This window comes from Corvus cornix, chromosome 3, assembly GCF_000738735.6.
Source record: "Corvus cornix cornix isolate S_Up_H32 chromosome 3, ASM73873v5, whole genome shotgun sequence".
Taxonomy (NCBI): domain Eukaryota; kingdom Metazoa; phylum Chordata; class Aves; order Passeriformes; family Corvidae; genus Corvus; species Corvus cornix.
The window spans coordinates 59,458,523-59,746,880 of record NC_047056.1 but is presented as its reverse complement, the minus strand read 5'-3'; the positions used below and the strand labels follow the sequence as shown (position 1 = coordinate 59,746,880).

At 39.5% G+C, this 288,358-nt stretch overlaps 3 protein-coding genes and 1 long non-coding RNA gene across 33 annotated transcripts in view; 1 reads left to right on the top strand and 3 right to left on the bottom strand.

Annotated features, from left to right (window-relative positions):
• Window positions 1–88,635, bottom strand: part of EPB41L2 (erythrocyte membrane protein band 4.1 like 2) — a 113,723-nt gene extending 25,088 nt beyond the window's left edge. For 24 of the 28 annotated variants that reach the window (XM_039567859.1, XM_039567870.1, XM_039567862.1 and 21 more), the window contains exons 1-12: window positions 48,973–48,997; window positions 40,359–40,834; window positions 39,151–39,363; window positions 24,088–24,192; window positions 19,609–19,651; window positions 13,710–13,785; window positions 12,011–12,229; window positions 11,463–11,550; window positions 10,057–10,209; window positions 8,881–8,978; window positions 4,060–4,232; window positions 981–1,162 (exon numbers count right to left, since the gene is read on the bottom strand). In XM_039567859.1, coding sequence (XP_039423793.1) covers window positions 981–1,162; window positions 4,060–4,232; window positions 8,881–8,978; window positions 10,057–10,209; window positions 11,463–11,550; window positions 12,011–12,229; window positions 13,710–13,785; window positions 19,609–19,651; window positions 24,088–24,192; window positions 39,151–39,363; window positions 40,359–40,834; window positions 48,973–48,982 — 1,836 coding nt within the window. In that variant the 5' untranslated portion in view covers window positions 48,983–48,997. Of the gene's footprint in view, window positions 1–980; window positions 1,163–4,059; window positions 4,233–8,880; window positions 8,979–10,056; window positions 10,210–11,462; window positions 11,551–12,010; window positions 12,230–13,709; window positions 13,786–19,608; window positions 19,652–24,087; window positions 24,193–39,150; window positions 39,364–40,358; window positions 40,835–48,972; window positions 48,998–84,770; window positions 84,853–88,548 lie in introns of those variants that run through there. The other 4 variants (XM_039567860.1, XM_039567861.1, XM_039567885.1 and 1 more) reach the window with 4 other exon arrangements.
• A 27,975-nt stretch (window positions 88,636–116,610) lies between these two features.
• On the top strand, window positions 116,611–202,285 carry AKAP7 (A-kinase anchoring protein 7). 3 transcript variants are annotated; one of them, XM_039569177.1, is made up of 8 exons: window positions 116,611–116,880; window positions 123,410–123,559; window positions 124,629–124,774; window positions 131,593–131,729; window positions 135,945–136,105; window positions 142,646–142,758; window positions 152,910–153,054; window positions 201,035–202,285. In XM_039569177.1, the coding sequence occupies exons 1-8, from the start codon at window positions 116,721–116,723 to the stop codon at window positions 201,187–201,189; spliced, it is 1,167 nt and encodes a 388-aa protein (XP_039425111.1). In that variant the 5' UTR covers window positions 116,611–116,720; the 3' UTR covers window positions 201,190–202,285. The 3 variants fall into 3 exon arrangements, with proteins under 3 accessions (XP_039425111.1, XP_039425110.1, XP_039425112.1); XM_039569176.1 differs by having other exon boundaries at window positions 200,072–202,285; XM_039569178.1 differs by lacking the exon at window positions 201,035–202,285 and adding an exon at window positions 153,609–155,458.
• Window positions 146,528–149,651, bottom strand: MSH5 (mutS homolog 5). Its single transcript, XM_019290328.3, has one exon. It carries the CDS (start codon window positions 149,528–149,530, stop codon window positions 147,095–147,097), a length of 2,436 nt encoding a protein of 811 aa, XP_019145873.3. The 5' UTR covers window positions 149,531–149,651; the 3' UTR covers window positions 146,528–147,094.
• A 5,495-nt stretch (window positions 202,286–207,780) lies between the features above and the next one.
• On the bottom strand, window positions 207,781–254,148 carry LOC109145669. Its single transcript, XR_002047225.3, has 3 exons — window positions 254,114–254,148; window positions 247,168–247,283; window positions 207,781–212,838 (listed from the first exon to the last, which is right to left on the bottom strand). It is a non-coding gene; the product is annotated as an uncharacterized LOC109145669 (long non-coding RNA).
• Window positions 254,149–288,358: the final 34,210 nt, after the last annotated feature.

Below are 288,358 nucleotides of genomic sequence, written 5' to 3'. Positions count from 1 at the left end.
ATACACTACTTTGAAAACAAGGGAGAATCACCATTCTACCAAGGCTGAAGGCAAAATATAGTAATTTATTTTACCATTTTTTCTCCCATAAAGAAACTGTGTGTGCCTTTTTTCTCTTCAAATTCAAAATTATTTCAACTTGCCAGCAAACAAAAAAAAAAATATAACTGTGGTATTTGTTCTCTTCCTACACTTGAATGCAGTGGAAACATATGAACTGCACAGAGAAACTCAGCAGTCTCACTAAGAATAAAATGGGTAACTAACTTGCAAAAATGTTTGAGGACAAAATTACTCTTTAAATATTAAACGAAGTTCTGGAGAATCGCTGAAATAGAAATGATCTCCAAGAGAGAAAGAGCAGCAGATTTTAGCCAGCACATTGGGAGGAAATTTTTACATCAAATCATAGAAAAAATAAATTAAATTTTTGGACCTATTCCCCCAGTAGCTCAAACAAACAAGCAAATGGTTGCAACAGGAACAGATCACAGTACTTAACTTTTCACAGATATCTATACCTTAGTCAACATACAAGTTTTTAAAGGATGACATAATTCTGCAATGGCTACCAAAATTGTTACTTATGGTAATTAAACTCAGTCATAATATACCCAACTTTGTAGAGTGTACATAACCATGGTACATTAACATTTTTATTCAAGTCTAAACGAACTAAGGAAGTTAATAAAACTCACCCTTTGAAACATTTTTTCAAGAACACATGCAAGCTTACTGAGAATTTAAGTTCAATTTATAGCAATAAAAGAAACTCTAGGTCAGTGCCATTTGGAAGTTTGTATTCTCTTTTGCTTACATACACTTACATTAAGTTAAACACACAGAAACCACTTGACAATTTTCCTTTAATATTTTAATATAATGTGGTGTATGATACTCAGAACTGATAGGCACTAAATAACCACATGTGGACACACACCACATGAACAAATTAATTTCGGTGTGAAAGTCAGACATACCTTTCCATCCTGAGTCAATTCTAATTGTGGAGTTTTGAGTGGGCTTTCATCTTCTTCTCTGCCACCTTCTTTTAACTTGGCCTGACCAGCAGCTTCAAGATCAATGATTTTATCTCTGGCAGCCTGCCCTGCAGTAGCAGAGAAGTCTCTTAGAAGACTTTGGTCTGAAATACCCATGGGAGCTATTAGAAAACAAAATAATTTTGGTTAATTTGGGTAAGCTGAAACATTTTGGTTTTAAATCTTCTTAAGAAAAACATTTTATGATTGTATCAGCAGTGATCAACACAGCTAGTTACTGAGTGATACAGTATTTTTCATCTTCTTGGCTTTACAAAAAGTCTGTGGTTCCCATTGCACTGATATGAACAGCAATGCACCCTTTTCATAAAACTTGCACTTATTATGTATGTAAAAAACCCTCACAGTATCAGACAAGTATTTATCAACTTCTTGATTAGTCTTGGAAGATAAATTGAAGGTATTGTTCTTTTGACTGTGTAAATCACCATTAAAAAAAGAGAGACAATTATTAAAGAGGATTTTGTAGAAATTCACTGTTTGAGAGGACTACTTTAATGTAATGTAGAAATTGCTATGCATATAATTGTCACACTATTTTTCACTGGAACCTTAGCAAAACTGCACAAACAGCTCAGTGAAAGTAAGAACTTATCTCCCTATATGCTTGCAAAAAATGGAAGGAGGAAATACTGAGTATGTACACTTGAATATAGTCAAAGCACAAGGGAGTGAAAGGCCTTAAATGTTTTTCCTCTTATTTGATTCAGCATAACAGGATTAATGAGCAGGATGGCTCTTTTTTTAAATCATGATGACTTAGTCAAAATAGTAGTAATGAAACAGAGGAGAATTCATTAAATGAAGGAGTTTTAATAAATACAATTTTGATACAAACTTAATTCATTTAGTAATGTTCTGTAATACCTCCATATGCTTTGCTTTACAAAGCCAAGGTGCAGAAAGTTGAGAGGAAGAGGTGTGTCTTGGGAGTACCTTTGAGGGATATCCTCTTTTCAAAAGTCTAAGCTTCACACCAGAGGCTCCCTTAAGAGGGTAAGAAGCCAAGCCCAGCTAATGGGAAATATGGCATTTGGGATGTAAGGCTTTTGCAGGGCCCCTGTAAGTTCTGCAACTTAAACTTCTGATCCCTTCTTAGGTGGCAAAGAGAGCATTTCTTGGGTATATGTCCCTCAAGTTCCATGAGTAAATTTTGATAAATCAGAGTAACTTACGTTGGAAGGAACATCCAGAGGTCAGCTAATCCAAACCCCTGCTCAGAGAAGGTCGAATTAGACCAGGTTGCTCAAGGGCTTGTCCAGGTGAGTTTTAAGCACCTCCAAGGTCTTTTTAAACAAGCAAAAATTTGTTACTTGTAACCAAAATTTGCTGTGTCTCAGCTTGCAGGCGCGCCCCACTGCTCTATCACCAGGCACCTCTGAGAAACACATGGCTCTGTTTTTTCTATAGGTTTCCTGTCAGTAGCTGTAGACAGTAATACCTCACTACAGCCTTCTCCTTTTAAAGCTTAAGGACCACAGTTCCCTCAGCCTCTCCTCATATATCACAGGCCCCCAGCCCTCTGACCAGCTTGGTGGTCCTTACTGGGCTCGTAATATGTCACTGCTCATCTAGTACTGCAGAGAGCAAAGATGAACATGGTATTTCAGGCGTGGTCTTCAGAAAGTACTGAATAGAGAAGAACAATAATTTCTGATGTGCCAGCTACACTTTTGCTAATCCAGCCCAGAATACAGACAACCTTCTTTGCTGTAAGGACACTCTCATGTTGACTCGTGTTCAACCTGTTCCACTGGAGTCCCCAGATCCTTTTGTGCAAAGGAGCTTTCAGAACAATGTTTCATCATGCTCAAAATTTTGACGCTGATGCTTCTGTAAGAGTTAAAGTTAGGGCCTGAACACACATGCATGCATGCCTGTATTCTACAGATGATGCACAAGGGATGTCAGAGAGGCTTGATTATACAACCATTGAGAGTTGTGAAGAATTCAAATTGTTTCTAACCGAAAGAAGAAAAGGAACAAAACCAGACTCAGTAACACTGACATGGTGATGGGTTTTTTGGTTGCCACAAGAAGTCATCACATCCTATAGCAGTGCAAGCACTTTTGCCTCATATTTTTACTTCAGTTCTTGAAAGGTAAGATTGGTAGGTTTCCCAAGCAAGTGTCCCAGTTTCTTCTTTGTTATAGTATAGAAGAATGTGTATTTGCAGAAGTAAAACTCTTCTAAGTAGAAGATTTTTTAAAGAAAATAAGATAAAGTTGACAGCTCAATTGTAGCTAAACTCACATCACTGTCATGGTTCACTTTTATTCCAGTGAAGTTGTGCGTGCCTGAATCTAAGTCAAGCTTCATGTTATTTTGCTGAAGTGTTTTTCTATTATATATTATTGTAGAAGTGATTTTGAGTAAGACATATGCTTTTACATCTCACACATAGTGCTGCTACCCCTGCCTTTGGAAAGAATGCCTGTTTCCAGTAAAGGAAACCAGACGGTATTTCTGCTCAAAAAGACCAAACACCAGTAATGACAAAAAGAAACTTTAGCTATTCAAAGTCAACATAAAAACTTTCAACTAAACACTGAAGTACTGAATATACTAGGATAGCAATATACTGAACAAAATGAAGGAAAACTCTAAGAAACAATGTGTTCAGCCTTTTCTGCTTAAAGATGCTCAGGCCAACCCAGATCCCAAAAGAAGCCACTGACCAAACAATTCTATTAAGAGCCTATGGTATGTGCCTATCCCTTAAAAAAGGTATGAGTAGTGTACAGAGATGCTACATACCCAATATAGAATTTTCCATGTATTCACAGCAGTGCCATACCATTTAGGCAGTGACTGAACTTAATGTTTAGGTCACCTAACATTGACAAGTACCTAAATCGGCTTTAGGAACTGAAATTCATAAATTTGTCAAATGACCTTCTGGCCATCCATAATGTTAACATTTCCGAATGTTGGTCAGGTCAGAGTGACAATGCATAATGCAATCACAACCCTGAAAAAATAAGTCAGATTTCATACCTCCATCAAGGCTTCTGGAAACACGTTTGCTGGAAGTGCGCTCGAAGTACGGAGCTGGTCTGTCTATGAGGTTGCTGGCCTGTCGTGTCTGCGCTTGCGTACGGCCGCTGTAGCGGAACTTGGAACCCAAGGTCAGAAACTTCGCTTTTGGGGGCTGTTCTGGTGATACAAGTCTAAAAAGTAATATGAGGAAAGTCAGTTTAAAAGGCTTTATTTTAGGTATGTAATGAGGTAATTTGAAGCTACTTATTGCATTTCAACTTCAGTTCACAGTGCTCTCCAAGAGAGGATTCTACTGTAAGCTCTGCAAAGACCTTCTAAAACAATGCATGTTATTTACTGTTTGCAGTTGAAGTGATGCTGATAACCATCACATTTTTCCACAATATGACTAAGCATCTGGGATTCCTATCTTCTGGTGCTATCTTGGTTAAATTTTAATTTTTTTGTAGAAAGCTGAGGTCATTTTAGGTCCATGTAGAATACATCTCAGATCTCTCCTTAGAATGTTTCTTATAGTAAACACTATACATTCCACTTCCACTGCCTTTCGTATATTCTGAGGTACTAATATGGCAGCTGCTGTTCCTCAAAGTTAGGGAATGGTGTCTCAAACCTGTATAGAAGGGAGTATCAAGTGAAAAGAGATTGAGAACACTGGAGAGTTGTTACCCAACAGCAACAACTTTAACAGTCTACATTCAGACTCTAGCTTCTTTACAATGTCATTTATAAATTTATATAGGTTGATGTTCACTGGATATAAGGAGTGGGGGGAAGAAGCATATTGTGAAAAGTGTGAAAAAGAGTCAGTTACATGTACTGTTAATGCTGGATATGTATGTTTGTACCATAAATGTTGGAGTCATTATCAGAAAGTCCATGTACCAATGTGGCAGAACTGGCTGTGAGGGATTCTGTTTTCTTATCAGAAAGAGTGGCTGGGCATTGGAATGGGCTACCCAGGGAGGTGGTAGAGTCACCGTCCCTGGAGGTGTTTAAAAAAAGGCTGGATGTGGCACTCAGTGCCATGGTTTAGTTGATAAGGTGGTGTTAGGTCATAGGTTAGACATGATCTCCAAGGTCTTTTCCAACCTGGTTGATTGTGTACCACCAGGTTTTGATATCATGTGAGTTTGAAGACAGGTTCTCTCTACATCCCTGAACTTCCTTCAGTATAGGACTTCAAAGTTCATATTCATGTAACCCCTGTTGCTTGTACTTTATACTTGAAATCTGACCATCAGCTGCAACAGAGGGTACTGTTTGTTCCACTGCCATCCTTGCTGATATTGCAAACAGTCATCACTGCAAGAACTCCTCCCAGTCCCTGCTTCTCTGGAAAGGCCTTTGATGTTGTTTCCTGGATCAATGTAATGCTGCAAATTCATGCTCACCCATCATGGCCTACTCTCTCTGTATAAAACTATCAGATTATTGCAGACAAAGCTTCTTGATTTGAGAACCTGCAAAGAATGAGCAGCTCATTGAACATCAACTTCTTTCTAGCAGAACCAGCAATTCATGTGCCCTTTGTACTGAGGATGGCACAGATGGGCAAGCAAGAGTTCAAACTGTGCTGACTTTTTTCTCCTCTTTTGAAGCATTTGCACAGAAATATCTGCGTCAGCAGAACCCAATCGAATGTATGCTAAGACAGTATCCAGTGCTGGGTTCTGAAGACTACAACAGTCATTCTAAAGGTATTTCAACAAAACTGAAGAATTTTCAGGTACCTAGCAAACAGAACAGTGAGCTAGTGTGGTGAGCTGACCCAGGCTGGATACCAGAGTCCCACCAAAGACACTTCCCTTTCTCAGCTGGACAAAAGAGAGAAAATGATGTAACAAGCAGCTTATGGGTGAGATAAGGACAGGGAGACATCATTCACCAATTGCTCTCATGAGCAAAACAGACTAGACTTGGGGAAAAATTATTTTAATTTGTTATCAATCAAATCAGAGTAGGATAATGAGAAGCAAACCTGAATCTTAAAAACACCTTCCCCCATTCTCCCTAAGAGGGGATGTTTATGGCTTTATCAGGGCACTAGCCAGAAGCATCCAATCCCCCATGCCTAAAATGCATATGCATGCACCTGAATCTGTTCCTACATTGATAAAGAAAACAATTCAAGACAAACTAATGCACCCTTCTGCACTAAGGCCACTTATGCAATAAAATTGCAAGTATCTGGAGCTTCACTTTCATTGCTTCTATAAAACAGTCTTTCTCCCCATTATTTCTAAGAGAGAGTGCATTATTTACTAAGAGGAAGAAGGCTGAAAGCATTTTTCCAAGGTTCCTTCTGTTCTTGATTTTCCAGTCTTGGCAAGGCTGCAGCATTAACTACCATTTTTATCTTCCACCCTGCTGAGATAAACTTTTAATCTTTTAATGTGGAAAAAACAGGAGAACTAATTACTTCCTGATTAAGGGCAATTGAATGGATTTTTGTATTACAGTCTTAATTACATAAAATAACTGAAAACTATGCTTTTACCACTTTAGGACATTCTGGAGAGATGGTGAAACAATCATGAAAATTTCAAATAAAACATCGTAAAGTGGAAATATAAGCAGGTTTCTGCAGACACTAGTTAAGATCCAGAGTTGCCAACTAAGCTTACCTCAAAATTTTAATGTAGATATATAGTCTGACTGTACTTTTAAAGTAGATTGCTGCTCTTTGAAAATGGTACTGGAATCCTCTAAGTCTGAGCTGATAACAAGTGAATACAGTACCCTTTGGTTGTCATTTTCAATACAGTTCATTACAAGTTTTATAAATAACTTCATATACTGGCTGAATTTCCTATACATTACAGGAAAATGGCTCTTAATGGGATTATTTGAGACAAACTGAAACATTACATAAGACAACACAAGGAATCTTACCATGTTATATAGGGCAGGCTAAGAGATTTGGAAGCTAAAAATATACATCTAAACTATATACAATTTACTGCGGCATCATACACAAGCTTTACACATGCTCTGAATGAGCTACAGTCTCTTGGACTGTAGAAATTGCTTTCTGCTTTTTATCTTTGAAGGAAAATAGAGCTGGCTTTATTTTACTGTTTTTAAATCAGGATGAGAGGTTCTGAGGATTTTCTCTCTGGTGACATCAGTGGAGTATATGGATTTACAGAATGGTTCAAGTATTTGTTACATAATTCTTGTTATAATGTCATTCCTGGAATGTCATTAGGAAAAGCCACTTCTGATTGGAATAAAATCCAATTATTTTTATTATGTCAGAATTTCTGTAGTAAGATTATCTCCTGCCTATTAATGCTCCTGAAAGCTTTCAGACTTGCAAATCGTAGTTGTCAGTTTAGGATTTTTGACTTCAATAAGATTTGCTTTTTCCTTATTCAGGGCTATTTTATTACTATAAAACTAGGAAATACAGCTTACCAACAAAGCAAATCATGGCATGAGTTATTTGAAGAGCATTACTAAACTTTTCACTGTGGGCAGAACTGCTTGCTATTTGTGGTAATAGACACCACCAGCCAAAGCAGACTTCAAATTTTCAAGAATATGATTCTGGACTGTGTTAATAAATGAATTCTATCAATATGAAAAAACATCTCTGATCAGGATTTAAAAAGGAAGTGCTTCTAAATTAAGCATTTGGAGACTGATTTGTGCTGGGATTTGCCAATCTCAGCATAAGTTCCACCTTTGCATTCAAGAACACACTACATTCAATGAAAATCTGAATACTGAAAACCATCCAGTGAGACAGTTCCAGTAATCATCTGCTTAAGTCCAAGTGGTGCCCAAGTTCTCTGAAGTTCTCTGTCTAGCAGGTATATGCAGCAACAGGATTGCATTTACCATAAAACACAGCTGTTTTTTTTAAAAGCAAACAGGCTACTGAAGGAGAAAGCTTACTGTTTACATACCCTAGGTACTGTGCTTTGCAGAAAAACCTCAGATTCAATGCCTATCCAATTCATAGGAGATTCAACCTAAATCTGTAACTCCTAGGCTGCATGGGGCACATGCACTCCCTCACAGAATGTGTGTTATTATAAAAATCAAACAACCATTTTTTCAAAGTCCTTTTCAGTGGAAGAAGTAGACAGAGGAACAACTCCATGGTCTGTTGTTAAGGTGCTCATTTACAAATAGATCATCGTTTCAATGACCAATTCAGAATTCTATGTTCCTCAGCTGCTGGAGAAAAAAAATGCAGAAGAGGTTATGGATTATTACATAAAAATTAAAGTGATCCTCTGTTCTTTGAAGAATGATTGTGAGCTCAGTCTAGTTCATAGATAAGGAAAAACTCAGCTAGAAGCATTTACACTCAGCAGAATGTTCAAGTTAATTGAATGAAGATTACTGTCTAGCCCTAGGAGCTTCTTGTGAAGGTGTACAGTGGCTTTCTAGATGCTCATTCTTAAAAGTCAATCTCTCAGGAAATCTCATCACAAATCACAGAATGGGTCAGGTTGGAAGGGACCACAGTGGGTCATCTGGTCCAACCTCCCTGCTCAAGCAGGGTCATCCTAGAGCACGTGGCACAGCATTGAGGCCAGACAGTTCTTGCAGACCTCCAGTGCTCCATGACCCCTTGTTTAGTTCCATCCTCTTAGCACTCTGCAAGTTTTGATAAAGCAGTTAATTGTACTTGAGACTTTAAGAATCGGTAATTTGGGGTCAATGACTGTCAGGGTATCTTCCATCTAAGAGGTGTCACTGCAAGGGGCAAAGAAGGGGGAAATCTTTACTTTTCTCCTATCCTTTAAAAGAAGTATATGAGCATACCTTGAAAAGTGAGGGAAGGAGAGAATTATCATTTACCTGAAGAAAGTATGGTGCTCCACACAAACCTTCCATAACCTTTTAGCAGCCCGATGGTTTGGCAGTTTGAACCCAATAGTGCTCTCAAACTGTTCCAGCTGGAAAGAATCCACAAAAAAAATTAACCCATTTCCTTAAGCTGGCCATTAGTAGGTAGAGTTCAGATAGTTCCATTACTGTATCAAGCAGTAATACTCCTGCCATAAGACTTCATAAGATTTTTTAGAAAATATTTTAAAAGATCAGAATTTCCAGCCCTTTAAAATAATTATACTTGGTGGGCTATGTCACGATGGATAAATTGCACGAAGCAATTGTATTGAAAGTTGTGCTTCGTACTTTGCTTGGGTTTAATAAAAGTCTGAAATTCATACTGCAGTGTTAAACTTCTATGTTTTGTATCACTACATAACAGTTTCTTAGCAAAAATATTTCATCTACGCACAGCATCAGTGAATGCAAGAACAGTACATCTGCATTCAAAAACTTACCTAACTACAATGTTAGTATTGTAAAATTGGTGTTTGGATGTCTCTTTTATATTATTTATTCACACAGCAAAAGCCACTTTAAACATTTTATAGTATAATCTAAAAAAGCATTACAGTATCTGACATTTTGGGGATTTTGTTAAATTTCCAGTTACAAAGGGTTCAAAATGTAACCACACACACACCCCCCTTCAGCAACTTCCAGAAACTTTTAGCAGTAACTGAAGGGAAAGTTAAGTCCCCTACTTCCACAGCAGCTAACAGAAAGAGTTATAACATCCTACAGGATAACTCAAGCCTTTGGTTACAGCCACGGACTTGATGTGCTGACATTTAGCAAACAATTATACCCAAAGAGGAAGAGAAGCTGGCTCTCTCCCAGGACTGCAAGTTTGCACAGTCAGAACATGGCCAATATAACTAGCTTTTTGTGTAAAAAACCCCCATAAAATAACAAGACAGCTTCTATTAAAAAAATGAAAATAGATTTTCTTCTTGGTTTGCTGTTACTAATCAAGACAAGTGTTTAATACAATCATTAGAATCTAGATGAAAAAGCACTCATAAGTTCTGCTTGAATCCATCATAAGCTCATGAGGACAACTGTGGAAAAAATGAGGATGTTTTCTTGTTTCTGTACAAAAATGATCTCACAAAAGAAACAAGACTGGAGGGTGCTACTTACTTCTGCTGGCCTGACTTTGATGTAGAAATTACTTCGCTTGTAGGAAATCTTCAGAATTTTTGGCCAAGCGAAGCGATTGATCCGGAGTCTGTCTTTGTAAATCAGCAGACCGTTAGCACATACACCCAGCATGATATCCACACCTTCAGAATCCTACCAGGTATGAGACAATTTCATAAAAACCACTTTAATAACATTCCAAACAAGTAATTATTGCTGACATACCTTGAGGGAATATTGTAATTGGGACATGTTTCATATTCAAACCTGACTCTGACAATGAGATTCTTAAATCAGAAATAGCCAAGTATATTCATTTTATAGGAAAGACTTTGGACTATTATAAGTAATGGTTTTGGCATTCATATGCCACAGTTCTGGGAAATTCTTCAATATTCTGGTAATAGGGACAAAGTTAACTTAAAAGCAGGAAAGGTATGGCCAGTGTGTGTACTAGCAATGATTTCAACAAATACTGAAAGAATAAAAATGAAAACCAGGTCTGTCCAACTTAAACTGAAAGTCTGAACAAGCTGTGATCAAGGTGATCCTTTACAGTCATGTACTATTCCAGCAAAGATAGAGGAAGTAATGGGTAGGCTTCTGAGCATGCTCTTTCACTGACAGCATTTGATGCAAGTTTTACAGGCTGCAAAACTAACCACTAACTGATACACTACACAATACAGCAGATTCTCATGTCCTCCCCAACAACAGATCAACTACATCAAATGCCAACACTGTCATTATGGAGTTGCTTCACTGGCAAAACTAATAAAACAAAATTAAACAGTGTTTCTCCAGTACTTAAAAGTCTTGGTTTTCTTTTTTAAATGCAAGATTAATATGCTTACAATACCTTAAATTTCCTAATGATTTGAGATTCTGGATTTATGAGAGGGAGTGGGAGGAAGTTATTAGTTTGTCTTTTGAGGTTTTAACTAAAAAAAAAAAAAAAAATCCCACTTGAAATGAAAATTTCATTTGACCTACCCTGGGAAGTAAAAAAAGCATCAAAGCTCTCCCCCAGAAGAGCTTTTTTCTCCCTCCATATTTTTTTAACTCTCATAGTATTATGAAAACAATTATGTGTTCTTTTCATCTTTACTTTATTGGCCCCACATCTCCTTTACATAAAAAATATGACATTTTAAATGTATTTATCTGCTCTTATGGGTAAAATATTATTTCCAAGCAGCACATATCCATGCACACTTATATATATGAAATAAATTCTAAGGATGTTAGAGTTGCAAATTGAGTAATTATTGTAACCAAGCAATAAAGGCTGATAGCCAAAAATTAAGTGCATGAGGTTTTTTTGAATAATTTATATATACAATATTTTCTTAATACTTAGCGTGTCTATCCTAAAACAAAAACCAAACAAAACAAATCCCCAATACCTTGGCATGATGTAAATCCACTCCATACATGGAGAGTCTCTTAGCATTTTCTAGGAACTGGGAATCCGCCTGTGCTGGAGTCAAGCCCCTAAAACCATTGAATAAGTTTTGAGTTTATTGGCAAAAAACCCAGAGTCAAAACTGAGTGGAATCCTCAAATTCAGACTAATACAAAAACCTCAGTTTATAAGGTATCAATAGCATTTTTGCTCTACAGGAAAAGTGTTCTTCCAGAGCACATTATTTTACTTGAGTACAGATTTCCACCTTCACACTTTCAAAATATTCTATCTGTATGTTACTTAAACTAATTAATATGTTCATATAAAAATACTTTTCCAAAAGTTCTCTACCAAGACCTTAGTGCAACTGCTATTTTCAAACTCAACTTTTTAAACAGACCAAAGTAAGAGCTTTTAATTCCATAATAAATGATTTCCAAAGGAACAGTAAGTTTACCTCAGCAGTTTTACACATACTCCTAAGAGAATTGACATAAATGTGACGAAGCATGATGACTTCATTTAATCTCACTGTATCTGACATACCTGTGTGTTTTGTGTAGCTCAGCCACTTTCTCTTCCATTTCTTGAGTCTGATTGGGTGCAAATTGGAATTCACTGATATAATCACTGTGGTGCTCCTCTGGGTCATGATCACCCAGCTCAGCCTGCAGAGTATAGGAACCAAGGAGGGCGTGAGTCACAAAAGAACATGGCAGTCGGCCAGATGCAATATCCTGACGAAGCTGTAGGCACAAGAAATACCTGCAAGACAAAGGAAAGGGGGGAAAAAAAACCAAAGAGAATGAAGAGCAAAGACACATCATGAGAAATATGGCAGAATTCATCAAGATGCATGTAATCATGTAAGTGTGTTTTAAAGTAAGTGAATGCATTAATAATGTTACACCTTATATTATTTGAGCATTATTACCACACAGTAAATTTCACTTGATTTTTAAGAGTCAATGTTATTTCAATAAAAAATGTGAAAAGCAGGAAAAATTCTGATTTCCAATATAAATGGAAATATATATATATATTTCCAACCTAGTTTTAAACAAAAGCTGACTTTGGAACTTGTTCAGTTCATATTGCAGCCAGTAGGTATCTATGGCTTAAAAATATAAGCTATGCACTTCTTTGACATTTCCCTTTGGCTTTAAAACTCTTTTTGCAGTTCACAAGCTAATTACATCATGTAACACACAGAAGAAATCCAGTTTAATACTGAAATCATAATTACCTTTCTTAAACCATGTATGTATTAGAATTTAATCTTTCAGGTACTGTATACAGTCTTCTACCAAATTTAACAAGTTAACCATCAGCAGACATTTTTTTAAGAAGTAAATGGAAAAAAAGTCTTACTAGTGAAACTTAAAGGAATTTAGATTTAAGATATAACCAAAAAATGCTTTTATGAGTTGAACACGCAATTCTAAAACCAACCAACTCGCAGAAAATTTTCAAAGAAAACACACACAGCTTCTTGTAAATACATTCTGTACTAAAAGCCTTTTATGATGCTACAAATGACTATCTGTAGCAATATATTAACTGCATACTTGCATAGCTATCTTATTTTGTGCCGAAGACTGATCCAATGCAACATGTAGTAGTAACATATGTCCTGCCTCAGCAGGGTCATCTAACTCCAAACCAAAGTATTTATGTTTCCTGTATCTCCTAAGAAAAACGAGTCAGTTCCCTGAACTCTATCCCCAGTTATCAGCCTTGCAATGCTACTTTGTAGGTGCATTGGTATCCAGTGCTTGCATTCCAAATATTTTCTATCTAAGGAGTTTGGAAGATAGTTATTTTCAGGTTTTATTATGTTTTATGGTTTTATTTAAAGCATATATGTAAACCCACATTTTCATTAATCTAGTCTAAATTATTACTGAAGTATTTTGGCTCCCTTGAGCTTCACTCAAGATCCCCATGCCCTCATTTGTTTTATAATAAAGCAGCAGTCTGACACTAAGCCACTGCCTTCTTTCACATAGGATCACTCACACCTTATCTGCTGCCCAAATCATACACCCGCTTATCATTAAATTCTTCTTGCTCAGGTTTCTTCCAGAAGTTTTCATTTTACCTTTTCAACCTTGTTCCAAAAAGCAGTTGATGTATGTAAGAGCATCTCTAGTGTACAGTATCCAGAAACTGAAGACGAAATTCTATGTGGCCTTCAAATTAGACTAACAGTAATTTAAAGTTTAAAATTAGGACCTGTGCATACCTAGTGATGTCTTCAGTCAACTGTGATGGATCAGGGGGATAAAACTTCACATTAAAGGTGAATATCCAGGGTAAACCTAAACATGGGAAATATCTGATTGTTAATCTCAAGTTGAAGTAAGCAAAGAAAATACTTTACTGAAAAATGTTAGACAGTAGAATAAATCTTAGTCACTGAAATCTCAAAGAAAGTTTTTTCTGTTGATTTACTGTACATTAGTAAGAAGCACAGATTATTTTCATTAGCAGGTAGAAACCCACAGACATAATGAAAGGTCAGCATGTTACAAATTATTTTTAAACAACATTTTACAGTAAGTTACACAAATATCAGAAGACATTTTTAATTTGAAAACTACCATAATATATTAACACTTTTAAGATACTGTGTGTTCAAAGGCACTTGCATTGATTTTGTGTTTATTTCCAACTCCTTAAAGGCTAACAGTCTCCTCCTGTCTAAACTTAGTTTGAGAGACTGTACAGTAACTGTAAACATGAGATACCAAAATGAGCTCTGTGTTGTATATAACAGAAAGATAATAAATTAGTTATTGAGAATGCATGGAAGACAAAAATATTAGCCATTCCTACTTTAAAATACTTTTCTGGGAAACACCACATTAAACAACTATAATAGCAGTGATATTTAAATTCTCATGTGTTAGAATTGTTAATAACACATGCATTTTTTTTAAGCAAAAGCATGCTTAAAACTAGATTAATAATTTGGAAAAGTATAAAATGTTGCCTTTAGTCATAGCTTTGTTTTTAAATAATTTTTTAAGATTTGAAAGCTAAGTCACACACCAATAATTAAAATACATTTTCAGAATGTTAGTATTTTGGACAGTAAATTATTTTAGAAATCTGTGTTACACAGATAAATCATGCTTTGAAAAATGTGTCTTTCTACAGCACCATAAAAAGACTGAAATGCCTTTTCCAACACAATGCTAGAAAAAAGTGGGCATTGTTATTTAAAGTTACTTTCTTAAAAAAAAAACCTGCTCTGAAATTTCATATATGCTAAAGAGATGTGTTAAAATTTCTAATGTCTTCCAATTTTTAAAAAGTTATTTTGGTTTTTCAGACATGGCTATTCACTGAAGCACTTCAATTTTTGTTTAAGTGTGAATCTCATTCTACCTGGCTGCTAAGCCACTATTTCTTTTTGAGAGCTCAGGGTTTTAGCGTATCTTAATGTTCCCAGTTATCAAGTTTTTGTTAGAAAAATTACAGTTTTGTGTACAAAATAAGGTAGGACCCTTAAATGCGGTCTCATTTATCATTGCATCATCTACTGCAATGCACTGCAAAACAAAATTAAGACAAAAATACCTTGGAAAAAAAAGAAGTCTAACGGTAACGAACACGTACAGCATAACAAACACAGTTAAAGATGGAATAGATTAGCCTACTTTCATCATCTAGGGAATTAGCATAATTTAATGAAAAGATGCTGATATTGAGTAAACCAAACTGATGAATATGAGGAATAGGGCCAAAATATCTGTGCAAAAAAGCATTCAAGGAGAGTTGTCATGTTAACAGAGCTGTGGAGAAATGGATGAAGGATGTGTCCTTCCACACAGGTACTAAACCAGTCTTCAAGTTTTTCCTGGTCTAAAATTACAGTTAAACTAGTCACATAAGAATTCCTGTTTAACAGTTTCTCTTTCTTGTCAGAATTTCTACAGCTAACTTTCAGAAAACACTGCAGGCAGGACACCTAGACATGGTTTGAAGAAAAAAAAAAAAAATTGAAAAAACTATATTCTCTATAAAAAGGTACATAATTTTTAAGTCCTCTGAGTGTGTAGACTTTGTGAAAAAATTCGTGTGTCTACTCATACTGATTAAATTGCTCATTTATTGAAAAAATATTGAAGTTGACTTTGTACTAAATATTTTGTGGACAGTTGGTGACCATGTATTTTACCTGATTACTGGAAGCACATTTATCCCCTAAATATAGACTAGCAAGTTTGTTACAACGTGCACATATTTATACTTCTATATTAATACTTCTCACTAAAGCATACTTTTTATAGCTGCACACCTGAGGCATGCAATCATAGCTGTCCTCACACAATAATGCACATTATTGCTGGCTCTTTATTGAGTTGGTAGCCAAGAAAAAAAAAAAACCAACAAAACCCCAAATCTGATTTAAAGTTGTATTTAGCATTCTGTCCCTGATAAGGCTCCCTATTTTGACATTCAATACTATGGGCTACAGAAATGTCAAACATTTTTCTAGCCAGCTTGTTACATCAAAAATGCTTCTGTGGCAACTTTAGGTACATTCTTAGAGAAAAAGAATGCAATACAACCACCCAGCTAGCAGCATACAATTAACATGATTCATCCCATTTAAACTGGGAAAAATCAGTGAATGTTTTTTTCCCAGTAAAGTTTTTTTCTGGCTTTTACTCATGATCTCTTGTATGTCAGCTTTTGCAAGAAAATTCCTCCCTTGGCACAGGTACTTAGTTCTCTTCAAGAACAATGATCTAGACTCTACTGTAATCATCTTAGATCAAAATTAGCTACACCTCTTACAGATACATAAAATAGATGGCTATAAAATAAAGTGAACTTGCGTAAAGTGACCACCATATTTTGATGCCTGAGCATACATTTGTTGGCATTAAAATCAGACAGCCAGAGCTGTACATTTAAAATGCAAGCCCTTTCCTAATTAATTCAAACTTCTCTTAGTACCCCAGCCTATTCTGTCCTCAGAACATTTGAACTCTCTCAATTTCTTCTAAGATATACAACACAGAATATGTGATGTAGAAGTATTTTTTTCAGTAAAATACTAACCATGCTGCAGATTAGAAAAAGATTTAATTTACATAATATTACCTTCGGTTTAAAGAGATAAATTCTCAAATTGAATTTTCTATAAGGGTGACCCAACACACCCTCTGTGTAATCTGAGATTTGACTATTTCAGGGTGAGTTGCTATTGCTTGTACCATCACAATATTCTAGCTGAGATTCTCAGTTTTGCAAAAGCCTGAATCCACTTGAGATGTAGCAATTTTCAAGAAGATAGTGACAGAAATGTAATTACCTACCTGTCCCTGAAAGAAGTAATTAGAGGTTTTAACACATGCCAGTGGATAGCCAAGTACATGAGTTAAAAAAAGTCAAGAATTCATTTTCCTGAAGAGATCAGGCTGGCTGAAAGTAAACAAGATTTTTGTCACCTTTGTAGCCCTGAGAACAGAGACAGTAATTTGTGGATCATGTTCATTAGCTGAAGTAACATCAGTAATTGCTGCGATCCAACATAATTGCCCAGCCAAAGGCCAATCTGCACAAGTGAGAGATCACACAGAGGGCCTGAGGACTGTGACATAGCAAGAGACAGCCTGCAGAACACGACTTGAGGGAGACTACAGGATTCTTATTTTGTCTTTCCCAGTCACAGGTGCTACATACATGCCCAGTGTGCAGAGTATTGGTGTTGCTCACATTTAAGAGAGAGACAGAGATTGCTGTAAATATTATGTTGCAAACTGATGTGTTGAACTAAATTTCCAAAAGTGTCACCTTTGTGTGTTCAGATCAAATGTATTTGTCCAAATACACTTATCTAGCACACTAGTCCTTCAGTTTGTGCCATACAAGAGAAAAAGAAATCACAGAATATTCAGAGTTGGAAGGGCCCCACAAAGATCAGCAAGTCCAACTCTTAAGTGAGTGGCCCATACAGGGGATTGAACCCACAACCTTGGCTTGGTTATTTTTTTAGCATCAGGCTCTATCCACCTGAGCTAAACTCAGATTTATGAGTTTTGTCATTTCCGACTTTCAAATGGATTAATAGGTTTTACAGGTATCCTAATTTTAATTAGTATTTTGTACACAGGATTCCCATTCTGGATCCAAAGACAAATATATTTAGAATTAAGACTGAAAAGGAAAAAAACCCATTGATACTCATTTATCTGGAGGATTAAATGTGCCTGCAGTACATTCCAGTATCTGGAAACTTTTACAGACTAATGATGAGGAACACAACTAATAGTATGCTAATTACTTGCATATTGGTATAAGCAAGTGTCATTTTCAAATCATTAAAATGGTGTTCTTAGTTGGCTGTTTCCTTTATTATACCTATCAACTCTGAAATACTATAGACCAGAAGAAAAAAATCCAGTCATGATTCCTCATTCAATAACTGGACTTGCTCTCCAGTATAAAATGTAGGTCTTCATGCTGTATGGAAAATCACATCCCCTTAACCCATTTTTTTGTAGTGCATATGATACAGTATTGAAAAGAACTTTGTGTAGTGCATCCAAAAAATTTTCAGGTCAGTCCTTACACAAATCTGTGATACTAACTTCTAGGCTAGATAGCATGCAAATTGCTACAGGAGACAAAAAGATACCAACATATGTATCAACAAAGTTGATACAAAAAGTATCAACATCTTCAATCTTTTGTCATTTATTAAAACCAAACAAAACAGCCTTTAGCCTGCATATTTGGACAACTAATAGATTTTCACTGAAGACCTGCAAAAGTTACAATACCAGTAACTTTTCCTTAATTAAAGGTACGGCTGCTACTTGAATATTAGTACATTCACCATTTTAATAGGTCTAGTTTGCCTACACAAGAGCATGCTGTATCAAAAAAATAGTTTCCAGGGATGCTTCTGTATCTTTCATTTCTATACTGAAAATATAAACCACACCTTCCTATTAAGGGATTTCATCAATGGCAAAGATCTAAAGAAAATGGAATTAACATCACTATGATTCCTGGAAAAAATGAGTGTTGACTTAAAACAGTAGAGTTAACAGCAGTAAAGCAACCATCTGTTTGTCATTATAAATAACACACTGCTGTTCTTAATTACAAGTACAGTCAGTTTCTTAGCTTAAATTCACATTGTGCTGTAAGTCTAAGCATATAAATAAATATTATCATCACCCTCTTCTCCCTACTTACATTTCCTATCAGGTACTACCAAAAGCTTTCCATTGAAAACAAAACAACAACAACCCTGGTTTGGCCACAAATGAGTAAAGCAATGGGAAGAAGTTCAGTAAGGGAGGGGCTGTCTAGCATGTTTTAGTGGCTACTTATTTTGTGATATGTAGACTCTGGCAGAGTATCACCTCGATTTACTCCCATGCACTCCCCATTTACTACAAAAGCTACTCAGCTAGTGAAGAGCTTTGACAGAGTTTTCTGCAAACAGAGTAAAATAAATTACTCATCATGTTCTGAGTATAGGAAGTAAAAAGGCATTTCAAGCAGATTCAGTCTGAAAAGCACTGTAGTGGGACATTCCAAGATTATGCTCTCTATTCCATCTCCATTCTGAAAATGATGGACATATCAAAAAAGGCAGTGGTGGACCGATCAGTATTGAAGAATATACATTTTCTGTAAAACATATTAATTCTCTTTTTGTAGGTTCATATTCTTCTGGTGAGTCTTCGAAGTAAGAAAGTCCTATAGCAACAATCATGACCATCTTTGCACGATCACATTTTCCATCCAATAACCCAAATATCAGGACAAAGTTGAAAAACATCTACTGTGTCAGGATGCAAAAGTATCAACTATTAGTCACACAAAACAAGGGAAAATTTTGGGGCAATAATATATTTGATATATAATATAATATAATATAATACAATATAATAATTAACTTCTACAGCATAATGTTGATTGACTCTCTCTCCCCTACTTGGACAGGTGATGGAAATAGGAGATTTGCTTTCTGTTTTAAGGCTGAATACATCATTATCAGATAGAAATTACTTTAAAGCTGTAAGCAATCAACATCCAGGCTACTAAATTTATGAAGAATATTTCTGTGAGGAAATAAAAGGAGCAAAACATCTGAATACAGAAGTACTTACTTCGAATTTGTCTCTTAATTTCCTTCGAAGAATCTAGCCAATTCTGAAAAAAAGCAAAACAACAAACAAACCACAGCCAGCATTTAAAATCCTCAATACCAAAAATATTTTTATATAATCTGTGCAACCTATTAAATAGCTACTGATATTGGCAAAGAGACTGTTTTGTGACAGATCAACCAAAAATTTATCTTTGGGAAGTGAGACTAAGGAATCAGTAACATATATTCATCAGTAACTCAGAGAATCCTGTTTACTCGTTTTACCCGTATATGTTAAAAAACAGGTTGTGTGAAAGACTAGAAACATAAACCTTTTGACTACAGTTACTGAGATTTTCCTTCACTGAGTTTGAACCTTTACTTCCCATGGCCAGACACACAGAAGCACACTTATGGAAGAAACACACATGCATACAGCCAGCCTGACAGCAGGTCTTGCAATATTCCGAAGACAGATGTGCAATGTAGGGAAGAATTAGAAACTTGCCTATTGCCAAGGACAATATCTGCTTTTTCACAGACCACTGCAGGTATCTGCAGTTCTGAAGTCTGAGGTAACACCTCATTGCCAGCACAAATGTTGCCAAATGCATATTTCTAACAATGTTTTTCACCTAACCTAGCAAAGCAGTGCATACTGGGTATAATGTGATCCAGCCTTTTTCCGTCTATGGTACCAAACAAATTCCAGATGCAACACTGTTTCCCAATACCATAACCCTCAGTCTGTACTAGGGGCTTTTGCACCTGAAGTCCAACTTCTTTCAAGACAAAAATGCTAGTCTAGTTCACAGGTCTGTATGGATTAGGAGAATGGGGAACTATGTTCCTGCAGTAGTGCAAATCTCTCTGCTGATAGAGAATGTGTCTCCTATAAATATGGCCCAAAATACCAAGTTCCCTGTTGTAAATGAGCTTGGTCCAAGTAGATTTCATAACAACTGCACCAGGTATATATTAGATTAATACTATTTAGAAATTAAAAGCAAAACCCCCTTTTTATCATTTACTACAATTGTAATTTTTTAAAAGGACAGTAATTTTCCACTTCTTGCTTTAAGACATCTGTGACCTCTACTTTCCATAGCTATGATAGTTTTTCCAGAGAAGGCAAAGTCGATAACATTTTTACAAAGGAAGTGTTATAAAGCACTTCTCCAAAATCCTGGATACCATTTATAATGCTTAAGCCAGAAAAATTGCTTTCTGTTAGAAGAACCTTGACATGGAAAGGCCTTGGAAGACAATGTAAGTCTTCAAATAATTTTAACTGAGACTCACTTCAGCTACAGTTATCATCCTAGGTTTTCAGTTTTGGCAAGAATTCCATTCTGAAATTACACAAAGCCATATTCTTACAACTATAATAACTAGAAGTGTCTTAAACCCTTACATTTTAGATATAGCATAAAGTAAATAGAGAATATTGCATGGAAAAACTACAAAAGAAAAATAGGATTCCTGAGTACATGTTACTTTCAGTGCTTTATCTTTTATCACTACAAAGCAGGAGAAAAGAAACATACAATACAGAATATGCTGCAAGATGAGAAGAATAATCCTTTCTTTACACAAGTTATACAGTTCATTTTCTCATTTTTCTGAAATGAGCTTATTGGAAGCAGACTTTGCCACCAACTTTCATTACTGCTCTGTCAAATAAAATCAGATGCTTATATTCCATTTTTAGGCGTAATTACACGGGTGGGGTTTTTTTTTGCATCTGTCCCTTTTGTTATGGATAAAAACAAACACCACAAAAGAATCTACCCTAAATTAGAGCTCTTAATGCAGAATAGACAGGTCTGTCTTTCAAAACAAAAGACAAAGTATATACACACTACTTTGCTTCAGTAGGCAGAAATCTATTTGTTTAATTTGTGAATGGTAAGGTTATAGATGAGACAAAGTAATGTACTGTCTGTCAAAGAACAAAATGTTCTCTACCAGTACAAAAGTATTTTGTACAAATTCAGAAAAGCAGCATTTCCAGCTGGCACCCAAAACATAAGAGCAGAAGCTTTCTAACACTTCTGCAGACCAATTACAGTGTGAAAGGAGCATTCATGAACTTTTGAGGGTGCAATGCAATGAAATCCCTAACTAAACTTCAGGCTAATAAATTTAACATTTGCAAAAAATGAAAGAAATCATTAATTATTAATTTGGCCTAAATAGTTTTAAACTGTGTATTAAAGCTAACAAAAGTAAGTCTGACTGGAAGACATAACCTCTCTCCCAGCTGCACAGAACACCCATGGAGAAGAGCTAATGGGACTCCTCCTCCAATGGTACCCCGATGGTGCATTGGGGAGCAGCTCTAATTCAAAAGAGTGCCTGGCATTCAGTTGCCACACGCCACAGCTGCCGTTGTGTTCAACAGCTGGCTCATAAATGGGTGGCTGTGATGAGTGCACAAGAATGGGAAAAACACATCATTCAGCATTTAGTACTGACTGGACTGGAGGTCAGGGATTTGTGGCATTTTAATCTAAAAAGGCAACAGTCATAACACAGGAAAAAAAAAATCAGAAAGAACTGGTACTGAAGTTAAAAAGTAACTCAAACTACAGAGGTGAACAAAAAAGAGGACCCTAAACCAGCAAAAGTTCTGAGAACGTAGGAGGTGGGAAACGTAAATTTGCTAGAAAAGAGGTTTTTTTAAGTTTCTCCAAATAACACTAGGCATGTATTTGTATGAAGAAGACAAAATCCAACAACAGTGGTTGTTTAGTCTTCATAACAAATGGGACCAGATTTCTCCAGAAGTTTTTAAATAAAAGCCTGCTGCTGTCCATAATTCAGGTGAGAAGTGATCTATTCTACTTTTGAATAAGGACCCTATTATCAGATATGTCTTGCTTAATATATGTAAATACCTCTTAATTTATGTAGATACTTATGAGTGTTTCTACAGTACCACCTTCACTGTCAATGGATAAGGAATTCAAGGACTCATTCAAACTGAAAGAGACCTCTGGACATAACTGGTCCAAGTGTGATTCAAGAGCCAGTTTTGAATTAGATCAGGTTGCCCAGGTTCATATCCAGTCCAGTTCTTAGTATCTCCAAGGAAAAAGACATATGAAAAAACAGATGGGGTCTTTTTAAAGAGTGGAACTCTGTTTCTCCATTCAAATGACTGAAGAATACCAAGGAAGTCTTAGTCCAACTAGAGATACATTAAAAAAAAGGGGGAGGAAAAAAAGACATAATCCTACACCAATCCAGACTTTTCTGCTGAACTTTCAAAAACTCAAGGCTCCCTATTTTTTATCTCCTCAGATCTATTCAGGTGGGCTATTTTCTGGTATAGGTCAAGGATCCCAGGTCTAGTATTAGACCTTTTCCCTCTTGCCAGAGATCAGACTGCTGTTTTATGTTATTTTATTGTGTAGGTACAGTACAGTTTTTCAATAGTGAGAAGCACAAGTAAAGCAACAAGTGAAAATAACAGATAATATTAAGATTATGGTATTAGAAGACCAACAGAGATGTTCTTCATCATTACACCAAATAAGTTCTTATGTCTAGAAATGGTTTACAAATCAAGAACAAAAATTAAATATCTCAGTAATAATATAACAAGCTCATTTTGTATATGGGGATTTTTAATATAGAGGAATTGAGTATTTTGCTCAATACAGCATAGAAAGCTTTGCAGCAAAGCAAATAACTCTAGAAACAGCTTTATCTGAATGGAAGTTATCAGAAATTCAGATTTATTCAGACCATGAAACTAGACTTAATTTTTTAAAAAATAGTGTTAAGAAGAAGATGACAGAAAAAAAGCAAAAACTTCTAGGTGTAGTATGATGTAATGACGCTTCTACTACAAATATAGATTTAAAAGAAATACAACTTTTCCTGCTTCAATTTGTAATTATTCATCTGGGAGGTTCTTTTTATGAAGAAAAAGATGACCACAGGTATATCTTTAGTTCATGGAGAAAGCAACAGGCAGCCCAGCCCATAACTGTAAATGTTAAGATGCTAGAAAGATAAATTGGGTTTTGGTAATTAATGCAGCACTTGCCACTGACTGATTTAAGATTTTCCTCAGCCGAGCAATCTGGATGTGCTCAACCCTCCAACATAGAAGCAAGTGCAAAAGAAGACTGAAGTTACCAAATGGTATTTAAGAAATCCTTTCAAATGTAGTAATCTCAAACTCCATTCATTTGTAAAATCAGCATCCAATACTAGTGATGGACCAGCTCCAGTCTCTTTACAAATGTCAAAAATTTTCTTTAAGCTTAAAATTAGTAGAAGAGGAACTCAAAGGCCTAGTGATACAGACATATGGGCTAGATTCCCTTCATGTTCACGAACAAAGTATTCTTACACATCTATGAGAAAAGGCAGCAAAATTTACTCAACTGTTTGTAATGGTAAACATTTAATAGAATATGCCTCACTAAACTATTGAAGTGAGTGGCAATGATGAAAAACAAACAAAATCCTCATACAGGCTTACCTTCTGTTCTGAATTCTCATAAAATAACAGCCCAAAATAGTCCTTTTCCAGTAAATTGAGATGTTCACATACTTTATCAAACAGCACTTGTCCTTTTGCTCTTTTCTGAGGAGTAGGAGGATAGGAAAAGAAGAAAAATAATAAGAAAAAATAAGAAAAAAGAGAAAATTAATATCAGTAAATAAGTAAGGTCCTTAATTACAGGTACTGTTATTCGATGATATTATTCAGGGAACCTTAAAATGTCGATAAAGCAGATTATAAAACTATAAGCTTTCTTACAAAGACTCTTCACGGTATTTCAAAGCTATACATATCCTTGACAAAAAGTACAGAAATTTCAATTTTTTTTTTCAATACATAAAAAAACCCAACAACCAAAACAACAACATAAATACAGAAGGAAAATTCAGTGCCTAAAAGATCTAAATATTTTGTATTATTAAGTGCTACTAAATAGTTTTCTGGATCTTTATTTTTAAAATAATGGAAGACTTCTTTATTTGAGCCAACTTTTTCTATATTATCGTCTAAAAAGTAGTATAGTTTCTACAGTGTTTGTATCTATTAACTTTAGCATTTTTATCGTTTTGGTATATGTCTCAGTGACTTAAGAATCACATGATATGAATGCACTGAAAAATAAAGTGTGTTATCTTCCAAAGACAAAAAGTACAAGCAGACCACTAAGAGCCGATGCTCAGACCAGCAGAAGTAGCACTCAAGCACAAGCTGAACATATACAACATGTCTAGTTGTGTATACTGCAGTGGTTTGTTCTGAGGGGCAGAAAATAAGATGGCTGCTTCCTATCCGTGCGTTTCTGAAATCTCTCAGTACCCAACAAATTCATTAGATGCTCAAAAATAAGAAATCTTCAAAATGTTTATTCTTCCTAAAAATATTATTTGTGGAAGTCAGTAATAAAGGAAAAAAACCTGAAGGTTTTATTTGAGGCTAGTTTCAGTATCATAGTCTACTACTTTGTAATAGTAATTGAGAACTGATCAAAATTTTAACACATTATTAAAAAGTGTTTTTAAATGGCCACTTCTAAGCTCACTTGGTGAGCTCAGTATTACTAGAGCTTAAGCAAATGGCAGTCAGTCCTGAAATTCTATCTGTTCTTCTTGTGACATTTCCAGCAGCCTTACAGTACCTAAAGAGGGCTTTGAGAAGGGAAGGGAAGGAAAGTGACAGGACAAGGGGTAATGGCTTTAAACTTAAAGAGAGTACATGCAGATTAGATATTAGGAGGAAATCTTTTACTGTGAGGGTGGTGAGGCACTGGAACAGGTTGCCCAGCAAAGTTGTGGATGCCCCGTCCCTGGGTATCCCTGGAAGTTTTCAAGGCCAGGTTGGATGCGGCTCTGAGCAACCTGGTCTAGTGAAAGGTGTCCCAGCCTAAGCAGGGAGTTTAGAACTAGAAGATCTTTAAGGTTCCTCCAACCCAAACCATTCTATCAATCATTCTGTGATTCTTGTACCTGAAACTGGGGATGTAAACATTCCATATGTCTGTAGTGCTAGTAATGAAAAACAGGTCCAGGCTCTATTTCTGTGCACCACGTTTTAACAAAAAGATTTGTTGTACTGGAGATGGCAGCTGACAGGAGACAAAGATTTAGAGCAGACAGCTCACAACACATGCTCAGGGGTAGGGAGATGAGAAGTTCTTTCCACCGTTCAAATCTGACCATGACTGGCATGCAGTCTCCAGTTTGAACTAACTCCTTCATGACAGCTCTGCTATTTGTGGCATTTATCATTGAGGCCACAACATGGCCTTTTCAGAGGCCTGCCAGCTTATAGGAATTTTTGCATTTGCTTATCCTACAGATTTCAGTAGATGCCACACACCACTGCCATTCCACAGAAACGCCATCGGCTGCCCCTGTGTAGGCCCTGGTGACACTGTGGCCATTGTCCCCGCAGACAGTGGCAGAGCACTCCACATGCCCCGTCCCGGCACTCCTGCAGCTTGGCTCCACAGTACAGGGTGGTAAAGGCCAAGAGCGGAGGGAGAGGGGAGAAAGGAAGGTATGCACGGAGCAAAGAGTGAAGGCTTTGTTGGTTTAGTCCCCAAGAATCCAGAGCTTTATTTAAAATCGCATTGTCCAGCAGACATTCTACTCATGAAGATCAGAAAGCTTTCACAGAAGCAAAATTATAAAATGATGACATTTTGTAGCACAAGTAGAAAGGCAATGGAATGTAGAAGTCAGAGTGACTTCTGAAATGGGGAGCGGGGAATTTTAATTCTGTTTGGTACTTTCAAAAAATCTTACTCTTCAAGAACGACAGATGACTACTTCCCCATAGCATCTGAAGTAACCACTTAATTTTCTTGTCAGATTCATCTTCAGCTTAATAAGAAAAATCACCAATATTGAAAAGTGGTAAATTGAAAGTAGGAAAAGTATAAGCAAGAGAGAGTTCAAAGAATCTTAGTCTGCTTAGATGCATGTAATAGATACCACTTTTTTTCCAAAGTCAACGTGCAGGTCGGTGATCACACCTTGCAAATGCAAGTTTCAGTTATACATATTTCAGTAAAGGACATCTATAGATTAGTGTAAAAAATAATATATGCTATCATATCAAACCCACATTTGGAATCAGCTGCTTTTTTATAAAGTTCATATACTAAAACCCACAATTAATATCAAGTTTTTGACATATAAAAACATAAAGCAGGCAAATCAGGAAATATATTGCAAGTATAACCATAAAATATTGCACGGTTTCTTATTAGGAAGTCATAATCAACAAAGAACTTAGATACACTATCAGTGTCCACTGTATCTTTAAACATCTTTTTGTCATTTCATAGTTCTTCCACATAAGGAAAAACCCCACCATGTCATGAAGCCCAAGTTTGTTAGCCTACATTCTAGACAGCAGCAAAATGAAAAGCAACTAGTATTTATAGAGCTCTGTTATGGATAAAAAAGCATAAGAAGCCTCTCAGTACCAGCAATGGTTTTCATTATAAGATCCTACTTGTAAAATTGAAAGACTCCTAGTTATTATATAGATACAGATATCATTTTAAAAATCTAAAAGAGTATTTAATTTGCAAAAACAAACTTTTCAAATGCAATTTCTTTTTAAACCATTTGGGGACAGGCATTGCTACACAGTTTAAATTATGTGATAACATACTTTTCTGGAAAAACTCATGTTCTTAGCAGAGTGTCTCTAAGCATGAACTAAAGATAACTATTGTGATCCAGTCAGTTCAGAAATTAGAAATATTTTAATAGAGCAGGGGACTCTTAAGAAGGCAGCATCCTAGTTGGCACAGTTTGTTACTTTTTAAAATGGATTACATTTCAATTTCTACTAAGTGTCTGAGATGTCAAGTGATAGTCACAACCAATATGTAAATTATAATCAGTATCCTTATACATGTATGCATACATATACATTTAAGTACAGGTATTGTGGGGAAACACAAAAGGTGGAAAAGCTTTTAGGTGTGAGAAGAAAGCAGGTTTCAGGAATAAAGCAGAAGAGTTTAGGGATCAGCTTTGGCTGCGAAAACTTGAAGAAGATACAATTATACAGCAAGCAAAGACTTTAAAACAATGGTTAGAGTTTTTAGGTTTAGCTGAGATAGGTTTTAAAGTTGCAAAAAATATGCTTAGCAAGACAGAGAAGTTTAAGCTTAATAATGGAATATTGTGTATTATTATATAAGGCATAACAAGCAAGTACTGTGTACAACAGATGTATGCGCCTGGTGGGGTCTCCTCCCCCTGCTGTGTAGCCCTGGGAGAGGGGCCCTGGGGGGAGACACGGGGTTTCCCTGCCCCTGGTCAGCCTCATTCCCCATTGGTTGTTTTGTGTTCCCTGCGCGGGCAGAAGGACCCTCGGGTCCCGTGACTGCGGAGTTCCTGAGCAGAGCCCCGGCCATGCGGCTGGAGAGATAAACATCTCTGAAACATCTACCACGAATCTGTCCACATATATATTTCTTTTCCACGGGACTCCTGGTTTGATATAGGTGTGTTACAGTATCCCCACTGTAACATGTGCCCTATTGTGGATTGGTTAAAACAGTTGTCTGTAACTTTTAGAAGCACGCTATTAGCTGAGAAGCTTTTAAGAATGTTCTGTAACTAGGCAGTTTTGGATGTCTGCGACAGTGTGAGCTTTGTACCATCTCTGTCTCAACTCTGTATGCGAGACTGATAACAGAATAAAATAATAAAAAGGCTCCTGGAGCGTCTGTCCAGGCTCCCCGTCCCATTTGTTGACGAAAACGCCAACAGGTACATACACACGTGTTTATAGCACAACAAATACTAACACTAAAAACAAGGACATTTTCATGTTCCAAATTCTAATTCAGAAATGTCAGTAAAAGTGTAAGTCCCACAACAAGGGAGCACATTCAACCTAGCTATACCAAGAGGCTGAGAAGTGAGGACATGCTCATAGAGCCAGCAGTTTAAACCACAATAGTACTCAGATCAGCAGTACTCTGTATTGCTGCCAAGTTATGCTGTCTTTTAAGTGAGAATATGAAAAGAACACATGTAACCAAGGTTATTCTAGTACCAATTTCAAGCCTGTATTTAGACACTGCAGATGCCACCTCATAATGCAATCACTTCATAAAACCAGAGGTAGCGTTTTTCTGTCCTTTACCTCCCCAAAAAAAGAGCAAACCAGAGCAAAGCAATTGCAGCCGACATACACAATGGAAATTTCTATGCAACTGGGAATTAGGGTATCATGGATCCGTTTGGCTATGTAAGAGTTGCCAACTACTGATGCAATATAAACACTCACAGCCACCAGTTCTGTTCAATATATTTATCTATGATAGGGATGCAGGAGTTGAATGCACCATTAGCAAGTTTGCTGATGATACTCAAGTGGGAGGTGCTACTGACTCTCTTAAGGGACAAGAGACCTTACAGAGCAATTGGACAGATCGGAGCATTAGGCAATCAGTGGCATGAAGTTTAGCAAATACCAGATTCTGTACCTGGGACAGAGTAATGCTGAGCACAAGTATAAATGGGGAAAGAAGTGGTTGGAGACCAGCCCTGCAGAAATGGATCTGGGGGTGCTCATCAGCAGCAGCTCAGAGTGAGCCAGCAGGGAGAGCCTGGGCAGCCAGGAGGGCAAACGCCATCCTGGGATGCATCAAACACTGTGTTCAACCAGCCAGACAAAAGAGGCGATTATCCTGCTGCACTCAGCTTTGGTATAGCCACACCTTGAGTACTCTGAGCAGTTCTGGGGCCCACAAATTAAGAAGGATGGGAAGGTCCTTGAGTATACCCAGAGGGCAACAACTAAGCTGGGAAAAGGGCTGGAAGGAAGGTCCTATAAGGACTGGCTTAGGAGGTTGGGCTTGTCTAGGTTAGAGAAAAGGAGGCTGAGGGGCAGCCTCATTGCTCCCTACAGCTTCCTGAGGAAGATGGAGAGGGAGGTGCTGAGCTCTTCTCCCTAGGATCAGTGATAGGACATGTGGGAACAGTTCAAAGCTGCACCAGGGGAGGTTTAGATATGACATTAGGAAGCATTTCTTTACCTCAAGGGTGATCAACCAGTGTAATAGGCTTCCTAGAGAGGTGGTTGATGCCCCAAGCTTGTTTAGGAGTCATTTGGATGTGACCTTTTGGTCAGCCCTTGGGACATGGGTGCTTCCTTACTCTTAAAGGGTTGGTCATCAGGCAGCTGAACTCAATGGCCTTTGGAGGTCCCTTCCACCTGAAATAGTCTATCCTATTCTTACTCCTGCCTTCTCCTTTCTCTAGCAGTACACACAGAGGAAAATCTCAACATTTCTTCCCAGTCCTGCACTAGCAGAAAGGATTGAATGGGTTATCATGTCCCACCCTAAGCATTGTCTGTCTCTGTGTGGGAAGGAGGCATGTACTGTCTGCTGGGCGTGAGAGCTGTGGATTATCTCAAACTTATTTAACCACTTGAAGAAATTTGAAAGAAAAAAAAAGCCAACAAAAACAAGTACAGTTTTTAAAAGTCTTCTGTGTTCATTCAGTTTATCTGGGTTTCCACAGAATGGCAGAACTCCACATATCTCCTCAGAGATCAAACCCTTAGCTGGATGCAGGACATGCTCCCAAACTGAATGACTGCAAACATTTTGAGGTGTGCAATACCTATTATTTCCCCAGAGATTTTTTTTTCTTCTTGTACTCATTTTTAGAAATGTTTGAGTCATTCCCCTTGGAGAAATGTAATAAAACATTTTATTACATTTGAGAACAACAGTACTCCATCAGAGAGAGGGTCCATCTCCAAGGGTTCCTCTCCATCTCCTTTAGACAAATGTCTAAAGGCAAGCACAGGAGCAGTACCCAAGAGTTGACTAACTATGAGACTGGTATTTGCCTGAAATGCCAGAATTTTTTCATCTCCAAAACCATTTTCAAAGACGCATATTTACAGGCGCAAAAAAGATTTGATTTCATTTTAATTTTCTGAATCAGATTAAGAGACAATGCTCACAGGCATTAACACAATGCAATTCTGTAGCCAGGACCAGGCTAATGCATTCTTCAGTTTTGCTTAAAAAATCAAAACATCCCTTGCAGTCTGGCAAAGGCAAGGCCACAGAAAGGAGAAGCCAGAATATGAACCAGGTAGTATCTGTTTCCTGAGACTTGAAGAATAGGGATTGGTACTGGTCACATGCAAAAGAGGAGGAGATGCGTGACAGCCTGGGTTGTTTTCAAAAGTATGATACATGCCAATGACAAGTATATTTTTTGGCTGCAAAATATTGCTTTGCTGTGCTTCTTGGCCAGTGATGCATGAAAAGTGCTCTCATGCCTGGCCTGCACTTGAATTGCATGCAGGAAGAACTGAAAAGTGCCAGCTCCTGATGCTGCAGCAAACCAGACTGCCTTGTACAAACAAGGACCCCTAGGGAAAACCAGACCAAGGGAATACAGGAGCTCACTCCTGCTACACACTTGGAATGGCAGAGAAAGGCTGAGAGCAAGGGCATGAGTGGTGCCTTGGAGGTGCAAAAGCAGCAGGAAAGAATCTAGGCAGAATGGCCCAAATGAACCCTTGGCAAGGGGCCATGGCTGAATGCTGCAGAGGAAGGCAAAAAATCCCCAGGGACTGAGATGACTTCACACATAAACATTACTTTCAGTGGTGTCTGTTGAATCTAGACAAATATTTCAAGAATGTGCCAAATTTAACATCATCCCTATTTTCCTTTTTCTAAATAGAAGATGTCATACTTTGAACAGACCACTTAGTGTTTGAATAAACCTAGACTACACATCTGAGCAGTCAGAAAAAAAGATTTGCAAATCAAAACTCAGCTACAATTAAACATCTGTTCCATATCAGCTTCATTCAGAGTTTTCTTAATTCAGGGTTAAAGACTGATCTTAATTGTACATTGAGCAAACATATTTTTACTTTGTATTAGCAAACTGTAAGCAACCATAGAGTCTGTGTCAACTCCAATATATTTCACTTGTTCGTACGTGCATAAAATACGGTCAGTGCTGGCATCCCTTAAATGCCTTTTGTCATAAATATTTAATTAGACCACTGACTGAATGCAATAAACAAACCCAATAGGATCTTCATTTGCTTCTAACTAGTAATCATTATGCACTTAGCATTTCTTTTTGTTTGTTCGAACTGTGTTATTCTCTACTACAACAGAGTTTATAGCAGAAAATCTGAACAAGTCTTTTCTGCAGATCCCAAATTTAACGACAGAATTTCCTCTCAACTATCTACAAAACTACAGATTGAGGGGGAAAAAGCAAGTTTATTTCCCCCATGAAAGCAAGAGTTACACGTAGTTCACGGTAATATATTAGTAACTTATACCTCCCACAGATGTCAATTATCAGGAAAGGAGTAGGTCAAAATTCCATCATTTGCATTGTGTTAAAAAAATTAAAATTGCTCATAAAAATTAAGTCTTAAACATTCCAACAGTCTGCTCATTCAAGCTATTAAAACTCAACTGCCATTACATCTCAAATATTACACTATTGAATCATGAATCAAAGTTATTTTATCCTTTAATATGGTTCTGTCATTTCAAGCAAGCACCAAGGTTCAGTCACAGTTTTTGGCAAATACCACTCATTAGCTTTCATCTTCAATACCTTGACAAGTCTCTGTGATAAACTTACAGGCTGTTATTCCTTTAACTTTCTTTCAAGTAATGAAAGGTAACTGAAAATTTTTTAACAGTTCACAGCTTCTGAAAGTTGTTTTAAGCCATGCTCCTCCAGAACTATTCAACAATAGCTTCTTTCTCTTTCCATCTCTCCAAGCATTCACATATTACTCTGAAGAGTCTGAGGCTAAGTAGGTGTTATCTTTAAGAGTTACAATAGTTTTAAGCTTGAAATAATTAAATTAATTGCTCATGCTCTATGAATGCACATATTGTGTACATGTAACTTGTGTTGTTTAGTATGGTACCTGCATGCAACATTATTTTGTGATTTATTTCAGAAGATTCCTTTAGAGCAACAGAGCACAGAAAATCAATCTATTTTATTATTATGGAAACTATGGACTTAAGGAACTAAAGGACTAAAAGTAAAAGGAATTTAATATAACATTTTAATGGAGGATATTTTGCTGCCTTATGAAACTTTACAGGTTCCAAAATAACAATATAAAGCAAGTTTGAAGAGTGGCTGGTATAAACGTTCATAACACTACTCCCACTCAATGATTTTAACTCCCCAGAGCAAGTAGCCAAGATGCAGAGTAATTATTTACAGACCACATTTTATCAACCATGCAAGACTATAATCAGAATCTCTGCATTGGTGAATTGAGTGCAGTTCATTTCTGGGAAGATCAAAAACCACGAAACAGTACAGTGAGAATTTCAAACTACGAAGAACTGAGGAACAGGTTTCACCCAGCACAAGGTTTAGCTTTATTATGCTGTCATGTCATGGACTTCTCTAGGTGACAGTGGAGTACATTAGGTGTTGTATCTACACTGGCATCTAGACAAGGATATTTGGAGAAGCTATACTCCAGAAAGACTATAAACCAGGTCCTTCAAAAGTAATGAAAGTACAAAGACAGATGAGAAGTAAAAAGAAAATAATTACAAAAGAGGCTGAAATATCTGTTTAAACAGTTCTACAGATAAAAAATTATTGACTTGAAGTTCAAACTGGCAAGTTGACACCAGTCAGAAGATCTCCTAAGGCAAAATAAAGAGTACGCAGGTAAAAAAATAGATGATTCTCAGAGGTGATAAATTAATTTACAAAGTAACCTCAAAAGAGACAAATATCTGAGATTTGCTTTATGCTGAAATTTAAAGATCAACCATGTCAGGCATGCCCAGGGCAACAGGAAAGACATGCAAAAACAAGTCAGAAGAAATAACTCCAGTGTCAAACAACACTAGGTGACTGCAAAAAAGAACTTAAAGTAATTATCAATACACAAAACCCCAGTGGCAAAGAAACAAGAAGGGTTCAAAGGTACCTGTCCTCCTCCATCAACATCTGATGACAAATTCTGAACTACAGAAGAACAGCATCAAATTACAGTCATTTGCAAAGATGTTTTAATGTCCCATTAAAAACATACTAGTTCACCAGGAGTGAACTGCTCTTTTTTCCCCACGATTTCATATATACTATCTCAGCATCTTCAAGCCATGTTCTTCCCAAGTGAGCATCTCCCACCCATTTCTATTCTGTACCACTCACCACAGGAATTCACGTTCAGAACATTTTGTCACAGAAACCAGTTTTTGTTCGCTCTGATGTATCTCTCAATGCAATCTGCATATCACATATACTTTTTTTTCCAAAAGGTGCTTTAACTCAATATAGATTCCAAGAAAATGCCTCATTAAGCAGAAGTTAATATGAAATTAATGTAACTAGACTTTAAATTGCACGTGTACCTAATCCGTCCAAAATAAACTGAACTAGTTCCAGTTAGAACAAAATGTACATCCATGCAAATCTTTTAGTCCTATAATTAAGTTTATAACTGGATTACAATTTGTGCTGGTTTATCTTCTTTTTTTCTTAAACAGTACATATAAATCCAGTTTCCTACATATATTTGCTCCAAAAATTCAACTCCCATCTGAATATCCCAGGGTAAAAAAAAAAAAAGTGACATGATACATGATTGCTTTATGCAATATCTACTTCTACCCCTGTCCTTTTCAATGGACAATAAGGTGGCATTAACCTCCTGCTTACAGAAGATCTTGCCTTACCAAGACGAGAAGATCCTTGAGAATATAAAGATTATTATTACAAAAACCAATCCGTGGCAGCCAGGCCAGAAAACAACTATGTCAACACACACACATTTGCTTCAGCCACATTACAATTACAGGGCTTCACCAATTCACTTAAATTAATCCCTCTGCCTCTCTCAGCTTCATACTACAGAATTCAAATGTTTCAGAATACAGCTGAACTCAATTTACAGCAAGTTAGGATATCCACTTGTCACTTAGTAAATATTAAATTTCTAAAAATGTTTAGTGAAGCATGGAAAGCCTGGTCCACAACAACCTCTATAGGGCTTTTGCTGCCTAGTCTAAGTCTCAGTGATGATACATTTTTAAAAAAACTAATTCCAGATGAACTCTCGTGAAACATCCACCTTAAGCAAAAACTGCAGCCTCTTTTCCAATACAAATGTTTCACATATTCTGTAAAAGCTCACTAGAGCCCTTTATTGAATTGAAATATCAATTTTTTTTAAGCTTGAAAAAAATCTATTTCAGTCATCTCTGAGAAATTAATCAAATTTAATTTGTACAGAATGTGTTATTTTGCAAAATAAGAAACCAAATCAGGTTCAGTCTTGGGGGGGGAATGGAAAGTGGTTGTGTGTGTGTAAAGAACTGGGGTTTGTACAAGACATTTTATGAAATAATGTTTCCTTCTTTCCATATCCAAAATTCAAAATCCTATTATAAAAAATTGAGTACGTTGAAGCGTTTTAAATCACTAGAGCTGAAGAAACATAACCACAAATATGTCTAAAACTCAATTAAGCTCACAAAGCAAAAGGGAATATAAGCAGAATAGAAATCTAACTATCACATGGACAGCAGTTTAGAGAGCAGTTTCTGGTCTACTGAAATGGCATTTCTTCCTAAGCACACAGACTATTGTCAGTGGATAGTCTGTTCTCTCAGGAAAAATTACGAACAAGATGGACAGAAAAAAGAATGGAAATAAAGTAAAAAACCCTGTCAGAACTCCACATCTAGCACCTCAATCTATACTAAGACTGCTTTCTAAAATAAGGGAAGATAGAAGAAAATAAAGAGAGAGGTGTCAGACTAAACAACTGGCATGTATCATGGAATTCAATGAGCAATAACAAAAGAGCTGCTATTTTAGAAGCTGTTAATAGGAAATGCTAGAGATATTATACCTGAACTCATCTGTCCTTCCAGACAGTATGAAGTCTCAAAGCGCAGGTTTGTACTCGTACAAGTACAGAACAAGACTAAGAGTTCTCAATTATTTAGGGCTTTATCTTACTTCAAAAAAAAAAAAAAAAAAAAAACCACAAAAAATCCCGCCAAAACACTAGAGAAAAACATGTACTTGGATAACCATGATGAACAGGTAAGATTTTATGGAACTGCTTTCTCCCACAAGCAAAAAAAAAGGTGAAAATTTGAAAATTAACCATATTGCTGAAAGGGCCATATACAAAATAATGAATTTTAAGAACCTAAGATGGCATTAAAAAACGTTTTTTGAAAATAGGAATGACATTTGCTTTTTTTCCCCCCAGCAAACCCCAGGAAGTTCCCCTGACTGCTGGGACATTTCCAATATGGTCAAGTTTGGCCTTGAAGCAACACCAGCCAGGCTCACTCAGTACTAGTGGGTGTATTCTGTAAGGTCCCATGGGACTGGTCTCTCTCTCTCTCAAATGTTCCCTAATGTAACTCTAACCATCTCTTTTTCCATTAGTTTCAAAAAGTCTCAGTATTTAGTCACTGCTAAGAATCCTGATCAGCCTTGATCTGTGTGCTGACGCTGAAGATACTGCATCATGGTTTTCTCTCCTTTTATGCCTGTTCCCAGCTATTGTCTTATATAAAGAGACATACAATAGGAATGAACAATTAGCAAAATTTAACAGAGACTACATTAATGGGTTATATTTTGTTTTCTTTCACAGTCCTTTTAATTTATGTGAATACAAATTGATGCAGTCCTACAAGAAAAAAGGAATAGAATTGCAACTCAAACAGAAAATTCCCCAACAGTGTATTAGCTCAGATTTTTTACTGCTTATCATGAAGGTTTGGAATGGCAGTTAGAAAAAGACAGAATTCTATCAAAAGACATCAAATAACAGTAATGAAAACAAGGTTTTTTTCAGTTTTACTTTGCCATTAGCAAATATATATATTTTTTAAATATAAAGAAGTTGGTCTACAGTCCATAGTAAACTGGAAGAGGCATCAGGAATGTTAAAATCATGACAATTGCCCTAAACTAAAACCTGATTTACTAGAAAGTCAACCAAGGTAAACTGGGCTTTGACTGCAGAAATTTTGTTTCTTTGCCTTTTAATTCTCAAATCATTTCAGTAACTTTGTAAAAGCAGAAATAAACCAACATTTACCCAAACACTAAACACTGAAGGAAGACTGAAAAAAGAGTATCAGAAATCTGCTAGGATCCTTTGCAGAAAGCACAAACTGAAATTTCACTTATCAGTTGATATAGCTTTCTGAGACTTTAAGAATTTTGATATGGTAGTAGAGCATAAAAAACTCTACATGGATTTAAGAACACTAATTCTTCTATAAAATTGCAGTCAGCACTGCTCATGCCCTATAAATAATTCAGGTGAACATATAAAACAAATTGTTTCTTTATCACTTTTTTCCCCTCTTAAATTAATTTTACTATTGTTCTTACAGCAAACTCTTACTGCAAATAATGAGAAAACTTATTTCTCGCCAAATGACTTAACTGAATCATGACAGACTTAAAATACTGCAGAATACAATTTTTTAGTTATAAATACAAAATGGTATATTCTTAGATCTGTGGTAAGCCACCACATCATTTAAGTCTCATTTAGGACAGGGAAAAAGCCCAGGAAGATAAAACTCACGTAGCTTTTAATTAAAACAGAGACAACATTCAGATTCAAACATTCTGATTTACGTGGGGAAAAAAAAAATCCCAAACCAACAGCTACTCCAGGGTTACTACCCTGTAATCAATTTTTGTTTTCTCTATACATATAGATACTAATACATAAATAGAAATACTTTCCAAGTACTTCTGGTGACAAAATTCCTGCAATTTTAGACCATAAGTATGCACAGCCCTATACAGTGCGTTGTGGAGAGCCATTATTCTGTAGTATATTTTTCATGCTCTTGTTTTGCTTATGTCAATAATTTTTTTTCTTCTGGAAACACAGCATAATAAAAAGCAGACTTAACTAACAGTAATGAAGGCTTTGCTATTGCTTTTTACAGTCAGACTGATTGATGGTGAAATGGTCTACATCTGACATGCTCAGGGAACGATCCATGTAGGACTAAAATATCATACTTTAAGAAACATAAACTATAATTGCTTTGTTTTAACACTGAGAATGTAAATTTTAAAATGGAGGCCTTAGAAAGCTTGTACTGCTAACAAAGCTTGTACTACTACAAAACACAAACTTTAAAACTTCCATCAAACTGCAGCAAAACATTCCCAAGCAGTATTTCATATTGATAAACAACAAATAAGAACTTCTTAGCTGACAGGAGGAGTTTGATTACAGAATAGGTTTGAAAAGCCAGCTCTACTAATGCATGAAATAAGATTTGTGATGAAACTTTGGAAAATCTTAAAAACAAGCATCTTTTTTTAGCCTTCTCTAAAGGCAAGATCTGGAACGACAGGTGAGCAGTATCCATCCAGTGCTATACCACAGAATGCAAAAGGACTTGTACACAAGCAACTAAATTACCAAGAAGCCTAACGAAATCCACAATCAAATAGGGTAGGGACTGACTGATGGACACTGGAAAAATGAAACAGCACAAGAGCAGACAAAAGGCTTCAAGCAGAAGCTTGCATTACCACATGACTTGTAATATGTGTACCACATCAAAAATTGAACAATATATGTTAGACAAAAATGGAAATTTTTTCCATCAATCAAGTGGATCTAGGAAATGCCATAACATTGCCACTGTTTTGTCCTTAGATCAATATGAAAGATACATCTAGATGCCTAGTTTTAGAAAAGGCACAAGATTTTTAACTGCTCTTCATAACTCAGATATTCAGCCTGGGCACCACCGCAGATCAGTTGGTTACATCATGCAAAATGCAACACCTACGTTCATGAGTGGGGTTCAGAACAACTGTTTTCCCCCATTTCAAACAGATGGTCTAATGTAAAATACAGGATAGAAAAATAAAATATTAAAAAATAACTATTTGACTTAGAACTTGGACACACATACATATTCAAAGGATATTAAAGCCATAAAACCCAGAAAAATATTTTCTACTCAGCCCAAAATCCCTGTTTCTATTAGTGATCTTAAGTCAGATTTAACAGACAAATTACATACAATATCTAACCCAGTGATTTACAGCTGAAAACAAGCAATCCACACAGACGTGAAAATGTGGAACTAGAACATAACTTTAAATATAAATATGTGTTTTATACCTGTAATGGAATTTTTCTTTCTGAAGAAAACTTCTTTTAAACTTTAACAAAGTTTAAACTTTAATCTCCAGCTGAGATAACTTTAAAAAAATTAATGAACTCAAGAAAACTTTATCAGCACATGTCACATTACTTTCAGGAAAACCTTCATGTTTTAGAAAAAAAATTAAATTTGAGCTGTCAAATAATCAGCTAGTGTACCTTAGAGGGTATTTTTAAGAATAAACTGATATAGTTTTAAAGATGGAATTTTAAACTGAAATGTTAACTGACTCCTAGCGATAGCATTAAACACTCAGTATAATAGAAAGCAAGTTTTCTTTTCCCTATAGAAAAAGCTCTTTATATAAAGACTTGATGCCTTACCTCTAGGTCACAGCTGTATTCTGTGCCATCCAGAAGCATCACCTTACACTGCACAGTTTTGATTTTCTTTGGAGACTTCTGAGGAATGTTATCTGTTTTAATTTCAGCTGTCTGCACTTCTTTTGTCTCCCTTTTTTCTTTTTCTTCTTGTTTTTCTTCCTTTTTCTCTGCATCTTCCTCTACTTCTGTTTCTTTACCGTCTTCTTTGGGAGGCTATATAAAATACAGTTAAACTCAGGATTTTTAACTTGTTCATTCCTTTTATAAGCTACTAATAAAGAAGACATTAAACTTCCATTAAAGTTATGCACATACTGGAAGCACAATAACCAGCATAAGCATTAAGGTCTTCTTTTAGGGACCAGATATTCTTGTTCTCAGACCACAGAATGTGTCTTTTTTTCCCCCTTTCCTTGAAATGAGGTTTGTGTTTTTTAATATGTGTTATTGGCTTTCTTCCTAAGAGAAATGAATTTATTAAGAAGCTCCAGGAATTATACTAAACAAAAGCCCAGTGTTTATGAAAGCCAAGTGATACAGAATCACAGAATGCTTGTGGCTGGAAGGGATCTCTTGAGATCTAGTCCAATGACCCTAGGCCCACACAGGGTAGTTTACCCAGGACCACACCCTTTTTGGGTTTTGGATATCTTCATAGGGGAAGACTCCGTAATATCTCTGGTCAACCTGTTTCAATGTCCGGCTCACTCCTTTACCACCCTAGGAGGCCTGTCATCTGCACCCCCACCACCTAGCTACATTCCTCACCAAGGAAAGGTCCTATCACCATCAGAGCAAAAAAGATTTTCTTGTGATTAGAAATGTAATTTCATGGGTTTAATTTGGGTCCGTTGCCGTCTGTCATCTAACTGCATACCACTGAGAAGGGTCTGGCTTTGCATTCCCTCCATTCAGGTATTAATACACACCAATAAGATTCCCCTTCCTCTTTCTCTTCCCCAGGCCGACCAGTGCCAACTGTCTCAGCTCCTCCTCATACAAAACATTCTCTATGTGCCTTCACCAGCCTAGAATATGAAGTTTGAATGTTAAGAACTGGCATGCAACTTCACAAAAAGCAGGACTGGAGCCTAGCAACTGGAATAGCTGTCATTTTTTCCCTAATATGATCCTAATAAGTTACATAATTCATGCATCAGGTTGCATTAAAATTACTCCCAAGTATCTATAAGCCTTCCCACACGTACCTGTATTTCAGCACTACTAACAGAGTGTTTTTCCTTGTCGTCTGCTTTAGCATTCTGCCGGTTTTCAGCTGCTCCTTCCAAGCTCTTTCTTGACTGATCCACCCCCTCTGGTGTCTGGCTTTCACTTTCTTCAACTACTTGCTCTTCCCCTGTGGCCCTTTTCTTGGGCTCATCTTTGGCCTCTGCCAAGGTGTATGACTTTTGTTTCTTAAGCCACGGGGGAATGAAACGAGAAATACCCTTGCTTTCAGGTGAAGATTTTTCCTTCTTCTGTCTACTTGGACTACTTTGGCTAGTTGGTGCTGGGACAGAAGAATCTTGAGCTTCTCCAGAGGATGTTTCCCTGGACTTCTGATCTCCTGGAGTCTCTGATGCTTCTTCAGGTTTGTCTTTGGCTTTGTCTGGTCCCAGCTGCTCAGAATCTTTCTTTACTTCGGTCTCTGAACCAACTTCAGTTGTCATTATCACAACTGACACTAAAAGAAGCAACAATAAAAATAGTTTTGTTATGTAGCATTACTACTTTTACTGACTAATTATTTGCAGTAATTTGTAGTAATTTAGAAACTCTTGTAGATTATTAAACTTATTAGGGTTAAAGAAATACTCCTTTTCAAATTTTCAGTTGACAGGTAAGGCCAGTAAGCTAAAACTTAGTGCTCTGCAGATAAAAGATCTAGAGTTTCCTTCTCTTTAAAGGAAGGAAAGATAAAGGATAAAATTTTAAGTGTGCTCTCTGAAAGGCATTTATTATAAGCTACTCCTAATGTTATTGGCCAAGATTATTTCAGAAGTAACTTCAGTTCTCTTTCTACTGAGCTCCTTGGTAGACCCAGAAAATGAATTTTCAGAAGAGTATCCACCTTCTGTAGTAAAACTGGTAGGTATAACCCCCTTAGTATTTGGTGACACCAATTAAAAATAAATTATTGGAAGTGAAAGAGTAAGATTACCAAAGAATAGGACAAAAGGATGGTGAGCATGATACTGAATATAAAAAACCTGGAAATTTTAAATCACTAATAGTGCTGGGGAACATATATTTTTAACTAAGGTAAGATTAGGTTCTTAATAAGAAGTTCATACCAATCAACATAAAATCATATACTCTTATACTCTCATCACTTCTGCTCACCCTTCCTTCAGTGAAATTAAAGACAAATTGTAATACTGTAACAACAGGATATGCAATAATAACCTTTAATCTTACCATTATTGGTATTGATTGAAAGAAATATTAACTAGAATATACAAATGTTGTTATCTGTGTGGCACTGTATTTTGCTGCATTGCTTTAAAAGTATAGTATAACTGCTTTTTTCCAATTTATTGAATTGAGCCAACAAAAATAAGCACACAAGGGTCCAACAAAAGTTTATAATGGTTAGATTTCATTATTCATCACTGGTATTTGCTTACAATCTTCTGAAAACAATTAATTTTAAATTAATGGTCTGTTTTTTCTGGCCTAAAGTTTAGCAGGTTAGTGACAATCACATTTCTATCTTTATAACATGAGAACCCTCTCCGTTATAATTGATTATCATCACTGCATGCCTTTAGAGGCCAGAGGCTCTTGGTTCAGAACTCTTGCTGAACTCAACAGCTCCCATCCCCACCCCTGCCCAAAAAGAGTCAAGTAGGTTATCTAGCTCAGGTTGATGCAATTAACTTGCAGAGCACTTCAAACTGCACTTGAAGCCAATTGAGAACTAGTTTAGATCACAAGGTAGCAGCAAAACTTTGCCTCCAGGTTTCCAAAGAACATCCATAGGCAGTCAGAAATAATTAAACTAAGCCATTCCCTAGGATAATGAAAAAAAAAAAAAAATGGAAGCTAGCAGAGGCCTAAATATACAATAGAAGCCATTCTGGCCAAAGAGATGAACAATACTGAGCCAAAGGAAACACCATCTTGACAGTTATCTTACTCTTTAAGAAGCCCCAGACATAGGAGCCTTGAACTACCTACAGGCAAATTCACATTAAGCATCTTGAGACCAAAGTAGCTACATGGGTGTGTGTGGGTTTTTGTTCATCACTTAACATTTCACAATCTAAAACCAAAGCATTCCCCAATGGGGAATTAAATTAAAAGTTAGTAGCTTTACTGCTACACTAGAGACTTCTGAATACATTTCAAACTTAAATATTACAGTTACATAGCCATTTATACCACTTTTTACAAAACCCATCAAGTTTCAATACTACTAATAAAGCTTGTTGTGATAAAGTATTAAACATTATGTAAGTACTACTTATCTCAGAGGTAACAGGCCTCTGAAAGGCAGGTTTCATTTGACTGTTGAGATTAAAGAATTTGCTATTTAAAGCCACATATTAGTATGCTAGTTGTAGTGAGCTACTACTAATCAAATTCCATTTTGCTATCACCTTTGTATCTTACACAGACATGCTCCTCTTCCTTCTGAATGGTAGGTATCTTATTAACACAATAATGTAAAACTTTATTATCAAAATGAAAAATGAACAATATCTAGAAAACCAAACTCAACTTTCCCTGAGAAAAATCAAAACTTCTGCTGATCAGAGAGTATCAATCCACACGGCTTAATAAATTCATAAGGGAGGTTTCATAATTAACAGAGATGGTGGTGATGTTTTTTCTCATACATATCTAAGGAAGAACCAATTTTTTCTCAGAAACTAGCTAAAACAATTTTGTAAGACTTGATATACAAATCTTCAAAGGAGTTAGAAGGAAGCCACTATATTTCCTGTACTTTTAAAAAAATTTTTCAAAATACGCAGAAATGCATGAAGTACATGTAGAAACTAATAAAAAAATCATTATATACCACTCTCAAAATTAATATCACTCTTTGATTATACAGTCAAAAAGGAGACATCTCCAGAAAATTCCTTAGAACTAAGTAAAATAAGTCACCCTGTAAACACATCTCTATGATATTGTTATAACAATAAAAGAAACTGAGGATACCAAGTCACACAACTGATTAAATTTAGACAGAATAGCAGTGGGTGGTACAAACTCGCTCAATGCGAAACAAGAAAGGTTTTGCACCTCCCCACATGTCCAGGTTTTCATAATCAAAGTTATAGTTACAAGGAGAACTTGGCTTTTTACCACAGAAGCAAGGGAAACTTGTTACAGCCCCCATCTGAAGAGGTCTGTCCATGTTCACTTAATACCTTTATTTGATGCCCACAGCAGGAGGAATTTCTTTCATGAGCTCAATTTCCTATAAGCTTGTAACTTCAGAGTTTTCAGGGTGGGATGGGGAGAGGGAGAGAAGAGGAATAGAGAGGAGAACCCTACAAAAGGAAGCACACCTCTCTGCTGAGCCTATATATTTCTTTACACTCCCAGTAGTCTCTGAACTAACCGTGAAGAGGTGGATGAGTTAACTAAACAAGAGCACTGACCAAGAGTGTAAGTTATAGTCTTCCCAAAATACCTACCTTCTCTACCACATTAGCTTGATACATTTCTTTTTTCCAGAGTTACATATTGGTACAAGAATTAGCTATACCTCGAGAAACACAAAATTGGGTCTCACACTCCCTCAGTGCTCTGTCAGATCCTCCAGTTTTGTATTTCACAGAAAAAACAGAGATAGGGAGGGACAAAACACTGGAGTTCTGCCATCAGCCTACACTTGCAGTTTGTAAAGCCTCTGATGTTACCTCCACTGTAGCCAAGCAATCAAGAAACCAGATTTTCTGGAAGTGGCTTTTTCCTGATTCTCTCCTGCCGTGATAGGGAAGACCTCACATGATCTCACACAGCTCTGGCCTAACAGCCAACAGTGTGCCAGTAAGCAAATGGAAACAAGCAGCAGACAGCATCTGTCTCAGAAGTGATATTGGGAAGACATAAATCAAATCAGATGGCAAATTTAGAGTTCTCAACTTCAACTGTATGTTTTCTTGCTTTCCTATCTCCAAGTAAACTCTCATTCATTCTTACTACATAGCATGAGCACATTACATAATTTTGACCCTATAATCTTTCATAAGCTCTGTAACAACTGCAGCAGGATAGGAGTCTCCTTATCTCACCTTTTTGTATTGCAAGGTAACATTGAATCTGTGTTTCGTTTTGAATTGAGAAAGGAGAATAAGTATCTTGCAGCAAGAGTAGACAAAAGAGAAGGAACCTCGGGGTGATGCTCAAATAAAGGATTACCAATGTCTGAACAGAAAAAAGAAAAATCTTGGTAGATTTTGCAATTGACATTAAACCCATGCACATTAAATGACAAGTGGTAACAGCTGTATTTTTTGTAACCCTCCAGAAAACTTGGCTCACGCAGACTGAATGACTACCTAAACTGCAAGGATCAAGGTGGGGGTGGGATTGCAAAAAGTACTGTAAAACACTTTGCAGTTTCTGAAGAGCAGGTGAATTTGTTAAAACAGATCCCACTTTTGCAGGAAGCAGACGATCTGCCCCATTTATAACTCTACCAACTTCCCCAAGCAAGAGTCCTGACCAAGAAGCAGCTGAAGACAACAGATATTCTCACTCCTCTCCATTCAGCCCTTCCCCTCTCTTTTTATTGCACTGAGAAGAAACTTAGTGCTGGCCAGAGTTCACAGCTGAAAGCAGAAGAGGATGCCACGTTGTTTCCTTGCACTCTTTCCTCTCAAGTGTATACATTGGTCAGCTGGTTTGATGCCTTTCTTATAGTTTCTAGCATAAACTCTTGAAATGTAGTTTTCTGACCAAGAGGATTCCTGCCACCATAGATAAACTAGAAACAGAAGACATATCAAGTATAACATGGAGTTTAAAAAAAAAAGGAAAAAAAAAGAGAGGGAAAGAAAAAAGTATAGCTCAAAGATCACAGACAACTTTAAAACCAACTGCAGTGAAATGAAGTTTTCTATGGTGATGCATGTTTTAATTCACTGCTTCTGTTACAGTATTTCTTATTTAACAGCACAGAGGAACAAATCCAAATACTTTTTCCATACATTCCTGGATCTCATTTAACTTATTTTCTGAATATATAAAAGTAGAAAAAGGCAGTCCTAAATTTGTTTCTTCTTTTTTCAGTTTGTCATTCATAGCAAATTCAAGAAATAAAAGTCTCTTTGATAGTTTTATCTTCATCAGTCTACTGGGATTCGCAGAGAAACCATCATGTCATAGATGCAAAAGGAAAAAAATCAACCTACTTCTACAGAAATAAATTACAGCTCAGTGCACTAAAAGCCAATGTGTGTCTCTGCAAGTCATGTAATTTTCTGGCTCACCAAAGTATTAATAATTTATTTTTTAAATTGCTACCTTCATAAATATTCCAAATATTTATCTCACATTGGCTACACATAAAAAAATCCAAAAAGATATCAAAGAAAATTTCTAACATCTGAAAAAATATACATGAAAACCTGAAACAAGGTCATGTGTATTTTAACTGCCTACAACAAAGCAAAAAAGCTCCCAAATAAAGTTGCTTATTTCTTGTCATATTATTGATCTGAAGCTCAGAAGAAGCCTGATCTGCATTTCACAGTTGGTTAGGACACATCATTCATGCTTGCTGCTTTCAACATGTAAGATTTGTTGATATAAAAGCTCTAAAGAAGTAAAATCCTAGCTGGAGCAGTTATTCATATTTTAGAGTGTAAAAGAATCTGGTTTAAACAGTAGGTAATATCTGAGGAACTTGGTGCTACAACTAGATTTTTACAAAAACATAAATCAGTTATTTTTTGTAGAGTACAATAATTTATATTTCAAATGTGGCTGAAAGTAGTAACTAAAGAACCTTATTTCAGATTTCTGCTAAATTTTAAAACTTATATTTTATCATTGGTATGTAAAAAAGAAAACTCATGGTATACCATGATGCTGTGTAGCATCCTTTTGCTGAAGGTGCCAATATAACCTGCATACATTCTATTAGCAGACAAAGCAAAAAGTGAATCCAATTTCTCCTTTTAGTCATTATTTAAACGGATTACTACAATTGAAAAGACATGGAGTGCTCTGAACACCAAGGAATGAATTCTACTAAAGAATAAAGTTTTCAATTTTGAGATCCTTAAGAAAGCAAAAACATCTCTAAAGTTGGCTAAGATCAATCTGCAACATTTACATCATACAGCTCCCAATTAAATATTGTTCTGTAGTCAAATACCAACACAAAAGAGCCCCAGTTCTCCCATAGGAACTTGCATCCTCCTCTATATATATAAATATACAGAGGTGTTTATACATACAAACACACTTTGAAAGCTGAATCTAATAATTTGGATTACATTCTTTTTTAAGCACATTCCTAAAACAAAATAGATCAGACAAAAGTCAAAGATCAAGTTTAGCAAACTACTGAGTATGATAAAAAAGTTACAACAGAAAAAACAAGAGGAAATGGGTACATGTTTTATACATACAAAATCCAATCACCTATTTTTAAATGATTAATCAAAGATGATATCTACCAATTGAACCCAAACCTAAGTATTTACACACTGAGCGTGACAAGGACTGATCCAGTTTGCTCCTCCCCGGATGATCACTGCGTAAAAATCAAGGTTAACTGCAGAGGCTGAAGAGACAGACTGCAGACTCGGCTTTTTTGTGAGTCTCTGCAGTAGCCACAGGGCATAAGCCTGTCAGAGTCCATTGGTTTCCCAGGCTGTGACAAGACCACCAGAGCTAGGGCCTGGACAGATCTCATGCTTTCATGGCTCTTCATTGCATTGAAAAACAGACTACCAAGAATAATCCTATGCTACATATAGCCAAAAAAAAAGCCCCGAATTCCTTCTTTTAAAGCTTCCCAGTTCATGGAGAAACCTTAACCAATAATTCAGGTTGAGTAGACAACTAAATCTGTATTGATTCAGACTTTTGCCTTTGTAATAATATCTCCTAGTAAAAATTTTTCCCAAATCTAAGCCCATAAAAGAATTGCCCTTTCTCCTCATGATTCTGCTTCAGCTTCCTCTAAACTGGGAGCTTATTCTCAAGGAGGTAGCCAGGTAAGCAAACTGACATTGCCAGTCTGTGTATTGGTCAGCAGATGGTGCCATAATAGTTCTGAAAGTCAGTAGCACATTTCAAAGGTCAAACTTTAAACAGCAACAATACTCCAAGTGTAATTCCCAAATTATGACAAGTAATAGAATGCTTTCATAGAAGTATTAACATAACGTATTTTAATAAACATAACTTCAGAGCCAGACAGAGAATCATGGCTTCATAACAATACAAATTAGTTACATGTGTACACCTAAATACATACACATACTCACATAAAATCTAAGCTAATCTCCAAGAGTAGAAATGGCACACAATGGTGTCCTCCCAAAGGATCCTGTCTATTAAATCTAGTTTCCAGGGAATTACAGGCATGTCCCAGTGGCTAGAAGCCCCTGAGCTAATAGAAGCTATACTCATAAGCATCCTTTTATCTAGATAACAACATCAATATTCAAAATAACAGGCATCTTATTAGCCTTCACATTTATAGCCATGCCATCATACACTTGAAAATTTGCAAACATGCAATATTTCCATCACATTCTTGTCCTTATTTAAATATTGAGGTTTCTAGAACTCATTTTTATACTGTGAGAAAATTATTGTAGTTGTATAACCATTCCTTGCAATACACAGAATACAGAGGACTCACCACAAAAACACTGGTGAGTTCCTACATAGGATGGTGAGAATTCATAAGGTAGTTCTGAAACAACAATGTAAGACAAGTACTAGTGTATTCTGAAGATTGCTGTGAAGACAAAGAAAAAAATCTAGGCCCTAGACAGCAAATTAAATGTGACAGAAGAAACTACTTCTGTCTAAAATTGCAAAGTGAGTATCTGCAGTTTAGATAGAATATTTTCACAATAAAATTATTATGCTGACAAATTTCTGTTAAGTAACTCTAGGGAAAGTCACCTCAACTCTTTGTAAACTCAAATTACATCCTGGAACATAACTATTTCTCAAAATCCTTTTTCCTGTTAAAGCAGCACAACACATACCTATTACTTATCACCCAAGTGCCCCAACTTTTCATAGAACACCTGCTGCAGGCCATCTCCATTTTGGCTGCTGAATAACTTGGTTACTGCAACCCATATAAAACTTTAAAGGTATAGTTTTAATGGATAAGTCAGTTGAAGGAACACTCCAGAAATAAAAGATAATACTACAAGACATGAAAACCAGTGAGAATTCTTTAAAAGCTATTTTGTTAAAATTTATCTCCTGACACTCTGCAGCAGTCTAAAAATGTGTAATAAAACATAGAAAATAATATTGGAAAGTGCTGCTTTCTAAACTAAATGAAATTCATTGGAAACTGCATCAGCTTTGTAACAGCACCTGTAGAACATGTAAAGCTCAACCCCAAGGCTTTCAAGATAATCACAGCATAAATACTTTTCAAGTGCTACAAGCAGGCAAGTTGCAATGCCCACATTGGAATTTGAGATTACATTTAAGCAAATATACATCCTGCAGCTCTCTTCGGGCTATCTCTGCCATTTCCAGAGATAACAGAAATCTGTTCCTTCTAGATTTTCAATCTACAAATATGCTGCTATATCCAGGCAAAAAATAAGTCTCAAAGAGCAAAGTAATTTAAATCAAGAAATTTGTCTTTACCAGAGTACATATGAACAAATATAATCTGTTTATCAAGATAGCTTTGTGCTCTTCCCCAGCGCTGAAAAAAATGTTGTAATCTGATGAGAATCCAACAGTCGTTTTGAAAAGCTGTATTGAACAAGTAACCCCACCCAGGCCCTGACACTGCTAGAGAAGGACATGCTCAAGTGGAAAAACGGGATTTAGTTCCAAATTCATTCCAGCAGACAGAAAATGAACATGGGTCAAGAGACAGCTCTGTTTTCCTGTTATCTGTCCAAGAAATTAAGAACAACACAGTTTTTGAGAAAAATCTCTGCCCTATTTTCAAAATCAACTTTGCAAGTTTACAGTGGGTTTTGGCTGTTCACATTAACCTCACGATAACCACAATTTTAGAGATTAAAACCAGCAGTGAGTATTCGTTTGTTCTGAGAAATGCTGTCCCTCCAATCTCCATTCCTATCCTTCCATTCTATCCCACCTTGCCAAATGGCTGTTTCTATAACAGTCACACAATTTCACTGAAGCACAGGCAAGCATTTAATTTTTTCCAGTTCTTAATAAAGAAGCTGTGGGGGGTGGGGGCGGACAATGACAACCCCATTTAGGTTCTGTAAATTATTTGCCTTGTTCTGACTCAGAGGTGATTAATTTGTAGATGCCACAATAAAAAATTCCATTTCCAACTATCATTCTTTCTATCTACAAAGTATCGGCACGATTAAAAACAGGTTCTTTTCATACTGACAACATTAAGTTCACTCTTGCATGCAATATGCTTCCAAGGCACTTACAATAACATAGTTAATCAAAGCACTTGCCAACTTGGTGAAAAATAATGTACTAGTACCTGAGAATTTTTTGTACTGCAAACTGGAAGGCCCTAGCGTAATAAAGTTCCTGAATGGTGGAATTCCAGCTACACATCATTGTTTTGACAAGTATCCATTTCCTCTTCAGTGGAAGTCGTATAGAGAATTATTACCCTCTCACATGTTCAGGAAGTGTACAACAGCATGCAAAAAGAGAAATCTCTGCAATACCAAGATTCAATGTCAGGAAAAAAAAAAAAGAGAAGCAACTAGTCTGTGCTTTCAGTAGTGACAGACCAGTACATGCACATTTAAAAGTAATTTTCATAAACAGATACAACCATTAAATTTTTTTCGTAAGCGCATCAAGGCTGAATGTCATTCAGATCTGGACACTACTGAGATCACATTCAAAATGCCTGCTAGCTTTTTATTTCAGCTCATCCAGCTTAGGAACAACAGCCAAAAACCAACTGACAAATGCATTAAGACAGTTTGTTCTGTCATGTACAAGACTAGAGTTCAACTGACTAACGTTTACAAAGCTTTAGGGTCTAAACATAACCACAAAAGTGACTTTTTTGGCAACAACATCAGTTCTATATTTTCACTTTAAAGAGCATTTCATTTTTGCTATTGACAAATACAAGCGCCACAGAGGGCACAGTTCTCTTAGGTAAGCCACTTGAACAATACTGGAAGATGTTTGCCATTACTGAGGGAAACAGAGTTGCAAAAAGTGACAATAAAATTATAAAGCCTTTTATGAAGGTGACAGGAGAATCTTCTCCTGCCACTATTTTTTTTTTAATGTCTGTTTTCCTAAATCAGTATTCAAGTTGAAATACAGAAACTGATACTGCCACAATTTCCACCAATAATAAATTCAGTTTCAAGTACTTGATTAAATGACATCCCTGGAAATTAATCTTAAACAAGCTTAGTCCAAATTCCAAATAAGTGCAATGTCTCAAGTTATATGGTTAAGTATTTTTGGACCTCTGCAGAAAAGTTGCAGCTGCGTCTTTGCTGGATAAGTTGTTACCAGTACATGAATCCTCTGTTGGAAGGACCTGCAGAGATCTTAATGCACATGCAAGTAAGCAAACCAAGGTTATTAATTGTATAACATATTTTATGAAAAAAAAAATCCCAAACCAAACCAAAACCAACTACCCCAAATTAAAAATAACATAGTTTAAACCAGGATAGTTCTCAGCTCCTGCTGCAATGAACAAAAGCTATTCCATATTCCCTGACTGTTCTCCCACATTCCCCAAACCTCAGAGGTCAGTCACCTGAGAGGTTGTGTTTTGGTATTTTAATGTCTGCAGCTAGCACAAGCTAACTGAGTCTTTCATGTGCTACTGGAACAGAAGTATTCCCTTGAAAAAGCAGAACCAATTTGCTCAGTATTTCCCACCTACTCAAAATAATTATAATGCACCTCAAATAATATATGTAAAGCACAACACTGCAAACTATTTCCTACATACTTATGTTTACTGAATATATAAGAAGTACTGAAACTAGAGATAATACTGCTCTTCTAAAAAGTATGCATCTACTGCTCCTGTGGGAGTTAACTCTGCCAATCCCAAGCAACAAAAAGCAGTGGAGATGCTTCTTAGCTGAGCAAATAAAACCGGCAGCCAAAACTTCATCACTCCCATGGGCTCTTCTGAATGCTGGTACTTGATTAGAAGAGTGAAAGCATGAGCAACTTTCTAAAAGTTTCCTACTTTCCATGGCAGTGGCTTTACAACTAGTGCAACCCTGCAACCACTGCAACATCTCTGAGTGAGACAAAGGGAAAGAAGCCTAGTTCATTTCTGAATCTAGAGGTCAGAAACAAGTCTAACAGAGGAAAAAGGCAAAAGGTAATGCTAATAATGCTGGTTTTGTGCCTGGACTTCAGCACTTAACATGTTTATTAGTCATCTAAGTGCTTTAGCTTTTTTGTGCTTTTTGGAAGGACATTCCCAGCATGAAAGATTGTAATATAAAACAGATAACAGGATATGCATGAAAGTCCCAAGGGAGTAACTATTTAAACAAAGTTTTCTTTGGAGAGTTAGGGAATGACAATAGATAAGAAAGATTTAAAAGAATAATTCATTTGTGAACACCAAGAACAAGGTGGGGAGGGGTATTTAGAACTGTCCTGTAGAAAGGAAAAATATATGTTGACCTGCCAAACCACGAATTTAATTACACTCCCATAAAAATATAAGAATATACATCACAAACTGCAGTTTACCAAAGCAGCCTCACCCATTGCAGAAAAGCCTTTTAATAACCACATACAAATAGGGATAGTGTGTTGTCACAGTAAGCTTTCAGGCCAAGTAGAAGCTTTATTCTGCTTTCTCAGGCTGTACTTTCAGTTCTCATTCTGTACATGCAGAAAAGTTTCAAAGCTTTGAAACAGTCCTAAGCAAACACAAATCCAAGTTGACAATAACTTATCATCTTACAATTTTATTAACACACACAGAGCATGATATTATGAACTCCACACTGAAAAGAGTGACACTTCCAGTGCATTGGCTTAGGGGTTTCTTACTTCTTTTTGGGCTCATCAGTTTACATGCTGACTGAAGAAGTGCTTGAAAGACCCTGCTTGAAAGACCCTGCTGTTCTCTATGAGTATGCTTCTTATGCATTTAAATTCAAGATCATGTTTCAGCTCACAGTCGTTGATTTCCCTCATCCTATCTAGATTTTTAAAATCCTAAGTACTCTGAAATATAAAGCAATGAGAAAGTGAAAATTGGTAGAAGTGTACAGACAGAAGTAATTTCACTGTTTTTCTTGACCATGGTATACTGGTTAACAACTGGGGTTTTTTGCAAGACCATATTCCTGTGTGGAAGCAACAGAGAGCATATATCAACAAAAAGTCCTGTTTAAAATGACATAATGTTCTTTCAGAAATCAAGAGTACTTGATTAGTTCTCAAAGGAACTGATCAAGAACTGGAGCTCTGGTCTGGATGAAGTCTGAGGTGCGCTAGTCTCAGAATTCTGACTAAACATAAGAACCTCAGCAAAACTGCAAAAACTTCTAGCACTTAGAAAATGTGTGTATCTGGCTCTGTGTTAAGATGGGAGAAATACATCCATGTGACAGACTTGAGTTTTAGGAGACAGTATGAATACCATGCAAATTAACATTTAATAAATATACTAACAAGGGATACAAAAACTCACTAACAGGGAAGGACTGATGCTATAGCTCTCAACTCTTTCTTGCTCTCTTTCTTTTATGAAGACAGAACTTGGAAAAAGCAAGCTAGCAAAGGAACAAAGTAGACATCACTGGAGAGAAAGTCAGGAGCAAAAAAAAAAGAATGGGGTGGGGGAGGGAAGGAAAAAACAGGAAACAGACGCTGAAGACAAAACAGGAAAGAAGGTCATGATTTGTCTAATAGCCAAAAAGCTGCAGTGAGGCCAGAGAGGGGGACAGGGTGGGAAGACACCAGAATTCCACTACAGGCTAAGTTATATCATAGATGTTACTGGTCAGTCCACAAGACCACCGAGCATTAGTCCTCCAAGTGCTAGGCTGCAAGAGATCCAGCATCTACATACACATCACTTTGAAGACTCTTCCAGTAGCTTCTTCATTTTTATACATTCATTTAGTGACAAGTCTCAAGACTTGCTCCTCTGTTGCAAGATTTAAACAAGAGTACTCCTTCCTTTGCACTTATAATTATTTCATGTATTCATTCTTAAGCAGCAAATGCTTGCTTCGGATTGCTTAATGAACTAAGTGAAAAGTTGCACTTCCTGGAAAAACTGTGTTACTGTATCTCCAAATCCATAAAATGACAGAATTCAGATTAGTTCACTTCTGTTTTTCTGGCTTATCTACACATCCTAAAGTTCCATTCAACACCAAGATCAGAGGCACACTACCTCAACAATTCAACTCCATCTTTGACTCACTAGTTCCTACAGAGTAAGCTTTCTGGTTTTAAAACAGATCATGAATTATATCTCATTTACTTTCTGTTGAAGAGCTCCAAGACCACACTCCTGTGTAAAATATCAATCTGAAGATGAACTAAGTGTTTTGAGGTAGTTATAAAATTGACCCATCTACAGAAATGTTTCTGATTTTAGCAAAAAACAATTTTACAGATAGACAAACTTGAGCACTATGAGGAGAAAGTGACACACAAGGCATGCTCACTAGGACAGCAGTAGAACCAAAACAAAAATAGTTCTCAAGGCCTCTGTTCTTAAACACTGACATCAAGTATTTCTAAATGTTCCATGTAAGGAGACAAAATCATAGCCTTTCACTTATTTTCAGTTGAAACCCAGAGGTCACTTCTCTCCAAAAATATAAGGGTGATGGTCCACAGGGGAAGTTTAGTTTTCCTTACACAAAAGCAATCTTCCTAACTTCATATAGAAGAGAAAAAGTAGGGAACAAATCTTTTTGACCTGTTTACATTATGAGGTCCTCTAAACATGCACACAAATTGTATTACATGTACATAGTGTCAGAACTGGTTTATGTGGGAGTTATGAAACCTACAAAAACTTATGAAATGAGCTTTTTTACTTTTAAAATTATAAACAAGAACAGAAGTATTCCCAGCTTAATTTCTACTGAAAACTATTACACAAGCTAAAAGTTTGTGCACATCAAGTGATACAACCTTTTCATGTTGAATATTCCAAGCTAATTCATGCTGTATGACATCACTGAAAATCTGAAGTCTAATTCAAATCTGGAGAAAACAGACAACATTAGCTATACATTCAAATTCAACAGAATTAGATTTCACCACATTTATGTACAAAATTAACCAAATCCTCATCAGGTGAAGAATTATGTGTTGGCAGATTCCTACTATGAGGTACTGCTGTCATCACATGATTCTCTGCAACTTCATTAATCACCATGACCACATTTGCACAGAAACAATTCAATACTTGAAGCAAAATGAATATGCAGTCTTCTTTCCTCACAGAATAACTGCAGCATTTCTCATGCCAATTAAAACAATGTTTCATTGTCTTCTTTAACAAAGAAGAATGAATTTTGGACTGCACACGTACAGAATACACTGTAACACTTGAGATAAAATTTAAATATTAAACTTACTGGAAAAGAGAAACAGAGAATGAAACTGAAGGCATTCCTTTCAAGATATACAGATAAGTAATATGGCACACTTGGTGTGACTTCAAAGCAAGAGTTTCAAATTCTTAAAGAAAAAAATCTTTTTTTGTCCCACAAAGATTATGTGAAATATACAAAATATTGTACAATACTTCACAGAAAATGGAAAGTATGCTAAACTATCCAAAAAGATTTCAAAAAAGTTATTTATATAATCCTTATTCTGAAAATGTATTACCAGCTTGTGCTACTCAACACTAAAATGAACATTTAAGCCGTTTAAATATACATATATATAGTCATACGATCAAGAGACATTTAGATGAAAACAGTGAGGAAAGAACTATGCTGGAGCACAAGGTTCCATAATCCTGTAATGGGAAACAGACCCCCTAAAATTCCCAAGACATTGTAACAAGGCTGTTTTCAGCTATGATGTGTGGGCTTTTACCATTTGCAACAAGCTGAAACCCTTCTTACTTCATATTAGTTTCACGTATAAGCATCTCTTTCATCCTCTTTTCTTCTCCCTGCCCCCTGGTATCTTCACTTAATCTTACTTGCTTTTTTTAGAATCTTCCTGATTATCAATTAAGCACTATGTCTTCCACTCTTAATTCCATCACCATTGCTAGAAAGCCAGGGTGCCAAACTGTGTCAAGAGCCTGGCTTACGTCCAGATAGTTTAGCACCTCACCTGAACAAAAAGAATATAAACAATTTAATACGCAAGCTGGATTTTTCTTTCAAATCATATCCACAGATGAACGAGAAAATAAGCTGTTCACAACATTATGTGAATCTCCTTACTTGCCAACTGATCAAAACAAAAAAAATTTCAAATGTAGTACTTAAAAGCCATTCAAGTAATGACAAATTAAGCCAGAGGCAAATATAATTATTATATCAGTGAAACAGCTTCAGAAATAGAGAATACTTTTCTGCAGCTAATTTTTTAATGAGAACTATACTACTACCTAGTATTGGGATTTTCTTTCTGCCCGAAACAACTGGAAATCAGTTCAGCCAACATATCATCACAAAGATGTCCTGGGAGGCTGAAGAGATTCAGTTTTTCTTCTTCTGTGCAACACAACATATGTTCCAGTGAGTGTTCTCAACATCCCAAATAATGGGGGAAGTGACAGAAATACTCTTTAAAAAAAGCAATGATAAACCCTGAGAATGTTACAAATCACCAGATTTATAAATCTCCCAAAGTTTCTTGTTCTGAAAAGCATGGATTGATTATGTTCCTGATCCATAGCCTATGAAGACCTTTGCATTCCCTAACTGAAGGGATTACAGGTATCAAAAATGAACACCAGACTTCCTTTCATAAGGAATCTTGTCCAGAACAGCCCCTGATTAACAGAGATGAAAGTGGAAGACCTAAATAGTTCTGATTCTGCCTGACAAAAACTGCAAGGCAAAGCCTGCGTAGAAGAAAAGAATTGTATGCTCTGTTGACGTTGTCAGTGACCTCCTTTAAACTGTCATGGCTGGGATGAATAGCCTAAGTCACCAATCCATTTTATGACTGCTCAATCTGAGCCAGGGTTTAAGCGCATGCTGTGCTGCACAGCCTACGTTAATCTCAGTACACGTTAAGATACACGGAGAGCTGCAGTCTGCCTGGTAGACAGAGAATATCCCTCCTCCTCGCTCTAAATGAGGACTGTGTTTACTTAAGGAGTAAATTTTCCAGTTCAAAGAATAAATACAAAGTTTCAGCAAAAAAATACGTATTCTTCATTACTCAACTTGGAGCAGGTTTTACTGCTTGCAGACCTCGTGTAGAGGTGGTAGAAACATCAGTCTTTTCCTTCTCTCAGTTTTGACCATGACACTACTTTGAGAATTGGCTCTAACTAATCCGTAGTAATCCTTTAGTATATGAAAATAAATACGTCCTTGAATAAAAGAAAATAAACCCAGCAGGAACAAAAATCAATTATCAAAAGAAAAACTGTAAGAGGGAAAGATGTCATTTGTCTTTTCATTAATTCCTAGCATTATGGGCCTGCCGAAAAAGAAAGAATACTGACGTTTCTTGGAAGCTGTGCAATATTTCTTCTACTTAGTGTTTAATCCCTTCAGGAAACACAGCAAGAATAAAAGGAATGCAAACAAATTTTAAGAAGCTCTGTTAGAGCAAGTTTTTCTTCTTCCAGCTCTGAGCACTTTGAGAATGATCCAAAAAAAGTCTTTAACATTTAAAAACTAAGTTCATGAAAAAAAGCTAACATTTATAAAAGACTTCTAGGGAAAAGAAAAATAGGTTGTTTTACAAAGAAATTTGTATTGCTGTGTTTTAAAAATCCTTTTAGGCTGCTTTGATTATAGATACTCAGATCTGACAACTAGCTTGAAAATGTTAAAATCTTCAAGTTCATTAATGAAGTGACTGTAATACTCCATAAAGCCACTTTCTAAAGATGCTTCAAGTTTTTGAGACATAAGTGAAGCCTTTCTAAAGTATTCAGTCTAATATTTCATAAATAAAGACAGTTTTTTCTAAAAAGAATAACCAGGAATCCTAAGTTCTGTGTATGGCAAAGCAATAAAAGCACTCAAGGCTAGATGCTGACTCTTAGGTACATTCAAAACAGAGCTAGAACTGACTGTGTACTGAAACAGAGAAGTTGTATTTCTTAAACTACTAGAACAGGTATCCCATTTTGTTACGTACCCTACCTACTCTTAAATCAGTTGCCCTGTAGCCAGTATTCATTGACCAAGTCCATCAATAAAGGGTGAACAACTTAGGTCAAGAGGTCAGCACAGCCTGAAGAAGGCCATTATTTCTCAGGATTTCTAAACACACATGTTGCACTGATTTGATGATAAAACTATCTTAAAGAATACATCGTCTGATTTCCATTGGTTGGCAGTCCTTACTGCTGTCAAACTGAGTGCATATGCCTGCACACAGGTATTTCACGATTTTTCTCAAAAAGCCTCTATTTTATTTTGTTCAATAGTTGTTAAAATAGATTTATTTCAGCAGTAATGTAATCTTACATTTGGCATTGCTGTTGTGATATTCAACTACATGGTCAACCGACATGGTCACTTACAGCGTATAACGCAGCAAGGCCGTCTCCCCACTCCTACTCCCTAATCTCTTGTACACCTAAAAGAAATTTCCAGTGTTCCTTTACAGCTCTGCCATGGCACTAACAGTCCGTCACCCTATTTTGAAGGGTAAGAAGATGCATCATAAATTCTTGCTTGCAATGGGTTAGTTTAATAGTACAAATGTATCCAACTGATGTTTGAGCTATCCCTCTTCTGAATTTAAGTTTGGTGTCCAACTATCGATATTCACATCAATTCTTAACAGGCAGCATTTAATTCCCAAACAAAATTACACACATCTTAAGACAGAAGATGCTATACCAAAATTTACACTGCTATTCTGGACACATCCATTAGCACATAAACTTGTCTTTAGATTGGTAACTACTAAAGAGCATCAGTACTTGACATACTTCTTCTGCTGATCTAACCATATCAGAAAAAATGGTACTGCTGAAAAACATGGATTTCTTATTCAACATTTCTCTTTTTAAAATCACAAATAGCTGCTTTTCTCCAGTATCTCAAAGCAGCAAGTATGTGTCTGTATACACCCGAACTACTTCAGCAACTAAGAGTAATTAAAAAGGAATAACTGTAAAACTCAGATATACCCATTATATTTTGGGGCTGGTACCCCAAGTTGCAGCATTTTTGGTACCTCATCCAATTCACTTTACTACATCAACAGTAGCTGCAGTCCCATTTTTGACCATAGGATAAACACATTCTGAAACCATCCAAAAATAGTGTATACATGGCCATTGGAAAGAAAGTCTGTCAAATTTAATTCCCCTTATTAAACTCTATCCTTACCTTTGTGGAACTACAAATATGTAATCAGCAAGAAGGCAAAGAGACTAATTCGAGGCAGAAGTAAGAGTATTTTGACTGAAATCTTGAATCAAAGGTGGTCTTAGTGAGCCAACAGATTAATTTCCAGTATGAACAAGAAGCATGACTACTATATAAATAACACACCCTCCCTAGTTTTAACCTAGATATCAGTGCCAAAAAAGATAGAGCAAGTTCTGATCCCTACAGGATACATTAATGTCTTGGGGTGACCTTATGATGTGTATCCCATATCTCTGCCTATGCCCAGAAATTAATTTTTGTGCCTTTCTATGCCTCTAAACTGAGCCTGAGAAGGGGAAGGAAAAAACTGAGCAAATCTCCATATTGTTCTAACCCAAACTTTAACAGAACAAGGCTTTACTGTGCATTATTCTATTCATATCTTAGATAAGTTTAATAAATTGAACAGCACCCTAGTTTTTTTCCTGAAAAACAGGGATTTCTTTTCATGCTTGAAATCATGTATGTACTCTTGGTGAATGAAATGTTAAAGAAAAAATAAATGACTAAGCTACTAAGGAACTTTCCATTCTTAAAGTGTCTCAGTAAAAAGGGTGGAGTTTCAAAAGAACTGTAAACTTATTTCCCAGTTAGGGCCTTCATGCAAGTCAAATGAATATCCAATGTATTTTGCTACTTCAGGATCATGAGCCCTCCAAGGAAACTTTTCATACAAACTCTGCAGCTGAATAGCATAAAACCAAAATGAACAACTTTGTCCACAACTGTGTATGGTAGTTCCACCTTGCCAAAACACTTTGAACAAATAACTCCCTTTGTATTGGAGCTGTGTAACTACTTGATGAATTTGAGACTGAACATTAGCAACCCTTTATTTTAAGCTTGTATTTTCTTGACCTCTCACTACCCATTAAGATTTTTTGGTGGTTTTTTGCAAATGAAATAGTTACAGCTAAATGAATCAACAATCTAGCTCACTTAGTGCTCTGCACAGTGTAGAGGGACCACCCAGATTAATCCGTCTTTACTGGCAATGTGCAATACAATTTGAATTTTTCCCAACATGAATATCAAAATAGATTTTTTAAACCATCAGATCTATCAATAACATTAAAAATTTTAGACAAAAAGAGTTAGGCCAGCGTTCCTCTCCTTACTGTACTCCCTTCTCCATTCATGACGCCTCAGCGCCATAAGATACTGACTCCAACACAGCCCTACACAAGGCTGGCAGCCTCTCTGCTCCAGCACTTTGCTGGAGTGCCACACAACCCCCACTTCTCAGGAACATAAGAAAGGCAAGATGCGGGGCAGCACAGATGAAAATAGCTCAAGAAGTTTAAGGTGATTAATAGCAATTTTTAATGAAGTCTGTAAATATGTTTGACTTAACAAATATTCTGTATCACATTACTTATTAATAAAATTGTTATTACTGTAAGAGTAAGGAAAGCATGTTGTAAACACAAACACATTATTTGCATTTGTTTGCTGTAATGAAAAAGCTATAACAGCTTTCAGGGTCCCCTACTACTGGATGAGGAAATCTGAACTACATAGTAACACTACAGTGGAAAGAAACTATAAACAACTTAATTGAGAAAATCTGATCTAAGAATGAATGGTTATAAATTTCTAGACTAACTATATAAAACACAAGTTAAGTGGTTTGTTTTTTTCATACAACGAATGAATGAGATTTTGGAACCACTTTCCCTAAAAGGCAACAGGATTAACAAACTATAACAACCTTGTAATGGTACTTGCAAGGTCTTGAAATAGGTGTAGTTTATTTTCAATTCTTAATGACCCAGGACAGCTAATCCAAGTCTTTTATACCTAACAACTCAAACCTCCTAACACTCACCAAAACTGAAAGTAGGACTTTGTCAACTTGTATTACTGTCACAGCGCTCAGCATCTCCTTTATGCACCACTTTAATCTTTCAGAATACGAACACAGAAACCCAATGTACTTTCTCTGCTGCTTTGAACAGACAACTCTCTCTTTTTAGCCACTCAAAGAATGTGTTCTGCACTCTCTCATAATTTAATCACTGTCAGCCATAACAGCCTATTGTGAAAAATAATCCACTCATTTATTTTATCATCAGTGCACTCAAGCATGGTCAATTTATGAGCAACATAGTCACATGCATCAGCCACGAGAGATCCATTACAGAGCTGTTGGAAAGCTTGTGAACAAACAAATTGCTTTCCTCAGATTATCCATAGGCTAAATCTAGAAGTCTCACAGTCTTTCATCATCCTAGTTTCACAGGGGAAACAAAAGAAAGCCTTCAAGCAATAGTTCTAGCCCCTCAAAACATGATCACACAGACAGGGGGCTAATTAAAACTTTAAATTTTAATATTAAATGACACTAATAATATCTCACCCAAATCAGTTGCTTATGGAAGAAAATGTCCTTTTAATCCCATCATAGTAGCTCACAGGACATCTGACACAAGCAGTGTAGCTGTTTGTGCTGAGAGACCAAAAGCACGGCTGCTAGTAAAAGTGTGGGAGCTGTAGAAGGAACGCTAAAAGGCTTGGGAGCTAGCAGAATGTAGGACAATCAGGAGTTGCCAAATAGCAGTCAGACCAATACACCTGCATGCATTTAACAAGCCCTGCTCACAGTGTCAGGTTAAGCATGCAAGTAGCATCTACGAGCTCTAATAGATCCAGACATTGCTAATCCAAGAATTGTCACTATGCACTAGCAGTTACAAGACAGAGGAGGTAGGCGTGAGTACACGCTTTTTTTATATTCTGGCACACAAATGTATGTGTGCCACTCAGCAAGACCTGGACAGGCTAGAGAGCTGGGCAGAGAGGAGCCTAACGAAGTTCAAAAAAGACCAGCAAGGAATAACCCCATGTACCTGTAAAAGTTAGGAGTTGATCTGTAGCAGCTCTGCAGACAAGGATCTGGGGATCCTGGTGGACAACAAGCTGTCCATGAACCAGCAGTGTGCCCTTGTGGCCAAGAAGGCCAATGGTATCCTGGGATACATTAGAAAGAGCATTGCCAGCAGGTGGAGGGAGGTGATCCTGCCCCTCTAGTCACCCTTAATGAGGTTGCACCTGGAGTTCTGTGTCCAGTTCAGAGCTTTCAAGTTCAAAAAAGACAAGGAACTACTGGAGAGAGTCAAAGTGAGGGCTAGGAAGGTGATTAGGGGACAGAAGCATCTCTCTCAGAGCTGTGACTGTTCGGCCTAGAGACAACCGAGGTGATCTTATCAATGTGCACAAATATCTTAAGGACAGGTGTCAAGAGGATGGGGCCAGACTCTTCAGTGGTGCCCAGTGACAGGACAAGGGACAACAGACACAACCTCAAACACTGGAAGTTCCATCCAAGTATGAGGGAAAACTTTACTGTGAGGGTGACAAAGCACTGGAACAGGCTGCCCAGAAAGTTTGTGGAGTCTCCTTATCTGGAGACATTCAAAACCTGCCTGTCCATGATCCTGTATAACCTGCTGTAGGTGAACCTGCTTTAGCAGGGGGATTGGACTATGTGATCACCAGAGGTCCCTTTCAGCCCCAGCCATTCTGTAACTCTGTATACTATAGTCTTACCTGCCATCCAGCCAAGGATTCCTCAGGAAAAACCCTCCTACATGAGACATCATTTAAATTTCTATTATAATACAGATTGGTCAGAAAATCATTTAGATTATTGTAAATGCTAAAGTCTTTAAAGAATTTTCAACTGCTAATTGATGAAACTGAATATGTAAAAATTTTTTTCAACCAGAGCAACTAATTCAATCCTGCCTTTTTGTGTGCCCTATGCAGAAGACTTGCACAATATACAGCCTTACTCTCTCATCTCTTCCATTTTAAAAACAGGATATAATTAAAAATGTAATGGTTAAAAAAGACCAGGTTTTCAGTGTTAACATTTTCAGTCAGGATATGCAGATAAACATAGAAATGATCTACAACTAATTTTAAAAAGAAACCCAACTAAAGAAGCATCGCTTCAAGCAATCAGCCATTAAGCTCCTTGGCAAGATACAGAAGCCTCACCCACCCATTCTCTTGGCAGCAGTAGGATGCTACAGGGCAACCTATGTGGGAGACATGGCAGACATGACTGTACAGTCTGCCAGAGCCTCACACATTTATCTGGAGAAAAACTGTGGAAGAGCTGCATATGCTGACAATTTAGAATGCTCTGATTTGCATTACGCTGTGTTCTGCAATTTACCTGACCAAGCCAGCATTGCAATTCTCACAACATACAGAGATTATGTACTTCTTTAACTCTGACAAGAAAGATTTCCAGACAAATCACAGGTAATTTCTTTTTTATGGCACTAGGATTTGCCTACAAGTCAGAGTATAATTAATCCTCCACGCAGACACACAATCATGTAATACAATGCACTCCAGCTAATTAACAGAGCCAATGTATTAGGCAGCTACTTAGGTATTTCTTATCTTGAAGTGAATTTTTGGCTGCTAGAAGCAAATCTGCTTTGAATGCAACTACTTTCACAATGAAAGCTAATAAGTGAAGAAACCCACAGCATATGAGAGTTGCCTAAGAAAGTATATATACACATAAAAACTGGTATGAAGAGCATCATGTCTATTTCACCATTTACAGAAATTTAATTTAGCCTCTAGAAGTATTTGGTATCATGAAATACGACCTTTTCCAGTTAAATGAAAATTATACAGTTTGAGTTATTTCTTTCTAAGCACGAAAACACTAGTATTGCAAAACTTCTGGTTACTTTCCCACTAAGCTACAAATCACTGTACCATTCAGCTTGTAGGTGTCAAAACAGTAAAGCAATAGAGCAGCACTGCAACTACCCAAAAAAAACTGAAGTAACTAACTCAAGCTGATACCTTTCAGGACCTTTTCAGGCTCCAAAGGTTACTATTGTTGAATATTCCAGAGTACTCAGTGAGAAGCAATTTTTCATGCAGCGATCAGTATTAAAGTCCGATGGCCCTCAGAAAAAGGCTGAGAACAAAAGCTGGAATTGATGACCCAATTAGGTCAGATGCACCAGTGCCTCAATAAGCAAATACACCAAGTCTGCCATGGTTAGAACCTCTAACTCAGCAATGCTCACGTTTGGGACTCATGCACTGAAAATATAATTCTGGCACTTGTCAATAGACATAAATTCTAAACAAAACAAAGCAACACAAGAATCCACTCCAGCAATCTCATCCACAAAATTAGGCTATCAGGCTTCTCTTCAAAAGAAAGGTGGGCTTTGATCATTTTTTTACTAACTTTTTAACTTTGTGCCCCTGCTACCTCCCCAATCTACAAGCTGTTTCCTATCAGAAAGCACTAATGGCAATGTCCCTCACTATATACACCTCATAAAGACATTTAATACAGACTATCTACAAATTTCCCAGAAACTGCCAGTTGTCACTTTTATAGAAGTCTTCAGTTTCAGAATTAAGTCTGGAATGAAATGTGTTTTGCAAATATTCTCTATGGACTTAAGCATAAGACAAATATATTTATACAAATAAGACTTACAAAAGCTAAGTAACTGACTCCACTTTACCCCTTGAGCAACAATGTAGTAGTCCCAGACAGTCCGCAACTACAGTAAATTTATCTTCTGGCAGCCTACAAGTGGATCCCCTTCCAAATTAATTATCAATATCAGGCTATCACAATGGCAGACATGGTCACCTAAGTCAGCACTATTCATAGGGACATGACAGGATCTTCCTGAGGTAACAGTGAATCCATGTGGACATACTGCACTCAGCAGTCCCACTCATTAATTACTGCCAGTGCTTCCCCCTCTAGAAAGAGTCTGCAACTCCTGGATTCTCAGCAAACAAAAATTTTGGTGTGAAATCACTGGGCAATGAAGCTTACTGTCACTTTAACAGGAGTGCTACTTTAGGATGGCACTAAACAACTATGAACAATTTCATTTCCTATTGACTGTTAAACCAGGTCCATTTCAATGACCATTTAAAATGACGGATATTTCTGAAAATTTCAAGATAATTAAAGGAATACTTGCTGTAAGGCAAAAAAAGTACTGAGCAAACCTGTACTCAAGAGAGATTCTCTTAATCACCTTTTCAACATTCAAATAGACTGACATAATACAATGGTTTGCATCTGACTACACACAACAATGGGAAGTTTATTTCACAGAAATAAAACTTTCAAGGAAAACTTGTTTCATCGTGGTACACACAGCATCTTACTTTGCAATGACTGACTTGTCAATATCTCTAACCTGTGGCTGCATTTGGAACATAATGTAAATATATAAACAGTTCCAGTTTGAAGCATACTGTATTGCAGAAACTGAGAAATATCTTTCTGTGACAATACATGCATTAAAAGTTACAGGAGATACATTTGATCATCTCAGAATTCATTGTCAGGGCAACTCCAAGACTGGCATCCAAGTAATATGTCAGGTTCAACAAATACCAATGATAAATTCTCTTCAAATGGTTGCACTATAAAACAAGTAGAAAACAGTCTTAAAGGTGAACATTTCGTCCCTCCATTAATGTTAGAAAGAAGCAAATTTGAGAAGTGAAATCTTTAGAAGTAAAAAGTTTTCTATAGCTATGACACAACCATCTTTATTCCAGTACTAGACTGGTTACTCTGCATTGACACTTTTTTGAGAAACTGAAGACTTTCATAGTAGTTAACATATTTATTTGATTTATAAAGGATTTGTTGGTCTTTTTCCAGAATACTGTTTTCTACACAGTGGATTTACTGGTTTGGCTAGTTCCTTCAATTCTAACAGCAAACTAGAGCAGTATCATAGGTCAAGCACCACATTTCTCAAATTACCTCAGCTTTAAGTTTTGCACACATTATTGAAACACTAAAGCTTTTCAAGGTCCCTTCAACCCTTTATCCTATTTCTAACATACCGATAAGCCAAAGAATCAAAAGGAAGCTTATTTTAAGAAAAGAAGAGTTATCAGAGGAGATGCATGATATCATTTATTATGAATGCATTTTCAAAAGCAAATCACAAAGACACTTTTAAGCATAGCTGATATTTAGTTTTTGTCTATTCTGTTAAGAGGCACCAGTCACATGACCGAGTAACACCATTCATTTGAAAGTTTGGTGACAGGGCAGCACAAATTAAAGGCTTCCCAGGAGTACTGACAAAACTAGCTCTTTCCAGTTAAATTCTTTTTTGCTGCAGCAACAGTACCAGCACCAACTTCCCTCCTTTCTTCCATAGTTTAGGAGTCCCAATGACATCCCCAGCCTCACTGCTGTGACTGTGCTCCTGACTTCTCTCTGTCCAAATTTCCAACCTTAGACAGCTTCTCAGTAATCTAACCACTTTCAACCATAACAGAAACAGAGCTAAGGAAACTGCAGGAATTAAGCTTTGCTCTAGCCTGCCTCTGCCTTTCGCAACAGAGAGCTATTGCAACAACACGCAGTTGTCTTACCCTGCCTCACCATCATAAATGCCAGGACAGGGCAGGATGCAGAGGCAGAGCAGTGGGCTGCAGACACACTCAGCATTAGCACCCTCAGCTATTCACGCAGCCTTTGTACCAAAGCAGACAAAACAGAGCCCCCACCCAAAGAATCGTATCCTTTGATTTTAGGCTGAGGTTTTGCTGCCTCTATCACCCCCACCTACAGATCAATTCAGTGACAAAAACTGTTAAGCAAAGCGTACAACAAAGGCAAATTTTGTTTATACCTCCTCCTTCCAAAAACACTAAAACTATGACTTTGTCCCCAACATTAACTTTGGATTATAAAACCCCAGCTGTTTGGCAAACCTTTGTTTAATCATTCCAATGAGCCCTCACAGGGGTATACACTAAGCATTTCAGTTAAACTTCATTCTTTGGCGGGGGGTGAGGGTGGGTAGAGAAAGGAAGCAGGCTGCTACTACTACTACTGAAACGAAACAAGAAGTTAGTTTGTTTCCAGCTACTGCTAAATTCACTGAGAAATATTTCACTTCAACCTCCTGAAGTGCCTCAGGAGACATTCTTCTGCATTAAGCTTGCAATTACACTTCAAAGCTATACTGTAAATTCTTCATCCCTTTACAGCTGTCCCTCTGTTTACAGCTATACCTAACTGAACTGTTGCCATCAGCTACCTGCATTTTACAGAGACTCAGGGCATGCATATATATTTTAAAAAACATTGTATGACATCTGCATTTTCCTTCAACACTCTTCTTGGTATCTGCAATATCTACAACTTGCCAGTACTTCTCAGCCATAGGCTCATTCTTTAAGTGTTTAAAAACTGTACTCCACTATTCTCTACGATCTGTCAGTCATTAAGAGCTTTGCAGCTTAACCAGAACTATGTCATAGCATAAAGTATTTTCAGTAATAATTTCAAATAGTTATTTTTGTGCATTGTTAAAGCAGTAAGTATTGTTTCTTTCATTCAGGAATACCAAACAAGTGCATGACTGAATTGGTAGATAAGATAGCACCATATTTTGAATTATGGTATCCATCCAGTTAAATCTTGCCCCATTTGGTACCCCCCCCCCAAAAAATCGTTTACAATGCTCTTTCATTCAACTTTTCATTACAATGCACATCAAGTGTGCCCATTCCTAACCAAGTCAATTTTTAACAAACTGAATGAACAGCAATTCTATACCTGGAAGAAGGATGTTAGGTACCACCTAGTAAGGCTACAACTGCTCATTACAATTTTGGTTTGATATGTGACTCCCCAGCTGATATCTAAAATGAACTATTTCAGGTATGTGGTTTAAGGAGAAGCCACCTAAACACCTAATGGAAATAAACAAGGGACAATCTTTCTGTGGGATGTGTGCAGAAAGTTGAAGCACCAGTCTCTTAGTGTGGTAAGGAAAACAGGGAATGCAGAAGTGTGTACAGTGGCAGAAGTTTCCTAAATTAAGAACTGCTGGCAAAGGCATTATAACAAGTAATCAAACCTTTCTGTTTGTTCACATGCTATACACAAAATAGAGATTTAGTCTGTGAAATCAACAATAACACTTTTCTGCTAATTAATAGCAAATCAATGAATGTCTATATGATACAATTAAGGCAAATAGTAACAATAATGTAATTTTTTTTCCTTGCTTATGGTTACAATCTCTTGTGAAATACCAAGTCCTCAGAAATGAGACTCAGGATCCTTGACTCAGGATAGATACCTAGAGGTAAAGACCAATCTCCACAATTTGTGGTACTGGCTTTGGGAATCCACTTCTTGAATCTCTGTATAGAGAAATCTAGTCTTGTAAAATATCTTCAGGAAACAGCTCAGACACTTTTGTGATGTTATGAACTCAACTTCAGGTTTCATGCTAGATTAAAAAAAATTCATGACAAAGTCTCCTCCAATACTGTGATTCTAAAAAGATACAAAACACTTCACATGTGACAGATACAAGGAAACTGAGGAAGACTGCAGTTATTTCAAGAGTACTTTTATCGGCAGCACTTCAGTTTGTCCTTGAGGAAAAATAAATAATTTGTTTTGTTCATCCAATTCCTTTGCATTACAGAGAGTAGCTTCTATATGCACAGTAACCAAAGTTTTCACTCCTTGTAACTTCACCTTTCCTTGTTCCAGACTTAAAAAGCTACATTTGAGATCAAACCACAGACGAACAGATATGTGACAAAACTAAGCTAAGACCACCAACAATATGGGCTCAGGCATTTCACACAACCAAAGAGGCACACAGGAAACTTACATGCCATAAAAACAGACAACAATATATAGCTTACATGAAGTTAAAAAGAATGTCAACAGATAAGCTTCCATTTTTTTTTGCTAAGATGCTAACTTAAAATCTCCTTAATGTTAGAGAAAACTGACTGGCTTTAAAAAAATCTTTGCAGAAAAACATCACATTTTAAGCAAAACCTGAATATGTAACTTAACTGCTTCATAAAATCAGTTTACAATCCAAAAATTATTCAAAATATTCCTTACACATTTCTCTCCCATCCACTAAAAACACTAACTTTAATATTAAAGGAAATATCCTAGATTTTAATATGTAAGCTTTAAACATTTTAAAGTAAATTTTAAATACAATAAAAGTTGCTTTCCTAATTTGGAAAGACACATGAAATTCCATGATTTGCTACTCTTCATATTCATTCCACAGAATGATGATAAAATGGATTTGTAGATGGAATGTTCCCTTAAAATTTCAGAACTGTATTCTATTCAAATGACTTGGAAGAACAAGAAGTTGACATAACACTCAAACTTGTATTAATGTAACATTTTGGCTACCTTATTAAGCATGCTTATGTAAACAATTTGGGTATGTGAAAAAAACAAGCACTAAAGGTACTAAACTCTTCTTGAAAACCAAAGGATAGCTGGACATCCAGCCTTTTCCTCAGAATCTTTCCCATACAAGGACATCTACTCTCCTCACTTGCCTTTCTTCACACTTCAGTTTTATTTCATTTAAAAGATCTAAGTTATTTCAGCAGCATGGCCATCACTCTCACAGAAAGTCTTCACAGCAAACTATGCACAGCAAAGCTATGCTCAGCTATTTTTTCCCTGTTCTTGTGTAAGTGGGGAAGTCACTGTCACCTCAAATGGCACAGCTAGCAGTACAGGTCTGAGCACTGACGGAGGATTAAAGTTCACAAAATTATGTTTGGTCCCAACAGAAAAGAGATTTACCCTTTAACTTTTCGTTTTATAAGCAAGAAAAGACTGTGTCCACAATTTCTGGAATGCCTGTGTGGGCAATGCCATTTGTAATTCTGGGGGTTGGTGCACTCAAACAATGGTTTATTGGAGATCTTTCAGATACAATTAGACTGCAGACCATCAGTTCCATCACAACAAGCCTGGACTCTCCTCAAATTTAGACATGTTATTTATTCACAGGATATTTAAATTAGGATGCAGGGGGGCTTAACAGAAGCAAGACCATAATCTTACCTTCTCCATCTATCCCCTACCCTTTCTTTCCCCAGTGCACTAGGGAAGGAAAAGGAAACAAGGAGACCAAATAGTACCCATCCCCATAGAGCTTTCTGCCCTGCTGCAGAGACTGGGATTTATAATCAAAACTGTCTGGGACACAGACTGCTGCTAGTGTTGCCTGCAATGCTGGCAGGCTGTTAAAGTTACAAAGAGAAAAATGTGCCAAAATATGTACTCTTGCTTGCCAAGCATATAATCCTGATGCATACTTCCTGATAGGAAAAAGATTTAATAAATATGAGACAATTTCCTTTTCCCTTTGCTTAGAAATGATCTTCTTTCCCACATGCTTAACGCCAGAGAAAAAGAAACAGCACGCCTTCCACATTTAAAAGAAGCTAAGTTAATTCTCTGCCTGGAATACTCAGTTCATTTGATCAAGCATATTCTGTATTTTCTTAGCAACTCAGATGACAATCACCAGGACAAGTTTTGGAATCTAAGAGAGTCTTTGCCTCCTGTTACTCATTAAACACTTCAAAACATATTGGAGGGCTGGATTTTTTGGTTGGTATAGTCCCAGTTGTTGCTGGGCTCACTCCACAGCATGCTATACCAGTAGGTTCTCTCCCGGCTGGAAACAGCAAGGGAATACCTGTGAAGGATTAGGAGTTTTACACTGGAATCATGGCGTGCCCTTAGTTAAAACGACCAGGAAAGTTTGCTACAAACTTTCCATGTCAGAGAGCTTAATTACACTACTGGATACATATAAGTTGAAGGATAGCTTCTGTTGCTTAAAAAGGCCAAAGTAAGTAGAAAAGGAAAATTTGTGGGTCAGGGAATCAAGCAACAGACAACAGTATAAGGCTGAGGCACTCAAGCTTACTTCATTACTGTAGCATGGCAATGTTCAGTAATTTATTTAGTATATTAACATGAGTGATACTTATAAAATACTACACAAACCAAGGCTAGAATTTCAAAAGAGTCCTCATTAAGGAAAAACTAAAGGTAGCTAACGATATGTTCACTAGATCTGTTGAAAAAATGATGTGAAGAAGGTACTAATATATGTTAAAACCCTGTGTCAAAAATAATCTTAATACACTTAAGAAAACTCTTACTTTCATAATAAGGCTTTCAAAGAAGAAACAGTTGTGATTTAAATCTAACAAAGAGTTTCCAAGTACTGAAAGATACCCAGCAGATTATTTAAGTGTTACTAAGGTAATGATCACAACTGTATTTTCCCTAACTTGCAACATCCTTCTGCTAGTTAACATCTTTTCCTATTTGCAAAAAGGGAGGAAATAAGACCTTTCACTCATAACAAGCTGTCAGAGACTTCAGTTGCTAAATAAGATACATTCAGCAGAGTGAACATAAAAGCTTAGAGAGGATACAGCAAAACAGTTGACATGGGTTTTGGAACAAAGGTTGTAAGTGAGATGAGTGTTGGCCTCCAAAGTAACAACCGATAAAACAAGAGGAAAAGAGCCTCAGGTTTCACCAGAGGAGGTTTAGATTGGATGCAAGCGATAATCTCTTCACTGAACGGATGACCAGGCACTGAAACAGGCTGCCCAGGGAAGTGGTTGTCACCAGCTCTGGAGGTATTTAAAAGACTTGGAGATGTGGTGCTTGGGGACATGGTTTAGTGGTAGACTTAGAAGTGTTAACCTAACAGTTGGATTCAATAATCTTTAAGGTCTTTTCCAACCCAAACAATTATATGATCCAATGAACAACAGAGTTTATATAGCAGCAAAAATTTGCCTGAAAGCAAAAGGCAGTCTACAAACACTCACTTTTACCAAAAAGTATTAAGCATTCTTAAAAGTAAAAAGCAAGCAAAAGGGCTAAAGATTTCAGAAAACCGAGAACAAGAATCAACCATCACCACATGTGTTAGGAACAGGATGGCAAAGATTATTTTGAACTCCAACAAGAATGCTGTTTGAAACATTACAGTTGTTGGCCTGTAATGTTTCAAACAGAAATAAGACCTATGCAATCATACTGCCTGCTCATCTGTTTGTTATTCTTCTCTAGTAATGTTTAAGTTCAATGGTCAATTTGAACCAACTTTAGCAATGGTCCAGAGGTCTCAATAATACTTAATTTATACAGGACATGCAAAGCCAGTTTGGTAGGAAAGAAACCCAATTAGTGAAGAGCATCTAATATAAAGCTGTAAGTAAAACTGTTTTATTTGCCTTACTAGCTTTACAGTCAGCACCTACCAGCCAATCAAAATAAATACTTATCTAGTGATAATTTGGATGGTTCTGCATCAAGTATACTTGGGGAATAATATAAGAAAACAAAGAAAAGAGGTACTGACAGGACAAACATTTATTAGTGGCAGGAAAAAAAGCTGATATTTTGTTATAAAGGGGAGCATGAAAATGTCATGGGAGACCATGTTTCAAGTTCTTCCACTACAACTTACTTTTAAATATTTAAAGATCTGATGCTTTCAGGTAAACCTGAAATTAATTCTGAAGAGGATTACAAGAAGGTCAATATCATATTTGTTATCACTAGCTATGAGAGGCTAGTGTTCCAGTAATCACAGAACTATTTGGGTTGGAAGGGATCTGAAAGGTCATCTAGTTTCAAACCCCTGCCATGGGCAGGGATACCTCCCATTAGATCAGGTCACTCTGGGCCCCATCCAACCTAGCCTTGAACACTTCTAGGGATGGGGCATCCGCAACATCTTTGGGCAACAGCCACCAGTTGCAGTGTCTCATCACACTGACAGTAAAGAACTTCTTCCTAATATCTGATCTACCCCTATCCTCTCAGTTTGAAGCCATTATTCCCATATTACTACTTCTAACTATTACTGAATATCGTATAGTTGAGCATAAAAGCATGGAAGAAGGAAAAAGGAGAAAGTACATGAGTGGAACAATATTTCAAATACATGAAAAAATTATTACCTAAAAATTCTAATGCTTGTGTTGTGCTTTTACCACACTATTACCACATTTATTAGAAAGCTTTTGAAATAAGTTAGCAGAAGAAAATCTAGCAGTATAAGCCAATTTCAGTTGCTATTAGATGGATGGGATCTCTAAATCAAATTTATTCATCTTGCAGGACTTACGAGTATTGCATTCTGGGTTTCTTCCATCTCCTCCCCATCCACCACAATTACATTCAGAATTCAAACTAATTTGTGCTTTTAACTCAAAGAATCTGCAACTCAAACATGTGAATAGTTAGCTGACCATAAAAGCACAGATAGAGCTGCAAAGCTGCGCCTGCTGCAGGTATATGAACTAATAATGCAAAGAAGATGCTAGAGATTAAAAAGAAAAGCCATCTCTGTCTCCTGAATTGCTAGTTTGATGATTTTGGTCAAATATTTATGCTGTTTTTGCAAGTATTCAAACTGCTTACACTGGTTATGAATGCAACTTAACATAAAACTTTAGACAGTCACCCCGAAACTTTGGCAGCAACAATTCCTCAGATTACAAATAACTCATGACATCCTTTCTGTAGTCCTGTCACAAAGGCAGAGAATTTGTGGCAGTTTACTGGGTATAGTGACCTCTTAAGCTTGGAAGCAAAGAACACATCTGCTGTGCATGGAAACAGAAGTATCATGTCCTAAATCAAAAGGTTACCTTGACTTACAGCTGGGTAGTCCATCTACTTCTGATCTGAGCATCAATGGACCATTTCAAAATGCAGTGATGGCTTAGACAGAAACATCTTCAGATATAAACAATATATATTAAACACTTTGGCATCAAACAGGGAACTATGCCAACTTCCACATATATTCTTTTGAAGAACATACCAAGTTCAGTAGGCTATGTTAGCAGTATCTATCACAAAATGCATCAGACAAGTTCATTTGCCACTTTTGTAGATCTGAAGATGCTTGATTAAGTTTCTTGACTTGGAAGAAAATATAAATCAAGTTACAATATATTTCAGACTCTGTGGGAAAGAGAAAAAAGTCAAGAGTCTTTGACATCTTATTACAAGAATTCAGCAGATCTGATTTAGAACTCTCAATGGCATCTCAACCTTTTTGGAAAGGTCAGGAGATACCTCACACTTAACAACACTCTAGTCTCCTAAGCTTATGTAAGCTATAGAGCAAACATAGATAATATAGTCACAAGACCACCAAAAATAATTATAAAATGTTCAGAAATCTCTTAATCCATCCACCTCTACATTTTTAGGATAAAAGAATAACAATTATCCTGACATTAAATTCCTCTCAAAAAGTTATTTTCCACATGTCTATCTACTGCTTTATTTTTGCATCCTCCCTCGTGTGAACTGCTAGTAATGATTCTAGAAAATCACTATAACTAACAATTTTGATGCAAGAACTTTAACTGAGAGGTCGATTTAAAAAGATGGTATTAGTGTAGGCAATGATAATATCATAATCAGAAGAGATTAATTCTACTAATTAAATACTGTATAAGAAAAACAGGAGTATTAAGTCAATATCAACAACAATCAGCAAAGATGTTTCAGAAATCTTTTCATTTTATACACCAAGTTAAATGCTTAAGTCAAAAGCCCCCCTGTATTAAGAGGAAATAAAAAATATTCACAGGAAACAGATCAGTATTTTACTGATCACACATTGCTACGCTGCCTCAAATATCTTGCGAGCACAAACCCATAGCAATGCTGCGTTACTTCAGACTGCAAGTCTGATTACTTCTCGCTTTCTCTATTAGCTCCTAGTCAGATCTTTAAATATCACCACTTGCACTATGAAGCTCAAAAACAGCCAGAAAGCCCACCAGCTGTGAGAGAAAAAGACTACCAGCATTAACCCATTAGGTGGAATAAGTACAGCTTATCCTAACAGGATACCAAAGGCTGCAGAACAAAAAACATAGGTAACTTAGGGAAAAAAAAGGCTACTTTAGATTCCTCCTTTTCTCTTAGCTATCACCCCAAAAGTTAAGCCCTCTTTAGCAATCAGAAATGGAAAGTTAGTGGAAGTCAAAGCCCAGGATCTTTGTAACAATGCACTCTACATGCAGTGACTTTTCCCTTGCTATCACTTCTGCCTGTGTAGCAGCAAGGTAAGAGTTTGAAGAGTTTGATCTTTCTGTTCAGTTCTTCAAAACTTCTACATTAAAATTTGCAAGTCTGTTTTGAAGAAAAGCAGCAACATAACAAAGCATAAAAATTATTCCAAAAAGTAACTGCAATCAAATCAGTGGATCACACTTGAAAACGGAATATAGTACTCTTGGCTGAAAAGCACTGAATTAGAGGTAAAACTCTTGCAGAGTATTTTAGCCCTTTGCAGAATTACCAGCCCTTCAGGGTATCAGCAAAGACAGTTCTGTCATGCGAATTGATGCACGCTATTGAAAAGTAAGTGTAGCCTATGGCAGTGCTTTTCAAGTACAACGACAGGTCAGTAAATGGAAAGGTTTTTCATGCAAAGGAAGATACACCTTAATAGCCAACCAGGCATCTCCCTTAGCCTAGGCGGGTGAAAGGAGCAACAGCTGTTTTCAGAGAGAAAGGTCAGAAGCACTGGCTGAATATGTGAGCACAGTCGGCTTCGCTTGGTTCCACGTAAGGGTCTTTATGTTGCAATCATGTTGATGTAAGGCCTGTATTAGATTATCTCATTGCAGCAATAGCTATGTTGCCTATTTTTAATGAAAGTATTCTGAGGTGACTGCTTCAATTTCAGCTAAAGCCCTGAATGTGATCACTTTCACATAGAGCAACAAGAAGCCTTCCATACCAAAATAGTGTAGCATTTTAAAAATCCAGCTGTGGATCAAGTTTCTACATTCTACTGCTCTCATCAGAGACAAAAAGTTTTGCATAACTTCACAGCATGTAACCATCAGACCACTCTCGACTCACTACAAATGTTTCTTCAGCGATGACTAGCAGAGCAAAAGCCATCTTCAATTCTTCAGCAGCACAGGACTTGGTAAAGTCCTACAAATTATTTTGTAAATGTAAATTATTTTAATTCAAGGGGAGACCAAAAAAGACAGAACAGAAGAAAATGAAGTGGGGAGAAGAAGTTACAAAGGGCTTGTTTGCAGCTGAAAGGACGAAGGGGAGAAAAAATACAGTGAACCACACCTTTACAGCATAAACTGAAATGGAGGAGAGGGAAAAGAAACCATACAACAGTACATCTACTGCTGAAAATAAAAACCCAACTTCTGTTGCTTAACACAACCTCCATACAGACTAGAGATACTCAGCCTCCTAAGTGCATTCTTCTTTTTAAAGGTTCCACAGTAGAAGCAAATAGTTCAAAAGCATTGGCCTTGCATGATCCATGGACACAGAGCTGCCATCACTACTTCAATTAGCTCACATTTAGTACTGAAGAGAAAAAGAATTACTATATAGTTAGTGACTGAATTTGCCATTCAAATGTTTGCCCATACAAGATAGACATGATCAAAGGTACAAAAGCCACACTCTAAGCTCTCCAAACCAGACAAAGAAATAATGAATCATAGTCAAAATGTCCCAAATATCTCCAGTTTCAATTCACTCCTACACAGTGGTACATTTTCCCTCCATGCTGTCATAATTTACATACCATTTCAGGCTAATAATGCTCTGCAAACATATGTTTAAAGAAAAAATTCTGTAATTTTACTTTATGTTAATGAAAAATTGAAATACTTATGACTTTAGGCTTACAAAAAATCTAACGGCAGAATTGTCCTTTATAAAAAAAAGTGCTAATACTCTAATAATAGCAAACAACTAGAAAAACAGTACAGGTGGAATTCCCATTATAGCAGAATCTTGCTGTTCTAGTAAGAATATTTAAAACTTGTGAAGCTTTGCTTTGACAGATGACAAAGTTGCTATTCTGTGATTTTGTTCCTTTTTAATTTTATTAAAGACATAAACACTGCAAAACTTTCCAACTTTGTTTCTGGATGAAAACCAAGCTAACTGTTCTGTCATGCAAGAAAGTTACTCAAGCCTCTACAACACCCAAAAACTTTGGTGAAATAATTTCCACACAGCTTTTCAAGTACCAGTTACATACTTGAACCATCAAATAATACTATTTGATAGCTCCTGAAGCATCCAGGAAAGTAGTTTTTAAGAGTAGAACAGCAAGATGGACATTGTCAGTTGCCAATGATGTGGTCAACAAAATAGTAGCCAAGTCCCCACCAAGCAGCAGGAAGGAAACACAAGCTTTCTGAAGCACTGTGGGTTTTTGAAGGATGAATATTCCGGATTACAGTCAGATTGTAAATCCTCTCAATCAAGTGACCCAGAAAAAGAATGATTTCAAGTAGGGTCCTGAACAACAACAAGCTTTTGAACAAATTAAACAGGAGATTGTTCATGCAGTAGCTCTTGGGTCAGTCAGGAAAGGACAAGATGTGAAAAATGTGCTTTACACCATAGCCAGGGAGAAAGGTCCTTCCTTGGAGTCTCTGGAAAAAGCACCCAGGAAAACTCAAGGATAACCCCATGATTTCTGCAGAGATACAAAGGATCCCAGGCCTGTTACACCCCAACTGACATACCAGAAGTTTATGAAGGAGTTTGAGCTGTCTCAGAAGTGACTGGCACTGAAGTACATCTTCTTCTGGCACCCCAACTGCCACACTGGGCTGGTTGTTCAACGGGGAAGTCCCTGCCACACATCATGCCACTGACATAACGTAGAGTAGGCAGGTTGTGTTGATCCCACAGTAAGCTCAGATAGGAAACCCCAATGACCCAGGCATCTTGGAAGTCAGCACGAACTGGCATGAAGGCAAAAATTTCAGACTATCATCCTCAAAGGAGAATGTAACAGATGCTGAAGAGGCCCTACCATATAATCAATTACCAGAAAATGAAAAGCAATACACCCTCTTTACTGAGAGTTCCTTCCACACACTGAAAATGGAAAGCTGCCCTATGAAGTCCTACACAACGAGCTGCAGTAGCTATTGAGGAACAAAGTGAATCAAGCCAGGGTGCAGAGCTGAAAGCCATCCAGCTGGTTTTAGATATTTCTGAAAGAGAAATAGCCAGTGCTCTACCTCTACACTGACTCATGGATGGCAGCAAATGATCCAGGGTTGGCTGGACCGATGGAAAAAGGTCAGTTGGCAGCACAGAGGAGAAACCCATCTCGGCTGATAAAATGTGGCAAGACATCATTGCCTAGGTAAAGAAGTTGGCCGTAAAAGTATGTCATGTAGATGCACACATACTCAAGAGTTGGGCTACCAAAGAACATTGCAACAATGATCAGATGGATCAAGCTGCCGAGATTAAAGTGTCTCAGGTGTCTCTGGACTAGCAAGATAAAGGGGAATAATTTCTGGCTCAGTGGACCCTTCATGCCTCATGTCATCAGGGAAGCGATGCAACACACAGATGGGCTTGTGATCAAGAGGTGGACTTAACCATGGATATGAGTCCCCATGTTATCCATAACTGTGAAATATGGGCTGCAATCAAGCAGGCCAAGTGGGTAAGGCCTCTGTGGTATGGTGGACTATGGCTGAAATGTAACTATGGGGAGGCCCAGCAGATGATTACATCACACTGCTGAAAATACACCTAGGCAAGTGCTACACGCTTACAATGGTGGAAACAACCCCTGGAGGGCTGGATACACACCCTGTACCTCATGCTACTGCCCAAAACACCATCTTGGGCCTTGAAAAGCAGGTCCTGTGGCAACACGGCACCCCTCAGAGAACTGAGTTGGACAACAGGACTCACTTCAAAAATAGTCTTACAGGCACCAGGGCCAGAGAGCACAGGATTGAATGGTTGTATCCTGTTCCCTAGCATGCACCAGCCTCTGGGAAAACTGAACAGTACAATGGGCTGTTAGAAACCAAATTGAAAGCAGTGGGTGACGGGGCCTTCAAACACTGGAATCTACACTTAGCAAAGGCTGCCTGGTTTAGTTAACACCAGGGCCTCCACCAGTCGAGCTGGTCCCACCCAACCAAAACCCCCACATACCATAGAAGGGGATAAAGTCTCCGTGGTGCATTTGACAAATATGAGTCCTGTCTGAAGCAAAGACAAACCTATCCATGGGACTGCTTTTGTTCAAGGACCTGGGGGCAGTTGGTGAGTAATGCAGAGGGGTGGGGAAACACAATGTATACCTCAAAGGGATTTGATTTTTGGGTAAGAACAGTCTGTAACATTGAATTTCATAGTACTGGCTGCTGAATGACACTGCCACTGTATGCTATAACTACCATGGGCAATGAGTATGGTCTGCTCCACATACACTAGTTATAAGCTCCTAATGTAGCTTGAAAGCGGCAGGCAGCACACCAGCCCTCCTGCCCTGGAAGACATTCAGAACATATAGAGGCTGAAGTCATAGACCAAATTAAGTCAACAGACATCCTGGAGGGACAGCCACTGACTACTGAACTGATACCTATGCTTGTGTGTATATATATACACATATATAGTTGGTAGGTGTAGGATTTGGGCATGACATAAATGGTATAGACTAAGGGGAGGACAGGGTTAATTTTTACAGTAGCCAAGCATGGCCAGGAGGTAAAGATTATTCTATACCACCTCACATCATTTTCTGGGGACAGGGGAAGGAGTCCCTTCTACATCATGTAGTGTGGCAGTGTAGTCAGGTATTCACCAGGCTCCATGTAGGGAGCACTCACATGTGAATCATCCACCTCCCTTGTACACTCGGTTATTAATATTGTTGCTGTTACTGCTCATTTTCTTATTTCATCACTATTACCAGTAAATTGCTCTTATCTCAACCCACAATCTCTACCTTTTATGCTTCCAAGTCTCCTCTCTATCCCACTGCAGGGGAAAGGGATGGGGGCAGGGAAGTAAGTGAGCAGCACATGGTTTGGAGTTTTCCAATGGGAACACTAAATTGGGAAATTTCATTCCTAAACCTTCTTCAGGATGCCTCAGCGCTGTCCCACAGTCTCCCCACAATCACATATAGTGCCAATAGAGATAACAGGAGATTAGAGACTGGTTACAACAAACTGGTGGGAGGCTTAACCTGAAAACCAGTCAGCAGAAGCTGCTGTTCTCTGAAGGAAATCAAAAATTCCATATCCATAAAAAAACATCCACACAAACCAACTTTATTTCTCAAAAACAGAGGGATCATCTTTATTCCATTTTATACTGAAAAACGGGAGTATGATGAAAGAACAAGCAAGATTTGAGAAGCTACAGAAGCCACTTTTAAGCAACTAATAAAGTTACATTAAATAGGATCTCTTAACTTTATTTTCCTTTAATTTGAGTTGCTACCTTCATGATCAGTCTACCAGGGCACACATATAAACATACTGCCTGAGTTACCTGAAACAAAGTATTAGACAGGCAGGCAAAAGAAGGGAAAAAAAACCCATCACCAAACACCCAAAATGAATCAGACAGAAAAAAACCACATTTTTCCCAAAATAAGTGCTTATGCTTTCACCTTCTTGACATAACCAAGGATCTAAAAATAGTCACAGAATATAAAATCACTTGTTGTGTCTTGAGCTGTTAGTTTAACTGCTTACATACTGAGCCTTCTAGCAAGAGTCATGTACTGTTGTTAACCCTTCATACAACATGAAAACCCACTTAGAATTTTAAAAATAACATGTGCAGAAAAATCTCTGTAGCATAACTACTTCAAGTCTTAAAACATTTAACCAAAACCACTAAAGAAAAACTGATTTGTGTTAAATATGAGTAAAACAAGAACATCCTTGTGAGCTTTTGAACAGTAAGGATCCACAGATTTTTTTTTTTTTAAATGAGCATCCTTTACCAGCAAAAAAAGATCATAGAGCAGTAAAAGAATGAAGCAGGTTGATTTTGACTTCAATCAGCTTAATATGTGGACCACAACATAATTGCCTTTTTGCAAGTAACTTCACCAGGCAAATAAATCTTCCAACATCCTTCAACAGTTTATGGAGACAAGATGTTTCAAGCCAGAAAATTAGGGCTCATGACAGTGACTAAACAGTTCACCCAATAAACACTGTTTTCATCTAGTCCCATTCCAAAGTGTTAACATGCTACATACGGCACATGTCTTGCCCTTTATCCAAGACATGTTGTACCACCACTAAGTAATTTTATGGTAAGACAACCACACTTACAGTAGGTGTTGCCTTGGAATACAATTTAAGAATTTTTTTTTAAATTAAAAATCAGGGAAACCGAGCAGAAGGTCTAAAAAAATGCAAAAAAGCTGCATTTTTATCAAGGCAAAAAAATGTCGAAGCAAATTTGCTCCCAATATACTGGAAACATATTTTGCCTTTTTGACACTAGCCTTTAAAAATCCAATTGCAAGCAGTAAATAAAACTCTTAATTCTTAGGACAATGTATCAAATCTCATGATTCCTCAGGACAAAGAGTTGGATTTCTTAGATTCTCAAACAAATCAGCTCAGGCAAAATATACTTCAGCTAATGTGTGGGTGTTTTTATAGAGCTTCATAATGCTTTTTGAAACAAAAGGAACAGAAGTCCAGAATACACTAGAGACAAGAAGTAAAGCAGCTTCTAGAGTCATCCTTTCATATCAGGGCTAAAGTTGTACAAACTCTTCCTTCAGTGGTAACTGTCTCACATTTAATACCTGGTCTCTAGTTAAGACTGCAAATATTCTGTTTGGATTACTGACTTTGTAATGGTCTAAGGAGGAAAACAGAATGTAGGGTCATGTACTTTTTACTAAATTTGCTAAAATCAGTGGGCATATGAGGGGGTATGAAGGGGGCAGCAATGTTATATATGTGGTTTCTTAAAACTAGACTGACCACATGACCCTGCCACTCTCCCCAGGTCTGAACACTGTCATTTATTACTATGTTCTGTAGCACAAATTAATTTTTGTTTTGGATTTAGTTTTTAAACATAGAACTCTCTTGCAACAGAGCTCACTTTACAGAGCATTTCTATGGAAAAGGCACCTTTCCTCCAAGAATGTTTTTACCTACAACACAGGGCTGTAGTATTCCTAACTTCACTTTTACATTAATTTCTTCTACAGTACAAGAAGAATGTGCTGGTAACAGTGTAAACTTTTCCCCAAAAAACCCTCAACTATTCAGCCTCAACACTAAGTCATTATCCTCCAGTTATGCTATGACACTTAAATAGCATCCTTACTTTCTGAAACGTCACTGGGACTAAATCCAGAAGTAAAAAAAACCTGCAATGTTTTAATATACTATGTGTTTTACTTTACCTTTTAAATCTGGAGATTATGAAATTTCAGCCTTCAGAAACATGTCTTACCCTTCAGAATGAAAATATTTCAGCATGCTCGGAAATGCAATGGTCTCAGTATAAACAAATAACAGGGGCCAGGGAGGGGTGAGGAAGGAAAAATAAATCTGTAAGTGTACAAATTTCATTAAGCATTAATTGCTCTCTGTAATATATCCTCAAGCACACACACAAAGTCAAGAAAGCACACTGTGAAAGTGAGGCCAAATACCCAACAGCTTAAGTTAACTAATGAGATAATTAGAGGTTCAAAACAGGTTTAATACCAAAATCACTTACAACTGGGGTTTGTAAAGAAGGAGCAGTAACATAGATATGTAGCAATCCCAGCCTTGATTCAAGCAGCTGCCTCTAACCATAATATACTATGATCTTTGACAAACGTTGTCTACAGAGGGGACAAGGCAGCCATAAGACCAAACATGGACTTACAAATTAATTTAATGCCACAACATTCTTTGGTTCTGGTTGTGGGTTCCCCACTCTGCCCTCCCTCTACCTCCTTCCCTCCAGACACTGGGTTTATTTCAGACTCATGGTCAAATAATTAAATACCCTACCAGGAAAAGTACCCAAAAAAACCATACAAGAAAAAGGATTCAGTTCTCTAACAGAAAATCAGTGCTATACAGGGCATATTTCTTTAATTACTTGATGATGAAACAGCAGCAGTTACAGAATTATTTAAACACAGCTTTTAAGTACAACTTCAAAAGGAAAAACCAAATGGGATGAAACAGCTTCTTTCAGCTAAGGAAACAGCAAATCGATTGTTTACAAATAATGTCTACAAAGTACAAAACACTGTATTTGGAAATTGAAACTTTCAGATCCAAAACTGAAATGTTCAAAGAAGTTTGCAGGACATACTTCTGACATATTTGATTGATGAATCCCTGCTTTTGTGAGTTGCTAGAAGCAATAAAAATGTTTCAACAAATATGAAACCCAAGCACATTTTTATCACCAGATTTTAATTTTGGTTTGATTTTCAGAAGTAGGAGGATACATGCTGAATCAGTTAGAATTCAAAGGTCTGCCTAGTATGAATTCAAAAACTTGAATTAAGAATATATATTTTAAATCCCATATACAGGATAACTGAGTACTTCAAGTTAGAAAAAGCTGTTCTAATTTTCCATTGTGGTAAGAGAGCACATCATGCATTTTAAATACATACTGAAGCTTTTCATACTCTTAACATTCTACATTCTTAAAATGTTGTAGTCAAATTCTTATCCAGGCCACTATAAAGAATACCACAGTTACAGTCTATACTTCTCTAGCCACAGTAATTGGATAGCAGCAAATTACAGTAAAATCTGGTGTTACATTTAGCTGTACAACACTACTAATTAGAGAGTGATTTCAACAATAAATATTTGGTTAAACTCTGCTTTGTCATCAGTGCAAGCAATTTAAGATGAAACTGATCTTTCAGAGACTCCATGCCTTTTTTTTAGTCTATTTTTATTTTCTGGTCACTGAACATCTTTTGCTACGAAACAGTTCTCCAGAACTACTGCTTTGCAAACAGAAAACCACACAGACAATGTTAGAAGTAAAAGGGAAGATTCAAGCATAATGGACTATGGCAATCCACAGATCTCTTTAAACTGTCCTTAGCTAACCCTATTTTACTATTTAATGGCAAGATCTTCTAACAATGACCTTACAGAGCACACAGGCTGCATGACTTAGTAACAGCAAGGTAAGCTAAAAGACAGGCTTTATCACACCCTTCAGAAAGAATACAGGGAGGAGAAACCATGACACAGACAAATATCAGCACCATGGTAGATACAATATCAAGTAAAACACCCAGTTAACCCCCTAGACACTGACAAAAGTCACCAGCTTTAGAAGAGAGGATCTTCCTGCAATTCTCCTTCACAAGAAGTCTCTGAAGAGCCACGCTACTATTAATAAAAGCACTACAGAGATGGACAGTAGTAGTACCTTATCTCCTTTAGAAAAAGAAATCCAACCAAAGAAACACAAAAGCAAAATACTACTACCTGCTTCTGAGATTCAGCAGAGCCAATCAGTTTTTACACAAGTGGCCAACTTCACTAAGTCAGGCCTTCAAAGCATCCCATACTTCAGTCCAGTCATGAAACATTATGCCATCAAAGGCAGCTGTGATATGCACAGCAAAGGGTTGGCATCTGACATTCTCCTTTACAACACCAACTCACAGAGCTGCTGTAATGCAGTATTTGTATAGTGCCACTAAGACATCAGATACTACTGAAACAAACCTTTTTCCCCCCAAAGTCTGTTAAAATAAATAAATAAGCCTGCATTCTTGCTGAGCTGTCCCACTTGCAGTATACATAAGTCTATAATCTCATACCATACATGGAACATACTTCTCTCATTTCACTAGACAAACAGAACAGCTATTTTTGGATTACCCAATAGTAATTAATCAATATTCTGTTGATATGGCCTTCACTTAGTCTGTAAATCTTTACAAAGCTCTCAAAGACAAGGTGAAATCTATGGAGGAAATAAGTTACCAGTAAAATTACCTTCACAGAAGGGTGTACATCACAAACTTCTTAAGTAGAAGTCAAAATATTTGCTGTATCATGAAGATGTTCTTTCCTAGATAATATTACAAAACTGACAGCTCAAGCCATGTAAATTTATCACATCAACAGCCAAAATAATTGAGAATATGAAACAGAACACAGAATTTTGCCTATCTAGTAAATTCATACAGTCAATCTACTGCTCTAAAAAAATAAATCACAAGTTACCTTTCACTCCAGTAGGAATATTGAAGATTTGTAGAGTGCAATCAACTATGACAACTGGATAACAGCACAATATCTTCCTTGGCTGTAAGGGAATAATTCAGAGCCAAATTACACCAAAAAATTAACCTACCAAATAAATTAGAAAACCAGATAAGTGAAATTGAACAGTGCTAAAATGATAAACATTTTAAAAATGTGAACACCCTGACAAATAGGAAGGGAAAGAAACCCCATACCCAGTCATTCAGCTTGCACTTTGATTTTGTCTCTTAAAAAAATAGAAGTGTAGCAGTTTATTTTAAAGTCTAGCACTCTTAAAGTTTAAAGTAGTCTTTACTTTCAAATTAGAAGGCCAGAAATATCCCCTTACAATGCAATTTGACTTCTTGTATAGCCCAGGCTACAACAATCACACGCTTCCACATCCCCTTTTCTTGCCCCCATCCTCTTTCTTGTGTCCAGCCCTTGTGTGAGTAGACAATGAACAGTTTTCCAACACTGCTTTTCTTGGGTTAATTTTGCTTACAATGAGGAAGACAGCCCACCTTCCCTCTTCTCACTCTCCCCTACTTAAGACCAGTTCCAGAATGAAACCTCAGTTTGACTCAGTACATCTTCCTCAGGAAAGCATTCAACCTTGCTTTAGAAATATCTTACGGCAAATATGTTATAACAGTAAAATCACTTTTAACCTACTGAAATTTACACACAGTAAACTAAAATGTAGAAAACTTCCTCTTTCAATAGAGTAGCACTACACATTACAAACACAATTATTAAAAATGTAAGCCATTTAGATCCTTTTTCTGCCAGCAAATACTTTCATAGCTCTCATCCAGGTATACCTACCATCCTTTTATTTTGTTCCCTCCCTTTTTAATCCTTAAATAGATCAATCTTTTGTACTAAAACATGCTTCCCAGATTAATGCCAAAAGGAAATGTCAGTTCAGAAAGGAACCCCACAAGCACAAGCTACAGAAAAAAATTTTTACCTTGCCATATATTTTAAGTGTTGCTTATAAACCTAGCTTGATTTTTTTGGAACATCAACTTAAAGAGAGCACATGTCTAAATTATTTATCACGACCCACAATACCTTCTTTACATGTCTGCACTTCCCAGACACTTCTCCATTCTCCACCTACAACCCACATTCCTCATCTTTAAAGGCATGACTCAGGAGCTGGTCCCATGAAAAATGAATATTCTGCCTATATCAACACTCACAAACTGATTCAGAATATTCATACTGGCTACTAGAAGTAATACAATTATTCTTCAGTTTACCCTCTCTGAATGAGAGCTCTTCAGTGTTGTCATTGAAACCCCACTAAGACATCAAGAAGCCAAACTAGCTTCAGAATGTTACCTTTGTTGCTCCTTGAATCTAAAAAAATTTTATGAATTGACTGCAGTTACTGGAAAATTATCAAAGTAGAACAAAAGGTCTATTTCCAAATGAACGAAGCCTGGAAGTTTATTCCACACAGCCTTGGATGTTAAAAAGTTTGAACTCCCCCTCTTCTCCACTATCAGCACATGCAGAGAGAATATGTATGTTTTTGAAAGTCTTGTCTATGCCATTTAAACAGTATTTTTACAATGCAAGCTCATCTGCCACAGGTACAAACTGTCGATAGAAACTTTGAGATCCATAACCTCTGAAAAAACTGAAGGCAAAGTCATTTTCTAAGCCCAAAGGTAATGAAACTCAGCAGAATGTTGCAATTTAAGCAACAGAAAGTGGCTCAACTTCCCACCAAGAGGTCAACAGCAGACAGAAAGCAGCATGGCCAGCAGAAATGGAAACTTGTTGTAAGGGAGATCAGCAGCTGAAGCAGAATGCTTCTGCTGAATACTCTTCCAGGGCCACTCCTGCGTAACCCAGGGTGCCACGAAACTGCTTCTGTTCTACAACTGGTTGGCTCTGCAGCTCAGGGACTCGGTTTTTCTGCTGTTCAAGACATGATGCCAAAGGATGCAGCTTTTCTTTTAGACAATCTCTCTTAAAGAAGCGTTTTCTCATTTCAACTTCTACAGGACTGGACAGATGGAAGTTTACAAGAATTTGCTGAAGGCTAAGTTTTGTAGACCCGTGCTTGTTGCATTTCACTAACACTCTGGAAGCACCCGTGACAGCAGACAGAAAAGGAGGCCATAAAGCTAAGCAAATCAATACATGTGCTTTAAAACAAATATAGATATAATTTTAATGAAAAATGGGTCTTGGACAGCTTTACAAGAAGTAAAAAACATACCAAATCAACTACTTGCTAACTGCTGGTATCAAAGCACCTTAACCTAAGTTTATTCTAGCTGGCTATTACTTGTTCTCGGGCAGTGATTTATTTCAGAAGGTGGAAATCATAATCATTAAGCTGACAAACCCTCAAAACAACTCCATTTATGTCAATCAGCGATCCTTCTAGTCATACACGTGTGCACAATACTATTAACATCAAAAGGGATTAAGTTCAACTCAGTGGGATCTTTACCTGTGGAAGAATGTTGCACTAAAAAATGTTACCACGGTGTTAATAGCTCTTTTGAGTGCATTCATACTTCAGAGTACTGTAATCAAAGCCTTACAAAAGAACAATAATAGGAAAAGAACTTTGGACCAAAATTTAAAAATAACAAATCTTTTTTTTTTAAAGATCGCAGTGCATAATGCTCAGAGGCTAGGTCATCACATCTTGAAAGGGGGACTTACTTTAAAACAGCAGACACAAAGCATATGAGAGGATTCTACACTTATTTTTACCCTAATCCTGAAGAGAAGGGAAATGAGGGATTTCAAGTCTTCCTCGATTTCACCCCCTATCTAATTCTTGATAAACAGCCTCAGTGCGGGGGCCTATTTAGTTCATTTTTCTGCAGCAGCTAATTCACAGCTGAAAGAAAGGAACAGCCCAAGATGCAAACAGATGAAGTTATCAGAAGGAGAGGAGTGGTGCTCCGGGAGGAAAAAAACTAGGAAACCGCCTCTCCTCACGCAGCATTCAGGCGACGGGTGCGGGAAGGGCACCGACAGCCATCGGGACAGGTTTTCGCGGAAAAACACCCCGCTCTTTCTGGCCCCAGACCAGAGGCGGGGGATTCAAGAGCGCGGTAGATGCGGGCACGGCAGTGACCGCGGGAGCCCGCGCAGCACCGGCGGGGTGCCCCGAGCTGCGGGTCCCGGTGGCGCGGGGGGCGGCCGGAGGCGGCGGGCGGGGCGCTGCCCGTGCCGGCAGCCCCGCGGGGGACTTGGAACCGAGCGGCGAGGAGCGGCCCCGCACGTCTCGCCTCGCTGGGACCAGTGCCCAAGGCTGCGGGAAAAGGAGGGAGGAGCCAGCCCCCCCGGCCGCTCCGCTGCCCGCCCGGGGCGGAGGGGCTGCAGCTCGGAGCCGCTCGCCCCCGCCACCCCCGGACGCGCGTCCTCGGGGCCGCTGCCGCCCCCTGCCGGCCCCGGCGCTGACAGCCCCCGTCCACCCGCCCCGCCGCCGCCGCTCGGGGCCGGCACTCAAGGAGGGAAGGAAGAAGGGAGGGGGCAGCTCTACCCGATGAGCCGGGCCGGCCCCGCCCGCAGCCTCTGCATCCCGCGGCAAGCGGAACGGATCACGGAAAACGGCGACGGATATGGGGCAAATCGGCCGCCAGCGCACCGCCAGTCCCCCACAGCGCTACGATTGCCCAGCCCCCTCCTCCCTGCAACCCCCTGTTCCCCACTGCGGGAGTAAGTCGCGCTTCCCCGGGACCGCTCCCGTCCCGTCCCGCTCCGCTCCCGCCGGTACCTGCCGCCCGAACGGCCGCTGGCGCCCGCACACTCCCGAAGTTCCCAGCCGCGGCCGTCAGCCCAGCCCGGGAGAAAACCCCGCCGGCCCCGCCCCCCGGCCAATCCGCGCCCCGCCCGCCCCCGCGCCCCGCCCCTGCGCCCTCCCCGGCCGGGCCGCCCTGGCCCCGCCCCTGCACTCCCCGCGCCGCCATTGGCTGGCACAGCCGTCAATCTCCGCAGGAAGCGTTTCGCCCCCGCCCGCTCTTCCTGGGCCGTTTCCAGCGGCCGCTGCTCGTCGGGGGTGCGGCTGTAGCCTGGGGCCGGGATGGGCTTCGGGAGCGTCGCCGCAGCGTGGGCATCGCACCAGAGGGACGCTGTCCGGCAGCACCGCTGTCGAGCCATGGCCCCGGGCGAGTCCGGGCAGGGCGCCGGCCGTGGGCGCGGTGCGGTGCCGCTATCCCGCGGTGCCTCCAAGCGGAATGAGCGCTTGCGGCACCGCGAGCTGCGCGGGCGCGGAGGGGAGGCGGTGACTCCTCCCGGCTCTCCGCGGCCCTCTGCAGGTGCCGTCTCCCGGGCACTCGCGCGCGGTTGGAACGGCTGCACCAGCGGGAGCCCGGCGGGATCCCCGAGGTGGCCGGGCCGGAGAGACCCTCCCGTGCGGGAAGGGAGGTGGAGGGTCGGGACTGCCGCGGCCTGCGGAAGGAATCAGCACTCGTGGGGACCTGGTCGAGAAGAGGCAGCCAGGGGCTTCAGTGTTCTGCTGAGGGACAACGGGAGTGAGGTGAAATGAGAGCGTCAGGCTGGGTGTAAGGAAAAAGTTATTCATGCTGTGGACAGCTGGGCCGTGGGAGTGGGTTCCTCAGGGATTTCCACTCCTAAACAGACGCTCCTGAGCAACCTGGACTGACCACGCAGCTGGCCTTGCTGTTGCGCAGGAGGTTAAGTGAGAGGCCTTACAACCTGAATTTTCTAGTGGGGGTTGACTTTCACTTGCCGAAGGTGTTGGGATGTGTGTGTGGATGCTGACTGCTGAAAGGACTGGATATGACTAACCTCATGGCAGCTGCTGTGCTGCACAGGCTGCAGGCCCTGGAAGTGCTGTGGAAACCGAAAATTATTTACATTGTGTGCAGTCATACTGATTTTGCAAAATCCAGCACATGATATATGTGGCTTGTACAAGTTCATCCCTTTTGTGCATTATAACCTAAAGTTAACTTCAGGCTTCTCACCTAACCTTCATGCATGAAGGCATGCCATGCCTTTTTTTTGCAGTGCGCAGAATAGACTTTTCTACTTAGGAGCAGAGCTGTACAGTAAAATGAAGCATTTTATATGTAATCCCTGTGTAATTTCTAGGAAAATTAGAAGGCAGGGAACAGGATCATGACTGAGGTTGCTGACTGTTCATTACAGAATTCTGAAGAAATTGTAAGAGACCAAGTTTTCTGTCTCAAAAATCTTTGTGTGATGCCATGTAACACATAGTTTTAATCTGATTTTTTGTGAAGAGGTTGAGGGATGTGTTTTCACAATGCCAATCCTAAGATGCTGAGGTTTCGTTTAGGGTAGCTTACTAGTGAAAAATAAGCCAACAGGCAATACACCATAAATATTCTATGTATTTCATAATGCGCAACATCAAGAAATCAAGTCCTATTTGACACTGATTAATATTTTTTTTTAATCTTACTGCTTCAGAAGTAAATGCAACCATGCAGCTCATAGGAGTGCTCTTAAAGGAAATTAATATAAGCACTGAGAAGCAATGAGTTGGCAATGAATAGAGAGCAGACACTATTAGATATCTGTGTTTAATTCCATATTGTTCATTCTACATCCACTGAAAGAGGTTAGGGACCAGTAATTAAAAGAAGGAATGATAATGCATATGCACAAGCAGTTTTAATTTGTTCCAGCTATACTGCTTGATGTTGTAATCTTCATGTTTTATGTATTACATTGCATAATTTAAATAAAGGTGATGAATTATTTTTAGTATCTCTTGCTCCAAATTCAAAAACAGCATTAAAAAAGCCTTTGACTCTCTCAAAGAGGAGATGGAGTATCATTTTTCTTTTTCGGGAAAACCAGTCACTGCATTTTTTAACTTGATACAGCAGATGCTACAATTACCACAGCACTAATGGGTCAGGGTTTTACCTCTAGATACTTTCCATATGCAGAACAGACTCTAAAACTCTGTGTCTGATCTTTCCTCATTCATTCCTCAGATGCTCTAATATCACTAAGCATGAAGAACGATAGTAGAATATGTGCCAGTTTCTCCAGAAAATAATACAGCAGCTTCCCATGCATGTCTAAAAACAGTAACTATACTGTAAAAGACTTAACTTACGGGTGCAACGGGAGACACTTGGTCTCTGCTGCTTTCAGAGGCTTCCTAAATTTGCACCATCCCAGCTGCTGTCTGTCATTGCCAGTACTTGTGTGGCTGCCAGTATTTGATACCATTGGGCTGAGCAAATGTAATTGACACAGTACTAAAACCAACTGCCCCTGCAACAATCTTGTCTTCATTAAGAGGTTTCCAGTGTTGCTAAAACCAGTGGAAATGCCTGCAATGAACTTTCCCTAGATTAGAAAATTCAGGAAGGCTTCAAAGGAACTGCTTTCTTCCTCTTTCCTCAGCAAGATTCTCTGCTCAGAATCCCAGAGCTTTATTTACATCCGTGTTTCTTCTCACACTGGTTTTTAGGCCATTTGTTTTCTGGAGAAATCTTCTGCCTTATGACAAACTTTGTTTCTCTGATCTGCAGTTTTGGAAAAGTAAATGGCCTCACAGTTTCATTAAATTAAAAATCTATGTTGCTTTTCTTTAAACAAAATAAAATGTAATGCATTTTTTGGTGTGTGCTTTTCCTGAACTCTTATTGTGGGACAAACAGGTCCTAAAGAGGAGAAGGATGTAGACAATTTCTTAAGCAGAGTAATGAAACATCTGGGTGACTAAATGAAGTCTGTGTCATTCTGTATGCAGCATGTCAGGTGGTGATTTTCATAGTCCTCTGATTTTCAAAGAATGGGTGAAGTTCGAAGGGACCACAGTGGGTCATCTGATCCAACCTCCCTGGTTAGCAGGGTCATCCTAGAGCACATTGCACAGGATATTTCTTGAATATCCATTGAGGGAAATTCCACAACCACCCTCACAGTAAAGGTTTTCCTCATATTCAGGTGGAAAAAACAACATTTTTGGGACATGTACTCTGCTGTACTAGCACTAGAGAAAAGCTATTAATGTAGTTTCAAATATTTTTGTCGATCCCCTTTCCACTCCTCTGAGTTTGTATCTAAATTTTGTGTAGGTGCCACAGTGATAAGAACTGTTACCAATCTGTTGTTGCACTGAATATGCAAAATTTCTTTAAAGTGCTGATACAACCTCCGCACTGTTTAACAGTAGAAAGGCTGCAGTGTAGGAGCTGCTGTCTATAAATCTGTAGTCAAAATGGCTGTTTGCACAACTCTTGCGCCACTTTGCTTCTTGGCATTACCTAAATGACACTTCTATAATGTTCATCCTGTAGTCTCCACATTAATCTGGTGGCACAACTATGAGCAGTGTCTGTTAGAGAAGAAAATAAGGAAAAAATACCGTATCTAATTATAAACTCTCTGATGTTAACAGAAAACAAGACATAAGGAAAAATACTCATGATGCCTTCTTGTATGTAAAGATGTCTCCTTTTTAGATATTTTGAAGAAAATAGGAATGAAGAAAAGATCCCAGAAATGGCTGAAGTAAACACAAGAAAATCTAGCCTAATCTATTCCTGGTAAAATAATATAACTGCTTTAGTTACATTTAGTTAGTTATATTTAGTGACTAACTTCAGTTACTCAGCAACATCATTGTGGTTTTTAATGAGTAAATTCCTGAGTGGTCTGGAAATGGGTCCTGAAAAAATGTCTCTCCTTCTTCCATAAAATTTTCTTATAGATGGGAACAAGCTTCTCCTAGAAGCTGCTTTCTGGAAAGGAAATGTATTTTCTTTTTTGCCCAGAGGTTAGTTTGCTGGCAAGTCTACTGGCGTTCAGCAAGGTTCCAAGGCATTGGATTAGTGGCTGAAAATATCTTCCATAATTAACAGAAAATGTGCTACAGCATAAAAATGTGCAGTAGGAAAAGAAGATCATTGTACCTGCAATTTTACTGTGAGAAAACTGCATAATTGATGAAGACACTTATCATGGACAATATTTTCAACCTGTTGTCACAGGAGACTTCATGTGCCCAGTAATATCATTTGTATGCAGCATCTGGAGCTCAAGGTTACACAATTTATGCACATGAATGATGTGAAAGATACCCTTTGGCATCACAGGAGTGGATGCTGCCACTACATTTGATTGCTGGTCAAGGAATGCCCCTTCCAATTGGGTACTTTTTAATGTGTGATTCCGCTTTGTGTTTCTGGCAGTGGAACAGTGCAGCAGATTCTCTCTGGCCCCAGATTTCGACACATCAGATACAGCCCAAAACAAGAGACAAGTTATATTGGTGCAGTGTGAAGGCATGAGTTTTCTCACACCCCAGCTGTGGTGCTGACAGGGAGGACAAATGCAGCAATCCCACTCTGACAGCTCTTATATGGTAATTATAAGCTGATAAATGTAATTGTGGGGGGTTGGAATTAGTAAGATTCTGATCTTGCAGACACTACTGGTTAAAGGACTCATTCCTATCACCGCATCTTCTGAATTGCTAAGATTCTTCTTGGTTACTGCTGTACTGGCTTAAGGGTTGGCCTCAAGTTAGGACATGTCTCTGTAGATGTGCACTGTTGGACATATCATTAAAGAAAAGAAGCCTGGTTTTATCTCTGGAAGAAAAGGCACACCTTAAGGGCCTTTGCACCTTTTATAGCAATAGAAGTTGTGGAGTTTGGAGTGTTAAAGAAAAATAACAAAAAATGTAGAAGATAAGCAGTATGTGATGTAAGATAAACACAATGAATTTAAACTTTTCACTCAGCTAGAGAGAAGGGGTGGGGGGGGGCTGGGGGAAGAGGGGGATGGGAAGAGAGAATCACATGGGAAATATACCATGTTGGTTGTGAAATTAATACCCATAAGTTATACTTTTCTTTTGTCTTTAGATTGCCCATTTGTTTGATTCTGTAGTATTGTTAAGTGTCAAAATCAAAGCCACAACATAAATTCCCCTGAACAGCAAAAAACGACTAGTAGTTCAAAGTGACTACTGATGTGAAAAGCCTGTGCTCCCTTGATGTTGCTGCTTGGCATCACTACCGACTGGGTAGTGAAGCGGATAACAAATATTGGCATGGGTAAGTGGCAAGTGTTGCTGAAGACCTAGATTTTGTTTGTAGACCAAACATCCACAACAGATGGAAAGATCCAACCTGGCAGGCCAACTAGGGCTCAAAATCAGTTACGCCTAAAGAAATGTAGTTGAACCATGATTGTGTGGTAAAAAAGTAGAGGATGAAAGCCATTAAGAAAGAAAATAAGTTACTTATTTCATAGCTGCACCACACCAACCAACGGAGACTCCAGAGGCATCTTAACTGAAGCAAAGGATGTGTATCTTTTTTAACTTACTAAAAACATGATTTTTCCATATCTGAGATTTCAGTTGCAAAGCTGATAATTCTCAATTCCTATACAATCTCTGTTAATATGTCTAAAATGTTTCTGGTTCTAATATACTTAGCAGTGATGAAAGATTCTGGACTCCAGTTGGAGAGAGCTTGTGTCTTCACCAAGCTGTGTAAGAGAGGGCTCTCACTTAGCTTAAAAAAGCTATGGATAATTATCACATTTGAAAGGCATTTTAATGGGGCTGATAAATAGAATTGGGAAAATGTAGGCTGGGAGGGATGTTTTTTATTTATATTGGAGCCTCATGACAGCTGTGCCAAATAGGCTAAGGTCCCACCCTGGTCCCATTATCCTCAATGGTAAAATTAATATTTACATCACCATTGTAGTGTTTACTGTACATATTCCTAGAATGACACAGCTAAAGAGCCTGAGATCCAGCTGTGGGAAACCTTGCCACTTAGCAAAGATCGAAGAAACTGAGGCTGATTGTAACTCAGTATAAATCACTAAACACCTTGTAGAAACAGACTCACCAGGATTATTTGAATAAGTTCTTGTATCACAGTGTCCTGTGGTAGGAAGCTGAACCATTCACTAAGAATGCTTTGGACATTGCCTATTGCAGTGTGACAGACCACACAACAAGAGAAGAGGACATCGGTTAATTAGATGAGTTCCATGTTAACCCCACGACTGAGTGGGAGCCTTGGCACCACTGCTTCAATAGAGACCAGAATACTTGTAAAGGAATGAAGTCAATTTTCTGCAAGAGTTTTGAACAGAAGATTGCTTTACTTACCAAAAATTCTAAGTTTCTAACACTCACTGACTATTTTCCTGCTAGGTTTTGAAACTTTACAATGGCAAAAAAGATAGGAATTCACAACATAGGCACAAAATCAAATCAGCAACCCCCCCGCCGCCTAAAAAACAACCACCAGAAATCCCCAAGTAGCAATGGTACTTACACATTTCTTCTCACAATTCTAGCAAAGGGGCAAACCCACAAATCTGATACCATATCCAACCACTTGCCTGTTTCCTGAAAGCTATAACTTTTTCAAAATAAAAAACATATCCAGCATCCACTCTGCTTCTCTTCTTTGGGATATGTGCTGAAGATCTTTTAAAGCAAGCTTTCCCAGGCCAGAGTACTGGTGGCATGGATCACCTCCGGTTTCATCTGTGGAACAAACAGGGCCAACCACAGAAACTGCTCCAATGGAAAAGTAATGTTAAGAAAATATTTAGTCTTTCCTAACTGTGGTTCTGGCCTTCACTTTCTCTGTGAGGACAGTGCATACATGAGGCAGTTAAGATACTTATATCTGTCCCATTCCAAGTGCTTAAATAAGATTCCTGACTTTTCTTTTCCTGGTTACTCCTCCAAGTCTCTGGAAGCAAGAAAGCAGCATTATTCATCCTATAAATTATCCTCAGACCATTAGAAAATTGCCTGCTGACCCTATCTTTGAGATTGCTACTATGGAAAACACAGAAGTTGTGTGTCTGTAAATGTAATAGTAAATCCAGTTCACTTGATTGTGACATAAAACTTCTCCAAGAGTTCATGCTTATCAATAGCTCACTCCACTGGTACGAAGATCCGGATATTTACAGAAATATCTTTTCCTCATACATGTCTTTAATAGGGAATGCATTTGTAGCAGCTGGAATATTAAGGTTGGTGTTAAGATGTAAAAATTCTTAAAAGTTTCCTGATTAGCAGGGAGGGAGGGAGGGGGGAGGCATTTTTCTTCATAAAAATGTGTCACTGGAAGGGTAGCACATAATGCGTGTTTTGTGACACTTCATCACAACTAAGAGATAATTTTTTCTTCCAAATAACTGTGGGGTTTTTTCTTTCCACAGTCTCAGTGTTCCCCTCTTAGTTTATCCACATATTTTTCTACAATTATGTGTGTTTTTGTAAGCACACATTTCCACTATCTCTGAACTTGCTTCCCAGAGTATGACCCAATCATTAAGACTGAACTAGTCAAGTGATTTAACATACAAGGATTTCAGGTAGGGTGTAACCGGAGGAGAGAATGCAGCCCACCCAAATCTAAGACTGTGAATGCCAAGTTCAAGTAAATTTACTAGCAGGCTTTTTCCTTTTAACCCCCCCACCAAAATATATAATCAAAAGGTGAAGAGTTCAGTTATGGAACAAACAGGACCTCTTTAAAAATATGTAGCTGGCTGTAGCCAAAGACAAACTATGATGTCATTGGGTGGGAACTTCCCCTCACTGTATGCAAGCAACATTGGAGTGATGCGATGCAAGATGTGAATAAAATCACAGGAATGATCTTTGTATATGTTGGGGTACAGTTGTTACAAGTAATCTGCAATATCAGTGATTTTGTTTCATACCTTTGAATGTTTTTCATTTTCCACAAATTGGTGCCCACACAATTTTCCATTCCTCGCCACGCTATACTCATAGGCAGACTGAAAGCTAATCTGATTTGCAAAGTTGTCAATCACAGCATTGATTAGATAGTAGATAATGGTGTTAATGCAATCATTAAATGGCAAGCAGCTTTTGCAATGTTTTCTTTGAATAGCTTGTGGGGCCCCATCTATATTACAACCGCAGTTGATTCGGGGAACCTGTCTATGGACAAGTTACCCTGTACTGGGTTTTAACATTTATATTGATTGGTCCTTCAGACAGTTTGGTACCTAGTCCATATTTATGTCTGTTTGCAGAACTGGAAACTAGTTTTGCCCTCAAGAGATTTCCCATGCAGCCAGTTAGGCTTAGCTACCTTTACAGCAAACTGCTTAAGAAATGGCTTCATGTGCTGCTGTCAGAAAATATGTCAGAAAAACGTGTTTTAAAGAAAAACTGGTACTTATGTTGAAGTTCCTAATTCTTAGTATTCCATGTAAGACTCTTAATGGTGACAAAAAAAACCAAGGTCAAAATCTGGCTTCACCCTATCACTATTAATCAACCTCTCTTGACAGCAAAGAGGCCTCTATTTTATCCTGTATGTTTTACACTGAAATATGGCCAGCAGTGTGAATCAACTGCTTTACTTTTGTGAGCTTACACCAAAATAAGTTGGAGAAGCAAATCAGCTTGATTTTTTTCCCTGCTACCATATGGGCATAGAATTCCATACAATCTTTTCTCAGGATTGACTATTAGAAACTATCTTGGTCTGTGGTGAACCTACATTATGATATATGTAGTTCAGATATGTAGATCCAGATAAAATATCCATCTCTTTTTCATTTTGCTTTTCCAAAGGAGAATGGAATGAATGTTTCCTTTTTAATCAATTTAACTTCTCAATTTCACTGATGTAATTTTCTTTTTTAATAATCACGCTCAAGAAAAAACATTGGATAGATAACAAACAGCTTTGCAACTGGCATTGATTATCAAAGAAACCTGTTAGCAGTTTTCAAGTACTGTATTCACAAAGGTCAATAAACTTAAAATGCACTAACCCATTGTCGGAGCCTATAGACTGCTGAGGGGAAAATGTGCTTCACAAAGAGCGGATCTCTTTAAAATCATCTATCTCAAGTCTTTGCCTCAGGTAACTTTTTAGCATTACAAAAGCGACATCTGTGATGTCTTACATAAAAAATAATGAATATCCTGATTTTCAGATAATGTAAAATTTGCCTGACACAAAGCCAAACGCTTCACACTCTTCTTTTTTCAATATGGATTATTCATTTTGTTTCTTGGAAGGAAGAAATTACAATGAATATCAATATTGGGCCCAAATATCCAATTTCAAATTTTTTAGTACTGCATATATTAACAAAATGTTTAATCAGCATGACTGCTGTATTGATATTTTATCATTCACTAACTTTGATTATTATCCATATGAAATTTAGAAGTATTCTATACAAGTAAAAGCATCTTTCACAGTTAAAAATGTATGTGACTGGTTGCACTGGTAGTAAGAAAAATTATTTTACTGTATGTAATTTTAGATTATTGGGAATTAGGGAGTGATATGGTCTTTTGTGAGAGTAAATCAGCCATTAAATCTATAAAATCAGGAACAATGTATTTGTTGACATCACTGCTATTTAGCCTAGAAACTTTCAGAAATTAACTTTTGCATTCAGGGTCTGACTTGTACATACAGAGTAAAACCTGTCCATGCAAGATGTGCTCAGAGCAGGTTAGAATTCCTTGCAAAATCCATACGCACCAAATAATTTCACTTTAATTTGATTTGAAGTGTCTGCACAGCAGGTGTGTGCTAAGTGTTTAAACTGATCCAAGGGGGACCAGCAGTGCAATTCCCTGTTTGGAGCAGGCCTACTACAGCTTTTGAAAAGAAGCAATAGCAGCGTCAGCATTGCTCGTAATGTCCTTTGGAGCCGAGCAGAGCGGAGGTGCCCCTGGCAGCTCCTTCCAGTGACAAGCATTCCACTGCGCTACAGAGTGGAGTGAGGAGTTTGCCCTGAGACACAGCTGACTTCCCCTCAAATGCCCTCCCAGTCTGTAATCCACAAACCCCACTAATCTGCACTGGGGCTTCCCTGCATTACCGTGGATTAGTGACGTTCTGCTGTATCACAGAGCATATTTACGCACTGTTTACAAACCCTATGCAGTTTAACCCATGACAAGCACGGGTCTGTAATCTCATGAACTGTCAAGCTTGTTTAGTACAGGTATAAAAATACAGGTATAAATAGTGTTATGCTTTCTTCACAGGAAAGTTTTATACAGCATAGTGCATGTATACTTTATAGCCAGCTTTTCACATTCTTGGAAAGGGAGGTTAAGTATCACTCGGCGCATTCAGCCGTTCCTTTGCACAACGGCAGCCTCTCACAAATCTGTCAGGAGGCGGTGGTGTTCAGGGACTTTGCCTGGACTCCCCTTTACTCCACAACTCTTTTCTAGTGGCTGGCTTCCAGCCTAGCAGTGTTACTTATTCTTCCTCTCTCAAATAAAATCTGTAAGCCTCTATCCTACAGGAAGCCTGACAGCCTTAGACTCCCTGCTCCCAAAGGCTTCAATCACCCTGTTTTTTAAGGTCTACTAGTAGTCTTCTGCCAAGCATGGCTCAGTTCAAAAGTAGTTGTGACTAATTCAAAAGAGAAGCAATTTAAAGGATGCACTGAGTTCCTTTAATCTTACCATTTGTTTGCTCTTTTTGCTACTCATCACCACTGTATTGTCTCTTTTCCTTCCCTTTTCTGTGGTGAGCCAGTTGGTGAGTTACTGTAGCAAGATCAGGAAAATTGGAAGAGTCCTTTTCTAGGCTTTTCAAACTTCTGGTCTTCCTGTGCCTAAGGCTGTGGCAGCCCCTCTCCTCACCCTTCCACCCCATCAGTCGGCAGCCTCTCTGTGCATAGCTCCCACAGGCAGTTGCCATCACCAAAGCAAAAACGTACCCGCAGGCCCTACAGAAGGATGGCAGCACTGGCTTGTTTTCTCTTGTTTGGTAAGAAAGGCCAGAGCCAAGCAGTGGGGTGCAAAGTGCAAGATCTAGTAAGGAGTAATAGGGTGCTGTGGAAAGGACAGCGGGGCAACCATGCAGGGAGAAAGGGTAACCAAATGCCTTCCTAAATGTCTGCTTACCGCATGTGGATATGCACACAAACAGCTCTGCATATCTCACAAACACATTACAAATTGCCTAAGTTCTTCTTTAAGAAGAGAAAATACTATACGTGGAGTTGCTGGGAAAGTCATGTCTGTCCATTCTTTCAGGGCCCAGTCGGGGCACCCCTTTTCCTTTTAAAACTTGCACCTCACTTGACATCACGTCTCTCATCTGTAACCTCCTCCCTCTCTTCCTTTTCCTATCTGACTGCTGCAAGACCCTGTATTCAGTCTCTACTCTGCTAAAGCTTCAGCAAAGTGATAAAATGTGGCAAGGACAAGCATAGGGAATATTCTGACACTGGTAAAATGGCATAAGCCTGAGTGAGTCACATGGACAACTAATTTTTGTGGCAGCAAACTACTGACTATTGCTGTAGTCTTTAGCTCTAACACTAATTTCACTATGAACAAATTGCTGCTTTTTCTATAGAATAGATTCTCTCCTTCTCTAGGTACTCCGGTGGCTTGCTGAGCCATATGTACCACTTTTCATTAACAGACTTCAAATAGAACCAAAGAGATGTATCTTTCTTCTCTTCTAATGTGGATCTAATTCTAAGTTTCTTCTTTGGTACAGCTTACTTTTTTACCAGGATTGTAACTACAGTGAAGGCAGGAAAAGTTAAGTCAAAATGAGATTTGTGGTCTATGAATCCCTGGACTACTTCATCAGAGTGTTTGGTGACATTATCTCTTTCTTCTTCCCTTCCCACTCCAACAGTTGGGACATTTTTATGGTGCACAAGTGTCATGGGAAGCTGGCCTCAGAAACGAAAAGTATATCCAGGACCACCTGTGTGCAGTAATGACAGAACTGAACTGTATTCTGTACTCTTTGAAAAATGTAAAGATTTAGTATGGGGATGCTGTATCTGTGGAATCAAACCCATTAATTCCTGTTGAAGTTATTACCCTTATTGAAGCATTTTTTTTGGTTGACTTTGCGCAGCAGTCTCAGAGAGGCTTCTGTAACTTGCATCTCTATTGAATTTTATATTAGATGCAGCATTTACCAACATTTCTGAGGAAATTCCTAGGCACACTGAACTGCAAATTTGCTTTATGTGTGACTCTGGCATACATTAAGAAACCACCTACTTTAGAGAAGTAGTGGGAACACTCTTCACACAACATGCACAAACCCTCTTATGATTTAAATGTGAACAGACTATGTATCTTTGCCATGTTAGCTCAATAATCCAAACTTCCCTCGGGCAAGTTGCCTGTGTTTCTAAACAGCACACATCTGTTCTTTTCCACCACTTGTTTACATGTTCTTCCTCTCTGTGTGCCTGCTCCATCCTCATTTTAAAGACATTCCTTAATGCTTTGTTTATTTCCCATGTACATTTCACAACTGCATGCTGTAACAGTAGTATGTGTTGAGTGCTGGTTTTATACAATTTATGATCCAGTGTTTGTTTTTTTATGTATTAGTGTGTATGAAGAATAACCCCATGAAGTCATTCAAGGTTAAAATCAAGCTTTCTGGCTTCAGGCTGACTGGGCAGCATCGCAAAATACTACATTGCATGGTAATGTAATTAATGAATCTACAGTGATACATATACTGTAATACAGAGTAGGGGATTTAGGATAGGAGAGAAAAATCTAATTAAAATTAGCAATTTAATAGCATCATCCAAAACATTGATATATTCTTTCACTAAGCATAGTAAGAGGAAAAATACACACTGAATTAAGAAGAAACACAAATATTTTTTAAATAATGACAGTTTCTGTTCTCAGGTATTAAACAGTCTGATTTTCAGAAATGCTGAGTAAATATTTGTTCAGTAGCACTGAAAAAATAATGCTGGATAGGTGGGAGGGAACTTCTATGAAGCCCGCCATCTTAGCAACGCTAGTACAACGTTGTACAAGATGCTTCTTTTACCCTAGAGTTGGAGTAAAACATCGCTGCTGTTTGAAAATTGTTACTAGAGCAGCCCAGTTCTGAGACCTATCTTACAAACCTTTTAGCGTAACATTATTTTTTGTTTACTTTTTACTGTTTAAAGTGTTCTACAATTAATAAACCAGATAGCCTGAAGTGGGTTGTTTGTTCCTCTACTGAAATGACAATTGGTGCTACCAAAACAAAGCACTCAGCACAGGACTTTGTTTACATGTTTAGTCTGCTTGCTTATCATATTTGAGTGCTGATCAGTGCTGCCTCAGTCTCTTTTTCCAGAGCCTCTGGTTGCCAGCCTGGAGTAGAGCCTGCAGTATGGGTTTTTATGAAAGGCTTAACAATAAAAGTAAGATTCACAGAGAAATACTTTCCCTTTTTTTTATGTAGAAATCTCAGTAAGCATATGAAAAAGGCTACTGCATTAGGAATGGGCACATCTGACATTTCATTCCTGTAAAATGCACCCACAGACTAACAATGCATCATTCAGAAAAGAAACCAAGTATTTCCAAGGTAGAAACATAAGCAAAAAAGTATTCCTGTAAATAAATGAATATTACTGTAGGAAAAAAGATTTGTGCTGATTGATCTGCTGGAATTATGAAACCGTACAATTGGCAGAAGATCAGTGCAGAATTAAAAATCAAACACTGAGGAACTCATTGAGATAATGATTCTGCTCCTAGGCTTTTTTCTTTTTTGGGGGGGAAAGTGACTTAGCAGCAATGCAAGTGTCTTCTATTTGTGACGGCTATAAAAAAAGCAAAAATATTTTTTTAGATGTGTATAAATACTATTGCATAATACCATGTTGATCTCTGATCCTTGTGAGCACAATTATTTTCTTTGGACAAAACCCTCTCTTCATTAGCACTGAATGGTATTTGTCAGTCTTTTTCCTGTTTAGATTATTTGTTCAGTGTTGATATATTTAAAAACATTCAATTGGTTGGACTAGTATCTGCGGCTTTCCATCAAAGGAGTGATGGCAGTGGCTGAGGGTCTAAATCTCAAAGCACCACTCTGTAGACTTCCTAAGTGATTAGTACAGAGTATTATCGCTCTCCACCATCTGGCTATCTAATATGGAAACGATATTAAAGGAATCATAAGACCTATATAGGCTTTGTCACTTTGGACATACAGAGTGTCACAGCAAAAATGTCGAACCTACATTTAAACAACAAGAGATGTGCTTAAACATAAAAGAATTATTTCTATTTGCAGGGAAGACATACGTCTGTCCTCCCTCATTTTAACTACTTGCAAGTATATAAAGCCATACATATGTATACTGAGATAATGCAGCTTAGCACATATACGCAGGCTGTGTGTTTAGCATGCTAGGAGTGAAACCTGTTTAAATTAAGAGTCTCATTTTGGTTTTGATGTCACTACAATTAGTTGATGTGTTGGATGGTTTCTGAGGCTTTGATTCATCTATGCTTTAAAGGTTTTGAAGTTACATGCTTAGGGTAAGGCGGAATTAAAGAATCATCAGAAATTTCTGTGCTAAAGCCCCACAATCCAATACATAAAAACTCTTGTAATTCAGTGTACTGTATATCTTTGTGTATAAAAATATCCCTTTATAAGGAAGAACAAAAGATACGCTTCTCCACTCCAGGAACATTACATGGAATAAAGAGCCTCTGAAAACCTCCGAAGCACAGAATGCAAGCTTGTGCTGCCAGACAAAAGTGAAAGCCTATCCTGTTTTCTCTCTCCCTGATGTAGTTGCTGTGTCAGATGAGGGCATCAGGGCAGATTCAAAAGTCAGAATGAAGAAAAGAGAAACAGTGCAGAGAAAAGTGTGGTGAATTCAGTTCTATGAACACCTAGGTTTTCCCTGTGCAAGCCCAGCTTTAGGCTTTTTAATTTGTTTGTTTTACAGAAGTGCAGATAAAGGCAGTAATTAAAAATGGGTTATCAGATTCCACTCATTTGTAGGTGTTATGCTCCAGGGTATTGTAAGCCCTGTATCCGGCAAAGAGGAAAGCAGAAAAAAAGGGAGGTCTTTTCTCCTGTTTCCTTCAAGCTGTTTAGGAAGTTACTTCTTTTCTTCTTTTTAAATGGTTTTATTTTTATCTCACAATGAAAATCAGTTTCTTTGCCTTGCCAGAGAATCCCAAGCTAGTGGGCTTTCTGCTACACTCATGCACAAAACTGACGTAGCTGTTAATGTGGAAACAACGTTTGGCTGAGCAGCACCACTAATAGAGTCTGGTTTGGTAAAAATGTATGTCTTTCGGTCCTGAAATCTCCTTCCCCACTGCAGTGATCTCAGGTCCTCCTCTGTGGCACCTGCCTCAGACAAAAGACAGCGTGAACTGGAGCTGACCTAGAGGAAGGACAGTAGTGGAGCTGAGAACCTTTCCCTCTACTAAAGAATTATTTTCCTTTCTCTTCTAGCTAACTGCAGGGCTTTTTTACAAACCTTGTAAGACAGTGTCTTTAAGATAACTATCCTCTTGCACATACGGCTGAAAGTGGTCATTGACTTCAAATGATAGAGGGCAATGGCTGACAGCAGTCACATGTGCCTAAGGAAATTAGGCTATCAAATCACATCTAATACGTGTTTTTATGTTCTATATTCTCAGTACTTTTGACCACAGTTCTCTAACCTTTGGTTATGTTCTTCATGATCTTCAAAGGAGTGTAGTAAGTAAGAAAAACCCAATTAACGCCATCTTCTTACCCAAAATTTCAACTTCTCTTTCTTCTTCATATATCACGAAAAGAACACAGCATCTTTTCCCTCTGTGTATAAGCTACTTATTACGCACGTGAAGGCTGTGGAACTGTGTAGCACTGCCTTTGGCAGCAAAGCCAGCTCAAGTCAAGTTGATGAGCTCTGTTTACTGCTCCCAATCTGATGCAAAGTACATTGTATGTACTTTGCATCCACAAAGAAGTTGTGTGGACAGAGCTGTCTCTGGAATCTAGGATAAGGTGGCTCGCTAAAATGACACACATTAAAAAACCCAGAGAATTAATTTTTTAAGGTATTGCTAATACAAATTTTTTCCACGTTCTCATTCTCATTTCTTCTGCTTCAGTGGTGCAGGGGCAAATGTGCACTGCTGCAGTGGGGAAAGGAAGTGGGACGTAAGTCTTAAAGGAGATCTGCTACCAAAGTGGAAATTTGGAGTTACTCCTGAAGTGTGAAATTCTGTTCTGACTGAAGATACCAGCAAGTTTGTCTTTTACTGCAGAGCGGATAGAATTCCATCTTGGGCAGCCACAGCACAAGGGCAAGAATCCAGGCCCTACTGACATCAGGAGTAAAATATCCCATGAATTCAACATTGTGGCACTGAATAAACTCCAATAGTTGCAACTCTGTTCTAGGAGAGCTGTAAAACCTGTGAAACGTTATCTGTCAGTTGAATCTCCCCTGCCATTACAAATTCCAATCATAACTATGGAAAAAGAATTATTAAAGGATCAAAAGATAAAATTAAAATTGCTCCATCCTTAACTGTCCCAGTCTTTCCAGAAATCATTTAGGATACAAATAACTTTTAATTCTACTGTGCCTACATTTGCACGCATAGTTTAGGCAAATATTTTATGAGACTATTTAAAGTTTTCTGGTGCGATTTTTTTTTTTAAGCCAGTGTCAATTAGTACAGACTGTGACCCATTTTTCATAAAATTGGCACTAATAGGGCAGACAGGAGCACGAACACCAGAAATGTACGTAGTTTGGCAGTACTAAAGACACAAGTTTCACACACATTAAAAAAACCCAGGTGCTGGCAGAATATACTAGGAGAGAGAAAAAGAATTGTCAGCCTCTGTGCAGGGTTCAGACAGTTCCTAATGACCTTCCACGTGCTGGTTTGTAATGTACAGGACCTGCTCATGAAGTCCTAATTCTGGCAAAGATTCCTTTCCCCCGAGTAAGGAGCATAGAATAATCCACACAGTGAACACTTGATAACAAGGCCTATGAAAACTAGCACAAGATAGTTTTTGGTAAGGAAATATAAATTTTCCGAACAACTTGGATATGTTATTTTTGGTTTACACCCAGAAGTATCAACGTAGTCAAGACATTGTAATAAGCTAACTCAGTTAAATGTATTTGTTCTCAACTTTAACTCATTGTTAGGCATGTACAGTCTATGGCTGAAAGAAGGAACACAACAGCAACAGTGGTTTTCTGATCCTAAGAAGACAGTATTTTTGGCAGAAATTGGCTTGGTATTTCAAAAGCTACTGTCTCCTTCAAGTGTGCTAATAGTCTTGCAGAAACTGTAAAATCTGTATACAGCATAATCACAGTAGGCATATACCCCTTTAGCCTGCAAAGGACTTATTAAATATTCTACTTGTCTTCATTGTAGACAGGCAATATACACATTCCCTTTTTTATGGTGTAAATTAGGGAAAGAATATGAAAATGCCACTTTCAAAAAATCAGATTTAAATAAAATATAAAACACTTAATAATTCTTTAGACGATTCAGTCTAGTACAGCTTTTATTACAACTTTACATCCTGGATTTCTACCAACATAGATGTCATCTCATTCAATTAAACTGGACCATTTTCAACAACGTTGGACGCAATGAATCACTCAGAAATCAACTTTATGAAATATACTTGGGGACAGTAAACTTTTCAATTAATAATACTTTAAAAGATTCAGGAATAGGTATTTGCAAGAAGACATGTCTTTTATAACATATGATTTACTGGAATTCTTATGGGTTCTTTCTGAAATGTTCTACTAGTAATTTAAAATGAGACTTTAAAATGATGGTTTATGAAGGGTACCAGCTCTTTTGTCAAGGCTCGAACTGGTGGTATTTACCACACAAACAAGAAACTATCTTGTCCAGTTTTCATTACACACATTTTTGTGGTGGTGATTTTTTCAGTAGTAAAGCAGAGAAGGTCCATCTGAGATAGATAGACTGGCGTATACACCGGGGAGCCATATGACAAGCATTAAACGGCTTAGAAGATTGTCTTAGTGCATTATTAGTTCAGCAGTTGTAAGGATTATTGCTGTTGTTGTTTGGGATTTTTTTTTCTGCCCATATCATAGTAAACAACTGTTTAAAGGAGAACAACAAAGTAGTTTTGCTGGTGCTAACAGCAGTATTTTTCCAAACAGAAGAAGGAGTGCAGGAAAAAACCATAGATTCAATGTCTGCACGGTACTAATAGAACATTGTCCACAGATATCTGAGCTGCCTCTGAATTACTTAAATTCACACTGGAAGCAGAACAAATTAATTAGTGCAATATTCTCTTTGGGCTGTTTGCTTCGCTAAGAAGCCCAATATATTCATCCAGATGTGCAGCCACAGTAAACACAGCCATCCAGGTCCCAGTACCCAAGGCTGGTTGTTAAGATCTGGACTCTGCTTCTCTTGAGCTATGCAGGCACAAGTAATAGCTCCTGTTTAAGTTACAAACCTTTCAGAGAAAGAAATCAACCTTCTCAGTATTAAACACAAGATAATTAAGGCAGGCATTAACCATAAAGAATGAAAGTCAAGACATCCAAGTTGTTTGCTAAAATACAGAAGCTGAGGAAGAATTTAAGATGGGTCATATTGTTATGACCCATATTGTCATAAAGTTAAAACTGTAGAAAAATTACTTTCCAAAGACTTTCTAAATTACTGTACAGGGGAATTAAATTGTATTTTTCAAGGCCACCAAACAAAAAAAAAAGTTTCAGTACTTGAGGCGTAAGGTGAAGATCTGGACAAGAATTTCAATAGTAAGCATTACAGTTTACATTGACAAGACTCTATCTAACATAAAAAGTTAACTTCTGCCTAACACATGACAGATTGAGAGAAGAGCTTTGAGAGGTTTGAGACAAACATAAAGCTTATGTGTAAGTACTAACTGATAGGCAGGAGCTGTGCATCCCAGTGACTGAAGGAATATGGAGAGCAAGGACGACAAACCATGTTTAATGACGTTGCACATAGGCTGAAAGCCAGACATCTACAAGCAGATTGTCAAAGTCGGGCTGTGATCTTAATTTGATAAATATGAAGGAGAGAAAAACCTGAGAGTGAATTTGATAAAGATGGTAACTTGTGCTTTAGATGAAAGAGGGTAAGAAATGAAGGGTACAAACAAAGGGGTCAAGGAAAAAACAAATCCTCCAAAGGCAATGCTGAAACATGGGAGAATCATGAGTCAACATTATCACAAAAATCAAGTCAGACAAGATTTTAGAGGCAGAAATTTGACCCTGATTTGAAAGATGTCAACTAACCACAAAAGAATAATTACGGGCCTTGGATCAATTGAGACTTGAGTGAAAAGAGATTCAGCTGTAAGGCAGACAATGGACTGTAGAACATGCAATTTTAGAAGAACTTAGCAAATGTAAACAGAATATTGACTGAGACTGAATGGGTACAACATAACACCTACAAAAGCAAGTACATACAGCTATTTTCAAAGGGACAAAGGCCCCTTAGGTTGTCAAATCCCATGAGAAGTCAGTGAGCTCTACTTGATCACTGTCCCTTGCTCTGAAGTCTCCCTAATTATCACTCTAATTACATGGATATGACAAGTCAGCTGTCATTAGTGGTACTTACTATGAGTCTCTGGAGTCCTGCAAATAGAGTATGTAGTTGATAATACCTGCTGTAGACCACACATAGATCTGACACAAGTGCAGCTCAGCAATTCCTTTGGCAATTCAGCTTGCTTTTTTCCCCCCTTGTTATTCTGCTGGTCCTTCTCCTCATCAATTAAGGGAACAGGTCCTTACTATTCTACACTGCTTCAGGAAAGCATTACTTCTTTCACTGAATGTCCCTCAAATGAGGGATCCTATTATTGCCCTCCTAACTGTCCCAAAAGCATAAAGCAAGCTTTTCCTGGGTATGATTCACCCTTCTTGAAAGTCTCCATGCACCTTACCTGTGTAACAGAGCTATGTTGGGAGGAAGGTCATTCTTAGGATTCCAGATACCGTTTTGCCAAGACACAGCAGAAAGCCACCTACATGTCCCATAATATTATTTGTCTACTATTTTCAAATTGCCCATTATTTGCAATTTTGATGCTCATGTTTGCTCAAAATCATGATGATATTTTTAGGAATCAGTGCAAATTAGAAAGCAAGCGAGAAGTCATGTCACCACATCAGGCTATATTACATGGGGAGTTAGCATTTGGTCAAAACTCAATATGAGTAGATCTCATACTGAATATTTTGAACTGAGTATGAATTACGTGTCAAAAAAATTCATTGATTCCCTGGATGCCCACAATAAGGAGAACTTTTGACAGAGTGCATTTTAATGTATGTCTGAGCTCCTTTGTTTCCGTGTTTCAAAGCATGTGTAAGCCACCTTTCATGACTTTTAAGCTGCAGATTTATTCTGTTACATATAAGCAAGTCCAACTCTCCTAAAATGAAAATCATCCAGGAAGTGAATAAAAATAAGACTTTTCTTTCCTCCCATACATGGGTACAAGTTCTCATGGTAAGACCAAATAGCTGTTTTGATCAGACCAAATGATCTACAGCTCTTCTGGAGCCCTGGGGAGACCCCCTCCATCTCCTCACTTTATACTAGCTGTATTAAACAGCTGTTAGTCCACTTTCACAGATACATGGTAATGGTCACATGTTGGCTTATGGAGACAGACTGGATGCCTGACAAAACGACCCAAACATGGTTCTTTCAGTAGGGGTGCTTAAAACATTGTTCTAACCTTGACTGAAAGTTAGATGTACTACTGGACATGCAAATGTTTCTCCCCTTTCAGTTATTGCAGCTCATCTAGTGCCAGAGTATGAGTGAAGGTGAATTGAAAGTGGCTCAGAAAACATCTGCAGTATTGAATAAAAACTGTATGATATAATCTATTAAAGACATAGCAATGTGCTAAGCTGGAGAATTAAAACCCATCTCTTTCCCCATTAGTCAGAATGTGCTACTCTTTAATGGTATTTGTTTTCTTTTTCATGCTTTGTCATAATACTAGAATGAGGACACAAGTTAATGTCTTTCCTCTGATCTAGGTTAAAAACATGATTGTAAATAAGGGAGCTTTGAACAGGTTCATCCTTGTGATTTTATAAATTCAAACCTTGAGCCTCAAGAAGACGATCAGGAAACTCCACCATCAGCAAAGAGGTGGTGAATACCCTCAGAGCTGTATATGCAGATGAATCCAATAACTCTAAGAGATTTCAGTGACAGAAACTGGATGCCACATCACATTGCTCCAGGTGTGAGTGGTAGCTAAAGCAATGTTAGAATTGAGATCTCTCATTTCTGTTGAGGTCAGGGGCGCTTTTCTTCTTCAAACAATAAGTTACCGTTTCCCTGAATATCTCGTAGGAAAGGTATTTTGAGCATCACTGGTTTTTTGTTTTAGACTTTAGGTTAAACATAAACAGACATCTTAAGAGACTGCTGATGTGAGAGGTGGGTGGGATTTTTTGCACAGTTAAGCCCAGCAGCACCAGGGGCAAACCAATTTCAAAATTCATGTGGAACATAAAACAACACCGCTTAATTATTTCTTCCTAGGTAGGCTCTAACTTGGCAGGATCACAAAACCTACACTGCGTGAAGTTTTCTGGGCACTCGAGCTTTGCAGCAGTAGCCATAGCCATCAGCAAGTTCTTCCATTGTGATGAGCATTAGTGTAACAATCAAGAAAGGCTGTTTTGACTCAAATGTTTCCAGTTAGAGAGTAGATGTTGAATTCAATTGTCTTGGCTTCAAAAGGCTTTGCCAGAGCATGAAGTATTGGGCTAAAAGACAAAGATTTTTTCCTAATTCTAAACCAGGTGATCACATAATTCAGGCCTTGATCCAACTTGAGCCTTCTAACCAACATGCAGGCTAGAGGTTGTGTCTAAGCAAGACAAAATCCTGGTTGTTCATGGAGGGAGCAGAGCATCTCTAGAACAACTGTTTACTTCTTATGTGAATTACAGTTTCCCTCTGGAGAAGCCTCTATTGACTGGTGAAGAATCCCAAAGCGTGTACATTCACACCTCAGGCTAAATGAGCAACTGTCAGAAGCTCTGGTAGGGCTTGGGAATTAATGTCTTGGCTCCTCTTAGGAAAAACAGCAGGTACACACCAGAAATGCATAGAGAAGAATGATGAACTGAACTACAGGAAGAATTCTAGTACATTCTGGCAATAAGGAGCATAGATTTGTTTCATCTTAATTGGACACTGGGCTCTGCAAACATGCGGGAAAGATACTGCCTCTATTCCACAGACATCCCAACTTCACAGAAAATCCATAGATAGAAGAAGGAAATAGATACAAGGCCACACACAAAGCCTGCATAGTGGTGACAAATGCACAGTGTGTTCATGCAATACCTGAAGCTTGAGAAGATAGGAAGGTATGAAGCCAGAGCTAAAAAAGAAGCTTGTGGCTGAAGGGAGAGACAGACAGAAGAACAAGAGGAGAGAGGAGAGCAAGAAACAGAACAGACTGGCAGCATAGAATCAAGATTTTTCAGTTTTGTAAGTAAATATGTATTTCCCCCACCCACATCTGGAATAATATGAATTTTGGATTCAAAACTGCATTCTTTACTTGCTTAAGACTCCCAGTAAAGTGTATTTTGCTCAAGAAATGCAGGATCCAGTTAGTGTCTCAGCTGCATGACTTCTGCATGTAGTTGGCAATATTCACTCACGCTTTTTAATTGCAGGCAGTGTCTTCTTTTATTTAAACACTTTCTGTCCACTTTCCCCCTGCACATGATTTTTTAAAACCTCTATTTCCGTCAGGAAAAAAAGAACAGCTCCAGGAAGCTGGAGATTCAGATCAAACCAAACTTGACCTCTAGAGCTAAAAAATCCAGTGGGTTTAGTAAAGCTCCAAAAAGTGAAATGTGCTTTTAGGTCAGTGTACAGTCTCTCATACTGCAGGTATGTGAAGGTTTCCTATCAAACTGAATGTTGTCTTCACCTTGCAGACTGGCATACTTAATGGTCTCCAGGACAGGCAATTTTTTGCTTAAATCTACATTACACTTGTCAAGAATCAGAGAAACAAAAATTGTGCTCATCAAAATCACTTAGAGTTACTTTCTATTTTATAGTTTTGTTTGCGTGTATATAAATATTTAGGAAAAAGAAAGCTATCTACTCACATTACAAAATATGAACTAGTAGAGGTATTCCATTATATTATTTGTATTCTAATTACCTTACATTTTGGAAATGTAGTTACATATATCACAGTGATGGAATCTGTGCTTCTGAGACAAAAGTAAAGAAATTAATAGCTTCTTTTAACCTGATGGTGGAGAAACATAGGGAAGACTGTTTTTGTTGACTAGAAAAGGATAATGTAACTCTGCTGCAGAATGAGGATTTATCTAGATGATTTCTGGCGGATTTTCTGTGCTGAAAAGTGAAAGGAAGATTAGATCAGGAAAAGCATAGATTAGGAAAGCATATTCTATGTTTGCTGCCTGACTTATTTAAGAGGAAATATTAAAACTAGCCAATGAGATACAATTTGCAGGGTGAATGGGTAAAGTAATAAATTAGCTTTAATAAAGCTACGTTCAGGGAGGAAAGGCTGTAGGAGTTGAAGCTAGAGATCACACCTAACAATAATACCCAGTGCAGAGTTCAAGTTGGTAAAAACACATTATGGACTGTTAAGTTAGCGCAGATGTGCATCCAGCCATTTTTGCCAAAACCCTTCAGGTCCTAGATGCAAGGTTTTACAATTGTCTTTGTTGAATTTCATGTAGCAAGCACCCGCTGTTCCACTTTTCCAGTCTGGTGAGGTCCCCCTAAATGCCAGGTTTTGCAGGAACGTGGGATGGGTCCCCAAGCATGCTGCTTGTTCAGGCAATGTCTGCCATCATGCTATCCTGCACCTGCTTTCCCATTATCTACCACTACCTCTCTGTCAGCACACCAGCTTTTAGCTCTTCCAGTTCTCTTCCAGCTTAGGTCTGATGGGATTGCTTCTCCATTCTTCAATGATCTAGTTTAAAGCCATCCTTAGGAGGCTGGCGAGCCAGTTGGCAAAGATATTCTTGCCCCACTTTGTTATGTGAATCCTCTCTCCACCCAACAGATGTCACTCCCCAGAAATCCTGGAGGAACCTGGAAGTGTCTGAAATACTACATTGACATTAACAGCATTTGTTTGTCTGTGCTGATCTTTGGCCCATGTCCCTCACAACAGGTTGCTATCCAGAGGGTAGCAAGGGAAGAACTGCTGCTCTTTGTAACCAGTTAAGTTTTCAGCTGCTTCCCAGTGTTCTGTTCCCTCCTCCTGAAATGTAAATGAACTGCCTGTGATCAACACATCATGAAAATATCCATTTATATTATTTTTTCATGTCAGATGTCAATCAAATGCAGTTTCTATTCATTAACTACATCTGATAGCATCTTCAGGCACTTCTTCCTTTTATACCAGTTACTGTAGAAACTCCAGACTATTTGCTTTTCAATCTTTGCATTAAATTACCTTATCCCAGGCATTCCTCTACCTCTCATTTTCCATTATCTGTAGTACTGCAGCGCAAACTTTTCTTTGTTTCTCTGGCAAATTTCTTATTACTATCAGGTCACGGTCTATTATTCTTCTTTGCTTGTCAGAAAACAAGATGCTGTATCAGCAGTGACAGTAATGAAGACTTGTTTTATATCAGTTATGTCCCCCCTTCTTATCACAACAACCCAAGCTTCCCCTACCGCTTCCATGCCCTCCCATTACAATACCTTCAACTACCTCCCATGTCCTACACAATATCCCAATGTCTCCTCTGGGCTCCCTGTAACACATCCCATTCCTGCCCTTTTACTACCTAACTTCCCTCAGTGAGTCATGTCCCAAATACTCATAGCTCATAGCTCCCCCATATCTCTTGCTTGACTAAGATAAGACATAATATGTATTGATAATATGTGCCGTGACCTATCATGTAATGAGCTGACCAATACTCATGGACAGCCACTCTTGGAAAAACAGACACACAGCATTGTTTTTTCTTTCCCTCATTTGGGAGCTAAATGGGTCTCCCTTTTCTCCCACATCACCCACTTACAGGAAAGGTATGGGAATATCATACCTCTGAATCCTCTAACACTCTACAGAATTTGCCTGAACTTAGTGGGTGGATTAAGAGAAGGAAAGGTGGGTGAGAGGCTAAAAGGCATTGGCAGTGCAGTTGTGTAAGCAAATACAACCACAGAGCTGACTCTGCTTCCTCTTTTTGCTAGCATCACTCAGCTGTCATAACGTGTTTTTTTTTCCCTTTGAAGGAACAATTGTACTGCTGAGAAGTTAATAAGAAACTTTCTTTAATAAAGGCAAGGCCACAGAAAATTGATAAAAGCGCTGGCTTTAGCCCAAACCTAAGCAGTAACTAAAAGCAGTTTCTGCCAGGCACCAGGTCAGTGACCTCTGTGAAACTTGGGCAGTATTTGGGAAGGCAGAAAAATCACAACTTGTTACTTCATATTTCCAGTCCTCAGTCAAACATTTCCCTCCAACACCACTTCTATGACTTGTAGGGACAATTCATGGGAACTGCTACCAGCTCTAGCTAAGGCACTTAATTTCTCACTTCCTCTCAGCCTGGAGATAGTATATTCAGGCAGGTCGTGTGACCAAAGAATACATCTACAGGCATAATCTTAATGCCTGGCTAGTGGGTGCTGGTTACAGACAATTTTAGCTCTATAAAAATGTACTTTGTTTTCATTTGTTAAGAGCACTATTAAATGCTATCTTAACTTAAACATTGCATTGGGCTCCCCTGTCAGTTTTACAAACAGAAGTGTTTTTGCCTGAAGTTTCCTTGCTGGAGATTTCTGCGAAAAACTTAATGAATTTATTTGGAGCAGTTTCAGATCCAAATTGCTTTTTAAATTAATATAAAAAGACACTTAATTCCGAAAGATTTTCTTCCAATATTTGATCTATAACCCTCTAGAATCACATTTTTACAGAACTATGGTACTTGACAATGGGAACAGGCTAGGAAGAGGTGACCACTTATGCATGTAGTCTCCTAATGATAGCTGATATTCAAATGAAATGTGAATAAAAACTGCCATCAGCCTCATCCTAAAACTTCTCTTGGATCCCACAGAACTTGGACTTCTGCATCACATCCAACCTTTGGCCTCTACAGAACAATGCAAATCAAATAAAAATTCTATGTGAATGGCAAACACAGCTCAAAATGGATCAAAATAGTGGTAAAAGGAGGAGCCAAATACAGGAACTGGCCTCATTTTTCACTCTTCTTTCAACCACCTTCTAACCTCCAGCAGCCATGCTGTTTCCTCCAACCATCCTATTTTATTTATTTGCTTTTGCCATCAACGGAGAACCAGACATAAGCATTTTATGTCTCAAACGTTCTGACTGTTACAATGGGAAAGGTGTGATCTAAAGATGTGGAGGTGGGGCAGCACTGTTATGACCCAACTTCCTTGGGTCAGAAGCTCCACCTTGACACTTGTGCTCAGCGCTCCCATCCCCACTCACTTCCTGTAGGAGGGCTGCCTGTGCATGCATGAACAAAACAGGGCAAAAGATGTGGTTTACCCAAGAGGCTTGCATCAGATTATCTATAAAAGAAAGTGGGTCAGGCCCTCTCACACTCTTTTCCCTTTCTTTTTCACTTTCTTTCTCACAACCTCAGCTCCAGACCCTCCAACACACGAGGACTAACGCAGGATCTGAGGATCGGTGTTACTCTTTGTACTCCCTCTCCCTTTTCTTTCTTTCTTTCTTTCTCTCTCCCCTTGCTCTGCCTGGGCAAAACACAGCTGTCATACTCTACCTCCCATACTGAACTTTGTTGTGGGTGTAGGGAGCTTGTGGAAGTCTGTTGTGGCTTCTGGGCCAGCATCTCTGAGTAGTGTGTTTGGCAAGTTGAGAACGTAATGAAATGTATGGGATGAAATTAAGGACTTGTTAGCCAGCACATTTATGGAAATATATTGTAAGAATTTAAGGGCTTGTTAGCCAAAACTTGAGACTAAACAGTGGGCTGGCTGCTGGAGTTAAAAATGCAAGAGTTCCCTGTCTTTGTTCAGCCTGATAAGAATTTACAATGAACATCATCCCTCTACAGATAGGTCGTGACACCATCCCTACTGTATTTAAAAATGAAAGTAGGAATCTTTATATGCATATATACCACCTGCTCCCTCAGATCTGGTTTACGTGGATAGGCCAATCTGCAAAAGCACCAGGTGACATTCAGCTTGGCTTCTCCCACCAAACGCCGTGACAGGATTTGGCTTCCAAGAGGCACCAAGTCTTTATTTAGGCAGGAAACGAGCGTCTCACCTTCCTTCCCTCAGAGCAGCAGCCTCTCCCACACACAGTTCTTTTTATCTGCTTCCCACTGGTTCCAGCCACGCTTATAATCCTGTGTACATGCCTTTACATCCTTTTATCTTTCTTTGCCAGTTAGTTTTTAAGCTCTATTCGGCAACTTCAGGGGAAGTCAAAATTTCTATTCTCTATGTAATTTATCACCCTTGAAGCCATTCCCAAGACGAGACTGTACAGCCGGAGCAGAGCCCTTAGTGCCAGCGGTCAGAGTGCCCGGGCTGCGTAAAGCAGAGCACATTTAGAGCTAGAATAGACAAGACTGTCTATTCTCCTCCAGACCGCTGCTAAATTAATGTTAATTACCGCCCTGCAGCCCTAAGCTACAGCCGGTTATTTTGGGGGACGCCACTCCCGCTGGCTGCAGCTCCCCACTGGGGCGAGCGCTGGGGCAGCCACTTCTCATTAAGATACCGAGTGAAAGCTTCGCACGAATCGCGGATCTCACGTTCCAGCCCGCGCCGTTCGCTGTGAGGGCCGGGCCGGCCCCGCCGCCCCTGCGGAGCGCACGCTGCGGGCAGCTGAGGGGCAGGGCCGTGTCGCTGCCCCCACCCCGCCGCGGCCGCCTCCCGCCGTGCCCGCCGCGGAGCGCGCCGGGAGCTGTAGTTCCACGGCCGCACGGCCCCGTTCCCCCGCTGCTTCCCCGAGGGGCGCGGCGGCTCCGCCAGACCCGCTCCGGCTTCTCGGCGGGCAGCGCTGCTCGCCCCGGCCGGGCATGCGGCCGCTGCTGCGGCGACTCCTCCCCGCGCTGTGCTCGGCGGCGGCCCGAGCCCTGCTCGCCCGGCGGGCCGTGCCCATGGCGCTGCGGCCGGCGGCGGGAACGGAACGGGCCGGGGGCGATGCCCGGAGCGCGGCCTGCGCGGCCCCGGAGCACGGTGAGAGCCGGCGGGGCAGCGGTGCGGGCCGGGGGAGAGGGCAGGCGCTTGCGAGACCCCGCGCCCGCTGGGCGGACGCTGCGGCGTGCGGGGCGCGCTGGGGCGAAGGGGAAAACTTTTCAACCTAATCGTGGGCTCTTGCTGATAGGTCTCCCGCGCTTGCCTGCCTGCCCCGCTCAGTCCCTAGCCCTGCCGACAATGTATGCATCCAACCTGACTGAGTACTAAATCTACCATTTCCCCCTTATGTTTTACTACTGCTCCTTTTGTTTTTAGTTCCTTAACTGTGAATCTGACTTGGTTGAATACTAACCCCACCATTTTTTGCATAAGAAACTTTATTATTATTCTTTTTTTTTTTAGTTCCTTAGCTATGAAAGTAGGAATCTGTAGTGCCAGCACTGGACAAAAATGCCTCGACACTAAGACCATCTACTTCTACAGCTCTCAGTTAAACTGTCTCTAAAGGATTCATTTGTTATTAAAAATATGAATAGAAAGCAGCGGATGAAAGCTCAGCAAGAGTCAAGGAGCTCTGACCCTCTTGCCATCAGGCAGATGGGGCGGAATGGAAAAAGATCCCTGCTCAGAGAGGTAGAAGAATCCCTTCCTGGCATCCCTTGCCTTCCCAGCTGCCCTTACAGAATAGGTACAAGGCTCTGGATCTCAAGGGTCAGGCAGAAAACAGTGGAGCAGAAGGTCTATCTGGAGGGTCTTCCAGACCAATGCAGTCAACCAGGCAGATCACAAATACAGGTATTAAGAAAAAAGTGTAGTTGTAGTGGGTGACTTGCTTCTGAGAGGAACTGAGGTCCCTATATGCCGATTGGACCCATTCCACAGGAAAGTCTGATGACTTCCTGTGGCCCAGTAAGGGACATTACCAAGAGACTCCCTGAACTAATTTGGCCCACTGGTAACTACTCACTGTTGGCTGTCCAGGTTGACAGTGAAGAGGCTGATGAGAGAAGTACCAGGGTAATCAAACAGTACTTCAAGGCACTGGGATCTCTGGTTGAAGGGACAGGAGTACAGGTGATGTTTTCCTCGATTCCTTTGGTAGCAGGGATGAATGCCTGAAGGAACAGGAAAACCCATGTGATCAACAAGTGGTTTAAAGATGGTGCCATCAGTGGAATTTGCATTTTTTTGATCATGGGGAGGTTTATATGGCACCAGGCCTGCTGGAGACAGATGGTGTTCACCTAACAGGCGCAAAAGTATTCTAGACAATGAGTTGGCAGGGCTGATTGAGAGGGTTTGAAGGGCGAAGGGGATGAGACCAGGCTCACTAGGGACAAGCCTAAGGGCTGCATGCCACAGTTAGGGGCAAAATTGGTAGCCCAGCTGAAGTGCATCTACACCAGTGCACCCAGTATGGGTAACAAACAGAAGGAACTGGAGGCCGTCATGCAGCAGGAAAGCCATGACGTAGTCGCCATCAGGGAAGCATGGCGGGGTGACTGTCATGACTGGAGTGCTGCAGTGGGTGGCTACAAGCTCTTCAGAGGGGACAGGTGAGGAAGGAGAGGCACTGGGGTGTCTCTGTACCTCAGGGAGTGTTTTGACTGCACAGAGCTTGAGGATAGTGATGATACGGTTGAGTGCCCAGGGCTGAGAATCAGGGCGAAGTCTGGTACGCCGGATATCCTGGTGGGAGTCTGTTACAGACCACCCAGCCAGGATGAAGAGGCAGATGGAGTATCCTGTAAGCAGCTGGATGATGTTTCACAATTGCCAGACTTTGTTTTTGTGGGAGACTTTAACCTGCCAGTGTCTGCTTGAAACCAAACACAGTGGAAAGGAGGCAGTTTAGGAGGTTCCTGGGGCATTTGGAAGATGACTTCCTGACACAGCTGGTGAGGGAGCCTACAGGGGCAGTGTCCCACTAGACCTGCTCTTTATGAACAGAGAAGGGCTGGTGGGAGATGTGGTCAGAGGCTGCTTTGGGCAGAGTGACCACAATGTGATAAGAGTTTTCAATACTTGGTGAAGTAAGGAGGGGCACCAACAAAACCTCTACCTTGGACTTTCAGAGGGCAGATTTTGGCCTGTTCAGGACACTGATTTGTAGAGTCCCTTGGGAAACAGTTCTTGAAAACAAAGGGGCCCAGGAAGGCTGGACATACTTTAAGAAAGAAATCCTGAAGGCGCAGGAGCAGGCCATCCCTGTGTGCTGAAAGATGAGCCGGTAGGGAAGAAGACTAGCCTGTCTGAGCACAGAGCTTTCACAGGAACTCAAGGGGAAAAAAAGAGGGTATATCACCTTTGGAAAAAGGGGCAGGTGACTCAGAAGTGTTTAAGGATGTTGTTAGGTCATGTAGAGAGAAAATTACAGAGGTGAAAACTCAGAACTTAATTTGGCCACTTTTGTTAGGGAAAAAAAAAGTTTTTATAAATACATTCATAACAGAAGGGGGCCAAGGAAAACCTCCGTTCTTTGTTGGACATGGAGGGGAGTATAACCATCAAAGACGAGGAAAAGGCTGAGGTAATTAACACCTTCTTTGCCTCAGTTTTCAACAGTAAGACTTGTTATCCTCAGGACAGCTGGCCCCAGCTGAGCTGGTAGACAGGGAGGAGAAGCAGAATGGACCCCCTGTAATCCAGGAGGAAGTAGTTAGTGACATGCTTAACCACTTAGATGCCCACAAGTGTATGGAGCTGGAAGGGATCCATCCTAGGGTGATGAGGGAGCTGGCAAAAGAGCTTGTTAAGCTGCTGTCCATAATCCATCTATCATCAGTCATGGCTAACCAGGGAGGTCCCAGGTGACTGGAGGTTGGCCAGTGTGACACCCATCTACAAGAAATACTGGAAGGAGGATCTAGGGAACTACAGGTCTGGCAGTCTGATTACAGTGTCCAGCAAGGTGATAGAATAGATCATCTTGAGCATGATTATACAGCACATACAGGACAACCAAGGGATCAGACCCAGTCAGCACAGGTTTAGGAAAGGCAGATACTTCCTGACCAACCTGATCTCATTTTATGACCAGGTGGCCCACCTGGTGGATGAGGAGAAGGCTGTGAATGTTGTCTACCTGGACTTCAGTAAAGCCTTTGACTCCATCTCCCACAGCACACTCCTGGAAAAGTTGTCCACACACAGCTTGGACAGGCACACTCTGCTGGGTTATGAACTGGCTGGATAGCCAGGCCCAGAGAGGGGTGGTGAATGGTGCTGCATCCAGTTAGCAGCCGGTCATTAGTGGTGTCCCCACGGATCAATTTGGGTCAAGTCCTCTTCAGTATTTTTATTGATAATCTAGATGAGGGGATCAAGTCTACCACTATCAAATTCACAGACAAGATCAAGCTGGGTTGGAGTGTTGATCTGCTGGAGGGTAGGAAGTGTCTGCAGAAGGACCTGGACAGGCTGGATTGATGGGCTGAATCCAATGATACGAGGTTCAGCAAGACCAAGTGCTGGGTCCTGCACTTTGGCCACAACAATCCCCTGCAGCACTCCAGGCTGGGGGCAGAGTGGCTGGAAAGTGGCCCAGCAGAAAAGGCCTGGATCAGCAATAGTGTGGCCAGCAGGACCAGGGCAGTGGTTGTCCCAATGTACTTGAACTGGTGAGGCCATGCCTTAGGTCCTGTGTCCAGTTCTGGGCCCCTCAATTCAGGAAGGACATTGAGGTGCTGGAGCATGTCCAGAGAAGGGCAATGGAGCTGGTGAAGAGTCTGGAGCACAAGTCCTATGAGGAGCAGCTGAGGGAGCTGGGGGTGTTTAGTCTGGAGAAGAGGAGGCTCTAGTGGATCTTATCTCTCTGTACAACTACCTGGGAAGAGGCAGTAGCCAGCTGGGGGTTGGCCTCTTCTCCCAGGCAGCCAGCGACTGGACAAGAGGACACAGGCTTAAGCTGCACCAGGGGAGGTTTATGTGGGACATTAGGAAAAAATTATTCATGGAAATAGTGGTTGGATACTGGAATGGGCTGCCCAGAGAGGTGTTGGAGTCATGTCTCTGGTTCTGTTTAAGGAAAGACTGGACATGGCACTTAGTGCCATGGTCTTGTTGACAATGTGGTGTTCAGTCATAAGTTGGACTTCATGATCTCAGAGGTCTTTTCCAACCTAATTGATTCTGTGATAAACATATTAAACATATTGACATAAATGTAGTAAACAGGGAACAGTGCCTGAAGACCAAATCTCACTGTGATCTGTGATATTTATGTGTCAAATAATAGAAGATTATTCTATGTGAAACTATAATCTGAGTATGTAGAGAAGGCAGCTGGGATCAAAGTGCAATCAAATATGTTTTATCGCTCCTTGTTTTTGTGGTCTCTCCTTTATGAGCTAGGTGTATCATGATTTTTTTTTCCTGCTGGAACAGATGACAAATGCTGATGAAGATCAGCAGTCAGTTAACAAATACAAATAAGGGAATAATGTATACACCTACTCATATATGACATTCAGGCAAATATAATTAAGCATGCAATTAAGAAAAAAGAGTTTATCCTGTAGCAGCTTGATGGTCAAGGAGTTCCTATGGAAGCTTGTTTTGTTGATCTAGGTTTCAGATTATCAACATTATGTCAAGAATTTTGAAAAATCTTGTTTCCAGGTGGTTTTAGTGACTAGAATGCAATTCTTGAATTTTGTTGCTGATTTCTTTAATTAGTATTTCAAAAAAAGTGATCTAGTTTTTTTTGCTAGAGGCACAACCTGTGGAATTTAGACACAGTGCCTGCTCAGTTCAGTTTACTGAAGGTGCATTGTTAATTACTGTAGCTGTGCCTTTACTATTGTGAACAGGCAGCATTTTTCAGTGGCACAAGTATGTTGCTTTTTGAGCAGCCAGAGAAAAGGAAACCTGCAATCTGCAATATACACCCCTCAGATTTATGTGAGTCCTTGTCCTGTAGCTGATGCTACCTTAACAAACCCCTTTTTCTCCCAGCTGATTATGATTCTGTAGTGCTGAATTTTGAGGTTTTCTGCCCCAGCCTGACCTATTTGTTAGTTTCATGGGTCTCTGTCTTGTCCTTCACTTTGAGATCTCTTTGGATCTGGGGTTGTTGTTTTCTGTATGCTCATGGATCACCAGAAACAATCTCATTTGTGTAAGCTTTAATCTAAATGTGAAGAAATAATTTTATTATTGCTTTAGCATCTGTTTGTTATGCATAGTTCTTTAGTGTCTGCAGGGGGAACAAGTAACAAATCTAAATACTTTGTTTCCTTTGAATAGCCTTGGGGATAAAGTTAGGTGTCAGACTACAACCGCAGAGTGATTTATGGCTCCCTACTTTAGCCTGGAGTAAATTAGCATTTAATCAGGTTGTTCTTTTAATTATCTTCCCTAGCAAAAAGTGATATGTGTAAGAAACATTCCACAGGGTGATAATCACCCACACTGGGTTTGTAATATCGATTTTATACGTGTGTAGCCTTGCATGCCACAAGAACATAGTAGGCTTTTGCTGCTGAATTTTCCTCTTAGGCCAGATTTGGGCTATCTGCACTGGTCATGAGAGGAGCTTTGAAAGTGTCTTGTCTGTAGTAATGAGCTGCCCTGGAATAAACTGCAATTCTGACATACAGCTCCTTCCACTACAGTAATCCTTTTGTGGAGTTGTCCCAAAAGGGTATTGTGGGGTGCTTGATTATATGCACATTGTTTGCTGCTAGAGAAGATTTTACTTATTCTTTTTTTTTAAAGGTATAACTTAATATGCCAGTATTAGAGTTTACTGATGCAAAAATGTGAAGTAGACATAAGGAAATGACTCATGCTCAGTTGGTACTCTTGGGGAAAAAGACCTTTTAAAAAACTTGTTAATGGAGATTATTCTGTCCCTTCTAACTCAAAATATTCTGTGATTGTGGTATTACTCTGAGTTAGAGCTTCATGTATATCGTTGTACATGCAAGATGTATTTTGTTTCATATTGATTTCCTTCTTTAGCTTAAATACTTTAAGTCAGTTCTTAGAATGAGAAATTCAGATCATTGCTGTCTAAAATATGCTATACTGTGTGGGAGATGCAGGAATAGAGTAATCATCTCATTCCTGAATGATAGAGTCAGCTGAGAACCCTTTGTTACATGTGAAATGGTAGGATTCCCTTCCTGCTTCTTCATGGCTCATTTTCAGTGTGTTTACAGTGGAATTCATTTGCCATTGTTTGTCTGCACTGAATTTCATATGCCATTACTGTTATCTAAAATGAACTTTATGTGATGGCTGAAGGCTACTATTTTTTATGCTCATTTATCAGTATATTTTAAAATTTTTTTGCATTCAATTCCATTTACTTGGAAAGACCAAACAAAACCATAGTTTATTAGAAAGCTGAACTCTCTTTTTTTGCAATTTCATGTAAAATGTTAAGGTATTTTTACTGATCTCTTGACAAAGAAGAAGAACAAGATCCTTGCGGGGTTATATGTAAATATTTATTTGCTGATAATTAATTAAATGTTTACTTGGTATGTTGCTTATGTATAATGTCTCTTAGCTGTTTATATCAAAAACTAAGACCCAATGTGTTATTTTAAATATATTATAGATGGGCTGGAAAATGTACAGCAAAAGAAAATCTTTAAAGAGAATAAGGAAAAAACACTACAGAGAGAAGAGCCATGTGCTGCCGATTCAGTAGACTCTCTAATGGCAGAAATGCCATTTGTGGACACAGATATTGAAGAGGAATGTGCTAGTAAGTACATTAAACAGAAGTAATGTGAAAGCATAGACACATCATGCACTCAGTTCTTGGTCTTACCTGTTGGCACGGACACATGGGCCATGCACATGGAACAGTCTCCCTGCAAACAGGTTACAGTCCAGAGCCTCTCTTATTAGTATTCAGTCCTGCAAATACTTGAGCATATTAAAAATTCACCTTTATGTTACCCTGTGGAGCAATGAGTCACAGAATAAAGATGTTTCATGTATTAATTCACGTTAATGTATGTGAGCTTCTTGGGTCATGGGTTTTGTGAGCTGTCTTTCAATATTTGTATTCCCAGCATGGGGCTGGAAGTACACTTCTAATTGGACAGTGGATGTTTGCAGCCTGGTCAGCTTATGGGTATGTATCAGGTCATGTGGTGGGAGAGGGTCTGTAAAGGCTCAAGGAAATGAGCTAAGAGAAAAACAATTATGTGCAAAGGAAGAACTGAGGACATGCACATTTCTTACACTACATCAGAAGGTGTCTCTGGGAGAGGAGGAGGTGGAGAGCAGATCTGACTGGGATGACGTTTTCTTCTGGGCTGGCTTTGGTTCTTGTGCTATAGGTTGGTCAGTCTTAGTCTGCTACAACTTTTTCCTTTAATAATCCTATGTATTACTATGTTTTATATTTCAAAATGCAGAATGCATGAGATTTTTGAAGCTTAATATTGGTCCTTAATATTTGCTCTACAGTCATGTCCATGTTCAGGTGTAGACAATTTGCAGGGCTGTTGTCCTGTTCCCTTAGTACGTTGGCTAAGGGAAGCTCAGTGGTTTGGAAGCCGTGTGTCTGTCTGTGTTAGCAGCTTATAAACCCTGCTTAGAGGTGTAGGCTGTTAGTTCAGGTGTGATACTTCACTTGTATGGCTGTATTAATTCAGGTCAGAGTTGGATCCCAGTCAGACAATTCAGAGCATGGGCAGAGCAGGTGAGTGGGAAGACATGCTCCAGTCAGTTGACTGAAGTCCAGCTCCTGTTGGTGTGATATTAAGAGTATATTTGTTTTAATATGTCTGTGTGCCGAAAGTAACTTTTTTTTTTCCCTTCAGTGCATGCAACTTCTGAACTAAATAGTAAGAAGAAAAGAAAGCGGACTACTGGAAGGGATGTTGAAGAAGGCATTGAGAGAAAGAAGAAAAAGAATAAACAACATCAGCCAAATTATTTTGTTTCTCTTCCAATTACTAATCCAAAGGTGATATTCTTTATTATACTAATTTGGAATAACCAGAATTACTCCAACAGCTGCATGTGTTTATAAGAAGAACGGTGTTTGATATTATGGAAAACAATTTTATTTTTCATGTATTTTTAAGAAACATTAGCAGCCTATTCAATGAGTAACTCTGTGTTATGTAACATTTTTGTGAACAAAATTGCTTTTCTAGAAAAGACTGGAGGAAAGATATACTTACATTTTTATTCAGTTTGTCAGTCTTATAGATTTCACTGAAGGTGGCCCTCTATAGTGTTATAGTATTGCTTATTTTGTTGTTCACATAGCATAAAGAAGAGAGACATTCCTATTTAATTTAATAAGAAATTCTCTAGTTGTATTTTTAGCTTTCTTTATAGATACAATTTATATTTGGATTTGTTACTGTTTTAACTTGGCAGTTTGTAGTTTAGCATTTTCCAGTAAAATGGATCATCTTATTTAAAATTGAAACAACTGTTGTTTTAGTGAGATGTTGTTGAAATGGGTTCAGGAAGTGCAAAGAGCTCTTTAAGAAAAGACATTTTCTTGCAGTTACAGGAGTTGTCTCATTGAAAATGATTTCTTACATGCTGCAGGTTATCTCTGGTACATCTTTGATATCTTTTTTGTCTGAAACAAGGAAAGTAGGTGCATTATGTTTAAAAAGTTGAACCCAGCAGTTTAACACCATTTGCAAATTTAGTTCAGGGGTTTTTTTTAATATCAGGAGCTATCTCAGATGAATTTTAACTCATCCTACGTCTGTGTTATCAATTCTCTGAAAAAGTGAAAGAGAATACCAAATGAAAATAAACCAAAATAGGTTTGAAAATGACACTGCAGTCTTTGATTCTTCAAAACATAGTATGTCAAGAAGAGATTGTAAAGGTTGGTTTTATAAGATACAGGATAGCCTGATACAAATATTGTAGGATCTCTTTTGTGACACCTTATTCTAAAATATCTTTTCTTCCAGTCTGTTCCATGATTTATCAAGTGCAAGAATAATGTAGGGGTTATATAATCTGGTAATTGAGAATTCCTGCTCATGATTGTTACTATGCCCAGGGGTTGGTTGGGAAGGTCTTAAGTATGCTTGGTTTTTTATATGTCATTTATTTAGTCATATCATTTACAGAGGTAAAGAAACAACTGTTTAAATTAAATCTCAGAGCATTTGGGAATTCCAGGACTTTGCTAGAAAGTTTTGTTTATACTTACCTTAGAGGTAGAGTTGTTTTGAAAGTAGAAAATACACATTAGAATCTGTATAGGCAATATTAGCCAACATTTAGACACCTGGTTTCTTGATATCCAGAGTGAATCTGGTAATTGCTGGTAGTATTTCAGTTGGTAGTGAGAGACTTTCATTTTTTTGAAGATCTGATTTTATTCCAGTGAAGTATTTTAAGCATTAATACTCTTTCTTTGTATTTTATGTAGTAACTTAAGCTTTACACAGAGGAAATTTTGTAATAAAGGATGTTTCTGAAACATTTAATCAACTGTTCCTCTTGGAAAATGAACAGTTTCCTTGTTTTCATTTTAATTGTTTGGAATCTTCAGAAATGAAAAATGTTGTTCCATTAAGTTTGAATTTATACGGACTTTGCATTATTACTTGTGCAAAAAGAGTTAAATGGATTTTGATCATTGTATCCTTTTCTGTTTGTTTGGGGTTTTGGTTTTTTTTTTAAGTTATGATTTACATGATGTGTTATCACTTGGTAGGTTAGCCATTCAGGGTTCTCCAGTCTTGACTATAAGTACTAGTGATCTGTTAAATCTTTAAAGCTTTGTATTTACTTCCTAGTAGTATCTTTGCAATAAGCAAAACTGGTTTTCTGTTACTCTTCAGAATGATGTATTTCAAGTAATGGGACAGGAGATCTTGAAATCAGTAGTTGAGGCCTTTTTTTTTGAGTGTTTTTTTAAAAATTCAGAGGGAGGAATTTTAAGTGTGATCTGCCTTGAAACAGTTTTTTTAATTAAGTTAGGACATCTCAAGTAAAAATCAATAGCATGATAGCACTTGAAATGTAAAATAATACTTTGTAAGATGATGTAAATAACAGGTTAAATAGCAATTTAAAGTTTTTATTTATGTGGTGGGTCATATCTTGTTATACAGTGTTGGAAGAGTCCTATTTTGCTTAATTGATAGTACACTCAAATGTTAATTGCACTGTAGATTTATTGGAGGAAACAGAACAAATCCGAAGTTGTGATACGCATTGTGATGGCACACCTGTTCAACAGCTGTTGTGTTACATTTTGATCACATAACTTCAGGAAAAACATCTTAAAAACAAATTTCTGAGATTTAGAAAAAAAAAAACTTACTTGAAAATGTTTTTTTTTCTTTCCAAATAATGTTGATTGTGTAGAGCATTGTCACTCAGCCAGAAAGAGAGAACGTGCTCAGCCTTCTTTTTATTTTACCTGTATCCAAAAGGCAGGCTTTTTCATACTTTCTTGGTGGATTCAGCAATAACTTTTCTCTGGAACTGCTAACTGGTTGTCTTTGGACTTAACCCTGTTCCGATGCCATGTTATTTGTTAGGTTTTTAGCTTGGCTTCCTCATGGAGTTTTTGCAGCTGTGAGCCTGTCCATTGAGGTTTTTTGGGTCTTGAACCCACTGTGGGTTTTCAACCTGTTGTCCAGTTTTGGACAGAAAAATCGACATCTCAGAGGTATTAATTTCCTACTCTTTTTGTGCCATTGGTGCTCGCATAAAAGAGCGAGCCATGAAAGAACATGAAAGAACTACATAGGGGTGCGGGGATGTGGGGTTTTGGCTGCTAAACTAAATGCTGAGTAATAATGATCTCTTTCAGAGCTAGGTTGGTTTTTACAGCTATGATAACACAGTCCAGCATCTGTCTTCTGTACTGTGAAGGGCTTGTACATTTACATTTATATTTTTTCCTTTGCCAGCTCAACAGGTGCAAATTAAATTTAGAAGCAATAGTTGAAAATGGAATAAAATTGTAATCAGTATGACAGTTATTTAATTTTTGAGTTTTGTTTCTTTTTTTTTGCTTTAGCTTATTAACTTAAATAATTATTCAGTCAATACATTGTAATTAGCAGGGATCACGTTTACCAGTTTTTTGCTTAAATATGGGTTAAATTTCTCCTGTATTGGAGACAATGAAACTGTTATTTATCTAGGATAAGGTCAATTCTGACATATGAAGGAAGATAGTCTTATTACAACATGATTTATGATAAAATGTTGGTGGAATTTTCTTCATATGTCCTACGCTACTTAAGACACTTGTGGTTTTGTAAATACCATATCACCTTTTCTGGCAAGTAGCTCTTACCTTCCCTCCTCCTCCCTTCCTAGAATTGGTCCCTTTAAGTTATAATTTAGTTATGTTTATATGACACTACTAGATATCTATGGCTCATTAGGTAAAACTTCTGCATGGCAAAACTCATCTTAAGAAATTCAGTCAGAAAAATACTGAACACTCCCATTAGATTGTGGGTTTTTTTCCGGGAAATTTATGTGTTCCTTATGATTAAAAGAGCTACCAAAATCTATCAATGCTTTTTTTATACCTAAGAGCTACTTTGTGCTTATCTTACAAAAGTAAAATCTGTACAGTACATTTGTGAAGTATTCACCACTGAATTTCAAATAAGTAAACTACAAAAAAATGAGATTGACGTTTTCAACATGCTTCTTTTAGACTTTATACACCAAAGATGATTTGTCTGTAATGTCTTTGCTCACTGTGCTTTAAGAAGTAATTAATTTTGTCAGATGGTCAAGTTTATTGGATTTGATTTAATTTTCACTAACATACTCAAAAACCGTTGCAGGTTTTTGGTGTTTTGTTTTATAAATTGCTACAATACAACTAGCATAATGTCAAGCACAGTAAACATTTTGGATACAATTTATAGAGCATGTATAACCATATAAATAATTTTCAATGAAGAAAATGTAATTCCAGTATTTTTAAAGAGTAGAGCTGTATATATGTTTTAAGGAAATTTGTCTAAATACGTTTGAAGGGAGTAGATAAATTATATCTGTCTACTGGACAATATAATCAGAATTGCAAATCAGATATCTCTACAAATTATTTACTGAATATTCTGGTTTTGTGTGTGCCCAGTCCTGCAAAGATCAGTGTTACAGTGTGGATACTGCAACACGCATATCAATCAACGAGGCCCGTGGAAAAGAAATAGATATGGAACGATTCTTGACAGATGTTTCAGAGAGATGTTTATTTCTCCAGCCGCATGGCCGGGGCTCTGCCAAGGAACTGCTCAATCACGGGACCCGAGGGTCCTTGCCCGTGCAGGGGAACACAAAACAACCCATGGGGAACAAGGCTGACCAGGGGCAGGGAAACCCCGTGTCTCCCCCTCAGGACCACATGGCAGGGGGGAAGGGACCCCGACACTTCACCCATTTAGTTTTAACAAAAAGAGATTTAAAACTTAACATTGAAAACAACTGGATAAACATAACCAGAATAGTTTCAAAACAAAACAAGCCACCCACCTGAGTCTTTAAATGTCCAAACACATTCTCTGGAACATCTTAAAGCTGACAGAAGGGAGACAGGATTCTCCGAGCAGGCTTTGTGGGGAAACTGAGGCAGGAGAGGGTTTATTCTATTTGTACCTGTTGGAACTCTAAACAACAATAGTTAATTTCTTCCCCTCTTCATCCCCCACTCGGCATTGGAAAGGGATTTTTTGGGGAAACAATTGGTAAAGGCATGGTTTTGTGAGGGAAACCATGGGTGAACAAACGGATTGGGAATACACTGGGGGTAATAGGACATAGGGTAGAAGGGAAAGGTGGGATTAGAAAAGGGAGACAGTAGGGGGGGGCTTATAATGGAGATATTGTCTAACATGACTACGATTTTTAGCATATATACTGCCTTTCACAGAAACACCATCAGGCCCAGTGACCTCTGCTGCTTGTAACCCTTTTCTACCTTGCACAATTTTGAACCCTACTACTTCTCTCTCGTAAACTTGGGATGTATTTTTCAGGGTTATTCTTTTTAATAGCAGTTCTATGAACGAATATGTTTTCTTGGTTGTCACATCTTGTTATAAAACCATATTTTTGTTTAACATTATACCATTTTACTATTCCTAAAACCTTAGCTAGGATGACTTTTTCCTTTTTCCGAGTGGCTGCTGTTTTCTGTCTCGCTGTGTTTTTGCTTTCTCTTTCGCTCACTCCCATGTTGGAATTGCCAGGGTTGTCAGTGCTGCCGGGGCCGTCGGGGCTGCTCGTGCCTGCGCGCTCTTCCCAGGGTCGCATTTGGGGCCGCATGGGCTGGGCCGGGCCTCGCCGCTCAGCTCCCCGTGCACCGCTGCCTCTGCTCCCAGCTGCGCTGCCGATGCCTAGGTCCGCACCCACGTCTTGGCCGGGCCCCCGAGCGATGACCCCCCCACGCCCTGCTCCAGCGTGCGTCTCAGCTGAGCACGGTTCCGCTCCACTGCTGCCAGCCGCCGCCCGCGCACTCCCCCTCTCGGTTGGGCGTTCAAGGGGCTCGCTCCACCACGCGCTGCACGGGGCTGGGCGGGCACCGCCGGGTCCCACCGCTGCTGACACTGCAGCTCGCGTCGCTCTGCCCGCGCGCGGGAATTACCTCGCTGCTGCTCGGAGAGGGCTCGGTCCACGTGGCCTGGGTCGCACGGTCCCTGAGGCAGTTTTAACTTTGCAAGGACACAGCTGACATTGCTCAACAGTCCCGTAATGAAATAATATTCACGAAAATATTCTTCCATCAGCATATATTTTGACTCAGAAATTAACTGTGTCCAAATGGTCTTCCAAAAGTCTTTGGTAAGAATCAAATCCCAAGAAACGTATAAAAAGTTCTTAAACAACCATGCTAGGAAGTGTTTCAGTTCCTTTTGAGCTTGAATTAAGCTAAAATTTACAAATCGTTGTTCAAGAATCTTTTCAAGTTTAAGATAAATGTCCATATGCAGCTCGGAGAGCCAAGTCTTTCCACGGTTCCTCCATAGTTTAGAGATGGAACAGCAAAACAAAAACAAGAGGAGAAAGCCAGAGTTTACTCACAAATCAGTCACTGTCCTTAGGGATCAGGGATCGTTCTACTCATATTACCACCATTTGTTACAGTGAGGATACTGCAACACGAGTATCAACAAGGCCCGTGGAAAAGAAATTTATATGGACCAATTCTTGCTAGATGTTTCAGAGATGTTTATTTCTCCAGCCGCATGGCCGGAGCTCTGCCGAGGAACTGTTCCAGTCACCGGACCCAAGGGTCCTTCTGCCCGCGCACGGAACACAAACCAACCAATGGGAACGAGGCTGAGCAGGGGCAGGGAAACCCCGTGCCTCCCCCCAGGGCCCCTCTCCCAGGACCACATGGCAGGGGGGAAGGGACCCCAACAGATCAGTTTTTCCAGTCACTTCCCTGTGCATAGCAAGATAAAAATTGAGCAGAGTGGGCAGAGAAATTCCTTGAAAGAGGCCTTTTATTGGTATTACAGGCAGTGTAAAACTGGATGATCTTAATCTGCTTCAGGAGTTTATGATCCTTATGGAAAGAAACACCCATTAAGATGTGATGGGGAGTGTCCAGTGATTTATTAATCACTCCATTTGTACCCAGTTTGGGTTCACTCGGGTTAATTAGCACAGCTTTGTCAGAGGATAAAACTTTTTTCTGCTAGAATGGTTTTTACATAAACGTTTGTTTTTAGTTTGTGTGCTTTCTTGTTCATTTGCATGATGGGATACAGTAATTTTTGTAGCAGCTAACTGTTGTTTCTGTGTCTTTCTTCCCAGATTACTGGCAGTATTCAGGCTGTCCAAGATGCAATAATACAAAAGGATCAAAGGCTTTCCAAAGCAATGGTTCGCTCTGGCTCATTGCATGTCACCATGTTAGTGATGCATTTATCCAGTGAAGAGGAAATTAGCATGTAGGTATTTAGTGTAAATTAATTATATACTAGTATTTTTGTTTGATGTGTTCATAAAAAGACTAAAAGGGTTAACTGACACTTTTTTATGCAATGCACAGCCCTAATTTACTAGGGTTACTGAACGTTTAGTTCATGTTGTTTTTAAAATGCTAATCTTACTATTAGCCATTTTCATAACTTCTGGTATGTCATAAGCTCTGAACAAAGTATGTGTTTTTCCCTTGCATTTTTCCTACTGTGTGCTGAACTTGCATGCACAGATCTTGTGTTTGCTAAAGTAATTCTTTTAAAACAATGTTTTGATATAGAGGACAGAGGAATTAAAAATCTGTTAAAGTGCAGATTGCTCGTAAGAAGGTGAGAATCCAAGATAGAATGTAGAAACCATTTGGTAGTCAAGGGCATGCTTCTAACAATATAAGCATTTGGGTTGAAAGCATTTGACACACCTAAAAATAATGAATGATCAGTATATCTAAATCAGTTACCTTGTTTTTACACACTTGTTTTCTTTGAATGCTATATCCTTGAGACCGCTATACTCCTCCCTGTCCTGTGAAGATACAAATCTGTCAGCATCTTCATCTCCAACAGTCTGATCTCAGGGGAGAGAAACAGCCAGGAACAGAGAATAAAAAAGCAAGCAAAGGGGGTACTAGATCTGGTAGATTCCCTCCCCTCTCCATGTGCCTTTAGTTTCCTGGAGTAAGCACAGAACTTTCTTCCTGCCTGGTTGATGAGCAAACTGTGATAGCACCTGTAAATTGGTGAGAACAACCACCAGCTGTTTATGTAAGATTTTTTTGGAAAGGGTTTGAAGTACGAGCTTTTAAAAAAGGGAACGTGGGGTGATACCTCAAAGCATATGTGCCTCCTCATGAGTATTTTTTAAGGAGTCCAAAACTGTGTACCAAAACAAATATTCTTAAATTCAGAATATTCTGCTACTCTATGAGCCCCTTCTCAGCTATCACTGTCTGAATGCCACCTAAGCACTGACTTACAGAGTTCTTCTCTGCCTCTCCCAGCAGAACTCTACAGTCCAGCCACTCAGGACTGTCCTCTAGGCAGCAGCAGCTTCCTCAGAGATTCACCCCTTCCCTGGCCAGGTGCCTCCTGTAGGTTTCTAGCTCAGCTATCCTCAGGTATTCTGGATTGCATGTTCTTTTAAATGGCTTTAAAAAAAAATTCATAACTGATTTTTTTTGTTTAATCTTTTGGGAGAACTCAAAGAGTAAAATGCTGAATTTTTCTTTTTCTTGCTTCACCAATTTTTAATGGAAAGAAACCAAGATCCAGGCTGGCAAAAGAACCTCTGTGTAATATAGGGGGAGAGTAATCTCTCAAACAAAGTGCAGCTAGTCAACTGGGTATCTGAGGTTGCACAGATCCTTAGGTTTGGATCCATTAAGTTACTTCGATATCTACAGTTTTTCAACTGTGTTTGCACAATAGTGCCTCTGTCTATACAGAAATGAAATGTGTTGAATGCTATTTGAAGTCAAATGCGTGATAAGAATGTGCTAAACATAACATTCAATTCAGCACAAAGCCCTTTGTGTGGTATTTTAGTACATACAGCTTTCACCCTGAAAATGGAAGATCTGTATTCTAGGCCACTCTTTCTAAGGAAATCCAGACCTGAAATTCCCATGCAAGTTTCCTAACTGATTGACTGTCGTCTAGCCTTCATGAACACATTATACACGTCTTTTTGTAGGACTGTATGAAATCAAGAATGTGAGATTTTGAAACTAGAAAGAAAGCCAGCAATCACAGAGTCATGGCAGCACTCCCTTCAAGCCAAGAAGTTCTACTTTATGCTAACTGTATGCATAGTCATGGGATCAGGTGCTAGAAATCAGGATGCCTGCCTTTGCAGTAAATGCCTTGTTATGAGATTATAGTGTCAAGTTTTTCTTTCTAGTTTTCTGTCAAAGACTCTGTGAATCTCACCTTTTCATTACAAATAACAGAACTGAAAGAATTGAGCTTGGCTTTTTTTGTGATATTGCTTTTTCTAACAAGTAATCAAAATTAAAACTCAGAAATTTCTAAAAAGAAACTTCATGAATTTTAAGTGCTACAATATTTACTTTACAGCAATATAGAAAGAAAAGTCACTGCTTCTATAATTCTAGCTTGTATTCACTTAGAATATGCTGTTTAATTATTTTTTTTAATTTCCTTTTTCCACTTTAGATCAAAGTGCTTGTAAACTTTTTGGGTATCTCTGTGGATTAGTGGCACTGAGTGTAATTTCTAGTTGGCGTTTTAAATACTATTTGGTATGGAATAACAAAAAAATGCCACTGTTGTGGTTTTTGCTGTTGACTTCAGTGGAAATGTTTGTCCTTGTGCATTATTCTTACAAAGCAATTGTTAGACATTATAAAGTGATGGATAGAATACAAAAGACAAGATAGCTAGAGTGAGATGACAACTATTTTTCTACATATTTTAGTGTTTGCAAGATTATATATAAAAGAAAAAGTAGAACTAAATCTTCGATGCTACAGTGCTAAACTGAAAGCACACTGCACTGTGTGGATTGACCTTTCATAGAACTCATCGGGTAGACTTGGGCTGGTCAGTGAGTTCTGCAGCAGACCCTACAGTATGGAAATATAAATCTTTGTTCAGCTGAGGAACAGAGCTTTCCATGACTTTCTGTGGACTAACTCTCATATATAAAAAATACAGAGATAGATTTTAGAGACATGCATTAATCACTACTTTAAAGCCCTCTGCAAGCTTTAACTTAATTTGACGCAGTGTATTTGAAATATCTGTACTTGTTTTGGACCAATTTTTAGGTTCATGTTAATAAAAAATACATATAAATAAATAAATAAATCTATGCCTGCTTAAATGTGAGGTAATCTGACAGGTAGAACCAGTATTAGATCGTGTTTTTGAAAGGTCTTGAAGTACACCACATAGGGAAGACACAGGAACAGGCTTGTCCAACAGTGATAAGAGGGTAGGTAAGTGACAGAGACTATGCTTAAAGTAAAATGTCTTTGCCGAGGAACAAGTAAGGGCATTGTTGTTTATGGTTTTAAAGGATCTAAAGTACTTCTAGCTTATAGATTAAACCCTTCTAAAAAGACCACAGGAGAGCTCTAGCAATGAAGGATATTTTGTCACGTAATCAACCTTCACGTGTTTCTTAACTTTGCCGAGGTTCCAGTTAATGCATAGTTCACATCAAGAGTCCACTTTGTTAAACACAATGGAAATGTGTAGAGATTCTTGTAATTGTATAGGCTTCAGTGAAATCATTTAACCTGCTGTAGAAATCATGGTGATTGCTTTCATTCAGCTAGAACAGAAAAAGTAAAAATGCCTCTTTTCAGCGTTTTTACTGCCATCTAGCGTTTGTAAAGTCTGCATCGGTAAATAGTAAATTCAGGTTTGTTGAATAGAATTAAAACTGTGACATGTGAGACATCTTTTAGAAAACAATAGGAATGTTTATGTGGTTTTTGTTTAGCATTTGAATCAATTTAAGTGCACGTCAAAACAATTATTTGATGTAATTGTACATACACTTGATGTGGCTAATTAAGATGATTATTAAAAGGTTACCAGGCTTGTAGCCTGTTATTGCAGTTACTGTGTACATGCCTCTTAGCTCTTACAGAAAGTAGGCGTAAATTGAGATAGTACCTCTTTTAATAACAGTTCTCCATAAGCTTAGTTGTAATTTCCATAAATTTTATCATCATATATGTAATGTCACTTACATCTGTTTATAATTTAACTAACACTCAATGAAGCAGAATCTTAGTTCAATTGACCTATCAGGAGAAGAAAAAAGTTAATTAATTTAAGAATGAAAAACTAAATACTTCTGAGTAATCATCTTATTTAAATGGAATGCACAAAGTAATAGGGACACTGTCATCTTAGTATCTGGATACCTTGAGGACTGAGATAAACTCTTTGAGGAATTGCACCTGCTGATAAATCTGCCTTATTGTTTGTATGATTTTACAGTACAGCATATGAACCACTTTACCTTTATAAAAAGGTGGTGGTAATAATAACAACAACAACAACTGTATTGATAGGAATTAGTGCAAAAGTACCATAGTAGATAATAAATTGATACTAAAAAACCTTTGTTACATTTATTGATATAATGATTAATAGCAATATTAACAGCAGAAATATATTTGACATTGATATTTTCTTTCCTCTTGACAGAGCAGTTGGTGCTCTTTCAGACAGCAAGGTTTTTGTAGACAATCTCCTGAAAGGAAAAAGAGTGGATTTATCTTTTCAAGGAATTGATCACTTCAGAAATCAAGTTGGATTTGTGAATTTGGCAGAAAATGATCATACAACACTACTTAAAGAAATAGCAGGTACAACTTGTCAATCTAGTTTAAGTGTTTTAAAGACTTCTTGACAAACTAAATGAGAATGGAGCACAAAGATAAGTTGGTGCTAATTTAGTCAATATTAATTTACCTTTAACAACTGTAAATGCTACATAATTAATTTCCTAGCCTACTTTGCATAGTTCAGAAGGATGTTAATGAATTACAGACAGTACTGTTCTCTGATAACTTTTTATTTAGTATATGTAAAAATCATAGTGCAAATTTGTAAATGGGATATAAAGACTCCATGCTACCTTGTTTTGGTCCTATTTTTTATCTGTCTATGAGTCTATACTTAAAGTATGTTGTTTACAGATATTTAATACAAATTCTCAAAGAACAGTACTGTCTGTAATTCACTGGTGTCCTTTAAAACTATCCCAGCAATTCCAACTATTCCTTGGAAAGACTCTTTAAAAGAGTTTTTCAGTATTGATGAATTATCTTTTGTGCTCTGAGGAATGTGAGGTCACACCATTTTTTAATAGCGCAATAACCCATATAGGACATTCTGCAGAGTCGCAAAGACTGCTACTATCATGCTACCTCTTTGCAGTCCAGTACAGAGGGAAAAATTGAAAAGGTTTTTATTAATACAGTGTTTCCTTTAGCAATTAAATAGTTTCATTTCTGAAGTGCAGCTGGTTTGACCTTTTACAAAAACCTCAGTTTAATTTATTAAGGAATCACTGTTTTGGTACTTCAAGATTATGTATGGCTTCTGCTATGTTCTAAGGTGAATTTTGATTTCATGTGTTATTTTGTGTTGGACATGAATGAAGGAGAAATACTGATAACACAGGCAATTGAAAACAGATGAAGTTAAATTAGCTTCTAAATGGTAGGACACCATTTAGTTCCACAAATAATACAGAAAATTTTTTGATAATAATAACATCTGCATGTGGTCATTGCATGTCTGCTAATACCAGTGTAAATGTAGGTTTGCCAGAGACAAAAGTCCAGGAAAAGCACAGCTAATGTGAACCTTCTGTTTGTTCTGATTTGCTAGTTACTTCCCAAAAATCCACTAAAAGACATTAGCATAATTTAATTATCTATCCAGGAGTAATGCTAAATTGTTCTGACAAAGGTTTGAGGAGTATTTTAATAACTCTTTGTCAAAACCTTTTTAGAAATCATGTGCTTACAGTGACATATACACTTACAGGACTTTTTAGAAAACTCTTTTTCTTATGCTTTGCTACACCACAGAATATTTGAAGGACTGTTGTGGTTTAGTCCCAGCTGGCAGCTCAGCCCCACACAGCCACTCACTCACTCTTTGCTGGCCATTTTGGGGAGAGAATCGGAAGAGTAAAAGTGACAAAACTCATGGGTTGACATAAAGATAGTTTAATAGGGAAAGCGAAAGCCATGCACTCAAGTAGAGCAAAACAAGGAGTTCATTCACCACTTCCCATGGGCAGGCACATATTCAGCTGTCTCCAGGAAAGCAGGGCTCCATCAAGCCTAAGAGTGACTTGGGAAGACAAATGCCATCCTCCCTCCTTCTTCTTTCCCCAGCTCTATATATGCTGAGGATGACACCATACACCATACGGTGTGGAATATCTCTGTGCTCACATGGGGTTAGCTGTCCTGGCTGTCCCCTCCCAGCTCCTTGTGCACCTCCTGCTTTCTTGCTGGAGGGGTGGGCTGAGAAGCAGGAAAAGCCTTGGCTCTGTGCGAGCACTGCTCAGGAGTAACTAAAACATACCTGAACTATCAACCCTCTGTTCAGCACAAGTCCAAAAAATAACCCTATACTAGCTACGATGAAGAAAATTACCCCAGCCAAAACCAGCACAAGTACTAAGTGAATTTGGAAAAGGTAATGAATTGCTTTGTTTTGATCTTTATTTTGATAACTATATTGTAAATGCTGCTTGAAGCTGATAAAAGTGGATAAGTGAATCCTGGTTTTTACCTGCAGGATTTGCAGATTTTGATTTTATGGATTAATGATGCATGTTATGGTCTGACCATGAGAGGGAGCTTGTATTTCATGAACAGAAAAATTACTCTTCTGTTTATACATACAAATATTTCATTTGCTTTTGGTCCTTTGTTTTTAAGAAATGTTGATTTGTTGGCTTAAATATTTTAATAGTTAAGACTGCAGTGTAGTACAACAGTCAGGTTGACACACAGTACAACTAACTTACTAATTTTCTTTAACTTTAGTTGTGTATAAATGACATTTCGTCTAATCTCTCTGAATTGATTTCCTAACAGTCCACACTAGAGAGAGAGAGAGAAATGGAAAGTGAGTCATACTGCCCATCTTCTTCTCTAGATACATTACAGCTTTACTCAAGCATAAACTTACATTGCCACCATACCAAAGCAATCTGACTCCTTTCTGCAGCCACATGGTGAATTCAGCTGTGGTAAAATTAACGTTTTTACCTTTGCCAGCTAATTTTTAGCCTATTCAGTTTGCCCATGCAGTTTACTGTATAGCTACATAACTCTTGACATGAAAGATGGGAGCAGTGGCAGGCACTGGGCTGGAGAGGAACAGTCTATTTTGACAAGGACGATAGTTTATGTGCTTCTTTAAAGATTGTGAAACCACACATTTAGTATCCATTTGAGGGTGAATTACATTGCCCTCACTTCAGATAGCCTAGGGAAATAGTTTAATTCAGTTAATTTAGTTCACTTTAGTTACAGATGGCTGAAGCTACGATAAATGAATTTTGCCTCTTGTCAGCTGCTCTTAGGTCATTTCAGATGATGAAAAAATTGGAAACTCAAAGGTATTGTAATTTTCCATTAGAACAACTGATTTGTACAAAGCGAGCAAAAAGGTGATAGTCCAAATTGCTGCTGTTTAGTTAGGTGGGACTGGAAGTATGATTCTCTGAAATCATACTGAAAACAAGGGCAGCAAATGCTTTTAGATCTTAATCTACATTCTTTCTATTCTGATAAATAGCTCATTAAAATGAAGCAATATGCTTATTGTGGTTTAAAAGAAGGTACTCTCACCCACTTCTTTTTGTGATCATAACAAATTTATGGGAAGTATTAGAATGGATTGAAGCCAGTAAAAGAAGCAAGTTTTATTAGGAAGCTCTACTTACGCTTCTATTTCAGTTTTGGACTTTGCCTTCACATTCTCACTGTCTTGTAAGACTTACCATATGTACTGACGTATGTGCACAAAGTAGGGATTGCTTGGCCCAGCTGCTCCATGGATCCTACTTTATGAACGAACTCATCTTTCTTCTGTATGTGTATGTGGTGATGGAGAGAAACAGAACAACCTGCACATACTCCTGATGAGTGCTTGAAATAACAGTATGGCTTGCTGATACATGGCAGTGGTTTGGGACAGTGACAGCTCACTGTAGAAAAGCCTAACTAATACATAACCAAGGAGCAGTGGAGGAACTATTGGGAAATTGGCTTGACTCTGGCTTACCTTTTGGCCCATCGCTTAAAAAACCCTAAGAACTCAAGAATTTTAATGTGGCTTAACATGGCAGTTCTAATTTTAAGTTGTCTGTGCTCAGCTATTCTTCATTTCCAAGCGTAAAATAAAAAAAAAAAATTCAATAAAAAGCCAGAATACTTTTTCTAAATTATAAACCTTTTAATTGAAGGAACGTGGTTTTGAGACAAGCAGAAATTAATAGTCTGGAAGTAAACATACATACATAGCAGGTTTCTGTATTTAATGAAATCTTGGGAAAGAAGATGGCCATTTGTATTATGGAATATGGCTCCATATGCAATTTTACTATCAATTGTTCTATATTGATGTAGCTGTTGAATTTTTGATCTTTTCCCATGTAAAGTGGCTCTGAGTAAGCTTCATATATCACATTTCCATTCTAATTATGGGGAGAGAGTTGTCTAATGGATTCAGCTGCATCCAATGTAAGAGGCAGATGACATTCAGTAATTTTGACATTATAAAATGAGGTACAAAATGGTATTACAGAGTACTTCAAACTGCATGAAAGGCAGTCTGAAAGCTGTCCAAAAATTTGTTCCAGGAAGTCATTGAGCTTGTAAAAATAGCTTTAACATTTCTAGGGTATACTTTGAAGCTGCAAACATCAGTCAGCCTGAGGCTAATAAAGGAAAACATAGATTTCGTTTGATTTTTCAGTCTAAGTAGTAATGATAATGTCTGGAGGAAAAATGGAGGATACTCATTTGTCAAGACCCTTGGGCATCATCTGTCTATTTTTCTCATCACTGGCCTCTAAATTTCTTTCAGTTTAGGCAATCCCCATCATAAACTTTAACTTTTATGTATCTGCCAGTTGACAAATCCACTTTTATGCTATCTCATAAGCCAAGAACTTTCTCTTGCCCACAGCATCCATGCGTCCTTCCCAGTTTCTGTTAAATCCCTTCTTGTAGCCACTTCTTCAAAGAGCTTCATGGATTTTAATAGCATTACATTATCTTGTAACTTTACTGTGCTCTCAGGAAAACATCTGTCTTTATTTCTTTTTTTCCCCTCCACTTACTCAGATTTCTTTCTATTTTCATTTGTTTTGAAGAAGGAAACAGTGTTAATTATGTTCGTAAGTTACCTTACCCAGTAAAATGTCACTCTTTCTGTGCATGTCAAATTCTGCAAAACTGGGGCTATCTGTAGTCCCAGCAAGCCCAATGTCTTGAGGCTGTGATGTTCAATATGTCTATGCCACAACAAAGCTGTGTGAGAAGCCTGATGCCCGTGAGAACATGTGTAGACACACATCTACACACACGTAAATCTGTTAAATTTAAAGCTGCAGTCTCTGCGTGCTTTTCTGCTCTGACCCAGGTTTTCATTGGTATTTTTGATTAGAATTGCCAGGTATGAAAGAGCAGTTTGGAAAGATAAATAGAACACATATTGAACAAAGCTATTTAGCACAAAACGAAGACAGGGAGGGCTGTGGTTGCTGTTCAGCAGTGTAAAGTGTAGGTGCCCAGCTGTCCCACCCAATTCCCACACAGTCACAGCACTGTGTGATCGGTCTGCCCTGATGAGATCCCTGGGTTCATAGTCCTGTGATCAGGGGCACATTGGCAAACCTCTGCTCTGATACTAAGCTCTTACTGGACTTAGGAGGGGACACCTGGAGAGGTGCAAATCTTCATCAGCACAGATCCTAATTGCAGAGTGTGAGATAAGACTGCATGGCCTCAGATGTGATGGCAGAAAAAAATGGAGGTTTCAGAGGGGGGAAAAAAAAGACTACCATGCACAAGACTGAGCCACAATATCACATGGTAGCGTAAACCTGGGTCTGATAAGATTTACCCCTTGCTGGAACATCAACATCAATGGATCCCCAAATTGTGCTGTTCAGAGAACAGATACAGGAGCCAGAAAGCTTAGTGGGGATCCAATGTAAATTTAGAAATGTCTGCCACAGACAAAATTTAAAATAATACAAGTAGGTCAGCGGTACTTGTGTTGTTTGCTTCCCAGTGTGATGCTGTTTCTTCCAGGTGGGAGAAAAAGGACTGTTGAACTATCAAGCAAAAAAAATACTTAAATGAACATACATTGTTAAGTTAAGGGCTGATTATATATATGTGATAGGATTTAAAATTTTTCCCCCTATTTTGATTTTGTTTGTATGAGTCAGCAAGACCTACACCTAGTGAAAAACTGGAAGTTGTACTTGCAAAGAACAAAATGGTTTTGCAGTTTTTCTGTTTTTCACTAATAGAAATATTCTTATTTTCCAGTATTATTTTTACTACAGGTTTTTCCAATTCTATCTAAACCATTTTTTGAATAGAAATTTTTCATGTTGGAAGTATTTAATCTAAAAAAAACCACAGAACATAATTCAAAAGTTACACTGAAATTTATTTCCAAGAAATTAAACATTACATTGGGCAGATGAACTGGGAAATAGTAAACTAGGTCAGTGTTGTAGAGTTGCTTTGGCCTGGACTGTAAACAGATAAAAGTGTACATTAAAAGTAGGAAATTAGCTTAGAAGGCAAAAGTAAAGCTTTAAAACCCAAACAAAAATCATCAGCATACCTGATACATTCTCTAATGCTGGCATGTAAATCCAGTGCCAAAACTTAAGAGCTTTCACTTCCAAATTTCCTCTGTTCTGAGTGGGAGATTACCCAAATACAGATAATAGAATTCCCCACAGAATAGTGTTTTTGAATAGAGAATTCTTTTACATACTCAGAGTTTTCCTGAAGTTTCCCACACTTCCAGTGAGAGTGACTCCTGAACAGTGCTAATGTTGAGTTCCTATTTTGATAGCAAAATTGGACAGCATGAACAGCTTTCTAATTGCCATTATTTAACTGATATTAACTACAAATATAGGACCATTTTCACATGCAATAATATATACCTCTGAAGAAATAATTATGTGCCTTTGAAATTAAGTAGAAATCTCCCTGCTTTTTGGTACTCATCATCTTGTTTCTTTCATGTGAAGGGGCCATGACTAAAATTACATTTGAAAACACATTTTAAGCATTGTATTATGTAATATCTTTGTACTTACACACTTTTCTCCTCATCAGAGACTATGAAGATGATATTTCAAGAAAAGGGGATCATGACAGGAGAAGAAAGAGCTTTTAAACCACATCTGACCTTCATGAAGTTGTCAAAATCAACAGAGCTATGTAAGCAGGTGAGCTCACATTTCACACATCTCAGCAGCAATCTAGAAAGTTTAATTTGGAGATGGACAAAGTATTGTTTATGCTATAGCATCATACTTTCTACTTTGTAAGCATCTGAAGAGGTAAGACTTTAAAATACTTGGTTTTTAAAGAAATAATTAATGTATCTACTGTATAACCAGTAGTCCTGTACTGTAATTTACCACTCTTCATATTCTCGGTGCAGTAATATCATGGTCTGTTTTCTGTTGGGAAATTAGACAAGACCAAAGGATAAAAGTACTTGTTCAGAGTCACAGAATTCCCATTAGGGGGTAGATTGTATGCATATGGTTTGTTTGCAGAGTTTTGTTACTGTATAGGGGAAAATTAGCAAATAAACAGTGGAATTTCTGTTTGGATTATGCATAGTAGGCAGACTGTTAGTTTTCTCTACTAAATATACTTTGGTGAATTTCAGAGTAATGAGGAAAAACTATATTAATATATCTTCTATATTCTCTCTTGCAGGTAGTTATTTCTTGCCTATTTATTAGATTTTTTGACAAAATACACAAATGCATGAAAATAGGATATAACTGTGATTAAAATACATAGAAGCAAAACTAGTGTACCTATTTTTAATTTCATACTAATTTAACTAAGACTGTATTATTTAACACAAGGTATATGTGCATAGATTTTTTTTTTACTGACATTGTATAGAATGTTTTATGTGATCCTTTAACATTGACTGGGAAAATAACTTTCAGAAAAAATATTTTAAGTAAGAATTAAAGTACATAATACTAATCTTTTACGTTGATTTTTTCCTTAATAGTGGGCATTAAAAAATACTTTAAAATTTAATTAGAAATATCCCTAAAAATGCTGAAGGTGCATGTTTTAATTAAGTAGTATTTTGAAATCAGTAAAAAGAAGGTAGGGAGATTTGAGATACATCAAGAAAATTTGAGGATATGTGTACTTGCTCTAAAACAGAAATAAGGAACTATTCACAGGATGCAGGTGGTATATGATAGATATTAAATTTGTAAACTCACAGAACCATTTGCTTATATTGACAGCTCGGTTTTTAAAATGCTAATTTAAAAATCCACAGATCTTCTAGAATATCAGTGGTTCAGTGATTTAACTGGTTAAAACATCTGAGACAATCAGGGTGGGGGTTTTGCTATTCTGTTTTTTTTATTGGTTTTGTTTGTTTCATTTACATTTATCTAGCTTCCATGAAATATTAGCTAGGATGCATCCTTTCTGTGTTCTGATATTCACTGCTGCTGACAGAACCAGGTCAATGTCATTCCCAATCATCTTCCTGAACCCTCCATAATGCTGGATAATGCATATGATCTACTGTATAGAAAGATACTATGTATTAAAAATCTGTACATTTTTCTCTGTCAATTCAGTGTCAGGCATAAGCATCAGTCTTTACTATAATTTTTTCTTTCATTGTGTTCATACATTTAGTTAGATAGTTTTATGCATTTAGAGAAAACTAAATAAAAATATGAATCATAAAAGGAATAATTATTTTGCAGTACATTTGAATACAATGTGTAATTGCATTTTTAGATCATATAACAATATGAAAAGCAAGAAAAGGAAACTGGATGAAGGTTACATGAGCAAGCTTATAAAAGAAAAAATAGTACTAAAGTGGTTGAGTATAGTTCTCAGCCATGGCTTTATAACGGTATTAATTTAATTTTTAAATGTAAGCTTCCTTATTTGAAATAATACTCTGTTAACTCACCCTCCTCTCAGTGACATCTGAATTCCACCAAAGTTGTATTTTTGGAAAAAAAAATAGGTTTTTTAAACCTTAATATAACTGCAGGCATTTTGAAATGCATATATTCTGAAGAGATTTTAACTTTCCCAAAGTTAAAAATTATATTTACAAAGCAAAGAGTTTGAGAATTTAGAACTAGTGAAGATCTCAAGAAATCAGTTTTTCACTTTGAAGGCACATCATTAAGCTAAAAATGGTAAATCTAAAAAACTTGGAAACATATTAATAAAGGATAAAAGTGTGAAATAAAGTGGATTAGAAAAGAGCTATCTGGTTTACTGTACCCCCTTCAGCTTCTCAGAATAAAGGACTTATTCACCTACTCAGAAGTGGGACCAACTCACTTTTCATGCTTAGTTGGACATTTCTCAGATTAGATGTGCCACTGAAAACTTCCCCAAAATCAGGAGGTATAGTGTGCTTCTAGATGTCCTTGTGGAAGGAGACAAAGGATTTACTTGCACATGTTTAGCTATTTCCAGAATTATTTGAATGATAAGAATCTTGGGTTAGTATAGTTATCTTCTATGCAAAGAACCTAATGAAGCATAATAAAAGAAGAAACTGACGTTTTGCATTTGAAGATAATGTTTCTATTCCTGCTTCCCTCACTTGCCTGCTAAGTTGCCACCAGTCAGTGACAAGCCCTGTGTTTTTCATTTGTACAGATTCCTGTTTATTGCAGGGTGTGTTGAGAGGCACACTTCATAAGTGCTGTATGACGTTTGGAGGTCCTTTGATACCTAGTACTGCCAGAACTGCAAATACTGTGGAATGAATTTCATAAGAAGATGACTGACAGCTAAATTGCTCTGATGGCATCTGTTTAATTAGTGCAGAGTATATCCCTATCCTAGACAGTGGTTGTCAACAAAAAAAGCCAGAAATATAAATTATGAATCTTTTGTATATTATATTCTTTTGTACGGTGTATCTTTAGGATGCTGTATGTATAGTTGGTAAAAGAGAATATGTTAGTGAAAAACACGTTTGTATATTCTACACTTGCGAGCACTGTACAAGGCCTGATTCACTGTTGCCATTCACTTCAGTGCTAACATCATCAAGATACCAGACATTATGCAGACAGTATTATTTTGATTGCCCTGGAAATAGCATTAAATGCATGATTCAGTAATTTATTATTGTATTTTTTAATGTAAATTATGTTAAACTTCTGTCTCTTTCCAGTTTCATACAGAAATAACATAAGGTACTTATTTTGTAATAATAATATTAATAATAGTTCATCATCAAGGAGGAAATTCCACACTGAAACAAAGCCAAAGCAGTGTCTCCAATTTCAGATCTTTTTGATGTGCGCTGACATTCATCTTTTTGCTATCTTCAGCCAGATATACCAGATAACATGTTAAATATTTATAATTATGAAGGGATTTAATTTCTTTTCATGTAAATTTTCTCTCAGTTTATGTGACATTAATATGTTCGGCTTCTTGAAATGGCATATAAATGAGAGATGTAGTATGTCTTTTATTAGCCATTATGTAAGTGGTTAGAGCAAGTTTTAGCAGACAGTAAGCTATGTAATGTCTCCTCTGTCTTATTTACATGAGGAATCTCAGGCACTCCGGCTGCAGGAAAGGTTATTACTTTGATATTATTTAGATAGGGCTCTTGTGTCATTAATTTGTTAATGAATTTTTCTTGCATATGTGTACATAAAATACTGTGTTCAATAAAGATCTTCTGCACGACAAGAGCAGTGAAACGGAATCCTCCCTTTGTGGTATTAATCCTCAAATGTTAATAATTGAATATAGAATAGAAAATGTGAATTTCTCTCTTACATTCCTAGATTTGTAATTTTGCGTTTATTTATACCCATGTGGCATAGACACATAGTTTTATCATACAGGACCTTAAAGAAGAGAGCATTTCTCAGTAAAACCAAGGCACTCCTTTTTATCAGTCCCCACTGATTCTGACCACCAGCATTCTTTTTATAATGAATCCTGGTATCTCTGGCATTTTGGACAGAAAAGCTGGTATAAGAAAAGCTGCAGAGCCATTAAATCCCTTTGTATTTCCATTTATCAGCCTCTATGTCAGTGGTTTGTATTGTGACAACTATTACCTGCTGATACAAGAGTCTGAAGCACATATTTATTTGGAATCTTTGATGTTGAGCCTAAAATGGCTGCAATCATCACTTTGGCACAATATGAAACAATAAACACTTTCATAGTCTTCTAAGACCAGTAGAAATGTGTTGTGATTTTTCTACAGTATATTTTTTAATTGGAGGTTCCAACAAAAGGGCAGAAAATTCACAAACTGGGTGACCCAACAGCTGGGAGACGTTCTTAAAATTCTTCTTCTCTTCGTACACTTATATGGTACACCATATTGCAGGGATATATAAGTACTTGGTTTAAACAACAAGAAGAAGGAAGGACATAGCTACAAACAGTTTGTTACAAGCTACATGTCCTGTGAGGTGTTTCATCATAGTGATCATTCTTTAAAGTACCAAACTCTCCATGGTAGATATGATGCACTCTCTGCATTTACACATATCCTTGCTACAGGACTGAGGCTGCAGAAGGCAGCACTTCTTTAGACATGAACTCTTCCAAGTCCACTTGGGGATCGTCAAGGTCTATGCAAAGAAACTTTTCCACAACAGACTTGCATTTTTCCATCCTATCGCCTTTGGAAGGATGATCAAGACGTTTGATAGGTTTTCCATTGCGAATCAGTTCTGATACTTCCACTCCTCTTTCAATAATTTTGGCTGGCATTCCTGCTAATGCAGCAATGGTGGCAGCATGACTAATGGTGGACATACCCTGTTTGATCTGATAGAAAAATATCAACTCCTCTCCATCCTGGTGGGTCTCCATGGTCAGGTACTCCAGAAGAGGTGTGTCAGGCAGGAGTTCTAGCTGCATTAAACTGTGAAAGTTAGTGGAGACAAGGACCTGTGGACACTGTGTTCCTTGTCTGATCCAGTACCTCAGGACAGCAGCCAGAAGGGACAGGCCATCCAGTGTGTTGGTCCCTTTACCAAACTCATCAATAAGTACCAGGGACCTCTCTGTGGCATTGTTTACAGCCTTGGCAACCTGGTTAAGATCAATCATGAATGTGGAGAGCCCTACAGAAACCGATTCCCTACTGTGGATTCTTGTGTAAATCCCATCAATTACTCCAATCTCTGCCTCTGCTGCAGGGACATAACTGCCGATCAGAGCCATGAACACTATAAGACCTACTTGCTTTAAGTAAACACTCTTTCCAGAGGAGTTTGGCCCTGTGATGATCTTTATTCGTCTGGTAGCCTCGCCGCTGTCCACAGGATTGGCCACAAAAGTCTTTGCACATAGTTCCATGAGTGGATGTCTTCCATCCTTGATGTGGAAGCCGTGGCGATGAGTAAAGCGAGGTCGGCAATAGGCATTCTCCCGGGCCATCGCTGCCAAGGCTAGCAGTACATCCAGGTGTGCGGTGTACTCAATCACACTGTTAAGTACTTCAGACTTCTCCAAGATCCTTGTCTGCAGCTGGTGCATGATGAGTGTTTCCTGGTCTCTGATCTCACAGTGCAAGTCACCCAGCAGGCTGTCTAACTCCTTGGTTCGGGCACTTCTGTAGTGCAGTTTATCCTCTGACAAGAACATGAAGTCCAAGCCTTCAAGTTCAAAGTCACTCTTCTCCACCATATTTGGTAGGCGTGGAATGGACAGAAGGAACCCAATCAAAGGAATGTAGATCACACAACAGGAGGTAATCCGATTGTCCAAAGTCTCCAGTTCTTTTCGTGCCACTTCTGTAAGGAAGTCTGACAGTCCCATCAGCTTTCGTTTCTTTTCATCGATATTGGCGTCTACATTAGGTCTAACAGTGAAGCGGTTCTCTGAGAGGCTGCCCTCAAAGTCTACCACTTTGCTAATTAGATTAGCAATGTAGTGCAGATCATCAGTGAAGACACGTGAAATAGTCTGAAAAAGTTCAATAGTATTGGGCAGAGAGCGACACGTGTCTCTAAGGCACACTGCATTGTACGCTGTCTTATACAGTGCTTGCCAGTCACTAACTTTTGTGTTGGAAAGAGTCATTCTCTTTAAAATAAGAGGCACATTTTTAATATTCTTGAGGCAGTTTTGAAGAGTGAGGACTGTTTCATGGTTCTGAGCCAGCAGGAAGAAGTTGATAACATCTAGCCGTTTGTTCAACTCTGTCACGTTCCGGGTAGGCCGTGTGAGCCACAGCCTCAGCAGTTTTTCTCCCCATTTGCATCTGCAACGGTTTAAAATTCCGTATAAGCTAAATCCTTCTTTTAGTCCACTGGATAGCTTGTACACAGAAGGATGGATATCACTTTTAAATATCTGCAGCACACAGTAAGTGTCTTGGTCCATATTCACAGTATCTGACAGCACAAATTTTTTAAAGGCCAAAATAGGAACTGCTATACTGCTGTCTTCGAGCTCAACTCCAACCCTTCTCCTGTCTAGAAACTTAAGGAGGCCCCCTAAGGCTCGTATCATGAGTGGACTCTCGAAAGGGATGATTGAGGACAAATAGAGAATTTTCTCTGTTGCAGTCATATGAGATGGGATAAATGGAAATTGCCTAGATAGGATCCGTTGCTTGGTGACTTCTAAACCAAAATCTATGTTAGGAAACAGGACAATTTCTGGTTTTCCCGTGTCTTTATCACCAGCAGTAGCTGTTAGGTTGGTCAGGAATTTGGCAATATTCTGGTCCTGTTTTGCACTGGTCACTATGCATTGAGGGTTAAGTTCCCCAATCACTTTTTGCAGTAGCTTGAGGTCTTCATTATCGGGTATCTCAGGCATGAAGTAGACTGAGCAATCTTCTGTATCATAGTAAGTAATTGCCAGCTGCCCTGCATACCACAAAACAGACATATGTATCTCCGAGCTCTCTTGCTCCTCTTGCTCGGGCCCAAGCGGCGGTGGCAAGGCACAGCTCGTGGCTGATGTGGCACTCATTCTGTTGGCAAGAGGTATTTTTATTCTCAACTCATCCAAAAGGTCCTGAGAAGTAACTTTGATTGACAACAGGAGGTTAACACTCACTCTTCCAACCCTGAAGAAACTAAGATGCTACCAGGAGTTAACTATAACCATTCAAGTGAAAAGATGCAGCCAGTAACTACAGCCACCGTCTGTTTCCAAGGAAGGTGTAACAGAACTAAGTAGCAGCATTTGTTTTACAGTTTTTCTTTGCGTCCTTTATTTTTTTTAAGTATCTATGTATGCCCTGGTACCCATAAATACAGTAATGTACACGGACATGTATATCCATGTACAAAATCATCCTCCCTCAGAGGTTTGTGACACACACCTGCACTGACCATGGCTCCTCTTAGCAGTGCAGCCCCACAGCCTGGCCATCATTTCAGGGTCCCAGCCCCATATTTACACTGCACCATCACGCAGTACCAGTTTCTATACAAGCACTTAAGGGATCAGATATACCAATCCCTGTCAGCACCTCACTTCCAATCCATTCCCACCTCTTTGCTCTGTACTCACCCTCCTCACCACAGACGGGCAGCTCCCCTTGGCTGCTGCGCCTCCCTGCAGCCCAAAAGTGTTCGGCTGACCTCTTTCCCTTCCTCTCCGGGCAGGAGCTCGGCGCTCCACCGGGAGGGCCCGTCAGAAGGGCCGGAGCCTCCTCCGCAGCCGGGCCGCGCCCACAGCGGCCCTGTCTCGGCTGGCGGCCCTGGCGGCTCGGCCGCCCCGCGGGGAGCGACCCTCGGCCGCCTGCGGGTCCCGCCTGGAGGGAGCACCCCAGTGGTGTGCTGGCTTGTGGGGTCTGGCACACGGAGCCCGGAGCTGCTTGCGTCTCTGCTACCTGCGCTGTCACCACTGGAGCCTTCCTGCCCCTGGTCCCAAGGCTGACTGTGGCAGCAGCCAGGGGGACTGCATGGGGTTCAGCTGTGGGCTGGGGATGGCAGGCTGCACCTTCCCAGAGACACAGGGAGAAAAACCAGATATGGCAGGACTGCCAAAGGCTAGCTCCCTGGTGCCCTGCCAGTCCTTCAAGAGCTCCTCATGCCGTGCCTCTCCAGGCCCGTGTTACACAGCCATGTCCTTTACAGGCATTATCCATTACTGTGCTTCCTCGAGAGGCAGATGTCTTCCTCCTCCCATTCCAGCACCAAACGCTTCAAAGTGGCCTCTCAAGTACTCTTGTTTCTCACCTCCCCCATTACAGCTTATCTTTATAATCAGCATGTGTTCTATTCCCATGTGGTAACAACTTTTCACTTGCACCTCTACTGCTCCAGACCCTTTCAGTTAAGAAATGAGCCATGACCTTCCTGTGCACCTGCATTGCTTCATCCTTTCACATCTCACTGCAAGCAGCACTCCAGAAATTGTTCCAGTTACTAAATATATCATAGTTTTCCCAGGGCTGCTTTTCCAAATACCTTTCAGTAGTGCATCACAAGCACAACTCAGTTCCTGAGCATTCAACATTTGATTCACATCTTACCAATCTGTCTTTGACAAGCAACATCCCAACCTCTTGTAAATGCTATTTTTTTTGTTGGAGCATGAAGTTGTGATTTTTATGTTTTCTTCATTTCATTCCAGAAGTACTCAAGGCTTCACATTTTGACAAATGTTCTCCTGGCTGAAAAGGTCTTTTTTTTTATTTCTAATTGATGTCTAACTGTATTTCCAAGAACTGTCAGCCAAAAATCAAGGAATGATGATTTAATTTCGGAATAACCTTGGTACATAAGGACTAGTTTAGCCATAGAATATACAATTTTAGGTAACGACTGTGAGGATGGAATAAAGGTAGACTTCACGGAGATGTAGGCTCCCGAATTTCCACTTCCTGAAATGAAAAGCATCCACCACTAGATGTCATCATTTCGGAGATTAAGGAAATGAAAAAACATTTTGACCTTCACTAAAGTAGACTTTACTTTTCACACTGATGGGCTGCTGAGAAACCACACACAGGCAAACGTGGACTTTGCAGCTGTTGGGCATGTAAAGCCGAGGGTCCAGGATGCTGGCAGGTTGACTCTGCAAATGCAGGGTGTGTGCAGGGGGAGAGGTTGGGGAAGAACACAAAAGAGGAGTAGACAGTATGGACTGCAAAAGGGGCTAGTCCTGTTTAAAATGAGCCTGGTGGGTGCACTTGTCTGACATTGCCAGGGGCAAATGTCTGTATCCTCCCCACACTGTGTGTGTGAGGAGTGTAGGTGTTCACTGCCAAACCTCAAGCAGAGACAGCCAGTATGTGGGAGACCCGTGGGCTCAGTAAGAGCCTGGTAATCTGGGCAGGGATGCCAGGTGGACAGAGGGGACATGACGGTGCTTCAGGAATGCCCACATGTGAACATGGAGAGAAAGTCATGTGTGTCCTGCACTGCTGAGCTTCTGTCCCTGCCAGGAGCCACCTGCACTTGTGTGTCCTGTGAGCCCCATGTGCGGGTGCTGGTGAAGGCAGTGGCATCCATGTAGCCAGCAATGTCCATGTCCTTTGAGCATGAGTGTTTCTGGGAGGTGAAAGCAGCAGGTACATCCATCAAAGACTGGGACTCCACACACTCAACTGGGGTCCAGCAGCTGGGCAATAGGAAGCACTGGGCTGGGGCTGCTAGAGGCTCCTAACATTCCTTATCATGGAGTAATGATATTTAAATAGCAAACAGCATTATTGGGAGGTAGATTGAAGGAGAAAAGACTGAATTTCTACAGAGATCCTATATTTTGATTGACAGTGGAATGGAATGAGGACCCCTAAACTCCTAAAATAACTACTGAAATGATGTTTTCTGAAAATAGCTTAATAGAATATTTATGTTCCGCTTCATGTATCAACTGCATACTGATTTCAATATTATAAATCACAGTAAGTTTTTAGATTTACTGAGGTTAAAAAGTCCAGTGCTAATAAAATACAACCATTTTTTCCTGTGTGCTGATTTTAATGACTCAGAAAACTGCCCTTGACAACCATTTGAGATTCTTCCTTGTTGTAGCATGCCCAGTGATGATAGCAAGAATAATTTCCAGTTACATGTTCCATGAACACTGTTGCAAACCATTTGAAGTTAAAGCAGTTGTAGTATTGTGTATGTTTTTGTTTCCTACAGGTCTAAAGATGAAATGATGGAAAGGAGAACTAATGACATTTTTATTTCATTTAGTTCTGAAGTAGACAGTGCTTCCCTAAAGCAGAAGATTTGGCATATGATTATTTCTGTATTCTTTTTTGGATCTTGAAGTAGTTTTCCATCCTAATTATACTTATGGCTAAAATGAAAACTATAGAAATTAAATATGAAAATTCAGTCTCCAAGTAGAATGCCTAATTGAATTTTATGTTGCTTTTTTAAAGGTGAAGAAAATTGACTCTAGTCTGTATGAAGATTTCAAAAACCATTATTTTGGAGATGAGATCTTGCACCGCTTTGATCTTTGCTCCATGTTGAAAAAAAAGCAACCAAATGGTTACTACTACTGTGAATCCTCTATTGTTTTTGGTAAGTACATCTTAATTTTCTTCTGATGAGTTGTGTCTCTGAGTTATATGTGCAAAAAGCCATTTTTTTCTGGAGTGTGTGTTAGGCAATTCTTGTAATATCCATGGAGTTTGACAGAAGTCTCTCCCTCAGCCTTGGCTCTGCCGGAACTCTGTGCTCTTGCAGGTTCTTGCTGGCAGCTAAAAGTTTCTGTTCAATTATCCATCTCCAGAATCCCATTAAATTTCTCATCCTAAAATGATTGTTTAAGATAAGTGAGATGTCTCACTCTCCAGAGTTGCTCATCTGTCTGTTGACTTTAAAGACAGGCTGCGTGACTAAGTCAGATTAGACACAGTACTTACAGATGATTAAAGCTGGGTGAAATGTCTCTGGTTTGGCAGAGATGTGACCCTACTTGGACTACATTCATAAACAGTGAGAATTTCAGTGGTACCACAGATTTGATAATAACTCTTCAGGATACCATTAGACTTTCAACATTGTAGAAACACCTTGCTAGATTATTGCAATGTTATAAATCACAGTTGTGTCTTTGTGTTTTGTCTTAACAGAAATACCACTGTTAGAAGTTAGTGCTGGTTTCAGGACTACGTGTAGGGCTTTGGTGACAATTTGGTTTCTCCCTTGTGGTGACTTCTTTTTCTGTGCTGCAGTGCTGCTGCTGGAAGTGCTTACTGGTCTTGAGGATTGTTTTGAGGACTTTTAATTAATACTTACACAATACTTTAAACGTCAGGCACTTCACAAATCTAGTTGCTGTTAATGTTTTTGGCTGTGCTTAGGGTCACCTTTCTTTAGCTTAGGTAAATTGTTACAAAAAAATCAAAAGCAGTACAGAGGAAAAAAGGGTAGGATATAGCAAAACTATTGCAAAATCCAGATCAGTTAAAATCAAAATGAGATATCTTTACACATATTTATTTATCTATCTATATATCTGTCTTATATTTATTACCTTGTGTTATGCATGTCTCATGTTTATCTTTGTGTATATAGCTATATATATAATGTCTTCTGTACATGTTTGTACATTTAAATATTACTTGTATGCATCCAAATGCCTCAGAGAGAGAAATTACAAGATCATTTAACATGGTATAAAAATTTTGATTTGGGTGAAATTGAAGCTGCACTATTTACAAATATTCTTCAGACTATTTTGGAATATATGTCTGATTAAGGAATTCAGTATATAACTCAATAAAAAAAAATCTGTTTAGGAGTATATTTGGTAGATATGGACAATGTTTTTCCCAAACATTTGTTGAAATCTCTCTTCTTGAACTTACCTTGTTACTGACATCTCAGATTGCTAAAATGAGACAGTCTTTCAGCAGTCTTTTGAATGTGAGTCCCATTAAATGGTTTACAACAGCAGTCAATCAACCAGTATTCAAAGCAAGAATCAGATGCTTGTTTGGCTTTAACTCAATCCCAGTATGACAATGCATAAAGAATTTATGTGTCATTTTCACAGTCCAAACAGAACTCTGCTTTGAATTATTTTTACATGAGCACTACATCTGACTTTCTCTAGCCGTAGAAAGAATGGATGTTCTTCACTGATATTAGATTAAGAAAGTGCACTGTTATTATCCCCATTTTTCTCAGTTCTATATGGATTTAGATGCATCTTGGTGAAATACCTGCATTTAATTTCTTGGTTTTGTACACGTTAATATATATTTATTTAAAGTCAACAGGTGAAGGAAAACAGCTATATTGGAATAGAGTTTAAATTACTTACTTTTTAATTTCAGAGAAGAAGAAATTGTATTTTAATGAACTTTGAAACACTAATTTTAAAGTGGTTTAAAATGTGATTTGAATAGGGTTTTTAGTAATTATAGTTGCTAGGACATTAAAACAAGGGTGTTAATGTGGTTCTACTAATACATCAAAAATAGTGAAATTGGAAAACTACTTAATACAGACAAAACTCTGTATCCAGCTCTAGTTCTTCTTACATGTACATGTACACAAGCAGTTGTCTTTTCCTTGAAGTACACAGAAATTACAGAAACAGAATTTACTTGTTACCTAGAGTTTGGTCAGAGTTGAGATTTTTGCATTTAATATGATGAAAAGATCTAAAAGGGGATCAGAATTAATGTTAGAAATCCATTCACAGCAAAGACTTGCTTACTACCATGTCCTGGCAGCCAGGAGGGCCAAATGTGTCCTGAGGGGCATCAGGCACAGCATCCCCAGCTGGGCAAGGGAGGGGATTGTCCTGCTCTGCTCTGCACTGGGGCAGCCTCACCTCGAGTCCTGTGTGCAGATTTTGGTGCCACAGTGTAAGAAAGATGTGAAGCCATTATACAGTGTCCAGAGGAGGGCCACAAAGATGGTGAAAGGCCTTGAGGGGAAGCGACATGATGAGTGACTGAGGGCACTTGGTCTGCTCAGCCTGGAGAAGACTGAGAGGAGACCTCATTGCAGTTACAACTTCCTTGTGAGGGGAAGCAGAGGGGCAGGAGTCAATCTCTTGTCTCTGTTGCCCAGTGCCAGGACTTGAGGAAACGGCATGAAGCTGAGTCAGAGGAGGTTTAGGTTGGATAGCAGGAAAAGGTTTTTCACCCAGAGGATATTTGGGCACTGGAACAGGCTTCCCAGGGAAGTGGTGACAGCACCAAGCCTGACAGAGTTCAAGAAGCATTTGGACAATGTTCTCAGGCACATGGTGTCTTGGGGTGTCCTGAGCAGGGCCAGGAGTTGGACTCGGTGATCCTGATGGGTCCCTTCCAACTCAGCATATTCTATGATTCCATGGCTAATAAGTGCCACAACGCATATCAGCTGCACATTTATTTAAAAGTATGTTTAAAAATACGGGAACCAAAAGAGATTGATATGAATAAAAGGCAGAAGTAAAACACCTGCTGAACTGCATCAGTATGCACCTCAGGTAATCAGGCTTTGACCAGATGTTACAGAGCAGCATCCACTAACTTCAGCAGTTCCTACATCTGCGCCAGAAGTTTTCTCTATCTGTGTGCCAGCCCCATGGGGTGTGTGTTCAGGAGTTAAAAATTGATGTGACAGTGAAGGTAGTGTTGAAGCTTTGTCTTCAAACTTGTGTTCAGTTTGCTATTTAAAGCAAACAAAACAGCAAGCCAAACAAAGTGTCCTTCTTTGGACCACCCACCTCATGGCAGCTGTTGTATGTCACCTCAAATCCCAAAGAAGACAAGTGAATGCTGGAATGAATTGAGCTTTTCAATGTATACTCCTTCACCTGAATGATTGGTCAGTTTTTGATACCGTGGTAAAGATGTTCAATAGACCCTCTGACTGTCAGAGGGAGCATTATGTAAATCTTATGTCAAATATACCTTTAGCATTAAGTGTATCACTTAAATATTTTCAGGATCCATTAATGAAGATTTTTGTAGACTTGTTTCAAATAAAGTTGGTTTATAGTATTATAATGTAAAACGAGATTATATACACATTAAAGAAAGTTATCACATGCCAAGCTGTTTTCTGTGATGTTTCTTCTGAGTGGCTTGTAAGAAGTTTATACATCAGACTTCCCCTGTGCTACATCTGAGGTAGAAGAACTTCAAGAAGTCTGTTGCTTGGTGGAAACCACCCAGCACGTTACTGTTACTTTCTGCACAGCCAAAATTCATAGTCTGGAGTGTGGGCCAAGCTGGAGGTTAAAGTACCCTTACAGCCCCCCTTAATCCTTGCAATCTAGCAGTAGCAATATGGAAAATGAAATATCAGACTACAAATGTCTATTTTATCTGCATAAAAACATAATAATATGGTAAAAGGTAATGCTTCTTTCTGCTCATAATACTTCAAACAGATGCATTTTTAAGTAGCAGAACATTAGTGGATTGATTTGCTTTTCAGTGGAACTTTTTACAAGTTTGGTGTCCCATCTGACTTTGTTACAAAGGTCATTCTACAGTCTTGCAGAGATGGGAGACACCTGCAGAAAGTCATTCTTCCCATTCTAAAAGGAGTATCTAAGACAGGCAGGATCTGAACGGTATCTATGAAAGGCAAGTTGTGAGTCTAAGATACACTGTTAATTTGTTAATTAGCTTGCTTGTTAATTCTATATATATGTATATATAAATATACAAGTTTTCAACTAAATGGTAAAAATATGCATTGTATCTGCAGTCTTTAAGTTTCTGAGGGAGATCAATAACACTGTGCACAGAACATGTTAAAAAAAAATTCTTGCCAATTGCTGGTGTTAGGCTATTTAAACCATTTAAGTAACATTTTAGTTACCTTAGTAAGCTTGATTAGGACTTAGTAGTGCAATTTACGCTTCCACATTACATTTTATAATGCTAGCCAGGCAGCTGCTCAACACCCATGTCTCAAACAAAGAATAAGACACTTCTGATGGTACATTGTATATGAGCCCTCCAGACTGAAGATAAGTTTGTCTGCAGTAGTTTTGGGAATACCCACAGAGACGAAAGAATTACAGAAGAAAGAACAGGAGAAAGACTCATCTGTACCTGAAACAGAAAATAGATATGATAATGTCACTCTATGAACTCCAAATAATACTGAGAAGAAACAGAAGACTGAAAATAAAGGAATTGGAAACTAATTGGTAGTTGGAGAGATTGTCAACATCCCTCAGTCTGCTCTTGATAAAAATGCACTTACAGTGTCAAACATACAGTAGCATTTCGCCTTCATCATCAAGGAAGAAAACATTTCAATACAGTATGCAATTTGAAGTTTTTCCAGTTTGTCTGAAAGCTTTTTATGGTGGCACTGTCTTAAATGGAGGAAAGACTGCCATTTGTTTCCTGTAGATGCTCTCCTGCTTCTCCGTTTACTGGTGGTTTGACCTTAACGTGGTTGAATTTATTTGTACAGCAATTGAGCATTTTCTCACATTGGGAACAGCAGTGGTAACCAAGTAAATGCTGGTTTAATGTCCAGATTCTACACCCAGCAAAATTACATGTGTTATGTGTTAGTTTCTTTTCACCCTCCTTCTTAATTGCATGACAGTGAAACGCTTTTTCTAAAATAACGATACAATTTTTAGTTTTATCTGTTATATGCCTTTCTTTCCTCTTTGCCTGTAATTTCAAAATACCCCTAGGTTTGCTTCTTTCACATCTAAATTTTCTTTGCTTGATAGTCTATTTGTAGCTTCTACTTTCTCCACCCTATTAAGTTGTGAGTAACTGTTTTTGAGTTTCTTGCATATTTGTGGCACTTCTCCCAAATTGTAATTAATTATATGGTAGTCATACTGCTTCTGGGTAAAAATGTCTTGGGTGTTTTCCCAGGGGCTGTTTCTTAACATTTAAAATTAGTAATTAAATCACTGTTTGTGTTGAGTTTATCCAGAACTGCTGCAGTCTTTTGCATGCAGTGTGCTGAATAAGTATTTGCCTGGATAAAAAGCAACAGGTATTATGTGCTAATCAGTAAAGTCTTTCCCTAAAGCCCTGTTTCTCAGCTGACACATGTGGTAGAATATTGACTTATAAAAATGTTTCTTTTAAACATGGCAGAGAAAAATTTACATTTTGGTTATTAACCTAGAAGCCAGGCTCTTTGTGGACACTGACTAGAAAGTAGCAATCCAGTGGTTTCTTGCAAACATCAAATAGTTTTCTATTTCCACGTGAGAACGGAGTGGTCCCCTATTGATTCCTTTTCACTGCTCTTGCGTTAGAACTGGATGGATGGACTCTAGCAATAAATCTCATCTTGTATTGCTACACTGGGCAGTTGCTTCTGTATTTGGTAATTTTCTGCTATTGAAACGTTGATCATTAGTATTGCATTTTTCATCATGAGATTGCATTTTTATATTAATTTTGTCATACCAGTTACAACATAAAAGCTGTATGAATACTTGCTGTGTCTGGATAACGAGAGCAGGCTAATTAAGAGGGAAGTAACCAATATGGTTTGAAAATGGAAGTTTTCATTTCAGAATAATATTTCATTGTTCTGAGGCAAATTCTAATATTTGAGCTTTAATGTTGGCAAATGTATGACAAACTCTTCATGAGACAGTGACAGGGAGCTTCAAAGACAGGAACACGTGTTTAGAATTTAATCATTTATCTCGTAGTACTGAGAACAAGCAAAAAACCTCCTCATCACTTTCTGTGATAATGAGATTTTATTTATTGTATTTGATTATGAGATTTGCTTTATTGTACTGGGTAATTTTTGCTACACTCTTTTTAAAATATCGTAATGCAAATGTGTTCAAAAGACTATTTTCCTTTGTTTTTCAACAAAAAAGTATTTGAAGTAGTGATGTGTTTTTGTGCCAGAGCTGTTACCAGTAGTTGAAAAGAAGTCACAATAGGATTTTCCAAAATGATTTTCAAATATATGTGCAAACAATGGGATAAAACTGGTAAAGTAAGTCTAAAAAGCACAAAAGCCTATTTGACACCAGAAAGATTGTGGTTCCTGACTAAAAATTTAGTTGAGTATATGAAAAAAGTGGAATTGATTTTTCACAACATAACAGAGTATGCGATAAAATACAATTTAATAACATCCAGCAGGTTTTTTAGTGTCTTAAGTATTTATGCTTTAAAGATATTTTCCCCAGCAGACTTTGGTGGTCGAACAACTAATTTATTTCCAAATTTAATATATTAAAATTACATTGAAAATGCGTAAAGCATTAATTTCAATATATCTTAATTGCAAAAAAGTAAAGAGACCACTTAGGTGGTGATGAGTAAACTATGTAATATTCTTTCATTAAATGGATCAGTAAAAGATAATAATTTACGTTCTTAAAATTTTCCTAGCTAGCAAGGTGCTTTTATTGATACATATTTCTTCTATAGCATTGACATCAAATAGAACGTATGTTTGATTTACCATAATGAAATTAAGCTCTTCCTGCAGTTTCTTGGAATCTTTTTCAGTAATTTGAAGGACCTGGAATGAAAGGAAAACCAGTTTTCCATTGTTCAAATGTCACCCTTTTTCAGTTGTTGCTGGTTAGTGTAGAACTCTTACCCAGTGTGCTGCACGGTTCCACAGGGAGTCTGTAGGCTTCCTACCTAATCCTTATGAGGTATTCTAAGATAAGACATGGTTGCAGATCAGTAGAGGTCTGTACCTCAGAGGTTTTACAAATGCTGACATAAAAATGTTGGGGAAAAGGGCTTGTTTTGAGTAATACCCCAACTTGCATTTCTCTTTCACAACAGTACTCAGCAATTAATAGAAACAGGTGTTTCTAGGATAGAAACAATAGTTTTCTTATTCTAGACTGTGCATAAAATATTTTTGAAGCCCCTAGTATTTGTGTAAGTTCTTTTAGTGAAAATATTTTCAAGATAAAATGTAACAGATTTTAAAGGTGCATTGTTAATGTGGCTTGTAGTGTCATTTCTTGTTTCCAAGAAAGCCACAATGCACTGTTTCTCATGGAAGCAGTAGAAGGTAAGAGCAGGATTACATCAACCACAAGCTAAAACATGACATCATTGTTTTAACAGTAGCCTGCCAAGTTACTTGGTTTTAATCTGTTCTTAAACACAACAGAAAGGGTTATCACAGTACCTGCTGAATACATAGTGTGTGATCTTCTGTTTTTTGAATGAAGATCAAATATTTAAGATCTGCATTAATATTTGATGACAGCAAAGGGACCTGAGCCTCCTCTCTGTTTATAGGACAGTTAGGCAGATATGCTGGGTACAAAAGGTTGGAGATGTCACTTAAACAGTATAAAGACCTTTCTGGAAGGGTGCAAGATGCAAGCTTGTTGCTATATTACATACCTGAAGAGTTTTCATTTCTTCTTAGTGAATTATGTCTGAGCCTGCATGTGTGGACTCTTATTGTCAGCCATCCTACCAGGGACAGTTCAGCATTGCATGTAATCCCCCTGCCTGACACGTACCAGAGGATGTGGGGTTTTTACACTACCTTGCATGCCAATGACAATTCCTTATCTGTTCCATTGAAGGATTGAATGTGCTAGCCACCCGTGGCATAAACTATGTGATATTACTCTAGCATTTAATGTACCTCACTTGCTTGTGCAGTGGAAGTGACAGGGAGCACTTGAGATCACATGGAGATGAAAATGCTAAATGCAGCTGTTCTTCCTGCTTCTCAAGCATGGGTGCCACCATGAGGCTGATGCTATAACGTTTAGCTATGTACTAATTTCTGTACCAGCATCAGCAGCTCAGGAGGTTTACAAAGCTGTGGTACCCAGGCAGAGGTTGAAGATGCAAACATACTCATACTTACTAGACATACTTACAGACATCTGAAGTTAGGCTTCCAATTTTTTAACTTTCTAAACATGCCTACCCTCTATTTTCTGAGACAGTGTGGGTTCACTCTGCTTGCATTCTGAGCAAATATCTGGGCATACGTGGTTGCCAAAGTGCTGAGCTTGACAGTTTCAGTTGGCAGCACAGATTTCTATTCACCTGGATTTGGATCGGCTGTGAGTACAGGAAGTCTTGTCCTCTCTAGACTGCATGATTTTACTTTAGGTAAATAGTTTGATTTCTGAAGTCCCAAGACACTACAGTTGACCCTTTGACACATACTTTTGAAAACCTCTGCTGTTACTTCATCTTTTGCGAAGAGCAGGTTTGTCTTACAGAATTCTGAGTAGCCATCTCCAGCCTAGGGATTACACCGGAAAGTAATTGCTGACTGAAGACTGTTTGAAAAACCTTTTGCCTTCTAAATCATTTATTTAGAGAAGCAGTTAAAATGCCACAATTGAATTTTAATACCTAGGCTACCATAGCTTTTTTTTTTTTTTTTTTTTTTAATATTTAAGATGTTTTGAATCAGAAACCTTAGATACTGAACTTTATTGTTTTAATCAAGAGAACAAACAAAAGCCTTTTTTACACATATAAATGCTCCTAATTAAATGCTTTTGTAAAGTGGGTCAAGCTGAACAGGAACAAAGCACTCTCTTATTCCAAAATAAGAGTGTTCACATATGGAATTATTCAGAAACAGCTCTTAGTACTTTAAAATTCCCAGGCAGTGTTAATCTGTCTTATCTTTCAAATTCAGGCAAGCTCTATAGTTTTCCTTCCCCATTCCTATCATATTGCAGACTCAAAACACATTGACTGTTAAAATTTTTCATCACTTGATTAGGTTGTTACACCACCTTTGGAAGAAGAGGAGATTTGTTAGCATATCTTTAATATTAGAAATGTTATTTTCACATGAAAGCAAGTAAAAGCAATCATTTTTTTGCATGGGATGTACTCTTTCAGATGATTATGTTGAACTTTTGTGATCTTCATTATTGGTAAATTCAGCTTTCTATACATTGTAGTTTCCTTTCCTGATTTATACAATATCTCAACATATCATCCACACTCCAGTTACACTACTATGGTTACGCTACTTCCTTCTTCCAATTGTCTTTCAGTTAACTAGTCAGAGCTTCTCATTTTTATTTTTTTATTCCCAGAAATATGCAGAATATCTGGTTTAACTTTATTCATAATTCATTACCTGGACTGGTTTGAATGTACTTGGTGGTTATCTCTGTTCTTGGGATAGCTTTTCTTAATTTCTTAGAATTTCTTAATTTCTAAGAATACAAAGCACATGAAGGTATGCTGTGTCTCCAAATGGGGTCTAAAATATCATAGTACAAATCTATATAGGCATAAAACCCTATATATTCCAGAGCAAACCAAAATCTATAATCTGAAATACAGATGTGTAAATCCTAATGCCCTAGTTATTTGAGAACTATTGCAAATATTTCCCAGATAAAAAAGTCATCTGTATTTTTACTTCTTCTCTGTATCCTGGCACCTTTTATTGGCTTATATGACCAACTTTCATGATGATATTGTATTTATTCAAGTGCTTATGAGGAAAAAGGACTAAGGTTTTAAAGATTCAGTTCTTTCTTACTCTTTATCTGCACTTTCAGTTTTAAACTCTCCACTCATTTTCAGTCCTTTTCTTCACTTCTTTCTCTGTTTGGGACTCAAGTAGTACAGGGCCAGTGGTGGAGAGGCTCACCTAATGAGATTCTAAGGAAAAGAAAATTGTTTTGGGAGAATATTGATCTGTGCTAGTAGATTTTAAAGGTAAGAATTATAATGTAGAGTGCAATACCTGAGTACAAAATATTTTTGGTTATTTGGATATATTTGAGCTTCTATTTTGCATCCCTCTTGTTTAGAGCAGGGATTTTGTCTAAATGAGTTGCAGTGCTCAAACACATGGAATGAGTCAGCTGCATATGCCTAATAAGTTTCTCTTCTGTAGCAGTAGCTGTTCTGACTATTGCATTTTTATTTGAATACTTTTGTCTTTATGGCTTATTTGATATAGTGGAAGAATGTGTAAGGGGCCGTGTTTTGTTACAGATACACATTTTTTCAATGTAAATTTTCAATTGTGCAAATTCAAATGTAATGATCTGCCAGTGCAGATCTAGAAGGCAATTACAATAAGAAATCTACAGATCAACTGTCTTTTAAGGGCTGTTTTCCCAAACAAATTTTGATCCACAGTGCTGGTCCAGAGTCTTTTGCACTGTGAAATATAACACATGTACTGAATGTATATTATCTACCTGACTAAAAAGTGCATTTCATAGGTGTATTATGTTGACAAGTCCTTCTGTTTTGTATTAAAGGAAGGGATTGTTATAGATCTTTGTGTAAAAATAAAATTTACAAGTCAAAACCAAAGGTTTTAGGTGAGTATCTTGTATAGGAATTTGGCCCCAGAATGAGATGCCTCCATTTCCAGTTGTGTGGAGTCCAATATCTCAGAGCAGAGTCAATAAAGGCTGAGCTGAATGGTGCATTGATCAAGCCAGGCATCAACACCTCTCTGTCTTTCTTTGGTTTTTGAGTTTGGCATCTCACCCTACTGGGATCCAAGACCTAGTATCCTCTGTTTATGATACATGGGTACTTAAATCAGGTTTCACATTTTATTTTAAAGAGGGAATACTTACTACATACACAGTTCGCTTGCAAATGAAATTGGACATCGGGACTTTTTTCTGCTCCCAGCTTGGGAAAATTCAAGCCCCCCAAAGACCAGAAAAGCCACAAATGGCAGCTTAGCATGGAAACTGAACTATGCACCAGTGTTCTTCAAGGAACTTAACCACAGAGCAGAGAATTCAGCCAAAGAATGAGCCCCACCCTTGCCCCAAATAAGATTCTGTAATCCTGTGCTTATTTCCTGGTGTGTCTAGTCTTATGGAGGTCACAGGCACAATGCTAAAATGCCCACCGAACTCCTAATCTTGTAGCTGATTTAGAAAAGGGAGTGTCCAATTTCTGGATCCTTATCCCAGGCTGTTCAAACTGAGCCAGTTCTGAACATGACTATTTCTGCTACTGGACAATATGTGGGGTTTATTCAGTTTCTGGATGCAGATTCATCACTCCTGGCTAAATATTCTGTTTGGTGCTTGTCTTTTTTTGCTATTCATTAGAAACAAATTATCAATATATAGCATTCATACATGCATATGTATTATATGTAGGTCTGTGTGTGTATGTCTGCATGTTTGTGTATACTGCACATGCATGCATGTTTACTGTAAGGTGATGTGGAACACTCCTTTTAAGCAGCTCTTTTTCTTGCTGAAATCCTTGTAATCAATTCAGCCACAGTGGTGGGTAGTGTTCGTTTGCATGGAGGAGGTTAAAAAAAGCACAGCAGAGAAGCATTGAATGCGTGTGGGTTTGGACAGCCTTTGTCTATGGGACTTGTATGGTACCTTGACATATATCCAAGGTGCTTCCTACCAGTTGCACAGTAGATTCTCCCATGATAGGCTCTGGATTGACTACAGCCCAGATGTTAATTTTCTCATGTATTGTTAGTACATGATTCATTGAAATGTTCCTTTTCTTCGGAAACAGTTCAGAGAATCTCATACATGAATGTCCACTTAAAGGAGCGTCTTTTTTGCCTGTTGCATGTTATCTTTCCTATGTGAGCTTATTTTTCAAGCTATGCTGGCTTTTGCCTTCTTACGTAAATGTTCATTAGCACTTAAATAAAAAATTCATGTTTAACATCATAATTAAAATACACAGATAAATCCAATTTATCAATTAGTGTAAAATAGCAATTTAAAATCAAAACAGATAGTGGAGGTGTTACCAGTGATTTCTCCTCTCTCCAAAAATATTTATCATACTAAGGATGAAAACAAATGTCTCTTTCCCTCTCAAGGAGTTGTACAGTACACAGAAATTTTATGGAGATAAACAGAATGAGAACAAACAAGAGAAACTGTTTTACTTCATCTAATGCATGCTTACAAATGAGTACATTTTGTAAAGAAATACTTTTCAATACATTAAGGTAGAGAGAAAGAATTTATTTCACTTACTTGATATTGTATCCTCTTGTTCACACAGCAAATGCAGAATCCCATTCCCTTTTTTATGACCTTTATAAATACCACTGTGTCCTTGGAGTATAGAAATATGTGGGAATGCTCTCTCAGTTAATTACATTTTGCTGAGTTAATATAAGCATCTCAGTCCCCCAATACTTAAATTCCTTTCTAAGAATGAAAATATTTTTCTCAAAATGGCACAGTTTTTGTACAAATAGGTAATAGGTGTTCATACATGAAACTAAAATTCCAGAACACACTTCCCTCATATTTATAAATCTTAAATACTGAGATTGAAAGGCAATAAACATATTTCTAGGTGAAGATACAAGAAAGTCTTTGGGGTGTAGTCCCAACTGGCTTTTTTTTGAGAACCTTTTGGTAAATTGCTCCTGGCTGTTAGATCACTTTTGACTCCATAGTTTTCTAGGACTTTGAGATGATGCACTTTCAGTGTTCCAAATTTTATATTACGTAGATATCACTTCTATATCTTTTTATAGAGATGTGATAGAAAATCACAATGCATAATCTTTGCTTCACTTGTTCTTACTTTACTTTTTACTACTTTCAAGTGTACATAACATTCAGATTAATCGTTGTCAGTAGTCTTATGTGACCTACAAAGAAACTTACCAATTATTTAAAAATGCATATATTTTAATTTTAAATCTGTAAGCATATTCTCTAATGTCTGAGTCTCTTGGGTAAGTCCTATAATTAGGTCTACTTTATTTTAATGAACTCCAGTATTTTATCTCACCTGTAACTGGAGGCCAGTGAAAAACTGGCAGAACTATTTGTTTAAATCAAAATTAGGAGGCTGTTGATCTGTAGCAAAAGAATGGCTGGGTTCTAGATGAAGTGTCTGTTAACTCTGGGGAAGGACTTGATTTTTGTGTTACTTAGGGGGTTTTGAGAAGAATGTATGAAGGGAATAACAAGAATCTGTGTATGACTAACCAAAATGAGTTTAGTTCACAGTCATCTGAGAAAGCAAAAGCTGGCTGGCATTCCCAGTGCTCTTTTTCTTTCCATTTAGAATGAGTTTTCTGCTTTGGTCTCAAGAAAATCTTGGAGCAGAATACCATAAGAAATGACTCAGTGTTACTGCCTGTCCTGATCCTTTAGCAGAGACTATCTGGCACTTCTCTTTGTGATGATGAATCTGGTAGATTCACACACAGGCAGTCATGGCAGTGTAATGCCTTTCAGTTGAAATTACACCAGCAGTTATCCAGCTTTCAGTCCATTGGTGTGTTCGTGATGTATTGGTAGACCATATGCTAAGGGGTCAACTGGAAGTGATAAATGCAGATTATTCACTACACTTACTGCAAAGATATGTTAATAATGAATGCATTTTTTGTGCCTGTTTTTGAGATGAACATTTCAAATTCCATGCTCTTTTCCCCTTTCTTTCCATAGTGTAAATTAAAACAGTGATAAAAGAAATGCAAAAGGAAAGAAACAGCTTTTTAAAATTACAGTCAGTAAATGATTGCTGGACTAAATGATTACAATATTCAAGAATATGTTAGCTAGATCCTGAAATATTTTGCAATGTCCAGTTTCTGTCTTTTTAGGAAGGAGGGGGAGCAATGTTTTCGTGAAATAAGTTTATTTGAACTGGTATACTCAGAAGAGAGCGTAACAGTTTAGTGTGTTTGCTGTCTGCAAAAGATTGTTCTTTGTATATCAGTTTGAGCTGAACATAGATTTGGGCTTCACCTGGCACTTACTGCTTTGAGTGACATTGTGCATGTCAGGTGAATGCCATGGTGCTGCACATTAATCAGATAAAACGACTCAAGCAAGAGGGTGGCCTGAAGGATCCCTACTTGGTTTGTATGTGAAACTCAAAGTGGTGAGCCTTTTGCTGAGGTGAATGGGTTTAGGTAGCCCAAAAAGATTATATTCCTGAGGAACCTCACCGATGTGTGGTGCAAGTGTGGGACAGGAATGTTTTGCCTGCTGCCAGTGGCCAAAACCTGGGCACTGGGGGAGAATTAACTGCTTGGCAGACTAAGCTGCTTTCTCATCTCATTGGCACAGAGGAAACTAGAATTCCTCTGGGCATTGACTTTGGCCTGACTTCCTGCTGGTTTTGTGTGTATATGCCAGTCAAGCTCTTAAAATTGAAGATTGATCAGGACTGAACCTCATCACTGGTCAGAGCTCCTTCCTGCTCCATTCACAGACCTTCTTTCCACTGTGGCTGATCTTTTTGAAGGACTGTTGGCTGTGGAAGAAAAGGCTGTATTTAAGGATATATTCAAACCTAGAGATTCATTTTCTGGAAGGTTTTGAGGTGAAACGTGTGATTTCAAAGGAAATGATTAATCCTTTTCTTTCAGAATATTTGTTTTCTTTATAATCTGACCAAAGAGATTGGTTGTGTTCCGTGTACAGTTTACTAAAACAAATGGCAGCACACAAACAGATTTCAGTGAACCATATTAAGGTGCAATCTTGCTGATGACATCAAAACCTGATTAATTTTGGTTTTTAAATGCAAATTGTACATGGATTCATTTGGTGACTTTATGCTACTTTCTTTTTTCCCTCCCATCAATCACAAAAAGCCTTTGATACGGCCTTAAAAACATAGCTGTAATGCACAGTAACCAGCATTGGTCCCTACATTTCTGTTCTTTGATGCTAAATACTTATTTGTAGAGTACCAAATACCTCATTTTCACTGGCATTCAGGACTATTATTGCAAAAGGTTGAAGAATGATGTAAAATACAGGGTGTTTATTCTCACTAGAAAGTCAGAAAAAATAACCTGTTACTACTGATTTCCAGAGATTTAAAGAGCATAGGGCATCTGTCTTTTCAACATCTAATTTTTCTTCACACTGTAGAAATATGTATTTGAGGAGCCTTCTGTGGTTGTACCATCAAGTACTTCTAAGATAAATGAAAACTTTTACAGAAAAGACCACCTTGAATATCAGCTCTGTCTTGACTTGCATTCTTACCAGCAGTTTTAACGAGCAGAGGAAAAGAAACTTTGTAATTTCTCAGAAAATTAACAAATGGGCTCAGGAGTGCCAGATGTAGGAGATCAGGGAAAAGCTGCAATACTGAGGAGTGATGCAACAGGAGTGAAAAGAGGACTGCAGTCAGGACCTCCCTGTGAAACCTAGCCAGCTAAACTTTGGGCACATTCAGTGAGTTAATTATATATTTAAGTATTCCAAACCTGATAATAATTTTAGTAAAGAATGGTAATGAAGAACAAAATATCAGCAATAAAATACTGACTGGGGTCAGTGGCAGCAGCAGATCAGATACACAAAACTGTGGTACAGTGTGAGTGCATTTCAGTGACTTTCTTGACAGTCTTTGACAGGAAAGAATATTACTAGTCACAATTAATTGTAATTTCTTCCTTTAAAAAAAAAGTGCATTCAATTTGCTTGTTCTTAGGGGAAAAATATTTTTTTTAACAAGAATTGTTCTTCTAGTCTATGCGCAACACTCAGTGTGAAAGAAAAGTGAAAGAAAATTTTAACATAATGTGATCAAAAATATATGCTTGTTGCAAAAAATATCTCACTGTGCTGTGTGCATAATGCATTTTATTTTAAATGTAAAAATTTGTCATGTTTGAATGGAGAACAAGGGAAGGATGTACAAGAACAGATCTCTAACTTCTTTTCCTTGATAGCAGGGTTTTCCAGTTCTTCAAAATGATAATTTAGAAACACTTCATGTAATCCGGAAAACAAAATATTCAAAACAACATTTGGGAAAAAATGAAAGTAATCTTAAAAAAAGGCAAACAGCAGATTGATAATTTGTTGGAAATTAAGGTTTAGTGATGTAGATGTCAGAACATAGTCATTAGACCCTTGCCACTGCCACATCTTACTCTTAATTTTTATACACATAGGGAAAAAAAATCATTATTTTGCTATGGTAAATAATTTGAAAGAGAGAGAAATCTTTTATACTCTCCTTAAAACTTCTTTGGTGCCCTCACAGTCAGGTTAACTCTCAGTAAACCATCATTGGACAATAATAGCTGTCTTTAGCTACTGACTGCTTCGTAAAATTGAGAGACTGCATGCTAGGAGCAGAACTCTTTTCAAGCCTTATTATCCCAGCTGTTCAGTTTGCCTTATTTCAGAAGGAAAAATGTAAGTACCAAAAATTTTCCCTTGACTTGTAATACAGTTTTTTTCCCACATGGGATTTAATAATTTGTATTAAGAGAGTCAGGATTTTAAAGGCCATTTCCCTCACAATAGCTAATGCATCCTTCAGTTTCTGGTCCTCATGTTTTTATATATTCTTTAATCTTTCTTTTTGATGGAAACAGCAGGAACTACCTGAATATTGAGTTAAATGAATGCTTAGGAGGTCTCAGAGGCTTAGGGCTGTAAATGGAGCCTTGGGAAGACCCTGATGTGCAAGGTGTATCTCACCCCAGTTTTTTACATTGTCATTGTCAAGGAACTTATCTACAAGTCTCTTATGTCAAAGGGGACACATTCCTGTACTGGCAGCCAGTATGAAGTCCATCTCGTACACATCCTCTCAGTGAGGCAAAATCACTTCAGGAATAGATGGGATACTTTGGGATGTAGCTGCTATAGGTGGTCACATCCACTCTGCAAAGAAGGGTGCCGTGATATGTTTGTGGTTTGCACCCAGAAGTGCTGTATGGCTTATTCTAAATGTGGCTCTGGATGCATTCCTGAGGATAACAACTTGTACAGTTGGCAGATTTGGTCTTGAGCCTTGCCCTCAGGTTGCACTTAAAATAGAAGGCAGGCTCATTGGTGGCTGAAATCCCAGCCTTTGCTGAAAGGTACAGTGCCTTCCAGAAATCAAACTCACAGGAATAGTGATTTGCAGTGAGTAGGATCAAGATTCTCTCTCTAGAAGGCAGTGTTGTAAAACACATATTAGTGGTGAGAGTTCCCTGGAGGATTTTAATGTGGTTTTAAAAAGCATAGTTAAAATATGCACTCCTGTTTTATAATGCAAATGCCAAATCATTATCTTCTTTTTTTTTTTTTTTTTTTTTTTGGTATAATGCGTGTTTCTAGGAATATTCTTAAGCTATTGAAAGAAAATAAAATACTTTAAAATTAATTTAGGCTCATCATTTAAGCTTTTTCTCCAGAAAAACTGAATTGGAAGTGTTTTCAGAAAGACACAATTGAAAAATTGTTAGAATTATACAATGCATTACAAACCAAGTATCAGAAAGAAGTGGGAGCATAGTCTGCACTGTCAAACACAGTAGGAGAATGTTTGCATATTGGCACGTCCAACATCATTTGTTTATCCCTGTTTTATCTTCTAAATGGGGATTGTAATTCTGATTTGGTAGGTGCTCCCAAAACAAAACTTACAGTGATATACTGTCTTCTGCACTCTATGTGTGTGTACGTGTGTTTTTATACATAGGCTTGAGAACAGCTTAGGTTCTGAGTGCAGAAATACTTTTAAATTGAAATGCAGATCAGCTTTTCCTCCTCACCCACTTTTTACATAATTTGCACCACAAGCATCATCTAAAAAAAGCTAGGTTCCTTCTGATCAGCTGAACAGTATTCAGGAGCATTAAGAAGGGTGAAACTGCCTGTGCTTAGAATGAATACACTTCAGTTTTTCTTAGTCTTTCTCTGCTGTGAGGAGAGAGACTTTCCAAGGTTCAAAACTGTAATTTCTACTCAGTGGAGGCCAATAGGTCTGTTTGCTGGTTTTTTTACCACTTAGTTCTGGCTAATCTGAACAGCCATCCTTGATGAAGGATGGCACCTTGCCATCCTTACCTGGAAAAGTTCTACCCCTCAGTTTCAATCCCAAGGTGTCCTTCAGTTTCTCGGCCTCCCAACAAAATATATACCAGTATCTTTTGGGGTCTATTCATTTTTGATAATGCTTTGGCTATTTAGGCCTCATGTGGCTGGAGATATTATAATTCTATATCCAGTTACATGTGCCTGAAACAGCTGAAAGCTTTACTACTCTGCTGTAACTTCTGTCAAAAATGGACTTTGAATATCTCACCAAAATTTCAAGAGATGTCCAAACAGAACAAATGGCAGGTCTTGAGCTAGCAAAGCACTGAAAATGTGATCATACCCACTTCTGTTACTGAATATCATATTTAAGATGGACCCTATCCAGCTCTGGAGGTTTCAATGGACTTGATGGTCCCTACCCTCATCTAGGAAGTTAGAGCATGTAGAATGATGGGGCCAGTGTTAAAAGGCCAGGGCCCTCCTTGAATCCTCTGCTTCTTCCATGTACCCACATTTGTGCTTATGTATTTTGTTAGTTTCGGCTAAAAGGTGGCTTGTTAGATGGATGAAAGAGGTCTATCCCTGGTTGTGGCTATTCCAGAACTGCTTAATAGAGTATTGTCATCCTCACATTCATGGATTGCCAGGACTGCTTAGAAAGTGATCAGTAAGAACTGTGATTATTCCATGTTTTAACAGAAGGATTCTTGGGCTTAAGAAGATTTTGTGCTTCTTATGCTGCTTGGTTAAACATACTTGTTGAAAGATGAGAGCACCAGGAGTTGTGTATTGATTTAGGTACTACATACATGTGATCTGTGTATATAGAAGGAGATTTTGCTTACATAAAACTGAAAAATATATGTTAATGTTTGTTGTTCTACTTGAACATTTTTGATTATTTAGCGGGTTTTTTCCTTTTTTAAAGTTTTTTTTGGTTGAGAATATTTGGGGGGTTTGCTTAAAATGCTGTCTGTCTTCTTGTTTTGATCCTGGACAGGCTGGAAGATACTGCTCACTCTTAGAAATACTTTCTCTGTGCTTTGATGACTGTCTTCACTTATGCCCTGTAGTATACATGTTTAATTCATTTATGTTGTAGAATATGGGTCATGTTCTCTTCTTTTTGCTCTGGGTTAGGCTGACAGCATCTCCTCAAGTGAGGTGACTACACAGCTGAGAGGAATTTCTTTGAATATAAAACTTAAAAATTGTTATAGTTATTTTAAAAACTTGTATACTGTCCTGATTTTTCACTTCTGCTACTGGAAGATAATAATTCTTTAAACAGTAGATGATCTCATTGTTGTTGATAAGAGAATAGTAATGGAAAAGAATAAAAATTACCACCTACCAACCTTATGCATTTAGTTTTTGAATACTGCATGGCTTAAAGACAATTCTAATTTTATGAGGATCCATGCTTTAAAAATATGTTAAATTTGTTCTTGTTCTTCTGAGATAAGCTGACTTATCTCTGTAAAAAAATGAAATATTCATAGGATTTTCCAGTCGGAGATTCTTACTTTTGGGAAAACAAACATATAATTTCTTGAATCAAATAGTAGTTTGAATATGAAGTAGTAGACATTTTTGTGGAGAACTTCTGCCACTGGTTAAATTAATGCCTTTATAGAAAGCATGTCACATGAACTAGAACATTTAAAAAGTGCAGGTTAATAGTAGGAGAATTCATACCTTCATCTGTGTGGTAACTGGATTCTTTGCTCATATGTATTAGTCTTTATAATATAAAGAAAAATAATAAAAATGTCATCTGAGCCTTATATTTTATTTTATCCATGTGATGAGGGGAAACTTTTGTGCTTTATCCTCCTTCATATTAACATCACATGTTAAGAACCATTGCTGTCACAGGCTGTCTGTAATGGTGCTCAAGTGTCAGTGACTGCAGGTATCACCAGAGGAGGTGTGCAAGATTAGGTCTTTTAATGGAAAGAAATTGTGGATTTGGTTTCTTCTGATTTATTTTTACTTTCTGAATGTAAAAAAAATTACTTTCAGAAGAAAATTGATTGCAGTCATGCAAGGCTGGTTTTCAAGTGCACATGGATGATCTCTCAGTGAAACACCATGGTTTCCTGGATCTCCTGGACAGGAAATTGTGTTGTGGTTTAACCCCAGCCGGCAACTAAGTACCACACAGCTGCTCACTCCCTGTCCACTCCCACCTATGATGGGATGGGGAGAAGAAGCAGGAAAAAGTAAAAGCTGTGGGTTGAGGTAGGAACAGTTCAATAATGGAAATAAAGTGATCGTTTAATAATAATAATAATAATAATACTACAAAAAGAGAATAATAAAACCCACTGACAAATGGGTTGTCAGCCTGTCCTAAGCTATTGGTGCCTCCCAGCCAACTCCCCCTGCTTCGTATACTGGGCACGACATTCTACAGTCTGCAGTATCCCTTTGGCCAGTGCAGGTCAGCTGTCCTGGCTGCACTCCCTCCAAGCTTCTTGTGCACCTGCTCTCTGGCAGAGCATAGGAATCCAAAAAGTCCTTGACTTAGAGTGAGCACTGCTCAGCAACAACTAAAACATCAGTGTGTTACCAACATTGTTCTCATCCTAAATCCAAAACACAGCACTGCATCAGCCACCGAGAAGAAAATCAAACTCTATTCCAGGGCAGCACGCAGACTAGTCTGTAATCCCACAATTTCTATGTACAACTGTATTCCTTCATTATTAGCCAAATGATAGAAATCTGTGGGATCATGTTTTGCTTATGTGTGTTATCTGCCCATTACAACATTAAAAGTTGTTAGAAAATTTCTGGTAAACACATGTAGAAGTCTCGAAATACTAAATATCTACATGTTAGCAGAACTACACATCCAGATAGAAGAGAAAGATATTTTATTGATTCCCTCAATGAAGCAAAAATTGCGGTATGAGCTTAAGTTTTAAGAGCCACAGGGCATCAGGGAGTCTTGTTATGAATGGCTTACCATGGGTCAATCTTCAATATGAGTTCGTTGGACACCAGAGAGCTACTTCTCAACCACATGTCATGTACATTCCTTGTTGTCTAACAGAACAGCTTGTGCTGACAGCTAATTGCAGTAAAAGCTGGGATATTCACATAGACTTACCCTGAAAAGATGCTTTGATAGCCAAGAGTATGTGAGCACCCCAATAGTGTTTGATTCCTTTAAATTAAAGGAACCACAAGACAAAATAAGTAGAAAGCATAGTGGTTTTGGTTCTGGTGAGTAGAATAATACTTAAACAAAATGTATGTCTTTTCATTTGCTTTTATTTACATACTTTGGAGGAATGGACTCAGTTTGCCAAAGCCATACAGGCTGTGCTCATTTGCTATCATTTCTCACTGTGTGTGCCAAACTTTCACTCTCATGTGTTTTATAATTTATTTACTTTCAAGTAACTAATGACTGTGTTGAGTAATGTTAGGACGAATACTAGTCCTTGTAGGACTGCCTTTGATTCTCTTTTATCTTTAATCACTAACTGATGTTGCATCTCGTTAGTATTTTATTACCTTAGAAAATCCTAAGTTTACGACGTCTACCAGGTGACCTTCATCACCCACACTTGTAGTACACACCGTGTTGAGGAGGATTAGTAACCTGGGGTGAAGGTGACCGGCTCTATTGCTTCTAAAGTCGGTGGCAAATCTCCACCACACCCAGAGCAATAATCCCAGTTTTGTTTCTCAGCTGCTGTGCTGCTACTCCAGTTGCTTGAGCAGCGTTTTTCCTTCCTTAGTCTTGTAACTTCATTTTTCCTTATGGGGGAAAGAAAGTGAGCCCATATATTAACTATAAATACGTAATATATATACATAATATGTCCTTAACTCTATTTTCTCCCGTTTCTCAGCACGCCGCTGTGGAGCGGAGCGGAGCAGCGGTGGCAGGGGCACTCAGCCACCCTGGCCGGTGCCGTATTTAAGGTGGCCAGACGGGTGCCTGTATTTTCTAGCGCCCATCCCTCCCGTAACGTCAGGACGGGAAAGGGAAGATCTGTCTTTAAGCAAAGTGGATGTCAGGGAGGTAGGCGCAGGATGCCAGTGATCCCCGGCCCCGCGGGCTGGCGCTGGGCTGGGGTTTGGATTGGGGCTGGGGCTGGGGTTTGGGCTGGGGGCTGGTGCTGGGCGGGGGCTGGCGGTGCCGTGCCAGGGGCGGGGCGGGGCGGGGCCGCCGCTCGGTCCCCGTCTGCCTCTTTTTTCCCGGGCGGAATAAGCAGTTTTTGCACGAAACGCAGCCCGATCTGCAGGTTTTGCTTAAGGTGCACGCAGAGAGGACAAGGGAGAGGCTGAGGCGGCGGGTGCCATGGGCCAGCTCTGCTGCTTTCCCTTCGCCAGAGGGGAGGAGAAGATCAGTAAGTGCGCGGCTGTGCGCGGCGCTGGCTGCTGCCGCCGCGGGGAGGGAGCTGCGGGAGCGTTCCTGCGGGGTTTTTCCTTTTGGGAAATTAACTGATTGCTTTTTAAAGAAGGGGTTGAGACAAATTAAGCAATATTTCCACTAAGTATGTGAAGATTTCTTTCTAATAGAGATAAGTAATCAGGTCTAATTTTGTTTATGAGCATTCTGTCAGTCCATTTCTGTAAGCAAATGTAGCCAAAGTGAGTATTTTGATTTTCCTTTTCGGCAAGTGCAGTTTAGAGTGAGAGATGAGAAGGTTTTGTGTTGTAAGCATGTGCATGGTAATGATAAAGCTCATTAGCAACAAAGAATGGAGATTTTGTTAATGTCAACGTTGACAGATGACAAAGGATTTCCAGTTGGGTGTTGGTTGGATGTGTAGTTTTAAGGTGACCAAGTGAGGGAACAGTTGCACTTTATGTATGGATCTGGTAGTGTCTGGGTTTGCCTTCAGTAATGTAAGTTGAATCAGAGGGAGTAGTTCTGATCTCTTTATCCTTTGGTGTACTGAGTCGAGCTATCTAATTTGACTGGAATGTTGTTTCTGTTAAATTCTGTGCTGAAAATGATGTTTGTCCTAAATTTGGTTACACAATAAAATATTTACTCTTGACTTCTTGCTCAGTGAAATATTTTCAACCTTTCTTCTAGAAGATGCAGCCAAATTTCTGTCACATTGTGTCTGAAATCAGTTTTAACTAAATTCACATAATTTGTTAGCTGTGGGCTAGAAAATCCAGTTTTCTAATCTGGTTTATATTTCATTCTTGTTACTTAGGAAGCTGTCTAGGCATAAATAAAGTGAGAGTTTATACCATCAATTAAACAATAAATGTGTCTGCCAATAGTGCAAGAAATGTAGAAGACGGCCTCGAGAAGATGAGTTGGCAGTTATTTTAAAATGTTTTTCCTTCCCAGGTCATGATATGAGGGTAAATCAAATTTACAAATTTACAAATTTTGCATTGGGGAAATGACTAGGAACATCTTATATTTCAAAACTATTTTTTCATCTAGCCAGTACAGAATGCCTTTATGTGGAGACCAAGTAGGTAATGCAATTCACTTCTAATATATGAATAGGTAAAGACAGACAACAAATACAAATTGAGATTTTTAGTTTGTTCTGTTGACAGAAAACAAGAGAAAGAAAAAACCATTATATTCTTCTGCATCCTGCTTCTTTCAGTCCCCTCATCACTGGTTTTTAACTTTTCTTCTGCCATCACCTGCCATGCACCAGCTTTCTTTGTATGTGCTCCTGTGAGTGACTGGAACATACACTGAATATACCATTTAGCACAGCATGACCTCAAACTACATGTAGTAAAAAAAAAAATCATTCAGGAGATGTCATTATGTATGTGCAAAGTCACAAAGGCTTTTGAAAGATGTCTGCTTTTGGCATGTAGCACCTGGAAGGTGTGGCATAACCCCTTGAGAATGTGGAAGGGAAAAATATGGATAGTTATAGGATGAGGGGAATCTGAAGCAAGGAGATCTGGCTATGGGTGAGGTAAGAAGGTGGTGTCTGAAATGAGGAGAAAAAAGTAGATGTGGCACTGTTTTACCAGTATTCATGGGGGAGTAACATGACTGAGCCATCTTAAAAAGGAAAAGAGAGAGGAAGTACAGGATGAGCATGGTGAACATGATTGGTTTTTCCCGTAGTTCAGCACTGACTGGAGAAAAGAGAGAGAAGGGAAATTGCTTTCCTTTCATCTGGCCTCCCTCCCTCTCTTCTGCCACATCTGTTTCTCCCTCTGTGCACTGAGAGGAAGCACTGCTGGGCATCTAGCATGGCCCCAGCCAGACAGGAGGTTTGAAGCTGGCCACGTGGAACAGGCAGAAAGGAATGTGTCTCACATCCATTTTTCATCTTCTTGTCATGTTATTGTGGTGACCTCTAAATTAGTTGTGTTTGGAAATTAACCTGGGCTTTTTATTACCACTAAATTATCCTGGTTAGCAAACATGCAAGTGCAAATCACAATGATGTGGCTGTTGTAGACAAGAAACAAAAAGTACATTATAAAGGTGCAAGGATGTGCAGTAAACAGCAGCTCACTGTGCTGCTTGACTCATTTCAGTTGCAGTGAAGATGAAAATGTACGAACTTCATTATGGCTTTCCTATAAGTTTTGTTTCAGCTGAGGTGCCTCAAGTGAACTCAGCTGACAAATGCCAGTTATTGAATTGCTGAAGGTTTGTTCCTTATGCAGTAAGGAAATGTCTTCCTTTCATATTAAGCGTAGTTTCAAAAAGTGCTGTAATTGTATTACTGGGTATTGTTGCATAGTACATCTTTGTGTTGAGTGAGGTGAAAGCTCACTCCTTTCATGGTGTATTTCTGAAAATTTGAGTTTAGATCTATTTCACATCAAGTGTGAATTGAACTTAGCTTCAACATGTTGACTAATCTGCATTGTTAAAAAAAAATTAACCTATTTTGCCTTAGAAATGAATAGGTGCTTATGATTGAAATGCACCAAAGTGCTGACAAGTGGAAGCTGAGTTGTGTTACTAAGTTTTAACAGCCACTTGCTTACATCTTGTACCCACACACAGTTATGTATTTCACATCCCTTTCTATTCTCTTCAAATTTAGGTATAGCCATGGAAAACATTTAGCCGAGTTTTATGGTTATGGTAAGATCATAAGAGTGGTTGCCTGGACCAGGTTTAGGATCTGTCTCCCTAGCACATGCCTAACAGAGCCATTAGAAAAGGGCAGGTGTGTAAGAAGGTGTTTCCTCAAAATAAATGCTGCAGCAGTTCAAGACTTGTGGACTTTGTGAAGCGGGATGGCATCCTTGATAATTACAAGTCTTTAATTATTTTTTCCTTTTCAACCCACAGAAGTTTATAAGATCTATACTATCTTCTGGCAGAAGGCTTTATGGCTTAAATATGGTTTTTGTAAAGAATCTTACTAGTCATGCCAACCAATACAATATTGTTTACTGAGTACTATCTAAATAAACAGTTTTTCTGCCACACTTGGTGGAAATCAATTCCCAGAAGGTATTCTGGGTAGCAGAGATCTAGGGTACTCTGCAATGAAGGAAAAGAAAAAAGTATCTCTTCTCACCACTGATTGTGGGATAGACACAAGTAAAGCACGAGTAGAAACTGTTAAAACTTAGACATGTAGGACCTTAACAGCCTCTTCTGTTGTCTTAGTGAATGATCATGTAAACACTCTAAGGCTGAAACAGCTTTCTACGAGGATACAGACACCCAATTCAGCATGTTAAGTTCCAGTGAAGTTGGTTGGAGTTTCAAAATCTGGCTCACTGTGTTCAAGGAAGGGCTTTTCAAAGAGTATATATTTCAAATGAAGATTAATGTTTGGTCTAACAATTAATTCTTTATATTTCTAACATCATGAAGGAATTGCCTCCATGATAGCCCTGTAGTTAGACCTTGTATTGATTTGCTTATGTCAATGCTCAGTAAATGCTATTTCATTTTGGAAATGGTCTCAAATGATCTTTAACTGCTTTTTGAAATGATCTAACTAGAAGTTCATTTCTGGTCTAAACTGTTTGTTTGCTTTAACTTCATAGCGTGACACTTCTTAATCTGACATTAAAGAAAGCACTTTACAAAATAAGTATCATTACACCTCATTATAGCTGTATATGTGGTAGCCCATTTGCTACTTGATAGGAAACCAAGGAACAGAGACCTTGTTGTACTGGCCAGAAATTGTTTAAAAAGGCTGTTAAATGTTGAATGCATACAAAATTCCCATATTATACAACTATTAATTTGAAATAAGGCTGGTCATATAATCAAAATAGAATATGAAACTTATTTGCATTCTAAAAAATGTGATTCCCAACTTAAAAGGGCAGAGTATAGCAATATATGACCACTTTTGCATGTTTTAATTTGATGAGATTAAACAATTTGTTGTTTGCTAGCTGTTATAAACAGAACAAGAGAAGCCCTGCTGAAAAGGACTTGGGGTGCTGCACATGACCCAGCAATGTGCACTGGCAGCCCAGAAATCCAGTTGTATCCTGGGCTGTATCCAAAGCAGCCAGGAGGGCCAGCAGGGCAAGGGAGGGGATTCTGCCCCTCTGTTCCGCCCTGGTGAGACCCCACCTGGAACACTGCATCCAGCTCTGGGGTCCCCAGCACAGGAAGGACATGGACCTGCTGGAGTGAATCCAGAGGAGGTCACCAACATGATTAGAGAGATGGAACACATCTCCTATGAGGAAAGGCTGAGAGAATTGGGGTTCAGCCTGGAAAGGAGATGTCTTTGGTGCGAACTTATTGCGGCCTGCCAGTACCTGAAGGGGCCTGCAAGAAAGATGGAGAGAAACCTTTTACTAGGGCATGTAGTTCCAGAACTAGAGGGAATGGCTTCAAACTGAAAGAGAGTAGGTTTAGATCAAATATTAGGAAGAAATTCTTTATTGTGACAGTGGTGAGGCACTGGCACAGGTTGCCCAGGGTAACTGTGGATGCTCTTTCCTTGGAAGTGTTCAAGGCCAGTTTGGATGAGGCTTTGAACAAGCTGGTCTAATAACAGGTGTCCCGGTCCATGGCAGGAACTAGATGATCTTTAAGTCCCCTTCCAACCCAAACCATTGTATGATTTTATTATTATATGCTATCATTCATAGTGCATATTGAATATAAAGTATGTAAATAGTTGTGGAAATGAGTAAATGAACACAGGGCCTATGGCTTTGTAGCCTGTACAGAGGAACTGGGCAAGCTGGCAAGTTCCAACTTACAGCCAGGCGAGCGACATGCAGTCCAGATCTTTTGGGCCTGACCAAAAATTACCCAGCTGTATCAAACTAGGGATTGGTTTTTGAGGGTAAAGCAAAGTTCAGTGAACAGAATGCAATTAATTTATTTACATCTTAAAATGATTTTGAAAATCCTGAAAGTTACATTTGCAAATCATTGATTTGGTCAAATATGCAGTTTGGTGTAAGTTACCGGGATTTATTTTGCATTTACGTAGCTGTAGTACAAAAGTTGCATTGTCTGGCCTTCTGTCACGAGAGACAGGACAGGTTTGCCTATCACAAATAGTAAGTCAATCCCCGTTGTTAAACAGGCCTTGTGCATTTGCCGGATTATCCAATACTGATTGCTCCCCGTCCTGCAGGTTGTGTCCTTCTCACTGCTGTTTTGTGAGGTTTTAACTCTTACTTCATCAAAGTGATACCTGCTCTGGTACTATGAAGACATTATTCTTTTCCCTTCTTCTTCCTGAAATGTGAAAACACACTCATCAGCTGAGGTTGGTGAGTCCTATTTATACTCATTCTCCAGTGCTTATGTTCTGTCTTGCCAGTCTCCCTGTGTGATGTTGTTTCTTCACTCCTACACATACATTCACATAAGATATACACAAAGAGGTGCATGATGTGGATGAAAAAAACAAACAATTTAAAGGAAAGGTGCATTCCTCAGAATGACATTTTGAATGACAAATAGGTGTTGTTTGTCTTTTTCCCTCATGGAACTTCACGGTGCCTGTGATTAGACTGCTAAGATTGTTTCCATTCTCTGTGGGAAGAAAAGAAAGAAAATCTAGCAGTCTAAACCCAAACTAAGTGTTCAATACTTACCATGTCAAAGTTGAAAGTTACACAAGTCTTCATCTTCCTGCAACCAACATTAGGTTTGATGACCAAGGCAATAAGCCCAACCAGGGCCTGAAGACAGCCAAGGCTGTCATTAGTGTCACTAGAATCATGACTATCTTACATATATGTTTGCTCTTGGGTCTGACAGCGGCTGTCAAAAATAATCCCTCAGTAATGCAGCTAGTCTGCTAAGAGAGCTGTACACACTAGTGTAGATAAAGAGAGATTTAAAGAAAATCTAGGAGAGAAAATAAGGTGTTAAGTTCACCTTTGCTGCAAGGTATCAAGGAGTGGGATGATTGAAGAACAGGCTTTTAAATCAGAGGAATGATGTTTAAGAAAATATCATTCTGATACTTCAGAAGTGGATACCTCTGTGGCCTCAAGAATGAAGAGCATCTTGAAGTAAAGAGGATAAAAATACTGGTGACTGTGAAATTGGGAAGTTTTAAAATTGTGTTGGATGTTTCCATATGTCTTAAGCAATCCTCCTTGAAATTAAAATGTCTCAACATATTTGGGGGTGTTGGTTGGGTTTTTTAAGTAATAACTGCACTTAGAAAATAGTCCTACATGATAGGAACACATATTGCTGAATTTTCTTCAGTGTCTGATCTATAGTAATTTTAATTGAAAAGTGGAATTTAATACTTTTTTCTCACTTTGTGTTTGATACAAACATATGTAAGTCCAAATTTAAATCCTATCAGCACACATGGACTGCAGAAAGAAATTAAAGTATTGAATTTAAATTTTTTACCAGTTTTTATTTGGGTATAAGGATTTTTATAACACAGAATTGTATTTTTTTAAAATAGGCTACGTTTTATTATTTCACAAGTATGTAGCAGACTGTCTTGCTCTATAATCTATTAGGCTGCAAAAGTTGGGCTCTCTTCCACCTTCCTGACAGGATGTTTTGTATAAAATAAATTGCAACTAGTAATTCTGGAGATGGATCAAGTCGAACGTGATTGCCTTGTGATTAGGTTATGTTGGTGGGAAAAAGCAGAAGTGTTTATTGTATAATTTATTTAGGGATATGACAGAACTGCTTCTTTTCCTGAAAGGAAAACATGAGCAAAGTCAGGGAGTTCTGTGGTTCATAATCAAAAAATGTTCAAGTTAATTTGTAGATCTTCTAAAACACTGAAAATTGTAAATTCTGCTAAAAGTCTAATCTTTATATAATATGCACTTATGTATGAAATGAGGATGTATCTGGGGCTGAATACCTTATTTGGAGTACTGTTGGCCACAGTGATCCATAACTACACTATGCTGAGAAACTTCAGGAAAAGTCTTAACTAAACCTGTTTTAAAGAACTTGAACAATAACCCATGAGACGATAGGAAGAGAATTCATTTCATTTCAGCTGTAGCAAGAAGAAGACCAGGACTAGTTAGATGGAACAGGTACCAACACTTCTCTTGATCCCGGTATGAGAAGATGAGAAATAAAAAAAAAGTACTGGAATTCAGAAGACCCTAATGAGAACTTCAGAATGGAGATGAGGTCACTAAAATTGGCACCAGGTTGATGGAGTTGGAACTTTAATGAACTTAATGATCACTTTTCATAAAAAGTGTGTCTTTTTACTATTTTGCAAAAAGTATTTGCATAGATTCCTCCTGTGTTGTTGAAATTGTATGTATTTTCCACATTGAGGCCAAGTGCTCTATCTTCCATCCACATGCTACTATTACTTTACTGTCAATGCCTCTGCAACTGTATTAGGTCCCCAGCATATTGGGAGAGGGTATCTTTTATATCTGTTTAATGACTGGCAGAGGGGGATATACATAACGTAACTATTGTCTTTTGCTTTCACCCTCACTATGATCTCAGTCCTCCTTTCCCTGATGGGGGAGTTGTGTGATGTTTGGATAAGACTACCAAGGTGAAAACTGGCTACACTTTTTATAACCCTGCCTGTAGTTTGTGGGAGGTTGCTACAAGCTGCCATCTTTCTCAGTGAATTCTAGCAAGAAATACGTGATCACGTGCAATACTGGTTTACCTGGCTTCTTACAGATAAATGTTGATAGAAGCAAAATTACTATGCTGCCAGTTGTTAGATAAGCAAAACAATAATGGTTCTATGACCGTAAAACCCCATCCTCTTCTAGATTAAAAAATGCTGACAGAAGAAGTTGCAGATCCCACGGAATCATTGCTGCCACCATCCCTGGTTGTGTACACTGGTGATCTGTGCTGTGTAGACTGATCCATAGCAGAGCAGGTTTTATGTGAGCACTCTTTTAATAAAGGCAGAAACACCCCAGTGAGGTTAAATGCTTCTCTATCATTAGCTGACTGACCTGGGTAATTTTGTTTTAAGTGAATTAAGGAATTTTGAAAAACCCTGCAGCAGCTGATGGTAAGGGTCACATATCCACAGTAGCTTCTTCCATATTATGACTGGATCTAGTGAAGAGTAATACACAAGAAAAATGCACAGGCTCAGTTTAGCAAAGTGCTGAGCGGCCTTGATCCCTTGTGAGCATGTGCACACATGGAGATGGCTTCCTGCTGCCAGTAGACCATGCTGGAGTGGCAAGGAGCTGAAGCTTCTGATGCATATGGGAAGGACTAGCAGAGTGGGAAGAGGAGACACTGACCAGAAAAGTTGATTATGATGTCTTTCTCAACAGAGAATACTGCTCCCTTGGTGTAGTGGAAGGGTTTTTGCTATGTTTAAAGTAATAAGCTCTGCCTCTGGGCAGGTTGACCCATTGATACATGTGGATCAAACAGTAAATCATGTAGATGTCAGATGGGTCAGCCTTCCTGCTAAGTGTGCCATCTCAGGGCAGTGAAATGGTGTCTCTGTACCTACCCTGGACTCAGAGAAGACAAGTAAGACCTGCCTGGTTGTAGCCAAATGCTTTTCAGAAACTGCAGTAAAAATAGTTGGAAGGGCAAAGCTCTGAGAGGTGTATGGACTGTGTATCTCCCTTCTGCCACCCCTCCCAGTTGTATTGCCTCATATGGCTGCTGCTTCACAGGGTAAAGTGGTGTACTTCTTATTGGCTGGCCTATTTCCAAGGTCCTGTAGGATTTATCATGCTTATATTTCACAGGAAGGTTATCTTCATATTTGTATGCTTTCCCATCATCCTCTGATCTGCAAAGCTATAATTCAGAAATGAGTTTATTGACAAAGAAATGGTTGTTAGTTAATGCTGGTCTGGAAATGTTAAGAGACATGAAAGAAAGTTTAAAAGCTGATGCAAGTGTATACCTAATTTCTGCTGTGAAGGGCATTGTATGAGCCATCTGTGGATTTTTTAGGTAATCACTGTTTAGTCCTGTTAGTACTGCAGAGGATAACTCTGTTATGGGACTTTTCATTGAGCAAAGAGGAGAGACAACATTAAAACTGTTTTGTTTACAGCTGAAGGTTTCTTTGCAGATATGGGAACTGAGCCTGTGATCCCAGTGAGTCCATACAAAGGTCACCACTGCTGGAACTGGTCAGCACGCTTGTCGGGCTAACAGAGGCTGCTGGTTGAGGGGGTTGTGGTTGTGAAGAATGCACTCTTAGTTATGCATATATGGTTATGCAGTTTTCTGAGTGGAAATGAAACACTATAAGGGGTGATGATGAGTACCATGCAGTATTGCTGCTGTTGTATGTATGGCACTGTAAAGGAAAGAAAACATAATCCTCTGTTAATCAGAGGGACCTTCCTTAAAATGTTTATTTTACTGCCTATTAATGCAATTAATTATTTCTGTGATTTGTTTTCTTGATTTTGCTCTCTATTTTAAAATTTCTGGCCAAATAACGTTTTAGTACACTTGGCTGCAAGGTCAGACAATCTCTGTAGAGAAATAATACGCTAGAAAGTTGCTTATGTGGAGAAATTTCTAATAGTGACATTAGCTAGACATTTTGTTCATTGTTTCTGGAAGGTATTTCATTCAAAAAAACGCATGAATAAAACCAACAGATTCCAAAGGAATAGTAGTATTTTCTTTAACCCCTTACTGAGCACACTGATGCTACATCAGTTAAATTGATTGACAAAAGTTTGGGAAGACGGGAGGCTGCAATAGATGCAGAATTGAGTCCTGCATTTCTTAGGTTATATAGATATCAGTTAAAATTTCATCTATCACAGGTCATTTCCTTGCCCTGTAAGGGGGGGAAAAACTGCCCAAGAATATATCTGTACACTCCAGAAGGCAGTCAGGAAAAAGAAGCTTTATGATGATTTGGAATATGAGCAAATTCTGCTGCAATCACATTCAAATAGCCCTGAGCATTACTGTGGGCCACCAGCTGCAGTGGCAGATTACAGTTGAAAGTTGCATTTAAAATTCAAAATTGTGCTGCTTCTTGGTTCAAAAAGCCAAACATACCAAAGAATAGTGAATGCAATTTCTCATGGAGCTAAATCTTTCAAATGCAATTAGTTTGTTTTGTAAATCTCCAGCATAAAGTTAGACAAAAAGCTTGAATAAAAATTAATAACTCTTTTAAAATATACTGTAATGGTTAATTGCTTTTGATCTTTTATAAATGGGTTATAACTGGCAGTTAACTATTGTCTATCAATTTGCAACATAACATAACATAAATAAGAATACATGTTGTTTTTGCCCAGAGAACTTACTTCTGTGTAATAAAAATTATACTTTTCTGGTAGTGGTAAAATCTCAGAAAAATTTCCAGTGTCTAGTAACTGAACTGTTAATTTTAATAATGTTTATATTAATTAAAAATAATAATTTCAATAATAATACACCATTTAGCACTGCAGTGCTTTGAAGCTCTCTAAAAGGATGCTTCAGTTGGAATATTCGATTAGAAACAAGCTAACAGTGTTTTAGGATTTTTGCTAAACATGCAAGTAAAACCATGAAAGGGAAACAGATTAACTGGGGCATGAATCAGGCGGTACTGAAAATGTCAAGTGAAACCCTTAGCAGCAGTAAGCAGGAATAGTGTTGATTTATACCAACCAAGGACTTGGCCTGCCAAGTGTCATGGCTGTGACAGTCCACTGGCAGCCCCTGGAGTCCAGAGCTGCAGTGAGACGGATGAGAATATCAGCTAGCCCATTTAAAAGCAGACCTTCTATAAATACTATCAGAAATACTGGTTCAGATGGCAAGCCAATAAATTGCCAGCTCCATCTGGAATCTTCTTTCTAAGTACATACATGGCAAGAGAAGGAGCCTGGGTAAAATGCTGTTTGTGCAGCCTTGGGCATTAAAAGTCAGACTGGTAGTCTGCTCTCTTGGCTCTTGCAAGAGACTTCCAACATGATTTCTTCAAGAGAGAGTGAGCCTGGAAAGAAAATAAGATCACTTTTAAATCTTCTGCATTTACACTAGTTTGTCCAAGCAGTGTGTCTGCTGCCCTCCCATATTCTTTTTGGGTTTAAAAGGGAGAATAAAGGCCAAAAGACAAAGTAAACATACAAAGTAAACATAAATATGTCTTGGGTGAATTGAAGAGGGTAATTACACTGATGGTCCTGTATGCAGATGTTCCACTTGAGAAAGTGTAGTGGATTTCTCATACTTCTGTAAGTATGGATGTTAAATATTATTGCTCATTAGTGGAAAATGTGTTTGGTATCCACTCCATATACACCCAGATATGAGATACTCTGTCTTTTAAGCTGTTAAAATGATTTAAAGATTATCTTAATAACACCATTGGCACAGCAAAAGGAAGACTGGGTTCTCAGAGGAACTCTGCTTTACTCTAGATATGATTGAATGAGGCAAAGGCTACAGCATTATGTTTTTATTGATTTTCAAAGGGTAAATTACAGGTCATTGCTATTGGATAATATTAAAAGCTGCCTTGTACTCCCTATCTGGATAGTGAACACTATCCAAATATCTTATTATGTATTATGGAAGTTCTGTCAGTACTACTTCTCTCATTCATTATTGCATGCTCCTGTCCTGGTTTACTGAGATTTGTGTGTACTCTGGCACGCTGCCTCTCTCTATTCGCTATACAAATTGTGCCACTCTTTACACACCAAACCGTAGAAGGAGCAGCATGGTTTTCTGAAGTGCTGTAAGGTCTGCCCTGAAAAGTAAAAAGCATTAGAAAGTCCAAATGTTTAAAGTTATGAATTTTGCCTTTCCATTTCCTTACTTCTGCAGGTTAAATCAGAACTACAGCGGTAAGATTTCATTGTAGTAAAAGAGGAAATGGAAATTCTGTTGTTCCCACAGCTTTACTGGAGTCAGGAGCCAAATCCTGTCCTCTGGCACATGTGTTACTCTAGCTACTACTGCATTACTCTCTGAAACTGTTCTTAGTTCATACTTCTGTTTTCATTTGCGCTGGGCTGCTTTGGAGTTATGATTCAAAACCTCTGCCAGGAGAAATCCACAGAAGTAACTGTTCCACGAATGCAGAATTTGGCTCAAAATACTTCTTAGCTTTGCTACCTACAGACACAGCCCAGCTCTGTGACCACTCTGGGTGCCTTGGATGCCGGGGTACTGCATGCTGGGGTGGCTGGGGCTGCACCTGAACACTGGGACTGCCTTGCCCATGCCAAGACTCTGATATAGTTCTGGACCTGGCAAACTGGTACATACTGCAGAAACTTCTGGGCACTGGTTAGGAGTTAGCACCAGCCAAAGTCCTTTCCCAGCATGCAGTTTGGATGCAGCCACAGCATTTCAGAGGCCTGCAGAGCTGGATAGGACAGACCTGAGTTGCTCTGTGCTAATTGGCCTTAGAGCCAACAAGTACTAGCATTGTATAGCTCACCTGTGTAAACATAAGCAGGTGCCTCTGCATGAAACACCAGGTTTCAGAGATGCTTTTCATGGTACTGTGAGGACTGGCGTTTGTCTAATGTCAACATAGAACCCAAGTTGAATTTTCCTTCTCTGCTCAAAAGTGATCCATAAGCAAATCCATTTTACAGCCAAATAGAAAGTGCAACATGCTAAACATGAAATACCATTCTCTGTTACTATATGAGAACAGCTGCCCCTTCAGTTTAGAAACTAATTTGCTTTGACCTATTCTATTGCTTTATGACAAGTCCTACTGTAACCTAATTCCTGAGCTTAGAGTGGAGCTGCTCACAATGTAGAAATTGTAGCATATGGAATAAACAGCTATTACAGAAATAGAATAGCCACACTGAGGGTGGGAAAGTGTTTGTTATACAACCAAAATGTGGTAGTTGTCTTACTTCTTCCTAAGCTGATATTTTAAATGTGCTTTTTTCCCTTTATTCTGTCTGATTTGTGTTGCTTAATGCTAGATAATTGAGTACTTTGTTTGGTAATGGAGAGTGGTATTCCTGGAAGCAGGCAGGCATGTTTTAACCTTAATTCCAGAAACCATTAAAAAATTAAATTTTTTAAAAAAACTATAGAATTGGTCCACACAGCCTCCATTAAAGATGCCATATAATTAAGAAAGAGAAAATGAGTTATTTTGTTTCACTAAAGGTCTCTAGAAACTAGAATACGGACTAATAATCAGACTCTCAATTTTGACATTTCTGTAGTGACCTGGAATGGTCAGGAAGGTATACTCAGTCCTCTTTCAAAAAGGGGTGAAAACAGGTTTCATCTGTGGAAAAAGTTCACCTCTGGGAAGGAAAAAACAAACCCCAAAATCTATCTCTTTTTTCCTGTCCTGCAAGGTCATGTGCCACCAGACCTATAACCTTTTAGCAGAAATGGCATGCGCGCAGTGCTAGCTAAATCTGCCCTGAGAAGATCAGTGTAACTTTTATCCTAGAAGCTCAAGAAGCTCATGGAGCAGAGGAAATTGATGTTTGGAGGAAATACTGTGTTTCCAAAAGAATATGATGCTCGAAACGTGAAGTAGGAGCCCAGGCTGTGCTTCCAGAATATGCCTGGGGAGCTGTGGAGCTACATCTTGGGGAGCTGTGAGAGCAGGAGCTAGCTAGTTTTGGGAAAAAAAAGCTACAAAGACAGAAGGCAGGAGGAGGAACTGGTTAACATGATTAAGCAACTGTTAGGATAGCATGGGATTACTTCTATTGCATCATGTGAAATAAGAACAAGAGAGAACATTTTGTATATATTTCAGGGAAAGCTTCCTGTCAGTGACAGATGCTGGGCTGCAGAGAGTCTACATTTTGCAATGTTGTGACCAAGATTTTGAGATTAAGGCAGACAAACAAAGAAGGCAAGACAAACAACAGGTCCTTGGTCGAGTGAGGGGTTGTCCTTTAGATGACATTGGTCTGTTACTATTTGTGAAATTATTATAGGCAAAGTGGAAAATAAGATAGCTTGAAAGTATCATAATAAGGCGTACTGGCACCTTGTTCAGCAGCTGATTACTGATGGTTTAATAATGTTTTATGCCAAATCATTTTGCCATTTCTAAAATTTGAGTGGTCCTGTTTTCATAAGCTTAGAGAACTGACAGAAGAGATTGGGATTTAGAATAATTTGGGTTATATGGTTGTATATGGTATGTAAGTTAGCATGGCGTTCCTGCCCATGGCAGAAGGATTAGAACTAAATGATCTTTAAGGTCTCTTCCAACCCTAACCATTCTATAATTTTGTGGAGCATAGGGTTGGAAATTGTCTTAAAAGGAAAATGTACTGGTTGCAGACCGTCCTTGAGCCTTAAGTAGCTAGAAATACACTGTACCAATGACCAATTCGGCACTGCCAAACTTGTACAATAGTCAGTACATTTAGACTTGTAACTCTGATGGTGGCATACACAGCCAGACTTTTTTCAGGCTCTTGACCCTACCTGTAACTCTCATGATGCTTAAGAATCGTTGTCCTAAATTGGTGTAGAGAAAATTCACTTGTTATTAGGTATGTCCTCTGGATCCCAATCCCCAAATCTCAAAATCTGCCATTAACTTTACCTTTTCTGCTGATGGCTTAATCCCTTTGAATATCTGCCAGTCTCAGGTGAATTTGATCTGGGCACTTGATAAGTTTCCTGTGAGTTACAATCCTCAGGCATGGATAATTCATTTCACTCGCTAGAGAACTTGTATCCTTTTGCTAAGAGGTGATTTGTCTTACCCCATGTTCTATTATTGTGTTAATCTGTTTCACATCCTAGCAATAATTTTTCAGTGACATTTTACTCAATTTTTCATTTTACTACAAAGCACAAGGATAGAACAAAACATATTAAGGCTCAGCCATGTTTTCTGTATCGCTTACTGTGGCTGAGTACCATCAGCAAATGTACATTTTTTGCTGTCTTAAAAATCCATTACCATCCGATATAGCCTAATGCAATCAAAAAGGTTTTCCTTTCTTCCTCTCTCAGATCCCCTTTTGCTTTTCACATACACCTCATTAATACAATGTGAGATGTTTTTCCAGCACAAAATGATGAGTTTATTCTTGCAATTCTACAAACTGTAATCTGTGATGTGGTGAGTTCTAGGGATTGAACCCCCTTCTAAAGTCAGGGTTTACATTTCTCTGTTTAAATGAAATTTGCTGTAGTGTTTTTGTGTTTTAAAGCGAAGTTGATCCTCTGATTTAATGACATAAATGTTAATTTATGTTGACCCCCACCTGTGTGCCCTATTCATACATTGTGTGTGTGTTCTCTGTTGTAATTAGTCTGAAACATTTTGAAGAAGGGCCAGGCACAATACAGCCTGGATCATGGAGTCACTGCCTGTAATGCCTGCTTCAGCCCAAGTGAATAATAATAAGTCCATTCCAACAGAAGTGCATCATTTTACTTTAAGAGATCCATTTCATTCCCTTTGCCTTCTTTTTAAAGCCATAATCTTTAAAGAAGTCATAAAATAAGAAAATATTGCAGGATTAGACTTTAGATAAAAACATGATATGTGGTGAGGTCTGTCCGAGTATAAGCTTCTCCATCAGCAGCAGAATGTGTGGATGCTTGTGGTGCTGCACCCAGGTTGTGAGGACAGGCCAGTTCTCAAATGCTCTGGGTTACTGCTTCTGATGCCCCACACGGTAACCCTCGGTGTGGAGCTACACCTGCATTCTCGGAGGTCAAACCACGTGGCATTGTGCTGAGCAACTGTTGTATGTGCTTTCCTGTCTCAGGAAATCTCAAAATCATGAATTACATAATCTGCTCTTGAGGACAACTATTGCCCATTTCTTTCCTTCTTCTCATCCTTAACAAACTTTTCTTGGCTCCTGTAGCCAGATCTAGAAATGGGAGAACTTTTCTGTATGGAAAACATAAAGGCAAAGCAAACTAAACTACCTGCTTTTGATTACACAGTTGGTACTGAATAGAGTGAAAAGAAATGCAAAAACTGGTTATGGCGGGAATATGCACCCTTTATTTTTTACTCTTGATCTGAGGAAAGGCTGAGAAAAATACTGCTTTAAAATAAGAGGATGAAGAAAATACATGGAACTCCAGATTAGAGCTGTTTAGCCTGATAGAAATAAAGGCCCAAAAGAACAGCTGGCATAAATAAGCAGTTTTCTACTGATGTTATGGGACAGATTTAGAATTATTTGGATGCTAAAGAGGAAGGTGTGGAACTGTGTATACTATGTAGGTAGAGAGAAAATTTGCAAATGGAAGGAGGAGTGTAAAGAGATGAGAACCATCAGTTTTAAGGCATGGTAATGAGCAATCCATTATGGTACGGGGTAAATTGGTAAAAACTGTGATGATTAGTTCATTTTTTGGCATAGCAGACATATTTTCCTGGATTGATTTCACTGAAGCGTTGCTAGAACAGTCTTTGACTCACTGAGTTTGAGGAAGTAGAAATATGGGGGAAGAGAGGGAGGGGGAGTTATTCTTTTGCTAGAATGCAGTGTTAGAGCTGTAGGGATTTACTCTCATTAAAGAAGTGTTGCTGTTAGGGAAATGGGTGTTTTTTAAGGAGTTTTATGTTGTTTCACAAAGAAAATGCTTCTATAACTATTTTATATTTAGCATAGGAAGGATGTGGAAGTAAGGCCCATTGGTTTAAAAAAGTAATTAGGACTCGATTATTCTTGATTTTTAATGGTGAAGCAGACTCAAGAATAATGTTAATTTTGATTACTAGGTGCTTGTTCAGCAAATGAGGATATTTGCACTATTCATATAGAACATAGGATGGGAAAAAATCAGTATTGTCCTCTTATATTCTTTCAATTTTTTCTTGCCCTAGATTATAAAGTCTGTTTTTTTCATATGAAGGATTGATTGCATTAAATTTAGTTTTATGGCATGGTAATGTTTCAGGATTTTTTTCATGCACAGATTTTGTTACGCTATCCTCTAGCAACAATTTTCAGATTTCTGTGAATTAGATTAAGTGAGCTGTAGTCATACCTTCAGCATTCTTAACTCTTTATCTACAGCTATTCTGATTTCATATGTCTGAGGTCACCAACACTCCCACGGTACAGAGCAATTTATTATGACAAAGCACATGTCTGAATTTGTTGCTTTTCTTGTCTTTGAGATATTTTGCTTTGGAAATCGAGAGGGACTTTTTGCAAGGGCGTGGGTGATAGGACAATGGCTTTAAACTGAAAGAGGGTGGTGAGACACTGGGACAGGTTGCCCAGAAAAGTTGTGGATGCCCAGTCACTGGAAGTGTTCAATACCAAGTTGGATGGGGCACTGAGCAACCTGGTGTAGTGAAAGGTGTCCCTGCCCATCTCAGCGGGGGTAGGACCTAGATGAGTTTTAAGGTCCCTTCCAAACCAAATCATTCTGTGATTCAGTGTTCTTGCAAGTGGGTATATTTGGACTTTTAGAGAAAGATGAAAAGTTAGGGAACAGCTTGTCCTGAAGAAGATCCCAAGCAGTGGTTTTATGGGTTCAGGACCAGAGCATTTAAAAGGAGGTCTAAACTTCTATGTACTAGTACTCTCCAAGTGTCAAAAGTAAGTTTCATATTTACAAACCTTTGTGTGGTAGAGCAGTGAACATTATACAGCTACATCTCACAATATCAGAATGAAAACTGATCTCAAATCCCAGCTCTTAAGAAACCCACCACATTTAAAGTGGAAGTTAGGTGGCAAACAAAAGGGAAGGAAGAAAGAACAAAGCTAAATACATTATTTAAGGAAAAATCTATAATAGATAAAGGGGATTCTGATAGGAAAGGCCATGATAAGTACTTAATGCTAGGGGGGGTTTTGAAATGCAATTCAAAGTGACTTAAGGGTGTCTTGTTAGTTTTCCCAAAGCTGTTAGCAAATTTGGTCAGATTCTGTAGACTTGATCCATGAAAGGAAAGACAGCAACAATACTACTCCTATGTTCAAAAACACATAACTTCATGGTTTGCCTAAGAAGCTTGTGAAGTGGGTTCAGTTCCTTCAAGAGGAAAATTCCAGGGGAAAAGGTTTAGACCCATCTATTTTGACTGCCTTTAGATGCAGTTATGTTACCAGTTCAAACCTATGTAAGATGCTCATACCAAGAGAGGGGACTCTAACCTTCTTCCATTAGATTCAGAATCTAATTAAGTATGATTACAGAGGTGTTAAAAGCACCTTGCAAGTGATGTTTTTTTCCATTAAAATCATACAGTATTTAAAATTATTAAATCAAATTAAAAATATTACAGTATTTTATAGACACTGTTGGACACACTCTTGAATTGCAATTATATCTTTTTTTTTTGCAAGATTTCATCTTCCTTTTGTGATTCAAACAGTATGCAGCTGTGTTTCACAAGTCATGTTACTGCAACTGAAATAATTAAATGAAAATGCATGTTGATTAAAATTTGACTTTTCTGTCTATAACTTACAAATATATTCAAAATCACTTTCCCCAGGGAAAGAGATGTACTATGTGAGAGACTGTCAGAGTTTGTATGGAGTCTTTTTCTGAGCTCAGGAGGAGCAATAACACAGATTCATCTTGTTAAGATTCATTTATTAACACTTGTTTAACAATCTGTCTTAGTCCAAAAAAGATGACTTTTTTTAGTATACTTGACAGTAGCATGGCAAAGTCGCAGCCAAAATAGCATCCCTTTGGAAGCTGTATAGTAACAAATGAATCTGAAAGATGTGAAACTGAAGTTCACATAGGCTATGGGAAGGATAAGGAAACAGTAACAAGAGGTGAATGTTTATTAAATTACTTGCCTTGTCATGCTTGTGAGTAAACGTTTGATTTTCATGGTTGTCAGGTCCATGAGCAGGGTTTAAGGTTTTGGCAAAACATTTGGACTGTGGCAATTAAAATGTTTGTATATACTCTTTTGGTTAACTGCTGCATGTTTTGGGCCCACAGCTCCCTCAGCTGGGTGATGTAGCAGGGTGATTTTCTGCCTTCAAGACCATCCAGCTCTGTCTGTGGTCACTGGTGACCAAGGTTGATGGGGAAGCAACCTACACTGTCACCCACAGTGTGTTACATTCTCAGTATTATTTCTGGAGGCCTATTGAAGGCAAGGGACTGACGTGTCTGTCCTGTTCCAGAATTCAACTTTTCCCTGGGAAAACTGGGAGGCCTGATCTCTCTCTCTCTTTAGGCTCTGAAAACAGCAGGAGGCTTCCCCCTTGGCTGCATCCTAGAGGAAGTAGGAACTCTTCTGCTTTGCTTGATAGGCTTGCTGACCCAAGCAGCCCTATTCTGTGTTCCTGTGAGCTGCTGGCACCAGGCAGCACTGTGAATGGTGAAGGGGAGTGAATAATGTTGCCTGGGTGTTTGCTATCACAACCTGCCTCAATCCTTTGGTTCTCCCATTGCCATCTTGCACAGTGGATGTTACTGTGGCTATGTAAAACCACTTCTGTAACTTGGCCTGTTTTCTCTACCAGAGTGTTGGTGAGAAAAATCAAGTAAAACTAGCTTTTTAAGCCATCTTGTTTCCTTCACCCACTTTGCTATCTTTCCTGCTTGTTGCACTAGACTTCTTATAAATTATTTCAATTTAAGTGTTAAACTACATTAAAGGAGTCAGGGAATTTCTCTATCAGCAGGTCTCTTCTAATAGAAAAATGAAACCAAGATATTTAGCAGAACTCCCTGTATGCCAGGACTAGAGTCTTACATTACCTTTTTAATTTGGTTATTCTGTTGGCTCATGCCTGGGGCATCACATCCCTCAGTGCTTGCAGAAGGAAGAGTAGGTTTAGCAGATCGTGTCCTCTTTCTTCATTTAGAGGTGGTCAGAAAATTTGTATCAGAGCTTCACAGGGGTTTGTGTGAAACAAAACAAACTTTCACCATGTTTGCCAAGTCTGCAGCTCAAAGGGTCCTGCAGGTATTCCTGCTGTCATTACTGAATCTGGCAAGAGCACCATTTTCCCTGAATAGCTGCAGCACTCTTAATTTCCTCTTTACTAGAAATTCCTAACTGTATCAGGTTTATTCCATGGTGTGCCAAATTAAATACAAAAACCTTTCCAGCAAACTAGAAACCCATGTATTCAGCATGAAGGACAGATTGGTATTGCCTTGTAAGGCAGTCCTGCATTTGCGGAGCAGTATGTGTAAACCTAAAGAAGTTTGCTAGATATTAGGTGGGAACATCCAGCAACAGAAATGTCATCACCATCATGTCACAATGAGATTATAATTTCACCCTTCCTCCCAGTGCCTTATTTGTGTCAATTCCTTAACTGGCCACTTAAGAGACTTTTCATGCAAGTCCTTCTTAATTAAAAAGGAAATGTTCAGAGTTGTGACTTTCCTGTCTGTACTTACTGTGTTGATTAGATATGGGCACATGCTTGCATCTGTGTTCATAGAGTTTGTAAAAACTGTATTAGAAATAACTATTAGAATAAACCAAAAGGTAGATGGAGGAATGTCTGTTACCACAGCCCTCCACAGGTTGCAGAGCAGAACCTCTGCCACCAGAGTACAAATTTCTCAGCTGGTCTCAATCACCTATTCAAAATACTAAGGGTCTCCTTTATAATTTTCCCCGTGTTATCATTGTCTTGTTGCCAAGAAAGGTTGTTGGAAGGAAAAACAAAGCCCAGTGTGTTGAGGCCATGAGGGAAGGATTGCAGAACATTGTCTTGGAGCATAGCTGGAAAAAAGGTTGTAAAACTGGCTTTTCCTATAAAAGGGATTCCCTGTTGCTTCCTTCAATTAAATGTTACAAAAAATTGCAATCCATGGGCTAATGATATCAACAATAGAGGGATTCAAATAACTGTCGTGCCTCTCTCCAAATCTGAGATAACTACATACACTCTAATATAGGCTGTGTCAGGGCCATGAAAATGCTGTACCAGGACCATGATATCTGGTTTGTTCCAACACAGTGTTTCAAAATTCAGCTCACAATCTTGTAATGTGTAAGAGGGTGTAGACTTGGAAAGTAAACCTAGTCCAGTAGAAAGATATACCAGTGAATTTGAATCCAAACTTGGCTTTGGTTGAAGGCATCTGGTTCGTGTCCATAACTGCTAGCAGTAGGATGTAGGATCATAGAGCCCCTTTTGAATAATTCTGTGGAGTTGATAGTTCCCTTTGTAGAAAATTGTGGTCATTTCAGGACAACTGGTATGCTTCAGTTTCAGTAATAAAAAACACTGCTTAGCATGAATGCATTGAGGTACATTCACAGAGTATGAATTGGTTTTCATATTTTGAAAATTATAGAAGAGAATTCTGGGATAAATAAAATGAAAGGCTTTTTCATTTTTATTCTGAGCCACATGGAGGAAAAGACCATTGAAATTTTTTATTCATAGGCACAGAAATAAAGCAGTGTCACAACATTGATGCAAATACAATGCTGTGGTATATCTGTTACCTTTTCAGAGCAGAGGTTACAAACAGAGCAAGTGTGAATTTTTAAACCTCCCTTTTAAATCTAAAACAGTCATATCTGCACTGACTTTTACAGATATTCCAATAATGTCAGACAGTCCACTCAAAGAAGCATTTGCCTGCTGCAAAGGAATTGTATTCGTCGAAGAAGCAGGCGAGCAGCAGATGCAGCATGGAAGGAGAGATAGAAACAGGACAGATCCATGTGTTAAATTGCCAAGTAGATACAGATGATCAATACTCGTTTTTATTACATGACCTGTTTCATTTTATCAACATATTCCTATCATGAATAGGAATGATAGAACAGTATCCAGCTCCTTGCCAGCGAACCGCGGCATTGCAGACACTTCCACAACTGCTATTTTGGGAGTTTGAGAATAGAAACAGAGCATCAGGGAATCATATAGGCCCATGTGCCAGTGCACCAAGGTGGCTGCACGGATAAATCCAAGCACAATCTTCATGCAAGGATGTGCATGCATTTGCATTCACACGTCAGTCAGAGGCTGTGTATGTCTTGCCAGTGGGAGTGCAGAGCTCTCTTAGGAGGTGCTACAGACTTCACCCTAGACTTCTGATGAGCCATGAATATCTCAAAATAATAAAAAATAAACAAACAAAAACCCACAAACCTTCTGTAGCTGTATAAACTTTTAAAGGCTCATTTTAAGTAATCTGACATTTTTTGTGCTTGAGAAAGTACTTCTAAGTGAGCTACCTACTTATTTTGAAATCATAAACACAATAGTAGACATGTGGATTTTATACATATATCTGTAAATGAGAAAGTATTCATGGGAGAAGAGCTTGGCCTTTTTTAGACCATGATACGTGATGTACTACAACTAAAATTACATTATGAGTAAATATAATCACTACTGTTGTGTGGTATCTGGAGGCCTCTGTGACTGATTAGTCATATTCTGCATATTAAGCACTACAGGGTCAAGTGTGAGAGTGGCTGAGCACCATATTTCCCATTGATTTTGTTCCGAGTTGCATGGATGGATCATTAGCACTGTGTGAGTGATGATTTCCATGGCCCACAAGCAATTCTGAAAAACAAGAAACTCTGCAACTAGAAAACAGTTTTATTTTAAATAATCATTAAGTATTTTAATTATTTTTTTCTAGTGAGTAAATACACCAGGGCAACCAACACATTTTTTGAGCATCTTTACTAAAAGCAAAGAAAGTCAGGAATCAAAGGGCTTCATTCAAAGGACTGTGTGGGATCAATTCAGAAAAGCTGTGAGGAGATGCTGCTCATAAATACCCTGAGAGAGAATAGTCTGAATTAAGTCCCTCCTTCATGTAATTAAAGGATAGACTTAGACCCAGAATTTAGAGATAGCGAAGGGATATGGTAAACAGTGAGTCAGAGAATGTGGAGTATGTAGCTATTTGGTTTTGAAAATAATGGCTCTGCCTCCGTTGGACTTGCGTATTAGCCTAAAATATTTCTCCTTGGATAATTCTGTTTTTAAAGTATTCTTATATTTTTTTAAATTTGGTTTTAACCAAAATTATCTCCCTAGATATTCTTTCTAATATCTTTACAGTATTTATCTACACTTTCTCCAAAATGTAAAGAAATGCTTTACCAAGATGTAGTCTGGTGATTCTTCAGGGGGAGAGCACAGTTCTTCCTTGCCCATAGTCACAGCGCTGTGGAGGCCCGGAACGGGAAGAGCTGCTGTTCCAGAGCAGAATGATCAGATTAACAGCTAATAGAGCCACTACCTCTGAATATGAAGAGTATTGTTTGCTTCTCTCTCTCCTCCTTGAATCCCCATATGAATTATGTTTTATCAGTGAAATCACTCCCAGCTTGTGCAGTCCACTAGGAAGACTAATAAAAGTCTTTTATAACTATTATCTATATATGCTGGCAAACTTTAATAAATTTACATGTATGAAAAATGACAAATTTAGGTAATTGAACAGTACAAAGCTTTGTGCTGAGAGCATACAATAATATCCCTTTCACCTGATGTGTGTGACTAAGCAGCCTCTTATTACTGGTTGCAGAATGCAAATGCCAGAAGAAGACATGAAATATATGACCTTTAAATGTAGATGGAGGGAAACAGTTATTTACCTAGTGCAGGGGGCTGTGAAACGGCATGACCAATGAAAGGAAAATTTGCTTTTCCTGGAACAAATTCTTTGTAAAAGGAGGATTCTGCAGTAGAGTTTAGAGTTTTTTAGGAAAATGTTTCATGGAAAAGTACCATTTCAAATTACATGTAATGATGTATGAGAATCCTCACTATGTGTACAGTTGTTTTGTTGTATATATTATTTGTATGAAGCTTTAGCAAAACAGGGAAATGTCAGCTCCTTGTTTTTATCAGCAGATATTTTAAGAATGGACTGCTGGTACTTACAGTCCTTTGATGTTAGAGCTTTAAGATAGAAGACACAAGTGAGGCAGGGAGGGACTATATGGTTTTTCTAAGTTTTATGCTTTGTTTAGAAAAATATTTGTAACCTGTGCTTTAAGTGTAACCTGTGCTTTAGTAATTTTTCCTATGAAACTCCTGAATTACAAGAAAAGAATAAATAGATAGATTTTATATTTATTAAGCAAAATCACAGCGTGGTGGCACCTAAATTTAGGAATGCTGCTGAAGTGTAAATTTACCTTATGAAATGTTTGACCCTGAGATTAGCTCAGTTGGTCAGAGCATGGGGCTAATAATGCCAAAGTTGTGACTTTGATCCTCTTAAGGGCCATTCACTTAAGAGTTGGACTTGATGATCCTTGTGGGCCCCTTCCAACTCAGAATACTCTGTGATCTTTGCACAGGTGATTGTTGGCCAGAAAAAATTAAATTTGCACACTTACTCTTCTAAGCTAAATGAGTGCTCATAGAGTTAGCCAGTGGCTTTTGCTGGAGTGCTAAAAGAAACATGAACAGTGAAATAACTTTGATCTGATACACTGTACACATCTTTATGGAACACTTTTGTGTTTTGAGCTTGAGGAGGGGGGAAATTACTTTTTACAATCAGGAAGAGGCATCTAATAACTTAGAATCCAGCTCAAGCCAGAGGCTCCTGATACAATCACAGCTACTGTCTTTGCATGGCAATGAATTCCTTCTCTTGTCTGTTGTGACGCATAGGTGAAAAACAAGCAGCAGAGCCAGACGATGCAGAGCTGGTGAGCCTCAGCAAAAGGCTGGTGGAGAATGCAGTGCTGAAGGCTGTGCAGCAATATTTAGAAGAAACACAAAACAAAAGCAGACAGACTGATGGAAGCCCTGCAAAAACTGAGGAAGCAGCAAGCGGCAGTAAGAATGAGAGCGACAATGATAACAGCAAGTGAGCACTGTGCAAAAAGCCTGGGAGCAAATATCCCACCAGGAGTAACTACAAAACCAAGTCCCAGCTCCCTGCTGAAATTTGCTAAGTGGCCCTGGGTGTCAGGCACTCTGCTTTGTGAGTCTCTTATCAAAAGTTTGTTCTGAATTGAAGGACACTGTCTACTGGTTTAATAAGTGCTTGCACTGCTGAAAATCTGTCGAATGCTGGGAAGGATGGACGGTGGAAAAAAGACAAGAGTGGTGAAGCAGGCGGCTCCAGTCTTCACTCACTCTTGATACCAAGAGTCCCTTCCTTGCTTTTGAAGAGAAACTGAACATTTTGCATTTGTCTTTTGGATTGTCATGGATGGCTGTGGAAGAGGCCTTGCCATAAGTGGAAGCGATGCCCTGCACCTGAGGGTTTGGCAGTGCCGCAGGGCTGCTTGCTCTGTGTGAGAGCACGTGCTGTTTCCTAGTCAACAGCAGTCAATCCCAAGCTAAAAATTACCACTACAGATACTCACTACAGATACTATTACACAGTATGTAATAAGACAGAGTTTCCCTTAAATGTGATGCTGTACTGTTCTTTACATTTTGGTAGCATTTGTTCATGTAAATTATATTTTTTGATGAAATACCTTTTTATAAAAAATCACTATGGGCAAAAGACTGAGCACTTCCTACGGTCCAAACCAGATAGAATCTCTTTATCTCTGTACATTAATGACTTTAAATCACATTAGTTGCTATAAAATGTATTATATTGTTCTTTTCCTCTAGGAAAGAGCCATGAAGCAGACTTAGTAAAGGAAGCTTTACGCAGAGAAACGCAGGCCCTGTTACCCAGACTGAATCAGATAAAGGAGCTGTTAACGAGTCCTGAGATCCGCACAAAAATTAGCAAAGAACTGTTTGAAGACAGGCACAACTCTTAACAGTAAATGGAAAAGTTGTATTGACTCTGAATCTCCAAATGCATGACTGTAAATTGCCATGATGTAAAATCTCATCAGGTTGTTTAAAGACAAAATATTTCTCAAGAAATTTTTCAGGTTGGTTTGTTTGGGTATTTTTTAACTGAAAATGTGAATGGGTGTAAATGGCTTATGAGGAATCATGCTGAAATACTTGCACAGAAGGATTATATTTCGTAATAATGAAGTACAGCCATTTCTCAGCACATGTTTGAGTGTGCAGGTATATGTCATGACTCCAAAGTGGAAAAATACTGGCTTCAAATAGATCTGAGCAAACACTGTGCCCTTCCTTTATCATTGTAAATAACTCAGTTTTTTCTCGTATACTCCTTCCCTAAAATTGATGGTTTTAAATACTTCAAAATGTATATTTGGAAAAGAAAATTCTCTTTTATTATCTGCCTTTTGTATATGTACTGGCATTTTGGGTTAGCATTGTCTGTTTTTAATTGGTTTTTTTAAACAGCACTTGAATACTTGTATAGATGCTGACATTTAGTTTCTGCTGATGTTTACACTAATGCAAAAATGTTTTAAATTTCAGTATGAAGTTCAGACTCCACTGATCTCAATGGCATACTCTCCTTGGCTTTAATGGAGTCAGGATGCTGCAATTAAGATTTCTCTTGCAAATAATAATATTCCTTGGGATAATATTTGCCTTTTTACTTTTGTAGAACAGTGGTTTTGTCTTTTGTTTTTGATGTTTCCTCCATCTCTACCTTCTGCTGCCTGAGGTGGGGTGTCAGTTTGCTCTCATTGTTCCCTCCACACACCTGCAAGATTCACTGAAGATTTGGATGATGGACAACAATGCAGGAGTAGGTCCAATATTTGCAATTTTTATAAACATTGTCATAAAAGCTATAAAATATCCTGTGATTGGTATCAGAATTGTGCTGTTAGAACAGCTGTGTGCATGTTCTTCATTTCTCTGAAGCACTGTTCATTTATCTCATGTCAGAGGTCTTTTTTCCTCATTTGATATATAACAGTATATTCTGAAATGCATCTTATACATGCCATGTTCACAATAAAACATTTTTCCTTTGCACTCTGTGTACGTTTTCACTTGTTTCCAAATGGACTTGAATAAAATTAAGTACTTGCAAGTAACAGGGTTACAGGACAAAAATAGTGCTCCAGTGAATCACAGCATTAAGTTGACTGTGGGTGTTGTGCCAACAACATACTGCTCTGGAGCCTGGCTGCTGAAATCATGCAGATAAACTAGGCCCAAGTCATTCTTGTTTTCAAGGACAAAACTTTGAAACTCTTGGGATTAATTTATATTCTGGGCAGCACATGTTTAGAAGTAAATACTGGGTACAACTTCCTAGAGGTCCACTCTTGAAGTGTGAGTTTAAGGAGTAGTCTCAAAATACTCTAAAATGATAAATAAAAAAAAAAATAAATCTGAGTCTGAAATCATCCCTGGAAATAACTGAGAGGCAGCTTTTCATAGGCTATCAAGCTACTTAAATCCAACTTGCACATAAGAACACAAAACCAGACACTCAGCTGTGAAAACAGGAAAACAATTTATTGTATTATATCTGAATCATAGGTTTTCATCTCCCATTCCTCTATGCAAGTAATTTCCATGACTAAGGGCCTTTTTATATCATTCAGCTTGTAAGAGTCATTGTTCTCATGTTTCAAGTAAAACTGTGGAAATTAATCACTGAATTTATGTCCAGGCACTTTGATGGGTGACCTCATTATTAGAGAGCCTGCTCATGCTGTTCCTATGGATGGCATCAAGAATAGCAGCTCTGAAAAATGTTAGGAGAGTTAAGGGCCTGAGTCTAGGCATCATCTGAGATGTACTGGCGTGGGTCTGCCAAATATGACACAAGCTATAAAGGAGACATGTTCTACTGGATCAGACACTGTAGGAGAGAGGACACCCCAGAGCCTCTAAAAAGACTCTGGATACCTATGTTTAAGCAACCCAAACCCATCTTTAATTTTCAGATGTTTTGAGACAGGAAAAGCAACAGGGCTTGTGTTTCTGAACCATTCACATTCTCTTAAAATAGCCTTTACTTCTGGTTTTGACAAGACATGACTATTAATTTACTCAAAATTCAAAACAATAGGGGGAAAAAAACCTTGCATCTGGGTTCATTCTCTTACAACAACCATTCTTGCTTTCTCTGTTTATTTTTTTTCACTGGCAGTGAAGCCTGGCTGCCAAATTGAAGGAAAAAATCTCTTGTATGGAGCTGTGAGATGAGCACTGAAGAATGCAGATACGTAGAGACTGAACCTCATATAGGCAGGTGTGAAGCTCGAAGCTGCACCCACCAGAACAAATATGTTTCCTTCCTCACACTTAAAAATCATTTTCAGACAACAATTCTGTTTCTTAAATAAGCTCTTCTTCTGGGGAATGTCTTAAGGTAGTGATGCACAGGTTATTCTAGGAAAAGCGTTGGCATTTCAAAACAGATGGTGCAATTTTGTCCATGTTTTATTTTCAGTTCTACCTTCCAGTTTGCTCATACTCAAGGAGTATTTCTATGCTGCTGATTGTAGAGCTGTCTGTGACAGATTTAAAAGCAGTAGCTCATCTTCCAGGAGTAATCTAGCTGGAACTGCCCATGACCTACTGAGAAACTTCCTGACATCTAGGCTTGGTCCAGGCGTAGACCGAAAAAGTTGCAGATGGCATGCATTGGATATGTGAGCAGCCCATGCCGTAAATTCCCTGCACTGTTGGGCTGTGCATCAGAGCTGTTTAAGAGTTGACAGGGTAACCAGAGCGACAGTAAATCAATGTAAGTCCTGACTAACAGATACGAGTTCTCTGATGGAGGAACCCCTGTCTCCAAGCACAGGTGCACATGGTGTAAGGTTGCTCAGCCTGGTAGCTAAGGGGTAATGCACCAGCTGAACGTGCATCAAGGTCTTGGTGAAAAGGAAACTAAATGGTGTTCCTGTGGTGGCTGAAGGTGACCTAAAGCTAAAATGGGTTGGAGCTTAAGGTCAGATCTGAACTCTGTGTCCAGATATTGGGACAGATAGACAGATATTGGGACCCACACAGGAAAACACCCCATATCTACTGATGGTCCTACTGAACTGTTTGTTACAATACTACTTCTTGGCAAGGTTATACAGTCCGTAAGTTAGGATTCAAGAGGCTTCATGTTACATATTTATAGAAGTTTCTGATTATAACTGCACACTTCTCTGTGTGCTATTTTCGCCTAAAGACCATGTGAGTGTGTCATGGATCAGAGTGTGAGCCATGCTTCATTCTGGTGACAAGAATGATAGTGCTTCGTTTTTATGTCAGTCTAGACATGACTCATATATTCTTGTTAGAATTCTGACTTTTTGAAAGTCTTGAGAGATATCCTACACATTTATGTAGTCAGCAAGCAGGAAAAATGGAAGAGCAGAGCCACTGCCCTCAGTGGAACTTGTAAGTTGAAATTTAGCAAAAACACACATTTAAATTTTTTTTCAGTTATGTCCAAGAATATGCTTGTGAAATGAAGTGTAAACTGAAACTTTTTTCACTGCAGATTAAATACTTCCTGCAGAGCTGGCTGCAGCCCAATGGAAGACAGGAGCAAATCTGGTTGCCTCAGGTGGACTCTGGTAGCCAGACATCTGAGGGTTGCTTCACTCTGCTTTTAGCCTCAGACTTGGTTTTGCACTGCCTTTTTCAAAACAGTGTTTTATCTGTGAATGCCCTCTGCCTCTGTTCAGCTGTTAGTGGTATATTGTCTTGGCCTTAAAAAATTAAGGGCTGAACTGCTACTGTGGCTTTCAGTTGTTTCCATCACTTTGAAGGAGGGGAGAAGCTATTGCTGAAATCCCAAAGAGATTGATGTCTTTGCAGAGACACCTCTGGTCTCACTCAATGGGCCAGAGGTCAAAGGAGGGCCTGTGTGACTGTTCGCTGAAGTCTTCATCTGGCAATGACTACTGTCTGATCCTGAGGCAGCAAGGACAGCCCAAAACCACTGGAAAAAAGCAGTTCCCAAGGGATTCACCAGAACCAACATGGTGAGTGGGTCAGCTGCATGATTAGTGAGCAGTTGGATAAAGTAAGTGGTGTTCTAGCTTTACGAAAAATGTTCTGAGTCATGGTCATGTAATAATTTAATTTGTGAAAACCTTTTGGAATTTCGATTCTTCTGTAAATTTTCACATGGTGACAAGGGGTAATCTCTTAAAGCGATGAAGCATTTGCTTTCAAAGAGCTCTTTAGTGCCATACCATAAACTTCTATAGAAATGCTTTGCACTTTTTATTTCAGTCAAACAAAGTCTTTCCTGGCCTGGTTTCAGAGGCAAGGAGTCTCACTATTCTTATGGGAAAGGAAACTGAACCGTGGAAGTAGGAGCACGTTAATGCTGACATGTGTTTTACTCTGCTGTTCCTTTGATCAATACAGTTTCTGTATAAGCAACTTCTTAGCATGCACTCATCTTCTCATTTATATTCTCCTCATGTTAAGCCTTTATAATGAGAACATTTGTACTGAATGAAAATCAGTCCCAAGAGACGGCTGGGCTGAGAAATAAAACACACTCATAGTGGAGCAATAATTAGAACAGTACATGGGAAAACAAAAAGTGATATGCCTGCCATTCCTGGCGCAGCAAAAAGGGCACTCTGGCACTGATAAGCAAATAATTCTGCAGCAAGAGGCTGGAGTTTGACTGATGGTTTGTGGTCTTTGCTCCCACTGCTGTTTATGTGCTTTGTTTAGTGACTCTTGGATGAAAAATGCATTAGCAGAGACTGGGACATGAAACTGTTTCTTGAAGGAACTCTCCTTATTGCTGGAAAATAAAGCCCCTTTTTGCTCTTGGTGATTAAGGATTAAACCAATCCAAAATGCAGAATTAGGGTAGTTAAGAGGAGATGATTAAAAAATTACACATGAGGATTTCAGCAGAAGCTTATTTGAAATAAAAGTTGGTTTTCTTTCAGATAAGGACAGCAGAGATGATTTGAGGTCAAGATTGACTCTAGAGATTCTGGAGGGGTTTATTTATCAAAATTACAATTTGAATTAAAACTCAGAGAAAGCATTTCTAGAATAATTTTTACTTTTAATTCCTTTTTTTTTCTTTTCTTAGCCGTACAGAGAACTTCAGGCACTGAAACACTCAGAAGATAAGAAGAAGAAAACATGCTGATATGATTGAACTTTGGTCATAACTCAGAAAAACAAAGCATAACAGAAGAATAAAGCCAAGAATAAATACCAGCAACCAATGATAAAATTCAAAGGTAGCTGCCAGTGTGAAAAAGATTTAGTAAGTCCAAATGTTTAGAAGAATAAAGGATGCAATGAAGCAAAAAAAAGCGGTCTCTGCATCTGGTCAGTCAAATGACGAACACCTACATTCCCTAATTTGTACCTTAAGATTGTGAAAAATAAAATGACAGAATGCATTTTTTGAGAGACTGGGAATTAACTTTCTTAGTTATATACTAGACACTTCTTGCACTTGCAGTATATAAGGGTGTACTACTTTGAAAATGACACAGACAAAACAGTTATGAAAAATCACTGGATTTAGTGAGTTACAGAAAAGATAAGTACGGAGAAGCCACAGACCAATTTGTCTCATTTTGTCTTGTTGCCATCCTGTAACCTCAGACTCTTGGAAGACCACTTTTCATCTGTCGTAACTGCAGAGATGCTCCTTCATAATTACTTACTAAGTCTCTGGGTTTTTTATTGCTGTAGCATTTCTGGATCATCAGCATGAATTAATAATTTATATACATTCATAATTTACAGTAGGGAGTGTGATGGAGTAACGGAAGCTGGAGGCCATGGGATCAAAGGGAAGAAGGATCTACTCTGTAGTCAGTGAAGTCACCAGGGTCATGAAGAGAGGCGCAAAGACTGTATGGGGAGCCTGCTCTCTGGATAAAGCAATGTGCTCTACCAAACTGGGGAACAAGCTACACCACCAGCACAGGAAAACCTGGGGTGGGAAGGTGAACATGAACAGGTCCTAGCTCAAAGTGTGTTGCGACCTCTCGTTCAGGTCAGTTTGTTTGGGCATCTTTAACCAGTCATAAAGAGACTCCACAAATTGGACATGCAAAACTCAAAAGCATAAAATTATTGTTTATTCCGTAACACATTAAAAAATGGGGTTTTACAAACTCCTAAGCTAAGCTTCGACACGCTCCCCACCCCAAAGTCTCTCTGCTGGCCAGGCGGGCATGGAACAGGAGGAGAGGGTTTGGTGTCCACAGTCCCCTGCACTGAAGTCTCCATGGTGCTGAGCTGCCATCTGCCACCCCCTCCACCAGTGCTGGTCCACCAGCTGTGTGAGCCAGAGATTCCCTCACTGCTGACCTGCTGCCACCCCATCTCACATCCTTCAGCCAGCCTCCATCAGAGCTGCACAGGGCAGCTGTCAACACAAGACCTTGTTCCCAGGCTGGGGCAGCCACAACATGCCCAGCAGCCTCGCCACATCCACATCTGTCACGTGGGCTGTTCTCCACAGGAGCAGACATTTCCATCCAAATACTACATTAGCTTATGCATGGGTGGATTAATGTTACTATTTGTATTCCAGACTCAAACTGGTCCTTGCAAGAATTAGATTAAGGAGGTTTCAGAGAAGTGTTAGCTAACATTTGTTAATCATTATTCTTGAACATAATCTCAGAGCACTTGCCTCTGCTGAAATATTGGACATTTTCCTCACCATGTCTCCTTTCCTCGCTCTGGAGAAATCCAAAGAGAAGCTTGCCCCAGAGGATTAGACACAAAGGTGCAGGAAGCCAATGGACAAAATCAAATGGAATCCTATGGCAATGGACACTGAACACACAGATAAAATCTCCATATTGCACATAGTCTTCTCCTTCCTGTGGTTTACTTGGGAGTCATCCTGCAGTGCTCCTTTGGTGGGGGCTATGCCACATGGGAATGCTCAGTTCAGCTGTTTTGTGTAATTCATCCTTCACTAACCATGTTATTTAGATTTGGAGGTTTGTGCAAGGCCAGTTAAAAAATAAAAACAAGCCCAACAGAGAGCTAGCACAGTCTGGTGTGAACATGTTGCAGCATCTGTGTTAAACTCTCCCAACAGTAAAGCAACTTCATAATCCTACCAACACTTAGCCTGAAAATCACACAAATAAATTAAGAAGCTTTCAGAAGAAATGAGAGAGAGAAAAGCTTGCTGGTGGATTTAGCCGCTAACCCAAAGTTTTATTAATTGTATGAGCAGACACCCCAGGTTATGCACAAAGCACTTGCATGCTCTTTCTTCTGCAGCTGCAGAAGTCCATGTCACGTAAGTTACGTGACAAGAAGAGTTGTGCTCATTCATGTGAACACCATGAGGAGCTTTACTGAAGAGAAAAAGAGGCTCAGAGTGGCAGCATACCCAGAAGCTAAGCAAACCTGGGATAGGAGACCCCAGATTCAGAGAATCTGATTTCAGATTCAAAGTAATCATCATGAGGGTCTTTCATCACCCAGATTTCTCTATTGAGAGGACAGAGAAAGAAGGAGAATCCCAAAACTGTACCAGTAAATACTTCTTAGGCAGTTGTTTATAGAGTGGGCTGCTGGCATGATGTCTAAAGTAGCCCTGTTTTTAATCAGACTACTGATTAAAAGTGTGTTTAAAAGCTGAAAATGCCCTTGCTACCCAACTGAGGTAAATTCCCCCAACAGTCTATGGGAAAAGTATAACCAGGGCGTCACATGTGCATTAACAGAAATAAAAGTATACTAAGGGCAATACTTAATAGCTTTAAAACCCTTGTTCTGAGCCTCTGGGATAAACAGAGTTAAATAATGGCAAAATAAACCTGCGAGCATACTTAAAAATTCATTCCAGAAGTCACATTGTTGCTTTTTGTGGGATCAAAAATCATGCAAAAAATTATTCAAGAATAATCAGCGACGTTTTTATGACAAACAAAACATTAGAGAAACTCAATATTTTTTGTCCGGTTTTGACTGTTTCCCTTGTGGGCCCCCTCCAACTCAGAATATCCCATGGTTTCAGAGCCAAATGAGAATAGGAAATCTGTCTCCTGTCTTAAGAGGTATTACACATATCAAGCGGTAATTCACATGCATTTCCATATTATTTTAAACCAAAAATTTCCCCCCCTCCGCTTTACTCATGTGAATGTAAGAACTGAGAGAGCACAAAAAGCTGTGTTCCCGCTTATAGGAGCAGTGGCTGCTGCAGCAGGGGCAGCTGAGTGTTTCTTTCCCCGGCACATCCTCCTAGTTTCCAGCCATCAGCCCTTCAGGGACTTTGTGAGTGGAGACTTGCATCTGGAACTGGAGGCTTTGATTACCAGCCTGATTAGCAAAAATGAAAATTATTTCCAAAGAGCAGAGAAGAGACATAAATGATAATAAAACACAGTGGAAGTCATAAGTGAATTAACGAGCAAAAGACAAACTCAGCCCTATTTCACAATAATAATTTGAGTGCTATTTGGTATAGTCCCAGCTCTCACAGAAGCAGAGCTGGGCTGCAAAATGCAGAGTGGCTTGGGTTGCTCTTGTGCCCTGCTAGGCCACAAATCTGTACCCACAGTGTGCACAGGAAATGGCCAGGCTCATACCACACCATGGTTCTTAGCATCCTTAGCAAGCCTTGCCCAGAGCTCTTTGATACTCAGACTGACAGCTGCCCTTTTATTGCTGTGCCAAATCAGAAATGTTTGGATGCCAAGGTCAGGGAGATGTTCCCAGAAACAGGTTGGTGGGCAGCTCTGTTTTTCAGACAGGACACTGCAAATCCTCACCCCCTGGGAAGATTTGCCTCCAGCTGAGGCACCATGGCCTTCAACTGAGGAACAGCCATGTGGTTGTGCCTGGCATAGATGTGGTGCCTTGAGCAAGGTCACCTTCTCCCAGGCAGGCAATCTGGGTAATTTACACCCTCTCAGGGCAAATGTATTTCAACTAGACCAGAGAGTCAAATGCAATACATTGGACCAAATAGATAATGCATGATAGATTGTGATTGCAGAAAATAAAGACTTATTTTGAAAGAAAATCTTTTTAGTGTGCTATTAGATCAGGATGAAACATTGCCTGAATAATAATTACAATTGAAATTACACTTTTGTTTCTCCAGTTTGGGGTTTGGGGGTGAAGTAGCATTGCCAGAGCTAGGAGAGAGTCTGGTTCTTCTCAGTGCACCAGAGCTGCTAACTGGAGAGAATGTATCATTCATACTGCTTTTCTGTTATGGTCCTTTCTGATTTATCTTCTATTAAATTATGGTCCTTCTTGAAGACCTGCCAGCCGGCTGGGTCTGTATTATTACTTGGTGCTTCGGTAGCCTGGATCCTTTCAAAATATTGTGTTGCAGTAAGGGACATCAGAGGATGCTGGCAGGACACAAACAGAAGAAGGGTTTAACATACAGTAGATAATTGACCTGTGGAACCTACCGCAGAAGGATCTTGTTAGTGGAAAATCTTTATGTGGCTTGGGGGATGAATGGATGACAGGAAATCCACTGTGGGTTGATACCAAAACCACATCCACTTTAGGAAAGCCCCTACTATAAAGCTATATCTGTCTTTTAAAATATGAGATTTTATAAATGTTTCATTTGGCCAGTTTGTAAAAGATGTGAGCTTTGTTACCCTTATTCCTTGGGCTTTGGAAAATTGCTGTACCATTCATTTGATCATATACAGGAAAAACATTGCTATCAAGCTGTGATCAGATTAGCAATAAAAATATAATCATAGGCTTGGTAAGTTCACGAGAGCCTACTGAAGGTGATAATATGTGCAGATTGCTCTTCTAAAGCCCGAGGGGATTTTCATGCTTCAGCAGTATCCACCACTGGCACAGGGAATTATCCTCATCCCTTGCACCTTAGCTGAATTTAGAGCTCCTTACTAACACAAATAACCCACTTGCTCTTTGTTGTCTATTTGAGAGTGTGTTTTCTTCTCATATGGGAACTGGTTTTTATTTCTGTATTTTTATCCTTGCTGACCATTTTTACACCTCTTGTGCTCTACAACAGAACTTCTGGACTGATGTGACTAGAACTGAAGACACCGTTATCATTCCAGAGTCACATATAGTCTGGCATGATGATGTTTTCTTTTGTATTCCCTATTTCTTTCCTAATAATTCATAGCATTCAGTTTAGCTTTTTCATCACTGCCCTGAACTAAGGTGAAATGTTCAGAGAAATACTCACAAGGATTGCAAGATCTTTTTCCTGGGTAGCAATAGCTCATTTAGAAACCGTTATTGTGAATGTGTAATTAAGGTAGGTTTTGCACTGATTTGTATTTATCAGTATTGAATTTATTCAGATACTGCATTATCTATCGACATTCTCACAAAATATTTTACAGATCTTGGTAGACTTAGCTTTGACTACTGTGAGTAATTCACTACTATCAGTAGAAAGTGTCTCCTAAGTCCTCACATTATTTTCATGATCACTTACGAACATTTATGGAGTTCTACATTTCCTATTGCTCTACTAATTTTATAATCATAATTGCTTCGTTTCTTTAATGCACTTTGAGAAGAGACATTGTTAAAATGATTTGATGATTACCTCATCCTTAATTGTATGTTTGTTGATATTTTCAAATAGCTCCAACTGCTTTTACTCTAAAAGCAATGTTGATTCATTCCATATATGACATATTTATCTATTTTCTAATGTTTTCCCATTAATCCGCTCAGTGTATAAGGCACATTTATCTTCTTGTAATTCTCAAAATTTCCCCAGGGTTTTCATTAAATATTGATGACACATTTACCACTTTCAAGTCCTTGGGATCTGAAATAAGTTTAGGGAATGGGGTACAGTGTGGCCATTTCAAACCATCCTAGGACTGAGTCATGCAGAAATTACTCATTTTCTGGTAGCCAGATTTCACTGGGTCTGTTTTGCTGCATTGCTTGATTTCAGAGGAAAAGCAGTGCACACTTAGCACCTCGTCACGTACAGTGAGCAGCACCTTGCATTTGTATCTCTTGCTTTCAGCTCCAGGACTTTTGGATTTGTCATGCTACTTATAAAGCCACAACAGAAAGTAGTAAGAACAAGCACCTGCTGCCAGTGACCGTAGTGGAGTCTACAGTGCCCTTTCAGTTGAAAGGTTTTAATGGTGCCTGTGCCAAAATATACTGTGAAAACTGTGCTAGATCCTTTATAAGTACAAGTGTAATAGAACTGGCATGGATAAATTAGTTTTCCTATATGAGAAGCTCAAATAGTGGAGCTCATGTACAGCTGCCTACTTCTCAATTCGACAGTTACCAGGAGAAACTTGGATCATACAAGGCCTTGCAACCAAAAAGAAAAAGGGTCCTTCTTCTCTTTCAGATGAACAGTTTGGCTGATGAAAGCTCCCAAGAATGGGTTCACCTCAGGGGAGAAAATAGAGATCCTAATGGAGGTAAAATTGCATGGCTCTCTCCTTTCATCCTTCTGCCAAGGCTCATGCAGGTGAAATCAGGGCACAAAACCAGACAGCCGTTCATTGTCGGAAGGAGGCGATGGGAGATCTTCCAAGTATTTACAATAGTTCTTTCCTCTTTACTGTATTTCAATTTAGGCAATCTGAGGCGTAGGAAATAAGGTCCTGAAAGAGAGAGAATTTAGCAAAAAGGAAAAGTCTGCATGCTGAAGGTAATAATATTTTATACAAGAAACTTTGATTCTGGCCTTCAAAAAGAAAGATGCTTTCAATTTTCTGTACTGCTAAAGCCATTTTGCACCATCTGGACTTATGCTGCAGTTTTCAAGCAGGAAATTTTTTCATTCCTGTGTAACCTTCATATCTTTGTTGGAGTGATTTCTAAAACTCAGTTACAGTAATGATATTTTATAATATAGACTAAATATCAAGCATCAAGTACCAGATTGATTTTCTCTTCAGAGATGCATTTCTTTAATGTGCAAGTAATTTCATCCTTGCAATGAGTCTGTTATAGCACTTTCCCTTCTGCTGGTGGTGGAAACAGAACCCTGTTCAACCCATGGCTGGATCCCAAACCTGCTAAGTGTACTGGCAATGCTGCCTGCGATTTTAGCACTATGGAAAGCAGACTTGAAAGACTCAAGGTCCCTTCAGCTTTCTGAGGGATGTGGCAAGAGTAACAGATTCAAGGATACAATTTAAGTCTTCATTTTCAAATGTAAAACTCAGCATTAGAGAAGATCTTTGGCAGACACCAATATAATTTTATAGACTTGAGTTTATTCTACATCAGGACAAACCTACCTGAAAACTTACCTTTAGGATTATGTTTTCCACAATGACAAACAGATGTATCCAGACAAAAAATTTCTTGTACATTTAGATACAGTCCACAGCACAAAACTCATTTGCAAGAGTACAAATGCTTGAACTTTGGTTCACAGAATCTGTCATCTTAATATTTAAAATAAATTCAAAGCAAATGCAACAGTCTCATGCCTCCAGTTATCTCAACTGCCAGTGGTAAATAATCCTGGAAAATCCACTTAGAAATAACAGTAGGTGTTTAGATGCACAACTGAAAAAGCACCTCAACTTTGTGCCTGGGTTAGAACAAAGTTTTCCTTATGATTACTGGGATATCCTGCTTCCGTTTGGGCTGAAAATACTTTGGGAACACTTTAACTCAACTATGCAGCAGTTTCAGTCCTAACAGCATCTCTGAAACAGAGAACAAAACATGAAAAAGCAAAAATTAGCAAACCCTAAAAATCCCATAACATTTGTTTGGCATTTGAAATTAAAATCTGAAGCAGAAACCTTCCTTTGAGGAAAAGCTGCTCTTACCTTTCTTTTCCTGGAAAGGTCTCCCTTCCCTCAGAAAAATGCTGAAAATGCCAAGAAACAAACATGCAATCTCTGTAATTTTTTCCAGCTGGGCAGCTTTGTTCAACTAAAATATTCTTAATCTCTTAAGCGTGATCTGATGCCACTTCTTTGCAGGCTGCATGAGTCCTCTTCTGACCTTGGAAATTGAGTTTATATGTATACTCGTCTACAGCTCTCATTTGCAATGCCAGAGGCAATTTAATTGTTTGGTACTTTCATTAGTCCCCTATTGATTGGTTCCTCTTTCTCCCTACTGTGCACAGAGAGGTACATTTCCTGTTGATATTTGCTGTTTCACAAAACCCTCTTACCATTTCTTCGGCATTTTGATGATATTTGATACTAATCTTACCTGGTTGTTCTTAAAGCAGCATTTTAATTTAATATTTTGTTTAAAGCAAACTTTGAAGCAACTTTATGTGGCCCTGGAAGTTCCACTCTGAACTAAGTAAATCACTTCCCCTCCCTCCCTCCCTCCTTTCCTCCCAGCATCTATTAAACTGAGTATTGGGCTGAGAAGTAGGAGGCTTTCCTCACCTAGCTGAAGGCATTCCTGACAAATACTATGGCATGCCCTCTAAGGCTGCTGTCCAGCATACACTGGGAAGCACGGCACCCTCACACACTATGGGTGTCATTAGCTGGGACACTAGGACCTGTTTTGTTTAGTTTTATTTGGGTTTTGAACTTTTGGAACAGCTTAGACATCATAGGTCTAGGAGAACATGTTGTTTAAATGCTCACTAGCACAGAGGAAAAAAATAAAAACTTCTTTCACTTTTTTTTACTGTAAATCCCAACAAATTCATACCATGTCTTTCAAATGTGTTATTTTTAAGTTTTTCATACTCACATTCAAGAGTCTTTAGGTGAGTTACTGGAGCTTACAGCTGTAAGGTCTCACAACACACACTTTGAGAGCTACACTAAAACTTAGGGACAGAGGAGAGCTATTGAATTTGCTAGTCAGGAAAAACTATGCTAAACTTCCACATCATGTGCTTTCATGTTCCCTGGCTTGCACAGAACAGGACTAAAGTCATGGAAGTGGCAACATGCCACTTCATCATTGCTGAATCCTTCTGCCAGAATGACTCAACTTCAGCCATGTGATGTGTAAGTAAAAATAGAAATAAACATGGGCATTGATTAATGGTATGAAAGATCAGATATTGAAAGTTAAATTGTTACAAACTTTCTTTTTATCCAAAAAGTAGTAAGGCAGACATGAAAAAGCTCTGATAGTGAAGTTCTCTGTGTCAAAGGCCTTTCCTGATGCTACTGGAAAATGTCAGCTGAGTTTCTCACTCAGTCTCCAGCAGAGAAATCCTCCTGCAAAAGTCTCATAATCCAGCATGGAAATCCCAAGTGTCGTGTAATATATCTCTGAGGGTAAATACCAACATGGAAATTGTCAGTCTGGGTTTTTTTTCTGGCTCTTGCCCATACTTCCCAGAACTTCGCATTTGTCTGTGAAGTTTGTTTCCATGGATTTCTTCTTTTTCCTCAGCCCTATCACCTGTTGTGGTTCAGGACAGGCAGGCAGAGCTGTGCTTTGTCCACTTGTGAACACATGCAGAGGCACTGAGCACCCTTGTGCCACAGAAACAACCCCTCTCTACGAGCAGAGAAACGTAGACATTGCCCTGGTATTTCAGTGCTGCCACTGACAAAGCCACTGCCTGGGGCAAGTTGTGTGGCACACAGCTGCAGGGTCCTGCTCCATCTCAGACAGTGATGAGGCCTGAGCACTTAGTGGAGAAAAGGAAGAGGAGTTACCAGAGCAAGGTTAGAAACAGTGAAAGCCTCAGGGAAGGGACCCCAACACCTGCCCCTTTTGGTTCAGCTTTGCCCCAGTGACACAAGGGAACATCCTGGGGTGTTTGGGGTATCTCTGTACCCTGAACCCAGCACTGATGGACATCTCCTTTCCCTGCCAGCACACTGTGGTTTTGACCATCATGCTGGGAGGGCAGTAGGCTTCCCAGTAGGCTTCCTGGAGTCAGGAGACCCTTCCCCTTGGCTGGAACGCCCCAATTCGCTCCTGACATGATCAGAAATGGCTTCATTTGGTGCAAAGCTCTTGACTGTAGAAACAACGTGGCTGAGTTGGTCTTCGGACAAGTTCTTCATCTTCCTTCAGGGAAGCTGAGTGTCTCACAAGCCACAGCAATTCTTGAGCTGGCTGAGGGCCCTCCAGCCCTGCCACATGTTGCAGACTCACCAGCTCCATTGCTGAACTTCCCTGCAGAGCCTCTTAGTGCCATCCATCATTTAAAATGACATTCCAGTAGTGCCCAAGAACCCAAGTACGTGGTGGTCTCTGGGGCTCCAGGGGTTGCTCCTAGGCATACTTAAAGGCATCCAGATGATGGCAGCAAACAGGACAGGGTACAGCAACACAGTCCTCCGCATTTCCAATCTTTAAAACAAATACAATTCTCTCTACTGCAGCTTGCACAAATGAGGAAGTTTTAATTACATCCTGAGAAAAAATGGCGTCATCCTTACTGATTTGAGAGTTCAGGGTTTTGCAGCACAAGCCCTTTCCTTCAGCTTCCCTGCCCAGAGCTGGGCTGCTCCGGGCTCCTCTGCTTTCTTTTGTCCTCACTTCACTCTACAAAACAAGTGCTCAAATCCCCTGTGGATGAGAGCTAGCCAAGGCAACGTGGCCCCTGGCTTGCCAGGTACCTGGTGCTGAGCATGGCAAGCATTTAGTGTCTCATGGTTGGTTTGGGAAGGAGCAAATGGAGCAGAAGAAATTGCCAGGGCTTATCAGGCATGGGATAAACTCTGGCATCTGGGGTAAGGTGCTATTGGACACTCAGGGGCTACAGATGGTGCAAGTTGTTCTTTTCCTCTTCTGTCCATTGCACATGGCTGTCTGTTGGCAGTGGGACGACAAAACCAGAACTAAACAAGCAAAGAACCCAAATCATCATATTTTTTGTGGATGCAGAGCTGAAAGGCAGCTTGGAAATGAAGTGTTTTCACACAGGCTGAAACAACAGTGAAAATACTGCAGTCACTGCATACAAGCACTGGCTTTGTAGGAGTGCTGAACTGAGACGGACCAGCTTGCACGCAGGTAATGCATGGACAAAAAGGACATTTACAGAAGCCATTCCCAACATATTGTAGCAGATTTAAAACCTGCTGCAAGTGGTCAAAGCCAGCAAGTATAATGTGCTGGAGGGAAGAGCAGAGAATTGTAGGCATTGCCCAGGTTTCAGACTCACTGCATTAAATGAAACCCCTCGACAATCACAGAAAATGGATCACAACCAAGTGAAAACAAGCCCAGAACTCTCAGTGCATTCAGTCCTGCCCCACTGACATGCTGGAAGGATCACCCAGACAAAATCAGTTCAGTTTTGCATGGTCAGGTGGGGTATATGAATCTGGCAGGTGGGCAGTTGTAGGTGTCAGGAATACCAGGATGTCCATGTCCTGCCTTTGGGTGCACAACCCCTGAGAAAAGAGAAATCGTGTATCTGAAGTAGGCTGCAAATACCCAAAATAGCACCTGTCAGACATCTCAAAGAATTTACATTTCAGCCACCACCTGGACTAAAGTATCTATGCTGAAAGGCAGCAGATCAGATTTTAGGGACAGTGATTTTCCTCTCCTCAGAGATGGAGGGGTGTCTTGCTCATGCCCAGCAGTGTGGTGTGACAGGGCTGCTGTCTCCGGCTCTGCCTCCCTGCCCCATGCAGTCCCACTCATTTTTCATGGCCAACATGCACTGTTGGTTCCTGCCCTGTTTTCCTACAAATGCATCCAGCTTTTCCTGGAAAACAACAAGAGATTTCTTCATTTCTGTTAGCACCGTGTTCCACTAAGTGCTCTTGGTGGTAAGAATATGATCCTAATTGCTGATTGGATTTCTCTGGATTTGCTTACCAGGAAGGGGTTTGTTTTGTTTGTTTTTTTTTCCTGATAGATTAAGGAAGCTCTTTATATCTTTCATTTTCCACTTGGAAAGATATATTCATGCTGCAATCATGCCACTATTATTACCACAGTTATCACCTGATACCTGAAGCGGACTGAACAAATCCTATCAGAAGTGATTCTCCATTTTTATTTTTAATTACTACTTTTCCTAAGACTTGTGGCAGGCTGCTATATATATATATTGCATTGCATTATTCACAATGATAGTATTTTTAAAACTATTGTATGTATTATCACCCTTCCACAGCATCTGAGACTCGTTCTCTTAATACAGAAAAGCCTTCTCAGCAAACTCTTTTAGGATGTGGGGATAGATTGGTTATATCTACGGACTTTAATTTATTCCCTGAATTTTCTTAACTTCCATAGGAGTTACTAGTGACATCCTAATAGGATACAGGTAGCTTGAAATATTTTCAAATACAGAACAAAAAATGGAATAAACATGCATTATTTTTTAATTATTCATAGAAATGAAACAGTTGATTAGTTGTCAATGGGATTCACAGGTATGTTCACCCACTTTTGTCAGTAAGTCCCTCTAGCTTTTGGTATTAGGTGGAAACATCAACAACAGCCAGATATTTTAAGATCACTCATCTTATTGTGTGCCATCAGTGGGGTTTGTGTCACTGAGCAACACAGCCAGTGCATGGGAAAACAAGCAGAAGTGATGCTACTGCTATTTATAATCCATTTTCTTTTAAAGCAAAAGATACTTTAAAAATAGTAAGATTATTTATAACTAATGGATGCCACCCACCAGAGCACACAGGGAGGTGTGCGCTTACAGACACAGACCACTCTGAGCACTTCAGCTTAACTGAATGTGAGGGAGGTCCAGTACAGCATGTAAACAGATTTCATCTTATGGCTCATATGTTCAATCACAGAGATGGTTTGTGTCCTACCAGCCTCGAACACAAACATAAAATAAGATATATATTAATCCATTAACACAAACCCTCTGTATACTGTCTCAGTTTTGTTTCAGTTTCTGCTCTGGACTGATGTTGAGGGGATTTTTTTGCTGTAATGCAGAGATCTAGACCAGAATGTGTTATTTCATCATTCATTAATCTGGCCTATTTATTCAATAATAATAAGAATCTGGACCCAATATGAGGACTGATAAAATGAAGAGATCCCATTGGCAGTAAAAGTTGATCAGGCTCTTCACAATTTCTTTGGTATATTTTGAGGACATATTTAACAACTTCAGAGGAGAAATAGATCTTTGAACATGCATATCTCTGTTACACCAACCCATTGCTTCAGGCATCAGAAGGAAAATATTGCAAGCATGATTAAGTTACTGGGACACTGTGTAAATATATTCCTTTGGATTTTTTTCCCCTGGTCTACTCTACATATTAGAAAATCTATGCAAGGATTGCCCAATGATGACACAATTGTACAGCTGAATAGCACATGCAACTGTCATAGAGTGTATATTCAGGAAGGGAAGATTTTTCAGTTGTTATGAGTATAATGCAATCTAAGGACACAGCAGTCATATTTTTGTAAATATTCACTAACAGGTTTCTATCCTGAATGTGAAAAGAAAATGCATTTTGCCAAGAGTGCTCCCAACTCTTTTTGTGAGCAGGTGACACCAAAGGCAGAGAAAATGCTTGGAACTTCCTCAGAGAAATCCTGCTACTGGAGATCTCCTACCATGCTTGTCCATTCTTCCAGGGAAATAGTTTTTGAGCCTCTGGAAGACATGTAAGGTTCAAAGGCTGGAGAAGAGACATGCCAGAGTCCCACATATCCAGCAGGTAGAGCAGAGATGCCTGCTGTCCCAGCAAATGGAAAGGGGATGACATGAACAGGAGGAGCAAAGAGCCACTTCCAGCATCTGTGTTAGAGACTGGGAGTGTGGGAAAAAGAGATGCAGCAGTATCTGATGGTTCATTAGTCTATTCCCACAGCATGATTAGATCAGTTGGGTCAGTTTTCTAAAGGCTCCAGATGATTGAATTAGTCAAGGATAGGTCAGATTATTTCTGCCTTACTGCCATCATTACGGTGCCACAAACATATCAATTAGAAGAGTTTGCTCTGACAGGATTCCTGCTGTTACTAATTCAATGGCTCCTATTGTAAAGAAAACCACCTTGGTGGTAGCCCTGAGGAGGTTGTGGCAGCTGAGTGTGTTGGAATGCCTAGGCTTGGGAGCCAAGGAATATCTCTGTTTTTCCTGGGAAGAGTACACATGACTGGCTGAGATGCAAAGGAAGCAGAGCTTTGGGGCCAAGACCCCAGTTTTGGGCGGCAAAGCTTTTATTTACCCAAGTAAGAAGATTGACTTGGGCTTGCTTTTGAGAATTTTGGGGGCATTGCCCACCACCATGGGCTTGTCACCTCCCTGTTAGATCAGTCCCAATGCCATGTCCCCCTCCCAGCTGGGAAATAAGCTCTTTTCCCTGGACACTCCAGAAGTGTGCTGCAAAGATGCAGTCATACCATAACCACAGTGTGCACTGGGCTTTTGAGACTTAAGCATGAAGACCATTTGGTCTTCACAGCTAATACTTTGCAGGAGAAAAATTAAATCTTTAAACTGAAAGAGTCTCATCTGCATTTCCTCAAAGCAGTAACAAGAACAATGGTGTGGGATAGCAGTATTAGCATAAAAGCATTATAGATGAAGAAATCCTTATCCGAATAACCATGGATGAGTTAACAGCTCACTGACCACAGAATCATAGAATTGCTAAGTTTGGAAAGGACCTCTAAAATTATCAAATCCAGTCATTAACCCAGCACTGCCAAGTCCACCACTAAACCATGTCCCCAAGTGCCACATCTAAATGTCTTTTAAATATCTCCAGGGATGGTGGCTCAACCACTTCCCTGGGCAATCTTTCCAATGCCTGACCTCCCTTTCAGCAAAGAAATTTTTCCTAATGTCCAATCTAAACCTTCCCTGGCACAACCTGAGGCCATTTCTTCTTGTCCTGCCACTTGTTAATTGGTAACAATTGTTACCAATTAAGGTTTTCAAGAACTGGAGGGTATTTCCAAATACAACTTTCCAAAGACCTTTAGTTAAACTGTGGATCTGTGCTCTGACTTTGGCATTATGAGATCTTAAAGCTTTCCCAACAGTCACCACACATCAAGAATGTTTTGGTATGTGTATTGATTATGATGACTTACAAAACCAAACGGTGTGTGGAACTCTTAAGTTTTGAATATGCCATTTATTTGCATCAAATACATACCACTTCCAAAGCACTCTAGTTTTTTCTCATGGAGCCTGCAGGATGGGTGGATCTTTCTTCCTAATGCCTGAAAATTGTTAAATTCACAATAAAGCAATACTCAGATGGCATAATTATTAGCATTACAGGCTGATCCCCTAAGAAAAATTGTGGAAAGAGCCCTTTTATGAGAGGGTGGCTGCTGTAGCCAGGGGTGGTCTGGCCCTGCTATCACAGGGCTGTGACTCCAGTTGATGACAACTGCTGACTCCAGTTGATGCCTTGCCCGTTCATTGAAGCAGCACAAGAAAGCATTGCTGCACATCTCTGTCCATCTGGGTTGAAATCGTCACTACTTGAACATCTTGGCTACATGGGTGGTCACATTTATGACTCAAAGAGTGCTCCTATCCACCATATTGTCCATCCTTTCAAAGCTTCCTCTGGGTTTTCTCATTCTCCCTGTGCTCAGAACCAGCTTGCTTTTATATCAGATATCTCTGCCACCTTTATTTGGTGCACTATGCCAAGGCATTGCTGGAGCATGAACCCAAGGCTGTATTTCCCAGGACAGACCTGTCTGGTTGTGTTATCCCTGTTTCTCTGCACACTGCAGGCCTGGGGCTTTTCAGCTGCACAAGCCCCTTGTGTCACTGCATCACTTCATCCTCCCACACGGCATGTGGGAGGGAAGCCTGTGCTACAGCATTGCTTTTTCTCTAGCATTGGGTGTGGAGGGGACCAGCAGCAGCTGCCCAGCACTTGCAGTATCATCAACGCTGGGCAGTGCAACCTTTGCTGCACAACAGCAGAAGTGCCCAAGAGAGAAGGGCATGTATCAAGCAAGAGTTTGGAACATCCAGGTATCCTGGAGAAGGACACTGACAGTGGGAGTAGCAGGGAAGAAATCCTAACTGGAAATGAGACAGAAAAAATATCTTCTTACCTATGGGACAAAGGTCATTTTTTCACAAGCTGCAGGTTTCTAGGTGACAGGTGATCATGCCAAAAAAAAAAAATTCCCTAGTTCATACATATGAAGATCTTCTATTCACTTTCAAAAAAAGGGCAGGAATACCTATAATCAGGCACCTTGGACGTCTCCAGCTTTGTTAATTGGTTCATTTCAACTGGAGTCTGAATCAGGATTGATGTTCATATTCACCAGATTACTCTTGCCCTTATCATGAGCCAAAAGGAAAAAGATATGGCTCAGGCCAACCTGAAAATCAGATCCAAAAGCTGTTCTAAAACCCGTCACTTTAAATCGGACTTTTCAGTACAGAGAATTAACAATTGTCAACTCACATCTACAGCTTTCAGAAGCCTTTTTACTCAAGGATGTCTGCTACAGTTTAACATTTTCTCACATATTCAGTATTTCTGCTCACCACCAAGGTGGCTGCAGACAGCTGTGAATGAGAAGGAGGAGGGAGAAAGAGAGCAGTGCCCCAGGGGGAGCTGCCATAGCTGCAAAGCTCCATCTCCTTACCAGGGACAAAGGACACAACTGTAAATTCTGACAAGAAGAAAGCCCTGCTTGGGCTCTGGAGCGGCAGCCTCTGTGGTGTGCCCTCTTCCAGAAGGGAAGGCATGGCAGCCCATGGGCTAAGGATGTGGGGTGCCCCAGAAAAGCGATCTCCCACAGCACTCGGAGACCAGCCATGTGCAATGTGCTACATGGCTAATTGGGGACTGTTGAAGGATGCAAACCTACGGAGTCCAATTACTGATAATTTATTGCATCAATCATTTAAAATCAAAGAGTGAAAGGGGAAAAAATTACATTTTTTCAGCAAGTTAAAAACACTGAATTAAGCAGATTGAGTCTCTCACCACCGCTCTCTAATCACGGTGTTACTTCTGCATCTGCTGTGTAGGTTTAGCTGGAAGTGTTTTCTAGAGACAGGAAGACAATTAGACAAGTACCTGTGAAAAATGTTGGTTAATTGGTTTTTTGAGGTTTTTTTTGGTCTGTATCAGGAGGAGAACACTGCCAACATGCTATGAAAACAAAAATATGGAATCATAGAATTCTTTAGGTTGGAAAGGACCTTTAAGATTATCAAGTCCAACCATTAACTCAGCACTGCCAAGTCCAACACTAAACCATGTCCCCAAGTGCCACAACTACATGTCTTTCAAATACCACCAACACTGGTGACTCAACCCTTCCCTGGGCAGCCTGTCCCAGCGCTTCACAATCCTTTCCGTGGTGATATTTTTGTAATACCCAATCTCCCCTGGCACAGCTTGAGGGCATTCCTTCTCATCCTATCACCTGTTGTTTGGGAAAAGAGGCAGACCCCCACCTGGATACAACCTTTCCGGCAGTTGTAGAGAGTGATAAGGTCTCCCCTGAGCCTCCTTTTTTCCAGTCCAAACAATCCCAGGCCCTCAGAAGTTCTTCATCAGACCTGTGCTCCAGACCCTTCTTCAGAAGCTAGGGAGAACTTGCCTTTTCCCCTGCTGCTAACTGGGAGTGTGACATGGAGCAAAGTGCTACTGGGCTTTATCTCTGCTCACATATAGCACCGTAAATATTAAAGAGCATCCACTTACTCCAGACATTTCTCACTACTGAAGTGGGATCAGGTGGTGGGAGCCATTGATTATTTTTATATCTTGCTTGCTCTCTTTTGGAAACATAAAATTTCATTCTCTTTTGAAGATGCATCTGTTGGGGTTTTGGGAGTTCCCCTTCTGTTTTCTTTTTCTCTTGAGGAATTTTTCCCATATATGTTGCTGGGGCAACAAATTGCTCTGTGCTTGGGAGAAAACAGAAGACCTGGCCACAGAGGGAGGGGTCCAACGGGCTACTCTCTTTCACCTGGGCTTGTGGGCTGTTGTTCTCAGTGTTCGGACGGAGAGAGAGGCCGCCATCGTGGTGGAGGGAATTCGTCAGCACTGCAGGCTTCTGCTTTTTTGGCTGCCGTCCTTCTACCATGAGTGGAGCCTGCTCACTGGAGCAGCTGTTGCCCTGGGACCCTAACACCCCGCCTTATTAAAAGAGGGACCTGTTCACTATCTTCTGGGGTGCCTCAGGGAGAAAACCCCGGGATTCCCAAGCCCGCCTTTCCCTGCCCCACTGGGAGCTGGGCTGCGGCCGCCCTGCCCCTGCCATTGCTTTGAGCCTTTGCTACTCTGTAGCCCCGCACGCCCTGCCTGCTGAGACCTCCCGGGGTTCCCACTGCAGCTCTGGAGTTCGATCCATCTCATCTGCCACCCGGGATTTGTGCTCGTCCCTGCTGCTCCAGCCTGCTGTTCCCGAGGGTCCGGCCGGACACCGGGATCGGCTGCCCAGGGGTTTGTGAAGCTTTTTTGTTCCATCCCTCCCGGGATCCCAGGGCACCGGTGCCGCGTGCTCCCCGAGCTCGCTCTGGAGCGCCCCCTGCAGCCGCGGGGGAACCATCGCACCTGCCCTGCTCACCGGGAGCCACCAGCGCCCCTGCCGGCTGCGAGCGGAACTTCACCCGAGGGGAAAGGGCCCGACAGCCGAGAAGGCTGGGACTGGGTTTGTGATTGTTTGCTGTTACTGCCAGAGTTATTGCTGTTTGTTTGACTTGTTAGAACTGTTATTCCTGTTCCTCATATCTTTGCCTGAAAGCCCCTTAATTTCAAAATTATAATAATTCAGAGGGAAGGGGGTTGCATTTTTCATTTCAAGGGAGGCTCCTGCCTTCCTTGGCAGACACCTGTCTTTCAAGCCAAGACAGCATCTCATCGCTTTTACCAGTGACACCAGCCCTTTCTTTCCCTCATACTATGTCACTGCAATTTCACAGCAAGCAACTGAGAAAAAAATGTATTAATGGTTCTTGGTTCATAGGCAGGCTCTGCTGTGCTGGAGTGGCAGTGCTCTAAAAGGGCTAATCGCAGACAGGAGGCCTGCTGAGTTGCACATACTGAACATGGGGCCTCTCCCTCACACTCCCATGCTACGGTGCCTGCCTAGTCCATTCCAGCAGCACTAACAGAGATTTTTGTGAAGGGACAGATAGGGTGGGGGCAAGGGTCTCACTTTGCCCAAACCCTGTGGTGAAGGTTTCCCTTCACTGAAGTACTTTCCTTTTGTTTGCCCAGCTCAGGCTGCTTTGCTTGACAACCTGCCCTTTGGCTAAATACTGCATATTAAATAAAAGATCCCCGAATCTGCAGATGAAGGGTATCCTTAGTTCTGAATAGACCTTCCCACGTAGAAAGTAATTTGAATTTCAATCAGGGTATAAAATGTAGTGTATACTCAACAAAGCAACTGAAGGCAGGATGAGAAAACATAAATGAGCTTCATTTAAGTTGCTTTCAAGTTCCTTCTGTACAATCCTTCCAGTTCTTATTTACTGTAATCAACATCCATCTGATGGCAATTTGTAGGCAATTCTGCATTACAGTTTGTTCAACATTCAGAGAAAAAGTGCATGTTTCTGAAACCTGAGGTAAACTCCACGTATGCTAGAGCTCTGGATAGAAGATGAAAAGGCCTCATAACAGGACACATTGTTCTGCTCCAGAAAAAGGTATTGGGAAGAACAAATGGGCACCAGTGGCTCCAAGCAGTTTTTTACAAGATTATTCCAAAGACAAAAAAGGTCAAAATAGAGTCAGTTCTTCCACCACTGTGGGTTGTGGCATGGTTAAGTCATCTGGACTCAGCACCTCCCATTGGAGATGTTTTCTACTGAGCCTCTTCCTCTTCCCCTTCTCACAGTCCCTGGGTGGGTGATGGAGAAACATATTCTGCTGTGAGAGCAGGTGTGGTGTGAGGAGAGCAGGTAGCACTGGTGAGTGGGTGTTTGGGTCTTCTGATGAACTGAAGCAACACAAGAATTTTGACCAATTTACTCAGCTGCAAATGCTGTGCAAAGTGCCTCTCTTGGTATCACTGTTGCTGTCTACACTGGTTTCACTTCTCATGAAGCCTCCTTCATGCAAAGCCAGGTTTTATTGTAGGAAGAATAACGGAGGCGGAAAATGCCTGGTGTTTAATGCTCTGTTATTTCAATTTCATGATTGCTGTTTCAAGTGTTGAACGGGCTCTTACTTCTGGTGATACCAGGTGAGAGAGGCATTAGTTGGAGCTCTGCCAGGCTGAGATCAATAAACTCACCCACATCCTTACACTTCTCCCTGATCACAGTTGAATAGCTCATTAGCCTCGTTCCAACTATTATCCTGGCACAGCACTTTTTAAGCTGATATGGTCCCTCCTTGAAACAGTAACGATGTGTTTGTGTCTGTAAGGCATCATGCACAGTTATAGGTCTGCCTCAGTCATGAGCAATAACGAATGTACCAAAGGTCAGCGCAGCCGCCAGGCTCCATGGGGCTCTAAGTAGTAAGCTTGATATGAAAAAACTATTGCAGTTATACACAGATAACCTGATCCTCTCAGGCAAATCTGGTGAGATGCTACCCCGGGGAGAGAATGGAGCAGCCAGTGTGAAACTGCAATTTATAGGGGCTGAACAACAACATGTGCACACCTTAAGCAGTGGCTGCAATACAAGAAGGGCATTTTCCCTGTGGGTCTTGACATTACTGGAAGTTTTCAGGCTCTGAACTGGTTTAATATCTTGAGACAGACTGTGATCTAATTGTTCTCTGCCTCTGTGTAAAAGGTACTTAATTTCTATGCATAGTCTTTATCCTGGAGCATAGGATAACTTTGAATTTATGATGTGATTACGGAAAGCACTTTTTATCGTAAGCCTGAAGTGTGATAGGTCTAATTTTGAATAAATCATTCTTATCAGCTGGATCAGCTATTGCTTCTGCCCTGGGCCAACAACCAGGTCCTTTTGCTTTGCAGCCAATAATGTTTTAAAGCTTCTTTAACACCCAAAATGCCTAGATCCTTGCATAAACAAACCCACAAAGCTAGTTTGAGAGAAGTCAAATTCTCCATGGAGGTCTAAACACTCTGCAGCTGAGAGACACATATGAAAGCTGCTTTGGAATAGCTAAACCCATTTAAATCCATTTAAAAGCCTCACAATTAAATTTGCATGCAGCCAGCTACTGCTCTGTCTCTCCTGAGTCACAGTGGGTTTAGCAGGCTGGAGAAAATCAGGGCCACTTTTTCACCAGCACAATCCCAGTTGGTTTTCTTCCCGACTTTTACCCAGATGAGCTGTGGGAAAAAGGCACTGTTGCCAAAGTGCCTTGGTGGGAAGATGATGGGGATAATTCAAAGCAAGCAAAGTACAAAGAGACCCCAAAAAAGCAATGTGAGCTGAGCAACCTCTCCTTGAAGGAATGAACCACTGAGCAAGAGATGCCAAGGGCCAGGTGTCCCTCCCAGACGAGAGAATGAGTGGATGGGCGCAGAACACCCATGGATGGCCTGCAGGATGCCATGGGGCTGGTGGTTGCCTGGTACTTCAGGCAGCACAGAGCTGATGGAGTGAGAGTATTTCTGGGGTGGGGTCAGCATGGACAAATGGAGAAGGCAGCAGGTAGTATCAAAGAGCAAAGTGTTCCTGGTGAGCAAAGCTGCCGGTTTGGGGACAGAAGAGGCCACACGTTAAATGGGTTCCCAAACACCTCCAGTAATCACTGCTTCTCATTAAGAAGCTGCTGATGGCAGAAGTGTCACTTGGCAGCTCCCTGTCTTAAGATACAGAGAGGAAACATTATCTTTGCCATGCAGATTTAGGGTCCCACCTGTCCTTGGGTGCAAATGGTCCTTATTGAAACACATGGCTGCTGTGGCTTGATAAACTGCCAGGGGCTTGTCTGCCTGTGTTAGAAAAAGAACGTCTTCCCGCAGCCACGCAGAAATCCCGGGGCTGGTTAAACAGGCATTTCTGTCTGCTTTCAAATACGGGCCAGCGCCATGTGTAATGGCAGCTGTGTGTTCCCAAAACATTTCCATGCAATTAGGTTGCAAGGAGACAAAAGCAGCCAGCCAGACTCACTTCTCCCTTACTCTGCTCCAGCCTCAGGAACTTGCTGTGTGCTGACACCAGCCTCAGCAGGCTTTCAGCAGTTTCTAACCCAACCTTGCTTCCTAACTCCTGGAGCAGGGAAGGCATCCATGTCCCTGTACCCCTCACCGTTTTCCTGCTAGCTCCCACAGAAAGCTGATCAGGGGGTCACTGAGAATGTTTTTGTGATGGGTTTTTTTTTCCTAGTTATTATGAACTTATTCTGGGTTTATTCTGGGTTTCATTCAGGAAGAAAAAGGAAGACAAGACATTATTTCAGTCCGAAAAATACGAGTAAGGAAAGCACGAGTGACAGTTTGCATTCTGAAAAACCTGAGCATTTTAAAAGTTGTTTTTACAAGATCAAAATATAACAAGACATCTTTTTGAGAAACAAGACTAACCTTACCTTGACCTATCCTGTATGTGTCAGAAAGTATTTTACGCTTTTATCCAAGGACATCAAAGTGCTCCTGTGCTCCATCCTATACACTGTATTCACTTCAATCTCCTGAATGCCCTTTGTCCCTCTTCATTGCAAGTGCTGCTGCTCCAAGGAGATGTGCACCCAGCTGCTGAATATGTGCTTTGCGGGATGTGTGCCTATCTTATTATCGTATTGAAAGATATGTTCCTATCTTTCAATAATCTAGATTAATGATTATTAATCCTTCAGCTGTTCAGAAATACTGTCAGAACAAGCAGTTTTAGCAGACGAGAGCAAAGAAGGTGTGTGCTTCCATGTGTATTTGCTATGTTGTTCCTTCAAATTCTCCAGGCATGAAATCATTACATGTCTAATTAAGTGGCAATTACAAAAGCAACACTCTGTATTAGTCCCTTTTGCACAAGGGATTTTTCTAGATGTTTTTGATCTCACCTTTTACAGATTCAAGTGAAATTCAGGGTGAATTTCTGAAGTTTTTTCACCAACTTCAAAGGAATCAGAGTTACCTCCAGCGGGATGATGGCAGGGATGAATTCTGCAGGGCAGTGTTGGAGAGGCTGAGTGTTTAACTGGCTCGTGAGCGGTTGTAACACTGCCACTGCGGATTCAATTTGTGGAATATATTACAACAGCAGTGTGAAAAAATAGGTTTTGCAAATTGATACACTAGAGCTTTAAACTAGGATAGGGAAGGGCCAATTTACACTTCAAAACCGAAACCATGCCCTCGGATACATTTGCCGAGCTCCATCAGAAGTTAATAAGGACCGTGAAATCAAAGAAGATACAATTTAGCTTAACTATTTGGATGCCTAATCCCTTTGACTGTGCCTGTTTTACATCTTCTACAAGCCAGTTTTTCAACTGATTTTCTGAATGTTCTGAAAGTAGAGGAGGCAGTTTGAAGGCTTGGCCAACAGAAGTCTCCTAACATAATAGATGTCAACAAATTAAACAATCCTCAAATCTCCAGGTTCTTCAGAGAAGTGGTGTCCAAATCCTCATTTCTTTTCCAGCTAAGCTACTTCATTCAGTAAAAAGGTCAAGTCTGCCTACAAATCTTGTCTTATCAACATGCCTAAGAGTAAACTATTTCTTTTTATAATATGACTCTTTGAAGTGTTCCTGACTGGAAGTCACCAGCTTTCTGTGGAGTGAAGCTTTTCCTCAGTGTATTTCTACTTCCTCCTTTTTTATATCAGTGTTTTGACTGAAAACGGCAAACTCTTCATTGTTAATAGACTGGCAAGATTTGTTAACATAAACACAAATCTAAAACAAGCTTGATATTTTAATTAATCTTCTCATACCAATAAAAGGAGCAGTGGAAAAGGATGAGCGAAGTATTTCTTTTTTAATTTCAAAACGCTCCATACAATGAAGTGACTTAGACACTCCATGGTCTCAGATATTTCTAAACTCCTGTGTTTTTGTGGCAGGTTGTGCCTAGCTGTTAAACAGACAGAATGGGTTTCTCTTCTACAGAGATTAATTTCCAGCGTAGGATTTTCTAAAGTGGTATAAAGTGACATAAAGTGAGAGTTCAGGAAGATGCCAGAGCACAAACACAGTGTTACCTTCCTCTATCCTGCCTTGCTCTAGAAACAGGTATGTGCAACACTGGCATAAGCACCATGGAGGTTTCTCTAATGCTTGGAGGGACTAGAGTGGGGCAGAAACAAGAGCAGGATCTCAATTCCCACTATTTTTTTTTTTTAAAATCTGACCAAACATTTTTTAAAGCAATTTTTGCTTTTGCTGTTGTTTTCTTTTAGATACTTTTACTGTGATGATAATGCACCACTTATTCCTCTCCTACCCCTCTGCCTTTCTCTGCCTTGGGTTTTGGGAGTTTGAGAAGCTGCTGCTGCCACAGATTTTTCAACGAAAAGGATGCAGAATGAGTCTGAGGGCCTTCCACATGGCATAGGAAAGCAGGAAGAAACAAGTATGGCATTAAAAGCAATAGCTGGAACTGGATAAATAGTTCTATACTATAACTATACTATAACTATAAAGCACTCCTACAGTGCTTGGATGCTTGAGCAAGCTTCCTGGCTGCCACACCTTCCCATCAGGGTTTCTGGAAGCTGAGCTGTCGTTGCTGCCTTTTGACTTCTCTTTCCCCTTGCATACAAGGACCACACTGTCACTTTTCACCTGTGTCCTCTCCCTCTACAGCCATCTCTGCTTAGAAACTTTGTGAACTGAGGATCAGAGGACAATTTTGAGTACAGCTCTAGCTGATTTTGCATTGCACCATTTTAAAGCCTAGGAAAATTTGCTATGACGGCAATTACAAGGTTAGATTTTTTGGGGGGGGTGGGGGAGGGGGGCATTCTTTGTGCCAGAAGAGAGAAATAAAATAAAGAATTTTCAGCTTCTCTACTTCTAAACAAACTCCAATCATGTGATGTATTCCAGGGTAGAAGAAAACCCAAAAAAACAACAAAGCAAACAAACAAAAAAACCCCAAACAACAGACAACAAACAATAAAGAAAGTTATGAGATTTCTGGATATTAAACTTGTTTAAAACTGAATCCTTTAATAGCAGGAACCAAATAGGAGAGGAAGTGGGGGAGGGTTTTGTTGCTTTAAGGCAGGCCAGGTATAAATTTCTGTTATTGATGTGAGAAATCACCAGAGACTTACTATACTAAAGTAGATCTGCAAATGTCTTAGGTGGAAAAAGTACTTCTCTTAAATACAAAGATACTTGGTAATAGCTTATCTGAGTTTCAGAAGCAGCAATAGGCCCATTACTAGGTCTTGGCTACCCAGGGCCTGTTCCTACATGTCAGTCCCCAAAGTCATTGTGTCTAGCAGTGCAGCTTGCCAGCTTAACCCATGACCATGTGATCGACTTGCAGTGATTTTCCTCTGTGCTAAGCCAATAAAAAAATTTTAACTCTATTAAGACCCCAAGGCTAAAGTTACACACATTCTAAAATAGGAGGAGTAGGAGCAGATGGAATATTTAAGGTTTATAATACAACCTTTGACACTTAACAATAAAGCACTTCAGGAATCCCCTGTGAACCTGGTGGAGCTTTATACTGCTGGACTGTAGCCAAGCTGTGAACTATCCTTAGCAGCACAGAAGGAAAACAGGACTTTTTGTCAAAACAAGTGAAAAAGTTTAGTCAGTTCACATCTATTGATTAATTATACTCAGTAAAGCTTTTGCTTGCTCTCTAATAAAAGAGTTTTCCAGCAAAATCAAATGCTAAGACCACTGATTTGCTATTGTCTTGCTAAAATACTAATTTACATTTACTTAATCTAATGTGAAAGTATTCAGTACTGCATCTCAGTGAAGAGCCATGAAATACGTACACAGTACAATGTGAACAAAAGCTTATTCTCTCCGTCAAAAATACTGTATGGAATATGTCTTATTAAAATGCTGCACTGTGAAGCTGTCCTTTTTATGGTGCTGATAATTGACATCTCCTGTCTGGAAGTAGGAACACGGTCACCTTTCAGGGTTCACATCAGTATTTATTACCATAGAGACCATAACAATGTCTCCTTACAAATGTTTTGTGTAGTTTTCCCTGCTATCTACTTATTTTCCTGAGCTATTGGGTTATAGGATAATTTAAGGTGGAAGGAGTCCCTGGGGCAGCATGACTCACGTCATTTTGTCCAGGGCCTTCTGTAGTCTACTTGTGAATATCTTCAAGGATGAGGAGTCCACAATGCTTCTCCTCAGCAGGTTAATTGATGATTTGAATCTAAAGAGGACTAGGCAAAATTTTGTGTTGTTGTTTATCATTTGCCCACAGCTGCACCCTTCCTGCTTCCGTGGCTTTGTTCATGTGCAGCATTAAATTAATGTGTCTTACCTTTCCCCTGTGGTCCTGTAGTCCCGGGCTTGGACAAGCCACTGTATAATGCTGACATCCTATTCCATATTCTCTGTCCTCTTCCTCAGCCTGATGGTACCTACATGCCATGGGATGCAGCAGTGCTGAGGCACTGGGCAGCACCTGGGAGCAGCTGAGCACACAGACCTGTCCCTGTGCCTTTCCTCCTCATGTCCCTGTGCTACCCGAGCCACTTCAGCTGGCACATTCCCAAAAGGGAGGCTGAAACTGAACTGTGGTGGTTTTATCCAGGCCATGAGAAACATGACTTAGTTTTTAATTTCTTAATGTCAGAATCTACTTCTCAGTGTTGCTGAACTGCAGGCTGCAGATCTGAGATGCCTATTGAACTCCAGATAGGAGGAATAGCTCCTCCTCAGAAACATTAGTGTGTATTGCTGTCAACATTTGACAGCTGTAGGAAATAAGTCTATTGTTGCTACAAAATATTTGCTTCCTGAATAAAGTGGCAATAGATATAAGGAATCCCACTGAGTTCTAATAATCCAATGGTTCTGAAAAGCCACCTGGATCTGGTGATTAAATACTGATGAGCTGGGTGAATTAATGCAGTGATGGTACAGCATTGCCTTTCAACATTTAGCTTGACTGCTGTGTCTGGTGTATTTACAGTGGGCTAATCCTCAGATTTACGAATGAAGCTGAATTCCCTGGGGCATTGTGTGTGATGTTTTTTATTTTTTAATGGGAGATGCTGAACTGATGAAAAAACCAGCTGTTCCTATAGGCTGGGGAGGCCACAAGGCTTTTATTTACTCTCCAGGTGTGACCAGCTTGCAGCCAGCATGGCCAGCAGGGTCCTTGTTAACCAACATCCCTCACTATGTGTTATAAACGCAAGAGTGGAAGAAGCTTCATTACATTCAGAACGAATCCACAACACTCTGAAGTCTGTGTTGGTGTATCTGGTACAACAAAGCTGACTTCCCAGGGGACAGCTGGACCTCTTCCAAGAAAGGCTTCAATAACATGGGAAATGGAAGGAAGGATAAGAAATAACAACAATGCTGAGAGCAGACTGCCGAAGATGGATCATCAGACAGTATCAATTCTGCTGGCACCATGGATGTTAATGACTCATCAGGCCCTTTTCTTCCTCCAGGCCCAGTTTGAGTAGAATATTGATTGCTTTACAGTAAGTTCTTGTTTACTGCAGCTAGATTCAAACACAGAGCTGCATGATAATGTGGAAGTAGAATTAGAAGTTTTCTAGAAAAAAACCAACATATTTTCCTTAGGCTCCAATTCCATACAGTTAGCTCTTAAACTGTTCTGTTTTTAAGGCATAGACCAGAGCAAAGAAGAGAAAAGAAACCCTCAAAAGTGATCAGAAAAATCACTGACATTTCTGGTGCTTCTGCTCCTGTGTTGTCACAAAAAAACCCCAAAACCCATTACTTTGAAAACTCCAGGGACTAGTGCTGTAACTAGAGGAGCAGGACTGCAGAAGTGGCAGTGTGTCACGCATGTCAGGTGGTTGAAAATGCATCAGGCTGAGTGTCTGGCAGCACGTGGCAGCTGTCAAAACCAGGATGCTGTTTGTGTGCCTACAAGCTGTCTTCTCCATTTGCCTTTTTGACTTCTGGAGGGGTGAGCAGAAACTGGAATTCAGAGCAGGGGACTTGAAGGCAATGGCTCTTTGGTTCCTCCATTTCCCCATCTTTATGTGCAGTTAGGTAGTACTATAGGAACTGAAGCACATGCAGTATTTGTGCATTTCTAAGATGTAAAGTGCCATTGAGAACACATCTTTTGACAGTATTCACAGTGTTCATTCTTTTTTTCTGATGACAGACCTCTGCATAATGGAAATAGCCCCAAAACATCACTGATAGCAAAATATATTCTGCTGTGTACTACCCGACTTGCTGGTCCAGGCATATTCTGTGCAACTGAGAAATGATACACCATTAGTTATTTCCATTTTCTCCCTCCTGAATTTTCAGTGGACTTAGGGCACTTCAGGTCATACAAACAAAAAGTTATTCTTTGCATCAGGAATTTCTGAACCTCAACTTCCAACAGAACACATGGATAAGCTAATAAAAAAATGGAAAGAAAAGGCTTTAGAAAGGTCAATAAACTGCTTTTATGCAGGAAGTAGTAGAATTTTAACCATAATTTTTTTTCTCCATGAATTATTAACATATGCCATTAAAAATGCTATAACCAGAGGACAAACAGGACATTCTGAGAGAATTTCAGAGTTTGATGTTTTCACCTAAAACATACCCTCTTTAATGGTACAGCTGTTAAAATAGGGGCATCCATAAAATCTGTTAAACATAAGGAATGTTACTCTCTTATGACTACTTTAAAATCCAAAGAGACTGAATCTTGTCTGTTCCTTATGTAATAATGACAAAGTTTATAATTTTAGCATTATGACCAAGAAATTAACGTGACTGCTTGGGAAAGTAGTAAGACAAACTGGACTGTTACCTCAGTGTCTTCTGAAATCACATTTCTAAGATACTGAATTAATATAGCTCTGCCAAAGACAAACATTTTTCTTTTTATAAATTTAATTCCTGTCATAAATACTTCATAAGAAGGAAAAATGAAACCTTTCCTGGAAAATTGTTTCAAGGCATATTTTCTGAACCTTAACATCAACAGCAGCAGTCTTGCTTTGCCTTGTTGTTTTCTAATAGGCTGAGTAACACAGGCATTGGCTTTATCTCAGTACAGAAGTTGTTTAAAAGAGATCATAGAGAGGACTTAGGTGTTCTGCAATGTTTCCAGGTTTGCCTGACTCCAGGGCAAAACATAAATAACTCCAACACTAACCCGGAATAAATAAGGAGGAAACTAGTTCTTGCTCCAGCAGACGAAGGATTCTGATTCCCATACATAGAATGGGGAATCTTCCCCTGGCCAGCCTCAGCCAGGAGCAATCTGCCTTCCCAGGGATGCAGGCTTCTGAACTCCCAGTTAGAAGAAATCCTAACCTGGCCTGAGTAACACAGGAAGAGCAAGAAAGGAAAAGAACAAAGCCCTTGACTAATACTTTCAGCTCCTTTCCTTCTCTAGACTGTAGTTTATATAAATGCCAACAATGACTTTCATTCCTCAGGCTATTGATTTTCCAGCACCCTGCCCTTAAATCCATCCAGGCAGAGAATTACAGTTGAGAAAAGAGAGAAAAGATGGGCTGTAATTGAAGGCAGCCGCTTTCATAACCTCTCAGTTGCTACAGACCAGAGCAAACATCCTCAGTTAGTTATTGGATTTTAGAGGCCATCAGCAGCTATGAGGATTTGGTGAGGCCATTAGTCCTCTTTCCCCATGGGGTTCAACCCTAAACTTGTGATCAGCTTACAGAAGCATCCCTGAGGTACATCATAGCACTAAGACTGCAAAAGGTGAGAAAAAGCTTTTGACACAAGTCATCCCAGCCTTCTTCCTAGCTCAGCCTCCTGCAGAGTGAGGTCTCCAGTGTTGAAAGCTTTGTTTTGCTTGATTCAAGCACCAAATAAAACCCTAGCCCTCATCTGAATGACAAGCCCACAAGCCCAGTCAAAGATGCAGGCAACAAAACCCCTCAGTTATCACCATTAGCCACAGTCCTGGTGGTGGTCAAATCCTACTAAATGCATGAAAAATTTCTGGGCTTTGCAGGATTTTTTTTATAACCCCCCACAGAAACAATAACTTGGCACAAAATCTTCTGAGAAAGAAATTAAAAGCCCTTGCCCCCAAAGATAACCAGATGCTTCTCATGCGCTGGATCCTGAAACCAGAGCTGAGTGGGTGCGGGACAGCCCTGGCATAGAGCAGAGCCAAGCACATTTAGCATCTTGGAGAGGGAATAACCACGGTTTGATTTCCCATGAAGCCTGCACAGAACAATACCCCCTGCTAAAAGCAAAGAAAAGGGTGAATGATGCTGCAAGTTCTGCCCAGGCTGTCACTGAAGTTCTGTTTGGTCCTAGGGTTAAGATTGGAAGATGGAAGAATAGCAGAAGGCTGCAAAGGGATGTAAGAAGAAAGTTGGAGTTGATGACAGCCAAAGGCTTTGCCTGCTGTGAAGGACAGGACCTGCTTCCTGAACTTAGGAAGATGGTCAGACCAATTTCTTCTTAGGGCTGGAGAGGTTGGAGAAGGCACATGAATTTGTTAGCCTAGGCTTTTCTGTTGCTTGGTTTTGTGGAAGGTGTCTGCACATTGTGAGGGAGCTGTGGCAAGTGCTGGTGTTAGGCTTAGAGTATGAAAAGTAGAACATGGAAAATACTTCCAGAAGAGAGGTGGGGTCTGCTTCTTCTACAGGATAAAGTGGATGATGAAGAGGTCTGGAAAACTTTATTGCCTGAACACTAGTTGTAAAAAAATTCAAAAGAGCATACTTTGATATTTTTGCACTGTTCTGATACCAGTGCTTTAGGATAATTTGAACAGATGTGTATATTGAGCAGAAAAATAACACATCTGTGTGCTGTGCAGGCTGAACATGACATGGATGTAATTAAAACTCAGCACCTGCTGCTTAAGTGATTGTATTAATCTGACATGAGCGACATTAAAGTGGTTAACAGGAATGCCCAGGGCACAGAATTTCTAAAGGTAATGACAGCTTGCTCTGAGCCAAGTGGGTGGGGAGGACAAGGTCACCAAAGGCAAGGCAAACACCCATGGCCTCCTGTGGGGAAGAAGGAGACACTGCTTTCCAGAGAGGGTTTCAGGGCACGAGGAGTGTGGGGGCTGTCTAAACTGGTGCCCTCCAAAGCAGGATGTGCACACATCAGGGCTGCACAATACAAGCCATGGGGGGGGGGGGGGGGGGGGGGGGGGGCAGAAAGAAAATATTTTTTGTGCATTAATTAATTAAATTTAAAAATAAAATAAACATTTTTTACCTTTACCTCATCCTATTTTTATTTCTATTGTTGTAATATTAATACAGTCCTACATTTATTTATACTTAATAAATAAATAAGTATTGGGGGGGAGGTGCTCAAAATGCTTTTACTGCCCAACCAAAATAGTTTTGGGATCACTGATCTAATTTCCCAATAAATGCTAGGGACGGGAGGGCCTAAAATCCTGCTTCTCACTTAACTTCATCCATGCACTGGCAGCTTACCTGAGACAGAAACCCATGTCTTTGTCTGGGTCCCAGCTAGCTGCTCTGACTACAGATACCCCTCTGCCTCTTGTCAAACGGCCTCTGTTCTACTGCATGTGGAAATTTACAAAAGACTTAAAGAGAAAACAATTTTCTGTTCCATTTAGTTTGCCCGTGTTGCTTCCCTGCCTTGTGGTGCAGCCACAGGTGGGAGCTAATGGCTGGGGCTCTGCTCTCTCACTCATATAAATAACCCTAACACCAAACATAAAATGTGATGGTATGGCCAGCATCTGTTATTTTACAATAAACATTACAGAAATAGATGTGTGACCTGCTGCTGACAAATCCTGATACCCATAACTGGCATTGCACTGGGCCACTATTTCCATGATTTACACCTTCAGAAAGCTCTGCACCAAGTGCTGCAGAGAGCAAAGGGACTTTCTGCCTTTATAAAAGAAACACAGGAAAGACAATGACAAAAAACACATGTGAAAACTTAAAAGACATTTAAGAAAAATTATGTCTAACACTGGAGATTAAAAATTGACAAATGTATCATAGAGAGGAGCAGGGCTGTTTTGTGGTGGATGGATTTACACTGATAGCAGCCACCAGAGTTGCAGCAGGAAAAACCCTGCTGGGACCTGGGAGCCAGAGCCTTTGCAAATCCACAAAGGCAGTGCAATAACAATCCACTTGTTTTTTTATTGTACAGATGACCGTGGCCGTAGGGCTGCATAATGAAGTGCTTCTTGCAGCGTTGCAGCATTTTGTCTTGCTAGCCCTTTCACCATTGTTAGCAATTTCTCCATCTTTTCCTACAGAGCTATTGAGGGATTAAATCAGTTGTCTGTGGTGTGTCAGTCTGTGTCAGTAATTCCCTGCAATTGAGAAAAACTATCTACAGTCTTCTCTTTTTCCTCTTCCATGCTCATCAGCCCAATACCTAAGTCTCTGTGAAATACATCTTACTCTATTTTTGATGAAAGCTCTTTACTTTCCTGCTCTTCAGCTAGAAGAAAATACAAGCACAATTCCAGCAACTTCAGTGAAATTAAGCCAGCTATGACTAGTTCATGAGCTAGCTATGCATTTTTGTACTCCACGTTGCATTCCTCATCTCACAACTGCTGCTGCCATGCAAGCATCTCATTTATAATTTTGTTATTAGATGAATCTCCACATGGAATCCCTCTAATTCCCCCTTTCCCAGCAGATGAAATGCAGAAAAACTGCAGTACCTGATTTATAAATTTTATTCTCTCTATGGAGACAGAAAGCAGTAGTCACACATATGAATCTCAAGATGATTCCTGCCTAGAAAAATTAAATTAAAGCTTTTCAGTTGAAGATGCTTACAGTACAGAAATAGACTGTTTCTAGTCAGCAGGATTAAAGGAAAGAAAAGCTCAGCAAGAATGAAGTTGCTTTGCAGAGTTTTCTCTATCTAGGCAGCAGACCGTAATTTCCATAAACTAAAGAGAAGATTCTCTTCTCATCGCTGATTTTCAGGTCAAAGACCCATTTTTAAATTCCCTTCTCTTCTCTTTCTTTTCCTTAATTCCCTCACTGTCTTCTCTTTTGTGCTTTATTTGAGGATCAAAGGATAGTAAAATGTAGAAAAACCGAGTATATAATTTTAAGGTACATTTAGTTGTTTATTTAATAGCATATTTTGCAAGTGCAAACTTAACAGAGAGGGAGAAATGCCCTTTAACAATACCACCACTTGCAAGCCATTCTCTGAAAGGATGTTATTTTCTCTTGGTCTCTTAAAATCAATGTGAGCTGTTTTTCACTAAACTGGTTGTCCTGTAGACCTCACTACCTTCTCCTTACTCTCTTTAATCCCTCCCTTGGCCCAGCCCTTCTTTTGTGCAGTCAGCTGCTGGAAATTAACCTATCACTGGCAGTTACAAAAGTACAGTTCAGCTTTGAGGCAGATAAACTGTGGGATCCAGTTCATTGCACGGCCGTGTGAACACTGGTACCAGTTTGAGGGACACCACAAAAACATGGGGCCAGTGGCAGGTTGAAAGGTGAAAGCACCACTTTTGACTCTGCCCCACTCTTAAATCTGCTTTCGGGGATGGCAGAGGAGAACCTTGAGCCAAGCAATGGGAATGCAGTCATGGAGCTCCCTTGTCAAAGCATAGCTTGTACTGGGTTCTATAATATGTTCTGATAGGTGACTGAGCTATCCCAGGCAGCCACTTGTCCTGAATACAGTAAGAGAAGAAACCACCATTAATGAAAAACTGAAACTGTAAAAAGAGTGCTACTGCTTTCTCTAGTCTTTGATTCAAAGCCTCAGGATGAGGAAAATTAAAAATAAGGAGTAAAATCCTGCATCTCTTACAGACTGTGGAGGTACCAAGGCAGAGTCAGGTTTGCACTCCTGAAGCAGTGGTATGAACATGGACAATGTAAGCTATGAAACTCATGGCTGGGATTACTGAGATTAACCAGAAACTGTAGAAGATGAAATTTTTTTCCCTGAAGTCACAGGAGGAAGTCCTGGCAAACCAAATGGTCACTGTCTCCCTTCTCCTTGCCGAGCAGCCATGTCACAGGGTATGTTGTCCCCTGGCAGTGAGATACAACACCCTCTGCTGCAGTGCAGGGGATCGCCAGGATGCTCAGGACCCCCTGCATTATTTGCTAAAATTATTGGTTTTGCTATTGTTATTATTATTTTTTACTACTACTATTGCTATTATTGTGATGATGCTGTATTTTTAACATCTCAGTCCTCAAGAAGTAATTAAATAGTATCTTTGCCAATTTCTGAATTTCACTATCACAGTTCAAAAGAATAAATACAGGAGATGTTCAGTTTTTATTTTTCTGTGATAAAAAACAATCTCAAGAATTTTTGTATATCCCTTCAAGAACAATACCCTTGGTTAGGTTATCCAAGCACAGAAAAATGCAGGCAAATGCTCATGCCTTTCCTGTAGTGAGCATGTGAAATAACAATATTTGTGATGGAAAAAGTGTTGCAGAATACCTACAGTGAATGCATATTCAAAAACTAATTGCACCCCTTTGCTTTATCCCAAATATATACACATGTGAACAAATATCAAACTATAGAAGATATTAACTGTGATATATACACATCCCTATGCAGAGGATAGGAGAAACATATATGAACACTCTGAGCATAAATTCTTTTATGCATATTTTCTAAATTCTTGCTCAGTAATAAATCTATTTATCCACATGCCTTGATATCCAAATAACTTACTCAATTAATATACCATTGGTCTGTCAATCTGGCACATTTTTCAACTAAATGAATAGCAGACTTTTTGGACTCTGCCTCATTAAGCTGTTTAGGGATGGTACTTAGCACCAAGGAAAAGCAAAAAAGGAGAAAATGATCCAAGCAGCCTGCAAGGCTGATTACTTCTGAATGCCTTTGGCTACAGCCCAGGGTAATCACCACACAGCCTCCTAACCCTGCTCCAGAGCAGCTGAGCAGGGGGCTGCCTCTCTGCTTGCCTCATTTGGGAAGCTGGCAGAGCAGGTGTTTTTCCTTGCACAGCTTTCCACCCTGTAGATGAAGACATCCTCTGAGTTAATGCCATCCCATTTTTGTCATGACATGATTTTGCACTTCCCTCTTCACTATGGGAGGCGTCAGGGCAGCCTGGGAGTTGCTGTGGGCCTGGGAGTTGGGGTGAGCAGCACCCACAGGGGCAGGGGAACCCATGGGGACTGTCACTCTCATGTACCCCTGTGCCAGATCTCAGGGGCCACGCTCACTGCAAGCCCTTAGGATAGCAAGGGAAGACTGGTTTTGCTGACACTGGCATTCTGTTCAACTAGAAGAAATGAAAATAGAAAAGCAAAATATTATAGTGATAGCAGGAGAAAACATAACAATATTTTATACTAATGAATGCTGCTTGGAAAACTCCTTTGCATTTACCAGTAGTTTTTAAACAGGTCAAATACTGTATTTTTGTATACTACCTGAACTTCTGCACATCTGCACAACTTTTACACAGTGCCTGTAATGAAATTTCGACAAGGTTATCTGACTTTCTATGCATAATCAGTGATGACTGACTCATAGCTTCTTGGAGTCTCGAAAAAACATATGCATGGCAGTTTTTATAGCTCTTCACTTTAAGCACAGTTATAGACATCTCTGTATGTTTCTATCAGTATGACTGAAAATGAATGCAAAAAAGACTTTATTCTTATGCTAGATCCTGCCACTATAAAGACACCAAACACTTGCTCTGCAATGAAAAGGAGAACTACATGGCATATTTGTAGGTTAAGCTCTGAACAAAAAGCCCGTTTGATAGAGCTTTACACACAGCTGTTGTAAATTCTGTTTTATCCTTGCTAATTTTGTCTCTGCTTTTGACTAAATAATAAATCCCCACTGAGTATCTGAATCCTTAAATGCTGGCAGGACTTGCTGAGTGGAATACCTCCTAGTGTTGTCCATGCTGCCAAAGTGAAGGGTACAGCCTAAACCCAATCAAGGCCTCTTCTCCAAAGCCTCTATGAGGCCAATTCCAGGTATTGCCTAGCTCAAACTAAGGAAATTTAACAAGGCCACAGTAAGATGCAAATTTGGGCAAAGGTCAGGGAGGTCTGGTCCTATCCCTCACTAACACATATCTCAGGGCAGGAAGAGATGTGTCCTTTGGGCTGTCTGTGGGGAAGCATGACTGCTTCCTAAGCAAGTCATCACTTCTCTGCTCTGTGCAATTCACAGAGAGCCTGATGCCAGCCCAGCTGTGAACGATGGGCAGACCCACAGCCTTTCCCCTTCCACACATGTGTTTTCCTTGACCAACAGCCTCGACCAGGGAGCCCTGGGGTGTCAGCCAGGGTCAGATTTAGTGCCTTTTAGCTTCCACAGAAAATCTGGCTTCAGCTTCCCCCCCCCCCCCCCCCCCCCAAATTCATCACTGACTTCTAAAGAGCAGCTGGTATTTACCAATGGAGAACAGGTCAGCATCAGGGAAGGCAGAACAGGCTGAGAAAGAGAAAGGAGCACAGGAGGCAGGTAGCATAGATGGAAGAGTAAATGTTAGGACCATAAGGAGGAAGACATGAAGGATGTTAGTGTGATATTTAACTCTGTAACACTATTGACTGACTGTGTTGATTCAGGAAGCTATACTGCTATTAAAAGATTTCCAGTGTTTAGCGGTCTCTCCTGCAGAGCTTTTTTCTTTCTTCCATGAACAAGCATTGTGAACATCCTCTTCTCCATGCACAAAAACTGTACTCTTCTTTTTATCTTATACCTACTAGGCTGACATGAAGCCTTTTGAGCTTCAGTATTTTCAGCAAGAGTCAGCAACACCTTCAGTTTTGTGTCTGCAGAGGGGTATCATGAGAAGCAGCAGCAGGATAGGTAGCCACAAGTCTTCTGTAAGGTATCTGCTGGGTCCCACATCATCAGCTGATGAGTTTTTGAAACAAACCTTGGTTGTACTGTGGCTCTGGGATGTCACACAAACAGCAGAGCAGCTAAGGCACTGCACCAAGAGGGAGAATTTGGGCTGCACCCCGAGTTCATCCCAAATGTCCCAGCAGCTTGCAGATGCCTGTGCTAGTGGGGCTGAGTTGGTTGCTCCAGAGACTTGGAGAAACTGTCACACCCACCAGGGCCCTGTGAACTTCCTGTGTTTCAAGTGCAATAGACAACTTTTTGCAAGGTTCCTAATTCCTACTCATTTGTGTACATTTGTAGGAAAAAATACATTCAAGAAAATAGGTCGCACAAAACACCCTGCCGCTCTCCAGGGCTCAGCTATTTTTTGCTCAGGACCTGGCAATAAGAGCTGCCTTATTAGCAGAGGGGCTACACTGTGCAAAACTGGACAGTTTATGTCTTAGGCTGAGCCTGAGTTGATAGCTTGCTGCACTGGGCTCATCCTGCACCAGCCTCCCCAGGACTGCATTTCTGGAGCAGTGACTGGGCAGCTGGGGTGTACACTGCTTTTCTTCATGGAGCCCTGCAAGACTGGGTTACAAAGTGCAGGAGTGTAGGTGCCACCATGAATTCAGAAGCAGCAACACCTTCAGTGCCCATTTTTTTTCCATCATTGTCTATGGCTTCAGATGATACCCTTGAATTCCCATGAATGGCTCAAACCAGAAGATCAAAGGTGGAACAGGCCCACTCAAAACTATAATTTGCCCATTTCATATATGGAAAATATACGAGGTAACCTATTGCTTCAAAGGCAGGTTTTTGGATGGCTGTAACCAGCCTGAGCACCAAAGTCACACATGTGTACTCAAGTAAAATCAGTCTGTCACTGCACCTACGACAGTCTCAGCACCCTCAACTCTATTTACTAAGTGCTTATCTGAAAAGGAAGGGGAATAAATCTGTCAGTGACAGTCTTAAATTACCTCTCTGTGTTCTGAGTGAGTGCTGGATGCTGTTCCCTGGTGAAGGAGGTTGTGCAAACTGACACTTTGCCTCTCTTGAAGAAGTCTGGCTGTGGAGCACGCAGAGGGCCAGCTCCTCACCAACTCACCCACAGCCCCAGCACCCAGGGTGCTTCCTTTCTCCTGTGCAGACTGCTTTCCAGGTGAAATATTCAGGATAAATGAAGTGCACTAGGGAGAATAGCTTGCATGCTGTGTGAGACTCTGGTAGGACATGCTCCTTTGACATTGAAAGGTGTGACTGCAGGTCCTGTAGTTACACCTAAGTTTGTGCTAAATGGGGCAGCTCAAGGGCTGGTGTCACTGAAGCACCTGTTCACCTGGGCTCACTGCCTGGGGGCTGTGAATCACATTTGCTTGCAGATTTGGCTGACAGTGCTGCAGCACAAATGTTTCATGCCTGGCTCAAACCTCCTTTACATCCTGTATTCCCCAACACTTTGGTCTTTCCCTTGTATCACCTGCTCTCTAGTGCTGGCACTGTCTTAGTTTTTATGAGTCAAATGGTCAGGGATTCAGCGACAGCAAGGCCAGAAAGGCTACCACAGATATCTACTTTGATCTTCTATAACAGGCAAACCACAGGATTGCTCTGATTCAGTCTTTGTTACGCTCTTGGCCAGGCTTTTAGAAAAATCTAGTATAAGGCAAATGCAGCATGAACTGGCTAACTGAGCAGTGTGTGTGTGTGTGTGTGTGAGCACTGCCCAGCTGGTGTCTGTGCTAGACACCATGGCACACAATCACAGCTGCTGCCCTCCTCTGAGAAAGGACACGATTCAGCACAGTGCTCTGCCCCATTGCTGGGTGTCAGGACACTTAGGGACTTGTCATATCCTTGAGATTTCTATTTTCCCACTGCCTCACCCCAGTAATGCTGGTTGTAACTGGACAAACATGCTAAAGGTATTTAAAATTTGCCTGAATAGGAGAGGAAGAGGAAAAACAAGGGGTAGATCTGAAAGGTACATAGACTTTGCTATCCCTAGGAAAGCACGTGAAAAATACCCTGTATTTGGCTACCTTGATTTTCCATCTTTTGTATTTGTTTGTCAATGTGAAGACTAACTATCATATCTCTCTTCCCCACGTTTAAAAAGCAAACAGTTCCTTGGTCAACATACATCTGAATAAACTAAATAGGTTAGATCCCTTTTTTTCATTCTCACAAGGACATATTTCCAGTCCCTCAGTAATTTCTGTGGCCCCTTCCTGAGTCTTCTCCAATTTCATCAACATCTTCCTTGAATTTGTAGGCATCAGATGAGACAAACATTTCAGTAGCAGCCTTCCTGTGGTTATGACACAAACCTCTCTGTTCCTTTTGCTTTGTGCTGCTATAATCAGGATATAGGAAAGATGAGAGCAGGTGGTTTTGCCACCATCATTCTGAAGCTCATGCTCAGCAGGTGAAGTGCCAGGACCTCCAGCCTTCACTACAGCCCTCCCCAGAACTGAACTTGTAGTCTTTGTAGAGACATATTTTCATTACAGGCCACGCTCAAATACATATTGCTTATTTGCATCCTATTTACTGACAGGTTCATATTGCTCTGTATCAGAGACCTGTTTTCCTCATAATTGATTAGTGCACCTTTTATTTCCTTTAACATCTGCAAATGACTGTGTTTCTCCAGGTTGTTACTGAAGAGATTCAAATGGCATAATATTAAAAATTTATCTCTGTGGGAAGCTCTAGAAATGTAACCATGAAAACAAAAGTCCCCATTACATTTTGAGACCTATCAGCTCTGCCTCTTAATCAAAATGCCATGCCGTGCCACATCATACACCCTGCAGAGTCTGTTACAACAGCCTCAGCTAGATTTTACAATGAATCTCACAAATTATCAACAGATAACAAGCTACTTTTTCATAATTGCACTTTGTTCAGCATTAAATATACCACTTTCTTTAAATTTTTTATTAGTTGACTCTCGGATCAGCTACAGAGTATTTTACCTGGATTAGTTTCAGGCTATTTGATTTATAATTGCATGGACTCCTTTATTTGCCTTGCCAGGGAAGATTGGCAAGATATAGCTAATTACCTGGGGTTTTTTCCATGGGTGTAGCAAAAGATGTTTATCCAAGATAGAACGTGACTTTGGCTGCATTGTTTTGGGAATTTTTGAACTACAAGATGAGTGTGTGGAGACATCTGCCCTTTTGTCATCTGGGAAGCTGCTGGGTTCTGATCCACTGCACAGCTCCTTTGCTTTTCCTGGGCTGAAAACTTTAGAAACGGAACGTTTTGATCTCCAAGGTCAGAGAAGACTTATCCAGAGGGAAAGGAATGGAGAGAACCTCAGGCCTGATACCAGGAGAGCAGAAGAGTATGCAGGGAGGTTGTGATGCTGCAGGGAGAATGGCTGGGGGCCCCCCAGTGGCAGCATCACTTTTGGTGTCCATGTGCAGGACCCAAATTCCTTCCATCATGCTCATCACTGTTGCTTCTGATGTCCTGTTCTTTGTGCTTCCAACCTTTTTGTGGGGGTGTAAAAGTCCTGTGTGTATCTCTACACTCTGTTCCTATGTGTCCCACTTTAGTTCTTCATTAACCAGTGCTGGAAGGGATAGAAACTACAGCTGGTTGTCCTTCTGTTTCTTACTCTGGCTCTAGAAAAGAGACCTGACATCTACTGAAGAGTTCAAGTTCTACTGAGATTTCCTGGAGAAACAAACTTTCTCTACCTGAAGGTCATGGAGAGAGGCTGTTGCCTGCCTGAGATGTGTCTGCAACAACAACAACATTGCTTTTCTATTTTTACCTTTGGTTTCCTCAAAAGGGATTTGATGCACAGCACAACTGCAACAGGAGGGGGCTCCTAGCTAGAGCCTGAAGCCAAGCACAATAGTTTAGGTGAAGCTGCGAGCCTGTATTGGTTTTCATAAACAGAGAGTGGAGTAGAGCTGAAGCTGGTATGAGTCAGGACAGCCAGTGTGTCTTCAATGGACCTGTCCCTGGTGACATCTCTTGTGGGTCTGACTCTGAAATGAAGGACATGCTGTACAAGCAGATATGGGTGCAATTATTTTTTCTGATGAATCCGAAATACATGGAGAATGGGGTAGGTCCTTTGTACAGGAAGAATCAAATAAAGTAGCTGAGATAATAAATGTGCCCTTTTACCCTTCACAGGCAGGTAAAAAGTAAACTCACCTCTTTCATTAAAACGGTTTGGCAGTACAACTGGATTTGTTGGTTCCTTGTAGTCATGCCTAGGACCTTGTCCCAGTTTCTTCTTTTCCCCTTCCACCTGCTCCTTTAGTAGCTGCCTGAATAATTGTAAAACAAGAGAGTGCTGAAAATCGGATGCATTTTTTCTAAATAAAGCAGCAATTTTAAATCCCCTACATGAATAAATAATCCCTATGTTGCCTGAATCTTTTATGACATGAATGCCAAAAAACAACTTAAAAAGCTTTCTCTGTTGTTTTGGAACTGGGTCAGAAAACTCGCTCAGGGAATTTTTAATGAGCTACGCTGCCTCCCAGCTCTGAGTTACGGGTTCAAGCACGAATCAGGTTAGTAGGCAGCAGAATTTGTCACTGCAGCTGAAGAAGCCAGACACACTCCTCACCCCAGACACCCACATTGTCACGGGCAATAGTGGCACGATGAGCACAAAAGCACAGGGAAAAATGGGAAAAGGGTCTAGAGTATGAGAACTGCTGAACCTCCTTTCATTCAATACCTGTCCTTTAACCTATGCCTCAGCCTGGACTTTGCCCTCCTGTGCCCTTAGTTTCTTTCAGCACCTTCTCCACTACCTCCAGCTGTAAAGGGACCATTAACCTCAGCTGGCTCACAGATAATGAAATAACTGCTTTTGTCAAGGGAGACCTTAATACACATAAATAAGTGCCAGTTAGCAGAAGCTGAAAAAATAATTTTTTTCTGGAGCCATGAACCTTCACTGTTGACAAAATTACCAGACTTGATGTTGTCTTGATCAGCACAGAAAGCCTATTTTTGACCCTTTATCATTGCTCTGTAGATCTTGTACAGACTAACTGTGGCCAAGTTTTTCGGTGTTTTTCTCAATAATTTTACTAAGACTGATTCTTTCATGATTTTTTCTTCCTTTCTTTACCATGCTTTCTCTGTTCTTTTAATTTGCTAGCTTTTCCATCCTAATTTTCCTAATTCTCAAAAGAAGACAGTGCTACTAGGTTCATGGTTTTTTCACCAATTCCAACTATAGGATACTGCTCTTAGTGTCATTCCAGGCTCTCCCATCAAACTGTTCAAGCACTTCTGTTTCCTTCCCAGCTTTCAGACATTGAACATAACCCATCCTACTGCCTCTGTCATTCACCCCCAACATTTTGATTGATAAATATCTTGGATATCTCACCTTGATGTCCCCATCCTGGGTCCCACAGCCCTCATGTCCCACATGGGTGCTGTCAAGGGACCACAGAAAGGACATGAAGATGAGAGGAGGTGCCCAAGGCACAGCTCTTTAGCAGCATCCTAGCACCATGGCTTCCCTGGCTGACTTCCCATCTCAATTCCTTTATCCTTTTTTCTGGAAACTGGGGTTCTGGCAAAGGGTATGCTGGGACCTGTTGCAATACAGAGCCTGTGGACTGGGCAGTGTCTGGGTCACACTGTTGTGATATGTTTTTTCCTGTTTCTCCTATATTCCAGGCAGGTACGTGTCCTGATAAAAGCAGAAGGGTAGCTCAGGTACTGCATGGGGCTCCATCATCACACCAAATGGCCTACATGGACTGTCAGTCCTCCTTAAATTCTTCCTCCAGCCCTGGCCCTGCTCTGCCAATGAGGAAAGCATTGTCAAAGGGTCAGGTGCAGACAGGAACACCTATTTTGTCCAGTTACACCTTTTTTATTATGAAGGATTGATAAGTATGTAAAATATATCTTTCACAAGTTAGAGGAAAACAATTAAGAATTAAGCTGCGGATGCAAAATGACATTTCTTTTATATGTTCCATAAAATGGTAAAAACTCTATGGAATCACTGATGCTGCTTCACCACTGTGAAACACAGAAGAGCCTTAAGGAAAAGATGAAGGAGGAAAAAGGGAATTGTGGAAATGCATTTGATCAGAATTGTACTTTTTGGTATTTTTAAATACATCTGCAAAATACACACAAAGCAGCTCTTAGCGCTGTACCTCATGCCATCTGACCAAGACGGTCATGTTACAAAATCCTATAAAAATCAATAGTAAAACTTTCAGACTGTGCTAGACAGGACAGCTATCTGCTCACAAATCTCGTTTTCCAGTTGTCCAGCTGCTGGGAATGGGAAGATCACCAAACAAAACAGTGTCTGTCAGGTTTAATCACTTCCCTTAGCGGTATTTGTGGAGCTAACAGAAAGAAACATTTTTTTGGGGATGGTAAAAAAAGGTAGAGTGTCTTCCAGACATGACAGCCAGAGGAATTGCTGCCTCTGGGAGCTAATGCAGTCATTAGGAACCACACTCTTCAGGGACATTTCAGGGGAAACTGTGACTATGCCCTAAATATCCAAACAAAGCATTTTTCCTACACTGAAGGGAAGCTGTGAATTACACTGGAAGAATTTTAAAGACTTATTGCAAGAGAAAACTACTAATAAGAAAAAGAATAGAAATAAGAACAGACAATAACAGCTAGTTTATTTTACTTCTTTCTTCTGTCATATGGAGTAAAAATAGAGATATTTACTGAAAAGGTTTTTTTGTGAACCCTGCAGAAAATGCCAAAATATGCACTCCTAATGCAGTGACCTGTTTGAATTAATAAATATGAATGTAAATTAGGGTGAAATAGGAAGAGTAAATGTCATGTCACTCCCAGCTAAACCAAAGTCAGGCATTTAGGATCGTTTGGTTTACCTGAAAAGAGAAAAGCCAAGGTTAGGGTTGGGTGAGTGACTCAGAAAATTCCATTTCTGGAGGGAGGGAGAGAGGAAGGGAGGAAGGGAGGAAGGCAGGAAGGAAGGAAGGAAGGAAGGAAGGAAGGAAGGAAGGAAGGAAGGAAGGAAGGAAGGAAGCCCTAAGGACACTAAACATAAAGGCAGAGGAAGGCTGTGAAACCTTGACTCCACTTACTTTGGGGAACTTGTTACACTAAATAAACTATACTCCCAGAAGAACAAAATGTTCTTTGGCATCAAACCCAATGTTATTAAAACTTAGGGGAAAATAACATATAATAGCTTACTTAGAGATGCAGAAGATGGTTAGTAACAATCAAAAGGCTGTTTGAAGAAACCTGGAACTAATACAAGACTGAAGGAAACTGGCAAGGTCACTAAACCACGGATCTCAGCAATTGCATCAGGTGATCCTTTTCTTAAGTGTTTTGTTTCAAGCCTGGTTAGGGTTAGGACTAATATATGTGTTGGTCATTCCCTATCAGGCAAAATTTAAATAAAGAACAACCATTTACACAGATGGAATATATATGATTTTTATCTCTGTCACAGTTTGACATGAAAGGGCATTTTGAAGTATGTGTCATCAACATTACACTGTGTTGATGACACATGCTGAAGTGCTGTGAGGGAAAGAAACTTCCTGGGGAGTAATTACCCACAAACAGCCCTTGGCAATTTCTCAGGGATATGTGATGCAATAGAGGACATTGAACTAATCTTGTATCAGGTTGCAATTCTTAATTTTTTAGTTTACATCTGCCTTTCTAACAGGGAGAAATATGTTTTTAGGCAGTAAGGATTAGTATCACAGGTAAATATTTAATAAGAAAGTTGCTTTCCTCTGGTCCGGATATCTGGATGTGTCTCACAATAGCTCTGTAATACTTAGTTACACAAATGAACAACTCATGAAACCCCATGACTCAGAGGTGGAGATATCTCACTGTATTTTGAGTTGCTTGACTTGCTTTTATTTGTGGGGTTTTTGTTCAGCTTTCTGCAGACTCCAAATTTCTGTCAGAAAGGACCTTGCAATCTGATAAGTACAAGCGATTTGTTCCAGCACTGATCAGACTAAACATGCATGTTTTGTCCTTTATGTTTCAACAATGGGAGGCTTTGTGGTAGGGCATGGCTCCCTGCCACCCAGGAAAGAAAGGACAGAGCGAGCCCAGCGCCGGTGCAGCCGTGCGGGGGAATGCCGTGCCGGGAGCCCTGGGCATGCCACTGTGCCGGACATCCATACATGCTGCACCATTAAATCCATAAATGTGACCTACTGCTGGTGTGCAAGGGCAAGTCATGGCTTTTTGACAAATACAAGTGTGATAGGAGGGAATAGTACTGACTTCCTCATAGCAAAATTTTTGTTTAAGGAATTACAGGTGATGTCTGTGAAATTGTCTGACACTGCCATTGTCACCACAGCTTCCAGTTGCTCTGCAGTCCCTCAGTGGAGGACAGCAGGCTCCAAAACAGGAAGGTAGCTACACTGACGACTGCAATTACAGCCAAAGCTGGGGGAGAAGATTAGTCCTGAAGACACTTTTGTGACCATTCCTCACAGGTAATTTTTAGCAAGTGTTTGCAGGGGAAAAAGACTTTCCTTCCTGCAGGAAAAGGATGTCTTCAGTGACAGGAAGGGATTCACAGGCTTTTCCAGGTAAACTCCTGCCATATAAACTCAGGGGTTTTTTTCCTTTTTTTTTTTTTGGTGGAGATTTTTTTTGGGGAGAAACAAGGAAACAAGATAACTGATCACAAAGTTTCTTTGTAACATTTTGAGACTGGAACATAAAAAAATCAAGTGTTAAAACTTTTAGACTGAAACACCAAAATGCAATCACACTGAGATACAGCCCTTGATCAGTTTCATTAACTCTGTTCTTCACCTTTCCACCTCTATTTGTTGTCCATTTTCTCACTTTCCTCAACCCAGATATATTCCTGCCTCATAGAAGACAAAAGAAGGGCTAAATAGTGATAAAAGGTCAGAATGGGGTCTGAAATGGAAAAGAAATGGAGAAAAAGGAAAGATGAAGAGGAGGGAAATAAAAATGGGCAGGAATTTGGTGTGTGTGTCTGATGTCCTCGGAACTTAGATCTCTCATTCTCCAAGGTGTATAAGTACACAGGGATCTTCCTGGGCCTGGGGATGTAGGTCCTGCTACTGCTGAGCAGTGCCCACCTCAAAGTATTTAAGTGCCATCTTTAACTGCAATTTGAGTTTCATCCCTCACTATTGTGCAGGAATTCAGAACAGCACTTCACAGCTGGGATGCTTAGATGCTTTGATCTAGATTGCAGGTCATAGTTACAGATGGCTGGTTCCTATCTGTGTATTCTTGTGACAACACCATCCTTTAGCTTTAGTAACCCCTTTCATGGCTGTATCACGTTGGTATCTCATGGCCACAAGTAATGAATGCACCCAGGTCTTGGTTAATGATAACATGCAGTGAAAACGTATTTTCAGCTTTAAATGTCTGTAGCTGAGTAGTAGGAGGGACATTTAGGTACTGAGGAATGACTGTTCTGTCAATGCTTTGGGGATGAGTTATCTTAAAATAGACACAAGTAGCTTAAAATACCAGATGGTATCTTACAATGTTATGCTCTACTTTATTAAGACTCCTCCACTTGAGAATGGGATTTTTTCTCTTCTTATTTCATTTGCATTTCCTCTTCCAATCTGAGGATTTCACCGTATCCCTTTCTTTTTGCCCATTCATATTTCCTCTATCCTTGTACCTGCAGTAGGAGACAATGTGGAGGTGCCCTTCCAAAATTTCCTTACCAGAACCAGGAACAACAGCAAAGCTAAAGATTAACAAGCAGCAGATGCAGAGAAGAAGGCAGATGGAGAATGAATGTAGCAGGAAGCAAATCCAAAAGATCTCTTCAGGGATAACAGCATACAGAATATATTAAACTCTCACAGAAAACCCCAAAAAACTAACAAAAAACCAAACCAAATGAAAACAAAAGCCCCATGAAAAATATGTCTATGCCAAGGAAATATGGACTCTGGTTAGCTATGCAAAAGTTGTGTGACCCATTGAGGTTTCCAGTATTTTACTTAAACTACTGCATTAAGTAGCAGTTGTACTCATTAGGAAATGCAAGCAGAACTTGTGCTTAAACACCCATGCTGCTAATCAGCAACAATTCATTGTTAACTCCCATCTTTTCTGATGCAGAATTGTACACTGAAGATCAAATCAAACATTGGTTGAGAATGTGAAACGTAGGCAACTCCAACACGTACTAAAGAGGTTCCCTTGAATCACAACCCATCATCTTTTCTGCAGTGAGGCAGAATTTTTAAATTGCATCAATGACATACATTGCATCACCTGGGGAGTGCAAGGGGTGTTGCAGACTAGCCACAAATGATGAGCAGGAGACTCCTTTGGCTTTGAAGTCCATCTCTCATGTCTCTCTCATACTCCTGCCCCAGTCCTCCTGGCTTAGGAATTTGTCACAAGAGATCAGTTAAAGACATCTTTGCACAAAACCCCGCATGGATTTCGTCTGAGTAAGAAGCATAAAACTGATTATCACTTCACAGTCTTTGGAGATGGGGGGGCTCTATTGTTTTGCTTTTTTTGTCCCTTTATGACCATTATGCATATGTCATAGATTTGAAAATACAGTCAGACTACACGACTGAGTAAAAAAATCATCTCGACATGAGTGGGATTTTTTTTTCCCCTTGACTCAGTGCCTCAGGATTGGCCTGACATTGGGATCTGTGGGATTCCAGATAGCACACTTATCTATCCTGCCCTCTTGACAGCTATTTATACCATTTTCTCTTTCTGAAGGATCAGCAGTTTAACTTACTAGGACATGGGAGCGGATTCTGCAAGATGAGTATAAGCCAAAGGGTATTAAAAAAACCCCAAACCCCAACAATGAAAGAACCTGACTTCAAAAGCATTCTCTGTATCATCAAAACCAGTCACAAGAACAAAGCCTCTCTGGGATATTCTGAAACAATGTACCTTTCTGTGGAAAAGTTATATATCCTTCTTGACCAAAGCCTATCATTCCTAGGCTTCAAATTGTGAACTTAGATAGTTGCAAAGTTTTCTTACTCTGAATTCAAAGGGAATATAACATTAGATAGATTTCAACTTCTGCTCTGACAGTGCCTTAAGAAACATTTTTAGGATTAAATATTACATAAGAAAACCGTCTCTGTACCTGTCAGTGTAACACCATCCATGAGTGACATGCTGCTGACTTCTTTCCCAGAGGGAAGCAAGTAGCTTATTTATTTAGAGATCTGTTATATGACTCAGTCAATAACTCAGCTGTCTTGTTCCCTTGACTATTCATTAGTTCTAATTAGAAATAAAAGCCTGGAAGATCAAACTGGCTCCACTCAGTTAGTTTATTGATTACAAAATTCAAGACAATAATAAATAAAGACATAAATTCCTTTCATTTCTACAGACCTAAGGCACTTCATTGCTCCTAAAGGACACAGCTCTTTAAAGTTGTTCCGTACTCCAGACTCAGAGAACTCTATTCCAATATGCTAAATACCCTCCACTTCCTATTCTTGGGAGTAATTAAAGGTTGAAGCATCCCAAGTGATGATAAAATCAGCATGCCTTGAGTGGCAAGAGTAGCAAAGCAGCACCTGACACCATCTCCTGACTCTCTGGTTCAGCAAGAATTTAGACAGGCATGTGATGGGATCTCCTCCTAGTCCCTGCACACAGGCTGGCTGAGGGGGCAGCAGGGTCACACCCATGTCTCATCTGGGGCACTGGGCTCTTTTGGGTAACTCACCCCAGGGCTCAGATTTGTCAGTGGCTGAGATTTGAGTGTTGCTGGCAGAATATTCCCCACTTTCGCCTTCCAGTCAAGCTACTGGTTTCAGTTCAGGGAAAGGTTGACATAAAAGAAATAATCCAGGATCCTGACCCACACTGCCAGTGTTTAGTCTAAGTGTGAGAGAAGGGGTTTCCTTCTGTACATATCCAGGGAATTCAGAGAAAGTAGGGCTGGATTACTGAAGGCCCTGTTGAAGACTATATGAAAGACAAGTGTGAAAAATACACAGCATGGGTATGTCAATCTCTTAATTCAAACAAAATGTTCAGCCAGATTTATGTTATACTGACAAGTCAGGAATTTAGGAGGGAAGAAGAAGTACATCTATGAGTATGTCCCTTTTAATTCATTTATCCAGCTAAAAATAATAATAAAGATGATGTTGTTTTTTCTTGGAAGCCTGGCTAACAGGAGAAGATTTCAACTTCAAGTAGTCTGAAAATGGCATATTCAGACCCAGGAGTGACTGAAGAACAGTTCTCTACATGAAGCCCTATGTATTACTGGCTTAGAGTTTGCTTAAGTCAGAGAAATGAAATTTTATGCCTTTTAAGTAAGTTGTCTTAGCTTTTAGTGTTCGCTACCTGAAACATTAGAAAGAACATCAGTCACATGGTCCATGGGGGTGACCATAATCAACAAATGTCTGTTGGTATTGTAACATCTGGCTTTCGTGGCTGAAAACACAGTTTTAAATAGTGTTTAATTAAAAGTATGAAGCCCTTCTACTCTCAGTGTAGACACTGCCCTTGACAGGAAATTATACCTTTTCAGACAGTAGGTAGAGCAAGAAGTACATATGTGTTCTGGCGAGTAACTATAAAAACAAGGAGGACAAAAATGATCCCTAAGACAGAAATAAATTGTCAGGGCAACAAACTGGTCTGCTTTGGGTTTGAGGCCTTGCATAGAAAGCAATGCAGACAGATATGCCCAGTTTTTTTACCAGGACAACTTTAGCTGGAGTATGGAGGCTAAAACCAAGGAGCTGCAAATTAGAAGATACAAATCATAGACTGACAGAAATGTAGGCCCAAACTACCAAGCCTTCTTTCATCATAGATATAAATTGCTTCCCAGTGACAAAATTTTACAAATTTGGACAGAGCATGTAACATTGAAATAAGGTACTCTTAACTTGATGCACTTTTGTTAAAAACGAAATCCCAGCAGTGTTTTCCATATTGACTAGTCCTTCACTGGAAGCAACCAGAACAGAGAAAAGAGAAACCAGAAACTACAGCTGGTTATACGAGCATGATTTTAATCACGTTTTTACTAAATCTATGCAAAATCTGAAGTATCTTCAGAAGTTCATGTAATTTCAAGCAATTCTGTCCTGAGTTTGTCAAATAGCTTTCAATGATGCCATGAGAGCATGTGTGGGAAAACCACATTTGCCCTTCGTTATTCTTCTGCAAAATACATTCACTCACCAAGTACAAAGAAGCGCTCCAGGAGCAGGAGGTCTCAGGGGAAATGTATACTGTTAGTTCTGCCCTCTTTCCTCTGGGACACACCTTCATTCCCTGTTTGGCACCTTTGCCAGATGCATTTGCTGACCTACTTCTGCAAGACCAGCTGGGAGAATCTTGGTGGCATCAGCCCTCCTTTTTATTCAAACTGACCAGATGCCATAATATAGAGCACTTAGATAGCCATTATATGTGGGGGTTGGCAAAGAGACCACATGAAAAAAAGTGTCCTTAAAAAAGCCACCAAGCAGACCCGCTCATTTCCTTCATCCCTCCAAGAGGACCCAGTGCCCTTCACCTGCCCAAACGCTTCCTGATGGTGGTGGGAGCCTGGCTGGTTGCTCTTCTCTACATGGAGAGGGGAAGGCTTCCTATGTGTGTGCTGCCTGGGCTGTGCCTGTGGAGGTGCTGGTAGCAAATGAGAACTAAGAGGGAGCACTTCCAGATGTCTGGGAGCCCTTCCTGTTGTCAAGACCTTGAAGTCTTCAACCCCTTGAGTGTGCACAGGATGTGTCTTGAACACGTGCACACCTGCCCACCCGGTGATGGCACAGCCTGCCAGCCACCCTCACATCCCTCAGACACATCAGCCCTCCCTGTCTGGGGCCGGGAGGGAAATAGGAGATGAAAGCCAGAGACTTGTGAGCAAGACACATGTCCCTGATCTGCTGCAGGGACTGTGTAGGCGGCTCTGGTGCAGCCCTCAGCAAAGGCTCCACCTGAGGGGACACCCAGCTGGCAGAATACACACATTGAGAAAATTGTTGTTTCAAATGATTGGTCTTCTGAGATGGTTTATGGTGTCTGATTTTTGAACATTTACATGAAAAGACAAGGGAAGGAAAACAAGTGAAAACATTTTAAAATCAAGGCCTTTTACAACGCAGATGACATCAGGCCTTGTTGAGCTTTAAGCTCAGGATCAAAAAAATTATTGGTTGCTGGAGTTTTCCTGCTGGAAGGACCAGAACCTTGCAGTGCACAGGGAACCCTCCCCCACCTGCTGGCTTGGCAGGAGAGGGAACAACAACCACACAACAGCATAAATACATTTCTGAAAAGGCTCTTAATTAAAAAAAAAAAAAAAGGGATTGTATATTTCATCCACGTGACACTGACACATTCCAATTCATATTATATGACACATAACTTGGAATATTTACATGACTGATGAGCATATTAATAAACCAAGCTTTGACAGGAAAATGTCTTTCAAGGGTTGAATTTTGTTGACATAGAGTTCTTCTGTGCTGGAGATAATTAGTGCTGCCTGCTTTCCCCTTGTTCTCAGTAGAATTTTTTCCCATACTACAAGGATTAGTCAGAGCTTATAAAAATCCTGTTCAGTTAAATCCAACTAGTAAAGAATGGTAGACCACATGTCAAATAAGAGGCAGAGAAAAAATCAAAATAAAAGCTGATTAATTTAAGGAATCATTTGAAAATCATTTCTGCATTTTGTTTTCAGTACAAAATAGCTCATAATGAATATTGATTTCGATGACTACTTCTACTATTTTTGCTAGACTAAGAACTGTATCGAATGTTTGCCTCTGAATAGGGATGAGCAAACCAGCTTGGAAAAAAATGTGTTTGCTGCTCCAAGCATTCTCTGAATCCCTACTCATTTAGATGATGAAACCCTGACTGCATCCAGCCTGAGAGTCTGAACTTCAGCATCCATGGGATCTTCTGGTTTAGTCCTCATAGAAACTAGATTCACACCTCTTCTTGCATGGTGGCCTTTTCACTAAGAGTGTGCTATGCTACAAGAAAGGTGAATTCACTGTCTGTTATCTGCAGGATGTGGAAAGTGTGTAAATATGTTTTTAGAGACTGACATGGGATAGTTCCAGTTTCAACTGTAGTAGTGATGGAGACATCCCTCCTTCAGAATTATTTTTCTCTACTGCAGTGTTGTGCAGTGCCTCAAACACAGAAGAGTTCAAATATCTCATCCCATCATTACTTTTGCAAGGCAATCATTCCAGAAATATTGTCATAGGCTTTCTGGCTTGTTTCCTGCAGTGCGGACTGGAGTGACCTGCTTTGGGTTGTTCTGCAAACCCCAAAGAGATTGTGACAGAAGACAAGTGTGTGTCAGAAACATTTCTGCAAGTCCAGCTGGGAGAAGGTGCCGCTAGCAGAAACTGTGGCAGAAATCAGCAGCAAGATGGGAAATCCAGTGGGAAGGGAAAAAAAATATGTTCTTTCTTAGTAACTTTAAATAAAGCTGACCTAATATATTTTTAAATTTTACGAGTATGAGCACCAGTTTAATTTGCCCACAACATCATTAAAACACATAGTTAGTACTTATTAAACCATCCATCTCTCTTTATGGTGCTACATCATCATGTGTAATGGAGCAGTGCCCTTTACTCTGCCAAAACAGAGTTTATATTAATCTATAATATACTGATAGGAAGATATTTGGGAAGATATTTGGGCGTTTTATAATCAGATTTGATTCTCCATACTTTATAAGCTTTACTTGTAATTTAAACATGAGGAATGCCTTCCTTATTACAAGGTGCAGCTATTTTTTTTTAAGTGAATAGCCAGCAGTATTTGCTCACAGCTGAAGTGTCTCATTACCATTTTATATATTTACACCTATTTTCAATTTCTATGCCAGGATCTTCTTCCAGCTACATGCTATGCAATGTCTTCTCAAAGGAAAACCCAAGGTCTACTACTGAAGTTTGCATCAGCCCAGACTGATCTTTCTCCTTTCCCTGATGCATGACTCTTTCAAATTAATGAAATTCACTGGTGGATCCTTACAACTATGAGTAGTACAACCAAGTAAATGAAACCAGGCCCAACCTGTGAACAAGGGAACTAACTCAGGTTCACTCTTCCCCACATAGGGCTCATCCCCAGCCCAAATGCAAGTCTCCAAACTCTTCCTGCTCTGGAGAGGAGCAAATGAACACATCACCCATGTGCACATTTCTTGAGCATCCCCTGACTCTTTAAAGCAGACTGAAATAAAATCCCACCTTAAGTCACTAATAACCACAGTAATTTTCTTATCTTTCAGGATTGCTTCAGCTTTTAAAGCAAACTGTAATGTAACAGGGAATTGTGGTATCTCAGGACAACTGGGCTAGAAGGGACTGCAGGAGGTCTCTGGTCCAGCCTCTCTGAGCAACCTGCACCCCTGCATGACTGTCCTCATTGTGAAAACTCTTTTCAGCATATGCCCGTTTTCTCTAGAGCTCCTTAAACCTCATCACTCAGGTTGTCTCAAACCAGACCAGGAGATGCATGCTCCTGCATGCCTTCAGCATTCCTACCAAGTCCAAATCAAGGACATGGCAGGAACAGCTATTGTTATTTTTTCTTCTGATATGAACCAAGGTGCAGCATGGCAGATGGAGGCTGAAGAATGCCCAGTTCTTGCTCCAGCATAGGTCAGGAATAAGGTTGATCAGGTGGGTGCCTCAGTACGTGTGCTATCCCTTTGGACCCTTTGGAGTCCACCAGTGTAGACATAGGTCCTGAAAAGCCAGAGAGCTGAGAAAAGTCTGCGTTGGTACCTGAGTGGGAGACACATTTCAGAACAATGCTGCACCCAAATGGAAAACCAGCAGATCCACTTCTGGTGAGATACCAAGACCATTCACCAGGCACATACTGTTTCTTTCCTGGGAGCTGACAATAAAGTGTTGATAGACACAAGCCTCATATATTGTCAACTCGCCCTTGTCAGGTGAGGAGATAAATGAAGTAAACACAATAAAATCTGACTTGGCCCAGGCACAGGGGTTAACAGTCTCGGCAAAACATGCAGCAAGCAGTGGTGGTATAAAAGACAGAAGAGCTGTAGACCTAAATCACTTCTGAAGTGAAACACCTAATGCATCAGCAACATGAGCCATAACTTCAGGAGAAGGGAAGAGCACCATCTACTGAATGACAAAGGCAGTTATTGCTTTTCTTACTCTTTCATGGAATCATTGGAAGAGACCCAAGACCATTAAGACCAACCATTAACCCAGCACTGCCAAGCCCTCCACTAAACCATGTTCCCAAATGCCACATCCATTCTTCTTTTAAATACCTCCAGAGATGGTGACTCAACCTTCTTGGGCAGCCTGTTCTAATGCCTGATAACCCTTCCAGTGAAGACATTTTTCCTTATATCCAATCCAAGCCTCCTCAGGTGCAATTTGACACCATTTCCTCTTGTCCTGTCACTTGTCACCTGGGAGAAGAGACCGACCCCCACCACGCTACATCCTCCTTTCCAGCAGTTGTAGAGAGTGATAAGATCTCCCCTGAGCCTCCTTTTCTCCAGGCTGAACACCCCCAGCTCCCTCAGCCACTGCTTACAAGACTTGTAGTCCAGACCCTTCACCAGCCCCACTGCCCTTCTCTGGACTTGCTCCAGCACCTCAATGTCTGTCTTGTATTGAGGGGCCCAAAACTGGACACTTTCAGTAGAGGTTGTTCATTCAGACAAACCAGCAGGTACTGGAGACTGTATAGGGAGGTTACTTAACCTGTATTAACAGTTGGCTGGATCATATCAGGGAGAAGAAAGGATTACATCCCTCAATTCTTTAAGACGTTCCTAGAACTCTGACATTCACAGTAGCCATAATGTCTGAATCCTGTCTTCACCCTACTGTCTTTTACCAAAATCACAGAATATTCTGTGTTGGAAGAGACCCAGAAGGTTCATCAAGTCCAACTCTTAAGTGAATGGCCCATACAGGGATCCAACCCACAACCCTGGTGTTATTAGCACCATGCTCTAACCAACTGATCTAATCTCTAGCTAAGGTAACTCATTAAACTTGTAAAATATTTTAAAATAAGAATAGGCCAAAAGGGGATTTAGTTAAAGATTAATCAATCATACTGTTAATGTAATGGATTGTGAGTCAGCCAGGAAATCACTCATTGGGATTGACCTTTGCTGCTATTGTAGTAGTGCACTCTTCCACCTATCATCAGTCCTTTGCTCTCAAATATGCTCTTAGAATAAAATAAGCCTCAGATTTATATTTCTAGACTTTTTTTGGTCATGAGTTTATTGATGTTACTTCATAGTTTGGCTTTTTAAAGCACTTGCTAAATTTGCTTGTAATATGAAGCTACAGTAATCCACCATCCTCCCACACTGCAGTCTGTTCTAGCCTACACCACATAAAGACTCCTTTGCTGTCACGGGGTGGGAACTGTGCACTGAAGCACCTAAAATAGATTCAAAAGGAAAAGAAGAGCTACAAAGAAAAATGGGAAGACACTCTGAGTGTTCTGTTCTGTACACAGCACAAACTGCATGTTCACATCACCATGTCTTTTGAAAAAATTGGCCCTTTACAAGGAAATTCAGGATAATCTCACTATTTTGATGCAATTTTTGAAAGATACAACCTTATTAAAGATTAACTTCTAAACTCTGGCCAGCTCAACAAGCACGGTATTACCAGCTCTGGAAAAATGAATAACAGGTCTTGAACCAGAGATGCAGCCATTGCATTTAAAAAATCTGTCCTGTGTGTATTACTTGCACAGTGAAAAGTGCTGATCTCCACAACACAACCATTGCAAAAGACAGCATAATCACACCAAAAGCCCCACCTGCATGCTTCCTTAGCTTCTGGTACTTCACCAAACACTTTAGTAAAATTATATTGTGACATCTGATTAATTCACACCGTGATCCAAATCAATACATGACATGGTAACATTATTTTTCTTCTTCTGCTTGGAAGCAATTTTTAAATTGCATGAAAGAATTCCCAAAGAGATGGTTTGATTAGATGTGCAAATATAAGACACACCAGGAAAGAACAGTAGGATCATATCAGTGTTCTACCTTTCAGAAATATAATTCATGTAATTTTTTAAGAAGTACAGAAACTCTCAGGTTAAGCTTCATAGGTGAATCAGGAACAAAGCCTGATAAGCTGGTCAGTTCAATGATGTATCGTAAACTAATTTCCCATTTCAAAAAGATTGCCACAAAATCAGAATTCTAGTCTGACCAGATGTCAAAAGAAACTTCACACCACCAAAATTTAGAAAAATGATTCATTAAAAAATCCGTAAGGTTACCAGTGATTATGTTTTGTTTTCAACAAAGTATTCCAATTTTAATTTGTCTAGTAAGTATGCAGTATTTTAAAACCTACACCAAAACCTCATTTTGAAAGAGAAAAAAAAAATGTACTGAATCATTTCTATTCTTTCTGTTGAAATCAATGCAGTGCAAAATACTTTCAAGAAATTATTGGACTCTGACAGAGAAGCAACCTTCTTCAGAGCTGTCTGACCGCAATTGCCTGTGATCTCCCTGCTCATGTCCTGTTGGGTAAGCTGTGTTTCTTACACACAGCAATTCTACTGTCAAGCTGACAGCAAACATGCACTGACTATTAAAGAAAGTCTTTGTGTGGACTCACTGTAGTGCTACACAAAACCTGTCCTTACCTACAAACTGCTGCCAATGGCTCTAGTGTCACATGTTTCTCTAGATTGGATTGACACAATCTCTGCAGCATGGCACTCTGTCTGCCGGGTCTTTGGGCACAGCAAACCCCAGCAGCTGTAGGTGCCTTTGGGCACTTGTACCATCTGGTGTTTCTGGCTCTCAGCTTAGCATAGACCATTTTAGATTTGAAAGACTGAAGTATCAGGTCATATCTCTGAACTCCTTGAAAGGAAATGGAGTGATTATTATGGACTATGATCTGCAGAAGGCCATGATGCAGATGTAGACACCTCTTCTGACACGGCCTTCTGTAAAATTGATGAACTGCATTAAGACCAGCAGTTCTCCACAGAAGTATCTGATGTGGCAGTTTGGTGTTTTTCAGTAATACTATATGGAGGCAGAAGAACCTATGCTTTGTAGCCTATGATACTGGAAGAGCACTGCATTCTTCCTTTGGTAAGGCCTCCGAGTCACTTTGCATTTAACCATTTCCTTGACCACACTGAACTCTTGCTGGTGTTACTGGTGATGCTCGTGGCTAGAAATGACACCCAGCTCCCAATCTGGGACTTGGCAAGTAGCTCAGTTCCACCTCAGAGGAGGTAATGGCCCACGGCCTTGATGATTTCACTCAGAGGACAGGGACAAACACTTGTGGTGTTCTGGTTTCCACAGCATGGGAAAAGAGCGTGATTAACTTTGTCCTGTTGAAGCTGACCTTTCTGTGATGTATCTGCACAAATTTTCTTCACTTGTGGAAAGCTAAGCAGACCTCTTCCCAGAAAACTCAGCTGCATCTGTGTCTTCCAGATACCTGCAAGGTGCTCATGCTCTCCACCCTCACAGGAAAATTTAGGTGCCTGACTCTGTGACTGGGTAGAGGTAGCAAACCCAGGACGGGGAGAAGTGAAACACCCTGGTCTACAAGAGGAGAATAGAAAAGAACTCTACAAATTTGAGATAATTTCTAGAAAAACAAAGCCAACCGCAATTTAACAAGTGAAAAATTATACACAAGAAAGCAATTGCCCAAGTACAGAGTAGGGGATGATGGTTAGCAAGTGCCCTGCAGAAAACACAACATCCTAGAGTTGATCACAGCCTGAGAGAAAGTTAAAAATGATCATCATCCTTAGTAAAAAAAAGGAACACCATCCCAGAATGTAAAAAAGGGAGCTGTTACCTACAGTAGTACATAATTCCTTTAGTTTACTCAGTACTGGTAAGACCTGACTGTAGAACCAAGCCCGGTTTTGGTACTTCAGGGAAGAAACTGATCAATGGAAGAAAGTCAGCCAAAGAGCAACAGGAATTATTAGCAGTCTAGAAAGCATAACCTACAAAGGAAGTTGGAAGCAACACAGACTGTTTGCCCTGGATAATAAAAGAAGCAGAAAGGATCTGACACAAGTCATGCTAGGACAAAGGCAGTAATTTGCTCACAACATTCACTACAGAGAAGGTAAGCAGTAAACTGTCTCAAGGAGACAAAGGATCAACATTAAAATATCAAAGGAGGACTGTGAAGCTCTGAAATAGATATGTTAATATTTCCCTCTCATGTCTATACTGTGTGCCCTTATTTACAGGCACAGAAGGTCTCTGTTGAAATTTCTTCTGCAAGATTACTTCCCATCCATTACACTGGCAGGTGCACTGAAAGATTGATCATAAAGCTAAAGCAAACGGTCATCCATTTCTGAGGAGTTAGTGCTGCCCTTCACCATGTTACAGGGTGAAGCTACATCATAGCAAAAAAAATCTTACAGGAAGATGTTCTCCTTACTGTGCACTGCCAGTGCAGATTTTGTTAAATGTGCATCCAAAGACAAGGCAGACACAGGCACATATGGCACCTAACTGCTAATGTTGCCACTCTTCTTAGAGATGATTGCCAAAAACAAGTCAGTGAAGTTGATGCCATGATGATTTTTTGCCTTTTCTTTTAAACCCCTTTTATACCTTTTTACAACTTCTGTATTCTTTAGTTCTTTTTGCCTACATTCTTGGACTTGTTTGTCAAGCTGAGAGACTAAACATTTTAGAAGCTTCGTAGTTTGGGGTTAGTGTGCCCCAGACCCCAAGGTCCTCTCCAGAACAGATTCTGTAAACTAAGATAGAACCATCCAGGGGAAGGTTCCTTGGGGAGGGGGGGCTCACTCGAGCCTCTCATTGGGGAATCTTTGATAGATACGCTAATTAGTAAAACCTATAATGTTATACCTGATCTTTTGGGGGCGTGCATTGTGTTGTGCATTGAGGTGCATTCCACCTGGACATGTGCACCTAAGGATCCTTAAAATAAATACCAAGGTAAAATCCCTTTTCCCCTTTTAACCGTGTCTGACTCTTGATTTTAAGACCAGGAAAAGGCATCAAAGTGAGTAGATAGATTACTGTGTAAAGAAAATTAACATCTTTGAAGCCAAAGTCTGGAAAATGAGAGAAATACCTTTGCTATTATGTCTCTGTGGAAGAGGCAGCAATTAATCTCTGTGGGCAGAAGTGAATACTAGGTCAGAAAATACCTAGTAAGAGGGTCTATTACCCTCTATTACCACTAAGAGGATGGTAATCAATAGGTACAACAGACACTTTGCTTTAGCATCCTCCCCTTGTGACATGGTCAGCTTAAAATTGAAAAAAATTATAGAAATATGCATTTCAAAATGAGATTGTGTACAACTGAAGATGGTAGTTCAGTTTCCCAGGAACTTGGCATTAATCTGTTTTCTAGTGCAGTATTGAGATCTACCTTTTGTTGCACATCATTATGGGTGAGCTGGATGCTACTATTCAGTGTAGAATACTTGCTCTAAAGTACTAATTTCTTCTTATTGTGTTTCATTGAGTGTAAAACTCAGGCTGCTTTTTAAGAATAAAAGTCATAATGAAGTTGAAGGATTTGCTCCTTTAAATTTCCATTGACATCAGTGAAAGTCTTTTGCACATTTCAGATAATGGCCCTTAGCAGGTATTTGCTTTCCTTTCTGCCAATCCCTCTAACTAAGGTGTTGAATCCTAAAATATGGATCTAAAAATCCATTGCAGAACAGATTTTGAACAGCAACTCTTTCATACCAACCATTAACAGACTTGGGTGATTGAATAGCAATTTTCATCCAGCAGCAGAAGCATCAAAGCAGCAACAGAACTTGTGACCTCTGAACAAGTCACCACCAAATGATTAGACAAACATTTCCCCTTTCTTTCTATATTGGGAGCATTACCTCCTGATGGAATAATGATCCTAATTGTGATAGCAGCTGTGACAATTACAGAAAATGGAGGTCACAATGCATCATTGCTAATTCCACTGCAGTGTCTGTACTCTCAGTTGGAAGTTTCCCTTCATTTCAGAAGCTGAGCATCACCCAATGAATAATTACAGCTTTACTACTGTTCTTTACACAGTGAAATGATTTAAACTGAAATCCCTGTGATCATTGTTTCATTTCAAGCTTTTGAACAAATGCCATCTGAAAGGGCTAGGCAAAAATCCTGGTTACCAAAGGTAGTATTTGAATAAAGCAAAACGTCATTGTATATACAGAGAAGTTCATTCAGACTGTCAGCTAACTACATTTTAAATAATGTCCTCAGAGCACTTAGAGTCAAGTAGCTTTTTGAAAACTCCCTTTGCTATTCTGTCAGATTAATTTTACATCTTGGAAATGAGTCAGATTTCTACTTATCTGGAAATAATGTGGCAGAGGTCAACATACTTGAATTAATGTATGAGATTTCCACTTATTGACTCTGATCTCTAAAGCCCTTTTCAGTTCTTTTTGGTGCACCTGACCAATCCAATTATTTTCAGTCACTGGGTTTTTGTCCAAGCATCAGCCTGGCTGGATCTGGGCTGTCCCTGCAGGTATCTCTGTGGGCTTCTGGGAAGGCTCGGGCCACTCTTTTTTCACAGCTGCACAGACTAATGCAGAACATGTTCCTTTGGCTCATACTGTCTCTTGTAAGAGCTTTTTGACCCCACTCTTCACCTCCAAGATTTTTGCTGAGAAATACATGCTTCCTCTCTTCCATTCTCAGTGATAATCACATTTATTGGAAACACAGCTCTGGAGAAGAAGCTCAGATCTTCATGCTGTGTGCTGCAGCAGGGCAATGCAGTCCACATAAAACAGTATCATTGTTGGGAGAAGGAAATGTCTGCCTCCAGAACACACCATTTTGAACTGCCATCTAATTGGATGCATTCTCAGCCAAAGAGCACTGGACCTGAAAACTCTGGGAAATCTTGAGGACTGCAGAACTATAAAATTAATTAGACACATATATATTAACTTGTACTTCAACTAAATCCCTCTGGTCTTGACTCCTCTCCCTCTTACCACTACACTGGTTGTCCATCAATACGTAAGATCTGATGGTGGGATCACTGTTCACACAACCAGCTGTGCAGATTTACTTGTGCCACATCTGGGGACTCTTCTCTTGGGCAGGACAAAAAAAAAAACCCAATGAAATCTCAGTAGGTTTGAGCTCAAAAGTGCAGTTCGTGTTAATGTGACTCCACATGTCCCTCTCCTTGCCAGTAAGATGTCTGTGAGTAGTACCCTTGCTACACTGAGAGTAGTCCAATATCCTAACTGTACTTGAAGCAGATGGTGCCAGGAACTTTTTGTACCTAGAAAATTACAATCCAAGAGTCAGAAAAGGTGCTGCAGAATGTGAGAAGGCTCATGGTGGCTGTAGTCAGAAATGGGGATAGGAGATGTTTCAGCTGATGTCAAGGGATGAAAACATGGTTTGTATGGGCAGGGAAGGGTGGGGAAGACTAGCACCCTTGCTTGAAGAACCATCACAGCTGGGTGGCGTTTAGATAGATATACCTGCTGCTGTTCTTGGAGCTGTCTTGAGGTTTTGGCCTTTTGGCAAGGGGGATCCCATTGGAAAAAGAAAGCCAACAGCTGAGGGGGAGGGAAAGGGATGGGATTGAGGAAAGTCTTTTCCACCATTTCCCCACTGCTGGTTTTGAGTTGAGCAAATTAATTTCTCATTAAGCTAATGGTCCCCCACAGAAGTCCCTGGCCTTATCTATAGCAGAAATATCTGTTGCAGATTTCAGGGGTCTCTGGCTGAGAAACAACTCTTTCACAGACATAAAGAGGAGAACAGGCTGAAATACTTAAAGCTAAATGCACTGACGTTTCTGTGAAGTGTGGTCTTAGAGTTATTGACCAGTCAACATAAAAAGGCTTTAAAATGTCACTAAATCTAAACAGAAAAGCAAAACAGGATGTTTGTTGGGAAATTGCATTGCACAGAAGAAGCCTGGGTTATCTTATCTTGTATCTCTAATTTAAATCAGAAAAACACAAAATCAAAAAATAACTTAATTTGGAAGTAATTTGTTCCTAATTTCCACTCAGAGAAAGGCTATCTTTAAAGCTAGAGCAGACATCTCAGGTTGCGTCCATCTGAGTTTCAATACTGCCAAGAATAATAATAAGAATAATTTTTCTTGTTGCACCATGTGTTTGTTTTCTCCTGTCGTTTCAGTGTGCACCTCTATGAGAAGTGAGATTCCTAACACTGCCCATAAGGTGGGTGGTTGAAGGACACAGTTAGCTCCCTCCAAAGCCCTCTCTTCTCCTGGCTGAACAAGCCCACCTGCCCCAGCCTCTCCTCCTATGTCACATGCTCATGTTTTCCTGACCCAAACCAAAAACATATACTCCTGTTCCAAATGAAAAACATGTGTCAAGCTCATGTGTGAGAGCACTGCTCTGTGGTGTGAGCACAAAGGAAGTATCAAGAAGGTACTAAAAATGTGAACAAAGGCCGAACAGAAAAAGAAGGATGAATTCAGTGTAGTCATCCTTGTTAAGGACCCTGATCATTGCCACTACTCCCCTGCAGCAGGTATCCTTCATGGTCAGCAGAGTCAAGGCTGCTTTTTAATTTGCTACTCGCCATATTTTGTACTATATGTTGGCAATTTGTATGTGAACTTATATTTTAGCTCCACATTTTCGTTAAGTAAACTATAATTTTATTTCTAATTTAATTCTGAAATACCTTTAGAAACTACCAAGAGTAACACCCCATTTACCCTATATCAAACACAACCATCTAAAAATAATCTTATTAAATTTACTTCAAGGAGCTGCAGGACCTCAGTCTTCAGGGGGATTTGTCTCTGTGCAAAAAGGAAACTAATGCGTTTGTTTCACATCAATACCTTACTAATGGCCATATCCACAGTCCACTGAAACCAAAAGCCTGAAGGTTGCTGGGTGTGGTGGCCTCTGGATTGGACTTCCAGCTAGTGAAGTCTGAGTAATCTATTGGAAGAAAAAACATCTGAGCCCTTTGAAAGCTGCTTTAATCAAGTCTTGTAATAATCAAACCATCATATATACCACCACTTTCTAGCTTCCACTTGACATCTGCACTTCTCATCACCATGACAACATAGCAATGTGACCTATTCTAGACTCTTCTAAAAATTTAAAGCAAAGTATTTTATCAGCTTGCTAATGCTGATCTAAACCTTTCTAAACAAAGGGAACAGCAAGGCTTCTGTTTGCTAAACTAAAGTGCAAATGCACAGTTTCCTGGGTTCCTGGTAACCAGGAGTCTGCAACACTTACAGAAAAAAAATGTTAATCAATATGAACTACTCTTCTGTTCAGGCAGAGAAGTGATGAAGTTTCTTTTTTTTCACTCTCTAAAATCATTGCGTTCAGTATTTGAGATTGAGGGGTTTGGTATCAGAAATATTAAAAAGTACTACATTTTGGAAAATATCCACCAGTTTAAAAGACAAGCTTGCAGTTAAATGATTAATGGATTTTAAATATGATTTAACTAAATTTGTCTCGGTTTTTAAGACAAAACTTCAGAAGGAAACACTCTGGAGTGAATGTCTTCTCCAAAGGGAAAAGGGCCTCCCCTTTTCCTCTGTCAATGAGACAAATAGGTCACAGCAAGTCAAAGCAGAAAAAACAAACTGTTTATTAACACCCAAACAAAACAGGGTAGAACAGGGGAATAAAACCCCTCAAAATACAACAATTTCCCAGAGAGAGAATAGATGATACACGTGGGCTCGGACCAGCTGGGGCCACCCGCAGGCTCCCTGGACTGGCAAGGACGGAAGGGAGGCAGTGAGGCAAGGGGAAGGGAAGGGAAAAAAGAGCATGAAATAAACCAACAGAACCTTTTCCCATCTACCTGGAACACAAAGGGAACACAAAGGAAACCCAAAGAGCAGCACAGCGCTCCCGGCACACTCCCTCCCGAGCCCTGCCCAGCCCCAGAGCCCCTGAGCCCTTGGGCTGAGCCGTTCAACCGCCCCGCACTCGGTCCCGTGGCCCCGCCCCCGGGTCCATCCTAAAGGCGCAGCGTCCTTGGGCGTTGAGCGGATGGTTAAGGAATAAAGCGGCTTCATAACATCACCCCAGGACACTAAAATTATGCAAGATTTAAAGACTGTGAAATAGATTATTTTCTTCCTGAAGAAAGAAAATGTGCTATGCAGTATAATTTTAGAAAAATATTCTGGTTTTTTATCAGTTGGTTTATATAATTAACAGGGTCAATTCCAATCAAGGAGACTGATTTCATAGATGGCTTTAGCTACCTACTTGTCTCCAAAATTTGTATGATCTTCAAAACCTTGATCCCTGCAACCTTCCAAGTGTATCCCACTCCTGGGTTTTGGCACTCTCTCTAACAAGCTCCTTGGCTTCCTGCCTGGGGAGTCAAAGCCCCACAAATCCCCTTTCTCAGGAAGATTCCTTCCCTCCTTGCTACTGCTCTGGGACCTGCTGGGGTTTGTATAATCCTTTTGTCACATCTGGTGAACAAGAGCAATTGCACAGCTGGAATCCTATTTTCTACCTTAATCACTTATTAGAAGTCCCACCTGAGGCAGGAAGACCAAGATTATTCTCTTTGTTGTTTGCATTCTGTAAGACCTACGTCTTCAATGTAGTTGTGGATAACAGCCATTGAGATACTCTGCAGTTCACCAGAGAGCTCATCAAGCCTTCTGGTTTGAATGACACCATTTTTCATGGAAAGAGGAATTGCAAATAGCTATTTTATTTCTTCCTTGCTGTATTATCTTGAACTAGGTATTAGATACTTAATTGGCCCAGTGGATTTAATCAGAACTCTAATGGCCTAGAGAGAAACATGACTAAAAATTAGATATTGCAATGTCCTGCTGTCCAGGAGTACTGTAGGTGCCAACTTCCACCTGAGTTCTTACACAAAGCTGTTCTTAAAAGTATGATACTGCTGCTTTCCAGAAGGCTCCATGAGGGCCACGTGAACCTGAATGTTGGATCAGATATGAAAGCCTCAAGGACTTCAGGAAAGGTTAGACCTAAAACATTCCTTCCGCATCCTTGAATCATCAGCCTTTGCAATACCAAGTTATGGAAAACCTCAGAGAGAAGGGAAAAGTCTTAACATTAATCTGGCAACTCACAGAATCACAGTAAAATTTAGGGTGGAGGTCACCTAGTCCAATCTCCTACACTAAGTTTAGCTACTTGTCATGTAACTGCAACACTAGCACTGAGAACAAGATCCTAAGGCAAATTTATCCTATGCCTGGAAGCCTGGAGGTTTCCCAGTTGCTGCTGTACTCACATGGACCAGACATCCAGTCCAGCTGTGTGGGCCCAGAGCTGAAGCATCGAAGAGATGCTTGCATTGCCTGTCATTCTGGCATCAGCAATGCTGCTTAAAGGCCCCACCTGAGGAGTCTGCATGAATCCTCTTTGCCATGTTACGTTACCTTTGAAAACCAAGCCTACATAGGCCCTAAAAAGACCTTTGCCCGGACTCACCTGCAAATCTCCTTGAAATCGGTATTAAAGTATTAAACTTAGGTCGAAGGTTGGACTTGATGGTTTTTCAGGTCTTTTCCAATCTTAGATTCTATGATTCTATAACAATGAGTAGAAAAATGGATTTCTATTAAAGACCAGTAAGGAAATAGTTGGGCTATCCAACTTTTTATTTCCAGCTGTTGTTTAGTGAAAAGAATGGAAAATAAAGAGTGAGTTCCACAGATGCAAGCCTCCGTCTATGCTGTTATTGTTCCCATTTTTCTCTCATTTTTATTTTGTGTTGTATCCTCAGATAATATTGTAATATCTCAGTGCTGAGATTTCAACACATCTGGATGCACATAGTATGGTAGTTAATATAGAGATTTTTGGCTTCTTAAATCTGGACCTAAAGTGCTGGACTCAAATCTCACTTCTGTTCATAGGAGCCTTTTTGCAGGGGTTAACCTCATGTGCACAGGAGTGGAACACCAGCACACAGGTGGATACAGGGTGAGAATGGCAGGCACAGATTTTCTGTGCCTGTCTCAGTGGCTGCTGTGCTTTCCTGTGGGTAGAGGGAGGTATGCCAGCAACTAGATTAAAAGTCATGATTGTCTTAAAATAGCATTTTAGAGAGAGACAGGGTACCTGGTACAAACAGAGGAGAAAAGTGGGTAGAAATGAATAATGTCACAGTCTGGCTACCCACAGCAAGGAACGCTGCCTGATACTAGGAAGCAGTGCAGATCTGTAGGAGTCAAGTGCACTGTAGTTCTTTAAGAGCCTGTGAAAAAGAGAAGGTTCAAGGGAGAGGTTCTGGCTCTCTGCCTCTGCCTGATCAGAAGATCTGAGAAGACAGAAGACATGAGAAATTCCTGTTAGATATCAGTAAACCTTTTTTGGCATGGGGGTGGTCCAATACTAGAACAGGGCCCAGGGAGGTTGGAAAACCTCCATCCTTGGATGACCTGACTGGACACAACCCTTGGAAAAGGTGATCTGACTAGACCTCAAGCAGAAGGTCAGAGTAGAAGGAACCTTATGAGATCCCTTCCCACCTAAATTATTCTGTGGTTTTTCTGAATCTATGTTGCAAGACACACAGAGCCTGTCAGGGGTAAACCTTCATTCTTTGGTCATGAATTGTCATGTTCCCTTTCTGAGTAATCTAGTCTAGTGAAAGGCGTCCCTGCCCATGTCAGGGGAGTTCAAACTAGGTGATCTTCAAGGTCCAACCCAAACCATTCTATGATTCTATGATTCCTTGATATGTTGAACACACAAGTCACTTTCCATGTCCACACATACAAGTGGATGACCTAGATAAGGTTATGCTTTATTTTCTTTGCATATGTTCAGTGGAGTCAATCATAAAAATTTTAATTTCTGAACTTCTGCACAGTACTCCTGCAGATAATACTGGAATGTTGATCCAGACTTTTTGAAGGCTAAAAAAATAAAATTAGATTCCCAAGTCTGGATTTCCAAGAGCCAAGCTTGGAGCCTGATAGAGACCTCAGTAATTCCAATACATGAGTTTATTGTAATTTTCAATGGCTTTTTGTCTGAGGAATTTCTCTGGCGGTAATTTCCACATGGATATACTAAAGTTGGTGTGGGAACTTTAGTATATTATCGATGAACTCCTGGTTATACTCCAATGCCCATTCCCATTTACATGCAGAGGAATAGGATTTTGCCTCTTTTGCATGCTACTTGTTGGTTCTTGTTGCAAGCTTACAGAAAGCAAATTGTACTGAACATGACTAAACTGTAACACTTCTGAGGTCTCTCCATTGTCCATACGGGCAAGCTTCAAAAATCTGATACAGAAGTAGACATCGGTTCAGAGGGGGCTGGTGTTCATTTCTCCCACAGCCTGTACCGTGAAGGAACCTTTGCCCCTGAAAGCTTGTGGTTCCTGGTGGTCTCTCTTCAGGCTTATGAGCCGTGCCTGAGCTGATGCAGACACACAAAGCTTCATGTTCTTCTCTGTTCTCATTCTAAATTAATAAAGCCTTAATTATACCAGCAGAGGAGCAGAAACTATTTTTGAACAAATTAAAATACTCCATCATGTGCTTTGTGCTTTTTTCTAAGCCATTGGGTTTTTTTCCCTCCTCATTAATGCTTTTCACTGTCGATGCTAATGACTCACTCAGCAACGATGCCATTGCTTTTAGTTAATCAGGGCGTTAGCAGTCACTGCCAGTGTCAAAACGAAACCAACCTCCCTGTCTCCCATTGAGTATAACTCACACTGTGAGTGTTAAGAGGTGCAAACATGCACAACAAAAGGTGTGTTGTAAGGTAGCTTTTACCAGATACTTCTCTGTTGCAACCATCACGCCAAACCTATCACGAACTATTAATATTTGTTCTCTGTAAGGAATAAATTCCTCTGCATTTTCTCATCTGTAGAGGGAAACAGTTACACAAATAGAAAGCAGTCAACCCCTCTACAAAATGGAAATAAAAAGTTTTCAGTTGGGTAATTTATCTAAAGATTATATAAAGCATGCAAGGAAACAGGCAACAGTAGAAACTTTTGAAGAATTATGCATTTACATATCGGTAATGTCAAATTTTGACAGCTGGAACTAGGGATAGAGAACTTGATACTCTCCACTTTTTATTATAGTTTACGTATCCATTTTTACAACATCTTTTATAAAGATGAGAAGAATACTGGTTTCGGATTACAAAAGGCTTGGGTAACACACTGGCAGAATATGGTGAGGACAATTGGCAGTACTGACCCCTTGTCTCACTATCAAGGCAGACAGAGGATATGAAAAAAACGCCATGAATCATTGAGGAATTTTACTTGTTATTACTTCTATAGGTAGATTGGCAAGAAATCATTGATAGAGGGACTCACATTCAATGCTTAAAGTACAGAGACACCCTGCATGAGGGAGAAAATGAAATTACGTGCTAGCCATAACACTGCTCTGGTATTCCCCAAGCTCTGTGCTGTGCCCTTCAAGGGAAAGGATTAGCTGGAGGGGAAGGAGGAAGGATGCTTGGGAAATTCAGGGCAGGAATCATTGCATTTACAACCCCAGACCTCAGAGGTGCCTAGGAGGAAGGACTCCAAGTTGCTGTTCCTCTGGAAGGAGGGCATAAACACAGTTTGAGAAACACACGCATATATACATATACTCACAATACACAAAGAGAGCTTTCCTGTTTGTAAGAAAGACATGTAAGAAAGAATTTCAGACAAGTGTGTTTCCAGTGTACCCACAAAGCACACCAGGTATAAATGTTGACTGGTGGTGCTTTCCCTTTCTTTTGTTTTCTGAGTCATTTAAAATTGAGCCGTAAAACAAAAAAGTATTTATAGTTCTAAAAGTCAATCTTGCGTCTTACACCAGGCTGGACTAATTTCAGTCTCTTTTAACTCTGCCCCCATGAATTTGTCATTCTGAGTACTGAGTACTGCTCATTACTGGTTTCTTATTTCAGATTTGAATATATGTTTGAATTTTACCCTGTACTGCTGTATTTTGGACACTTTGTGCTGGACTTCTCACATGTGTCTTCTCCCATTAAAATCCCCTTCTCTGACCCCAAGCTGAGGCAGCCAGACAGATTGCCCATGAGTAAGGACACCTGACTGGAGGGTACAGAAACTTTTGAGAATGTTTTTAATTCCAATCATTACCTCCTACCAGAGCCAGTGGAAGGACTCCCATGAACCAGAGGCAACAGAGAACTCAAGTTCTTCAGGAAAGAAGGCAATTTTCACCTGATCTCACCAGTCTTAATGGTATGAGTAAACAAATATATTTGTAGATATTGTCTGTAAAAAAACCACTGTTTATTACTCAGTTCTGTCTGAAATTCCACAGAAAATCTTTTTCACAACTGGCTTTTGTTCTTATTGAAACTTGCAAAATAAAAAAATAAAGCAACCAAGGGGATTGTTGACAGAGCATCTTCTTGAACAAGCAGAGCCTTTTGAACGGTCTTTAAACGTGTATATGCTCCTTGGAACAAAGCAAGTCTTATACATTATTGGGTCCCTTTAGAATAGTCAAAAGTATCCATTTAGAAAGAAGAGCTATTATGAGGATTGTGTGGGACATATTTGTCATCAATTCCTTTTTCTTTATTCAGATGCAGTATCTATGGGAGCTTTTGGGCTACAAAAGCTTTATCTCCCCAGCATGTATTATATTCCCACACTCACACTTCAGTGCCACCTGCCTTTGCTGGACCTTATAAACAAATCGGGGTAATTCTGCCCCTCTGTACCTGTGCATGAAATGATTGCATGTTCCAGCTCAAACAGGAGTGACACCATCAGAGCATTTGTTGTCATCTCCCAAGCAGCCATAAAAGCCTCATAGCTTTCCTTCACCACCAGACTGTGATGCAATCAGTCGGTCAGGCAGGCAACCTCTCTCTCTCTCTCACTTGAGGCAAAAGCTGTGAGTATTAGAGCAATAACATAAAAGGTTTCTTCCTGATTTTGGCTTCTGGTGATATGACTGCTGATGAATTCAAACTAGAAAATTCACCGCTAATTATCTCACCAGGTAGCTGTTTGTTACATAATTTGTTCTATTTGTGATTGAAATTATTTAAGGATAAAAACAAGGCAGCTTCTTTTTTATATATATTTTTAAAGCTGAATTGGCAGCAGTGCTGCTGTTGTTCTACTTCTCCATGTCAAAAGCCAAACAAAGGCCCCTACTGAAAAAATGTTTCTTCATCGTAGAGAGAACGTTGTATGGTAAAATGACCTCTCCAGAGAGGTTTAGGAGGGGCCGATCCTGATGAGGGAAAATGCACTGAAACCACTGTTAAAGAATGAGGTTGTGTCTGAATAAACTCTTCAGTGTGCTCTCAGGCTGCATAGATAGTAACCATTGATTAGTCCAAGGACGCTTGACGTGTTTTAATGGCCCATTACCCAAGGGCTGGTGAGATGAAAGACTCATGGGGAAGCGCGGCAGAGTCAAAGGGAGGAGCCGCAGGGAAGTATTGAGATGCAGACGGCAAGGAGACTCAAACCAGGCTTTTCTGGAATTTTTCAGAAAGGACACGGAGTAAGAATGGGTGAGGCGTATAAATGCAGGGGTTTAGGTCCACACGTGAACAGTTAGAGACTACTGACCTCCCCACTCTTGGAAACAAACAGCTTTAGTTACACCAAAACAAGTATTTCCCTCTCAGATGAGAACAACCTAAACAAGTCAACAATTCATTCAGATAAAACAAAATATGTTGAACAGAATTAAACTCCTTTCAATTTTGTTTTTTAATTTTGCTTCCTTTCTATATCAGAAACTGTGGTTTTGAATGAACCATTGTAGTCCGAAAGCATTAACATGAAACGCGTTGACATTTTCATACCAATATTTTATTTCCATGTCCCTTTTCTTTAATGTTGAGGGATTTTACATATCTATGTTTTGGGTGGAGTGAGTACAAGCAGAACTGACCTATATATACATATAGATAGATATATAGATGAGTTTTCTGAGGTACTAGTATGCTATAGCACTGAGGGCTATATAAAATTGTATATTTCTGATGTACAAATAGATTTAGAGGAATTTGACAAAAATTCACTAATTATTACTGAACAGGACCCTATGAACACCACTGTCAGCAGCAAATTCTTAAATTGCAGGTTATGTTTTTATATATTTATTATTACATGCATTGAGTTATTAAATAGTGTATATTAAATATGCAATTATTGAATTATTTAAATACAAGTATAAAGTATTTCAACAGATTTCAGTTCCACTAAGATCATGATTTTTTCCCCCAGTCTGATAGAAACCTACATTAAAAGCTCTGACTTTGGTCCGTCAGTTGGTAGAGAAAAAAAAAGCCCTTCCAGATTCTGGCACTGGCTTGTGACCTGCTATATTACCACAAGGTCCAGAAATTCCTCTTGCCCTCCCAAAGCTTTTCCATAATCTGCCTTCCACAGCTTTTCTATTGACAAGGGAAGTGAAGTGTTTACAGAAATGGGAAATGTGCGGCGGCAGTGTAGCAGAAAAGGCTCCTGGTAAAGCCATATTGCATTTGTCAGAGCAAAACGTGAATGCTCCTGGTTCATATAAGGAAGATGCAAGATGTGCTGGGTTAAGCCCTTACAGTCTGACCATGCTGAGTATGGCACTGTGGCCTCACCGCTGGGCAGGACTGGGCAGTGTGCCCTGTGTCTCCTACCAGCCCAAAGTGTGGCAGGTCACAGGGATGTGAGTAGACATGGCCCCAGTGTTTGCTGCATTGCAGGTTTGCCCTCCCTGTTCTACCATTTGTGACACGACGTTTGAGCTGCAAGAAGCAGCAGTGTGAGCCACCAGCACCAAACCTGGCTCTTTTTTTGGCCTCTCACCCCAGTTCTCCTGGAGCCACCTCACCATGCTTGTCTTAGCCTGGGGAGACTGGTGGGCATTGCCTGTGCCACTCAGAGACAAGGTCCTGCCCACTAACAGCCCATTCAGCCTGAGAAATACTTTAGGCAGGCCAGACACTGTTCAGGTGAGCATCAGACTATCCCAGAGTATCTCCAGCTCTGTGCTAGGTTTGCTCTACTAATCTTGCTTTCCTGACCCCTAGCCACCACAGGGAAACTCTCTGCAGAGCGAGAAAACACAGCAGTATGTCTTATCTTCCTTTCTGTTTTGTTTTAAATCACAATGACAAAGAAGAACCTTCTTTTTTCCTTTTTATTTCCTTGTGATTCTAAGTCCTAATCAAAGCACTCATGAATCCCCCACTGTGCTATCACGGTGTTTTAGGAGTTGGAAAAATTGTAATAGTCTTTCCCTAGGTGAGAAATAATGAAGGAAAATCTCTGATATTTACTGATAAAATAAACCCAAGAAAAGCAACTGATAAGTATAAAATCTTGCATGTCGTATACTGCCTTACCTTAGTGGGGCAGTTGCATTTTTGTCACAATTTGACTGCTGTTCAACCCGTGTCTGACTTTCCTCCTTTCTGGAGGAAAACTGTAAGAGCTGTGCTGCTTGAGTAAACTCCAGGTTTTCATTTGCAAGTTTTGTGAGTTTTAAAAAAAATTCTCACTTACTGTAATGCACAAAATTACAATTCTGCCTTTTACTGAATACTTGCAACATTTCTACTCTGCTAAAATCAATTCCACATAGTTTTGAAGCACTTTCACATCGAGGTTTTTTATGTCCACAGCACTACTTGGTGTAAGGGTGAACACTCAGGACTGGATGAGTGATCTTTGGAATACATAAAATGAAAGCATGACTAAATTGACAGCTATAATTCGCTGGGAGTTTATATGACAAGGATATAACACCTTGAAAGAGCATGCTTTCTGAAATGGAGCATGCATCCAGTTCCATTCTTCTGAAATGTTCTTAGTGAGGCTGAATCCAGTTCCCCTGGAAGTCAAGGTTTTTTATTGAAGTGGCAGCATTATCATTATGAGGAAGGTTGCTATGCCAGCATAAATACCTGGATTTAGTTCCCCCCTTTCAGGAAGCTATAAAAGATCCTTCTAAATTACGATTTATTGACTTTGTTTCAAGGCTCTTAGTCAAAAGCATGAACAGCAGAGGACTATTTCATAGCATTCTCAGGAAGACAAGCAAAGCTTTTGAGACGTGCTGTGCAGACATCTCAACGAACATGAAATGTCAGAATCTGCATATTTCTACATCTTTGAAGGTCTGGGATTTTCAAGCACCTAATGCTGCAGCATAGCTGTGCCTAAAAGCCCTGCTGAGGGGAATTAAAGCTCTGCTTTACAAGTTACTGAGAACAGATGCAATAAGAGAGAGAATTTCTGTCCCAGGGAAATCTTGACCTTGTATATAATAAGACACAGTGGACAACCACACTGAATATGTAGGGAATTTGGCCAATGTAAAATGATCATTTAGTATGAGCATCAGTTGCAGTTGAAAGATAGTTTAATATCTTGCTTGTAAACTGAGGGGAATAGCAAAGCTAAGCATAGTATTTCTGTGTGACTACTGGGACTTCTAAGGCATCACTATGTAATCTGTCTTCCTGCACACACTCCTGAACCTCCACTCAAAATTTGTATAACACCACTCAAAATTTTTTCCCTCCACTACCTGCAGATATGAGCAGCTGCTGTTTTGGAAGCTGTAACTTTGGCAAGGCCTTACAGCACTCTGCAAATGAGGTCTGTTTCTGAATGTTCAGAAAAGTAATGGAAATACCTTTGTTATGAAAGGGAGAGGAGGAAAGGAGGAGGAGGAGAGCTGATAGAAGAGAAAGCTTCTCTGCACCAGAGTTTCTTACAATGAATTCCCATCGATACTCATTTCTAAACAACTGGTAACAGTGAGATGACAAACTGTGGGGAAATCAAGTCTCAGCTCTTCATGTGATCAGAAGTGATGCTTTTCAAGTCACTGTAGTCTTGCATATCTGCATGTGGGAAAAACATGAGCTCTAGCAGGGTAAGGGGAAGGAAAAGGAGAAAGAGAAGGGAAAGGGGAAAGGTAAGTGTCTTCATACCACCTTTCATTTGAAGGGGTAACTAACGATTTGCCTTTTCTTTTTCCAGGGCTCAGCTAGGAAATACTTGCCCAGAAAAAACACTGCTTTGAGAAACAGGGACAGTGCAACCTAAAGCACGATCCCTACTACCTCTTACAATCAGGTGGAGATCCTCCCCTGAACTGCTTCTTCACCATCATGCATGATGAGAAAACAAGAAGGACTGTCATTATACATTAAATATCCATGCTATTGTGTTGAAAGAATAGTAGGTATCCATGTTGTCCAGTCATGACTTGTTTGGCAGCAGCCAGGGCCATCACAATGTCCCCCTGCCTGACACCAGGCAGGGACTACAGCGGTGTTAAGTCACAGCCTGCCTGTGCTCCCTGATCATATCTGCCTGTTCATCCTGTTCACTGGACTCTTGGTAGTACTACAGAGGTGCTGGTCACAGGAAAAACAGCTCGATACAGAGCTGAGCAAATTATGAGAGTCCAATTTTTCCTCATTTATAGCTGTGCTGTTACTTTACCACTTTGTAAACAAAGAGGTTAAAGAAGCTTAAAAGCCCTTGGCACAGCACATGGAAGGACAAGGACAGTGGAAGGACAAGGACAGTGGAAGGACAAGGACAGCAACCTCGCTGCAAGGTGGAAGAGCTCAAAAGGGGCATTATATATCAACCACAACATGAGCTATGGAGTTGTACCACTCTAACGCACCAGCCTGGCTGAGCCGCACAAGCTCTGCTATAAACAAGCTCTTAACTCTGTTCTGGACAAATTCTTCCTGACAGTTTCAAATGGAGGGGCTTGACTAAGTTACTACCGGTATTAATTTAATCATTTGCATGTAGAGAGGTTGTCAACAGTCTTCCCATTACACACAGTCATTAATTTTTTTTGTCTTCTCTCCATCACCTGGCTGCAGGATGAAAAGCTCAAGAATGAAGGAGCCATCATGCAGCTCCTTTGCCTCAGTGGGGTTCCTTGTCATGGCCTGAGGCTGGAGAGGGTGGGACATGTTGATAAATAGGATTGTGGACAGTGATTTCAGCAGGAAATGTCACTCACTTAGATGAACAAGGGGTGTGTAAAAATGCTGTAGAAGAAATATGATCCTGTCCTTTGAATGCTTATGTCTCTATCTGAAACTTGTTTTTCTACCCTTCTTCTTCAGGGGAAAACAAAACCCACCTCCACCTTGATGGTCATTTTAGATTTTGACCTGCCTGAATTGTGGTAGATTTGGTGTGGAGCACCTAAGCCATGATTTCAGATACTACAGACAACTGAATATTTTCTGTAACAGGCAGAAACCAGGGCAGCAGCTGACAGTGAGAGTGGTGACAGCACAGGAGCACAAGTCTGAGAACCTTTGCAGAAGCCAAAGAGGACAGTACCAGGCTCAAGGGGAAGGATGCACTTAGCAGTTATTTCATGATTTTCCCTGTTATTTCCCTATGGCCATCACATGGCCCTAATTACTGCTATGTACACGAGTACTTTACATGGCCCAAGCAGGAGGTAGGGATGCATCATTTGCCAAGTTTTAATAGTGAATTCCAGAGCTTTGTCTAAGATCATTTGGGAAGACTGTCAGAGAAGGAGAACAAACCTGCAGTTCCTTCCCATACCTCAGCCATGAGCCCTGGTTGTTTGTCAGCATTTTATACTTTAATTTCTCAAATACTCCCACTCTGTAATGTTTCATCATAATGATTTTTTAATGCTGTCCTACTTTTCTATCTTTTAGTTTGTCTAATTTCAGGGAAAAAGATAGACAACTGATGCCACAGAAACCTATAAATCACTTTATATAATTTGTAACACTACTGAAAAATCTGTTTGAGATTTATGTCACTGCGAATGAAGTGTGCTATTTGCAAGCTGCCTTTTATAATTTATTAAGCAAGCTGAAATGTTTGCTAAAACAAGCTTTGCTAGCGTGTCATCTACTGGAGTAGAAGAAATAGTTTGCTGACAGATCATAGAAATTGGATTTTTATGGTCCCCCATCCACTTCAAAGGGTTTCTTTTCTCTAACAGGGTTGACACAGGATGCTTCTTTAGAAGCATTGCATGTGCTCTAGGGTACCATCTCTGTTTTTAATTCCTTCAACGATCTATCTTGCATTTTCCTTGAGTTAGCTGAATACTGTATGCTCCTACACCTTAATCTAAAACAAGTAAGTATATAGAAACATGGGTTAAATGTTTAAGGCCGATGTAATGCACACTTGGAAAGATTTAAATCAATCATTTATGCCACATAACCTGCTTTGGGCCCTCACTCAGTTGCAGGAAGCTGTTGAGCAACCCCAGCTGTTAAACCTGGTGGCTGGGCTGTGTGTGTCAGTCTGAGAAGGGCAAATCCGAGATCCATATCCCAGAGAAGTGATGACAAGGTTTCCCTGGGCTTCACCGAAGTTTGACAGAGGACCCAAAGGAACACAGTTCTGATCAATCTCTTTGCTTCAAGACTCTTGCACTAGCCCAAACATCGGGCAGGTGCCTAGAGCAAGGATTATCCTAAGGGCTGTACCAGTATTTTGGGATACAACGCTAGAAAAGCCTCCTGAGCAGGACAACTTGAACACCCTGCATACAATTTCCAGTGTAAGGCCCAGACCAGGAATGTTCATACATGAATCTGTTTCACAGCTTGCAGTGCTGCAGCTTCTGCTTGCACACTGCCCAGAAATGTGCTCAAGCCAACATCTTCTCCAGTGTTAATTCCACGCACTGAGAGAAAAAGAGAGTATAATTATAGCACTCTGTTATTTTCATTTTGGTGAGAGTGCTCATTTTGAAGAGAAGAAAGAGGTGCCCCAAGCTTCCTCTGAGAGAGGTGAGAGCACCATCAACACACTCAATAAAACTGTTTGCAGGCTGGGAGGTTGGACCTCTGCCACAGCTCATGTGATATAGCACATCTCTCAGAAAGCTATGGAAAATAAAATTAAATAGTGACATTCCTTTGCAGGTGGCAAATATTCTGATCCTACTCACATGTTAGAGTGACTGAGAGAGGAAAAAAACAACTAAATAAATAATTTCTATTCAAGTTGCGTGGCAAATATGGGTCATTGCATTTTTGCAGAATCAAGGGATTTTTATATTTTCTCTGACAATAATAATGAGAAATTATAGTTAATGCATCTATTATTTTCTTGATCGCTGTAATTCCTCTTGCCCTCTTTTAAAGACAGAAAGTCCCAGGTCTTCACTAAACGGTTACTACTATTTGCAATACACATGCTCAGCTCTTGGCTGCTTCCCATGCTCACAGGGGGTGAACAGCTCAGAGCTGGAGGAGGCTGAATCCAGTGGAAGTTGTGGTTGGTGGCCACTGAGGTTCTGCAGAGGAAAGCTGTGATGACAGCAGTGAGAGTGGGAGCATGGAAAAGTGAAAGAAATGGGATAATGCCAGCATGGAGGCTGTGGAAAACCAAGAAGCTGCATTGCAGTGGTTCATGCATGACAGGGCCACCCTTCATGGGTTGGTCTGGAGTCTCTCCAGTTGCTCGCTGGGTGAGAGAGGAGAAAGCTCAGGGGTGCAGGATCCGAATGCAGGGGAGCCTGGGAAGGCAGGCATGGAAAGGTACCATGTGTCCCTGCTCTGCAGAGCACTCCCCGGGCGTGCTTGCCCACTTGTGCCTCACGTCGGGGCAGAGCTTCTCGCAAACACTGAAGCACAGGAATTTTTCTCAGATATGTAGCAATGCTGTGGGGAATCATGAAAGTCCTCTGGCCTTGATTTTGTGAGTCTTTTCCGACAGAAAATGCTGAGTGAAAAAAAAAAGATAGGAAAAACCCCAAGGAAATCTCAATGGGAATCTGAAATAGTTGCCAAAGTGCGGGGGTGACAGACTTGTTATCTCTCAAGGGTTATCCATCTTATTAAAGCAAATGCCTAAGTCTACTGTAAAATGAAGCTGTTAAGGGGAAAAAAGGAAAAAAAGAAAAAAAATTTGACCTTAATTGTAAATAGCAAGGTGAATCATATTCTGTGAATGCTATTTTCCTTCAAAGATACTCAAGAGGTGCTGCCCAGCGTTGTATGTCATGGAAACACGTGTTTCTTAAAATCGGCTAAAGTGGCATTTCAGTCATATGACAGACTGCAAAAAGATGGTCTAAGAAAACAGTAGAACAATTGCTACCCTGCAAAACAGCTCAAGGACAAGAAAGCAGTAACAGCTGTGGCTGGGTTTGTGCTTTTGTTTTGCCCGTGGATGGAAAGAAAAACAAATTCCTCCTTCGAGCAACTTCACCCGTGTTGCAGGTGTCATAATGAGTGTCAAGTTGAAGCAGTGAGCTGGAGTAATTGGAACTCCTCTTTCCGAGGCACAGGAAACAGCATTTCCGGCTTTTGCCCGATCAATCTAGAAACACTTTTGCTCAGAGCATGTGAGACTGCAAATGATGAAGTTGCCACTGGTTGTGACCTTTCTTCAAGGCTGTTTTTCCCTTTTGCACAAAAAACCCCAGAGCTTCATGGAAAATATGGAAAACTCTTATCCACAATTTTTTTATAGTGGGAGGAGAAGGAGTTTTCATAAATATTTCTTTCAGGATTGACATTTTTTGAACTTTCAGGATTGTCTTTGCTTTGAGCTTAACACAGGGGTTGATTGGGGAAAATGAGAAGTTAATTTTGCCCAGTGTTCAGGATAATTGGGCCCCTCAGCAGTGTCTCATTATACTCCTCACTTTTGGCTTATTTCTCCAAACCTCAAACCTTGCAGAGGTCAAAACCAGCTATTCAAATATGCAAAACTGAATCCAGATATTAGAAGATGCCTTTTTATTAAGAAAAAAGGGGAAGTTAAAGTGAAATTACTATGGTGGCTGCTCTCTCCCATCTGTAGTGTGGGAGTTTTACTCATCCTAGTGAATAGAAAGTTTAAAATTCTCCACTTGACGAGTGGAAATAGGCAGCTGTGTGCCATAACAAAATAATCTTACTTGAGGCTGCTTCTTCAGCTAGGTACAGCACATACAGTGCTTTTGACATGTTAAATTTGAGGCCCACAGAACTCCAGACAACATCTGGGTGCTGTTCAGGCTTCCCTCAGTTGCTGCTTTAATTCCAGAGGTGGAAAGCTCAGAAAGGCTTTATAGTGCACTGTTGAAATTCAGCTTGACCTGCAACATGTCAGCCCTCAGCACCCGCTTCCCTGCACCTACAGCCAGGCCCCTCTGAGGGACAAGCAGGGCCAACAGGCAGGAGGTAGCAGGAGAGGTGAAATCCATCCTGTCCTGTACTCGGGAAGGCCATGATACTTCCAAGGCATCACAAGTTTCGATCTGAGATCATACGTAGGAAAAAGACTGTAAAGACTCTGTTTCCAGCTGCTCCTAGAATTTCTCTGGAAATATGTGATTCACAAGGCAAGCTCTCATGAGGAAAATGGGCACAAAGCCACCAAAGAAGAGGAGGTGACATGGCTGATGTGTGACCTGCACTTCCAGAGCGTGGGTGCATGCAGGCCGAGGGACCCGTTACCAGCGTGGGCTAGGTCCTTTGCAATTCCACCAGCACCAGTCTGTACTGTGGCTTAGTTAGATCAGCACTGCACCCACACCTTCCATTCCAGCCTCACAGGGTGTCTCCTGTCCCTTCTAAAGCTACCAAGTAACTCAAACATTCCTGGTCCACACTCAGGATGTAGTCCTCCACCAGCACCTTCACCACAAGTTGCGCCTCCTGCAGCATGGAGGCTGGGAGATGCTCATGATGCTGATCTTACCCCAGGCCCTGGTGCTCATCCAGCCTCTCCCATGCCAAGTACCAGACAGGATTCACTCCCAAAAGAGAAAAGTAGTTTTTATTTTCACAGGGTAGCTCTGCAGTTAGGGAGGAGAGGAGTCACTGGGGCCACAAATGAATAGGTGGGAAGGGAGAAGTAGAAGATAGTGCTGCTGCTGAACTCTTTCTATGATGCGGTTTAACATGGTTTCACTCACAGAACAATGCTAGTTCTGCAGTGGTAGAAAGGATACATTCTCTGACTTTCCCCTTTCTATGCATGGTCAGAACACTGCAGCTGCTGAAGAGGCTCAGTGCCTGCTGAAGGCAGGTGACAAGCTGCTCTACTATCATGCATGGAGTCAATCTACACTTCTCTAATCATCTTATCTAGCCTTTTAAAGAATGACAGCAACAAAAAAAAAAAAAAAAAGGGAAATTACTCCTGTAAGGGTCCTTAAAGGCTGGTTCAGCTGGGGCTTGATAATATGAACACACAACAGAAAAGACACTGATGGGATAAGCTACAGCCAGGACTCCTTTCTGCTAAATTACATCTTAGCTGAAACAGCATCAAGGAAGGATAGAGCCTATGAGGATTTCCTTAGAGAATTCAACCTCAAAACCCTTTGGAGAACATTAACAGTTTTCCATTCCCATGTTCATCTCATCCTCACCTCTCAAGACTTTTCTTCATCTGCCAAACACCTCCATAAATTAATTCAAAAATATCACACATAGATCCTGCTTTTGCAGCACTCACAGGAAAATTGATATTCTAATAAGAAAACCCAACAAATTTTTTCTTCCTCAATGATGCAATTTTTCTCTTTCTGCACAGTGTCATTTTTAGGTTGAAAGTTCACCAGTGCAGGGACTGGCTCACTAAGGACTGGCTCATTCGGGACCTTCTTTTGTGCTCTTGACTTTGACATATTTACTAAATAATAGCATGCCTTGAGCTATAGCTGCAGTAGGAATTGACACTGAATTTCTCAACTCCTCTCAAATCATACAGATAATGCTATGCTGTCATTTCACACAGAACATGCTAATTGTGTTTTCTACAACTTTCAGTAGAACTTTACTAATTTTAAATATACCTGCTGTTGATGTCATGACAGGTAGTGTCTTCAAACCAGCATGGAACAGGCCATGTGTACCTCAGTAAAAATGTTACACAGGACTGCCAGACTGCTTTCTGTCTGCTCATTTTCCCCTGTTCATAGCCACATAGTCATGTGTTTATAATGACATGAGACATAAAGTCACTGACACTTTTATGTCCTCCCCTTGCTTGTTTTGCAGTATTTAACATGCCCTAAAGATCACTAGATATTATATCCCATCAGCAGGATCATAAAAACATGAGGCATATGAAACTTGTTTTGTACATTTGATGAAGAAATTGCACCTGAGAGACAGTAACTGTGAGAATGGCTCTTCTGGATGTGCAGAATTCACTGTAGGCTGAGCCGAGCTAAATCAATAATGGAGTCCCATCTTAAATCTGGAACATCAAACTTTTGATTTATTTTTAGAACAACAATATGATCAGAGCCTCACACAACGTGTAAATTATATACCTAGGAACTATTTAATAGTGCTGGGGTTTTTTCCTTTGGCTGCATGACCTCCCTCAGTCTCTCCTCCTTCATGCAGGACTTTGAAGCCTTTTGCTTCAAAGGTACCTGGGTTGCTTAAGAATTTCCCATGTAGCACTGATGTAGGGGCAGTTAGATGCAGGGACTTTTCAGCTTTTCAATTAAAAATTAAACTATAAAGCAGCCTGGGCCTGCTCAGGTCTGAAACAGGGTTGGGACAGAACTATAGATCCTCTGCCTTTAATGGCTGACAGGAACCGATCACATTCCTCTCACCAGGACACAGGATTTCCTCACATTTCAGGAGAAAAATATTAGAAGGTGCCCATTTACCTTTGAAACAACTCATGCCTATTGAATCTGACATCAGATGCACATCACCAGGTCACAGAGCAGTCTCTGTGTGAAACATTAATGATGAGAAGGACCAGACCTGAACAGCAACACAGCTCACAAGAACTTATGCAGAACAGATATATGGGGGAGGGAAAGAAAAAGGAAAAAAGGAAAAGAAACCAAGAAAAAAAAGACCACCCCCACACCCTCAAACAAAGACCTCTCTTTTAACTGAAATGATAAGAATGGATGGAGAAGCACAGTGATATCTCTCTGATCATGGCTAACAGCAGGTGCACAAGTGAATAAATAGGGGGGTTGGATGGGAACCTCGCCATGTTGGCTTTCTGGATCCTGAACCAGAAAATCCCTACTGTGCTCATATTTGCTGAAGGAACAAAGGCACAGGGAAAGCCAAAAATATTCACCACCTTTAAAGTTGCAGAGATATTGTCCTTGTTAGGTCCACCTTCAGAAAAGGCTGCATGATTTCAGGTACAGCCTGCCAAGCCACAGGTATCCATTTATGTCCTAAAAAGCCTTCATGCTAAAAATCAAACTCAAATACATGGTTCTTATCTACTGCTTTTTTTTTTTAGGTAATCAAGTACAAAAATCTGTCATCAACTCTGGTATCTGTTGCATGAATCAAGTGAATGGTTTTTATAAAAAAAAAAATAATCTGA

What these genes read in the sequence shown, in the direction of transcription:
- AKAP7 (XM_039569176.1), top strand. Translation starts at nt 116,721, where the DNA reads ATGCGGCCGCTGCTGCGGCGACTCCTCCCCGCGCTGTGCTCGGCGGCG. An exon ending in TTCCAATTACTAATCCAAAG is followed by an intron (nt 124,775 to 131,592) that starts GTGATATTCTTT and finishes CTTTCTTCCCAG; the next exon opens with ATTACTGGCAGTATTCAGGC. An exon ending in AGTGAAGAGGAAATTAGCAT is followed by an intron (nt 131,730 to 135,944) that starts GTAGGTATTTAG and finishes TCCTCTTGACAG; the next exon opens with AGCAGTTGGTGCTCTTTCAG.
- MSH5 (XM_019290328.3), bottom strand. Translation starts at nt 149,530, where the DNA reads ATGAGTGCCACATCAGCCACGAGCTGTGCCTTGCCACCGCCGCTTGGG.